Source organism: Muntiacus reevesi, chromosome 2 (genome assembly GCF_963930625.1).
Source record: "Muntiacus reevesi chromosome 2, mMunRee1.1, whole genome shotgun sequence".
NCBI lineage: Eukaryota > Metazoa > Chordata > Mammalia > Artiodactyla > Cervidae > Muntiacus > Muntiacus reevesi.
Window position 1 is genome coordinate 255431527 of NC_089250.1, and position 288358 is coordinate 255719884.

A 288358-nucleotide genomic window follows, 5' to 3' on the forward strand; every position below is an offset into this window, starting at 1 on the left:
AGAGTTTGGGCTCTCGAGTGCACAGGCTTCAGTAGTTCCGGGCTCAGTAGTTGTGGCACATGGGCTTTGTTGCCCCATGGCATGTGGGATCGTCCCAGGCCGGGGACTGAACCTGTGTCTCCTGCATCGGCAGGCAGATTCTTCACCCCTGAGCCACCAGGGAAGCTCCCGGAGACAGGTTTAATTCTGCACAGGGGGGCCAACTAATGGCTCCCTGGCATTTGACCACTGTAGGGGTGCTCAGCGGGACTTGATGAGGATTCTTTCATTTTGGAAGTAGCTTGTAGGGGTTCATTTTTCCAGGACTTTATGAATACCCAGTCTCCTGAGTTTACAGTGGAGTAAACTGGGGCTGTGACCTGGAGTGGGCTGGCCTCTGTTTTCATTTTCTTGTATGACCTACTGAACCTGGCCTGAGTTAATAACACTGGAGATGGGCTTGGATTTCTGGGTCAGTTAACATGTTCAGAGTGAGGAATGGTCTTCTATAAGTCATTTCAAAAGGGCTTACCTTGATAGTTGTCTTAGGAGTCATCCTGACTGTTAAGAGAGGTATTGGCAGCAGGTGATACCACCGCTCTGATGTTTCCTGACAGAATTTCCTTAAGGTTTTCTTTAGAGTCTGATGAGCCTGTTCTACTCTTCTGGAGGACCGAGGTCTCTAGGGTGAGTGCAGGTGGTATTTCATACCTAAGGCCTATGATAACTGTTGGGTAACCTTTGCTACAGATGAATGGCCGTTGTCACTCTGGAGATGGCGGGGCGACCCGAATCTAGAATTGATTTCTCTTAAAAGCACTATGGTCACTTCAATTGGCTTTTCTGCCCTAGTGGGAAAGGCCTCTATCCATCCAGTAAAAGTATCTATGAAGACTAGTAAGGGGACTTCCCTGGTGGTCCAGTGGTCAAAAATCTGCCTTCCGATGCAGGGGACACAGGTTCGATCCCTGGTCAGGGAACCAAGATCCCACATGCCGTGGGGCAACTAAGCCTGTGTGCTGTGAACTGCAGAGCCCAGTGCTCTGGAGCCTGAGCGCAACTACTGAGTCCACATGTCACAACTAGAGACAAGCCTGTGTGCTGCAACAAAGATCCGAGTGCTGCAACTAACACTCAATGCAGCCAAAAAATTAAACACATAAATATATATTTTTAAAAAGACTAGTAAGTATTTGAAACCCTGGAAAGAAGGCATTTGGTAAAATCTATTTTCCACTCCTCTCTTGGCTGAGTCCCACATTGCTGGACTGCGCTAACAAGAAGGTGAGGAGGCTTGAGGTTGCTTCCTGGATTATGAGTGGCACAAAGGGTGCAGGCTTGAGTAACCCTCGTTATTGCATCCGAGAGTCCTTTTCTGTAAAAGCCAGAAAACAATAGAAGACATTGCATTTCTCCCCAGGTAGAGAGAATCATGCAACCCTTTAGCAATTTTCCATTGTTCAGAAAGAGTTATAAGTAATTTCTGATCTATGTGTCACCAACCATCCTCTCCCTTAGTTCCCTTTTGGTCCTGTGCCCAGGTCACTTCAGGAGTCGAGTACCTGGGTACAACGTTAGAAGTGATAAGGGATGGGGTTAATGCCATTTCTCTTGTAGACAATAGGGCAGCTTTCTTAGCTTCCTGATCTGCTCTGTTTTTCCCTGGATAATTTGGGAATTTCCTTTTGGTGCCTGTGGCAATGGATGACTGCCTCTTGTTTTGGCTTTTGGACTGCTTGTATAAGGCGCAAAATCTCAGCCCCATATTTTATAGGGGAATTTCTTGCATTTAGAAGTCCTCCTTTCCAGAAAGCGGCATAGGCATATAAAACAAGGAAGGCATATTTTGAGTCTGTATATCTATTTATAACTTTTCCTTCCCTTAGAATTAGGGCTCAGGTTAGAGCTATCAGTTCAGCCTTTGAGGCTGAAGTGTTGAGTAGCAAAGGTTTTGCTTCTGTGACACTGTGGGTGCTAACAATAGCACACTCTGCCCTCCTGATGACAGGGACAGAGCAAAGGGACAAAGTAAATAATTAAATAGTTAATCCCACTAGGAGATGATAAATAGAAAAAACGTGGGGGACCGCTATTTGTTAATGATAATGCAAGAGAGAAGGTTTGCTTAACCACAAAATCAGGTAGGCTTGCTTAGCAACAAAACCATGCAACAGAAGCTGGAGACATGCCCCCAAACAATAAAACAATGTGACGTAAGACCCATGTCCTGCCCAGTGAGCTCAGTAAGTTAATGATCCCTAGGACATGCTCTCTGCACACATGAAAAAGGATTATTTATAGACCTAGCTTGACTATGTAGGGACAAGAAAACTCTCCTGCTCAATCTGGAGGAGGAGATGATGATGGAAGCGTGACGTCTACTCAAGAAAGGCAAAGGAGTTCTTCTCCCTCTCCCCACGTTTCCTTTGATTATAAAACTGTAGCTCAGAAGGTTCTCAGGGCACAGCATCTCTTGCCTATGTGCCTATAAGCCTCACATGCATTCTATTCTGACAAATCACTTCTTATCTGTCACTTCGCCTCTTGCTGAATTCTTTTCTGCACTGAGACATAAAGGGCTGTGTACCAGGCCTCATCAGATCCCCCCAAATGACACCAAACAGTTTCACTGACACCATCTTTAATAAAACTACTGTCATCAGTAAACTGTCCTTCCTCAGGGTTTTCTATGGCTTGACCCGTTAGAGCAGACCTGCAGGAATAGACCTGCCCCAGGGTTTTGAGGCAAGAATGTATAGTTCTGGGTCTTCAGCAGGCATTGGTGTAGCTGGCTTCAGGATGTGACAAGTTTTGAGAGTCACTGCTGGAGAACCAAGAGGTAAAGCTTGGTACTTAGTATTCAACCTCCTGTTAGTCAGTGGTGGCCTTTGATCTCCAGAATCAAGCTTTGCACTTGAAGGGGGGTGGGGTCTGGACTTGTAGTGGCTGTCCAAAGGTAAGCTTGGTTGCTCCTTGCACTAACAGAGTGGTGGCATCTACTGTCTGGAGGAAGCCAGGCCAGCCTCAAGCCCCGGAACCTATTTGCTTGGAGAAATAGCCTGTGGGCTGGGGAACTTCCACTAGCTTTTGTACTAGGAACTCCCAGAGATATCCCTTGTTTTTCGGCTACGTGCAAGATGAATGGCTTGTTTAAACTGGGGGGACCCAGAGCAGGGGCTCTGGTGAGGGAGGGCCTGCTTGGTATCATTAAGAACCTTTTCCTGTTCCCTGTTCCAGAGCAAAGACTTGGAATCAGGGCCTTTAGTGGCTTCATATAGGGGCGTGGCCATTAGCTCAAGTCCTAGGATCCAAATTCTGCAAAACCCTGCCATGCCCCAAAAGTACAGAGATGCTTCTTAGTCTTTGGGGGTACTTAGGCCCCGTATAACTAGTTTTCTGTCTGGAAATAACTGTCTACTCCCAGGGTTTATAATATATCCCAGGTATTTAACCTGTTGCTTTGAAATTTGTGCTCTTCTCTGAGGGACTCTGTAATCCTGGGGTGCAAGGAAATTAAGGACCTCAGAGGTGCTTTGATCTGAGGCCTCTCTTGTGGGGCTACATGTTACTATGTCATCTATACACTGTAGAGTAGCACCTCCTTTTATGTATACTTTCCTTAGTTCCTTTCCCAGGGCCTCAGCGAACAAGTGTGGGCTGTCCCGAAAGCCCTGAGGCAATACCGTCCATGTATATTGTTGCATTTTGCCTAAATCGGGGTTAATCCTCTCGAGTGCAAACAGATACTGTGATGAGGGCTGAACGGGGATGCAGAAGAAGGCATCCTTGAGGTCGAGCATGGTAAACCATTGAGCATTTTCAGGGACCTGAGAAGGTATGTCAAAAGGATTGGCCAGGAGGGGATGTATAGGGATCACAGCATCGTTTGGTACCTTTAGGTCTCGTATCATCCTATATTCCTTGTTTGGCTTAACAACTGGCAGAACAGAAGTGTGGTATGGAGACTGGCAGGGTACCAAGATTCCATGCATTAAGAATTTATCTAGGAGGGGTTATAACCCCCTTTTTGCTTCTAGGTTGATGGGGCACTGTCTCTTGTTAGGGTAAGTTACTTCTGGCTTAAGGCTTATTTTTACGGGTTAGGCATTTCTGGCTTTCCCAGGGACCCCTTGGTCCCACCCAGGAGAGCTCACTACCTGCAGAATGTGATTTGGAATAGGACTTTGTTCTGGCTTGTCTTCATCACCAGAGTCAAGATGAGGGGGTTGCTTGGGGTCTCCTAACCAGAGTATGGCCTGGTTAGGGCGCTTAGGAGGTCCCACCCCACCAGGGGGTTGGGACACTCATGCATAACTAAAAAGGCATTGTGAAATCAACCACTGCTCGAATGGGCAAGTGAGAGAAGTGAAGTAATAGGTGTGAGTCTTTCCGTCAACACCAATCATAGCACAGCTGTTGAAGGAAAGAGGTCTTGCTTGAGAAATTAAGACAGTGAATGGTTCCTGTATCAACTGAAAAATCAATTTTTTCACCTGCCACATCAAGGACTGCCTGGGGGTCCTCAGTGGAGATAGACTAGAATCCCCGGGCTGTCTCAGTCACCCAGCATGGCCATCTTGGGAGCGGGTTTCCCCCTTCCCCTTGGGGACTTCTTCCAATGGCCTGTTTGCAGGCTGGGCATCACCTGGGGGACTCTTTCTGGCAAATCTCAGGCCAGTTGACTTGCATTTTTAGCTTTCCCCTTTTCCCTTGTGGCTCAGCTGGTTAAGAATCTGCCTGAACGCGGGAGACCTGGGTTGGATCCCTGGGTTGGGAAGATCCCTTGAAGAAGAAGGGAAAGGCTACCCACTCCAGTATTCTGGCCTGGAGATTTCCATGGACTGTATAGTCCATGGGGTCACAAAGAGTCGGACATGACTGAGCGACTTTCACTTCACTTGTTGATTTCACCTCCAGACAGATAGTCGACTTTCTTGGCCCCCTTGGGTTGTTCTGAGGTCGCAAAGGCATGGCGACTGCAATGGATCTCAGGTTTACATGAGCCCTAGCCTGTCTTTTCTCACGTTGAATCCTTTTTTCCCTCCTCAGCCTGATCTTGATTGTTAAATACCCCAAAAATCACCTCTAGGAGTTGGGGCATGGGGGTCTCAGGGCCAAATTGTAACTTTGGGGGTTTTTGCCTCATATCGGGGTGGACTAGATGATGAAGTGTTGTTCCTGCAGGGACTGACCAGAAGTGGAGGGATTTATGTTGGTATACTTTCTAAATACCTCTGCTAGCTGCCTGTGAAAGATGGCTGGGCTTTCTTTCTCTTATTGGGTTACCTCTTTAACCCTTTCAATAATGACTGGTGTTTAGATACACTTTCTCATGACACACATTGGATCACGTTTCCAGGCCGTTGTTCCCACCTGGGAATTATAATCTGGGGGTTCCTGACTTGGGACTGTGTCTCCATACATTGCATGTTGTTAGGGTTGGTCTCCGGCAAGCTGGTCAGCATGCCCTTGGGCTGTTGTCCAGATTCGCTGTTTTTCCCCAGGAGTACAGCAGGTGGATAGAACTGCTTGGACATCTTTCTAAGTTAAGTCATAGATCAGGGCTAGGTCATGAAACCCTTCAACAAACTTACTAGGATCTTCAGAAAATTGGCCCAGTTTCTGTTTGCACTGGGCTGAGTCAGTTAAAGAGAACAGCACATGCATACTCTGATTGTTCCTTCACCATTTGCCTCTTCCCTAAGAGGGCATGGTTTTTCCACTCCTCGGAGATAAGAAGTCCCACCATGGGTCACCCTGCAGGACTATTCTCTTGAATCTGGGGTTATCAGATTGTGGGATATAGGGGGACATAGGGAGGCAGAATTGGGGATTGGTCAGAGGGGCCAGGAGAAGTTGTTGGCTTTGGGGAATCAAGTTGCTCTGAGAAGCAGCAACCCTGTTAGGAGTGGGAGGAGCTGGGTTAGCATCCTGACAGAATGGGAATCATCTAAAATGCCAGGAAAACTTTCTGATTCCCCAGGCTTTAAATGGTAAGAGCCGTATAGGGCAGCATTCTGGTAAAGAAACAAAGCAAAAGCGTGAACATAGGGAACCTCAGCCTGTTTCCCATTTTGTGATAGTAAAGATCTAATTGTGAGATATTATTATAAGCTAGGGACCCGTTTTCAGGCCATTTTTCTCCATTTCCCAGCTAATACATAGGTCAGGCACTGCTACAGTAAGATTTAAGTTTCTCCTTTCTTGGTCTTTCTGTCTTAAAAAATTTCCAGTTCCTAAGAACACACTCCAGGGGTGTTTCTTCTGGCTTTGAAGGGGACCGTCCCGTGTCGAGTAACCTGCAACCGAGAACAGAGTGCTCCTAGAAGTGTAATCCAGCGTCCTAGATACCTTTAGGAGGTACCGGAAGGGGTTCAGGGCATCCCTGAGGTTCTCTTCGATCTTATTGCTTGACGGTGTTTTGAGCATCTTCTGCTCCCCCACTGAATCATGGTCAGACGTTTCTCTGGCCCCCGTGATACCCTGTGCAAGGTGCACAACTCAGCACCGCTGAAGGACTTTTGAGCCAGTGTAGACTGGTTGCCAGGGCTTGGCTTAGGAAGGAGTCCCGTGCCTGGAAAATCCCAAGGACAGAGTAACCTGGCAGGCTACATACGGCCCATGGGTCAGAATCAGACACGACTGTGCATGCACACACATGCACACATACACTTTGTTTATAGAGCTATGTCCTGTGATAAGTCTCCCTATGTTGGGGTGTATTCCTTGAGACTGAGCATCTATGATGTTCATAATTTGGGCCTTTGGGGATGGCCAGCCCAATAGGCTGTCCATAGCAGCCTATTGCCAAGGCCTGGAGTAAGGGAGGGGTGTGTTCTGATAGATGCAAAGAGAAACGCTTGCAGAAACTGGAGTTGGACGATCAGAGATGGCAGGGGGTTCCGGGCTTGAGGGCCAAGTGGGAAGATCCTCATAGTAGATTTCTGGGCATTGAGTGAGGTGGGAGACTAGACAGCAGAAAAATCCAAAATCCTTTGCCCTGTCTCGCAGCTAAGACAGAAGTGGGTACCATCTGACAGTTCTGTCTGACACGGCAGCGCTGGGGTTGACGGTGGTAGGGTCGCAGCCTAAGAATGTTATCCAGGAAACGCTTTCCTAAAAGGGTGCGGAGATCTGAGGTGAGAAAGAAACCTGGTTGTGTGAGGTAAGTGGAAGAAAAAGGCACAGTGGAGGGTCCCATGTGGGACAGGGAGAAGGAGTGTGAGTGAGGGAGAGAAAGAGACACAAAAGACGCCTTGGGTTCCCAGGACTGAAGCTCACCGGGGCTGTGAAGGGAACCATGGGTGTGTGACTCTCGGGTAGATGCAGCCAAGGGGAGCGTGGGGAGAGAGGAGACAGGGCTGAGGACACAGCATGTAAGGGTGAGCACAGCGTCCCCGAATCCACGGGCAGTGGCGGTGCCCGGCGGGAGCTGCCAGGGTGTGTGGGGCCAGATGGGGGGCTCCAGCAGCTGAGGCAGTAACTGTGCTGGAGCGGGGCAGAGCGTCAGGGGCTGCGCTGTCCTCGAGACGGGAGAACGTGGGGTCCGGGAGGAGTTTCTTGTGCGGATGGAGGACACCTGAGGAGTCTTTACTGCTGATGGGAAAGCCTTGGAGAGACAGAAAAGTTGCCCAGAGTGACCTAAAGGTCCGCATCTAGGAGTGGACAGTCTTCCCGGATGGAGGTGACCCCCCACCCACTAAGCCCAGCTGCCTGAGGAGTGAAGGAGGTGACAGTCACCCATCTGGAGGGGGACAAGCGGGTCTGTCCTGGACAGTTCCCTGGCTGGTGGGAGCAGGGCTGGGGGCCTGGGAGCCCTGGGGAGCTGGCCTGAGGCTCCCCCCACTCTTCCCTTTTCTCCCCGCCTCTCTCCTCTCCCTTTCCCTCTCTCTGACCTGAAGTCACAAATCACCTGCTAGCTTAGTTTTGCTTTTCACATTAATGTCTAGACAGCACTGTCCAAGGGAAATATAATGGGAGCCACCTATGGGATTTACAATTCTCTAGTGGTCATATTTTTTAAAAAGTAAAACAAGCAAAAACCCAAACAAGGACTTACCTGGTGGTTGGGTGGTTGAGAAGCAGCCTCCCAATGCAAGGGGACACAGATTCAATCCCTGGTCCAGGAAGATTACACATGCCTCAGAGCAATTAAGCCCATGCTCTGCAACGGGGAGAAACCACCACAAAGAGAAGCCTGCGCACCGCAACCAAGACCCAGCACAGCCAAAAATAAAAATAAATAAAAATTAAAAAAAAAAATCCCAGGTGAAGTCAATTTTAGTAACATTTTATTTAACCCAATATATGCAAAATGTTATCTTGACATAAAACCAATATAAAAATTAGATAATTTTACATTTTTTTTTCATAGTAAGACTTCAAAACCCTGTGTATATTTTATGGTTGTATAATAGAATATCTCAATTCAGGTACTAGATTTTCATCAGAAATACTTGGCCTGTATCTCGATTTCATAAAATTTACATTTGAAAAGGCAGATTCACATACCCACGGGCTCCAGCACACAACATCAGTTTTCCTGTGATGGTCTGAGACCCTGCTGGTCTGGAAGCCCGTGGCTCTGGGCTCTGTCCTGGAGCTTTTCTGAGCACCTAGCCCGCTCTGTAATGATGTCTGCCTTTGTCACTGCTACTGTTCTCAACGAAGTGCACATAGTTAAGTACCCACAGCATTTTTGCTGAATAAATATATTTACATCAAAATTTAAAAAACCCAGAATCTCCCCCTCTCCTTAGACGATGCACTGGTCTGCAAAGACATAAGCTGTTGGAAAAGAGTGGGTCTTTCCCATTCTTCTCAGTGGTTGAGGGGCAAAGGCTTTTGATCCCATCGCCCTTCTGCACAGAACAACTAGGAAACAGGACAGCCCCCTGCATCCCGACCTGCTGTCACACCAAACTCACAGCCACACCCACACTTGCACCTGGCCCCCTCTCCACCCAGTCCTGACTTCCCCAGGGCTGCTTTAAAATAGCGCCAAAGGTGGCGGGGCTCACTTGGGTCCCTGGGTCACGTTTTCTGTTTGCCGTGGGTTATTTTCAACCTGACCAGGACCTTTCTAGCGCCCATAAAGACTCACCAGGACCAAGAGAGAATGGGACCAGTTCCTGCTCAGTCAGGCCTCACTGGCCACGCCAAGCTCCACCCCCAGCCCATCTGCCCCTCTCCAGCTCCTGAGACCCCACTCGTCCTGCAAGGCCGGGGTGTTCCAGCTCAAGGCTGGGCTCTGCCTCTCAGCTGCATTGTCTTTCGCCACCTTGCCTGCTTTGCCCTCCTTTGCATCCCAGACTCCGAGTTCACCTGCTCATTTGATACGGCACCCAGTGGGAGGCTGGCAGAGCCCGAGTGCTCCTGCTGCTGGACAGTGATGAGATCCAGAGGTCACTGAACTTGCAAAGTATATTTGTAACATGTGATAAAGCAGAAATATAAAAAAATTCACTTAGGGAATAAAATGTTCTCCCTGAAGGCAGGAAGAAGACAGGGATACAAATGTGGTCCTCTAGGTGACAGGACAACAGCGTTGTCCCACAGACAATCCACCTCAGCATTGATCTGGAGGCTCTTGGGGCTGCTGCTGCCTGTCAGCGTATCTACAGATTATTGGATGGCTGGCACAAATCCCCTTGAAATAACAGCAAAGTTATGTGCTAGATCATCTCCTAGGAGACGATACATAGTTTTATATCCTGGTGAGTCTATCATCTATAAAATGAAAATAAATTAGAATTCTTTTATACTGAACAAGTTTAATAAAATGTAAAAGAACCTCACTACAACTGACTCAAATTCACTCTTTTTTTTGTGGTTGAGTAATAATGTTCCATTGTCTATATGTACCACATCTTTATCCATTCATCTGTTGATGGACATCCAGGTTGCTTCCATGTCCTGGCTAAACAGTGCTGCTATGAACACTGGGGTACATGAGAGAATAGAGCCTGTTATATAGAGTGAAGTCAGAAAAAGAAAAACAAACATTGTATATTAATGCATATATATGGAATCTAGAAAAATAGCATTGATGAGCTTATTTGCAGGGAAGGAATGGAGACGCGGGCATAGAGAACGGACTTGTGGACACAGTCGGGGAAGGAGAGGGTGGGATGGATTGAGAAAGCAGCGCTGATATATATACACTAGCAGGTGTAAGACAGAGAGTTCGTGGGAAGCTGCGGTGTAACCCCAGGGGCTTCGCCTCGCGCTCTGTGACGACCTAGAGGGGTGGGGAGGGGCGGGAAGGGGTGGGAGGCTCGAGAGAGAGAGGAGATATATATATATGTAATGATGGCCGATTCTTGCTGTTGCAGAGCAGAAACCAACACAACACTGTAAAGCAATTATCCTCCAATTTAAAAAATTTTTTAAGTGTAAAAGAAAAATGATTTTCTATTTCAACTTCCCAGTGAGCAATCAAAGAGCGCAGGCGCAATTTATACAGAACCAGGGGCCAACTGCAGGGATGGGGTGTCTGTCTGCCCACCTGAAACCACACAGGTCTTAGCTGTCAGCGGTTCAGTAAAAGGATGTGACAGGACTCTACCCTCATACACCGTTTAGGATCTCCTGCAGCCTTTGACCAGCATGCCAGGGACCAGCAGCCCCAGACGGCTGGCATTACTGCCAGGATGTCTTGGGAATGGTCCGAGAGGCTGGGGTGATCCAGCTGAGGCGGCGGCCCAGGGCAGGGTGGGAGCAGGGCCCCGCATCCTTCTCGGAGGTGATGGTGGGGCAGGGACCCCCCGCCCCCACATCGTGCTCAAAGTCAAGGCTGTCAAACGAGGAGGGAGGCGACATGGCCCCAGGAAAATGACCTTCCCAGGAGGATAGAGAAGGGCTGGTGGGGAGACGGCAGCACAGATTTTGTACAACTTCATGGGGCATGCAGACCAGCCCCTGTTTTTTGCCAAATAATAAAATACCACCCAGTGTGAACGCACAGGTCTCATCGCTGCTGCTTCCATCCAAGGCTCAGTCAGTTAAACTGACCCATTGAGGGCCGGCTGAGCGCTGGGCCTGCCTGCCCTTCCCCTGGAGACCAGCCAGCTTTGCCAGGTCACCTGTGAGGCTGAGCAGTGGGTCTCAGCGGAGCGGTGGGGTCCAGCTCAGTGGCAATAGGGTCAGAGGGTGTGTACTGGCTAAATATAGCTCAGCAGCACGTTTTTAAAATAGAGAAAGATGGAAAAACCTGGGTTAAATTTCTGAGACCATTTATTTCCTCTGGACCCTGAGGAGGGGAGACCTGCGGGGTGGGTGGGATCTGCCCTCCCCACCCCTCCCGGTCCTGGGTGAGGCGGAGCCCTCCCCCGGGGGCCCTAGCCCGGGGGCTCCCGCAGGCCCTGCAGGGTGGCGGGCGGTGGCTTCATGTCACAGTAGCTGAAGCAGCAGGCATCCAGCGGGTCGTGCTGACAGGTGACATCCAGGCAGCGGTCCTCGGAAGCTCTGGTGTTCTCCCAGGGGCCTGTCCTCTCCAGCGTGGCCCGGAGAAGTTCTCGAATCCTCTGGTTTTCCTTGGACGTGGACTCCCACACAACCTCCAGCTCACCTTCCACTTCTCTGAGAGAAATAAGCAATACAATGAAAATGTTTAAAATAACACAATTTAATAAATACTTAACAGAGCCCATAAGAAAAAGTCACAAGAACCCAAATGGAAGAATGATTAATGTCAGAGGACAGAGCCCATTGTGTGTGGGTTCTGAAGCAGAGACTCCCAGGGTCGAAAGAAACCGCAAGTGCTCTGCAAACCAAACAAAATACAAAGGCGCAGGCTGACAATGACGTCTTAGCTCTCTTCTGTTTTGCCCTCTCCTGTTTTCCTTGATTTTGGCACCAGGGCACACACCCTCTGCTCTCTGTGGCATTAATGCACAGCAATAACACATAACAACTCCAGAGGCTGGCCTACAGCACAGCGTCCTGGCTGCGGGCGCCCACGCAGCGCGGGCCTGCAGGCCGCTTCTGTGTCCCCTCTGCCGGTCCCCACTGTGACCCGGCCAGCACTCAGGTGCCTTCCATAGCTCCACCCACAGAGCCACTGGGGCCCGGACAGAGAGTGAGTGGGAGCAAGGAGGGGCGGCGGGGAGTGGGGATCACGGCCCAGCACACAGTGAAGACCGGCCCCGACTGCGTGCCAGGAGGGCGACTGTCCAGAAGGATCCAAGGCCGCTGAAAAATGGAAAACCCTGAGCCAGGGCTCTGCGACGGGCCCCGCGTGGGGGGCACGCAGGGCACACATGTCCTCAGCGGGCTGCAGCCCACCAAGGGGGCAGGCCAGACAGCAGCCACCACCTCCCGGGAGCCCCTCGGGGAGGGAAAAGCAAGCCTTGGCCTTGGAGGAGGAGCAGGCCTCGGGGAGGACAGCACGGCCGGGGAGGCGGCTCCTTCACAGGCACTGCCAGCTGGTTATGCAAAATGCCAGAAACTGGGTTGTCAGGTGGACTTAGCACTATTGTCTAGAGAGGAGGACACAACTTCCAGTGCAGGGGGCATGGGTTCGATTCCTGGTTGGGGAGCTAAGATCTCACATGCACAGCCAAACAACAAACAAAAAAAATAAATTAAAAATAAGAAGAAAAAAAACACACAAAAAAACAAAAAAAAACAAACAAAAAAAATAATAAATAAAAATAAGAAGAGGAGGGCACGAAGATTCAGGGAGGCCAGTGACACGCCCACTCAAGGTCATTTTCCTTGTGAACTGTTGCTCCTTCCAAAGCCCATGATGGTGAGTGCTGGGTACTATTTAATTAAACTATGTATAAAAATTCCCAGGCTTCTGTTTTCAGACAAAACACCCAAATGTTTGCTACATCATGATAATGTACAGCTAAACTCAAAGTAAAGTGAGAAGGAAATTTCTAAGGGCAGAAAAAAAATATGAAGATCAACCTGAAGCAGAGGCAGGCAAACAAAATGCTGATATTGCTTTGAGGACAAAAGCCCATGCTCTATAGAAACCCTGACTTTCAAAGAAAGGAGACGAGTCTTGGGCCCATGCAAACTGGGTGCAACAGAAAATCCCAGGGCTGACTCACATCCACGTTTCTCTCCTCTTCCTAGTGACACTCAACTGTGTAACCCAGAATTATGCAGGTAAGTGGAGATAGGTGAAGCACCCTCAGAGGAAGGATGGTTGGGTGGAAAAATCTGCCAGTCTTCAAAAGAAAGCTGCTCTGAGAGGCTCTTTGGGGCTGTAGTCACTGATTTGTTATCAAATGAGCGTGGGCTTTGAATCTACATTGCTCTCCACTGTAAAGCATCCCCAGGCCCTGACTGGAGTGAACCAAAAGTAAAAAGGCATTTTTGAGGCAATCAGGGAAAAAACTCAATGGAAGAGTTAAAAGTACATTAGATAAAACCAGAGGCAGAATTAATGAAGTGGAATATTGAGCAGAGGAAATCACTCAGAATGCAGCTCAGAAAAATATACATTAAGAAGTTAAACATTAATTATAAATGTAATAATGGTATTGAGAATTTTTTTTTTTTTTTTTTTTTTTTTTTTGGCTGAGTCGCATGGCTTGCAGGATCTTAGTTCCACAACTAGGGACTGAAGCCACAGTGAATGATGAAGTCCTAACCATTAGACTGCCAGGAAATTCCCTGTGAATATCTTAAAAATCTTTTTGTATTAAAAAAAGAAAAAAGCACTACAGTAGATTTTTTTTTAAGTTAATAATAAAATTAAAGTGACTGCAGGTTTGAAAGGACTCTCTGGCACCAAGAGAAGCAAATGCAAACCTTTTCTGTAGAAAAACATCCTCAATCCAGATCTCCAGGACTCCACGGAGTAAATTCAACCATTCATGGGTTCATAGTAAAAAAATATACAGTACAGAGAACGAAATGAGTCACATAGTGCAAGAGTCAACAAGACCCCCAAATTCCAGATAAAGAAGCTGGCACAGAATATAAAATAATTGAATAAAATGTTAAAAGAAATAAAAGATGTACTAAAGATAAGCAAAGATCAAGAATTTATTTTAAAAATCACTAGGGAGATTTTCAAAGGAACCAAACAGAACTTCTGAAATTGAAATATACAGTTGTTGAAATAAAAAATCTCGGTCTGGGTTAAACACACACTGAACAAAACTGAAGAAAAAACTAGTAAATAGAAATATTGTGGAGAATTACCCAGAGTGTAGACCCCCCAAAAAAACCCCAAGGAGATAGAAAATGTAAAAGATAAGACACATGGAAGATTCAGTAAGGAGGTATAACATACATTTAATCTGAGTTCTGGAAGGAAATCTAGAAACAATATGGGGAAAAAGACTTATTTCAAGAAATAATGACTGAAAAATTTCAAGAAGTAATGAAAGGCACAAAATCACAGATATAGAGAATAACGTATACCAAGTAGTTGAGTAAAACAAACTCGTAGTTAAACACAATGGAGGGAACTTCACTGGTGGTCCACTGGCTGGGACTCTGTTCCTAACACAGGGGACCCATTTGATCAGGGAACTAGACCCTGCATGCCACAACAAGATCGAAGATCCTCCATGCCACAATTAGGACTCGGTGCAGCCATATAAATAAATAAATATTCTAAAAACTCAACACAGTGGAGCTGCAGATTATAAGAGTCAAGAGGAATTGTTAAAGGAGGCAAGAGATACAATGATCATCTAGTTTTAACAATGACAAAAAAGACTTCTCAGCAGTAATAATGAAACAGAGGGGACAGTGAAACGTGCTGAGAGAAAAGACTGTTGAGGTAGAAACCAGCTTCCAGCAAACATCAGCTCATAAGGATGAGGCCAAAATGTAGACACTGTCAGATAAACAAAAACTAAGAAAGCTTACTGTCACACTAAAGAAACTTCCAAAGTATGTACTTTAGGAAGGAGAAAAATACTCTGAGAAACAGAGTTTTTGATGCAAAAAAGAATAATAAGCAAAGAAACTGATAAACTGTGGGTGAATCATAATAAACAACTCTATTAAAACTAGTAATATGCAGTTTCTGGGGGTAAAATGATATAAAATAGATCTTTTCTTTTAACCTTCATATATCTGTACTTACATGTAATGACAATAGACAAAAATAGCATATACACTGAGTGGGGAAATAATTAGAGTGTGAGATCTTGCATTTGGTGGTAGAAATGTAGAGGTGCTGATTAATTTTAGATTTTTTTTTAATGTTAAGTACCCATAGTGAAATTTCAAAGGAAACTACTAAAAGAATAAAAATAGAATATCTAATTTTTGAACCATTAAAGGGCAAAAAAATAGAATAAGGGAAAACGTATAAAACAAAGTTCCATTTTATTAACGCAATTCTAAACCATTTGTCTGGCAAGAAACATGGTATCGTTCCAACTTTTACAAAAAGACCATTCATGGTGGTAAGAACTTCTGTGACTATAGAAAACCTGTTAGATAACAGTTTACTCTGCCTGGCATTAAAAAGCATCTGGCTGACAGAAAATAAACAGCTGTCTGCATTCTGCTTGGTATCTATCTAATACACAGATTCTATCATAACTTGAAGTCACGTCTGAGTGTCATGCTTTCTCTCCATGCATCAGTTTATGTTCCAGTCTGTCAAAGACAACACAGCCATTCTGAAAAGGCCAACTTAAATGTGAACCCAAACTACTTGAGGGGACTGCCAAGTTCACCTTCACAAAACGTGCGCTATTTCCCAGGGTTGGTTTTCAACACACTGGCAATACCTCCTCTGTCACATGAGGAGCCAGACAGAACATGATATTCCATAATCTTCTGACTGTGATCTTACAAAAAGGGAAGAATCTGAAATTTTAAGGTTCTCAAAAACGAGAATGTAATAGCAGAAATATTTAATCGAAAAAATTTAAAGTCTCCCAAGAAGATGGAATAAAATAAAAATATTAAAGAGATGGAAAAGAAGGGGAGAGGGGAAGGACAATGACAGGACTGGATTGATTTAGGAAGCCCAGTATTCAGATAGCAAGAATTTTTAAAGGCGGGATAAAAGAAAGTGAAGACCTGGGATCTAACATACAGCATGGACACTACAGTTAACAGTTCTGTGTATCTGAAAGTTGCTAAGACAGTAGATCTTAAATGTTCTCACCACCACCACAAAAAATGGTAATTATGTGACGTGAAGACTATGTTAACCTTATTATGATAATCATTTTACAGTATATATGTATATCAAACCATCACACTGTATACCTTAAACTTATCCAAGGTTGTATGTCAATTACTAGAGGAAATCTTTTAAAAGAAAAAAAAAAAAAAAATGGAGGAGCAAATAAAAAACAAGGTCAGGATTTCCCTAGTGGCTCAGTGGTTACAATTCCACCTGTCGATGGAGGAGACACACAGGTTTGATGCCTGGTCTGGAAAGACCCCACCTGCTGCAAGGCAACTAGGCCTGCGAGCCCCAACTACTGAGCCCTAAAGCCCATGTTCCACAGAAAGAGCGAGCAGCCCATGCACTGCAACCAAGACCCAGTGCGGCCAAAAATAAAAAAATATTTCACTAAAGCAAGGCCAACATTAAAATCAGATAAAACTAAAATGTAAAAACAAAAATAAGCAATCAAATGAACAACAAAAAAAAAGGCCTAGAGCATTTTACTGGAAAGTCTTACCAAACATTCAGAAATCACAAACATCACCCGGGGGCTGGGGCGGTCAGACCTTTTCTGCTGCAGCGCCTTGTCCAGGACATCCTGCTTGTCCAGGAGAATCCGATGGAGGTGCCTCATCTCCTGCTGGTACTGAGCTGACTTGCTAGCAAAGTCCTTCTGCTGCTCTGTCAGATGATGACTCATGTCACCCAGCTGCAGTGCCACCTGCTTCTTGTACCCCTGGGGAGGAGGGTGGACCCAGTGAGGGGGTGCTGCCTGGGGCCCAGGGGGCTGGCTTCGTGGACATGCTCCCTCCCCACTGCTGGGCCTATCAGAGCCCCTGAGCTGAGTAACCCTGGGCAGGTCTCATCTGGGAGGGCAAGGTGGATCACAAAAGTCATCACAAAGTAATAAAAGAATTTCAAGTATATTAAAAAGAATTTCTGACTTGTACCATGCCTAGTTTTTTACATGCTACAAATAAAAATTAAAACAGAAAGACCTGGCAAGGACTGTCACACTCTACTGGTAAACAGATGACTGAGATAAAAGCCTGATTCACTTATTTTCCTTCTTACCTATTTATTGTTTAGTATTTAAGGTTAATAGATTTTCCACTGAGCATTTCCAAAACTGCTGCCACATAGATTTTAACTTTGTAGTTCAACTACAAAGACTTAACTTTGTAGTTAGATTCACAGAAGATTCAGTTCTCATTAGAAATTATGACATCCAAGAACCTACTATAGTATGACTCAGGAAACTCAAACAGGGGCTCTGTGACAATCTATAAGGGTGGGATGGGAAGGGAGGTGGGAGGGAGGTTCAAGAGAGAGGGGACATATGTACACCTGTGGCTGATCCATGTTTAAATCTGGCAGAAAACAACAAAATTCTGTAAAGCAATTATCCTTCAATTAAAAACTAACTAAAAAAAAAAAGAACCTACTGTATATATAGCACAGGGAACTCTATTTAATACTCAGTAATGACCGATATAGGAAAAGAATCTAAAAAAGAGGGTGTGTGTGTGTGTGTGTGTGTGTGTGTGTGTGTGTGTGTGTGTGTGTGTGTGTGTGTGTGTGTGTATAACTGACTCACTTTGGTGTATACCTGAAACTAACACAACACTGTAAATCAACTACACTCCAATAACAAAATTCTAAAAAAAAGAAATTATGACATTCTATTTATACATCTTCTCTGACCCAAGAGTCATTAGTTTACTGCAGTTTTTACATGTCCAGGTAAAAGAATATTTTTCACTCTCATTTTATTTATTAATTTCTGGTATTCATTTTTTCGGTCAACAGATATCTATCTTATTTCTACTTTGGAAGCTTACTGAAACTAATTTTTGGTAGCCAATCTATAATCAATTTTTGTGACTGTCCTATATGTATCTACATATACGGGCTTCCCAAGTGGTTCCAATGGTAAAGAACCTGCCTGCCAATGCAGGAGACATAAGAAATGTGGGTTTGACCCCTGGGTCAGGAAGATCCCTTGGAGGATGGCATGGCAACCCACTCCAGTATTCTTGCCTGCAGAATCCCATGGACAGAAGAGCCTGGCAGACTCTTCCATAGGGTTGCAGAGTCAGACACAACTGAAGTGACTTAGCACACATGCACACAGGTATATACACATAAAAATACCTTATAGATTATGCTGTAAAATTCTATACGTTTACTCTTGTATAACATTGTGATCTGTCCTGGGCTAAGAGACGTGGATTAAAGCTCCACTAAGCTTCCATTTCCCCTTGTATCTCCTGTAGTTTATAAGTTTTGGTGTTATTTAGTACATAAACATTCATAACTACTATATATATCTACATATTTTAAACTTTTTTGATGGGGACCATTTTTAAAGTCTTTTATCGAATTTGTTACAATATAGCTTCTGTTTGGTTTTCTAGCCCTAAAACACGTAAGATTTTAGCTTTCCAACCAGGGGAACCCGAACCCCCTTCATTGGAAGGGGAAGTCTTTTCTATTGGACAAGAGGGAAGTCCCAATAACTACTATTATTAATTATAGTCTTTAGCATTATTAAGACCTCCCCCCCCGCCCCCGCTTTTTTCCCTTTGTTTGGTTTCATTTAGTGCTTTGGCTCAAATTTTCTCTTAGCAGATATAAAGATCACAGCTTGGCTTTTTTCTTGTTTGCATAAATCTGTGTTATCTTCACTCATCCTTTTTTTTTAATCTTTCTGAAGTACTGTTCCTTATTGTCTCTTGGTTCTAGCATGTAAATAGTGTTTTGCTTACTTTAATAGGTAAATTAAGCTCATTCATATTTTCTTATAGGGCAGATTTATTTGGTCTTAATTTTATGTTTTATTGTTTTATCTACACACATTTTTAAAGACTTTAATGTAGTTTCTAATTTCTCTGCTCTTTTTTGCTGTTGTAATTTGGTATTTAGGTATGAACCTCTTTTGATTCTTGTAGTTACTTTTATTTTTATGTCTTTATATTACATGTCCTTAGTCCTCTCACTTACTGAAAGTAACATAATGTTGGCTCCAAACAATTTTTTCTTCACTCTTCCCCTATTTAAATATGCTAAGTTCTTCCTACTTGATTTTTATCTTTATTTTTGTAAAGACATTACTTTCTACTTTTACTTACTTTTTTCATTACTCTCCTCATTCTATTTATTTTTTAAACTTTTTATTTTGTATTGGGGTATAGCCTATTAACAATGTTGTGATAATTTCAGGTGAATAGCAGAAGGGCCTCAGCCATACATATACATGTATCCATTCTCCCCAAATTTCGCTCCCATCCAGGCTGTCACATAACATTAAGCAGAGTTCCCGGTGTTACACAGTAGGTCCTTTTTGGTTACCCAATTTAAATACAGCAGTGTGTACAGGCAACTGTTTTTTTCTCTGTGAGTCTGTTTTGTAAGTAAGTACATTTGTATCATTTCCTCTTAGATTCCACATATAAGGGATGTCATAGGATACTTATCCTCCTCTGCCTGACTTGCTTCACTCAGTATGACACTCTCTAGGGCCATTCACGCTATTTATCTAGTTTTGGCTGTGCCGGGTCTTCACTGCCGCATCTGGGCTCTCTCCAGTTGCGGCAAGCGGGTGCTACTCTCTGGTTACAGTGCTCAGGCCTCTCATTGGGGTGCTTCTCTTGTTGTGGCACGAGGGCTCCAGAGCGTGGGTACTTGCAGCCTGGCTTAGGTGCCCCGTAGCACGTGGAATCTTCCGGGACCAGGGATGAAACTTGTGTCCCCTGCATAGGCGGGCGGATTCTTAACCACTGGACCACCAGGGAAGTCCTTGATTTTTCATCTTTAAACCATTTTTCATCTTTAGCCCATTATACTTTGACCTCTTAGTTATTACAGATAAAGCAACCAGCAAGTTCATTCTATTTTCTCTCTTTCTTCCCCATTCACCTATCACTTTTTCCTTGCTTGTATTATTTCTACATTGTGAAGTTGTATTATGTCTACATTTTATTGCATCAGTCTTACGCCTGCTTTCTAAAAGTCTTAGTTCATGGTTAAATATATTCTTTTCTCATGAGCACTACTTTTCTGAAATTTGCCCAATTATTTCTTGGCTGAACTCAAGTTGATTGATCCTTATAGGAAAGGTTTATGAGAAAAAAAAAAGTGTCCCCAGAATTCTTACATGGTCAAAACTATCTGTGAGCAGCCTGGCTGAGTGTAACATCCTTGAGTATTCAGAGATAGAATTCCACTGCTATCTGGCATACAGTGTTGCTGTTGAGAAGTATGAAGTCAACATGACTTTCTTTTTTTATGTCTTGATCTTCTGCTTGGGTGTCCAAGGTATTTTTTTCTCCTCCTTTTTTGTTTTTTTTTTTTGGCCATGTCAAGCAGCTTTGGATCTTACTTTCCCAAGCAGGGATTGAACCTGAGCCCCCTGAAGTGGAAATGCAGAGTCCTAACCACTGGGCAGCCAGGGAATTTTTCTTTATCTTGAAGTCACAGGTCTTGGTTTCAATTTTCTAGGTCCATCCTGGGTCAGTTTTCCTTTCAAGACATAGATTCAACTTTTATGTCAGAAAAGTTTACAAAAATTGCAGCAGTGTCTTTTTCAATCCATCTCCCAGAATTATGGAAATAAAAAAACAAACAAATGGGACCTATTCTAACTCAAAAGGTTTTGCATAGCAAAGGAAACAATAAAATGAAGACAACCCACAAATTGGGATAAAATATTCACAAATGATGTGACCACTAAGGGATTAGTCTCCAAAATCTACAAACAGCTCATGATGCTTAACAACATCAAAACAGACAACCCAACCAACAAATGACCAGAAGACCTAAATAGATATTTCTCCAAAGAAGGCATACAGATGGCCAAGAAGCACATGAAAAGATGTTCAACACTACTAATCATTAGAAAAATGCAAGTGAAAACTAAAATGAAATATCACCTCACACCAAACAGAATGGCTATCATCAAAAAACCCACAAATAACAAACGCTGGGAACAGGTGTGGAGAGAATGGAACCCTCCTGCACTGTTGGTGGGAATGTAAATTGGTATAGCCACTATGGAGAACAGTATGGAGGTTCCTTAAAAAACTAAAATTAGAGCTACCATGTGACCCTGCAATCCCATTCCTGGGCCCATATCTGGAGAAAAACATGATCCAAAAGGATATATGCACCCCAATGTTCACTGCAGCACAGTTTACAACAGCCAAGATATGGAAGCAACCTAAATGTCCACCGACAGAGGCGTGGATAAAGAAAGTGGTATATATATACAATAGAATATTACTCAGAATGAAATAATGTCATTTGCAGCAACATGGATGGACCTAGAGAGTATCATATGGAATCAAGTAAGTCAGACAGAGAAGGGGAAATATTGTATGACATGCCTTATATGTGGAATCTGAAAAGAAATGATACAAATTAACTTAAAAGACAGAAAGAGACTCCCAGACTTAGAGAAGAACTCACGGTTGCCTGGACGCACTGCTAGACTTGAAAAGGGATAACCAATAAGGACCTACTTACAGCAAGCACATGGAACTCTGCTCATCGGTTATGTGGCAGCCGGGGTGGGAGGGGAGTTTGGGGGAGAATGGATACATGGATATGTGTGGCTGAGTCCCTTCACTGCTCACCTGAAACTATCACATTATTAATTGGCTATATCCTGACACAAGATAAAAAGTTAAAAAAGAAACAGATCAAGAAAATGCCAGAGGAGAGCTGAAGATGCAGAGGATTTACTGGTTCTGAAACATCAGTACTCGGGGGCATGGTGGACCAAAGTGGGATGGTGGAGAGGTCAGGGACAAAGGTGGGGCTTGTATTAAGGATGCAGGGGTACTTGAGGAATGATGGCGCTATTGAAAACAGATGACCAGAGCAGATTATTGTTATAGCAATGGTGGAAAAATAAATTGAGCTGGTGGGTTAGGTTCTGATGAGAAATGGTACAGAACCCATTAGCCAGATTATTTTGTGAGTCTAGATGATGGTAAACTCCCAAACTACAGCCATTAGGCTGTTAGCACTGGAGAGTGGCTGAAAAATGTGCACAAATTGATTTTAGAAGTCCAAATGTTCATCCCATGAGATCCTAAACTCCCAGTCCTTTAGAAAGGAAACTACTGAGCAGATTTTAAAATAAAGTTAGTTGTATAAGAGGATATTCACTGAAATGTTATACAGTAGTAAAAGTATAAAAAATTTTTTAAAGTTTAGGAATAAAAACTTTTAAGAATTACTGTTTCTGCCAGAGAAACCAAAACTGCTTTACTCTGTGGACGATCAGTGATACAAGTATGCAAAATGGGTCATTTTCTTAAACACGGAAATCTGACCCCAGGTCGCCAGTTCCCACGTGAAATCGCCTAAATGTCTGCATACCTTCATTTTCTCTTTCAGTCTTCCCAAGCGAACACTGCATTCTGTGATTCTGTTCAGAACTCCATGGTTCTCACTTTCTAAACATTTAGCCTATGGAGTAAAGCAAAATGAGAAACAACAAAGGGTTCTCAGTTTAATAGAAAATTTAAAATATTAAAACATTCTTCTGCTAAGAGTATTATTACAAAGAGTATTACCATCCTGCCACTTCCCATCTCCAGATTCCTAACCCCTGTGTGAAGGCTATGGGCAGAACTTGGACCAATAGCTGAGGAGGGGAAGAGCCAAGAATGGCAAGCTGGGCGCCCCTCCTGGACCCAATGGAAAATCCAAATCCCTCAAGCAAGGGGGATGTAAACTTTCAACATCTTTTCTATTCTCGGGGAATATACCATTCCTTCCATCACATCCAAGGAGTTAAGTGCCAAGATGCAAATAAACTTCTCACTTGACTATCTGAGTAATTAGCAAAATTAAGGATAACAAGATGAAGGCACAATGCCATTCTCCAAACCAAATGTGACAGGCAGTAGATCCAAGAGGGATGTCACTAAAGTGGAATGATATAGGTGAATACCCAGATGGGACATAAACTTCTACATATTATAAATTAACTGTTTCACATGGTAAAAACAAAATTTTTAAAGTAAAGGTGAGCATTCCTTCTAAGGTAGTATAATAGTGTCAACTGATTTTCTAGAAAGCTAAACTAAGACCCAGGTAATAAAACTTGCCACAAGTCACATGGAAAACCCATCCTAAAGGTAGGATTAGAAATGAAGATGCCAGTATCAATAAAATAAGATATAAGGGGCTCTCACAAGGCCCAGGTCAGGGTAAAGTAGGGCTGAGTACTCCTGGTGCAGCTGGCTCTTTGTGCCCCTTTAAACTGTGTCACTGGGATGAATTCTACTGAACACATAGAGGATTCTTTTTTTTAAACCTGATTTTTAAAGTATTTATTTACTTGACTGTGCCAGGTTCTCAGTTGTGGTACATGTGAGGAAACTTACCAAAAACATAAGATTGTCACGTTCCTGGGTTACATTCTCTGCCAGGCCAACAAGATTTGCCAGGTATTGATGAGCAGACATTTCATTCTCCATGGCTTTTTCCACCTGCTTTTTGAGGACATCAATTTTCTTTTGAGACCTCCTAGAGAGTTACCCCAAATGGTGGAATAAAAAAATGTATTAGCCTGCATGGCCAGGGCACAGTGAATATCTGTATTATAAAAACAGCAAGTATGTGAGCATTTAAGTGTATTCTTCATCAGCCTAAATCTTCCATGAAGTTTCAACATGAGAATAGATACCTGAATTTAATTTTAAAGGAAGCATAGCTATTAATTTCAAGCCAACAGAAATTGCAAGATGTTTAACACAAGTAACAGGCTAATACTTAATATTATATTAATTTTTTGACTTGTGTTCTTTAAAAGGTATTTGTGAAAAAGAAATCCAGTAATCCCTGGATTAGACTTTTGGGAAACAGTAAAGAACTTCAAGAAATTTCAGATTCTTAAGAGTCATCATTATAATGTTGGTCATATTTTATATTTTGATATTTAATAATCTCATTTATCCCTTTCCATTTCATTGCCAATATGAGGAAAAAAAGATAAAGAATATGAAATAGAATATTCAATGGTCTTTTTTTAACTTAAAAAAAAAAGTTTCAGAGAGAAAAAACCCACCTATTTATTTTCTGTGCCTTTTCGAGTTCAGTTTCCAGTGCCTTGTTTTTAGCCGTCAGATTTTTCTTCTCTAAGAGCAGGCTCTTTTTCTGCACTTGCAGGGCTGCCAGCTTTTCCATCAACTCTTCCATCTCAGCATTTTCTTTCTCTTCTTCTTTCTGCAACTGGCTGATGGACAAAAATATCACAAGCTGGCACCCAATACAGTGAGGTTAAATGAGGCAGCAACTGCCAGGCAGCCTCGGTGGGTCCTTTGGAGGCCTCTGTGGGAAGAGCCTCAGGCAGCCCCTGGGGGAGTTGGTGGGGAGCTCCTGGAGGGCAGCAGAGAGGGCCTGCCTGTGGACACACCCCTGTGATGGTAATGATCTCATCCCTTTTTCTGCTCACAATTTTTGTTCATGTCTCTGTGTATGTATATAAATATACTTAAAGGAAATCAATCCGGAATATTCACTGGAAGGACTGATGCTGAAGTTGAAGCTCCAATACTTTGGCCACCTGATGTGAACAAAGAGCCAACTCATTGGAAAAGACCCTGATGCTGGGAAAGACTGAAGGCAGGACGAGAAGGGGATGACAGAGGATGAGACGGTTGGATGGTATCACTGACTTAATTGATGTGAGTTTGAGCAAACTCCAGAAGCCTGGCGTGCTAACAGTCCATGGGGTCGCAGAGTCGGACACAATTCAGCAACTGAACAACAACAACAAATACTCCACTCCTTTCAGAAAGAATTTAACACAGCTCTTTTTTTTTTAACATAGTTATAACTGCCCCTCCCCCAAATCCTAAGGCTAAAACAAATTTTATTTCAGACTAAAATAACTGTTTTTCTGATCAAACAAACAAACAATAAAACGAGGAGGGCATACAAATAGTATATAATTCTGGCAAAATGATGCTTGAGAGAAGAGTTGTTCCTTCACTGGTTTTCTGGCTCAGTTTTCCTGAAATAACCGAGAAGGAATAGGTATGGCCACACACCCAGAGGCTGTCTGGCATGCTGAGAGATGGGGTCTCTCCGGGTACCACGGAGTCTCTTTGGGTATCACGTGGGGCTTACTGTCTGGCTGGCTGGTTAGTGAACAAGCCTCACACTGCGTATGTTTGGGGTCTGCCTCACCTGCCACACGATCTCAATGACTTCAGCCTGAGTTGGCTCCCTAAACAGTCAGTAATTTTCTAAATAGTTTCCACTTTTCCACTGTTTTCTAGTTGACTAGTTTTAGTTAGTCAAAGAGCAGGGGACACACCTGGACAAAAGCCACAGAAATGAGGTTTGAATTAAACTCACCTTTTATCTTTTTCTTTGCTGTTTTTTTTAATAAACTTTTTATTGTATATTGGAGTAAAGAAGATTAACAATGGGATAGATTCAGGTAGACAGCAAAGGGACACAGCCATACATAGACATGTATCCATTCTCCCCCAGACTCCCGTCCTATCCAGGCTGCCACATTAACACGGAGCAGGGTTAGAGTTCCCCGTGCTATAAAGTAGGCCCTTGTTTGCAATCCATTCTAAACACAGCAGTATGTATACATTGATTCCAAACTTCCTAACTACCCCTTCTTTCCATCTTTCCCTCCTGGTTCTTTGCTGTTTTTTGTTTGGATTTTAGAAATTTATTTATTTTATTTTGCTCACTTGGTAGCAAAATCAATAAGTTCACAAAATCAATCAAAAAGTTCATAATGAAAAGCAACCAAAGACAACAGGAAATGCTGAGAAAGTGCTGGTGGGCGTACACAGCTACCTCAGAGAACAATATGTCAAAATCTAAAACATGCATTTACTCTATGGCCAAACAATGCTACCTCTACCTATATATTTAGGGAAACTGATTAATCCACACAGAAAGTTTACGGGGGGCATTGTTTAACGGAACAAACTTAGAAACAAGTAAAATGTAGCATTTCATATGGAGAACATCTGTAAACTAAATGGGAAAAAACTCCAAAAGCCAAAAAAAAAAAATCAACTTGGCATTCTTTACCCAGTGAAATTATCAATAAAGCTTAATGATTTTTCCAATAAAAGTACTGTGAATCTTTCTATTCCTATTTGTGAGGCTTTGTTAATAATACCTCCCTTCCTCCTTTCCTTTTTTTTTGCGGGGGGGAGGGCGGGGAGGGATTCTTCTTCAAAATGTCATTTTCTACATATTTATTCCTGCAAAGAAATATGATTAAATTTTTAGAAAATATTTTTTATTTGGCTGCACAGGAGTCTTAGTTGTGGCATGCAGGATCTTTAGTTGAGGCATGTGGGATCTAGTTCCCTGACCAGGGATTGAACCTGGGCCCCCTGCATTGGGAGTGCAGTCTTAGTCACTGGACCACCAGGGAAGTCCCCTGTAATTAACTTTTTTATAAACTGTTTCTACCAACTTTGCAAGAGTTCACCATTATTTATTTTTAACTGAAGTATAGTTGATTTGTAACGTGTTAATTGTTGCTCTACAGCAAAATGACTCAGACGTGTGTGTGTATACACACACATTCTTTTTCACATTCTTTGCATTATGCCTTATGACAGGATATTGAGTACAGTTCCCTGCGCTATGCAGCAGGACCTTGTTTATCCATTCTGTAAATAGAAGATGCATCTGAAACCCCGAACTTAAACCCACCCCTCTTCCACTCCCTTCCCCCTTGGCAACCACCAGTCTGCTTTCTACGCCTGTGATTCTGTTTCGGTCTAATGAGAGGTTCATGTTATATTTTAGATTCCACGTATAAGTGATATCATATGGTATGTATCTTTCTTTCTACTTCACTTATCCAGTTGCATCCATGTTGCTGCAAATGGAGTTATTTTGTTCATTTTTATGACTGAGTAGTAGTCCCCTGCATTAGGTTGGCACAAAAGTAACTGTGGCTTTGTATTGCTGAACTTTGCCATTTGATATCGAAATACATTTTTAAATGTGGTTATGTTCTACATCATTTTGATGTGCATTTCTTGCTTTATGTTTTTTGCTAATGACTTATTACTTGCTGTTTATTTTAAATTTATTATAGACCACAGAAGTGACATTAGAAAAAAAGCAAATTCAAGCTATTTTCTTATTTGCATTCAAAATGGGTCATAAAAAGCAAGAGATCACAACATCAACAACGCATTTGGCCCAGGAACTGCTAACAAAAGTACAATGCAGGAGTGGCTCAAGAAGTTTTGCAAAGGAGACCATGGCCTTGAAGATGAGGGGTGTAGTGGCCGGCCATCGGAAGTTGACAACGAACAACAGAAAGCGTCATCAAAGCTGATCCTCTTACAACTACACAAGGAGTTGCTGAAGAACTCAACATCGACCATTCTGCAGTTGTTCAGCATTTGAAGCATATTGGAAAGGTGAAAAAACCTGGTAAGTGGGTGTCTTGTGAGCTGACCGAAAATTTTAAAAAATGGTCGTTTTGAAGTGTCATCGTCTTTTACTCCATGCAACAACAATGAACTATTTCTCGATTGGACTGTGATGAAAAGTGGATTTTATAGGCAACCAGTGATGACCAGCTCAGTGGGTGGACTGAGAAGAAACTCCAAAGCACTTCCCAAAGCCAAATTTGCACCAAAAACAGCTCACAGCCACTGTCTGGTGGTCTGCTACCTGTCTGATCCACTACAGTTTTCTGAATCCCAGCGAAACCATTACATCTGAGAACTACGCTCAGCAAATCGATGCAGCTGCTGCTGCTAAGTCGCTTCAGTCGTGTCCGACTCTGTGTGACCCCATAGACAGCAGCCCACCAGGCTCCGCCGTCCCTGGGATTCTCCAGGCAAGAACACTGGAGTGGATTGCCACTTCCTTCTCCAATGTATGAAAGTGAAAAGTGAAAGTGAAGTCGCTCAGTCGTGTCTGACTCTGCAATGCACTGAAAACTGCAACGCCTGCAGCCAGCACTGGTCAAAAGAACCTAATTCTTCTCCACAACATTGTCTAACCACACGTCACACAACTGACACCTCAAAAGCTGAACGAATTGGGCTACAAAGTTTTGATTCATCTGCCATATTCACCTGACCTCTCTTGCCAACCGATCACCACTTCTTCAAGTATCTTGACAACTTTTTGGAAGGAAAACGCTTCCACAACTAGCAGGAAATGCTTTCCAGGAGTTCGTTGCATTCTGCATGGATTTTTATGCTACAGGAAAAAACTTATTTCTCATTGGCAAAAATGTGTTGATTTTAATGGTTCCTATTTTTGATAAATAAAGATGTGTTTGAGCCTAGTTACGATGATTTCAAATTCACAATCTGAAACCACACTTATGTTTGCACCAACCTAATGCATATGCACTGCCTCATTTTTATCCATTCACCTGTTGATGGACATTCAGGTTGTTTCCATGTCTTGGATGTTGTGAACAGTGCTGCTCTGAACATAGGGGTGCATGTATCTTTTTGAATTACAGTTTTGTCTGGATACATGCCCAGGAGTGGGGTAGCGGGATCATATGGCAATTCTATTTTTAGTTTTCTGAGGAACTTCCATGTTTTCCACAGTGGCTGAACCAACTTACATTCCCACCAACAGGGTAGAAGGGTTCCCTTTCTCCACACCCTCTCCAGCATTTGTCACTTGTAGAATTTTTGATGATAGCCATTCTGACCAGCATCAAGTGATACCTCACTGTAGTTTCGATTTGTACTTCTCAAAATTAGCAATGTTGAACAAGGTCTCATGTGAATATTGGCTATCTGTATGTCTTCTTGAGAAACGTCTCTTTAGGTCTTCTGCCTGTTTTTTCAGTTGGTTTTTGTTGTTGTTGTTTTTGCTATTGAGACGTATCAGCTATTCATTTATGCTGGAAATTAAACCTTTGTTGGTCACATCATTTGCAAATACTTTCTCCCATTCTGTAGACTGTCTTTTCATTTTGCTTATGGGTCTGCCTCGGTGGCTCAGTAGTAACAAATCCCCCTGCAATGCAGGAGATGCAGGTTCAATTCCTGGGTCTGAAGATCCCCTGAAGGAGGGCATGGCAACCCACTCCAGTATTCTTGTCTGGAGAATCCCATGGACAGAGAAGCCTGGCAGGCTACAGTCCATGGGGTCGCAAAGAGTTGGACGTGACTGAAGCAACTGAGCATGCATGCATGGTCTCCTTTGTTGTGGTAAAGCTTGAAAGTTTGATTAGGTCTCATTTGTTTATTTTTGTTTTGATTTCTATTGCCTTTGGGAGACTGATCTAAGAAAACACTGGAACGAGAATGTTTTCCCTAAATTCTTATCCAGGAGTTTTATGGTGTCACATCTTATGATTAAGTCCTTAAGCCATTTTGAGTTTTTCTTTTTTAAAAAAAATTAATTTATTTTTAATTGAAAGGTAATTGCTTTACAGAATTTTGTTGTTTTCTGTCAAACCTCAACATGAATCAGCCATAGGTTCACAGTTTGTATATGGTGAGAGTGTGTGTTCTAACTTCATTGATTTATGTGTGGCTGTCCACCTTATCACCACCACTTGCTGAAGAGGCCATGTTCTCTCTATTGCATATTCTTGCCTCCTCTGTCGAAGATTAAGTGACTGTAGGTGTGTGGGTTTATTTCTGGGGCCTCTGTTCTTTCCCACTGATTCATGGCTTTTTCCTCTGCCAATACCATGCTGTATTTATTTATTTTTGGCTGTGCCAGGTCATTGTTGCTGTGAGCAGGCTTTCTCTAGTTGTGGCGAGTTGGCTTCTCATTGCAGTGGCTTCTTATTGCAGAATGTGTGTGCGCAGGCTTCAGCACTTGCAGCACACAGGCTCAGTAGTTACAGCCCTAGAATTGAGGCTCAGTAGTTGTGGCACATGGTCTTAATTGCCCCATGGCATGTGAGATCTTCCAAGATCAGGGGTTGAACCCATAATCCCTGCATTGGCGGTGGATTCGTAACCAACCACCAGGGAAGTCTCTACCATGCTGTTTTGATTACTGCAGTGCAAAAATCCATTATTATTTCTAATGATATATTTGTAATTTGTTTTCTAAATATGGAATTATATCATCTGTGAATAATGACACTACTATTTCCTTCTTCCCAAACTTTATAACTTTTTTCTTGCCATGTGCACTAGTTTCCATTTCATAACCAATATTGTTAGTGTTGTTTAGAAATGGTTATCAGAGGACATCTTTGTCTTGTTTCCAGTCTCAATAGGAAAGCGTACGACATTTCACCACTAACAGTGACATTTACTATAGTTTTATTTTTTAATAGAACCATTAAGGAAGTTCATATCTATTACTAACACTGTTTTTAGAGGCTTTTTTTTTTTTTTTTTAGGGCTTCGCTGGTGGCTCAGCTGGTAAAGAATCTGCCTGCAACGCGGGAGACCTGGTTTGATCCTGGGTTGGGAAGATCCCCTGGAGAAGGGAACGGCTACCCACTCCAGAATTCTGGCCTGGAGAATCCCATGGACTCTATGGGGTCGCAAAGAGTAGGACATGAGTGAGTGATTTTCACTTTCATTTTAGAGTTTTTACATCTAGATGCATGAGTGAAAATGAAATGTAATTTTCCTTTCTTAAACCATCGCTGTTGGCTTTTGGCATCAAGATTGTATTTATCTCAGAAAATGAATTATAGAGCATTAACTCTTCTTTTGTTCTTGAAGAAGGGTTTCTATGAGACTGGAATTATTTCCTCCTTGAATATTTACAGAGTTCTCTCATGAAGGTATTTAAAGTCTGTAGTTTTCTTCAAGGGAAGATCTTTGGATTCAATTTCTTTAATGACCAAAGGAATATTCAGGTATTCTTTTTATTTATAAGTCAGTTTTGACAAGCTATATTTTTCAAGGAATGTGACCATTTCATCTAAATTTCCAAATGTGTTGATGTGAATGAACTTTTTTCTGAGTGCAACATCCCTGTTAACACCTGCCTCCACCGAAGTCCTCTGAAGGAAACCATCCTGGCATAACCCAGGTATTGTCTTCAGTTGGGGAAGATTCTCAGATATCCTATCTCCAACTACTACTTCTGATTAAACATATCCCCCCATACTGCCTCCTGTCTCCAATCTAGTGGTATCTTAACCTCTGAACACTCTTATGTCCTCCTGAGTTTTAAAAAAAATTTTCTGGATGATTTAAACCAATTTAAATTAATTTTTTATTAATTTGGCTGCGCCTGGTCTTAGTTGTGACATGTGAGACTTCAGTTGCGGCATACAAACTCTTTGTTGAGGCATGTGGGATCTAGTTTCCTGACCAGGGATCGAACCCAGGCTCCCTGCACGGGGGGCGTGAAGTCTTAACCACTGGACCACCAGGGAAGTCCACCCTGAGCTATGTTTCACTTGAACATATTTCAGTTCCCTATTGTAGGTATGCCCATCCACTGACTTTGTAATTCATTGTATTTTTCAGTTCTAAAAATTCTATTCCTTCCTTTTCAATCCCACTATTGTCACGTTTTATAGTTCTCTGAAGACTATTTGGAGCTTGTCTTTCTTTCTTAAAGCACAATAGCTGCTTTAGAGTCTTTGATAATTCTAATATCTGGACTTCATATCGTTATTTGTTATTTTTTCTACTGGTTCCAAGTCACTGTCTGTCTGGTTTTCTCTGTGTCCTGGATACCTCCCTTGAAACATTTTTAGAAGGGGCCTTCCTTCAGAGAGGACTGACGGCTGGTTACTTCTGGTTTACCTGACCTGGGGATGTAGCCCTTAGGGTCCCAGCTTACTATTCACTTGTGGATGATGGACGTGTCTCGTCCTGAGTCTTTTTCATTCACATGCTGGGTTCTGTGGGTCCTTTCAATTGAGGGCTTCAGAGATCTGGAGATGCCTTTCAACTATTAATACCTCCCTTTCTATTTTCCTTAATCTCTTTGAGATTCCTGATGATCTGAGGCTGGGCCTCTTAGATAGGTCTTCCATCTATTACGTTTTCTCTCCACTCCCAACTGTTGTTTCCTGCTGTTCTGAGTGAATCCACAAATTTATCTTTCAGTCCTTCTACTGATTAAAAAAAAAAAAAATTCTGGTAATCATTAAAAATTTTTCTTATTTAATGATTACACTTTTTTGCCATGGCATTTTATCCTTTTAAACTCTCCTTGGGAGTTCCTTGGTGGCCTAGTGGTTGGGATTCTGGGCTTTCACTGCTGTGGCCCAGGTTCAAGCCCTGGTCTGGGAACAAAGATCCCACAAGCTGCACAATGCAGCCAAAAAACTCTTTAGTTCTCTGTATTATCTCAGTTCCCTTTGCTGTGAGTCTCTCTAATTATCTAGGTCTCTCTCCACTATAATTTCTTCCTCTTATACCCAATGCTTCAACACACCTAGTAGTCTGTTCTTATTTTGGGATGAAAAAGTGAATATTTGGTATGTGTTATATAAGGAGACTGTCCTTCTGGTGCCTCCCTGAGCAGGCATATTACTCATTGACTGCTGGCCAGAACTCTGTCTCCGTAGGTGGGTTATGTGAATCGTCAGCTTCCCTTTAGGATACAGGGCCCCTATGCCCTTTATAAGACTTGCCTTTTACAGACACCACTAGTCATCGCAAAGCTCAGCTCTCCCCCAGAGTTCGCTAAATTTCTTTAGCCAGGTGGGTTGACATCTGATTTCTCATCACCCCTGCTGAGTAGGCTCAAGCTTTCTAAGCAACAATAAAAGCACAGAGTAATCTAAGCTTCAGGGTGTAACCAGCTGTCTAGCTCTAAGTCAACAGGATAGTCCACTAGGAAAATAAGCTTCTGCTGTTCCCCATGTCATGGTTCTTTCCAGGCACGGCTGCCAATAGGTAGAACAAGCAAGACAATGTGGCAAGTCACTTCAGGTTAATGAACTGCACTTGCACTGCCTTCAGCAGGACAGGAGAACAACACACAGGCACCTGACCTAGAAGCTCACCAGACAAGGTCCAACTTAAAACCCTTTTCTATAAAAATTAAAATCTTTTCTCCATGATCTCACCTTTGCCTTAGGTGGAACCCTTCCCAACCTCTCCTCAGACTCAGCCTCGCTGTAGGAGCTAGCTCGACAGCTGCTCTGCTCTAATTACTAATTCCTCTTTCATCTGTGGCCCCTCTCTATCATGACAGGAGCCTGGAAGGGGTACCCCTAACTGAGGCAAGCAGAGGACACATGCCCTGACGCCTCAGAGGCTTCAGTGAGTTCACACCTTCTGTCTCTGATGGGTCCATGCCCCTCTCCTGTGTCAGATTCCCTCTCCAATCAAACACCAACCCTCGCAACAGTGCCAACAGGCGGACCGCTCCCCACCTCCACCCTGCTCTATCCCCTGCCCAAGGCCTCTCAGCACAAAACTTTCCCTCCTGTAGTGCAAAGGCCTGACCACCAGCTTTCCTGACTGCAAAGTCCTATGCATTAGAACACCTGGAAAATAGAAAACACACACACACAAATTTACTTTACTCATTATGATGGCTAGTTTTATGTGTCGACTTGGCTAGTCTATGGGGCCCAGGTGTTCAGTCAAATACTAGTTAGACGTTACTGTGAAGGTATTCTGTAGATGTGACTAACATCTCAATCAGCTGACTTAAGTAAGGGAGATTACCTAATACCATTAGTTGAAGACCTATGAGTAAAAACTTAGGCTTCCCAAAAAGAAAGAATTCTGCCTCAAGACACAGTTTCAGTTTCTCGTCTGAGTTTCCAGCCAGCTGGCCTGCACTATGGAGTCTGGATTTGCTAGCCCACACAACTGTATGAGCCAATTCCTTAAAATAAGCCTCTCTTTCTCTCTCCAAATATATATATATATATATACATACACACACACACACACACACATCTTTTATATATTCTATTGGTTGTTTCTTTGGAGAACACCGACTCTGATACACCCATAATTTCACCTGCCAAAGATAACTGCTAGTGTTATTTTTCCATCCTTTCATTTTCTACATATTTATGGTATATAAGTAATTTTACACACATATATGTAATTATACACAGACAGACACAGACAGACATATACACATGGAAGTGATCAACTCATCCTATTCGTCTCCGTTAACATGAAGATTCTCACATCCTGGAAAAACCCCTCAGGTCCAAGACAAACTGGGATGGTGGGCCAGCTTAATCACATGCACACATGACACATATCTTTTTTCTTTTTAAATAAAATTGTAATCATTCTGTACGTACTATTATGTAACCTAATCTTTTCACTTACAAATATACTGTGGCTATCTTCCAATGTCAGAAACATTATTTCGTGACTTGTTTAATGGCGGCACCATATTTCATTTTATGGTTCTATCCTTTCATTTCAGCAATTCCTCATTACTGGATGTGTAGATCTCCAGTTATATTACTTTAAATTATTTTTGGTTCTAAAAACGAGAGGGGTTTCCCTGGTGGTCTAGTGGTTAAGAATCTGTCTGCCAATGCAAGGGACACAGGTTTGATCCCTGGTCTGGGAAGATCCCACATGCCATGGAGCAGCTAAGCCCATGAGCTGCAGTTACTGAGCTTGAGCACTCTAGAGCTTGTGCTCCACATGAGAAACTGCCGCAGTGAGAGGTCTACGCACTGCAATGAAGAGTAGCCCCCACTCGTCACAACTACAGAAAGCCTAGCAGCAACAAAGACCCAGAGCAGCAAAAAATAAATAAATCTTAAAAAAAAAAAAAAGCGTGCTCGAGAGAGGTTGGAACTGTAGGGGGGAAAAATACATATATATATGTGTGTGTATGTGTGTATATACACACACACATACACACACATAAAGTGCAGACTGCAGCCCCCAAGGATGGCCAGGTTCCACTTTAATAAACCATTTACCACTCTCAGTCTTGGACACCACAGCTGGTACAGTGAAATGATGCAGAAAAAGATGGGAGTACTCTCTTTCCACCTGCCTGTAACACATGCACAGTGATGCATTAATACTTCAAAAGATAGTAAATCCTTACCTTTTAAACTCATTCACAATTGAAGTGTGAACATCCACTGCAACTTTGCTGTCCAGCTGTATTTTTAGTTCCTGGCACTCCGCACGTAAAACTGCTAACTGCTCCTTACTTTCAGTCAGCGCCTTCTCTTGGCTCTGTGTTTTAGTCTCCAGAAGCACTAGCTGTTTAGTCAGTTTAGAAACTGAAACACAAAAGAGATGGATAAAGACGTGGTACAAAAGACTTAATAAAGCATGATTACAGATCACTAATACTAGTGACAGCTTACAAAAACGGATCTTTAAAAAACCTACTGAAGACTTAGAAATTAATATCAGTCTTTGTTCACAGAAATTATTGTCCCTATATTAAGTAATCACTAAATATACACTTTCTTACTGGAGATCAATATATTGATATTATTGTTAAATACAGAATGCTTAACAGGACATGATTCCAGGCTTCAAGGCCCTTACCTTTCAAAGACCGAAGCCTTAAGGCACACACAGATGTGTAAAGATTAATCATGATGTTGACTCTAAAACTGCAAGATTTTTAAGGACATTTTTAAGTATGACCCAACTAAGGACAGATTTGTTTTTCTTCCCTTTCCTCATTAATTTTTTTGTTTACTGTCCTATATTTAAAGTAAATCATAAATATTTCATCCTAAGTGACATGGAAGCATGTAATATTAAGATGTGTCCTGGGCATCTGAAGCTAGTACTTAGAGAAGTAGAACCTAGTCTCCGGGGACAGGGTGGGGCACACGGGGAGAGGAGGAAAGGATCTGACGGAGATTTAATCTACAGCAGCACCTGCGACTGCAGGAAGGCTGAGAGCACAGAGAGACTGTTGAGAGAGCCAGTGGTTCCTACTTATTTACTCATTCAACAAATTCTGGGAGATACATCCATAGCTTCTTTCAAATATCCATCTCACATGACTTTTCCCGCTTATGTTGCGCACTGTCCCCCCCAAACCCAGTTCTGCTGACTCTAAAGTTGTTGTCTATAACTGATTTACAAAAGACAGAATAATTGCAGACTCCTGAGAAAGCGGTCACTGCATCATGGGTGATGATTGGATATGCTGTAACAGCTGCATTTCAGTAAAAAAGAATATATCCTGAAAAACATGACCTCCCACCATGTTCAAGTGGGGGAGGGGGGATGCCACTGTCAGATGACACAATGACAGTGTCACAGCATCACCATCGCCTGCTTGCGGGAAAGACGGCTCACCTTCCTGGAGGCGCTCTTGGTGGGCGTCCTTGGCTTTTCTTTGCTGAATCTCCAACTGCTCTATCAACAACTTGTTTTCTTCTAAAACCAGTTCGGCGTGAGTCTGAAGTTGCCGCCTACAATTGATTTACAAAATTAAATACTGCCCTTCAGGTGCAGAATGCCTGTGGAGACACTCCTGAGTCTAAAAGAAAGCAACTGCTGGGCTGCAGGCAATGAATATCTGGACATATTGTAGTACTAAACATGTTATTAACACAGCCAGTTTTTAATTTCCATCAAATTGAGGGGACAGACAGACAGAAGCTTGATATTAAACTGCTTTGATAACTTCTTGTTTTGTTTTAAAAACAACTGCATTTGTGTGTTTATCTTCGGTTGTGCTGGGTCTTCGTTGCTGCGCAAGCTTTTCTCCAGTTGCAGTAAGCAGAGTGCAGGGGCAGGGAGCAGCCGCCAAGGGGGGCAGACCAGGGCATGACAGGGAGGGGGTTTGGAGGTGGCAGCAGCTCTGCCTACAGAGTGCCCCGAAGCCCTGGGAGCCCTCCCGACACTCTCGCAGGAAGACAGTGAATTCAGAGTATGGGGTGGGGGCTGGCCGGGGGCTCCAACAGGCCCTGCTCAGACCTAACAGCACCCACTCACCTCCACCCTGTGGCACAGGCCACCACCCTAGAGCAGGATGCAAATTTCAAACTCTCATGAACAGGACTGGGGAACACGGTGGGCATGTGGATTTCAAAGTGGAGCCTGCCTTTATTTATTTATTTACATTTTAAGAAGCAAACTTGACTTGAAACCATATAGAAGGCTGGAGAAAGAATCTGAGGGTCTGGGTTCTTGTGAGACTCCTGGAAGCAGCCCAACAGACCTGCTTTCCAGGGCACTATTCAAGGAGGGTTCGAGGGGAGACACACTAGGAGCCTGAAACCTTGACAGAAAAAATCCAAGTTCACCAGCGGAAGTCACAATACACCAGGCAGGATCCAGTAGCTGTCCAACCAGTCCCAGTTGACACAGCAGTGACCATACAAAGAGGGAGAACCCACCTAAAGGTAAGAATGCTATGGACTGGATTCCAAATTTCTAGTCATCACATATAGAAAATATTTAATTTTTTTCAGGGATGTTAAGACATTAAAAAAAAAAAAAAAAAAAGCTGGGCCTTCCCTGGCGGTTCAGTGGCTAAGACTCTGTGCTCCCAATACAGGGGACCCAGGTTCGATCCCTGGTCAGGGAACTAGATCCCACATGCGGCAACTAACGATCCTGCGTGCTGCCACTAAGACCCACGGCAGCCAAATACATAAATAAATGAATATTTTAAAAAAAAAAAAAAAGCTAAATATAACATACCTACTCAAGGCAAAAAAGATCTATCTGAATAGTTTCTACTTGCTTGGTCCTGCTTGGGTACTGCCTTTAGATGTTTGAAGACATTTACTCTCTCAGACGTGCTGACGAGGCCTTTGCTGCTGAGCTCGATGAACAGGACCTGGCCCTGCCCTGAGATGCTCACGAAGGAGAAGGACACACACAGCGAGGCACAGTGCGGCAGGTCCCAGGACAGAGCGTGCGTTTAGGGAGAGCACCTTCAGGGAGAGCTACCTAAGAGCATCATTTGAGCAGGGCCCGGATGAGTGGGCAGGAGCGCAGAAGGGGGCGTTCTGGTGCGGGGAGCGGAGAACGTCAGCAACGGGACGGCAGCTGTCAGGTATGGGAGGCGCAGGGCAGGTGGGATCTGGGAGTGCAAGGCCCCACCCTAGACTGTCTGTCCTAAAGGCCTGCGAGCCATCAGAGAGGTCTAAGAAAGGACTTGGCTCGGCAGTCTGGGGACAGGAAAAGTACCCTAGAAAATACCACCTCATGGTCCAGTGGCCAAGACTCCGTGCTCCCAAAGCAGGGGGTGCGGGTTCAATCCCTGGGTAGGGAACTAGATCCCGCATGCCATAACTACAGTTCCATGCCACAACTAAAGACCCCACATGGCTCAATGAAGACTGAAGATCTCATGTCCTCCAACTAACTACTGGTGCGGCAGAATTTAAAAAAATTAAAAAAACACAACCTCAGAGGATAAACATGTGGACAGCCAACATTTTTCAGTTTTAACAACCTACTTAGAATTTTGAAAGTGACCTTTAAAATACAAGTTTAGAATAATTTTCTACGTTTTCAGCTGTACCTTATTAATTTCTGAGAAACTAAATGTTTTAGTTAAAATATGTAAGTTAAAATTTACATATATATTTGACAGCTTACTAAACTTTATTCCTATCATCGTTTCTTCTTTTAATTAGCAAAATACCAGAAACACCACCACATGCCATTCTTCACTGGTGACAGGACTACTCTTATTCAGCTCTTGATGCAGTTTCTCGTTTTCTTTCACCACTTCTTGGACTCGAATTCTAAACATTCTCATTTCCTCCTGAAACAAAATTTAAATAAACTGTAACACACACATAGGTACTTCTTAGCTCCAATGCTACTGCTCTAGCTAAGATCAAATGTTAATATAACTTATAAGCAAAGTCTCAGGGTACCAGCGGCCTTAAACTCTGTACCAGCACCTACGCAGTCCAGCGAGAAAACACAATAGACAGCTACCATGCTGAGGATACAGAGCAAAAGCACCTCAGGTTTTAAATACTCAATCCTCAATTCTGATAAACTTTTTCTGTACTGCCAAATATGTGAAAAGATTAAAAAAAGGGGGGTAAAAAGGCAACAGATGTCTATAAATATTATAATTTTTCCTTTGCTTAAAGGCTGCAGGATAAATTGGAGCTTTTTAGGTAAAAATAAGAATTGTTCATCGTAACTAAAGCCCTTTTTGGTGCGGAAGGCCTTAATTAGCGTGGGGGGCAGGAGTCACCTAATTCTGTTCCTTGACAATGACGAGAGAGCCTCCCTTCCTTAAAGCCAGCGGTCAGTCCCGCTTCCCCGCTCACTGGCTGCCACTTCACGACTGCGGCTCGGTCTGTTTGTGGCCCTCGTGCTGGCTGGCCTTCATCCAGGCTTTGCTTGGCTAGCCTTGGCCAGCTTCGGTATCTTGGGCTGTCTTCTGGTGAGAATCTTAGGTGTCAGTACTTATCCTGGGACGCATTTAAGTATTCGTCTCTCAGCGAGCAGACATTTATGCTTACAAAAAGCAATAATGCCAAGCAACTTTTCTTTCTGCCCAGATGCACTCCCCACTTACTGCCAGTCCCCTGGCCAAACTACAGGTGCCTATGCTGTCAATAAAGTTTTACTGGAACACAGTCATGCCCGTCTGTTCACACCTGGTCTGTGGCTACTTCAGGCTACAGCAGCAGAGCTGAGTGGCTGCAAACAGAAACTCCAAGGGTCTCCAAAGCCTAGAACAGTCACTAAGTAGATGTTTGCAGAAAATATCCCATGAACCCTGTTTTAGAAGGAGCACTAAATAAGTACTTTTATTATGTGGATTGATATTTAACCAATTAGCATAAGATCAACTCACCCTCTTAAAAAATTAAGTGTCCAGTAGAAAATCTAGGAGGGAAGGTTCAAAAACCGCATTACATGGGCCATGTATACGGGATAGCAGAACAAAAACAGGCTGGGTGATGCTTTTTTTTTTTTAAAGGGTTTTTTTTGAGTTTTAAAAAAAATTTTGTTTAAACTTTTAAAAAATTTTTAAGTTTTTACTTTATTTTTTCGGCCAAGGTGCACAGCATGTGGGATCTTCCCATGAGACCAGGAATGGAAACCATGCCTCCTACAGAGGAAGCGGGTCCAGAAGGGAATTCCCGGGGCTAGGTGACTCTTAACAGACCCTTCCAGCCAAGGAGCCCAGAAGAACCACCTCTTTCCTCCCTGGATCCCTTCACTTGGGCCACTTAGACAGGGAACACAGAGGTGACGTGGCAGAGCAAGGCACGGGACGCATCTACAACACCGGCACAGCCTGGTTTCCTTACAGTTAGAATGAGCTCGGCTCCGGCAGCCATTCCCATCAAAGAGAGGGAGCAAGGCAGAGAGGAGTAAAAACCTCACTTCCCCACTGCTATCAGCAGCTCAGTAACTGGACTTTCTGGGGTCAGCTCTTCATGAAACTAAGGAACAATAAGTTTGCCTGAAAGATCGCTGGTCACCTACCTTCCCCATCTGCCCAAACGTCCCTTTTACCAGTGCTGTTGGAGGCTGCACGGGACCAGGGAAGGAGCGCCTCCCACGGCTGCCTTCTCTGCACCCCAGCATCCCGGTCCACGCTGGGCTGCCTGTCTGGGAGGCTCTCATCCCTGCAGGCCCTCCAATCAATCCCGATCCAGCCCTCCTGCTCCGCCTGCCTCTCCTCCTGCCTCCCCTCTTCCGTCCCTCCCTCTTCCTCTCCCCACCCCCACTCTGCTCCACTCCCTCCTCCTCCTTTCCTTCCTGTAACAAACACTTGAGTACCTGCCAGGAAGTGGGTATACCTATCTTCAAAATGTTGCCTCCAGGTTTGAATTGGGCTTCTCTTTTACAAACCTTGTCCTTCTGAGATGTTTGCCAACCTACCTGAAGGCTGGCAACGAGCTCGTCCTTCTCTTTCATCCTGTCTTCGTAGGCCAGCAACAAGGGGGACAGGTATTTTATATCCACCTGAACATAATCGAATAAAGAAGGTTAATACCTTTCTTACAACTCAACACAACCGGCACATCTTTGAAAAGGAAAGAAAATTGGTTCGGTTTAATTCAGAACGATTTGTAACAGCTATTCAAATACAGCCCAGAAAATATGGGCCTGAAATTAAATAACTTTCACTTACCAACCAGGGTGGTGTAGGGCCCTTTGATGGGAGGCCTTCAATATTTAAACTCTAAGAATAAAACACAGAGTGAAGACAAATTAAATTACTGAAGCCTATGCGCTCCGGAGCCTGTGCCATACAACTACTGAGCCCGTGCCACAACTACAGTCCACGCTGTAACGAAAGATCCTACATGCCGCAATCAACACCCAACACAGCCAATAAATAAATAATAAAAAAGAAAGCACGGTGATCATGAGGCTCATCTAGTCTCTTCATTCTCCCCAGGATCACAGTGCAGCCTGCTGTCTGATGTCTGTAAATAGCTGTATTGTGTGTCCTGTTTGGTTTTCTAGTTGTTTACAGTAAGAGGGCAAGCCTGGTATGAGTAATTCCATCAGGGCTGGAAGCAATGGCCCTGATGGAATAGCTTCTTATTCAACAAAAACTTTCTAATGTGTTTATCATCTCGTGATTCATTCAGCAAACACTGCACGTTCACTAAGTCATTATGGACACTGCCGCACAGTCGTCGTTTTTAAGGATCTTATGGTTCAACTCAGAGACAGGTCTTCTCACATGGGTTAACATCAAACACAAACACAGTACGGGTAGAATGGGCCTTAAGAGGGACACAAACAGAAGTCTGCAGTGGTTGGAGAGAGAGATCAGCCCCGGCTGGAGGGATCGGGGAGCCTGTCACAGAGAGCCTGGCGGCTGCAGAGGACAGCACTGTGCACGCTTGCCGGGGGCAGCGGCCAGCGGCCAGTCACTGGGCCTGCCTACCTGCCTACTCACAGCCTTTTGAAAGGGAACAGGCTCACCCTAGGGAGCCTGTCTGGGATCACAGGACTCCAGGAGCTTTCATATTTTTGTTTAAAAAAGGTTAACGTTATGTTAAGTGAAAGAAGTTAGTCACAAAGACCACCTATTGAACGATTCCATTTATTTTTTTTTTCCTATACATATGTTATCCTCTATTTATTTATTTACTTTTGGTCACACCATATAGCATGCAGGATCTTACTTCGCCAGCCAGGGATCTAACCCATGCTCCCCATGCAATGGGAGTGCTAAGTCAACCACTGGATCACCAGGAAGTCCCTGTAAGATTCTGTTTATGTAAAGTATTCAGAACAGGAAAATCCACAGAGACAGAAGGCAGATGAGTGGTTGCCAGGGCCAATGTGGGAGGTGGGAAGAAACAGGGAGGGCCTGCTAACAGGTGTGAGATTTCTTGTTATGAAGAAAACATTCCAAAGTTGTAGTAAAGGCTGAACAATTCTGTGAATACACTAAAAATAAGTCACTGAACTGTATACTTAAAATGGGTGAATTCTATCTCAAAGCCATTATTTAAAACATTTAAACCTAAGTCTTACTTCAAACAGAAAGGAAACAACCCATAAAGGTGCCCTCAACTCCCAGGAGCCACACGAGAACTCTCTGCATACCTGGTTAGCCCCTCACCACCGATCCCCGGGGGGGCTGGACAGCTGTACATCCCGACGACCCCACCCCACCACCAGCCCCCACATGTCCTTCACACACACGAGATTCCAGGGAGCAAGTGGCTCCTCCTGCCATTCCCCACATCATCTACCATAGTGGCATGCTGAGTGAGTGTCGAATTTTGCAATCCTTCTAAGGTATGACCTAGTCTTTCTTCTCTAATTACATACCCATCACCTTACATATTTACCATTTATTGCTGGGGGGTGGGGAAGAGAAAACACTAACTTTACTCTCTTAGTAAGCTTCAATTATAAAATACAGTAATCTTAATTACAGTCACCGTGTTATATTGGGTTGGCCAAAAAGCGTGTTCTGGTTTCTCTGTTAAGATGTTAAAAAAACTTGAATGCTCTTTTTAGCCAACCCTATATATATATATCTTAGATTCTCAGATCTTATCCATCTTGTAACTGAAGGCTTGTACCCTTCCACTTGCCTCTCCCTATTTCCCCCAGTCCTCAGCTCATGGTATTCACCACCCTACTCTCACTTTCTATGAGTTCAACCTTTTTTTTTTTAAGTCCACATATAAGTGACACCAAGCACTTTATCCATCTTTATCTGGCTTATTTCTCTGAGAATAATACCCTCCATGTTCATCCATACTGTTGCAATTGACAGAACTGCCTTGTTCTTTAAGGTTGAATAACACACACATGCATATGTGTATGTGTCAAGTCTGTGTGCGTGCTCAGTCGCGTCCGACTCTGTGTGACCCCATGGACTGTGTAGCCCGCCAGGCTCCTCTGTTCATGGAATTTTCCAGGCAAGAATATTGGAGTGGGCTGCCATTTCCTTCTCCAGGGGATCTTCCCAACCCTGGGACTGAACCCGCATTCTCTTGTGTCTCTTGCACTGGCAGGCAGATTATTTACCAATGAGTTACCTGGGAAATACGTGTGTGTGTGTATGTGTGTGTATGTGTGTGTGTGTGTGTAAACATGTGACACTGAACCTGGGAAATACGTGTGTGTGTGTGTGTGTGTAAACATGTGACACTGAACCTGGGAAATACGTGTGTGTGTGTGTGTGTGTGTGTGTGTAAACATGTGACACTGAACCTGGGAAATACGTGTGTGTGTGTGTGTGTGTGTGTGTGTGTAAACATGTGACACTGAACCTGGGAAATACGTGTGTGTGTGTGTGTGTGTGTGTGTGTGTGTGTGTGTGTGTAAACATGTGACACTGAACCCGCATTCTCTTGTGTCTCCTGCACTGGCAGGCAGATTCTTTACCAGTGAGTTACCTGGGAAATACGTGTGTGTGTGTGTGTGTCTGTGTGTGTGTGTCTGTGTCTGTGTCTGTGTGTGGGTGTAAACATGTGACATGCATCACATTTTCTTTCTCCATTCATCCTGACGTTGCTCTCAGACCTTGGCTGTCACAAATGCTGCTGCAATGAACATGGGAGTATAGCTATCTCTTTAAGATTTTGATTTTCTTTCCTTTAGATATACACCCAGAAGTGGGATTTCTGAGTGGTATGATAGTTCTGTTATTTCTTTGGGAACCTCCATTCTGCTTTCCATAGTAGCTGCAATCCCTCCAATAGCGAACCAACGATCCTTTCTCTCTACACCCTCACTTATTTACATTTCATTAAGATCAGTTTCTGAAGATTTATCTCGTTCTCTTCTTTAGAACATATTCCCTTTTCTCCTCGTCTTCCTTTACTCTCTATGCTGGTTTCTGTGCATTAGAAAAAACAGCCAGCTCTCTCATCTTGACAGAGTGGTCTTGTACAGGTATTGAGCCTTATCAATCAGCCCAGCCCATGTTCTTAGTAGCCTCTCAAACTTCTGTGATTGTCCAAGCTGCTGTCTTTAAGTGGTTCCCAGTAGTTGGGGATGTACCAAATGCTATCAGCTGCCCAAAGGGGAGGATTGCAGTCAGTATTTAGATTTATGCTGATTAAAAGCCAGAAATTCTATGGCTGATTCATATCAATGTATGACAAAACCCACTGAAAAAATTAAAAAAAAAATAAAAATAAAGTAATTATCAATAAAAAAAAAATAAATTAAAAAATAAAAATAAAAAAAAGCCAGAAATTCAGGCAGCATCTGGGAAAGTATGCAGTTAAACCCATTCCAGAGAAAAAGTGGGAGAAGGGAGTTTTTGTCTGCTCTCTCTACACTAAGCCCAACTATATAGCTACAGGGGATGTTCCTTTGCCTATCATGAATCTAAGTTCCATTGACTGAGAGCTAGCTCATTTGGGAGCCTGTGAACACTAGTCTGCTTTCTTTTCAAAGTCTGTGCACTAACAAACAACAGCTATAGCCCTGAGGAACAGGCTGGGAATGGAGCAGACAAGGACTTTTACTCCTTTACTTTATGTATGTTTATACTGTCCTAATTTTTCACTAAGAGCTTTCATTGCTTTAGTTTTGAGAAAAGGAGAGATGGATGGAGAAAATAGAAAGGTGCCCAGGAAGACTGTACTTTGGATGTATCCTTTTTTATACCAAATTATAATAAATATAAACTCTTTGGAGCTGGAAATCAATTCAAGGCTAAAACACCAGTAAAACTGATTTTTCTTAATAGGAAACATTACCTCTTTCTTGGATAAATGTCTGAATTTTGTTTGATATCTACTCAGTTCTACATTCAAACGATGAACAGTCATTTTCAACCCATCATTTTCATCCACCAGTTCTTGCGCTTGTTTTCTTAGATAATGTAATTCAGGTGCAGTAATTACTGAAAAAAAGAAATTTAATATTATACCATAAGAATTTAAGTCAAATTTATCATGATTTTATATAAATTGTCAATTGTCTGTCTTTCTTTCCCTTTAGGCTCACAAAGGCAGCAAATGACAGTTATACAGATATGAAAGAATAAAAGTTAATAAGTTTTTTAACACTGAATAGTCAACAATATTTTAGAAGTTTGTGAAAGTTGATTTATACATATGATAAAAATAAAATAAAAATTTTAGATTGGAAAAAATGTCACTGCTTCAGATGATATACAAATATGTGCCCTGAAAATTATATAGAATGGAGAATTTACTAGAACTTATAACCTTCCCACACAATAGTAATGTTCTATTAGAAAACAAAATAGAAAATAGATCCCACAAAGTAATAGCACAAATAACATCAAGTATCTAGAAATGTGCCTAAGACAAGAAATATACAGGGTATATATAGAGAAAACCACATTATGTTTCTTAAGGCCATAATAATAGACTTATATACATAAATATACAGAGAAAACATTAGTGAATACTTATATGACCTTAGCATTATTGTTATTAATTTTGGCCATATCACATAGCATGTGGGATCCTAGTTCCTGACCAGGGATCAAACCTACACTCCTCAGAGTGGAATCATGGATTCTTAACCACTGGAAACCAAAGGCATAGATCAGATCATAACAGAAAAATATCCTATACACATAGCTGAATTATTAACAAACTGAGAAACAAACTCAAACACATGTGACATAGGGCTAAAATTCGTAATATATAAAGAGCTCTTATAAATCAACAGAAAAGATCAAAATATCTCAATCCAAAGTGGGAATGTTTATGAAAGAGAAAGAAAATGACCTGCAAAGATAATGAAAAAAATATTTAACTTCATCAATAATAAAACAAACAGAAATTAAATTAAAACGGGATTCTCTTTTTTTAACCAATCAAACTAGCAAGGAAAATATAATCTTCAACATTGGTAAGTATGTGGTGAACGAGACACTTTTATATGGTGCTCATGGGGATAAAAACTGATACAAAACATATGTAAAATATTATGCTAAGAGCCAAAAGAAGTACTAGAATTTCCTCAGCATAATAAAAATGATACAACAGATGAAATCAAATTTCAACAAGTATAAGGATATTAATGAAACACCATAAATATCAAGCCAAAATATCAAGAACATTAATATTAGCAAATATTATAACATAAAATGTTAACTTCCAAAAAAAGTACAAAAATTTGAATTCCTGTTCCTTCCTGTAACAAAAGAACTAGATAGTTGTCCTCACCTTCCTGAGAGGATGCTTTCTCAACCTCTTCTGGCTTTCCATTTTCTTTTTTCATCCTTTCAAGTTTTAACTGTAGTTCTTTCATTGTTTTTTTTATTATGTTAAGTTCATGTGTAAGGGTTTGATTTGCATTGTTTAGATGCAAATTTTCTTCTTTTAATTCCTCTAACTTTTCTTTGGTTATTTCTATACATCTTTGACGTGTTCTACCAGTTATATCTAAAAAGGGACAGGAGAAAAGTTTTAAAATACTAACTGATATTAACAATTTTGCATCAGAATTACAGGAGACTATTTCAAAAACCAAAGGAGCAACTTCTTTATGTCAGTGCCTGCAAAGAGACTGGCCTATACGGCAAAGACTGTGATCTGTTAAGACTATAGTGAGCAATAAGAAGGGTAACAGAGGAGGAGGCAGGAGCCAGTGGAGGCCTTTGCTTATAATATGCAGAGTGGAGGCTGTATCCTGCAGGCCACCAGGAGCCAGAAAGCCTTTCAGCAGAAGTATGGAAAGAAGGGGATCTACTCTCAGATGAATTGCTGAGGCCAGCAGTGGAGAAACTGAACAGGAAGGAGGTCTAGCCCAGAGGCAGGAAGATCAGTCTGAAGGCTCCTAGAGTGGGGACGAAGAGGAAAGGACACGAGAGAATTCGGGGCAAAAATATGGCAGGGCTCAGCAGCTGATTGCGTGTGGGCAGTGAGGGCGGGGCAAGTCAAGAATGACCAACAAGATCTATGGTTTAGAAGATATGGAGCCAGACAAGGAACCCAAGCCTGGCAGGGGGAGGGAAGCTCAGGTTAGGACACGGGTCCAAAGCTCTGAAGACAGCCGCAGCTGGACAGACGGAGGAGCCACCAGCATGTAGGTGTACCTGAGGGCACCAGGGTGAGAAAACCAGAGGCTACACAGGAATTTAGGAAGGAGTAGAAAAATTGGAGGAAAGCAGAGAGTGATATTCCATAGGGAGATCAAAGGAAGTGAGGACTACGATGGGCTCCTGGCCTGGGCAGAGCTTCTGTGTGCAGATGGAGGGAGGGATACTGGCAGCTCCAGAGAGCCTCCCCTGACCCCTGACACAGACACATCCAACACCTAGAACATGAAAGAAATGAGTAACTTCACAAGTACACCGAAAATAAGATGCAATCTACCAGGAATCCAGGAAAGAAGGCATTTGAGATTAGACTGAAGATGGAAGGAGAGGTCAGCTACGAGGGGGTGGGGGGCACGTCCAGGGATGCGCCTTGCCCTGGCAGGTGGTGGCGACACAAAGTGGCCTAGAAAGGGCTGGCAAGTTATCTGTCTAGAGTGCCAGACAGAAGCAGCAGGGCTCAGGTCCCCCTGGGCCAAGCAGTACACATAAGCCCTGAGGACAAAGAGGCAGGCAGGCCCCAGGGCTGGAGAAACCTAGGAGGAAGAGGAGCCTCCAAACCCCCTGGCTGACGAAACACCCTGTCTATCCCCGACAGTCACTGGAGACAAACTGTTCATCTGACAGCCCACTGGCTTCCCCTTCTGAGCAGCCTACAGTAATCAGATATGGCATCCCCAGAGAGCCAAACAGGGACTCCCGAGGACCAGCTGAGCACATCACCAAGAGCCACGGGAACTAAGGGAAGCACCAAAACCAGATAACAGGACGGAGTTGGCTGCAGCACAAGCTACAAGATTTGAGAATGAGTGCAGCTGAGTCCAGAGAGATGCTTGTCGATACTTAACAGAAATCACGCAAATAAAGAGCTTCACTAACAACACAGATTCAAAGGATGGGCTGAGCAGCAGAAGACATACAGTGAAGAATGAGCCTGTGGGCCAGATGTCAGAGCCCCAGCAACATCCCAGAACGCAGCACCCAGAACACCGAGACAGAAGTGGTGAAAACGAAGCCAATCCGACACGGAGGACAGACAAAAGCCTTGGTATTGCCGGGACTGTCAGACTACTGATGCGAAGCATACAGGGAAGAATTTAAAAGTCCACTCTGGAAGCTCATGAGGCTCCCCAAACTGCGGACGGGAGAGCAGGCCATAAAGCATCTCTAGGCCTCTCAGCTCTGCCTCGAGCCCCTGAACAGAGCCCCCATTTTCCTACGCCCCCTCTACCAGTGCATGTGTTGCCTGAGTGCTGAGTCATTTCAGCTGTGTCCCATCTTTGTGACCTGATGGACTGTAGCCCACCAGGCTCCTCTATGCACGGGATTCTCAAGGCTTACCCCTGGCACCACTAGGGAAGCCTCGCCCTTCCAGGGTCTGTCCATGTATTCCCCCTCCAACAACCCCAGGCTTGAACACATCCCACGTGGACATACAGTCACCATCCAACGTTTGAACGTTTGGACTCTCTCTTTTTTTGGTGGGGGGGTCACACCTCTTGGCACGTGGAAGCGTAGTTCCTTGATCAGAGATCGAACCCGTGCCCCCTGCATTAGAAGGCGGACTTTTAATTACTGGACCCACCAGGGAAGTCCCATGAACTATCTCTTTTAAGGCAAACTTAAAACAAGTTCAACAAACTGCGATCTCTTTCCAGTTTCAAAAATGGGACAGAAGCAACAACCTTTACAGGAAAAAAAAAAGTGATCTTTATGTTATGTGAGACTGTACCGGGTGTTCTCTGAGACATAAGCTTTTCAATCACAGTGAAATTCAAAAGGCAAATACCTGGGCAGAGCGGAGGTTTTTCACATAATGGTGGTTTTTCATCCTAGGGGAGAAAAAAAACTTGACAGTAATGAATCGAGTCTTAGCATCTTCTAAAAGTGGACCAGCACAGCATAGGTCATCATGTATCAAACATTTAAGCACTTCCCCCATCTTCATCTGGGCTCTTATAGTCGCCAGCTTGTTTTAGCTTTAGAAACTTTAACATTCACTGCTTCTTTTAAATGAACCCAAACCTTAACAGTCTTCCCCTCTTGGCAAGCTCCCTGAGCGGCAGGGCAACTCCTGCTCTATTCCCGCCTTTCTGTCCATGAGTTCTGCGTCTTTTAATTGAAATATAGGTGATTTATAATAATGTATTAGTTTCGTTGTATAGTAAAGTGATTCAGTTATACATATATATTTTTATAATTCTTTTCCATTATAGGTTATTACAAGATACTGAATATTATTCCCCATGCTACAGAGACCATCCCCGTTGCTTATCTATTTTATACGTAGTAGTGTGTGTTAATTTCATACTCCTAATTTGTCCCTCCTGCCTTCCCCTCTGTGACTCTAAGTTTGTTTTCTGTATCTATGAGTCTACTTCTGTTTTGTAAATAATATCGTCTGTATTATATTTTTAGAGTCCACATATAAATGATATCATGCAATATTCGTCTTCCTCTGTCCGGCGTACTTCACTCAGTACGACCATCTCTGACCATCCATGTTGCTGCGCGTGTCATTCTATTCTTTTTATGGCTGAGTAATATTCTGTTGTGTGCGTATATGTGTGTGTGTGAGAGAGAGAGAACACACCATATCATCTTCATGCCCTCCTCTGCTGATGGACACTTCGGTGACTTCCACGTCTTGGCTATTATGAATAGTGTGCTGCTATGAACACTGGGATATATGCGTCTTTTTTAATGAAGAGTTTTCATCTTCTAAATATATGCCCAGGTGTGGGATTGCTGGATGACATAACAACTAGTTTTTAGGTTTTTTTAAGGAACCTCCATACCATTTTCTACAGTGGCTACCCCAATTTACATTTCCACTAGCAGGGTTCCCTTTTCTCCACACCCTCTCCAATGTTTATTATTTGTAATCAGTCACTGTGGTCACACGCAGGTCCTACGAGTGACAGGCCACCAGTTCACATTCTAAAACACGTAGGTGCTGAGCAGAGATGGACAAAGAAAACTCCAACTGGTCTCCTCTCCTTGGGATAGGCAAAAAGACCCCGTAAGCTGCACAGAACCATGTTTTTAAAGCACTGAGAAAAGGATACAAGACCCTCCTTTTCAACTTGAAACTTAGAGGAAAGGGAAGTCTTTGAATTTTTTCGACTACACATCAGCCTGATACTGTTTCTAATTTCTGCTGAAAAGTAGTTAAGGTTATAAATTAACTCTATTGAGAAGTTTTTAATTTTTAAACTCCTTTGACATCACAGAATCACAAAGTTAAGTAGAACTATTTCCATGTCTGCAGACTGGTTACTGTCTATTCATTTTACAAAGTAGAAAGCAAATATAAGTGCTTTCCAACCCCTCAATACATTACACTCATTTCAAACTATGCAACACATGAGTTTCTTCATGTTTTAAAACTATTTTTTAAAAAAACATTCAAAAGTGCACAAAGACAGAAAAAACAAAAACCAAACCAAAAAAGAAAGAAAAAGAAAAAAACAGTCCATGGAAAAAGAACTCTTAACAGAAGCTTCTTCCCCCACAAATCACAAAAGTTGTTTTGAAATTATGGTAGAAATTCTATTTAAAAAGCAAATCCATTAAAAAAAAAAAACAATTCTTACCTTTAATTTCAGAACAGAATGTTTTCCATCTGATCAAAACAGAGAGAGAGAACTTTGTAAAGTGGAGAAAGACATCTGACAGCTCTGAAGAGTACAATCGTAGGAACTCACCTTCTGCACATGAGCTGAACCAGCCCATGAGCCAGCCCAGAGCTGAACTGCCCATCTCACCCCTTGCTGTCTCCTGACCGCCTTCCGTGGCTCACATGACTGCAGAGCTGAGGCCAGACTCCTCGGTGTGACTGTGGGCCCTCCCCGCCTTCCCAGCACCCTTGCCCTGTGCCCTCCACCATCCCACCTGCCAGTCCCCGTGGGCTAAGGGGCCACTCCGCCCTGCCTCCTCTGCCTCCAGCAGCAGTCCACTCGGTCAGATGCTGGTACCTCGACCAAAGGATGGCAGAGTCCAAGCTTCTTGGCTGGGTACTGCTAGGGTACAGGGTGGCACCTCAGGCTGGTAGCCTTCAGACAATAATTATCAGCTAGCATTTACGGAGCATGTTTTGCTTCATGTGTTTGCGTGCGGGCTTAATTGTTCAGTTGTGTCTGACTCTCTGTGATCCTGTGGACTGCAGCCTGTTACACTCCTCTAGGCAAGAATACTGAAGTGGGTTGCCATGCCCTTGTCCAGGGGATCTTCCCAACCCAGGGATTGAACCTGGGTCTCCTGCATTGGCAGGCGGATTCTTTACCGGCTGAACCACCAGGGAAGCCCTGCCGTGCTTCACTCATACGACTAAACTTAGTCCTTGTAAGACTCTTAGGAGAGGTGCACTCAAACAGAAGTGGGGTTAAGGAACTGGCCAAGTCGCATGCCATGTGAAAGTGACAATGTCCAGGGGCTTTTAACGCCCCCACCACAAGCCAAAAACCACTGAAGGAGCTTCACTTTCTCCCAGCCACCATCTGTGCTCCAAGATCATGTTGCCAAGCGTGCCAGTTATCACAGCCTTTGACTCCCAACCCCACCTTTACTGCCTGCTCCTGTTACTGCAGGGGCTTCCTTTGTCTGATGGTGCAATAATAAGCTTCACCAGTAGAGGGTGCAAAAGAGACACTGGAGGAGGAAAGGGCTTGGGTTCCTCATTCCATGGGTGACTCCTGTCCTGGGTCCCTCTTTTTCCCTCCTCTCCTCCCTCCCCGCCTCTTTCTAGACAACCAGCAGTACTTCCCCACGGGCGGCTCCTCCTGGAACTCCCCTACAGATGGCGGCCTTCCAGTGAATTCTGTTAGCACCACACCTAACTTCTCCACCTGCCCACGGGCCAGAGCTGCACCCTCCCCAGTGTCTCCATAGCAGATTCTCCAAACGGTCCTTCCTCGGAGGCCCTATGTTAACTGCATAGGAAGCAGCTGTTCCCTCTGTCATTCCCATATTCTTTAGATTTATTTCTACCCCTTAACAGGCAATCCTGTTACAGTTAGTAATTCTTGACATTAACCTTTCCCTGTTCAAATCACCATGGACTTTCTTTGCTTTTTTTCTTTGATTTGGCCACACAGTTCCCCAACCAGGGCTTGAACTTGGGAAGTTCACCAGGGAATCCCCTCACCTTGTACAGATACTTTCTGTCTCCTGATTAGTTCTGACTGATAGTATGATGCATCAGGCACTAGAAAAATAATGCAGACATTGGAAAGTGGATGGATATGTATATATTCAGGATGTTATAAGATTTTTTTAAAAAGGTAATAAAATATCATGTATTTACATACACATTCTAAGCTGTTAAAATTATACTTGATGGAAGTACAATTATGTATATTTAACTTCATGTATTTCTGTATTCTTTACAGTGAGAAAGTATTAATTCTAAAAGAGACATACTTTCTACTTGAACTTAACACACACATTTTCCCACAAAGATAAAATATGCTGTCTAACCAAGTGGCATTTTCTGGCACAGGTATTAGTAGCTGGCACTCTGTCTTCCAATCAGTCCCCTTGTGCTGACTTATATGAGAGTCTCCTTGAGCCCTGGGCTTCCATGGTGACTCAGACCGTGAAGAATATGTCTGCAATGAGGGAGACCCAGGTTAAATCCCTGGGTCAGGAAGATCCCCTGGAGAAGGGAATGGCTACCCACTCCAGTATTCTTGCCTGGAGAATCCCATGGACAGAGGAGCCTGGCGGGCTATAGTCCATGGGGTCGTAAAGAGCTGGACACGACAGAGCGACTAACACTTATCTGACTTACTTATCTCCATGAGCCCAAGCAATTCCCTGAGTGTCCTGATAAAGAAGTTATCGGTGCCCACTACACGCCAGGCTCTCCTCCTCACTTCTCAAACACAAGCCACATCTTAGGAAATGGAAAACGGCCTTTGCTATTAATGAGCTGAATTCTCTCACTGTGCCAAATGAAATATACAAAGGTATGCCATTCCAAAGTTGTATTATAAACATATCCATGCATTCATTCATCCAAATCACCTGAAGTGACAGCCAGCCGTGGGTCAAGCCCTGCTCCAGGCCCTAGAGCCAGCCTGGTGAACAAGACAGACAAGCTCACTCAGCCATCCCGAGGAGACCACTGCGCGCCCGTCCCTCGTGGCACAGGTCGTGGGTGCAGAGAGGAAGGAGCGCATGGAGCTTCAGAGCCTGAGCCCTGATGCTCCCCCAGGGAACCTCTCACAACTGAGAGAATGACAAAGTGGACTCCAATGTGAAGGCCTTATACATTAAAGACAACCAAACACCCAGGCAATCATTTTCACTGTATCCCAGGAAAAACAAAGCCCAGGGATATTCCCACTTAAAATCATGGAACCACAGTACGGAGGTGCAACGGTTATACGTTTCTCCAAAGTAAACAATATTTATGACCATAAAATGCATTTACATGAAATTTTTTTTAAACTTTTTTTTTTTTTTTACCTTTTTCTTGTGTATTCTCCGGTGGAATAGGTGAGCTTGGAAACTCATCTTGTTCAGAAATACTTTGCTCATCTTCAGTGTCCACACCATTTGATGATGGAACCTTTTCGTTACAGAAGACAAAGAACAATACATTGTAAGTACTTCTCTATAAAACCTCCTCCCAACAAACTCAGCTGTCTTATTCCATACCCTCTCCACTGCGACCTCCCCTCCAAGACATAAAAGGACTACACCTGTGGGTCCCTCAGGAAAAGCCCAATGGCAAAGGCAGTGCCATCCAACTTATGCTCAAGCCAGCGGTCCCCAACCTTTTCAGCACCAGGGACTGATTTCATGGAAGACAGTCCTTCCACAGATGGAGGTGGGGGGCGGGGGATGGTTCGGGCAGTAGTGCAAGCCGCGGGAGCAGCAGATGAGGTTTCGCTTGCCCACCCGCCGCTCACCTGCTGCGCAGCCCAGTTCCTAACAGGACAGCCGGCAGCCCGGGAGTTGGGGACTCCTGGCCTGAGCCATTGAGACCTTCAGAGCTGTGCTGCACCGCATCCCACCGCACGCTACCCAGGCAGCCTGCCTTTCCATTCCCGCCAGGGACCAAGTCAGGGCCAGGCGCTGCCTCCAGCCTGCTCTGTGCAGCGCCAGCACCACCGTGCCCAGGTGCCGAGGCTGCGCAGGTCACCTCTACGTGGGGCAAGAGCGTCCGACCTGCCCTGTGAGAACCCTCACCAGGGCAACTGCTAGGGACCGGGGCCCACTGTGCCTGCTGGCTCGGAGGCCACCCTGAGTGTTTCCTGATGGAAGGGGACTCTCCCCCCACCACCGTCTGTGAAAAACTCCCTTGCGGGGTCACGAATGGTAGAGCTGCCCCTCACAGACCTGAGAGCCGGGTCTGGGACCACCCTGATGAGCAGGAGGCTGCCTCACTGGCAGGGCCCTGGGATGGGGCGGGGTGTGAGGACAGAGGCTGCCCTCGACGAAGAGCAGTGAACCAGGTCTGGTACGATAAGCTGAGGCTGGTGCGCCCTGCGTGGCTTCCCTTCCACTATCCTGACTCTGTAAAATCCTGCTTATGTGATCAGCCTGGGTTAGCTGTTCTGTGCTGCAGGCCATGGAAGGGCCATCCCCACGGCTGGGAGCCGGGCAGCACTGACCAGCAAGATGCCCACAAGAAGGCGCATTTCAGGGCCAAAAGCTAAGGCTCACAGGCACACCAGGCTGGGGGCAGAGGGCTCCGGGGTGACGCGGCTCAGAGCAACAGAAGGGTCTCCCACTCTACTCATCATTGAAAAAATTAAAAAGAAATGAACCTCTTAAGTTTTTAGCTCCTAGGAACTATCTGCCTTGTTTACCCTGTCAAAGGTATATTAAGCTACCCACTTTTATTTAGGAAGAATGAAATAACTAAGGCAACTCAAATACTTGAAAAGTGAAAGTGAAAGTCGCTCAGTCATGTCCGACTCTTTGCCATCCCATGGACTATACAGTCCATGGAATTCTCCAGGCCAGAATACTGGAGTGGGTAGCTGCTCCCTTCTCCAGGGGATCTTCCCAACCCAGGGTTTGAACCCAGGTCTCCCACATTGCAGGCTGATTCTTTACCAGCTGAGCCACCAAGGGAAGCCCAAATACCATCATAACAATACCCTATTATGGAAAACTGCTGGTTAGTATCTACTAGTAAGAAAGCTGATCATACCTTATGGCTGATTATGCCTTATGATTATACATACACCACTCATCAGTATATATGAGTGGTACATACCCACCACATATGAATGTTCATAGAGCACTCCTCCTAAAAGCTTCAAACTGGAAACAACCAAATATCCACCCTTAGTAGAGTAAACAAGTTACTGGATGTTATAGCTGCCCCATGGGATATCACACAGCAATAAGAACGAACCAACAACTACCACACAAAATGACAGAAGACTCTCAAAAACTCCAAAGCATACATAATGTATGATTAACGTCACAGAATCTTTAGGATGTGCTGTGTGCTTAGTCACTCAGTTGTGTCCAAATTCTTTGTGACCCCATGGACCACCAGGTTCCTCTGTCCATGGGATTCTCCAGGCAAGAATACTGGAGTGGGTTGCCATGCCCTCCTCCAGGGGATCTTCCCAACCCAGGGATCAAACCCAGGTCTCTTGTATTGCTGGCAGATTCTTTACCATCTGAGCCACCAGGGAAGGACAAAACTAATCTCAGGTGATTTTTCTAAGATCTAATCTGCTCCTGGAGTCAGGGCAGTGGTTAACTCTGGGGGGAGCGGTGACTCTTCGCAGTCACAGGGGACTTTTGCAGGCTAGCAGTATTGTTCTTCTTCTTTTAATCTGGGTGGAGGCTACTTTGCAAAAATTCACTGAGCTGTACAGTTATAGCTTATGTGTCTTTTGTGTATATGTAATATGTCGATAAATAAGCCTAAAGAATTTGTGACAACATTCTAGAAACACTCTAAAGTTTTAACGCAAAGCATTGTTAAAACTGCCAAATACTTCTGAGTGTGAAAATCACCTGGGTAACTAAAACAAAAACTGTCTGGATACTGAAGGGAGAGAGGTGGAAGCCAGGCACCCCAGCCACAGTGCTGCCATCCCAGTGGCCAGGAGTGACTTTCCCGCGTCCATCTGCAGCCCTGGCCTAAGCTCCTTCATCCTCCTCCTGGGGAGGACGCTAACTCCGATTATAAAGAGTAAAATGTACATGCTAGAATTTACAGGGTGATTATTAAGGGGAAAAAAAAAAACAGCGAATATAACTTTAAGCTAGTTGAGGGAAAGAAATAGAACTAAAAAATCCATCAATCCCAAAGAATGAAAGAAGGAAAAAGATACAGAGTAATAGGACAAGCAGGCAAAACAGAAATGACAGTTTTAAACTCAAATATACCCATGAATACATTAAACATAAAAGAGCCAAAAGCTCTAGTAAAAAGACAAAGGAAAATTTTGTCAATTTTGGTTAACAAAAACTATATACTGCATTGAATTATAAACCTTTTTTTTTGGGTGGGGGGTGGTTGTGCAACATGTGGGATCTTGGTTCCCCGATCAGGGATCAAACCCTCGTTCCTGCGTTGGAAGTGCAAAGTCTTAACCACTGGACCACCAGATAAGTCCCAAATTGAACACTTTAAATGGATGAATAGTATGATATTAATATGTAAATTATTTCTTGGTAAACTTAAAGAAAAAACAACTAGATGCTGTTTATAAAACACAGCTAAACATAACAATGTAGGAAGGTTAAAATTAAAGGATAGAAAGAAATAGACCGTGCAAATATCAAAGAAAGACGGACAACATCAGACGAAAAAGACCTTAAGGCAGATCACACTCTCAGAGATAGAGAGGGTCACTTTATAGTGACAAACTGTTCAATTTACCAGGAGGATAAGATTTTAAATTTGTACACATCTAAAAATGTAATCAGATGTAAAATAACACATCTTCCATGATTTCACGCTTACACAGTTCAAAAGTTAACCTGTGGTATCTTTTCTTCCTTGGAGGTGAAAGTACAGTTTTGGATAACCTGGGGACAGCAAGCACGCTTCAGTGTCTAGATTCCTGTGACCGTGGGGCGAGCTGACGATAAGAGCCAGCGCTGGTGAACCCTGGGGATGCAGAGGGTCAAGCCCCAAACGGCGCTGGCACCTTCCCAGGAGCCTCTCCTCAGATCAGTGATGCCAACGTCAGAGCCCCACCCACAAAGACACAATAAACAGACACGACTGGTGGAGCAACAGAGGGGTCCAGCTGGCTTCACCTCGGGGTGCAGTCCAGGCAAGAGTGCGGTCAGACTGTGCAGAGAACCAAGGTAACTCGGGGGTGGGGGTGGGGCCGCAGGCAGCTCTGATCTGTAAGGTGGAGGGGCCTTGCGGGCCTGCAGTGGGACCTTTGTAGGGTTCACAACATGCTGGACCTCCCCTGGTGTGGTATGTTACAGTGAACGAAACAAAACACCTGTGGATCCATGCTCCCTCACTGCTGTACAGAGGAGGCCTCACTGCTAGAAGGTGGCAGGGTGCATTCTGAGTGGCTTTTGGAAATCGGCAGGAATGACAGTTTGGTGCCTGATCTGTTCTCCTGGCCTTCTCCTGCCACTAACAGGGGTCAAGCTCATACAGAGGTGCTCACATTGCTAGAGCAGAGTCAGTGATCTACATGCATACACGCTAACCGTGGGGATATGTATGTGTAAATGCAGACAGGGAGGCTGCAGGCACTCAGCTCCGCTCACTCAACAGTCAGCGCCCCTCTGTCTACCTTGCTGAGAGAATCCTGATTTTGTCTGGTGCAAGCAGGCTCGAATCACAGTAACCCTTCTCTACTTAGCCAGTAACTGGTCAAGGGATGGGCATGTGACCAATGAGCGTCCTGCTGGCAGGCTTCCGGAAAAAACATTCCCCGTCATCAACAAAGCACTGCCTAAAGGACCATGCCCCACTTCCTTCTTCTGCGGGAAGAACCGGCTGCCTCTGGTGATCACAAAGAACAGGCCAAGGGAATTTCAGGCTCGTGTGTTCAATAGGCAGCTGAAACAATTTTGGAATTGCCTACCTTTTCACTTTGTTATGTGAGAGTTAAATGTCCATTATTTAAACCTTCTATCTGATTATTTGTAGGCAAGAAGATGATACAGACACAAAGTGACCACAGAGGCCTGTCCTGGAGAGAAGAGGAGGGACGGAACGGCAGGCTTTGGGGTGGTGTTTGCTTAAATGCAGCATCAACGTTTTTAGAAGACATGAAAATTCATGTATACTTGGGTAACAGAAAGAAAATCTTAAAGAAACTAAAAGTTAAAAACTGCAGACAGAAAGGGGACACTCCTAATCCTCAACCGTAGCAGCAAGAATCCCCACTATCCCTTGGTCTCCAGAAGTTTCTAGAGAACCACATTCATGTGGTTCTCACAAATGCATGAATGATTCTTCTCTGGACCCAAGCATATGGCAGATACTCAAATACCTGTCTGGGGGCAGTTGGTTGGATGAATAAATGAACAAACGAATGAATACACGGTAGTTTATGACAAAATGCTCTGCAAATCCACAAACGCACCAATAGCAAGAATGCGTGACAGAGGAGCTCTAATAACATCTTATCAGTGATTTCTATTTGAAAATGGTAGCAGGTATTCTGGGCTTCCCTTGTGGCTCAGCTGGTAAAGAAATCACCTGCAGTGTGGGAGACCTGGGTTTGATCCCTAGATTGGGAAGGTCCTGTGGAGAAGGGAAAGGCTACCCACTGCAGTATTCTGGCCTGGAGAATTCCATCGACTGTATAAGCCCACGGGGTCACAAAGAGTCAGACACGACTGAGCGACTTACACTTCATTTCAGCAGGTATTCAAACTATACTCTCCTCACTTAAAACCTACTGAAATCACTTAAAGGAATGAAAAGAAAAAAAGAAAGCTTAGTCAATGGCCAGAAAACAGATACCAAACCTATGAAATTTGGAAGAGAGAGAGAATGTCAGAAGCCGCCAAACCTCCTCAGACTTCAGGAATACAGACGCTGTGACAGTCACAAAGTGTCACAGGTACAAAGGTTCAGAGTGATCCTCCAACAGTGCGCTGACAAGGATGTGACAGTCCTAGGAGACATACAGTCATTCCCACGGGGCAGATGGGAGCGTTGGTGAGGCCGAAGGGAAATGCTGAGAGAGCCCACCCTTACTCTCCAGAACCCAACTCTGGGCTCTCAAAGAAGCTAGAAACAGCACAGACTGACATGAGGAATAAAAGAAGAGATCCAGAAGATCAAGAAAAGTGATAATGCAGGACTCCCCTGGTGGCCCAGTGGCTCAGACTCCACACTTCTAATGCACGGGGCCCGGGTTCAATCCCTGGTCAGGGAACTAGAGTCCACATGCCCCAACTAAAGATCCCTTGTGCCACAATGAAGACCCAGTGCAGTCCAATAAATAAACAAAAATTTTTTTACAGAAAAAAAAAGTTATGAGGCCACAGAAAAATGTTACATAAATCAGCAGAACTCAAAAAAGCAAAAGGCAAAATGAAATAAATACAGAGGTAACAGTTATACCATATGCATGCTCAGCTGCTCAGTCATGTCTGTCTCTTTACAACTCCATGGACTGAAGTCTCCCAGGTTCCTCTGTCCATGAAATTTTCTAGGCAAGGATACTGGAGAGGGTGGCAAGAAGCCATAAGACATAGTGACAAAGCGCTGAGAGAGATAAGGGAACGCAGAGGAAATCACACCAAGTGATGTTGAGAAGAAAATGGAGGGACAAGGGATTAGAGAAAAGTTATCAGACATGGAAGACAGATAAAGGAGATCCAACAAATGCATATCTTGTGTTCCCAGAGGAGAACAGAATGAACAAAGATAAAATAAAAGAGGGGAGGAACTATTTCCCAGAGAATAAAAAAGGGACTGAAAAATCTGTGTCTTCAGAATTATGTAAACTAAATTTCAGGAAAAAAGGATAGAAAATAATAAACACCACTGTAAATCCTAGTGAAATTACTGAACTTCAAAAGACAAAGATGAACCTACAAAAGTTATCAGGCAGAAAAATCAAGTGACCTCAAAGGAGAGAAGAAAGGCTATAACCCCTTCTCTGCTGCTACTCTAGGCCGTCCTCTCAGAAAGGTTATATATGGTCCCACGCAACCAAGTACCCTACCTTTGTAGCATTCATCATAATTCTAATGGGTTAACTTAATTGTGGGACCAGGGACCCTTGTACTGATTCTCCAGCACCTAGCACATGCCTGGTACTCATCAAATGCTGGACAAATAGGTGTCAAATTATTTACTGACCCAAAGACAGTGTCCACACCGACAGTCCTTTACAGGATCAAGACGCTGAGGCACAGGGAGGTTATCTGACTTCCCAAATCAAACACCTGGGAAGCAGAGAATCCAGGACTTGGACTCGGGTTTCTGAATGCCCCCGGCATTGCTCTTGTTGCTGGGCTCTCGTATCGTGCAAACTGACCACACATTCACACAGCCCGCTTCCCCTCCAGCCTTACTTTTTGTGGCACCAACAAGAAAACTGCTGAAAACAAGACTTGCTTCCCATTTGCTAGGCCATTTCTGGGCGGGTGCACACTTCGCACGAAGATGTTTGCCCAAACTACCCTGAAACACAGAGAGAGGCATGAGGCAAAGACTTATACCCAAACTGCCTGATGTGGGCTGGTCTGTGTCCTTATCTTACTAGTTTTGATTAAAAAGAATAAAGCCATAAATTATTTACCTGAGATTACAAAATGCTTATAGTAAAACTAAGGAGCAAACAAGGAGTGCCTACAGCAAAAATAATACTTAAAAAAAATAAACTAAACCATACTCCATACGCAATCTCCTTCACTTCTAGCTCCATCTAGTGATTAAACAGTAGTTTTATATGCACCACATACCGATTCGTTTCAAAGATATGTATATTAATCCTCAAAAACAAACAAAAATCTTTACGTCTAGCTAACAGTCTTGAGAGGCACAAAGACTGTCAACACAAATTCTGATTCTAAACAGGAGAAACAGGTTGTCCTGACCCGAATCCTGCCTCTGCCACTGAGTGGTAGCTGGATGATCCCAAGCAAGTCATTTATCCTGTTCTCTCACAAGTGTACCCCCACAGGTGTGACGTAAGTGAAATGGCATGTGTGAGCTGCGTGTGTGCATGTATGTGTGTGTGTGTGTGTGTGTGTGTGTTAGCCACTCAGCCATGTCCGATTCTCTGTGACTCCAAAGACTGTAGCCCGCCAGGCTCCTCTGTCCATGGAATTCTCCAAGTAAGAATACTGGAGTGGGTAGTCATTCCCTTCTCCAGGGGAATCTTCCTGACCCAGGGATCGAACCCAGGTCTCCTGTGTTACAGGCTGACTCTTCACCGACTGAGCCACCAGGGAAGATATTAAATGCTCAGAAAAAGTCAATGTGTCTTCTTCCCCGTGAGGTACCGATCCTGAGACTGTGGGAAACTGAAATCCCTTTCCAGCTTCAGGGCCCTTTCATTCGCTCCTCTGCAGGTTATGATGAGACCTTTCAACTGCAGCCACTTACTAACACTCCACCTCTGGCTCCGCTCCTGGGCTGTACGAGGAAAGGCTTTCCTCTTGGCTGGCATATGCAGAAAGGTGGAGACCTGCATCCACACACTGCTGCTGGGAAGACATATGGGAACTACTGCTTTGGAGAACAATTTGGCAACAACCAGTGAGGTACACGTATCAAGTGCGCAATGGAATAATCTAAATATTCACCAGTAGGTGAGCGGATAAATAAACTAACCTGTATGCAACTCAAAAAACTACAAAGCTGAGAGGAGGAAGGATGGGTTCCTGTATGGTGACCTCTGTACAATTAAATATATACACATATAGTAACCCATTTGTTTCCTGATACTTATTTGCAGCAAAAGAATAAAAACAGACTTCCAGAACACATCCCAAATCCAGGAGGAGATGGCCTTCCAGAGATGAAGCAGATTGGAGACAAAGATTTCAACCCTAACCATAATTTTCTTTTACTAAAAATTGGAAGCAAAAAAAAAAGATAAGATGTCAGTACTTGCTCATCCTGGAGAATGAGAACACTAATGTGTTACATTATGTTCTGTATCTCAACTGTGGGGGTGCCCGGCTATGGAAAATGCACGTGTTCGGCTTTAATAGATGGCGTCAAACAGTCACCCCGACAATGGTGGTGCCAACTCCCACTCCAATAGCCCCTCTGCATCCTCCCCAATCCTTGACACTGTTAGCTACCTTGCTCTAGTTTTCAAATTTTTAAAACAAATTTCTGTACTGTACATGGGTCCTCGAGCCACCAACACACACTGGCCTGAAAAATAAAACTGTATGTTTGATTAACGACAAAGGAGCTTGTGGAGGTCACTGTCATCTCTCTCCACTCAGGGAGATGTGGTAGCAAGCTTCACTCCCAATTTTCCTATCACACGTCCCCAACAGGTGAGTGCTACAGCTCCACCTATAACCTCGGTCCAAAATACCAGCCAGAAGTGTGCAGTGGGGCGGTGGGTGCTCACACAGACCTTTCAGAGCCCTCCGGGAGACCTCTTTGGGCTCTTGGCACCTGTGCCTGTCCAGGGCTCTTTGCTGTGGAGAAACCTAACTCTGCATGTTAAAGTCTGTATATGCTAGAAAGTGGTGGCTAGTTTCTGAAATACGTAAGGATTCCACAAAATAATTTCCCTAAGACCATCTAAAATGTAATTCAGAGTAGTGGAGGATAATGGAAATAAAATCAATATGAACATAGTTTGACACTGCAAGTCTTTAAGTAGAGTTACTCTAAGTAATGTGTTATAGTGATGGTGAAAAAGAAAAAAAAGAGAAAGGAAAAAGAAATTACGGTGCTGTCTTTTGCCATTAAGAAATGGTGGTATCCAGCTTTCAAAACCTTGGGAACACAAGAGCTTAAACCAGGGCATTTGGGCAATGGTGGAGAACCGGCCTCCTTCAACCAGAGAGGTATCTCGACTCCCCCACATGTGAAGTGAAATCGCTCAGTCATGTCTGACTCTGTGCAACCCATGGACTGTAGCCCGCCAGGCTTCTCTGTCCATGGAATTTTCCAGGCAAGAATACTGGAGTAGGTTGGCATTTCCTTCCCCAGGGGATTTTCCCAACCTGGGGATCGAACCCGGGTCTCCCACAATGCAGGCAGACTCTTTACCATCTGAGCCACCAGGAAGCCCCCTACAGGGCTGAAACAGAACCTATGTCACCAAGACAGTCGGAGATGAGTGCATGTAAGATCTTGAACTAGACACTCACACATGCACCCTATGAATGTCAGCTACTGTGGAGAGACATGTGATGATGCTCCTTGTCAGGCATGAGTCTGAAGAAACACTGCAACATACACATACGGAAAAGTGATAGGAAAATTAGCTCAGGGAGTGGGGAGTCAAAGGAAAGAGCAGGATGACAAGCACTGGATGGAAACCTCCGTTAAAGACGTGAAGATGTTTCTCTCTGTTTTTGTAGGATTTGTCTTGAAAGATAAAGGAAGGAGTTTTAAATTTTGGGTTTCCTGGGTAGATCAGCTGATAAAGAATCCACCTGCAATACAGGAGACTCTGGTTCAAATCCTAGGTCAGGAAGTTCCCCTGTAGAAGGGACAGGCTACCCACTCCAGTATTCTTGGGCTTCCCTGGTGGTAAAGAATCTCCTGGTGGCAGGAGACCTGGATTTGATCCCTGGGTTGGGAAGATTTCCTGGAGGAGGACATGGCAACCCACTCCAGTATTCTTGCCTGGAGAATCCCCATGGACAGAGGAGCCTGGCGGGCTACAGTCATGGGATCACAAAGGAAACAGCAGGATGACTAGCATCAGATAGGAACCTATGTGAAAGATGTGAAGATGTTTCTCTCTGTTTCTGAAGGACTTGTCTTGAAAGATAAAGGAAAGAGTTTTAAATTTTAGCCTAATAAGGTAGATAATGAGACTGGACCAATGATAAAAAAATAAAAAATAGGCCCCCAAACAAAAGCCATTAACAGCCGAAGAGAGAAAAGGACCTATTTTCTAATGCACTAGACACACTTTCCTGTGAGTTAATGTCAAGGTGCAGAGGAAACGCTGGAATGCGACACGCACCTGGTTTCTGTGTGGCGCGGCATACACGGCGTCGCTCAGACTTCCCTCCTCCTTGCGAGCGCTGGCGTCTCCAGACTGCCTGCGGCTGGATGACAGGCGCGAGTCAGCGTCCTCGTCCTCCTCATAGCCCACCATTTCAAAGGATGGCAGAGAAGATCTTCTTCCCGCTTCATTCTGCCAGTGCGGTCTGTATGAGAACATGCAAGATCAAGATAAAAGAACAAGCCACTTAACAGCTCACACTGGCTTATATCCATGTAGTAAATCACTGTCTCCAAGTCCCACTGTGACGTTCTATGACCACAGGACAAGACAGGCAGAAGCTAAAGGGTGAAACCATCTGCTGCTCCATCTCTTTGTACACTGGTAGAATGTCTTTCCAGTTTTTCACCTAGATTTTTATAGTCATAATCACTGTATACATATACAACTTGCCTCTTTGTTAATAAGTCTTTAAAGTCAGACTTGAGTAGATACATCAGTTCAGTCAGCTATTCCCCTTACTTAGGTTCCCCTCCCCCAGATTTTACCGACACAAACAGCTCTGCAATGAACATTAACGTGCAATCTCTTCTGGATTGAGGATTCAACCCATAAAACAACTGTATGGAGAAAGGCTGAGTCAAGCAGTATTAACATTTCATAGGTCCACATGCATCCACACAGAATCACTTCCCCAATCTGTGACTATGTCAGTAATAATTGTCTAAAACTTGCCAAAAGAGTGTAAGTGAAGTGAAACTCGCTCAGTTGTATCTGACCCTTTGCAACCCCATGGACTGTATAGTCCATGGAATTCTCCAGGCCAGAATACTGCAGTGGGTAGCCTTTCCCTTCTCCAGGGGATCTTCACAACCCAGGGATCGAACCCAGGTCTCCCACATTGCAGGCAGATTCGTTACCAGCTAAGCCACAAGGGAAACCCAAAGAATGTAAACCTCATTGCAAAAATGTGCATTTCTTACTGAGACTGGGTGTTTTTCCATATATTTGTGTGTGAGTCTTGGTTCTTCTATTGTGAATTGTCTGCTGATGTCCTTTGTCCCTTCATCTACTCTGATTCTAGTACATCCATTCCAATTTGAAATGAACTTTTCCCCCTACAAAAATTAAAACTCTGACTGTGTATTTACTAGAAATATTTTCCCAATTCTGTTGATTTGATTTTGGCTATGCAAATTTTTTTAAACATACAGATGATATAAAAAAAAATTTTTTTTTTAACCTTCCAAATTCTTATCTCAGAAGTAAACAGTAGTCATCTCCCTCTGAGAGGTTTGATTAGACTGGATATAGGACTTTGTTATCTTATTTCTATGTATATACAAATTAAGCCTTTCATTCAATAGGAATTTGTTGTGGTGCATGAATTATGCAAGGCTGAAACTTGATTTTTTTCTAATGCTACTAATAAATAAACTGTTGAATACCATCCTTTCCCTTTGATCTGTGGGGCTGCTTTTATTAGAGATTCAATATGCCTGCAAACACTAGGCTCACCTCAGGGCATTCTTGTGCACCTCTTATCACTGATCCAACATTCCTTTAACTACTTCAACATGTCTTAAAATATGATGGGGCTAATGCAGCCCTCCCCGAGTCAATATTCTTCCCTTCCAGATACCCTTTTACAGTCTTATCTGTATACAGATAAGAATACAGATAATTATTTCCAGTGAATTTCAAAATCACTTCCTCATCTTCAGCTTTTATTCAGCCAAAGTATAAATCCTCAGCAGGAGAAAAACAGGCTATATTCAAACATCTCAAAAATGGAATCAAGATTAAAATGCAAAAACCAAAAGTATAAACACATCCTAGTGTAGCTCAGTCAGTAAAGAATCCACCTGCAATACTAAAATCCACCTGCGATGCAGGAGACCCAGGTTCAATTCCTGGGTCTGGAAGATGCCCTGGAGAAGGAAATGGCAACCCACTCCAGTATTCTTGCCAGGAAAATCCCATGGACAGAGGAGCCTGGCAGGCTACAGTCCATGGGGTTGAAAGAGTCAGACACGACTTAGCAACTAAACCACCAACATCCTAGAAGGAAATATGTGAGCATTTGTATAACACTGCAATAAGGAAAATCTTTCTAGATTTGACAATAATGTCAAAACTATAAACACTGATACTTCTTACTACATAAAAAATACAGAATTTTTTGGTATGTTAAAAAAAAAACCCTCAAATATCAAAATTGAATAAACATGGCAAATAAAAGTAAAATCTGGCAATGAATTCCTCACTCCAAACCCATGAGTCCTTAAAGTGTCTTCTTACTGATCCCTGGGGAAACACCAAACCTTGGAACAGGATGCCAAAGGTCCCCTAGCCTGCCCACTCCTCCAGCACCATCTCAGATGACTCCCCACCTCACTTGACTCCTCCCAGCCACAAATATCCTCCCCTTCAGATGCTCACACGTGTCTTACTGCCTCTTCTCCGTCTAAAAAGCTCATCCCTGCCACGCTGACCACCTCCCAGCGCTCAGGCCATTCCCAGCTGGTTCCTGCACATCCCACAGCTCTTCCCCAATGCCGCCTCCCTCGGGAGGAAACCTTCCAGATCCTTAGCTGTTTGTCAGCGCTAACCCAGCTCAAGCAACAGAGAAAATGATGTTAAAGAAGAAAGGTTACAGTACAGGCATCAACAAAGGTAAATTCAACAGTGTGACCGTTCAGAGAGGACACTCGTGAGAAGCTGTGACTGACAACTCGCCATCAAAGGTTATGACTAAAAGCAGCACTGAATTCACTGGCTCGGTGCTGCCATGAAAGCAACCAGTGTCTTCATAAGCTATAAATTAACAAGATCCACTCTGGAGAAAATCTGGATACAATTCAAGACTGATTAATGTTCCAGGACACTATTTCTTTGACATTGGTGATGAAAACCTGCGTGCTAAGCTCTAGTCACAACCACACACACACACGCGCGCGCGCGCAGAGCTGCTCCCCCTCTGCCCTGAGAGGACGCCAAGCCTGGGACACGGTCCTTACTGATGCCTCAGCTCTGAGGTAGTGGCGTAGGGCTCGATCAAACTGTCCTTTTCCATGTAGGTCATGTCGCTCTCAGAGTGGGATCTCCGGCGAGGCTGAGGAATGGCAACGGTCCGGCCAGTCAGTGTCGTCGCTAGAATGGCTGCAGCCAGAGCAGATCTGTGGAGAACAAAATCACCCCAGTGAGTCACGAACCCCCAAGCTGAAGGTTGAACAACAGGACACGTGAATTAATCAAGGTTTACTTTCGGCTCTACAGTGTTCAGAGCGTATCTACTGACTATACGCCTGCCGTCAGCCAGCTATGTGCCACTGCTTCATTCTCACAGCAACTGCATGAATAGATAATACTGTCATCCCCATTTTTCACAGACATTAAATGACTTGTCTAAGCTTTCCTAGTTAATGGAAGTTGAAACCAGGTTTGTGATCCAAGCAGTCTATATTCAGGTAGTGTTCCTATTAGAATGAAAGATCGGAATGGGGAGAAAAAAAAAAGAGAGAAATAAAAAGATATCAAAGAAATGAAAAGGAATTTGAAAGTCTTGAAAACTATTCAAAACTATAATACAGGAAAGTGTGAAAATGTTAGTTGCTCAGTCATGTCTGACTCTTTGCAACCCTGTGGACTGCAGCCCGCCAGGCTCCTCTGCCCGTGCAATTCTCCAGGCAAGAACACAGGAGTGGGCAGCCGTTCCTTTCTCCAGGGAATCTTTCCAACCCAGGGATCGAACCTGAATCTCCTGCACTGCAGGCAGATTCTTTACCATCTGAGCCACCATGGAAGCCTTATAATAAAGGAAAGACAGGATAATAGGTTTACCCTCCCACCTGAAAAATCAAAACAAATAATTAACCGTCCCAGCTTACTGCCTGAGCGAGTGTCCAGGTTACAGCAGAGAGAGGAGGAAATGAGGTGGAGCCTCATGGACAGTCTCTCTCGAGTTGTGGGGATGGAGTGGAGAGTCAGCGAACAGCAGGTCAGATAGAGTCTGCAGGACAGGGTACCAGAGAGGAGAAAGCTGAGCTGAGAGAACTCTGGAAACCTCCAGGAGGTCCCACCGAGAGCTCACAGAATGCTCCTCAGTGCAAGGGTGCAAGGACACTGCCCAAGGCGGGGGAGACCCATCCAGGAGGATTGGAGCAGCAGCGCCAGGCGCTTACACATGGCTGCGGACAGCGCCTATTCCCGCCAGACAGATGGGAAACCATTGTATTTTGGGGGACATTGGGCATAGCACTCCGAAAGTAGTGGAGAATGAACAGCCCTAGATTGAAAACTGCTCTGACCTTGCCTAACAAAGCATAAAAGCAAGACCCAAAAGATCAGTTCCATGTAATTTAACTGTATCCCAGAACAAAATTCAACTAGACTTACAGGAATACAAAAACACCCAGCACTCAGCAAGGTGAAACTCACAACAGTGTCTAGCATGTAATCAAAGATAACCAGACATGCAAAGTGACAGAAAAACATGACCTAGAATGAAGAGAATAATCAATCAAAACCCACCCAGAACTGAACTTACATTAGAAGCAGCAGAGACAAACATTAAGACAGTTATTATAATTGTGTTTCATATGTTCAAAAAGCTAAGCAGGAACATGGAATAATATTTAAAAGATCTGAACTTCAGGAGATGGAAATTACACCAGATGGGATCAACAGTTAGGTTACATATTGCAGAAAAATTAGTGAAACTTGAAGGTAAAACAATAGAAAATAACCAAAATGAAACACAGAGGGGGAAAAAAGAGAATAGTAAGAACTGAGATTAAAAAAGGTATTGGTTCATGTTTTAAGCCACTACATTTGGGGAATTCTCTGGCAGTTCAGTGGTTAGGACTCCTTGCATTCACTGCCAAGGGCTTGGGTTCAATCCCTGTTCAGGGAACGAAGATCCCACAAGCTGCTTGGCATGGCAGGAGAAAAAAAAAAAGAGCCATTAAGTTTTGGTGTAATTAGTTACATGCCCAATAAATAATTATCATCAAATGGTGCTGGAACAACTGACTAACCACATGCAAAAAAGACTTCCCTGGCGGTCCAGTGCTTAAGAATCCATCGTCCAACGCAGGGGATGAAGGTTCAATCCCTGGTTGGGGAACTGAGATTCCACATGCCCCCAGGCATCTAAGCCCTTGAACTGCAACTACTGAGCGCACGTGCCCTGGAGCTCACTCGGACGTGTGCCACAGCTAGAGAGGAGCCTGCACGCTGCAATAAAAAAAGATCCTGTCTATTGCAACGAAGACCCAATGGAGCCAAAAATAAATAAGTAAATAAAAACATTTTTAAAAATAAATAAGCACGATGGAATTATATTTTTTTAAAAAGTGAACTTGAATCCATACCTTGCACACCATATACAAAAATTAACTCAAAATGCGTCACAGACCTAAATGTAAAGGCTAAAAGTATAAAACCTCTAGAAGAAACTATAGGAGAAAATCCTTTATGACCTTGGGTAGGAAAATATTTCTTAGATGTGGCACTGAAATCATGATCTACAAAAGAAAAAGTTCGCAAGTTGAACTTCATAAACATTAAGAATTTCTGCTCTCTGCAAAACTGTTAAGAAAATGAAAAGACAAGAAATGGATGAGAAGAAAATATTTGCAAATCACGTATTTGATAAAAAACCTATTTTATATTCAGTAACAGTCAATCCTAAAGGAAATCAATCCTAAATATTCTTTGGAAGGACCGATGCTGAAGCTGAAGAGCCAACGGTTTGGCCACCTGATGAGAAGAGCTGATTGACTGGAAAAGACCCTAATGCTGGGAAAGATTGAAGGCAGGAGAAGAAGGGGATGAAAGAGGATGAGATGCTTGGGTGGCATTACCGACTCGATGGACACGAGTTTGAGCAAGCTCTGGGAGTTGGTGATGGACAGGGAAGCCTGGCATGCTGCAGTCCATGGGGTCGCAAAGAGTTGGACACAACTGAGCGACTGAATGGAACTGAATAGGAAAACAATTCAATTTTTTCAAGTGGGCAAAAGATGTTAATAGATACTTTACCAAGAAAGATATACAAGGGCAAATGAGCATATCAAAAGATGCTCAACACCATTAGTTAGTAGAGAAATGAAAAATAAAACCATAAGGATACCACTACACACCTATTGGAGTGTCCAAAAGTCAAAAGATCAGCCAAGATAATCCCTTCAACCCGGACCTGGCACAACAGCGCAAAGCGAGTCAGCGAGAAGAGGAGGCCAGTCTGCCATCAACGAGGCGGTGGCCAGAGAGTACCCCACCAGCATGCACAAGCACATCCAGGAAACAAGCTTCAAGAAAGGTGGCCCTGGGAACCCTTGAAGAGATCCAGGAATCTGCCAGGAAGTTGACAGGAACTATACAGATGTGCACACTGACTCCAGACTTAACAGAACTATCTGCACCAAAGGGATAAGGAATGTCCCATACTTTATCAGTGCGGTTGTCCAGAAGGGGTAATGATGATAAAGATTCACCCAACAAGCTCTGGACATTGTTACCTATGCCCCGCTCACCACCTTCAAAGCCCTACGGACAGGGGACTTTCCCGGTGGTCAAGTAGTTAAGCATCCGCCGTGCCATGCAGGGGACACAGGTTCCATCCTTGGTCAGGCCATGAAGATCCCACATGCCACAGGGCAACTACGCCCACGTGCCAACTGCTGCAACTACAGAGTCCGTGCACTACAACAAAAGATCCCCTAGGATGCAGTGAAGGCCCTGTGAAGCCAAATAAATAAACATTTTCTAAAAAGGTTACAAAAAGTCTCTATACAGTCAACATAAACGAGAACTAACACCTAATCGTCAAATCAAGTTATAAAACCACACACACACACACACACACACACACACACACATACACACCTGACCAAACCAAGTGTTGGTAAGGATATGAAGAAATGGAAACTCACACTGCGCTGGTAGGACCATACATAGAATAATAATTTGGGAAATAGTTTGGCAGTTTCTTAATAGGTTAAATATTATCCTGACTACACTAAAGTTTTTGGCTGTGTGAATCACAACAAACTGTGGAAAATTCTTCAAGAGATGAGAGTACCAGACCTAACCTGTCTCCTGAGAAACCTGTGTGCAAGTCAAGAAGGAACAGTTAGAACTGGACATGGAACAATAGACTGGTTCCAAATTAGGAAAGGAGTACATCAAGGTTGTGTATTGTCACCCTGCTTATTTAACTTATATGCAGAGTTCATCATGTGAAATGCCAGGCAGGATGAATCACAAGCTGGAATCAAGATTGCTGGGAGAAATATCAACAACCTCAGATATGCAGATGATACCACTCTAATGGCAGAAAGTGAAGAGGAACTAAAGAGCCTCCTGATGAGTGTGAAAGATGAAAGTGAAAGAGCTGGCTTGAAAGTCAACATTCGAAAAATGAAGATCATGGTATCCAGTCCCGTCACTTCATGGCAAATAGAAGGTGGAAAAGCGGAAGTAGTGGCAGATTTTATTTTCTTGGGCTCTCAAATCACTGCAGATGGTGACTGCAGCCCTGAAATTAAAAGACACTGTCTCCTTGGAAGGAAAGCTATGACAAACCTAGTCAGCCTATTAAAAACAGAGACATCACTTTGCTGACAAAGGTCTGTATAGTCAAAGCTATGGTCTTTCCAGTAGTCATGTACGGATGTGAGAGCTGGATCATAAAGAAGTCTGAGTAGTAAAGAAGGGATATTTTTGAATTGTGCTGTTGGAGAAGACTCGATAGGCCTTTGGACTGCAAAGAGATCAAAGCAGTCAATCCTAAAGGAAATTAACCCTGAATATTCACTGGAAGGCCTAATGCTGAAGCTAAAGCTAAAATATTTTGGCCACCTGACATGAAGAGCTGACTCATTGGAAAAGACCCTGTGGGGAAAGAAGGAAGGCAAAAGCAGAAGGGGATGGCAGAGGATGAGATGGTTAGATAGCATCACTGACTCAGTGGACATGAATTTGAGAAAATTCCGAGAGATAGTGGAGGGCAGCGGAGCCTGGTGTGCTGCAGTCAATGGGGCTGTAAAGAGTCAGACACGACTTAGCGACTCAACAACAACAACTACGTGATTCAGTCATTCCACTCCTAGATATTTTCACAAGAGAAATGAAAGCACAGGGCCAAAGATTTATGCACAAATATTCATAGCAGCTTTATTTCTAGTAGCCAGAAATGGAGAATCACCCCACCAGTTGCTGAATAGACACAGGTGAATGGACAGACAATTGCATATTCACATAATGGAATGCCATTCAGCAGTTAAAAGGATGAATTACTGATTTTCACAATATGGATGAATCTCAAAATAATTATGCCGAGTGTAAGAAGTCAGCATAATTGTTTTGTGTAATTGCGATTCTATAAAATACTAGAAAACGGAGACTAATCCATGGAGACAGAAAGCAGATGGACGGCTGCCTGGGAGGGTGGGGCTGACATGTGGGAAGTGAGAGAGGGGGAGGGAGGAATTACAGAGGGGCACAAGGAAACTGGAGGGGAAGACAGATATAGTAATTATCTTGACAGTGACGGTGATGGTCTCACGGGTGTAAACATGCATCAAAACTTATCAAAGTATTCATGTTAAATATCTAACATTATATGTCCATTATATCATAAAACTGCTTTAAAAAAAGATAAAAGACTGTCTAAAGCAGAAATAAGAACAATATACTTTGGGATTTATAACATATAGAATTAAAATGTGTAACAACAGTAGCAAAGGACAGGAAGGCGGAAATAGAAAATTCTTACACTGCTACACGAGGCGCAAACTGGAATAATGCCAGTGGAATAACATTAATTTGAATGTTAGTTTTCAGAAAAAAAATTTCCTAGAAATAGGCCAAATTTACCAAAATAATGCTGATTATTTGGGACTTGTAAAAAATTACAGTCCAGAAATATATTTTTGGAAAACATAGGAGACTATAGAGATTTTCTAATGAGTCTACAGCATGCTGGCCACAATACGGCTGCTACATAAACGTTTAAGTTCGTTTTTTTTTTGCGTTTCTTTGGCTGTGCCAGATCTTAGTTACAAAATGTAGGATCTCGTTCTCTGACTAGGGATTGAACCTGGGCCCCCTGCATTGGGAGCACGGTCTTAGCTACAGGACCACCAGGAAGCCCCACCAAAACATTTAGGTGCTAAGGACACAATTTAAGGGTTGTTCACACAAAAACTGAAGAGCCAGGCAGACCTACAATCCACCGCAGCAATGACACCACCCACCAACCATGAGACTCTGGGTCAATGACTAACACCTGAATCAAAACAGAGCTGCCAATAGGACCTTTCTCCCAGGTTTGTTGAGAGGATGATATGAAACAATGCTTCTTAAGCACTAACCAGAGTCCTTGGCACAAAATAAACACTAATAAACGGCTATTCTTGTTATCAAGATTGCACTGAAGGAAAAAACAAACACTAAAAATACTTTGCTTCCCAGGTGACACTAGTGGTAAAGAGCCTGCCAATACAGGAGACGTAAGAGATGAAGGTTGATCCCTGGGTTGAGAAGATCCCCTGGAGAAGGAAATGTCAACCCACTCCAGTATTCTTGCCAGGAAAAATCCCTGGACAGAGGAACCTGGCAAGCTACAGTCCATGGGATCACAAAAGAGTCGGACACGACTGACGCAATTTAGCACACATTTAGCACAAAAATACTTCAAAGTGTTTATCAGGAGACATACAATATTTCCAGTTTCAAAGAACACTAAAAAGAAGGTACTACTCTTGAATAAACTTCTCTCTCATTGTTAAGAGTTAAGGCATGCATCCACGTATTTTATGAATAAAGAATAATCTAAAACTCTTCTCTGTGTCCAAAATCTTAAGAGGACACAGGCAGGCTCTTAAGTACAAAAGAAAGTCCATTCTCTGGTGTGACAGGAGCATGGGAAGAGAGGGAATCACAGGCTTTGGCAAGTGAACTTGCTTCTCCTTCCTTCCTGCAAAGCAGTTCTTCTGAAAGGCAGACTTGAGTTTAAAAAGAAAATTATGTGCATAGTTTAAATACTTTTTAACATACTATCCACCTAAATGTTTGGGCTTTAATGTTTTCTATTTTGAAAATTTGCTTTGGAGGAGGAAATGGCAACCCACTGGAGTATTCCTGCCTGGAGAATCCCATGGACAGAGGAGCCTGGCAGGCTACAGTCCACGGGGTTGCAAGACTGAGTAACTAAACCACCATGAAATGTGAGAACTCCACAGACCTGATGGTCCAGATCATGAGCCCATGGAGAAACCATACAAAGCGCTTCATTATGGAACCAGGATGGCATTTCAAAGGACATGATCCTAATCACTTTACTTCTGATTTTCTTACCCGTTTAACAGCTCCGGGCCCCAGCACTTGGTGGCTGAGCTTAGGGGGCGACCTTGCTGCCGGCTCACCTGACTCACCTTGGTCTCTCTGGAGAGGGGTTGGGGCTGCGCGGAGGGGGTGTGCGGGGCACAGCGGGCTTCGGTGCGATGCTGGCTGCAGGAAGAAGGCCATGGATGATGTGTTTCTGTGGAAATGAAACCCGGCAAAGGTCAGCGGGATCATCTCTAGGTCCTGCGACCAGCCCTTCTTGGGTCTGGGAGGGGACACCTGCCCTGCTCACCTTGGGATCTAGTCCCATCAGAAGGCCCAATCCTTCCCCCACCATCCTCCACCCTATCTGGCAAGACAAGAGTGTCCACCCAGGGAGCTGCCCTCTGTCCTTCGAAGGGGCCCTCTCGTCCTTCCTTCCTCAGAATGGCTTCCCTGACGATGACCCAGAGTCACCCTCCAGCACCTCACTTGGCTCCCAGCACTGCCCCTGCTGACCCTACTCACTTGCTGCCCACCTCCTCCTGCAGAACAGAAGCTTCCTGAGAGCAGGCAACCTACTTGTCTTTATCAACCCTGGAACTCCGGCACTTAGCACAATGCCTAATACCTGGTAAGGGCTTAACAAGGATTTTAGGTCGTTTATCTTGAAGATAAACAGAGTAACAAACACTGGTTCTTACACACAATGAAAGTCAGACAACCCAGCTTTAGGTAGGGCTGTCTGTGAGTGTAGTTCAATCTTCATTTTCCATGCACCAGCCATTCGTGTGAACCTACTAAAGGCAAAATGCCATGACAGCATTGAAGAAACCTGGTCCTCACCCTCAAGGAGGGAGAGTCCAGAGGAAAAACACCCAACTGTTTATAATACGACACAGAATTATGGACAGCAGCATGGGAGAGCTAAGGACAATGTGCTGAGGTGACCCAGGGAGAGAAGGGCTCCTTCAGGTCTGAGGCCAGCAAGGGGATCACTGACGTCCTGTTGGAGAAAATCTCAGAGCATCTAGACGGGGTCTTCGAAGATGCCCACTGCTTTCACACTTAGGAAACGGGGTAGAAAGACATTCCAGGAGGAGGAAGCAACGTGAACAAAGAGATGAAGCAAGACATTAGTGACAGTGTGGTGAAAATAAATGCTCCAGTTCACTGGACTACACCGGCATCTGAGATGAAGCGGCTAGAACGATTGGCTGGGGGGCACAGTGAGGACAGTTTCCATTTAAGAGTTCTGATACCGGACTAAGGAAATCTTGTGACTTAGTGAGAAGCGCCCACTGAAGCTGGCCCTGGGAAAGACTAGTCAGGCTGGGATGGGCACAGGTACCAAGGAATGGGAGGCACAACCAAGGGGAGGAGCCAGGGGACTGGAAATCCTTCAGGAGTGAGGGATGAGCAGACCTTCCAAATGCCTCCTGCAGCCTTCCCACCCCCACTCTCCCAGTTCCACGTGCACGGCCAACCCCAAGAGCAGGTGCTCCAGAGCCACGGCTGCTGGAGCAGCCATTCTCCAGAATATATATTTGTCTGCCGCCTCTCCTACCCCTCACTGCCTGGCAGAGGCTGAGGGACAAAAAAGCCTTTTCTTCACCTTTGAATCCCCAGGGGATAGCATCCAGTAGGTCCTCCAAAAAGGCCTTGTGAGCTTTGTTTATTTTATTGATGGAGTGAATCTCCTATAGTAGGCCGAGTGTTTCTCCCCTGTACCACGATAATCACTTCCTAACTATGGTTCTCCTGCCTCAGTCTCCAAAACACAGGATGGTCCTATCTCAACCCAGCACGAAAACTCCCGTGGGCAGCCCCCCTCTCTTGTTGACAGAGAAATGTCCTCTCGTGGCCCAGATGGCTGCTACGGCTGCTGTCCGCTGGTTCCTAGCAATGGCCGGCCCTCCTCATCACTACTGTAAGGGTATCTCTATGCCGGAACACTCAAAACTGCCTTCCCATTTCCATACAGCAAATGATTCATCCTTTGTCAGGTTTTTGTATATGCTGTTTTCTCCACCTGGAAGTCTCCTTCCTTATTTCTCCCCAGGCCCAGGACAACTCTCTGGGCTGACTTTGCTGCCCCTTCCCTGGTACCCACTGCGAGAGCACTTTTTGCCTTACCATTTTATGCTGAATGACTTATGGGTTTGTCTACCCTTTAGCCAGCGTGGCCATAGGCTCTCAATCAATTATGGGGTATCTGGCACATAGACACAGTAGGAATTCAGTAACACAATAAAAACATCAATAAACACGCTGAGTTAGCAAAATCGCAACAGCAAAATATGCTTCAACTATGCCTTCACTGCTTCTCAACATCCACCTGTCTAAAATGACTTCCCTGGTGGTCCAGTGGTAAAAAGTCCTCCTTCCAATGAAGGGGAAGCAGTTTCAATTCCTGGTAGGAAAGGTCCCACAGGCCTCAGGGCAACTAAGCCCACACACCACAACCAGAGAATTCCTCACCCCTTGCAGAGAAGACCCAGCACAGCCAAAAAAAAAAAAAAAAAAAGACTTCAGCAAGTCATAGAGCTGAGAACAGGAGGCTGAGTTAGACATGCTTTAGGAATTCCGATTTGAAAGGGAGTTCAGGAGTACCCTTATCAAAATGCTTTCTCTGCATTTAAAGTACTGAGTTTATGGAGAACTGGATGTAAGCAGGTTTGGGAGTTCATCAGACAAGTATGAAAAAGAAAAACAGGAGGAAGGCGACTTGGGTGGAGGGTAGTGGTTATAATGATGACCCACGGAATGAGAAATTAGGACTGGGAAAGACAGCAATGAGGACACTGGTAGGATAAATAGACCGGGGCGGGGCGGGGGGGTTGGGGGGAGGGTGTCAAAGAATTGTCGGCATCACGCTTACAAGTAGGAGGAGGGGTCAACGAATGAGTCTGGGAGTGTGTGCTGGCAGTGGCAGAATTGCCATGGAAGTTTTGGAGGGAAGCATTCCAGGTAGAAGAAAAAGTAAAGGCTGAAGGAACAGCAAGATGGGAAGAGTTGGAGCGTCCATGTGTGTGACTTGAGGGCATTGGGCACGAATCAGAATTGCATTTTAAAAGAATCCCTTTGGGTGTTTTGTGAAGAATGGACATAGGGAAAAGGAAAGAGTGGAACCGAGAAACAGGGAGGAGCTGCTGCAGCAGTCCAGGTAGATGCTGGAGGACGGGGTAGGAGCCGGGATGGCTAGTAGATGCACATGGTGGAGTGTACGTGGTGCGTGGCGGAGGGAGGAATCCAGAATCCACGGGGAACTAGAAGGTAGTGTGTCGGCAGGAGTGAACTCCCCGACGCCCGAGCGAAAGTTACAGACGAGACAGGGCGAGTCCTATCAACTGAGACCAACACTAGAATAGAAAATTAATGTTCAAAACACTAAACATCTGGGCTTCTCGAAAGGAAAACCACTTCCTGTTGGGCCGCTATCTTGCCTCCATCCCAATCCCAACCCCTCCCCACTTAACTCCCGGCCCCACGAGCCAGAACGCAGGCTGGGTGCAGATATACTTACATACTGCTTCTTGCGTCCACTCCGAAACCCCAGGAGCATCCTTGCTGTGGTTGATGGCCAGACCCTTACTGGACTGTACAGAAGATCAGAGCTGAGGACCATTCCCCAAAGTCTGCCGACGCCTTGAGTTGGCCTAGCTCCAGACGCCTTTTCTCAGCTACGGACTTCGCAACAACCACGTCTGCCATTGGCTCCGCTTTTGCTCCGACCAATCAGAGCGAAGGTTACTTCACGTCCGTCGCTCTTGGCAACCAGTGGGTACCACTCAAATCCTCTCCAGGGCGTCGCTGTCCGTTCTCTTATTGGTCAGATCAGATGTCGATCTCTGAGGCCATAGCCTATCCAGCGCCGGAGAAGGCGGAGGGCGGGCAAGAGGAGAGAGTAGCAGGGAGCTCAGGAGACAACCCGGAAGTGTTGCTAAGCAGGTAATGTCGCGGGAGACCCAGAACTGGTGCCGAGGTGGCCAGCTCGGCCCCCGCCCTGGACTGGACTAAGGAGCCACGGTGCGGACCGAGCCAGGGTTTTAGGGGCAAGACAGGTGACGGAAATAAAGGACGCTTCTTCCAGGACAGGACTCTCCAGGTTCTTAGACTTTGGTGTGTAATCCAGCCTTTTAAAGAACACTCCGCAGTCGGGCGCCTGCCAAAGAGGCCCGGGCTTCGAGTGAAATGGGCTGTGTGCTGGAGAATCTGCTTAAGTGCCGTCTTGCATTCCCCTCATTAGATCGAGGCCGTCGATGGAAGGCAACCCCCCTGATGGCACTGGCCCCATGCATGTACCGTTTGGGCACATTGTGGCCAATGAGAAATGGCGCGGTTCGCCGCTGGCACAGGGAATGCAAGGTCGGTGGGCTCGCTCTCTCACCTCACCCCACTTTTTAAAAAAGTTCCATCTATTGCCGTGTTTTCATCTAATGAACATGGAACTTATTTTCTTGTCTGTGTTTTAAGGGAAAATTAAACTCATTTTTGAGGATGGCCTGACACCGGTAGATTTTTACTTATCCAGCAAATCCTGCATTATTTACATCACCGAAGCTGAGTTGGTGGCAGGAAATGGCTACAGAAAGAGACTTGTTCGGGTTAGAAATGTAAGTACTGAGTTAAAGAAATGGACTTCTTCCACCCCCCTTGGAATAATCTGTATAAAACCATTGGCCATTGCACCCTTGGATAGCTGCTTAATCTTGAATGGAATTTTGTTACTGAATAGTTTCCTGTTTCTTTTCTTTTCTTTTTTGAAGTCCAATAAACTTCAAGGGATTGTAGTTGTTGAAAAAACGCAGATGAGTGAACAGTATTTTCCAGCTGTACAGAAGTTTACTGTTCTGGATCTTGGGATGGTGTTGCTTCCAGTAGCCAGCCAGATGGAAGCATCCTGCCTCATTATTCAGTTGGTAAGTACCCATTCCTACTCCTCCACAATAGCCCTGGTTTAGGACTTTTGACTGATCTTCCTGGATCCTTTTCTGGCCCCTGCCCTTATTATCTGTACAATCCATGAAACCAGTCTTTATCCATCTCTGGATTGGTTTCTAAAATCTTTTTGATGAATTTAAGTTCAGAAGCTCTCTCTGCAGCTAGCTGAGCTTGCCGCCCTGTCTAGGCAAGCATATAACAAGGTGAACAAGTTGGAGACCTGATTTTAGCCTCTCAGACTCTGATGACTCCTTTGTGCGCTCTTCTGCATTTAAGCTGGTGACATTGTCAGCTAGTGGCTACGTATCCTCATCCCTGCATATCTTCTGTTAAGCACCGGGAAGTGTCTGCAAGTTCATGTGTTGTTTCTTTTAACCTAGTGCTTTTCCATTGTCCTCATTGATTATTCAACATGGTTGTACATTAGAATTTCCTGGGGAACTTTTTTAAAAATTTTATTGAAATATAGTTGATTTACAGTGTTGTGTTTCAGGTATACAGCAGATGATTCAATTACACATACATTCATTCTTTTTGAGATTTTTTCTCATATAGATTATCATAGAATATTGAGTAGAGTTCCCATACTATACAGTAGTTCCTTGTTGGTTATACACACACTATATAGTGGTGTGTGTATGTTAATCTTAAGATCCTGTTTTATCCCTCTTCCCAGCCACGCCTCCCCCGCCCCCGTTTCCCCTTTGGTAACCAAAACTTTGTTTTTAATATCTGTAAGTCTGTTTCTGTTTTGCAGATAAGTTCCTTTGTATCATTTATTTAAAAAATTAGATTCCACACAGAAGTGATTTCATATGAGATTAGAATTTCCTGGGGAACTTTTAAAAAAAGTGATATATGAGCCTTATTTGAGACCAATTAAGAATCCAAACATAGGCGTCAGGCTTATGCATCAATTTTTGTTGTGCTGTTTCTAAATCTCCCCCTCTGATGTACAGCTGGGGTTGAGAACCACATTGGAAATGCAAACAGCCCTGTATAGTTCACAAACCCTTCTCCAGACACTGCTCTTTTCTCTTGCTTCACTCTTCCTGACTCACTTTGATTTAACCTTCTTATTATGTGCCTTCCTGTATCCACCACTAACTGAAGACTGGGTTTCTCCTTAGATAGGCAAGCTTCTTCCAAGTCCTGTATCAGGCAGGTGGAGCCATCATGTAATCCTATACCACTGAAATGTTTTTTAGTGGACCATAGGACCATGTTTGAATTCTTTAGTGTAGGTTTTCATTGGTTTTATCCTAAGCTTTCTAAAAATTCAAGTTTTTGTAGATTAATTTTTACCCCTCACTCATTTGTGTAGTCATATTGTTCATCTTTTAATAATTTTACTGATGCCTGAAAAATTACATTCATAGTATATATGAGAACGTTTATAGTGGTAAATCAAGCTGAACCACATGGAAAAACGAAAACTAAATTTCTGCAAGACAAAATGTTAAGAAAACCACAGGTCCTCTAGAGGGCGCTCATGTGCTTCTTTCATTTCCACTCAGGTTCAAGAGCAAACCAGAGAGCCCAGTAAAAACCCTTTTCTCAGGAAGAAACGGACTCAGGTCTCTGAGCCGGCGCTCATCCGAAGTGTGCAGCAGATCCCAGGAGTCGGGAAGGTGAAAGCCCCACTCCTGCTTCAGAGGTTTCCAAGTATTCAACAACTGAGCAATGCGTCTGTCCGAGAACTGGAGGCGGTGGTGGGACCAGCCGCAGCCCAGCACATTCATGCCTTCTTCACCCAGCCCAGGTGAGGGCTCCTTTCATGGGCGTCTCATCACGGGACCGCAGGATCTTGTTTTCTTTTCACACTAAGAAAAGAGTTCCTTGAAGAAGGAAATGGGAACCCACTGCAGTATCCTTGCTCGGGAAATCCCATGGGGAGTCTGGTGTGCAACAGTCCATGGAGTACGAAAGGGCTGGACACGGCTTAGTGACTAAAAAACAACAAATGGCAGTTCTAGCCAAGGTATGAGAAAAACTTGTAAGGAATTGGGGGTTGGGGCTGAAGCCAAAATCCTGTTGTTTACAGATGTGAATGTCCATTTAGAAAAACCAAAATAAACTGCAAACAAATATTTAAACTAAGAAAAGAAGAGTCCTTTTACCACAATTAGGGAAAGATGAGAAGAGGCCTGAATGGAACCTGCCAATTGTCCTGCCCTGTTCTCTGGCCTCAGGCATGTACTTGGATTGGGGGGCCTGCCCCAGACGGCTGCCCGCATCCCGTTAGCATGAAGTGGGCTGGTGGGCACTTTCCTAAGGGAACCTCAGACTCAGCAGAAAGCCAGCTTGGGAGGATTTTAATGTGTGACCTTGACCTTATCTATCATGGAAGGTGGCGGATATGACTGTTTAAAGGAAACAAACTTACAGTGAAGCACTGTTCCCATAAGCTCCTTGTTCCTGCTGGCAGAGCCACTGTTCTTCAGGTCTGATCTTAATATACCTGTGCTTTGAGGGCAGCTGCCAGTGTCAATAGACAATTGTACTGCATTTTTTCTTCCTTTCTTCCTATCTCCCTTCCTGGTAGTTGCACAGTTTGTTTATAATCCCTGAGCACATCTTCTGAACACAGAAGGCCTGGAGTCTGGAGTTCCCATTATAAGATAAAAAGCCAGCGTGTGTGAGGGACTGAAGAATGTGTTTGTAAATGGATAGGCCAGCAACCAAAAGATGCACAGGAAAGTGGCAGGGCCAGCTGAGGAAGGCCTGGGGCTAGAGACCAAAATGTATAATAGCTCATCCGAAGAACAAATACACTGAACAACTACACACACACACACACACACACACACACACACACACTGGAATATACTCGGCCGTGGAAAAGAATGATGCACACACACACACACACACACAGGAATATACTCGGCACACACACACACACACACAGGAATATACTCGGCACACACACACACACACACACACACACACAGAGGAATATACTTGGCCATCAAAAAGAATGATGTTGGGTCATTTGTAAAGATGTGGATGGACCTAGAGTCTTTCACGCAGAGCGAAGTAAGTCAAAAGAGAAAAACAAATATCATCTATTAATGCATGTGTGGAATTCAGAAGAATGTTACAGAAGAACCTATTTGCATGGCAGGAACAGAGATGCAAATGTAGACAATGGACAGGTAGACACAGAGGTGGGGATGGGATAAAGTGGGAGACTGTGATTGACAAAATGCACGTCATGTGTAAAGTAGATAGCCAGTGGGAATTGACTATAGCGAATGGGGCTCGACTTCATGCTGTGTGGTGACCTAGATAGATTGTATGGGGTTGAGGGAAGAGATCCAAGAGGGAGAGGATATATGTATACATGTAGCTGATTTGCTTCATTGTACACAAAGTAACATAACATTGTAAAGCAATTATACTCCAATTTTTTAAAAAGACAAAAAAATGCAATTAAAGAGGCCATACATTTACAAGGACACTAAGACATCTTGAAAGCTCCCAAAGTCCTATTTTGTGAAATGTTAGTAATTTTTAAAAACATATGTATATATATATTTATTTGGTTGCACCGGGTCTTAGTTATGGTACACTAGATCTCTACCTGTGGCATGCAGACTCTTAAGTTGCCGCATGTGGGATCTAGTTCCCTGACCAGGGGACGAACCTGGGCCCACTGCTTTGGGAGAGCAGTCTCAGCCACTGGGCCACCAGGGAAGTCCCAGTGATTTTTTTTGTATTACCTTTTTTTGACATACACATTGCATATTTCTTTCCTTATCTTCGGCTGCACTGGGACTTTGTTGCACACAGGCTTTCTCTAGCTGCAGACAGCAGGGGCTGCTCTCTCGTTTCGGTGCTCAGGCTTCTCACTGTGGTGGCTTCTCTTGTGGCGCACAGGCTTCAGTAGTTGCCGCACACGGACTCTGTAGTTGTGATCTGATGGCCCTAGGGCGCTCAGGCTTGCATAGTGTGGCATCAGTTCAGTTGTCACTAAGTTGTATCTGATTCTTTGGGACCCCATGAGCTGCACCACGCCAGGCCTCCCTGTCCATCACCAACTCCTGGAGCTTACCCAAACTCGTGTCCATTGAGTCGGTGATGCCATCCAACCATCTCATCCTCTGTCGTTCCTTTCTCCTCCTGACCTCAATCTTTCCCAGCATTAGGGTCTTTTCCAACTCTTCACATCACGTGGCCAAAGTATTGGAGTTTCAGCTTCAACATCAGATCTTCCAATGAACACCCAGGACTGATCTCCTTTAGGATGGACTGGTTGGATCTCCTTGCAGTCCAAGGGACTCTCAAGAGTCTTTTCCAACACCACAGTTCAAAAGCATCAATTCTTCAGCACTCAGCTTTCTCTATAGTCCAACTCTCACATCCATACATGACTACTAGAAAAACCATATCCTTGACTAGACGGACCTTTGTTGGCAAAGTAACGTCTCTGCTTTTTACTATGCTGTCTGGGTTGCAGGGCGCATTAGTTGTGGCTCGAGGGCCCCAGAGCGTGCAGGCTGCAGGAGCTCTGGCTGCCTGGCTCTAGGGCACTTGGGCTTCAGTAGTTGGGGCACCCAGCTCTAGGGCACAGGCTTAGTAGTTGTGGGGCAGGGGCTGAGTTGCCCTGCCGCATGTGGAATCTTCTCAGACCAGGGATCAAACCCATGTCCCTTGCATTGGCAGGGAGAGTCCTATCTACTGCTTCACCGGGAAAGTCCAAACTTTTTAAAAATCAAGTACAATAAAACTTCTGTGCATTAGGGTAAAAATGATTTGAAAGAGGAGAGAATGAAAGTGAAATCAAAGTGGAAACCATTAACTGAGGCAAATGAATTTATTTAAATATTTATACAAAAATACCAGTAAGAACAGTGGATACACTTTCCCAAATATGCTTGCTTCCCTTTTGACATTACACACTACAAAATATTTTAAGTTCATTTATTCTCAAAATGACATGGCAGTGCTATATCTGTAGAAGCTATCTAACTTATACTATGTCAACAGTGAATCTTAGAATCACTGTGTCATCCAATGTATAGCAAAACAAACCAATGTCATTTTACAAAGTCAAATAGAGCTCTAGACTTGAGTCATTTACATCTTGACCTTGTACAATGTTTTAACCCTTCCTAAAGACTCTTAAAATATACAATTATGTACTTTCTACTTTAAACAAAATGAGAAATGTTTTGAGTATCAAACAGTATATTATCTACCTTGTAGACGGCATTTTCATCTAACACTGCCACTGTGTTAGCGACTTTTAAGTGACATAAAATGGAAGAAAAACTGCTCCTAAATGTTTTTTTTTTAATCTAAAGTCATGACAAATTTGGCACTAGACTTTATCTGGAAATAGCATTCATATTATCTAGAAATAATAGTAAAATCGTGTTCTAGGTTAATGATTCCCCCTTAGGCAGCAGGTCTTTGGAACAGTTTTTAATAACACTTAGTCTAGCATTATAGTCCCTCCCCCTGCCTGAATTTGGGGTCATCTGAATTCTGAGTTAAGGAATTAATCTATGTATCACCCAAGCCTAAAAACTTACTAATAGGACCCACATAGGAAATTCTAATTGAACTGACAGTAAGTAACTAAGAGTCCTAATTCTAGCCTTTAAAAACAGCCATATTTCCACGTTATTCTATTTACAATACTTTATATAATAAATAACTTGCAGCAGTACGGTGAGACTCCCCTAATTAAGTTTGTTTTCCACAAGCTTTTAGAGGCTTCTTGTTACACTCAAGGACATATCAATTGTATGTTTATGCTACGAGAAAATGGGATTTGAGAATGTTGAGAACTCTTCCTCTATGGCACAAGCGCGAAGGCCCAGTCCGCACGAGCAGCGCTCTCGCTTCTTCACGTCAGTACAAAGAGCTGTCGGTGTTGAGAAGGCTGAAGGGAGAGGAGAGCTTTTTCTTGACCGGAGGCCTCGCGACACCGACCGACGGGAGGCACAGGGTGCTCGCCGACTTCTGTCTGTTCTTGTTGGTGCTCCAGCTCAAAAACGAGAGCTTTTTCGAGATTTTCTTGGTTTTATCAGTTTTATCATCAACATCTATGCCTAAGCAGATCATGGAGTAAGTCTTCTGCATTCCCACAGAGTATGTGGCACATTTACTATGCTGTACACAGAAAAAGAAGAACAGTTAGATGGTTATTTTATCTTCCAAATAATGAATTCTTTTTATTCTCAAAACCAGTCTTGATATGCTGTGATTATAGTGAAATGACTATTTTAGGCAGACATATTTTTCTGTTATAGGAAGCAATTTATATACATGATTTAAATAATGAAAAGAATGGTTAATCCCATTTAACCGTTTTTAAAGTGTAGTTAAAAATGGTTAGAAATCAAGATGTCAGAGAAATGACTGCCAAGTTTTGAGACTCACATTTTGCACTCACGGCATCCTCTTTAAGTGATATATTTCTGAGATTCAGTGACTAATGCTGATATAGGATTAGGTTCTTAAGAACAAGGACAATTCTTAAGGAATATGCTCAATAGTAGTCATTTAGGCTGGGGACCACTACTCCCTTTTAAAGGTTATTACATTTGAAAAAGTAATACACACTTATGGTCAATAATATGAAAATGCATCAGGTGAGCAGTAGGTGTCCCTCCCACCTTTTAGTCCTGTCCACTGAGGTAACCACTATCTGTTACATTTTTAGAAATAACATTCATATACAGGTATTGATATGTGTTAAGTATACAGCATCATTTGTCTTTCCTTAAGAATACACCATGTACACGGGTTTGCACCCTGGTTTCTTCACTTAATGTATCCTGGATTTCAGCCCACACCAGTAGATACGGCGGCTCAGATGGTAAAGAATCTGCCTGCAATACAGGAGACTTGGGTTCAATCCCTGGGTCAGGAAGATCCCCTGGAGAAGGGAAAGGCAACCCACTCCAGTATTCTTGCCTGGAGAACCCCACGGACAGAGAAGCCTGGTGGGCTACGGTTCATGGGATTGCAAAGAATCAAACACAGCTGAGTGACTAAGCGCGTTCTCTTTAAAGACAACAGAATCCATGGTAACAAGGTTATGATTAAATTTTTCCAGTTTTTTAAACTGACGAAATAAACATAAAATTTACCATTTTAACCACTCGTGGCCTTAAGTACACTCACACTGCTATGCAGCCATCACCAGCACCCACCTCCAGAAATTATCCATCTTCCCCAAGTGAACTCCATGCCCACTCAACACCACTGTTAACTTTTTTAGGATTGTGAAGGACTCAAATGAGAAACGTGAAGGAATTTGTTTTCTAAAGACTTCCATGTGAGTTATCACGTGCTTCTAAGGTTTGCCTAACACTGAGATTACTTTGCTCACAGAATGTTTACTGACCATCTACCTTGTTCCAGGCACTGAAATCAGGCTGTATGTATAAGCAGACATACAATATATATCTGAAGCCGTTAGGCACATTGTTCGTAATATAAATCCAGGAAAGGAGTTTGAGTGATGCAGCAAGAAAGGAGGGGAATTCACAATAAAATGTCCCTCCTAAGTTTGGCACCTCTGGATGAAGATGCCTCTCTCTTTTCTATGAATATAAACCTGCCCATTAGACTGTCCTGGTGCTTCAGTTGTTACGACTTGGCACTTTGACTGTGGTGGCCTGGGTTCATGGGGAAATAAGATCCCAAAAGCCACAAAGCGTGGCCAAAAAAAAGGGGAAAGAAACCCACCCTGTACCTGTCAGCAACTTCTCCTCATTCCCTGGTGCCCCAGCCTCTGGCAAGCACTAACCTACATTTTGTTTCTATGAATCTGCCTATTCTGAACATTTCTTAATGGAGTTACACACTCATTCAGTCTCTGACCGTCTCTAGTCTGAGTTCTGTTGCCATTTCCCCGTGAAAAAGTGTCCTTTGGGGGACTTCCCTGGCGGTCCAGTGGTTAGGACTCTGCCCTTGCAGGGGGTATGGGTTTGATCCCTGGGGGAACTAAGATCCCACATGCCACGCGGTGTGGCCAAAACTGGAAGTGTCCCTTTTCCCTGCTGCCAGGCACAACAAACACAGCTCTGCTTACCTCATTCTCCACCTCTTAGCTGTGTTCAACACAAACCACCACTCTTTCTGGCAGGATTTTCTTCTCTTGGTTTCAGAAGCCCCTTTTTATCCCACCTTCGCACCTACTTTGCACTCCCTTTCGCTCCTACTTGGGGATCTTGATTCCCCAACCAGGGATTGAACCTGCATCCCCTGCACTGGAAGCACAGAGTCTTAACCACTGGACCACCAGGGAAGTCCCCCATATGTGTTTGTACCCTTCACATGGCTGGATCTTCCTGACCCCCAGATGCTTGTGGTGTCTCTTCGAGGTTTAGTCCTCAGCCATCAGCCCCTCAAGGGTAATTTCATTTAGTGTCTTACAGCTTGAAACATCATCTCTAAGCTGATGATCCTCAAATATTTACTTCTAGCTCTGACATTTTCCGCGAACTAAAGACGTGACTACTCAGCTGCCTACGTCACCTTGATGTATCTCGAGTATCTCATGCACATGAAACACTCACAGCACAGCACGTGTGTTTTCTCTCCTCTGCCCCCCTCACCCCCGGCCCCAATTTCCCATCATAATGAAAAATGATGCAGTTGTTCAAGCCAAAAATCAAGAAGTCCTCCCTCTGTCTGCCATCTTTTCTACACAACTCATCTACAAATTTGTCAGCTCTACCTCCAGGTTAAGTCACAGGCACATCCACCTCTCTCCACCTCCACTGTCTCCCCCTAGGGTAAAGCTGCTAACATCACTGGCCTGGGTGACTGCCACGGCCAGCTCGCTCTGCAGCCACATGGTCAGCCTCCAGGCAGCAAGAGAGCCTTCTACATTAAACACCACAGCACATCATTCCCCACCTCAAAAGGTTTCAAACTTCACTGCCAAGGAAGCGCTGCCTGTCTCCCACCTCATTTCCCACCACGCTGGCCCTTTGTCATGATGCTCCAGCTGAAAGGCCTTTTAGTTCCTCTAGCAAGTGAAGCTCCCTGCCAGGAGGTCTGGTAACTGCACCTGTTGGTGCCTCTGTCTATATGCTCTTTTTTCTTGGGGTGGGAGTGTGGGCATGCTTGCTGCGTGGTATGTGGGATCGTAATTCCCCAACCAGGGATTGAATTTGCACCCACTACATTGGAAGTGCCGAGTCTTAACCATTGGACCACTAGGGAAGTCCCCATATGCTTTGCTTATACCTCTTCACATGGCTGGTTCCTCCTGACACTCAAGCCTCAGTGCGGCCCTGCCCAGGAGCCCTTCCCAGCCCGTCATCCTAGCCCATTACATATGTTATTTCCTTCACAGCACTTACCAAAATCACAACTACTCCTTTACTTATTTATTGCCAGCTTTGTGGGGTAGGACCTTACCTTATTTCAGCTGGCGCTCCAACACCTGAGAAGGGCCTGGCATACAACTGATGCCCAATCAATAGTTGCCAAATGAATAAAGGCAAACTGTTCTAACCAGAAGTATCCAAGGTACAAAAGTAAAAGCAGCGAGTACAGAAGAGCGTGACTGCGACAGTTCCTCCCCCTTGGGGACACAAAAGGATAGAACTGTGCATGTGAACTTGCACAGGTTCAGACACGTCCCGGGATCTCACAGGGAAAGTGCTAACACGCCTGAGAAGAGCATCTTCCACACACCTTCTGTACTATTTGAATATGTATATTTTTTAACCATAAGTATGTATCACTTTTGCAATGGAAAAGAATTTAATCAGGAAGGTAGATGAATTGGTTCTTTTATCTTTAAGTTTTTAAAAAAGCTTTCCAGTGATTTCTCTGACCCAAGTTGAACGCATTCTCAGTGATGACAAACTTGGGAGCTCAGTCATTTGTGGCATGCTACAAATGCAGGCAGGAGGCAGGGGTCCTGGGAAAAACCTCCGAGGCTGGACTCACCCTGACTTCACTCCACATCACTATTTACTGCCGGGGTCATCAGCACTCACCACGGACGACGTGGCATCCAGGAGGCTCACGACCTTCATCTCAATGTCGTTCTGGCCAAAGCTCTTCAGCATCTTCATAACCTCACTCACCGTCAGCCACTTACAATCCACGTCTTGAATGGAAACAATATAATCCCCTTCCTTGGTTCCTGCCGCCTAAAAAAAAATATGATTTCAATACAGGTCAATGTTCTGTTCAGCAAAATCCCTGAAGTAGTTCCCAAGTTCATTAACAAAATAGTTATCTGCGTAAGTTAACTTCAAGAAGGCAAAAATTGTGGTGGGTGTGGAGGCTGTAGGAGGGGGGCCCAAGACAGATGGATACATGAATACAAATAGCTGATATATTTTGTTGTACAGCGGGAACTAACACAACATTGTAAAGCAATTATACTCCAATTTAAAAGAAAAAAAGGCAAAAATTAATTTGTTTCTCTTTGGGCAAGAAAGGTATGAAAGACCTTTCACATAAAAACAGTCCTTTTACACAGAGGAACCCTAAACCCAATCACCCCATATATTTGTGTGGGCAGCACTCTTTACCCTGGTAGCTCAGATGGTAAAGAATCTGCCTGCAAAGCAGAAGACCCAGGTTCTATCCCTGGGTTGGGAAGATCTCCTGGTGAAGGGAATGGCTACCCACTCCAGTATTCTTGCCTGGAGAATCCCATGACAGGGGAGCCTGGCGGGCTACAGTCCCTAAGGTCACAAAGAGTCAGACACGACTGAGCAACTAACACTTAACACTTAACTCTGGACTTTACCAGACTGACTGTTTGCAAAGGTGCCAGTGAGTTTTGCTTCCAATCTAAAAGGATTCATGCTTACCGCAGCAGAGCAGTAGGGATCCAGGAAGTGGACTTGAACTGGGGAGTTTCCTCTCAGGGTGAACCCCAAGTCCCCTTCTTCTGCAGTGAAGTGAATACTTCGAGGAGCCGTCCATCTCTTGTTAGCCGAAAACACAGATAAAGGACCCTTGGGAATAGAGCATCATTAGGTTAGGATCTGAAGGCTGAGTCAGGCATTTGAAAGCTAAAGGAAATGATGCCTTGTCATCCTTTCAGATTTCATTTGGCTCTGCTCAAGAGACTCATGATACCATCTGCAATAGTCTACGCTACAAAGTCATACAAGAAAGTTCATTGCCATTTTCTCTAAAAGATCGATAATATTTAAAACAAAATTATGTCATATAGCATCTCTACATACTTGCAACTTATAAAACAGCCTTCCCCTCAAGTCATTATGAAATAAATGTTCAACATACCAGCTTTTGGAAGAAGTCCGTTACTGTCACTTTAGAGAACTGTGGGAGTATAATTTCAACTTCTCGCTCAGTTTTAGCTGGAAAAGAAGGTTAAAAGTAAAAGCATAAATGATTCTGTAATTGAAAGTTATTTTTGAAAACTCAGGCCTAAGTCCACTTGGGTATCTACTATGAGCTATAGCCCGCTCTGGGGACAGATAGTGGCATAAGACAAATTCCCTGCCTTCAAGGGAGCTTATTTGCGTTCTAGTGCAGCATCCCCAGCCTTTTTGGCTCTCGGGACCCATTTTGTGGAAGACAATTTTTCCATGGATCAGGGGGCAGAGATGGTTTCAGGATGATTCAAGTGTGTTACATTTATTGTGCACTTTATTTCTATTTTATGGCAATCTCAGGATATTCTGCCTTGACTTTAGGGTTAGGATTCATGCTCCTACAAGAATTTAATGTTGCAGCTGATCTGACAGGAGATGGAGCTCGGGCAGCAATCTAAGCAGTGGGGAGCAGCTATAAATACAGGTAAGACTTTGCTGGCTCGCCTCCTGCTCACCTTCTGCTGGAAGGCCTGTTTCCTAACAGGCCATAGCCTGGTACCGGTCTGTGGCCCAGGGGCTAGGGACCCTTGTTCTAGTGGACATCCTCTGATACTCATAAAATCCTACTGAGAAGTAACCTAAATTTCAGGTGTGGCTGTTAGGGAAATACCATGCTTTCAACACTAAGTTTTGGGCAAGACGTGCTTCCTCTTTTCATTATTAACATGCAATGTGAAGATTTCACAGTGAGAAGTGGATTTGCCAAATCATGTGCATAAATAGCTAAATAGCTCCATCATCAGATTCATGGCACTGCAGCCATGATAATAAAAGACACTTGCTCCTTGGAAGACAAGCTATGACACCTAGACAGCATATTAAAAAGCAGAGACATCACTTTGCCAACAAAGGTCTGTACAGTCAAAGCTACGGTTTTCTCAGTGGTCATGTACACATGTGAGAGTTGGACCATAAGATTTGGATGTCTAAGTGCCATAGACTTGGACCAAGGCTGAGCACTGAAGAATTGATGCTTTTGAACTGTGATGCTAGAGAAGACTCTTGGGAGTCCCTCGGACTGCAAGGGGATCAAACCAGTCAATCCTAAAGGAAATCGATCCTGAATATTCATTGGAAGAACTGATGCTGAAGTTGAGGCTTCAACACTTTGACCATCTGATATGAAGAGATGACTCATTGAAAAAGACCCTGATGCTGGGAAAGATTGAGGGCAAGAGGAGAAGGGAGTGACAGAGGATGAGATGGTTGGATGGCATCACTGTCTCAATGGACATGAGTTTGAGCAAACCCAGGGAGATAGTGAACAGGGAAGCCTGGCATGCTGAGTCCATGGGGTCACAAAGAGCCGGACGCAACTTAGCAACTGAACAACAACAAGCCAACCCTTCCCACGAGGCTAGTCAGTGTCTATCAAAGGATCCCAGTGCAGGCTAAGAATTCCACAGATAAATGAGCCTCAACATAATAAAGACCATATATGACAAGCCTTGAAAAGTTCTCCTCTAAGACGAGGAACAAGACAGGGATGCCCACTCTTACAACTTTTATTTTACATGGTACTGGAAGTCCTAGCCATAGCAATTAGACAAGGGAAAAAAAAATTAGGCATCCAAATCAGAAAGGGAGAAAAACTGTCACCATGTGCAGATGACATAATACCACAAATAGGGAACCCTAATTGTTGCTCAGTAGCTAAGTCATATCTGACTATGCGACCCCCACGGACTATACTTGAACTAATGAATGAACTCAGTAAAGTTGCAGGATACAAAATCAATAAACAGAAATCCAGTATATCTATTCACAAATAACAAACTACCAGAAAGAGAAATTAAGAAAACAATCTAATTTACAATTACATCAAAAATAATAAAATACATAGGAATAAATTTACCCATGGAAGTGAAAGAGCTCTATACTGCAAACTATAAGACACTGATAAAAGAAACTGAAGAAAACACAAATGGAAAGATATTCTATGTCTGTAGACTAGAGAAGTTATATTGTTAAAATGTCCCATTGTTATATATATATATATATATTTATTTATTTATATAATATATATATGTGGATTTTGTTATAATATCCAAAGTAATCTACTGATTCAATGCAATCAATATCAAAAATCCAATGGCGTATTTAACAGAACTAGAACAAATAATTCTAAAATGTGTATAGAACCACAAAAGATCCCAATTAACGAAAACAATCTTGAGATAAAACAACAAAGCTAGACCTCCAGCATGAAGTCATGCTCCCTGATTTCAATTATACTATGAAGTTACAGTAATCAAAACAGTATAGCATGGGTACAAAAACAGACACACAGATCAGTGAAACAACACCTTCCAAGATCAAGCCTTGGAGGAGGAATAAGGATGCAGGTGGCTTTCAAATCATGCAGTTGGAGGTAACAGACAGATAGCAAAGTACAGATTTCCATTAAAATGGTGGTATGTGGGTGGGTGTGGAGCATAGGGAAAATGTCAAGGTAAAAGGCAGTTCCTGGAGTCTCCTGACTATCAGTAATGGCTACAACCCCAGAGGAGGTCATGAGACTTCAAGGAAAGGAACCTACAGAAAGGAAACCATGGAGAGGAGACCCTCAAGAATGCCAAGAGGGGAGACTGGGATTGGGCGAGGCAGTCAGTGAAGAGTGGGAAGGAAAGTCGAAGCACCACCAAGGTGGCAGGGCCCTGACATCACAGGTGGCGATGTGAGGGGCAGGAGGGGGTCAGCTGCCACTAAAGCGTCAACAAAGACCATAAAGGAGGCCCCAGATCTGAGAACGAGAGGGCAAGGACTCCAGGGCAAGAGGAGCACAGGGCCCTGTACCAACGCCCCACACAGCCAGGGTTTGCCCCCCACCACTGCAGGATGAGCACTTGAACAGCCCTGCCTCTCATGCAGCGCACTCTGCACTGGCACCCACGCCACTCACAGATGATGTCGGGAGCATCGGTCAAGTTCAGGAGGTCATCGTCCTCCCGGAGCTGAGTGTACTTAAGCTGGGACCGCTGGTGTGCCGCAGACAGCACCTCCTGCAGCACCTCGATGTTGCGGAGCTTCTTGCACAGGCTGGCCTCCCTCATGGACTCCTCGTGGTGGGTAATAGCTCGGCACAGATGGGATTTCCCTGCCCACAGAAAATCAACACCACCGGTCACATGTAATAAAGTGCAACGTGAGTACTTCTTGGAGAGCCTGAGTGCCCAAGGATTTGCCCAGAAAGGTGGACATTCTCTTTCCTGAAGGATCTGCCTGGAAGGCTTCAGTCCCTCTGAAATGTGTGTGCAGTGTGCTCACTTGTGTCTATAGAACTATCATTCAGCAAACATTTACCAAATGTTCTAGGCATTAGAGATAAAGCAAAAGCTAGCCTTTTGCCTTTTCATTGAGTTTGCAAGATAGTGATTGAAGACAGAAAATTAACAAGCAAAGAAATGTATAATGGGTCATGTGGCATTAAAGTTCTGGAGAAAAATAAAGCAGAAACAAAAATAATAGGCAGATGTAGTACTTGAGAAGATGGGGAATGAGGAGTCGCCCTTCTGTGATGTGTGATCAGAAAAGGCCTTTTAGGAGGTTAACTTTTAAGAACTAGAAGAAGAGCAGCAAGTGCAAAGGCCCTGGAACAGGAGCATGCCTGAATGTTTAAGGACAACAAGGGGCTTGGAAGTTTCACTGGGGAGAGTGAAGGCTGCAGAGAAGGACGGAGAATGAGACCAGAGAGGAACAGGGGCCTGACCATGTCCAACCTCAGAAGTGCAGGTGAAGACTCCTATCCTTCTCTGGGTGGGAGCAGAGCATGAGGGCTCCTGGCAAAAAGCTGGGCAACCTGTGTGACCTCTCTGGACCTCTCTCTCCTCAAATGAAAACTGGGGATCACACCACATCTACCTCATAGGCTTGGGTGAGGTTTAAGCGCATCAATGTCTACTAAGCAGGCACCATGTAAGCATGGCTTGGACCAGGGTGGTAGGTAAGAAGTGATCAGATTTGGAATGTTTTTCTAAGTAGAGTCAACAAGATTTGCTAATCAAAGGTGGGTGAGAAATAAAGATGAAGGTAACGAGTGAGTCCTAGGTTTCTGACCTGCAAACCTAGAAAGATGGAGTCACCATCACTGAGATGGGGAAAGTGCATGTGTGGGGTGGGGGGCAAGGTGAGCAGTGGAAGCACTCAGATTTGGACACAGAAAACTTGCTCTGAGGTCTGTTATCAGTTCTTAAGTGTGGCCTACGAAATGTGTGCTTCCAGAATAGGATGACCAAGGGCCATCCCCTGACCACTAGGGAGCTGGAAGACTGCCAGCTGTGGGAGGGTTGGGCGCACACAGAACCCATGAGAACACAGCTCTGGACGCCCGCTGAGGCTAGAGGACTATGCCTCCTGGTTTCTGAATCCAGAGCGGCTACAATGACTCGGAAGACCTCCTCCTCAGGCCCTGCCCTGGCAACCCGTCTGGGGTTGTTGGTGAGTGGGAGCGGCTGGATGGGTCAGACGGGACACAGGGGGAGGGAGCAGGAGAGCCAACACGCACCCAGTAGCTGGCGCTGATGAACATTCTTCAGGGTGGCCAAGGGTGTCAGGCCCTCTGGCATGTGGCTGTAGAGCTGGGACAGGCACTTCTCCTGGTGGTCCTCATCTTCACCAGGCTTCACTGCAACAGGAACCGCAAGATAGATCCTTTCTCATGGTTGTGGCGCAGCCTTTATACACGGTTCCACAGACCCACTAAGAAATCCTGCTTTCCACTAGGTCCCCAGCTCAACAAGGCACTTGGGATAATAGGTCTCCTTTCTACCCCTGGCCACACCCAGGCAATCCAGCCCAAGGTCTTTGTGCAGGGGGGCCAGTCTTACTTTAGGGGCTTATGATTTGGCTCCGAGCCCCTGATCTCTACCTCCTCCTAGTCACCCATTTCATGAACCTCTAAGCACAGCCCCGCCTTAAACCTCTGAGGGCCTCCCTGCCTGCACCCTCCCTGGTACATGTCCATTCCTAACCTCACCAAACCACCCCCCGCTACCTCAACAGCCTCCGTTCCAGGACCCAGTTACATCCTGTTCTCACTCTAGCTGTCCTCTCCCTCCTCGTTCCACTGGAAAAGTCCCCCTCAGAGTCCCAAGTCTAACTCACATGGCAATGCCTGCCTCGGAGGAACCTCCATGACTATACCAAAGGACTCCAACCTCTGCCCCATTTGTGTTCCTACCTCAATGACTGAAGCACTGTATTTCTATTGGTTTACCCAACTTGTCCTGCTCAAAAGATTATAATCACCTCAGCAGGAGCAGCTAACACAGACAGCCCTTCACATATGAAGCACTATTCAGCTTTGCACAGAGGCACTTAGTTTTCACGACAGTTTGTGAGATAGGATCTCTTCATATTTCCGTTTTATAGGTGAGAAAACTGAGGCACAGAGCAGCTAAGTAACTTGCCCAAGATCACCTAGCTAGTAAACGACAGAACTGAGATATGAACCCAGGCAGTCTAGCCCCAGAGGATATCCTTTCCATTACTTGGAGGGCTGCCTTGATGAGCACGAATTGCAACAAAAGTCCCTTCCCCACCTACAACCTCAGATCAGAGTCAAGACTAGGGGGAGGAGAGTGAGGCATTCACCCTAGGCTGATAATTTAAGCAGGTGCCCTAAACCCAGCCACCAAGATATATATGATAGTTTAATATGATTTTCTAAGTATCAAAATTAATGCAAAAATATTCATGATGAACATCAAATTTCCTTTGTTTCATGCTCCAATGTGGCTCAGCATACCACTGTTATTATCTGCATCTTCATTTTCTTTTATTAATCCCACAGCATGTGGGATCTTAATTCCCTGACCAGGGATCAAACACATGCTTCCTGAAGTGGAAGCACGGAGTCTTAACCACTGGACTGCCAGGGAAGTCCCAAAAGGTGTCTTCATTTAAAGTTTTATGGTGTCTTCTTTATAAAGTTTTATATCACCATGGATTTTTGCCATGGATAATTGTAATCTACAATTACGTGTTAAAACATTATCTCAATTACTGAGTTCACGGGCATCCCCTTAGATCTTGTGTTTGAGGTGAGTATCTCCCTGATCTAGCCCTGGTCCTAGATTCCAGGTGAAATATCATCTCCATGAAGCTGTCAGCCCCACCCCAGGCAGAAGAAATGCTACCCCCTTCCCCTCCCCCAGCAGTACCACATCAACCCTAATCCCACCCTGTGTGACAGCTGCCTGGGCCCACGTGTAACCGCCACCCTCAGCCCCCAAGCTGTTGAGCATCTCTCAGGCAAGCAGAAAGCTCTTGCTCAGCTCAATATCACCCAGAGGCAGCAAGCCTGCAACCCTGACCAAAGCCCAGAGCCCCAGGCTGCCCAGCCTTACGCTGGTGGTCGATGAGCAGGGTGGCTGTGAAATAGTGGGCCAGGGCTTCATAGTGGTGGGCCTTCACGCAGGCCAAGCTGGCCCAGGAGTACGGGACGTTCTCCTTCACTGGCTCCTGGTTCATGGCCGTGTGCAGCTGCCGATAGACCTCTCCCACCTAGAACGGAAGGAACGCCGGGAGTGGGGAGCCTGGCACAGGGGCGCTCACGTATCCGGGCTGCAGAAAAAGAGCCCTTTCTTCTCTGTGGCGGCCCCTGCCAGAGGCCGCTCCACAATCTGGGAGCTATTCCAAGGGCTCCCGGTGTTGTCAGTGTCAGAGTTAACAGGGAGACTGGGCCACCATCATTATGCTGGTTTTTAGGCTCAGCTACAGATGGAATCAGTGATCCGTATCTGAAACACTGACTTGCCAACAAAACGCAAGCCAGCGCTCTGGCCAGCCAGCGCGGGCATGCTGCCCAGGTCATGGGCAAGCTGCCATGGGAAGCCCCTGCTGCCTCTAGTGGGCCCACATCAACACACCCCGCTCGCCCCGAGAGTCAGGGGAAACAGCAAGGCTTACCTTGGCCGCTTCCTGGGCCACCTTCACCAGGAGGAAGAACTCGTTCTGGAGCCCAGGGAGGCAGACCTTCTCAAACGCGCTTTCCTGGGCTTGTGCCAGCATCATTTTGACCAGTACAGTGAGCATGGCCGGGCTCATGTCGTAACTTGGAGTGTGCGTGAACGTCTCCTTCAGGTAGTTTAAAACCCCTGCAAGTCGGAATTGTTTTGAGCATTAGTTAGGGATATCCTATTTATTTCACCATGCTGCTCAAGAACATAAAAAATGATGAAGCAAAAATATGAAACTAGTGTCCCAAAGCATCTTTAGAAAACTCTGATTCTCAATTACCATAAGAGCCAGCAATTCCACTCTTAGGTATAACCCCACAGAATTGAAAGCAGTGAATTAAACTGATATTTATACAAGAATGCTCATGGCGGCATTATTCCTAGTAACCAAAAGGTACAAACAACTCAACTGTCCATCGACATTGGAGATTCGGGGATAAATCAAGTGTGGTATATACATAGAATGGGATATTTTCAGCCTTGGGACTTCCCTGATGGCCCAGTTGTTAAGACTTCATACTCCTAGTTTGATCCCTGGTCGGGGAACTAGATCCCACACGCTGTAACTAAGATCAAAGATCCCTTGTGCTGCAACTAAGATCTGGGGCAGCCAAATAAATAAAATAAATATATATATATATTAAAGGCAAGAGCTTCCCTGGTGGCTCAGTGGTAAAGCATCTGCCTGCCAATGTAGGAGACATGGGTTTGATCTCTGGTCTGGGAAGGTCCCACATGCTGCTGAGCAACTAAGCCCCCCCACCACAACTACTGAGACGGTGCTCTAGAGCCCAGGAACCACAACTACTGGGCTCACATGCTCTAGATCCCATGCTCTGCAATCAGAGAAGCCACTGCAATGAAAAGGCGTTGCTTGGCAACCAGAGTACCCCCCCCCACCCTCCCCCGCTCACCACAACTAGAGAAAAGCTCACACAACAATGAAGACTCAGCACAGTCAAAAATAAATAAATAAATCTTAAAAAAAAAAAAAAAAGTCAATTCTGACACATGATACAACACAGATGAAGACATCACGGTACATGAAGTAGGTCCATTACACTGAGATGAGGTATCTGGAAGAGTCAAATTCATGGACACACATGGGCTGGACGGGGGAGGCAATTGGGATATTGTTTAATGGGACAGAGTTTCTGTTTGGGGTGATAAGAAAAAGTTCTGGAGATAGACAGCTGCACAACAGTGTGGCTGTACTTGATACCAACAAACTACTCCCAAAAATGATTACAATGGTAATTTTGTTATGTATGTTTCACCAGTAAGAAAACTTTTGTTTTCCAGTTCTCTTCTAAAATGTTTACATCTGCGTCAAGCAAGGAAACCAGCCTGCTCCCTGTCCATTCCTGTCTCGCCTGGACCCTTGTGAGAAATTCCGTACGTGACTAGGCATTTGAGGGAAGTGAAGGAAGACAGAATGACTAAAGGGTTCGCAGAGGGTCATGCTCAACTCTTAACCTCGGGGTCATTCAGAAATTCAAGGCTTTTCTCCAGGACCTCAGGAAAGATCAACTCAGTCACTCTAGGGGAAATTTTCATGCTAGTATACCCCTCAGCTAACTTTCTTATGTGTTAGAAAAGTGTCACAGCATTAACTGACAAATCAACCTAGAGCTGAAATAAAACCTCCTGGCAAAATCCCATCTGACTGGTTCCTCTGGTTTTGCTGCAAAGCACAGCTGCCCTGCAGGAGGAAGGCCACGGCTGCAGACTGTTTGCACCTCTCTGGGGTCCATGCTTACTCTGTTCTCAAGCTTCGTTTTGTCCACATCTCTGGAATCTTAGAGACAGGCATACCCGCTTCAGATTCTTCAGAAAGATGAGCCCAGAAAAGAATTTACAGCAAAAGAATTCAACTCCCACATGACATTTCAGCATGCTGTTTTCTCCCAAGGGATCTATCACTTTAACCAAACAGCATCATGACCAGCCCAAACAGCAAAGCCACGGTTCTTCCCAGCCTTGCAGAGGAAAGTGAGATACCCCCAAAAATTTTCTGCCAGGGGTAACACTCCAAAGGAGAGTGACAAGGACCGGCACAGAAAGAAACTTATTATGGAGCCAGCTCGGGGCATTGCACGGTGGTCAGCATTGTGGCCGCTTCTGCCTACAATCCCTGTGCCAACTCCACAGGACACAGCTAGAGGGGAGTCAGCTAGGACCCTTGAGTGCCCATGAGGCAGGTCTAACCACTGCACCCATGGGCTGCCAACCACCCCCCCACTCCTCTATAGGCTGGTGCTAAGTGTCACTTAGCAGGGAGCCAAGAAGAGCGACCATGGGTGAGCAAGTTTCTCAGAATGCACACACAAAGGCACGGATGGTAACACTCTGATGAGGCACGCTGCCGGATGAAAGAAAAAAGAAAAAGCCTCCATTCTCACCGCTTGAGAAAACTTATTCTCTTCTTCAAAACTGTGTTCAAAGACACAGTTCATCCACTCCCATCTGTGGGGCCACTCATTCGGAAAAGATTAATCATTAACCACTGTGTACATGAGCCACAGTCAGACGGAGACGACCGGGTTTGCGCCAGGAGCCACCAGCTCTGGAAGCTGGCCGGGCCCTTTCAGGCTCCTCAGGCCAAGCGTGGGCCTGGCAAGGATCCACAGACCCCCTTCAGCTCGGGTACCAGGGCCACCTGGCAGAGGCAGAGCTCTCTCTCAGCGGCAGCGCCTCCTTGGAGACGTACCTGCGGCTCTCTGAAAGGCATCCACCGTGCTCTCCAGCCCAGCTTCTGTCTGTCGGTTGCACCGGGTGCCGATCTGTGTATAGAGGGCTCCAATGTTAAACAGGATGCTGGCCTTCTCCAGCAGCAGGTTCTGTTGGCTGACCGGAACCCCAGTGAGGGAGTCATACCTATTTAAAAGAAACATCTTTTGAGACTGTGGATCCTTTGGCTAGTGAGTGCCATTTGGGGATAAAAATGGACAAAACTTTTATTTGTTGAATAAAACTCAAAGATGCACATGCAATGAGGCTTTTATCTCAAGCAAGACAATGGGCCTGCTCATACTGTTAAGACGCCCACAAGCACAAACAGAAACAAGGCTTCTCAACCAGGATGTCCTTCCGTAGGTGAATGGACATACAAACTGTGGTACAGCCACACAGTGGAAAACTATGCAACATTTAAAAAAAAAAAAGAAATGAACCATCAAGGCATGAAAAGACACAAGAAACCTTAAGTGCCTGTGACTAAGTGAAAGAAGCCAATCCGGAAAGGCTACATACTGTATGATTCCAACTACATGACATTCTGGAAAAGACAAAACAATAGAGACAAAAAGAATCAGTGGTTGCCAGGGTTGGGGAGTGCAAAGGGGTGGGGATGCCTAGGTGGAGAGCAGAAGATTACAGGGTAATGAAACTATTCTGTATGATACTATAACGTGGACACATGTCATTGTTGTTTAGTCACTAAGTGATGTCTGCCTCTTTTGCGACCCCATGGTCTGTAGTCCGACAGGCTCCTCTGTTCATGGGACTTCCCGGGCGAGAATACTAGAGTGGGTTGTCAGTTCCTTCTCCAGGGGATCTTCCCAACCTGGGGATCGAACCCACGTCTCCTGCATTGGCAGGGGGATTCTTTACCACTGAGCCATCCTGGAAGCCCAGGTGTCATTGATCTTTTGTCCAAACCCATGGAACGTACACCATCAACAGGAACTGTAAACAGTGGGTGCTGGGTGCTGGGCAGCCAATGTCAGTGCATCAACTGTAACAAATGTAACACTCTGGTGGTGGATGCTGAGAGGGGAGGAGGTGGTGGGTGTAGGGACAGTGGGTATATGAGAACTCTCTGTACCTTCCCTTCAATTTTACTATGAACCTGAAACTGCTCTAAAAAATAAAATGTTTTTTTTTTTTTTAAATAAGGCTTCTCCTAAATGAAATGTAGCAATTACTAACCCCTCATAATTCTTCCCGAGGCCTTAAAGACTCAGGATATGTTTTAAAGTTCATACATTGACCAGGGTATAGATATGGAGCTTCTCCCTAATTCAGCACCAAGAAGTCACATTTGGAGTTTTCACTCATGTGCAGGCAGCTAACACACCTTTAGGAAAAGTCATCTGCCCTTCCTTTCAAAAGCAAGCATCCAGAGCCATCTGCTGTGGTGAAATTTAACTCTGAATATGCTTCTCAGCTACTAGGATTTACTTCCATTTCACATACTCCTTGGGCTTCCATGGCAGCTCAGATGGTAAAGAATTCACCTGTAATGCCCTGGTCAGGAAGATCCCCTGGAGAAAGGAATAGCTACCCACTCCAGTATTCTTGCCTGGGAAATCTCATGGACAGAGGAGACTGGCGGACTATAGTCCATAGGGTCACAAAGAGTCGGACAAGACTGAAGTGACTAAGCAACGTACTGCTAAGCAACTCAGAGGAGAGGTAGAGCATCTTCAAGATATTTCAACAGCACTAATCATCAAAAGTACGAAAAAGGGAAAAAATCAAAGATTCTGCTTCAGTTTTTAATAGATCTGATCTACTTCTGTTTGCTGCCCTGGTCATTGGGAGAAAACTTGAGAGAATCCCTTGGACAGAGGAACCTCGTAGGCTACAGTCCATAGGGTCTGAGAGAGTCAGACATAACTGAATTGACTTAGCATGCACGCATACCTTAGATGTTACTGTTTTACTTGTTTCTTGTTTTGAGTCACACCCCCATCTCATCTGGGACAAGAATCTTGCTTCTTGTCAGTTCTACCTCAGAGCCCTGGTGTTTCCCTCATGATAAAATGAACACACACACACACACACACACACACGCAAATGTCTCCTCTCCTTGGCTCACTTGCTCTGAGAAGCAAGAAGCCACTGTCTGTTGGAGCCTTCTCCCTGCAGGTCCCCTTCATAAACAAACCCCGGTTTATCCACACATCTCCAGGCTCTCCTGCATCCATGGGTCAGCTAGAAGGAGGGGGCTGCAGTGCAGAAGAGCCTCGTGTGGGGCTGAGGCTCCCCAGTGTGGCTGGAGACAGAAAGCCCCAGCTCAGGCACCTACCAGGTAAACAGGATCCCCATCTGTCGGGTGGGCGGGAAGAACCGGCTCTCAACAAACCCCAGCTGGATGAAGTAACTCAGCAGCAGCTCCACTCCCGCCCCATTTCGGCTGGGCGTCCGACAGGCCTGAAAGGACAGGAACCACCGCAGGGGTGACTGGGTGAGCAGAGAGCAGATGGGCGGGCCAGGAAGATGCTCACACACGGTTTCTCTGGAGCCTGGGCCCCGCTGCTGGCATCATGAACTCTAGTAGAGCTGGGAAAGGCTGGGAGGAACTCATGAGTCCTGGAACCCAGCCCCAGACATGCATGTCTGTCTCCTCTGTGGTCTTCTTTCGTGGTAAGAAGATGAATGGATGTTTCCGACAGCCCCTCCCTTTCACCCCCAACCACCAGCGATTCTACCCAGACTTCAGGTACAACAATGGGATCATCAGAAGACTGGACAACCTCTAATCATAGCCAGTCTCCTCTCCATCCTGCTGCACATGGAAACGTACTTGTCTCAAATCCATGAGATCTGCTATTTCATCCTCGTAGAGGTAGCTATCTTCACTGTAATGTTCCAGAATAAAATCCTGCAAGAAAAAGGAGATACTGTAAGGTGTGACTCAAAACAAGAAACAAGTAAAACAGTAACATCTAAGGTATGCGTGCATGCTAAGTCAATTCAGTCATGCCTGACTCTTTCAGACCCTATGGACTGTAGCCTACGAGGTTCCTCTGTCCAAGGGATTCTCCAGGCAAGAACACTGGAGTCGGTTGCCACGCCCTTCTCCAGTGGATGTTCCGGACCCAGGGATTAAGCCCATGTCTCTTGAATCTCCTGCACTGGCTGGTGGGTTCTGTACCACCAGCGCCACCTGGGAAGCCCATAAAAATACAGGTAGAATTCATAAAAATTTATGGGAAAGTGTACACTACAGTGATTTTCTAAGTGGTGGGATTTAATTTCTTAGTTTTGTTTACGTATATTTAAGTTCTTTTGCTTTTGTTGTTTCGGTTAAAGGGGGGGAAAGCGAAAGTGAAAGTCATTCAGTCTTGTCTGACTCTTTGCAACCCATGGACTACAGTCCATGGCATTCTCCACGCCAGAATACTGGAGTGGGTAGCCTTTCCCTTCTCCAGGGGATCTTCCCAACCCACGGATCAAATTCAGGTCTCCCACATGTAGGCAGATTTTTTTTACCAGCTGAGCCACAAGGGAAGCCCAAGAACACTGGAGTGGGTAGCCTATCCCTTCTTCAGGGGATCTTCCCAACCCAGGAATCGAACTCGGGGTTTCCTGCATCGCAGGTGGATTCTTTAGCAACTAAGCTATCAGGGAAGCCAAGTTAAAGGGGAAGTTGTTTTCTATTTAAAAACATATTGGCAGGGGACTTCCCTGTGGTCCAGTGGCTAAGATTCCCAGCTTCCCAGATCGGGGTTCCATCCTTGCTCGGGGAACTAGATGCCACATGCTATCACTAAAGATCCCACATGCAGCAACTAAGAATTCGAATGCCACAACTAAAGATCCTGCATGTCGCAGCTGACGATCTGCCAAGACACAGTGAAGGTCGAAGACCCACCCTCCCCCCGTGCCACAACTAAGACCCGGTGCAGCCAAATAAATAAATGAATATTTTTTAAAAATTAAAGTGTCTTGGCAGCATAGTGAAGTGACTTGTGTGAAGTGACTGTAAGTTCAATGATGCTAGCAAACATCACAGATATTCAGGGGCTCAGACCTTCATCTTCAGTGGGGACCTCACACATGGCAAAGGCAAGTCACGTCTGGGGACTGTCCTGAGACCTCAGGGTCTGTGATGGGAACCTCTGTGAGGGCTCTTCCACAAAGAGAGCACCCCAGTGAGACCCCCGACTGGGTCCAGTGTTTGATGCTGGCTCTGTGAATTCACTCAGTCATGAGACACATTGGTAAGCGCTGGCAGTGTGCCAGGTAGTGTACAGTGCTGGGGCTGCTTCAGAAAACAAAACAAAGACCCTGCCCCACGGGCCTTGTAATCGCACACGCGAGCACAGACGTAAGTAGCAGGCATAACCCAGAGCTCTCTGGTGGTCCAGAGGCTGGGATTCACCGCCACGGCCCAGGTTCAACGGTCAGGAAACGGAGCCCATAGGCTGTGCTCCTGCGGCTACTCGGGCACACAGCCGTGTCCGACTCTTTGTGGCCCCAGAGACTGTAGCCCACCAGGCTCCTCTGTCCAAGGCATTCTCCAGGCAAGAAAGTGGAGTGGGTTGCCGTTTCCTCTTCCAGGGGATCCTTCCCACCTAGGGACTGAAACCTCCTCTCTGACATCTCCTGCATTGGCAGGCGGGTTCTTTACCACTAACGCCACCTGGGAAGCCCCCGGCCCCCACTGCCTGCTGTAAGCTGTGTGGGGTGGCCAAATTTTTTTTTTTTAATTTAAATTAAAAAAAAAATAGGTACAACATAACATACATTAGAAGATGGTTAAGTATTACAGGAAAAAAATAACAGGAGTATAATGTGTGTGGAGAATGAGTTCTTGCACAACATCCTTCATAAGTACTGGCTCTCCCTGGCTGCAAAAAGCTGAAGGGAGCGATTGCTGATTACATTTTCCCAAGCGACTGTGAGTATTCTCTTTACACATTTTCTACATTAAAGTCCCTTCTGCTTTTTATATGTTCAGTGAATATTTACACATGCATCCATACACCCTCCACTTACAGAAATGGGATTATAGTGAACGGATATACAACTTGGCTTCCCTCTTGTTTTTCTTGAATTGGCACTGTATCAAATGTTTTCCTATGCCACAAAGAATTCTATAACACAGCTTGCAATGGTTATATAATCCTCCAAAGGCACAAAGGTACCATTCATTTATTCAACAAATAGAGTACCTACTATGTGCTAGCCAATATGTCCCATGATATTCTTAACCCTCCTTTGTTAAACACATAAATCATGACAGTCCTCCTTCTGCACATCTCTGATGAGTTCCTCAGAATAAATCCTGAGAAGATGTTGTGCCAGTTCCAAGGATATGCAGAAGGCTCCTTATGCTTTTTCACATGTGTCATTTTTAGCCAACTTTTCTGTTCGCTTTATGATTCTATGATTTTCTTTATGACTTTAAGGCTGATGTTTGGAATCAGCTCCTCTACTAACAAAGCGACACTGTGTATATTTGAAATGGTTTTCAGATGTGATCAATTATGTTACTAGTGATGATAATTATGGTGAGGATGATCTGGGAAACAAAGATCCTCTAGGGCTTCTCTAGGACTACATCCATGAGAGCAGCATTAAATGCCACCGCTCAGGGGACTTCCCTGGTAGTCCAGAGCTTAAGAATCTGCCTTCCAACGAGAGGGATGTGGGCTTGATCCATGGTCAGGGGACTAAGATCCCACATGCCTCAGGGCAACTTAAGTCCACACGCCCCAACTACTGAATTCGTCTGCTAAGTGAAAGATCCCACACGCCACAACAAAGATCCAAAGCAGTCCAAAATAAATAAATAAACAAGTATTAAAAAAAAAGAAGATGAAGAAGAAGGCTTGTTCTACTTGATGTTAAAACACATGAAAAATGGACAATGAAACCAAATATGGAGCAGAAACAGCAGCAGATTCGAGAATCAGGTATATAACTTAAGCCCACCATTCAAAGAAGAGGAAAAGCCTGGAGCATCCACCAGGTTCCAGGCAGGAAGGAGGGTACACACAGCTGTTCCTGATGTGAACTGAAGGGAAGAACTCTTACAGGGATGTGGGTAGGGTTATGGGGAACCACAGGGATGGCGTGGGACCTCCAGAGCCATCAGAACCACAGAGCTGAAGGGCTGAAGGGAGAAGGAGTTAGGAGAACTTGGAGAGGCGGCTGCCTGAGGCGAGGATCCAAACCAGGAGGTCCTCTGGTGGGGTGGGGTGGGGGGGTAATGCAAAAGGTAGCCAGCCGAGGGAACCGGGGAGTGAAAAGCCCCGCCTTCCCTCTCCTCCTCTCCTCTCATCCCCTCAGCCGCACCCAGCCCAGCAGGCAGTCAGAGAGCAGGAGCCAGGGCTGCCTCCCACACAGAACAGGAGGGAGGGGACCGAGGGGAAGGAGGGGCAGAGAATGAAAGGACAGCATCCCACATGACACATGGATTCTGTACACACAGCTCAGGGGAAACTGGCCACCACTTTGGCGAAAATAAAAACCAACAGCCCTGGGGCTTCCCTGGTGGGAAGCCAGTGGTTAAGATTCCGCCTTGCAGAGCAGGGGACACCATGAGTTTGATCCCTGGTCCAGGAAGATCCCACCTGCTGCCAGGCAACTAAGCCCGTGCCACAACTCCGAAGTCTGCGCTTTGCAGCCCTTGAGCCACAATTGCTGAGCCCACAGGCAGCCTCTCCTGAAGCCCATGAAGCTTAGAACCTGTGCTCCACAACAAGAGAGGCCATCCCAGTGAGAAGCCACCCAACACAACTAGACAGTAGCCCCTGCTCCCCACAACTAGAGAAAGCCTGCATGCAGCAACACACACCCAGCACAGCCAAAAAGAAACTAAAACAAAAAAAGTTAGCACACTACCTCTCATTACTCACCCCCCAAACAAACTCCAGATTGACTAGAGACTTAATGTTAAAAATTAAACAAAGCACTGGAAGAAACTACAGCAAAATCAATGTTTCCTCTTGGTGTGGAGAACGCCTTTCAAGGCAGGGCTGTAAAGGGAAGAACTGTGAAGCTTAACAACATAAAATCTCTTTGAAAAAAAGATTTTATTTTTTAAACTGGTATGGCTTGTAAAACAAGTTAAAGGCGAGAACATACTGGGAGAAATACTTGCAATCTACATTACCAAGGATTACTCTCCCTCATATACAAGCGAACTCAAGAGCAACTCTGTGTGGTAAAGGAGACAAAGGCTAGAAATAGGTATTTCCAAGAGGACACATGTAAGGAGCAAATAAACAGAAGTGAGGATGTATTCAACTCTAGAATGTATACAAACAGTAATGATACCATTTTTGCCTGACCTCCCAAAATCAAAATGATCAATGATACCCAGCGTAAGTGACAGGGACAGAGTGAAGGACAAAGTAGGTGATTAAACAGTTAATCCCACTAGGGGACTGTAAGTAGAAAAAATATGGGAGACCCCTGTAAGTTAATGATTACTCAGAAGACGCTTAACAACAAAAGCAGGCAACAGGAGCACAAGGCATGCCCCCAAAACAATAAAACAATAGTGGCATGAGACCCATACCTGCCCAGTGAGCTCAGTAAGTTAATGATTCCCAGGACATGCTCTCTGAACACATAAGAAAACAATAATTGTGGACCTAACCTGACCATGTAGGAAGCAGAAAACTCCCCACTCTACCTGGAGGAGCAGCTGATGATGGAAGCATGACGTCTACTCAAGAAAGACAAAGTTCTTCTCCCTCTCCCCACTTCTCCTTTGATTACAGAACTGTGGTCCAGTAAGTTCTCAGGGCAAAGCGTGTCTTGCCTGTCTGCTTGTAAACCTCACAAGCATCCTATTCTAATGAATCACGTCTTATCTACCTCTTTGCTTCTCACTGAATTCTTTCCTGCGCTGAGACACAAAGAACTGCAGTACCAGAGCTCTTGGGAGCCCCTGAAATGACACAAATGGTTTCAGATGGTGACTGCAGCAGGATTGCGGTAAGAAAAGAAGGTCTGGGGTCAGGTCCTAGAAGGCTCATGGGATGCCATGAGCCAAGAGTTTGGAGGAGCACACTCCACCGATGGCTGTCTGTTTTAGACAGGCTGATCAACCCCAAATGCTTTGGGGCTCTGATCAGGAACTGGGTACAGGTCAAGCGAATGATATTATGGATGTCTAAAGGAAAAACAAACAAAAAACTGGAGGAATGGTGGTAATCAACATGGGTTGCCATAAAAAGGTGGTATGGATGTTTAGAGATGTGGAAGGGATCAGGTGACAATGCAAATAGTATGCAAAAAGAAAGAAATTTTACCGTTTGGATTGCTTCTGACAGGATTGCTTTCACTGTTTGGATTACTTTTCTGACAGAAAAGTCTGAGACTTTTCTTCTATATTCTGTATCTATCCCTGTTAAAACTCAAATCTGTAAACTGTTATTTGTAAACTAATAAATCTGCATTGCAATGTCTATTTTATGAATAAGTTTAAAAATGAAACTGAGATCTCTGAATATGTGTAAGTCATGTCTTTCTGTCTTTAGATAATATTGCTGAGGTTAATTTGTGAATGAGCTCAGTTTAATTGGCTTTGAAAAAGCAAAGTAAGCACTTACAAAATAAAACACTTCCAAATATAAGAGAAACTAAGCTAATGGATTATAGGTTCACATGATTTAAGAAATATGTAATATTAAATTAATATTTGGTATTAAAGTGTGTAGTTTAAGCTTGTTAATTAATATAGATATGTTTTTAGACTCATAAGTATTAAGTATAATACTTTATCTGGGTTTACTAAAAGTAAGTTCATACTATATTTGTTGTACAATTTGTCAACAAAAAAATTAACCCCTTATTGTCAGGCTTTTGCCATCTTGATATCCTTGTAGCATGGCAACAATCTGCTCCTAAATTAAAAAAAAAATTTAAGATAGATATACAAAAGCTGCAAATTAAACAGTCAGGGATATGGGAAATCCAAGATGGCTGCTTGGCTCTTCCCGGCTCCCTGGCAAACTCCATCTTTTACTCAATGGGTTAAAGCCTTCCTTGGCTACAAAGCTGATGCCATACAATGAAAAATAAAAAGGTTTAAAATGAGCTTTTTTATTTAGGGTATACCTTTTACAATTTTTAGTATTCAAGGCACCTGCTTTATTGGACAAATTAAATATGCCTATGTGATGAATTAACCAGACTTATTTTATAAACAAATTAATCTTAACTTGGCTATCTTTGGTAAAGATGAGGGTAATTTTAGAAAAAAAATTATGCTTTAATAGATACTAAATTTTAGTTTTGCTACCTGAGGTCAGTAACTACTATCTAAATCTCACTTTTCAAATAACTCTTTGTTGTTATATTACTGTGAAGCCTAACTGAGTTCTTAAAAAGGTATTCTAAACTTGTTTCTAAAGCTGATCACTGTAATCTATCTTTAGATAAGACTAAATGCTTATAATTTATAATCGGGGATATATATGTTAGAAAAAAAACCATTTAAAGGACTGTATCTCGCCTGATCAAAGGCTTCTTATCAGGTATTCTTAAGTACATTATGCTCAAGAAAACTGAAGGGAATCAACTTCCAAGATGTAGGGCAGTTTGCTCCTAATTACTCAAAGTGCCCAACAGAGGACTTCCTGAGTCCTGATGTCAGTCTTCCCCTCCCTCTGACTCTTCCAAGTGCTGACCCTTTACTTCCCGTTTGCAGCTAGACCAAATCTCGCTCATTGTCAACACCACTGGGATACCCTCTGTAGTATTCCTTAGAAACAATTTCTCGGGCATTAACACCTGGTTGGGAGACTGCTTTGGGAGGGATAACATCTAAAGTTGTAAGTACAAATCCTGAATCAGTTACAAGGTAGACTCTGACACAGGAAGGAAACTTTTGGATAGCTAACTATTGCTCTGGTGAAACCTGCCATATCCATGAAAATGGATGCTCCAAGGGCTGCCTCACAGGTGGGAGCTGCTGCTCCAGCCAGGCTATTATCCCAGGGGACCACACACCAGGGCTTCCACACTGACGTGGCTCAGGGGTGAAGAACCGCCCAGCGCAGGAGACTCGGGTTCTAACCCTGGGTCAGGGAGATCTCCTGGAGAAGGTAATGGCGACCCACTCCAGTATTTTAGCCTGGAAAACCCCATGGACAGAGGATCCTGGCGCGCTATAGTCCATGGGGTCACAAAGAGCCAGACATGACTTAGTGACTAGACGACAACAAAACGCATCCAAGAGTGAGGAAAGACCTCCTTTGTATCCCAAGCTATCCAAGGGGCCCATTTTCAGCCTAGCTAGCACCCGCAGCAGCATAAGTTACCCACCAACTGCCTCAGAGAGAAACTTCTGATAGAAATCAAGAAGAAACAGTAAGAGCTCACGTGCTTTTTTCAACATCCGATCTAAGTCTGGCAGAGGGTAAATTGGGAAGTTTTTCTGAGATCCCTGAACTTTTCACAAAAGAGTTTACCAGGTTGATCCAATTTTTTGATCTCACCTGGAGAGATTTACAAATCTTATCCCACTGCTGCACTCCTGAGAAAGAACAGCACAAAATACTGGCAGCCAGAGTCCATGCTGACCAAAGGGCAGCTCAAGCCCAAGAGGGCCATGCCAGACACCACGAGGGGAACTATGCTGCTCCTGAGTCAAATCCACAATGAAATCACCAGATCCACTTTGTTGAGATCGACAGATGGGACCACATGATTAATTGTTTAATAGAGAGTATGAAAAAGCTCACAATGGGGGCTTCCCTGGTGGTCCAGTGGTGCAAAAATCCACCTTGCAATGCAGGGGATACAGGTTCAATCCCTGGTCCAGGAAGATACCACATGCCACGGAGCAACGAAGCCTGTGTGCTATGACTACTGAGCCCACCCGAGCCTCAACTATCAAAGCCCACGCGCCCTAGAGCCCGTGCTCCACACACCAGAAGCCACAGCAATGAGAAGCCCCTGAACCACATCGAAGAGCAGCCTCCAGCTCACCACAACTAGAAAAAGCCTGCTTGCAGCCAATAAAATAAAGTATACAAATAAAAACAGTCACACCTTGGGGGCAGAAGTTTGTTTTAAAAAGAAAAAGCTTACAATGAAACCTGTCAACTGTGAAAAAGTGAAAGAAATCCAATAGGGACCAGATAAAAATCCTACAGTTTTTCAAGGGAGATTAACAGAAGTGTTTTAACTCAAAAATACACACACAACTCCTGCAGCTCAATTCCAGAAAAATAAATGACCCAATCAAAAAATGGGCCAAAGATCTAAACAGACATTTCTCCAAAGAAGACATACAGATGGCTAACAAACACATGAAAAGATGCTCAACATCACTCATTATCAGAGAAATGCAAATCAAAACCACAATGAGGTACCATTACACGCCAGTCAGGATGGCTGCTATCCAAAAGTCTACAAGCAATAAATGCTGGAGAGGGTGTGGAGAAAAGGGAACCCTCTTACACTGTTGGTGGGAATGCAAACTAGTACAGCCACTATGGAGAACAGTGTGGAAATTCCTTAAAAAACTGGAAATAGAACTGCCATATGACCCAGCAATCCCACTCCTGGGCATACACATCGAGGAAACCAGATCTGAAAGAGACACGTGCACCCCAATGTTCATCACAGCACTGTTTAAAATAGCCAGGACATGGAAGCAACCTAGATGCCCATCAGCAGACGAATGGATAAGGAAGCTGTGGTACATATACACAATGGAGTATTACTCAGCCATTAAAAAGAATTCATTTGAATCAGTTCTAATGAGATGGATGAAACTGGAGCCCATTATACAGAGTGAAGTAAGCCAGAAAGATAAAGACCAATACAGTATACTAACACATATATATGGAATTTAAAAAGATGGTAACGATAACCCTATAGGCAAAACAGAAAAAGAGACACAGATGTACAGAACAGACTTTTAGACTCTGTGGGAGAAGGCGAGGGTGGGATGTTCTGACAGAACAGCATTGAAACAAGCATACTATCAAGGGTGAAACAGATCACCAGCCCAGGCTGGATGCATGAGATAAGTGCTCAGGGCTGGTGCACTGGGAAGACCCAGAGGGATGGGATGGAGAGGAAGGTGGGAGGGGGGATTGGGATGGGGAACACATGTAAATCCATGACTGATTCATGTCAACGTATGGCAAAAACCACTACAATATTGTAAAGTGATTAGCCTCCAACTAATTAAAATAAATGGGAAAAAAAATACAAAAAAAAAAAAAAGTGTACATAGGTAGATCCCTCCTCCCCTGAGGGACAGGACTTTTTGGCTCTACATTTCATAGCCCAGTCTTCCCCAGACATCAGAAATAATATTCAAAAAAGCCAACTGCGGGTCCTCAGACCCCTAAGACTGATTTGCTCTAATTTGGTTTTCAATAATAGGGATATGGCTAAAGAGGCTGCATACACCCAGAGAGATAAACAAAGGGCCCAGATGATGACAATGGCTGTGTCCACTCTGAGACCACCAAGGAAAGGCCAGGTTTTCTAGGCCAGTTTGGCCATGGTAGACCATAAGGCCCATAGGTACCCAGACAAAATCAGTGTGCTCCGTGTGGACAGAAGGGACACATTAGAGTAACACTGTGATGGATGAACCCTCTGCAAACAGCCAAGGTATTCAAAGAGGCAATGCCCCAGGCACCAGAGAGTTGGGGGTGGGGTCTGCCTTCTTTGATGATTTCACAATCAAAAGACTGACAGGGTCCAAGGCCAAAAATGGCTCTGCCCAGAGACGGCATCTACAGAACTAATGCGGAGCCTTGGGCAGTCACTGAAATGTCAGGCCACTTGATAAAATTTCTCACAGACTAACGTAACCTTCTTGGTCTTAACCCAAAGGATCGGAAACCTTAACAACTGTGAGAAATATGTAATGGGAGGGTCAGGCAAGAGACAGGTGCACATTTTCCTGCGACCCTTTCTGTACAACATCAATGGCTGGTTATTTCTACATTCCTTTCTGTTTGTGCCTGACTGTCCTATTTCTTTAATAGAAGGTACTTTTTAAATAAATTAGGGGCCACACTCTGTCCCTTGAGGGACAAGGAAACCACTCTCGTCATCAAAAGATATTAACAAAAAATAGAAAAGAATAAATTGAATCTATAAATGAGATAAAAGACTCACTATACCCTAAAATATAAAACATTAAGATTCCAGGTCTAAGCAGAAAGAGATTGAGGCCTTCAGTGACTCTCTTTTAGATTTGGAAACTGAGGAAAACGGTCTGGATCTTCAAAATCATGGCTATAATCTTTCTTAATGACTTTTCCAAAGCTCATTGTTGCATTTCTTTCAATTCATACCTTTTTGTAGATTCATTCTCCAATGCTTAATATCTAAGAAGGCTAAAAGGATGATGCTAACCACAGTGACGCTGACTGGCAGTTCTCCGAACAGAGAAGGGACAGTCAGCCAGGTGCTTCACTCCTTTCCCAGGCAGGCTGATGTTTCATCTCAGCCCGAAGTAGCTAATGATCAGTTACTGCCCTTTACTCTTTTTGAAGCATAAAAGGGTAAACACTGGGAGAGAGGAATGATACAGACAGAGTAAAGGGACAAAGTAGGTGATTAAATAGTTAATCCCGCTAGGGGATTGTAAGTAGAAAAAATATGGGAGACCCTGTAAGTTTGCTTAATCACAAAACCATGCAGGAGAAGCATGTGACATACGCCCAAGACAATAGAACAACGGTGGCGTGAGACCCACATCCTGCCCAGTGAGCTCAGAAAGTTAATGACCCCTAAGACATGCCCTCTGCCCGCATAAAAAGCAATAATTTGTGGACCTAGCTTGATTACGTAGGGACAAGAAAACTACCCTGCTCAACCTGGAGGAAGAGCTGATGATGGAAGCATGATGTCTACTCAAGAAAGACAAATAAGTTCTTCTCCCTCTCCCCACTTTTCCTGTTTTTAAAAAAAAAAATTTTTTTTTTAAATTTATTTTTGGCTCTGCTGGTTCTCTGTTGCTGTGTGGGCTTTCTCTAGTTGCGGGGAGTGGGAGCCACTCTTTAGTTGTGCTGTGTGAGCTTCTCATTGTAGGGGCTTGTCTTGTTGGAACATGGGCTCTCGGGCACATGGGTGTCAGCAGTTGAGACTCCTGGGCTCTAGAGCTCAAAAGTAGTGGCACGCAGGCTTAGCTGCACCAGAGCATGTGGGATCTGCCCAGGTCAGGGACCAGATCCACGTCTCCTGCACTGGCAGGCAGATTCCTCACCACCGAGCCACCCCCTCCTTTTCCTTTGATTATAAAACTATATAGTCCAGGAAGTGCTCAGAGTGTACCATTTCTCGCCTGCTCACAAGCGTCCTATTCTAAAAAATCACTTCTTATCTACCTCTTCACTGCTCACTAAATTGTCTTCTCTGCTGAGACATAAAGAACTGTGGTACCGGAGCTCTCTGGAGCCCCAAAAGATGACACAAACGGTTTCATAAGCAGTCACACACACTTGATAGGAATGTAAGGCAAGACCAGTTCTGGTGGGTTATTAGGGAAACATATCTTTGACCTACCAAATCCACATTTAGAAATTTATCCAAAGGGAATATTCAGCAAAGTGTGCACAGATGCTCATAGGAGAGCTGCTGACAATAAAATCTAGAAGATGCCTTAAGAATGAAATTAATAGCTATCTTACTTGGCACTTAGTACCAGTAGATACCATGCTGAACCTGAATAGATTGGAGGAGTCTCACATCCTCCTAAAGACCCCTGATGAGAAGATGAGACCAGGTGCTCAAAGCTTAAGCATCAAATAAAGGTGTAGGGGGATGTGTGTGACTGTGAGGGATCCTTACATGTCTTGGTATTTTCTGAACGTTTTGCAATACTGTTCTCAATAAGAAATATATATTAATAAAGCTATATTTTAAAAAAAAACTTGAATACTCTGGAAAGGGAATTTATTTTGATGGTGCGTCTTCATGAAGTTGTTTTAAAGCCCATTTATTTAAAACAGAACATAATCAGACCATGAAGCTTCACTGACCATTAAACATCACAAGGATACACAGATCTGAAAGACAACATGAATTGCCCTGATTTAGTAGGCCAGATTATTTACTACGCACACCTGTCTGTGTTACTCTCAAGCACAAACATGGAAGGAAAAACAGACTGTCCCCCAGACATTCTCATTTTTGTATGACTGACATCTGTAGAGTTCTTTTTAGGCTAAAATGACACGGTTGGAAACCTCAGCTGAATAGCACTTGGCCACACCCACAACATATGATCCTTTTTTCCCCCACTAGATTTAATGTGAATTCCACACATGACATTTTTGGATCCTTACAGCTGCCCAGGAGATACCCAATTTTCCCCAAGAGTCTCCCTTTTGAACTCCTGCACTCTTTTTAAATTTTTTAAATTTTGGCAACCTGCACAATTCCTTCCAAACTCACACATTTTGTATTTCTGGGTATGTCTTTTTTTTTAAATTGAAATACAGTTGACTACAATATTATGTTAGTTTCAGGTGTACGACATACTGGTTTGACATTTGCATACTTTATGAAATGATCACCGTGGCAAGTCTAGTAGCCATCTGTTGCCATGCAAAGTTATTACGGTATTACTGAATATATTCCTTATGCTTCATAGTCAATCCCCATGGCTTATTTATTATATGAAAATTTGTAACCTTAATCCCCTTCACCTATTTCCTGTCCCCTGCAAAATGCCCACACTCTTCCAGCTCTGGCACAAAGCAACAAACTAAATCTTAAAAGAAACTATTCTACAAAAGCAACTAAAACATTTCCACAGACATAAGCATTGTCTGGAGTCTCACAGATCTATGGCAAGTGTCACACCTAACTAAAAGTTCATGTGCCCTGTGAGAAGCTGGCGTATAGCTGTCTACTACCCAGAAAATAAAATTTTGGTAATCCTGGGTCTGGCGAGACTACCAAAGTCCCTTCTCAGACTCTAAAATAAACCCCAAACTCACAGGGCCCAGGACCTGGATTTAAACAAGACATCAGTCCACAAGGCCCTGAGGGAAAGAAACTCACACAGTCTCTGCTTGAGATTGGAGGACAAGTGCAAAAGCTTTCAAAGCATTAACCAATATTTTTTTTTAATTGGAGAATAATTGCTTTACAATATTTTGTTCATCATCCAATACTTTGACTACCTGATGCAAAGAACTGACTTATCAGAAAAGACCCTGATGCTGGGAAAGACTGAAGGCAGGAAGAGAAGGGGACGACAGAGGATGAGATGGTTGGATGGCATCACCGACTCAACGGACATGAGTCTGAGCAAACTCCGGGAGCTGGTGATGGACAGGGAGGCCTGGCATGCTGCAGTCCACAGGGGTCACAGAGTCGGACACGACTGAGTGACTAAACTGAACTGAATTGACTGTTCATTTCTGCCATACATCAACATGAATCAGTCATAGGTGTACATATGTACCCTCCCTCTTGAACATCCCTCCCGCCTCCTCCCCATCCCACCCCTCTAGGTTGTCACAGAGTCCTGGGTTTGAGCTCCCTGTATTATAGAGCAAATTCCCACAGTCTATTTTACATATGGTAATATATATGTTTCAATGTTCCTTTTCCAATTAGGCCCTTCCTCTCCTTCCCCTACTGTGTCCACAAGTCTGTTTTCTATGTCTGTGTCTCCACTGCTGCCCTGCAAACAGGTTCATCAGTACCCTCTTTCTAGATTCCATACATATGCATTGAAAAGAAAGTGAAAGTGAAGTCGCTCAGCTGGGTCCGACTCTTTGCAACCCCATGGACTGTAGCCTACCAGGCTCCTCTGTCCATGGGATTTTCCAGGCAAGAATACTGGAGTGGGTTGCCATTTCCTTCTCCAGGAGACCTTCCTGACCCAGGGATTGAACCCGGGTCTCCCGCATTGTAGGCAGACGCTTTACCATCTGAGCCACCAGGGAAGTCATTAATATATGATATTTTTCTCTTTCTGACTTCAGTCTCTATAATAGCCTCTAGGTTCATCTACCTCATTAGCACTGACACAAGTGCATTCCTTTTTATGGCTGAGAAATATTTCTCTGTATATATGTACCACAGCTTTTTTATCCATTCATCTGTCGATGGACATCTAGGTTGCTTCTATGCCCTAGTTATTGTAAATAGCACTGCAATGAACACTGGGGTACATGCATCTTTTTCAATTATGGTTTATTCAGGGTGTATGCCCAGTAGTAGGATTGTTGGGTCATAGAGTAGTTTTATTCCTAGTTTTTTAAGGAATCTCCACAGTGGCTGTTTCAATTTACATTCCCATTAACACCTCAAGAGGGTTCCCTTTTTTCCACACATTCTCCAGCATTTATTGCTTGTAGATTTTTTGATGATGGCCATTCTGACTGGCATGAGGTGATATCTCATTGTAGTTTTGATTTCCATTTCTCTAATAATGAGCGATGTTGAGCATCTTTTCATGTGTTTATTAGCCATCTGTATGTCTTCTTTGGAGAAATGTCTGTTTAGCCCTGCTGCTCACTTTTGACTAGGTTGTTTGTTTTTCTTGTATTGAGCTGTAAGAGATGCTTGTATATTTTGGAAGTTAATCCTTTGTCAGTTGATTCATTTGCTATTATTTTCTCCCATTCTAAAAAGTTGTCCTTTCTCTTTATTTATAGTTTCCCTGGAGAAGGAAATGGCAACCCACTCCAGTATTCTTACCTGGAGAATCCCATGGACAGAGAAGCCTGGCAGGCTACAGTCCATAGGGTCGAAAAGAGTTGGACACCACTGAATGACTTAGCATAGTCCACAGTTTTGCTGTGCAAGAGCTTTTAATTTTAACTTTAAAATTTAAGTTTAATTAGGTCCCACTTCTTTATTACCAATTGCTTTTTAAAAGGACAAATTGTGTAGTGCCCAGAACGCCATATGGTCATTTTTTTCTTTTCTAAAATAAAATCAGTGAAAAGATGAGTCAACTAATAGGACTGCTGTGATAAGAAACAGAATTCCTTGAAGCATTTTTCACGATTCTGGGATTCATCCCTACACACCCTGCCTGTGCTGGAAAGCTTGGAGACAGACACCACCTTCTACCTCATCACTACTTTCTTCTCCTACATGGAAGTTTGAGACGATTCAGTAAAACTCAGAGTGATGGATCTGGGGCGAAGAGGAAGAGGAAAGCATTCCAGACTTGGGGAGGCCTCTCCTGGCCCCAGCTTGGGGGCAAGCCATCTCTGGGTACCTCCATCAAAGCATCTCTCTCACTTCCCACCCAGATCCTCCACTGAATCACAGGGGCTCTAACAGCTGGGCCTCTGACATCACCAGCATCTGTTCAGTGACTGACAGAGGTGGGCCTACAATATCACTGCTTGCCACAGACACACCTGGCTAAGGGGAGGCCAGGTACTGTTTCCACTTTAAAGAGGTGAATTGTGCAATGTGTGAATATCTCAATAAAGTTGGTACTTAAAAGAAAAAAAAAGATGGAAGGGAGGGAAAGAGGGAGGGAGAGAAAGGGGGAGGGGAGAGTGGGGGGATAGAGAGAAAAAAAAGAGAAGGCAGACATCCAGGGATCAGGGGGTGGGGGATGCATAAACTCTAGTTATTCAAGTGTTTAAGGGCAGTGAACCAGTATCCTTGGTTTACTCTGAAAGGTATAAAAACTAAGATGTACTAATGTACGGAGAGAGGGATGCATAGAGGCACAAATACATGATAATGTGACTACAGCAAAATGTTAACAGGAGAATCTAGGTAGTGAGTATACAGGGATTCACTGTAACATTCTTTCAAATTTTCTACTATTTCCAAAATAAAACGTTGAGGGTCAAAAACTTTTGGCTATTCTTCCAAAAACATGGCCTCAACTGACTATAAAATCTGAGGCAAAAAAAAGATACTAAAACAGGATGCAATTTTAAAAACTCAAAGCCTGTCTACCACAGATCCTCTTTGCCTTGGATTCCTGGAGCCAACCAACCTGGGTTCCCAACCCCTTCCCCAGGCGTGGGAGTCTCAGGGACCAGATGTTAGTGAGCATGGGGAAGTTTAGCATGGGCTGTCTGGGTGGTCTGCCGAAGGGGCTCAAGGCCACCCTGAAGAAATCAAGCGACACTTGGCCCATCAAGCCTTACTCAGCACTTGCAAGGGATTCACAATTTCCACATTTCTCTTTTAAACAGCGAATTCACTGCCCATTACTTTGAGATTTACCTTGAGAGCGACTGAGAAATCAACGTCCTTGGTCTCCTTCAGGCCAAGTGGAATCAGGGGAATCGTAAATGCTTCCCTAGAAGGAACAGAACAAGCTACATGAACATCCGCATCTCGGCCACTTTGCACACCCCCAGCTTGCCCCCCACCAGAATCCAGCTCAGGTCCCCACCCCTCTCCTCCCGCCAAGCTAGTACACATCAGTTCATTTTCCATAAAGACCACTTGGGGACTTCCCTGGTGCTACAGAGGGTAAGAATCCATCTGCCAATGCAGGAGACATGGGTTCGATCCCTGGTCTGAGAAGTTTCCAGATGTCTAGAGCCCACGTCCTGCAACAAGGGAAGCCACCACAATGAGGAATAGCTCCGCTCAATGCAACGGGAGAAAGCCTGTGTGCAGCAACAAAGACCACGTGCAACCAAAAATAAATAAAATTATTTTTTTTAAAAAAAGACCACTCAGGTCATATCCTCGTCTTTGCTGCAAAAGGAGTCCCTGTCCCCTTCTAGATGACCAAGCCTAACACACGAGGTCTCTACCACCTGTAAATCTACCTGTAAATCTACCAGCTGATAAATCTACCTGATTTATCCCTCCAGTCACATTGCATCTTTGAATAACTGTCCTGAGGACCTAGTGCACACCAGGGTCTGTGCCTTGCGTGCTCACTGCTCTGTGGTCTGGGGTACTGCCGCCATTTCCAGCCAGCCCCCACCCTTCTCCTCCTCCTCCCTTCACTGCAGTGGGTCCCACCTCTCATGCAGCCCTTCAACCCTGGGCTCTCACGTGCCTCCTCCCATGGGGCGTATCCCTCTAGGTGTCCCACCCTCAGGGGAAGGCCTTGAGGGCGGGGTCCCCATCTGACACCTAAATGCACCTGGCTCCCAGCCCTGGGTCAGGCCCTGGCCGGCTATTTCCCCACTACCTCCTCTGCCCCAACCAACCACCTGGTTACCCCAAAGGTCACCCTGGGCGGTCTCAGGGGCAGGGCCAGTGGGAAGTGAACTAGGCTCAGCTGTGTTTTGCCAACAGGGATTTCGCTCCCTGACCTGTAACAGGAGACCTCCTGGGGCCCTCAGCCCAGCCGGGGAGGAGGCCAGGAATGCAGGCGGGGTGAGTGGACAAAGGGCTGTAAGCTGAAGCTGCCTCTGTGGGGGACAGAAAACAACAGGACTGTGTTGAAAGCAGGCAAGTCCCAATGGGGTGCATAGCCTTCCCAAGGCCTGCCAGGAAAGCTGGATCCTGCTAGACGGAGATGAGGACAGGCTGGGCTGCTCTCTGCTGGCTTCACCCCGATGGGGCTGGCGGCGAGGTCTGCTCTTCCTGTGACCGTGCAAGAGCAGCCAGCATCCCCAGGCTCCTGGCCAGGACTCCCCACCCTCCATCTTGCGCTAATATAACATTTTCCCATAACCTTGGGGCTCCCTGTGTTGTCTCATCTGCATGAGATTATGTCTTCCCTGTCTACCTCACAGATGTGTGTGAAGATCAACTGTGCCAAGAAAAAAATAATGTGCTTTGAAAACAGGAAGAGGGCGGATGGAAATGCAAGATGTCATTATATACCTGCATATCTCTCTCCCCTCTTCCCCACTCCCGGGGACTAACTTTCCCACTCCCAGAGGCCAATCGGCCACTTTACAGCTGTAATGCAGTCACACAGGGGCCTTGACTGCGTGTCTTTGGGGAATATGCATGAACAGCCCTGTGCTTCACGTACAGAGAGGTGGAATAAGAAACATACTACTTCTATCACCAATGCTTGGCCCTGACTCATCTCATAGATGGAGAAGGGAATGGCAACCCACTCCAGTATTCTTGCCTGGAAAATCCCATGGACAGAGGAGCCTGGGGTTGCAAAGAGTCAGACACGACTGAGTATACAGCATGAGCTGGGGGAAGCGGTTTGCTGGCTGTACTGATCAGGTGTCAGAACTATGCTGGGAGCTCACAGGTCAGTGAGCCAGGACACACAGCCTGGCTCATGGATGGCCACTAAGGAAGCAAAGGTTCCACCCGTGGCTCAGAAAAACTCCTTGGGAACAGTACAGAGGACTGTGCAGGAGACGATCAGGAAAAGCACCTTTCAAAGGTGATGGAAGGTTCCCCAACATTTTCATTCTGTTCATCCAGAGAATTATTTTCTGACTGAGTTTTCCTTGGGGCTCCCTTACCTTTTGAAAAGTCCTACTTCCACAGACAGAAAAGTACATAAATTGTTCTTTAGCAGTTCTCAAGGTTATTTCTTCTTAAAGATGGACTTTCGGGGACCTCCCTGGCAGTCTAGGGGTAGGGACTTCACCTTCCAATGCAGGGGGTGTGAGTTCTATCCCCAGTTGGGGACCTAAGATCCCACATGCCTCGAAGTCAAAAAGCAGAACATAATCACCAGAAGCAATACTCTAACAAATTCAATAAAGGCTTTTAAAATGGTCCATACAGAAAAAAAAAAAAAAGAAAGATGGACTTTTCCTTCCAAGGTAGCTCACCTTGGGGAGGGAAAATTTCTAAGCTCTTCTGAAGGTCACACCTCAACATTTGGCCTCCCACAAAGACTCTCTAAGGGATGCTTCTGAATCAGAACATTTCTTTCTCAAATATTCAATGGGAGACATTTCCAACGTGTCTCAGTTACATTATCCCCTCAGGGAACTTGCAAAAGTCTCATGATCTTTGCTGGAAAAGGCAGCTTATTACATGCTTCTCTACTCTTATCAACAGAATAACCCAGAGTCAGATCGTGTGCGTGGTGCTGAGGTGGAGAGGGAAGAAGACAGGGCTTCCTGGCCCCACCTGGCAGGCTGACTCTCAGAGTTGACCACAGCTACCCTTCCAGGGCCTCTTTATGGCAGAGGCATCACCCAGGCTACGTGAGGGGTGCCATCTCCCTGCCTGAAACCAGCCACAAGGCTCTCCAGTAAAACTGTGTCCCAAGTGGCCCCAGGACAAATAAATACCTTCTTCTCCAACTGGTCAGGTATTTCCAACAAACCCTACAGGTTCTCTTTAACGCCTGCACCTTGCTCAACCCCAAACCAGATCAAAGCGGGGTTGGCTACATCCTGGGGCCTATCTGTGAACCATCCCTGCTGCAGACCTTTCCCAAGGCTCAGAAAGTATCTGACAGAAGCACTGCCCCTACTTACTCTGTGTTCTGATAGACTCCCACCGAGATGTTGAGCCCCTCCAGCTCTTCCTTGAGCATCTGCAGGTCTGAATTCAAGAAGCTCAGCTCCAGGCGTACCTGCTCTCGTACCTTTTGGTTCGTGGCCGCTCTGTTAAAAGAGAAAGGGGGAGAGAAGCAACTTCAGCCAAGCATCCCCCAGTGGCCGATGGAGCAGACACCCCACCCCAGTCCCTGTAGGGAAGCTCTGGGGGCCTGCCTGCAGATGGAGGTGCCAGCTGTGATCAGACAAGGTATCTCAGGGAGGCTAGGAACCTGCTCCATTTTGAGCCACATCTGTCCATACATGGACCTAGGATTTAACCAATGACATGGGGCTGCTTAACTTGAATTCTGTAAGGATTAGCCTTGAGAAGAGAAAAAGAAGTTGCTTCTAGTCACCTGTAAGGGACCATAAATTATCTCCTTAAAAGGGAAAAGATGAGAAAAGAGACGGGGTGGGTAATATTCCCCAGCCCAGCCTATGAGGCTGATATCACCCTGATTCAAAACCAGGGGAAACCACCATAAGAAAACTAATCAGTTATCTTTCATGTATGTATATGTAAAAATCCTCCACAAAATATAAGCAACCTGAACCTAGCAACATATACAGAGGACCAAGTGGGATTTATCCCAGGAATGCAAGGTTGGCTTAATATCTGGAAATCAATTAATGTAACATACTATAGCAACAGAATAAGGGACACAAAAAAAGAAAAACTGTCATCTCAATAGATGCAAGAAAAAAAAGCATGTGATAAAATCCAACACAGATTTACGGTAAAAATCCACAACAAGCTAGGAATAGAAGATAATTTACAAAGCTTGATAAATGACATCTACAAAAACCCACAGCTAACATCATATTTAATGACGAAAGATTGATGCTTTCCCCCTTATGATCAGGAGCAAGGCAAAGATGTCCATTTATGCTACTTCTTATCAATACCATACTAGAGATTCAAGCCAGTAGCAATAAGGTAAAGAAATGAAAGGCATCTAGACCGAAAGGAAGAAGTAAAACTCTACTCACAGCTGACATAATCTTGCATGTATAAAATCCCCAGGCACCCAAAAAATGAATACTAGAACTAATAAATTTAGCTAGGTCAAAATACAAACATCAATTTTATTTCTGTATACTAGCAACAAGAAATCTTAGAATGAAATTAAGAAAATAATTTCACTCATAATAGTATCAGAAAGAATAAAATACTTGGGAATAAAATTAAGAAAAGAAGCAGAAATCTTGCACACTGAAAACTTCAAAACACTACTGTGATATTAAATGGACAGATATTTCATGTTTATGGATTGGAAGACTCAATATTGTTAAGACGTCAGTTCTCTCCAACTGATCCATCAATTCAAATCAATTCCAGTTACAGACTTTCCTGGTGGTACAGTGGGTAAGAATTCACATGCCAATGCAGAGGACACGAGTTTGACTACTGGTTGGGGAAGATGCCACATGCCGTGGAGGAACTAAGTCTGAGCACAACTACAGAGCCCTCACTCTGTACAGCCTGTGAACCCCAACGACTGAGCCCACATGCTGAAGCCCCTGCGCCTACAGCCTGTGATCTGCAGCAAGAGAAGCCACCGCAATGAGAAGCCCGTGGACCGCAACCAAGGGTAGCCCCCGCTAATCACAACTTGAGAGAGTCCCAGAAACAAAGACCCAGTGCAGTCAAATAAATAAGCAAGATATACTTTAAAAAATGTGAAAACAGCAACTCCAATATAAACCATAGTAAGCTTTTTAGGAGAAACTACCAAACCGATTCTAAAATTTATATGGAAATGCAAAGGACCTAGAAGAGCCAAATAATTTTCAAAAAGAACAAAGTTGGAGGACTTATGCTATCTGATTTTAAACTTACTATAAAGCCTCAGTAATCAAGACAACGTGGTACTGGCATAAGGACAGGCAATGGAACAGAACAGAATCCAGAAGTAAATTTTTACGTTTATGGTAAATTGATTTTGACAAAGGTGACAAGAAAATTCAAGGAGCAAAAGTCCTTCTGACAAATGGTGCTGAAGCAATTGGACATTTCTAGGCATGTCAGTGTCCCCAAGACCACCCCTAGAGTCAGTGGGGGTGGGACGTGCAGGACTCAGGATATAGTCATGCTCACTGCTCTGATTTATTACAGCAAAAGGACATCCAGCAAAATCAACTAAGGAAAGGCGCATGGGGTGAGGTCTAGAGGAAACCAGGCACAGGCTGCTAAGAGTCCTCTTTCCCAGAGGGGTCACACAGGACATGCTTAATTCCTCCAGCAAAGGGTTGTGACAACATGTGTGTAAATGCTGTCATCCAAGGAAGATCACCAGGGTTTTTACTAGGGGTTGGTCAGGTAGACATCCCTGCCTAGCAAGTTCCAAAATTTAAGACTCCAAGAAGGAAAGCAGGTATTTTCTATAAACCACATGGTTTGTCCACCTGCAATGTGGGAGACCTGGGTTCGATCCCTGGGTGGGGAAGATCCCATGGGGAAGGGAAAGGCTACCCACTCCAGTATTCTGGACTAGAGAATTCCATGGACTGTATAGCCCATGGGGTCGCAAAGAGTCAGACACGACTGAGCAACTTTCACTTCACTTCACATGGTTTGTGCAAATAGTTTAAGTATAGTGAGCTCCTCTTATCAGTCCTAGGAATAAGGGGAACTCTCCTGAAATCTACATTTCCACACACCAGCCAAGTGCCAACCTTGCAAGCAGGGCTTTCTAAAGATAGACTTCTCAGGCCTGCGACAATAACTCTTTTTTGCACAATATGCAAAAAATAAATCACAGTATAAGCATTAAACCAAACCAAGTATCAAGTCAAAATGGATCAGACGGGGCTTGGGGGTGGGAGGGAGACTCCAAGAAGGAGGGGATATATAAAAACTTACAGCTGATTCAGGTTGTTGTACAACAGAAACCAACATTGTAAAGCAATTATCCTCCAATTAAAAGTAAAGTTTTAAAAAATGGATCAGAGACCTCAGTAAAAGAGCAAAAACTCCAAAACTCCTAGAATGAAATTTTCGTGACCTCTAATTGGACAAAGTATTCTTGTTGTTATTGTTCAGTAGCTCAGTTGTGTCTAACTCTTTGCTACCCCATGGACTGCAGCACGCCAGGCTTCCCTATGCTTTACCATCTCCCAGAGCTTGCTCAAACTCATATCCATTGAGTTGGTGATGCCATCCAACTATTTTATCCTCTGCCATCCCCTTCTCCTGCCTTCAATTTTTCCCAGCATCAGGATTTTTTCTAATGAGTCAGTTCTTTGCATCAGGTGGTCAAAGTATTGGAGTCTTCAGCTTCAGTCCTTCCAATGAATATTCAGGACTAATTTCCTTTAGGATTGACTGGTTTGATCTCCTTGCAGTCCAAAGGACTCTCAAGAGTATTCTCCAACCCCACAGTTCAAAAGCATCAGTTCTTCAGTGTTCAGCCTTCTTTATGGTCCAACACTCACATCCACACATGACTACTGGAAAAAACATAGCTTTGACTAGACAGACCTGTGTCAGCAAAGTAATATCTCTGCTTTTTAATATACTGTCTAGGTTGGTCATAGCTTTTCTTCCAAGCAGCAAGCATCTTTTAATTTCATGAATGCAGTCACCATCTGCAGTGACTTTGAAGCCCGAGAAAATAAAGTCTGTCACTGTTTCCATTGTTTCCTCATCTATCTGCCATGAAGTGATAGCAAAGTAATCTTAGTTACACAACAAAAGCACAAAAATCCATAAAAGAAGAAACATTAATTTGAGTTGTCAAATTTTAAACTTCAGTTGAAGTTTCAGAAGATAATATTAAAGAAGAAGAAGAAAAAAGCTACACTCTGGGAGAAAATATTTGCAAATTGTGTATCTGATAAAGAATCTGTATCTAGAAAACATAAAGAGTTCTGTTAATTAAATAACAAAAAGATCACTCAATTTTTTTAATGGGCAAAAGATTTTTTTAATTGAGTTATAACTGACATACAATATTCTATTAGTTTCAAGTGTACAATATAATGATTCAATATCTGTATATCTTCAAAATGATCACCATAACAAATCTACTTGCCACCTGTCATTATACATGGTTACAGAATATTTTCCTAAGATGAGGACTTTTAAGATTTACTCTTTTAGCAACTTTCTTTTTTTTTTCTCTTTTAGCAATTTTCAAACATACAATACAGTATTAATAACTGTTGTCACCACGCTGTACATCACATTCCCATGACTTATTTTGTAACTGGGAATTTGTGCTCATTTCATCTATCCTGCAACCCCTACCTCTGGCAACCACCATCTGTTCTCTGTATCTATGAGCTTGGGTTTTAAAAAATGTATATTTATATATTTATTTGACTGTGTCGGGTCTTAGTTGTGGCCCTCAGGCTCTTCAATCTTTGTTTCTTTGTTGCAGCATGAGGAGTCTTCAGTTGCGACATGTGAACTCTCAGTTGCAATATACAGGATCTGGGTTTTTTTGTTTATTTTGTTTTGTTTTGATTCCACATATAAGTGAGATCACACAGTATTTGTCTTTCTCTGACTTGTTTCACTTAGCATAATGCCCTCAATTTCCATCCATGTTGTTGCAAGTGGCAAGATTTTATTCCTTTTTATGGCTAAATAATATTCCGTGTGTGTGTGTGTGTGCATGCGCGCGCACACACAGATGCGCGCGCCTGTGCATCACATTTTCTTTATCCAGTCATCCATTGACGGACACTTAGGTTGCTTCCATATCTTGGTTATTGTAAATAATGCTGCAATGAACATGGGGTGCTTGTATCTTTTCAAAGTAGCTTTTGTGTTCTTCATAAATACCCAGAAATGGAGTAGGTAGGTCACATAGCAGTTCTAGCCTTAAGTTTTTGAAGACTCTCAATACTGTTTTCCATGGTGGCTATACCAACGTACAGACCCACCAATGGTGTAGAAGTGTTGGGAATATTTTCTTAATTTATCTTGCTGATAGTTCATTATTAGTGTATAGAAATACAATTGATTTCTGTATATTGATTTTGTGTCCTGTAACTTTACTGAATTCATAAAATAGGCAAAAGATTTGAATAGACATTTTACTAAAGAAGTTCTATAAATGACTAAAAAGCACATGAAAAGATGCTCAGTGTCTTTAGTCAATAGGAAAATGCATGCTAAAGACATAATAAGATACCAATACAAAACTATCAGACTGGCTATAATAAAAAAAAAAAAAGACAATAACAAGTATTAGTGAGGCTGTACAGAGAAACTAGATACCTCACTCATTCCTGAATGTAAATGACACAGCCACTGCGGAAACAGCGAGGTAGCTTCAGAAAATGTTAAAACGTAACTTACTGTTCAACCAAGTAATTGCACTCCTAGGAGTCTATACAAGAGAAATGAAGACACACGTCCAAACCAAGACACGAATGTGACTGTTTGTAATAGCATTATTCCTCAGCCAAAAAGTAGAAAACAATCCAGATATGCAACAAGCAAGTGGATAAGCAAAATGTACTATATTCATTTAACAGAACAGTGTGAAGCTGGATGGAGGAACAGACTTTACCCAAGTTCCCAAAGGAGGGCTTTTGCTACCTACTCAAAGATCTTTCAGGTGCTAGCTCATTCTACAGATTCAGAACCACTGCAAAAACAACCGTGACAGTAGCCACCAAGTTCTAAGCCAGATCTTGCTGAATACATTTCCTTGAACCATCCTGGCAAGTCCTCAGTCATGGTTCAGGCCAAGTACTAGAAATGTCCTCCTGTCACACATGAGGACACCTGAGGGTCACCAGCAAGAGCTCCAGCCAGCCAGAAACAGTAACTGACCACCTCCCCATCCTCAGCTGATGAAAACCCGTCTACCTGTCACTGACCTGCTTTGTTCACCACCTGTCCACCTTTCCTCCAGACAGCAAAACACTAAACCACTTCCCTGGAGTCAGACCTCCCCCGGGGACTCTCCACACCCTGCACATATTTGGGTTCATCACTTTCTCTTCATGGTGTCTTTATACTCCCTTCTTTCTCTCTACCTCCCTTCCCTCAGCTTGTTCTCCATGACCAACCAACAAGCTTATGCCCACTCAGAAGGAGCAGTCGTAGGGAATTCCCAGTGGTCCAGTGGTTAAGACTGTGCTCCCAATACAGGAGACCCAGGTTGATCCCTGGTCGGGGAACTAGATCCCACATGCCACAACAAAAGAACCTGCATGCCACAACAAAGATCAAAGATCCAGTGTGCTGCAACTAAAACCTAGCACAGGCAAATAAATATGTATTTTTTAAAAAAGAAAAGAAAGAGCAGTCATGACTGCTGCAAATAGGATGGCACTTGTCCTTTCACTGCCCAGTAAGTTTTTATTCATGCATAGTCTAGACTCCACAGCCAGGCAATGAGATATTGGAAGTTCAGTTGGTGAATATCACTGGTTTGGGAATTTTTTTGAAGAAGGTCATGATCACCAGTAAAAAATGAGTTTTGTATCACAGTACACTACACACATACACATATACCTCCTGCCCCAAAAAACAAGTCTCAGAAACTTCCCGGCACTCCAGTGGTTAAGTGGCTCAGCTGTATCTGACTCTTTGGGATCCCATGGACTGTAACCTGCCAGGCTCCTCTGTCCATGGGATTTTTTCAGGCAAGAATACTGGAGTGGGTTGCCATTTCCTTCTCCAGGGGATCTTCCTGACCCAGGGATTGAACCAGGGTCTCCTGCATTGCAGGCAGACTTTTTACTGTCTGAGCCACGGGGGAAGCTGGAAATAAAGACTCTGTACTTCCACTATAGGGGTGGAAGTTCCATCCCTGGTTGGGGAACTGAGATCCCATATGCCATGACTCTGCCATACATGTGATACTCTCCAATATAGTCTATTCAACTCTCATAACTTTTCTGTTTTGTTAATTATTTATTTTGTTTTGTTAATCATTTGTTAAAAATTCTGTTTTTTATTCACTGATCAGCTAAAGGTACGTTTCAAGATGTTTCTTTTGTATGCTTAATTTGTTTTATTAGCAAGCAAAGCCCTATAAAGGATGGTTTCATCTGGTCTTCAGACTCAGATTCATCTTCATCTTGACTAATCTGGAAGTAACGAGCTCCTAAGTCTCCTTGTCTGATGCAACCACACAAAGCCAATCACGAAGATTGTTCTTTTGAAGGTATTCCTTGGTAAGGTACTTCAAATATCTTTTAGAGAACTGTTTCTCAAAAACGACTATGATTTTATTCTTAAAGCATTCCATGTGAATGATATTCCCAGGATTTCCAGTCGTGCCATTCACTTCAACTTTCTCCCTCAATAACTGTTCAAAATATCCAGAATCAAAAATTCCATCTTCTACTGGATGAGTAAGATCCAAATTAAACTTCCAGGTTGACTTCTTAGGCTTCTTATCTTTCTTCCATGCCATTCTGAAGGCTTGCCGTGCCATCACAACAATTCTCATAACTTTTCAAAAAACAATAAAGTTTGAAACTCTACAATTCTGATTCTCTGACACCAACTGGGTACCCAACGATTCAATTCAATTCTGTCACCAACTCCCAGAGTTAGCAGAGATCCCACAGATTCTGGGCTCAGTGCCACAAGGCTGGTCCACTTGAGGCACCAGTTGCAAGTTGGTGGGGGGTGGGAAGGACACCTGTATTTCTGACCAACCAGCTACAGATCAGAGGTTCCCACAACCCCTTTCTCAGCTTCAACAATTCACTAGACTGGTGCACAAAATTCAGGAAAACCTTTTACTGACATTTACTGTGGGTTTTTTTGTTTGTTTGGCCACAATGCAAGCCTATGGGATATTAGTTCCTCAACCAGGGATCGAACCCCCCAGGGCGTGCAGTGAGCATCCTAACCACCGGAGCACCAGGGAAGTCCCTACTGTGGTTTACGGTAAAGAACAGCGCTCAGGGAAGCCAGGTGGAAGAGATCCACAGGCCGAGGAGGGTGCGGAGCCTCCACGCCCTCTTCAGGCAGGCCTCCCTCCCTGACCCTTGGTGTGTTCTCCAACCTGCGAGTTTCCCATCACTTAGCAGTTTAATGGAGGTTTCATTACTTCATTACGTGGGCATAACTGACTAAATCATTGACTACTGGTGATTAAACTCAGTCTCCAGCCTCTCTTTCCCAGAAGTCCAGGGGAGAGGCTGAAAGTTCCAACCCGCTCAACGAGCTTGCTGTTTCTGATAAACAGCACCCTCCCTAGCTCCCAAAGGCCCCCAACCCCCATTGGGCGTCATCTCATTAGCATACAAGACACACAAGTAATTCCAAGGGTTTTAGGAGCTCTGGGCCAGGAACCAGGCACAAAAACCAAACACTTTTTTTTTTTTATTATACCACAGCAACCCACTGAATTGATTTCATTACACACCATGGGTCACAACTTGCCCCTTGTAAAACCTGCACTATAGAGACGTCACTGAGAACATGACTGATTCACTAGCTAATAACATCCACGAGGGTGCAAAGGAGGAAATTCTCCCAGTCCTTGGTACTGGGAACAGCTTTTTCTTAGTAAATTGTCTGATTTTGAATAATGGGTATGAAATGTGTTCCAGATCACATTCCTTTCTTACTGCCTGCTGGAAAACTCAGAGAAAAACATGGCCCATGTCTAACAGAGGATATAGGACCTTGTAGTGGGTACTAGTCTTACTTCCAACTAAATCTCTTTTATTCTTCTTCTGCCTGCCCCTGCATCCTCATCGTTCCTGTTAATCTTACACACTATACAAGTGTGTTGTGTGTATGTGTGTGCGCGTGTTAGTCACGCACTACACAACAAAAAGTTGTGTCTAACTCTTTGCAACCCGATGGACTACAGCCCACCAGGCTCCTCTATACATGGAATTATCCAGGCAAGAACACTGGAGTGGGTTGCCATTTCCTTCTCTAGGGGATCAAGTGTGTTAGGGTGCCTCAAATACATTTCACTTGATTTCATTTTTTATTATCTTTTTAAAATTTGTTATTATCTTTATTTTATTTGGTTGTACAGGCTCTTTATTGTAGCATGCAGGCTTTCTCTAGTTGCAGCGCATGGGCTCTAGAGCTCACGGGCTCTCTAGTTGCAACTTGCTTGGGCTTTGTTGCTCCGAGGCATGTGGGATCTTAGTTCCCCAACTAGAAATCAAACTCACATCCCGTGTTGGAGGGGGGATTCTTAACCACTGGACCACCAGGGAAGTCCCTCAAATACATTTTAGAGTGAGGCAAGACAAACAATTATGATTCCTGGAGGGATAAGACCTCTTTGCCTACTATCTCCCTGTTTTTCTCCTGCAACCTTTTTTCACATGGTAGAGGTTTCACAAATTTCAGGTTATGAAAGAACAAAGGGCAGAGTCAAGATTACTCTTCAGAGTCAATGGTGTGTGTGGGGCCGGGGGGGAGAGACTGGTTCTTAGCAACAGAATGGTCCAACTTAAATATGACAATATAGGCCCTAAGATCCCCAACCAAATACCTGAAGAACCTCCAAACATGCTGACGCTTTGCTTTACCCACCTCTGTATATTGATCTGCCACTTCTTTTCAACTTGGCAACAACTTGAGATTTAGGATTTACAGCAAATCGGTGAGCTGCTCTTTGGATGCGGGCCTCTTCATGTAGATCAAGGGTCACTCTGGAAAAAGTTGGTGGCCAGGAGGGGCCCTCAGGGTGCGTTTCCACAGTGCTGACCTCAGGGTACCATGCTGACTCAGAAATCAACTCTATAGTGTGTACTGTTCTGAATACAGATCATGATTTTTCATGAATTCACTGGTGGAGGGGGGCTTCTTCCATAAGATGCCACCAGTTTAATATGGTGTGTGTGCCAGCTCCCCTGTGCCCAGCTGGGGGAGGAGCTGGCCCAAATCAGGAATGAAGACCAGAACCTTGGTCCCTTCAACACTGATATTCTGCACCTGGGCTGCCTTTCTGGGTGAAAATGAATCCTCTCCAGGGGTCTTCTTGGAAGAAGATGGGGTTTCTCAGCTTTCACCTGTGTGTACTCCTCCTCTGGGATGCCTGTTATCTAATAACTGAAGTTACAGCCAAAAGAGTTTCTGAGACCAACCAGGATGAGGCAGAAGGGTGTTTTAGCCCTTTCTTGCCCTGGGTCTACCTTCTGATCTGGACCACCAAGGAGAAGCCTACTCCTTTGACAGTGAAAGTGTTAGTTATTCAGTCATGTCTGACTCTTTGCAACCCCATGGACTGTAGCTCACCAGACTCCTCTGTCCATGGAATTCTCCAGGCAAGAAAACTGGAGTAGGTAATCATTCCCTTCTCCAGGGGATCTTCCTGGTCCAGGGATCGAACCTGGGTCTCCCACACTGCAGGTGGATTCTTTACCGTCTGAGTCACCAGGGAAGCCCCTACTCCCTTGGGCTTTTCATAAAGAGCCTACACACGCTGCAGAAGGATTAAAAGGTATCCCACTTACTCTCTCTGAGTGATCATCCCACTATGTGTGAACGGGGAGAGGAAGGCCACATTCAATGATTTCCTGTGGCTACTGACCACATCCACACATGTCCCTCACGATGGAGTTTCTGAACCTTTTCCACTACTAAGATGAGCCATGGGATATATAGCTTCTTTGCCCCAAGTCCAAAATTTCTCGAACATCCACATGTGAATTTGCATTCTGACCCACATATGTCCATTTATTTTAGTGTAATATTTTTCTCCCAAGTCTTTTAGTAAAATGTCCCTCTAGGAATAGGCTTGTTGACAGGCAATACAGGCTTATACCAGCTTCAGAGACTTAACTGAAGCTGTGTGGCCTTAATCCATCTTACCCCAAGTCCTGCTCTACCAGTGACTCAGGGAGACTGGAGTGATCACTGCCCGGTGCTCCCGTGTGGCCACCCGGCGAAGGCAGCAGATCAGCGGGTCTGGGAGGACATCTGCTACCAGCCTATCTCTCAGGGCGGGAAGGCAGGTGCCCCCAAGGCCTTGGCTCATACATCCCCCTGCCCAGACATCAGCCCCCCTCAGAACTGATAGTGTGAGCAGTCCTGAACCTCACATCACGCTCATACACCAACGTAGCCCAGGGCACCCGTGTCCCAGGACTTCATCACCCTCTGGTTCAGAAGTCACAAATTCGAGATCCATGGGACTTGTTTATTTGACTCTCAGGGTATTTTCCTCCCCCTTGAACTAGCTGCCAATATTTTAAAATTCAATTATCAGAAGATTTTAAAAAGTCAGGGGGTGTGGGGGGGAGGGGAGTCAGATCTCTGGCTTTTCATGAAAAAAAAAAAAAAAAAAGGCAAAACTGAAGATCTACTCTAGCACTTGCCCTCCATATGGGCTGCACTGGAGATGCCCCACCCCTCCCACCCAGAAAGCATACGCTCTGCTCTTCACCACAGTCCCTACCACTCCCTAATGCCTCACAGCACTGGTCTCTTCACTCTTTTCCAGGCATGCCTGGCCCCAAGAAGGGAATCTAAAGCCCAAGATGTTAAATGTCTGCCCTTGTTCAAAGAATCAGTTAGTTAAAATTGAGCTGTGTGACAACTTGGCTTTGAATTTCATAAAGACCATCTGTTATTGAGAAACATCATCACATGGCTACCCCAGCTTTTTCTCAAGGGAGGGAAGGTAGCTAGGAAAAGAGAGGATATTGTCCTTGCTTAGCCTGAAAAGGCACATTTAAAATACCTGATATCTTTCGAATCAAATTCCAGGAAGCTCACAAACTCTTGGCCGATACGGATCAGAGTCGGTCTTCCCCACGGAGATTAAGCATCAGGAAAGCAGGGTCTCGCCTGAATTGCTTGCAGCCTATAAAACCTGGCTCCTCACGGCACCCACCCAGCCTCAAAGCTCCCTTACTGATGCCCATAAGGACTGGGACCCTACCATTTCTGCATTTGGGGGTCAGTTTCCCAAACACAAACTCCCCCAAACGTTCCATCTGCTCTACCTTCATTGGGAGGCTGTGGCAGGGCATTTGGGAACCTGAAAACAGACAGCCAGCCAGGACAGCAGGGCCCACTTTCTGACCACCCTTTGCTGGCAGGGACAGCCCCCTAATTGGCCACCCAGGGACACCCACGGGCCAGAGCTGCACTTGGCTAAATGCCCTATTTGTTTTTGGGAAACGGTTGGTGCCGGTTAAGTCAGATTAATAAATACCTTTAGGGTTTCCTCCAACAACATTCTCCAGAGAGGGGCACTTTGAACTTTTAGGTCACTGCAAGAATCATTAACCACCCGCACCCCACCCCCATCCCTGCCAGCTCAACACCGGACTTGACAACGAGCCTCAGAGAGGCTGTCTGCTGGTGCCATTCACAGAGCAAGGCAGACAAAACCGCCCTAGTCCCCGCCTTAGCAACGCCAAGTGCCCTGGCCAAAAAGGGCCTCCCTGACCACCTTCGGTCTCCAAGGCCACGCCACGCTGCGTCAGCCTCTGTCACATTTCCCTTTTATTGGCGCCCTGGAAAACATCACCTCCTGACATGATCGGATTTGTTTGCTTGGGTATTAAGCTTCCCCCAAGAGAGATTAAGCATCAGGAAAGCAGGGCCTCGTCTGAATTGCTCACAGCCTTATCCCCTCGCATTTCAGGCACTGCCTGCCACTTAGCAGGTGCTCAACAAATCCATTTGTTGGGTGAACGGATAGGCACAGGGTCAGGACTCCCCACCCGCCCCCCTCAACCGCACTGCTGGCCTGACAAGGTGTCAACCAAAACCCAAGGCTACAAAACACACCAGTGGGGCCCTCAGCATGTCAAGCTCAGTGCACGGCAGGTCCTCCCGAAATCGGGGGGGCTCTCTTGAGCTGCCCCCCTGACCGATGAGGTCCACTGCACAGTGGACCTGACAACTCCCAGGTCCAGACTTCTCTGGGGACAAGGACACAGTCAGACATTTCGAAAGGTGACGTGTTACAGCATTTTCCCCAGTCTCCTCCAGGAACAATGAGTCACGAAACCAGCACAGGCAAACGCTGTCGTTCCGACCCAGGGGCAGTGGGTCACTTATGCTATTCTTCTGGGCTTCTCACAATTCTTCTGGATATCTCACAATAAAAATGCATAAACATAATCCATACACTTTGGAAAAGGACTTTCAAACACTGAAAGTATAATGTGACAAGTAGGAGTCACCTCTACCCTGCCTAGCTCCCAAGAGCCCCTAACAGCGTTTTCTTCATCCCTTAAAATGTATACGCAGGGCATGCTGTCCTGCATTTTTCTTTTCTCCTACTTCGTACCTCAGAGATCTTTCCTAAGGAACAGATTGCTTCAGAAATGCATTTAAGGAGGAGGGTGGGATGAAATGGGATATTGGGATTGACCTATATACACTACTGATACTATATATAAAAGAGATAATAATAACCTATTTTATAGGTTATATAACACAGAGAACGCTATGCAATGTTCTGCAGTGACTTAAATGGGAAGGAAACTCCAAAAAGAGGGGATATGTGTATATGTATGATTGATTCACTTTGCTGTACAGCAGAAATTAACACAACATTGTATAGCAATTCAATTGTGATAAAATTGAAAAAAAAATTTTTTTTAAGTTCATGGTAAGAAACCCTCCTCCTCTCTTCACTGAGTGCTCAGGTAAGTGGCCCATAAGGAAGAGCAGACCATACTCCTCAAACATATTTGTGACCACAAGTCTCGTAGGTCTTTTACCAACAGCTGGTTTAATGTATCTGGCTTTGCCCAGCAGTCTCCAAGCATCCTGGGCTCCCTAAGGCCTCCAAGAGTGAACTTGACCCACTGAAAAGCCATTAGCCATATCCTGCCAGCTTTCCAGGTTCCAGGTCCCAGCAAACACTCCCCATCCCTTCCTGGGGCTCTAGGAGGCTGTCTCACTAAGCTGGTAGTATACACAGTGCCTGCCTCCCATACACCGTGCAGAAGGTGGCATGGGGCTGGCAAGAGCTACCCCAGAACTCCGCAGAAGAAAGTCTGCACTCTGTAAACAAGAGGAAGCTGCTAGGTCCTCTAGTATTGCATTGAAGTGGGTGGGGAGGCCATAGTGCTGCCTACAGGTAAGGCTTCACTGAGTTCTATGCTTGAGAAGTTAACTATGTTACCACCAGAGCATAATAATGAGTGTCCCAAGAGCCCCAGGCCTAGGTGGCCCCTCTCATTAGAGAGATGAAAGCTGGCAACAGAAAGGTTCCTGTTCCTTCCTTTCTCTCTGCCTTTTCTTTATACACTCAACACATATTCAGCAAGAAGTGATTGTAGATCAGGCATAAGAAAACAGATGGGTCCCAAGAAAGTGGGGAAAACAAACAAGAATAGGATAACTGGACCTCCCCCATCATCCTCCCACCCCCACCACACAAACAGGCTGCATAAAATACATGTCTTTAACACAACCAACCTCTAGGTGAGACAGGGCCTGTTCCAGGTGCCAGAAATAAGGAGGAGGCTCAAAGCTAAAATCAAGAGCTGAGAGGAAGTCTGGCAGGTTGGGGAGTTTAGGAAATAGATGGCTAGGCCTTAGGAGAGACTGGGCTCCCAGTTGAGGTGGTGGAGCCAGCAGACACTTACTTCAGAAGGTTCTCAGCTCCTGTTCTCATCCGCATGGCTTTCAAGATCTGCTGGTTCAAGGCAGCCCTCTGATTCTGTAGTTTGCTCCGACCAGTCTGCGCAAGGGGATTGCAACCCTAAGGGAAAGAAAACAAGAGAAGCCCCTTCAAAGGTCAGCCACTCTTAAAAATGATGACAAATGTCTAACACAACAGAAAACAACTTTTTTAAATGCTCATCTTCTCTGAAAATAAAAGTAACATTAACATGGAAAATATATGAAATGCCAAAAAGTGTAAAAAAGAAAATAAAAGTCATTCACCATAACACAACGCCAAAACAGTCACTGTGAATTGGTTTCTTTCCTACTCAATTTTTTTTTTGTAAGAAGTTAAGATTTTTTTTTTTAATGTTTATTTGTTTATTTGGCTGTACCAAGTCTTAGTTGTGGCATGCAGGACCTTCGACCTTCATTGCACCATGTGGGACCTTTAGTTGCAGCATGCGAACTCTTAGTTGTGGCATGCAGGATCAAGTTCCCTGACCAGGGATCGAACCCTGGCCCCCTGCATGAGGAGCATGGAATCTTAACCACTGGACCACCAGGAAAGCCCCTGCCCACCTATTTAATATATATATTGTTATTTTCCACATTAGTGGCTGTGTCAGTTCTCCAGACAAGCCACAGAGACTGGAGTTTCACAGGATTCAACATACAGTTGCACTCACCGCTGACATTTATGACAGTGGTTCAGTAAGGACACATAGCCAGATCATTGGGAAAAAGAGACAGAGTCGAAAGGAATCCATGTGCAGGCCTCCTTAAGTTTTCTCTCCTACGAAGGATCATACAAAGCACACTCCTCCCCCCAGGAACAGCGTGTATGCAATGCCATGGCCTCCCCTGGCCTATCAGAAAACTAAGACTCAGGACTTCCCTGCTAGTCCAGCATTTGGGACTCCAGGCTTCTCCTGTAAGGGGCATGGGTTCAGTCCCCGGTTGAGGAACTAGATGTCACATGCCACAACTAAAGGTTCCCCACTAGCCTTAGGCAACCATGAACCTACTTGGTATCTGTACAGACTTGCTTAATCTGGACATTCCATATAATGGAATGTCTGTTGGGATGGGCTTTTTCCACTTAGTTTAAGGTTTCTCCACAGTGCAGCATGTATCAGTACTTCACTTCTTTTTGTCCCTAACACTCCAGTCGATATGCACATTCATCATCCATTCATCAGTTAAAGAACATTGGGGGATGTTTTTCACTGTTGGCTCTTCTGAATAGGGCTGCTTACTTCCGTGTAAGTTTCTCTGTGAATGAATGTCTTCCTTGCTCTTGGCTATAAGAGTGGAACTATTGTGTCATATGGTGGTTGCTGCCCTTCAGTCTCTAAGTCATGCCCGACTCTTTGTGTCTCCACAGACTGCGGCACACCAGGCTTCCCTGCCCTTCACTATCTCCCAGAGTTTGCTCAAAGTCATGTCCATTGAGTCGGTGATGCTATGAAACAATTTCAGCCTCTGTCACTCCCTTCTCTTATGTTATATGGTTAATTCTCCTATGTCATAGTCATACATCATATGGTTGATTCTACATTTAACCATTTGAGGTCAAACTATTTTCCAAAGTGGCTACAATATCTTACATTCCCACCAGCAGTAGACGAGGACTCCAATTTAGCCATATCCTCCTCAATACTTGTTATTGCCTTTTTTATTATAGCCAACCTAGGATGTGTGATATCTCCCTGTGGTTTTGCTTTGCACTTCCCTAATGGGTAATGATGGTGAACAGCTTTTCATGTGCTTACTTGCCATTTGTATATCTTTGGAGAAAGATCAATTCAGGTTCCTTGCCTATTTTTAAACCAGGTTGTCTTTTATTGTTGAGTTGATACGTATTTTTAATCTTTGCCAAATTGATATGTGAAAAATAGGTATCCTATCCTCCCAACTTGCATTTGTTATTAGTGAAGGTAAACAATGATTTTTCTTATATTATTGATCAGTTAAATTGTTTTTTGTTTGTTTGTTTGTTTTTGAGAATTGTCTGTGTTCTCTATCCATTATTTCCTGGGGTATTTAGTTTACAATCAATGTTTCACTGTGAAAAGTTCAAGATCAGGAAAAAAGTTTCCCCCCCTTTTTTTAAGATCCATGTGCCAAATCCGCCTCCAGTTGCTCTTTCTTTCTTTCTTGGCATCACTATGCAGCATGCAGGATCTTAGTTCCCTGACCAGGGATCCAACCCAGGCCCCCTGTATTGGGAGCACGGAGTCTGAACCTTTGGACCAACAGGAAAGTCTGTAGATTATAATCAATGTTTCATTGTGAAAAGTTTAATATCAGAAAAAAAAAGTTTCCTTTTTTTTTTTTTTGTCTGAGCAGGTTTCAGGCTCATAGCTCCCCATCAGGGATCAAACCTGGGCCACCACAGTGAGAAGCCCCACCCTAAACACTGAACTGCCGAGGAATTCCCCCTTTTTCTGGTAAATTATAGTTGATTTACTATATAGTGTGAGTTTCAGGTGTACACCAAAGTGATTCCAAAAGTTTCCTTTTAATCTAATAGTGTTCTTCCCACTCCAGCAGGTATTACTAGAAGCCCAGGAATCTACGTGAAGGCTCCCTTCCTTTCTAAAGCATATCTTTGAGTTCTGCCCACTGACTGGGCTCATACTCACACCCTGGGAGTGGCTGGTGGGCAGTATCTGGTGAGGCGACTGCCCTTTCTCTCTGCGTCACTGCCTGGGTCACTGTCATAGCAGCTCTGCACATACCTAGCCTCCCACACCTCTGCCCAAGCCACACCCATGGCCTTGACCACAAGGAGGAAGAAATGGGTTATCTGCAGCCCCAGGCTTCTCAGGGATTCCCATATTAGCCGCCTTTGGACCACTGAATCAGAAAGGAGTTGTTACATGTCTCCTTCCACAAAGATTTCTCTTTCTCCCATCGCAGCAGGTGGCACAGTGGTAAAGAATCTGCCTGCCAATGCAAGAGATGCAGGTTCAATTCCTGGGTTGGGAAGATCCCCTGGAGAAGGAAATGGCAACCGACTCCAGTATTCTTGCTTGGGAAATCCCACTGACAGAAGAGCCTAGTGAGCTACAGTCCATGGGGTCGCAAAGAGTTGGACGCGACTTAACAACTAAACAACAACAACGCAGCAGGTGGCCACCCCCACCTGTCCCCCATGCAGCTTCCCAAATTCAAATTAACAGATATTCACAATCTGACTTGGAATAGTCTTAAAATTAACATCTTTCACACCATTAAATGATCCTTGATTGAAAATAAAAATCAGAAAATCAGACCTAAGATTAAAATGCCTTTAATATTAAGCTAACAATATTAAAGGGCTAAAATAATTGCAGGCCTCTTTCGTTTCTACTTCCTAAAATTACTATGAAGGGGTGGCTTGATCTGACTTAAAATTACATGGTTCACCAAAGCTGTGTTCTATTTTACCGAGAAGCCTTAATAACTAATTCCTTTACGGACATTCCCAGGACTGATAAGCGGCCCTTCCAGCTCAAGGATAAGAACTTTTTCCTGCTCCCAAACCTCACCAGCGTCTGGCAGGCCTGGAATGGCTGCGCCCTAACCAGCGCACAGATGTGGGGTCAAGTTTCCAGATAAGACATAGGAATGCTTAGGATTAGATCTGATTTGAGTGACTGGACCCCAAATCACATTACTTCTTAGTGACAGGTAGGAATGCTGGGCCTGCTGGAAACACCAGACACGCCCACAGGGCTATTTGGAAACTACCCAGAGCCCTGGGAGATGAATCTGGGTTGAGACTGTCAGAAAGACACCTTGGAATCACAGAGGCTGCTTGCTGTCTACTGGCCCCTGCCACAGGGGCTCTCTGCTAGTGGGGACCCACAGTCCTCAGCCACGCCTTAGTTCTTCATTGGATCCCAACAGGAGGAAGAACTGCTCCAAACTGGACTGAGGGCTTGTGACCAGGACCTAGGCAGCACCCGTCAGACTGGCCTGGCCTGGGAACTGAGGACGGGGTGGGTGGGGAGCGAATGAACTGCCCTGGCCTCTCAGATCACTGTCCATAAGTCTTACAGTGAAGCTGAGTCTGTCCACTATACAGTTTCCTGACCAGACTCAGGCTTGTGCAAGGGCGTTCGTCTCAATACACGGAAGAATGGTCCAACTGCCAACACGCAAGAAAAGCAAGTACTGAGTGAAAGTTCAGCTTTCTCACTAGCTTAGTGGGGTCTCCCATATGTTGAACAGCCCACATGGGCTCTGGTACAGCATCTTGGACCCCACAATTCTGAAGCGTGGAGGGTGAGTGAGCTACTCAAGATGTTAAAGGCAGGGGACTTCCCTGGTGGTCCAGGGGTTAGTTAAGACTTCATGCTCCCAATGCAGAGGACATGGGTTTGAGCCCTGATCAGGGAACTAGATCCCACCTGCCCCAACCAAGAGTTTGCATGAAATAAATGTTTAAAAAAAAAAAAATGCTGGACACAGTAAGGGTGGGAGAGGGACTTCAAGTCCACGTCCTTTCTGCCACTCTTGAGTTGCGCCTGAGCAGCAGGAATGTGTGGGGATATGGGGACAGCTCACCTACCAATTCCCAGACATCCCTCTCATGGCTGAGGGCTGCCTGACATCACGCACACACACCCTTTGGCCACAGTGACCCAATTCCCACTCTCCCACCTCGTAGCCCGTAACAGTCAGGCTGGTAAATTCATGCTCCCACACCTCCTTTCCAAGGCGAAGGACATCTGACTCATGCCCGGCCAGCTGGAAAACCAAACTCACCTCGAGTCTGATTCAAGGCGAGCACCTGACATAGGATAACCAGAGCCCATCAGGGAAGGGCCTTCATTTCCCCATCAGCCCTGAACCCAGGAAGATGTGAGACTGGGCAGCTGCAGCCACGTTACCTGGGTGGGGGAGTGTCTTCCCTAAAAGGGAGCTAACCTAGGGGGAGCAGACTGAGAAACTGAGTCTTGGGTGGCAACAGACTGAGAAACTGAGTCTTGGGCGGCATTTGAGCCCTAGATCAAGCCAGGCCTGAAGCCATTCCTCAGGACTTCTTAGCTCCAGGAGTCAAATGCATCCCTTTCTTGCCTACGTCATTTTTTAAAAGTTGAGGGCTTTCCTGGTGGCTCAGTGGTAAAGAAGGGAGCTGACAATGCAGAAGACATGGGTTTGATCCCTGACCCGGGAAGATTCCACATGCCACAAGCAACTAAGCCTGTGCACCCCAGTTACCAAGCCTGCATTCTAGAGCATGTGCTCCCCAACAAAACAAGCCACTGCAATAAGAAGCCTGCATACTGCAACTAGAGAGTAGCCCCCACTCACTCCAATTAGAGAAAAGCCTAGCACAGCTAAAATAAATAAAATTAAAAATAATAATAATAAAAGTTGAGGTATAATTTACACATAATAAAATACACAGATTTTAAAGTACATAGCTCAATGAGTTTGGACAAAAATACACACACACACATATATACTACATATATATGTATATACACTTGTTTAACCATTATTCCAATCAGAATATAGACAATCCTTGTCATCCCCCAAGGCAACCAAGCCTCTGGTTTCTATCACCCTAGACTTTTGCATGTTTTAGAACTTTGTATAAATGGAATTATATGGTATGTATTCTTTTGTGTCTGACTTATTTTGCTCAATAGATTGCTTTGGGATTCATCCATATTGTTGTACTTAGGAGTGGTTTGCTCCTTTTAATTGCTGAGTAGAATTCCATTGTAAGAATGTACCATACCAGATCAAACCAGTCAGTCCTAGAGGAAAGTGAAAGTGAAAGTCACTCAGTCATGTCCGACTCTCTGCGACCCCATGGACTACACAGTCCAAGGAATTCTCCATGTCAGAATACTGGAGTGGGAAGCCATTCTCTTCTCCAGGGAATCTTTCCAGCCCAGGGATCAAACCCAGGTCTCCCGCATTGCAGGTGGATTCTTTACCAGCTGAGCCACCAGGGAAGCCCAAGAATACTGGAGTGGGTAGCTTATCCTTTCTCCAGGGGATCTTCCTGACCCAGGAATCGAACTGGGGTCTCCTGCATTGCAGGCAGATTCTTTACTAGCTGAGCTAGCAGGGAAGAAAATTAATCCTAATGGAAATTAACCCTGAACATTCACTGGAAGGACAGATGCTAAAGCTGAAGTTCCAACACTCTGGCCACATGATGCTAAGAGCCAACTCACTGGAAAAGACCCTGATGCTGGGAAAGATTGAAGGCAGAAGGGGACAACAGAGGACGAGATGGTGGGATGGCATCACTGACTCACTGAACATGAGTCTGAGCAAACTCCAAGAGATGGTGAAGAATATGGAAGCCTGGTGTGCTGCAGTCCACGGGGTCGCAAAGAGTTGGACACAACTGAGCGACTGAACGACAACCATATATAGTGTGCTTATTTGCCTAAATCATTTGGGAATAGATTTCCTGGTAACTGCAGCTAAGAAAATGTCCTAACCAGAGTAAGTTCATCCAGAGTAAAAACTCTCTTTGTTAATATACATGCACATGTCCTTTGTGAACAAGCAAGTTGTTTGGCTGGGAAACAAGTATTTAAGTGCAGGATCTAGGGGACTTCCCTGGTGGTACAGGGGCAAGGAATCTGCCAAGCAATGCAGGCGACATCCATTCAATCCCTGGTCCAGGAAGATTCCACATGCCTCGGGCAACTAAAGCCCATGGATCACAATTACTGAAACCCGTGCTTCTAGAGCCCATGCTCGGCAACAAGAGAAGCTACTGCAATGAGAAGACCCTGCACCGCAACAAAGAGTAGCCCCCATTCTCTGCAGCTAGAGAAAACCTGCGCAAAGCAAAGACCCAGTATAACCAAAAACAAACAAGCAAACAAACAGAAGAGCGGGATCTAGGGACTTCCCTGCAGTCCTGTGGTTAGGATTCTGCACTTCCACTGCAGGGGACATAGGTTTGATTCCTGGCCAGGGAACTAACATCCTGCACACTGTGTGGCGTGCCTCCCTCCCAGAAAAAAGTAAAAAGTGAAAACAGACACACACACAAAAAGAGTAGGACCTAGGCAAACACCAGAGGCAGTGGATTTGGAAGAAAGGAAAGGCTATTCAACCCACACATGCAGAGACTGACAATGAAAAGGCAGACAGGCCAGGTCACTGGGAAGGCAGACACAGAGGCATTGGAGGAATCTTTCCTCCCAAAAGAGGGGGGTGTGGAGGGAGGGTGGGGGATTTGCTCTAGGCAGTGCCTGGCACCCGGCTCCCCCCATGCCCCAGAGAACCAGTGAGGCCCTTCTTCCACACAGCCAAAGATAAAACTCACACATGTAGATATGTTTCCAGCAAATTGAGGGCACAGTGTGCCCTTGGGGTCTCCAGGTCAGGAGTGAGACTGAGTGAAGGGTGACCACACAGGGTCTCCTGATTAGAGACCCTCACACAGGACATGGAAGAGGGGGTGCTTTTGGCTGCCTCTCTAGCGCGCAAAGTTATTTTCTCTGCCTTTCGCACTCCTTCCTAGGATTATGCAATCCCTCACTCAACCACCAAGCTCTGGAAAGCACAATTGTTTGTTTATAAGTTAGCCAGAAACTGACAACCAGCAAGCACAGAAATAGCATGCGATACCCTGCAATACACAAAAATACATCTAATTTAACTTTTCACCACACTGGAGATTCACAGCAGTTTGGATGAACAGAATCTACCTCTTCCACATCCATAACAATTAAAACATGAACTTGGCACTTGTAAAGAGGCCTCCTGACCTTCCACGATCTCTGCCAGGCGCCTCCCTCCAGCATCCCCATTCATCTACACAGGGTTAGGGGCCACAGTATGAACCAAAATGTAGCTATAATCCTGAACAAGAGTATTCAGTCACTTCTACAAACCTATAGACACCTAATGTGTGGGTACAAAGTGTGTGCCACTCTACAAAGATTCATGATCACAACATTTCTGTGAGTCAAATGTATTTTCAACCCAACTAATGACCCATTTATTTCAACTGGTAGGATGTATTCCCTGATGGCTTAGATGGTAAAGAATCTGCCTGCAATGCAGGAGACCTGGGTTCGAACCCTGGGTCAGGAAGATCCCCTGGAGAAGGGAATGGTACCCACTTCAGTATTCTTGCCTGGAGAATTCCATGGACCAAAGAAGCCTGGCGGGCTACAGTCCATGAGGTTGGACAGGACAGAGCAACTAATACACACACAGGATATACTCATTATTAGTTTACAGTTCTTATCTAGACTGGGGCTGGTATGTGTGTAATTTTGTACACTTCTGTAATTACCTTTTTTCACAACAATTTGTTACTTTTTGGTTGCTTGTTTTTGGCCATTGCCATACAGGATCTTAGTTCAAGGACCAGGGATCTAACCCTGCCCCTTTCAGTAGTGAAAGCAAAGAGTCCTAATCACGGGATCACCAGGGAATTCCTGTTACTTTTCTAATATAATAACATTGGAGAAAAAGAAACTACTTCTGAAGTGGCAGTTTTTTTATCTCCTGTCCTTTTCTCTTCTTAGAATCCGACAGAAACGGAATTTTCTAAGGCATATGGCCCTAGCGAACTCTGTCGGTCTGACTAGAAAGGCCAGGGGGACCTGCATCTCTCCCTGTTCCTGGTGCTGCAGGCAGGAGAGCTCGCCCCATGCTGGCAACCCTTGCTGCCTGCTCCGCAGACGCTCAGTCTGATGCGCAGTCTGGTTGAGCTGCCCTGCACCTGTGGCTCCGCTGTCCTCTGTGGCCACCTCCAAGGTAGCCGTTGCGTCATGAGAATCCAGTGTCCGAGCCAAAGGAGGAAGTGGTGATCAGGCTAAAAGCCAATGCTCCGAATCATCAGGTGGCGGCTTGGAATCTGTCCAAATAGCCCCAGGAAGCAAGAGACATTTACAGTGTTACAGCTCATGGGGCTGACTCTCCTCTGAGTCACCTAAAATCCTGCGTCTGCCAGGGGACCCCCTCCTGGCTATAATGAAAGGTGAGGAGATGTTGACAACCACGCCCCCTGTTCTGCTGGTGTGCACCAGTGAAGCTGGTCAGAACCTCACTAAGGCCATGATCAGCCTGGATCCAGCCTGGCCTCTAGGATCTGGCTCAGACCATGGTGGGGTGGTGGGTGGAGGGTGGGGAGCAGATAGCATCACAAACCTTTACACCTCCTCCTTCCCCCACCCCCACTGGGGGAAGGATTAAAAGCTCCAAGGGTGGGTTCAAACACCTGGAGAGACATCATCACCCCTCAGTAAAGGTGGAGTGGATGAACCCCCATGACCCAGCCTGGGCTCCTCAGCACATGTTCCCCTACGGAGATGCGGACAGATAAAGCATACATGTGTCTAACAGGAAATTATACTTCACTAAGATGAATGGAGGAGGAGGACCTAAGAGGAGCCACTGAATCCAAAAAAAATAAAATAAAATAAAATTTCTCCTTCCTTCTCAGCTGGATCCTTGAGGAAATCCAGAGTAAACAGGGCCCATAAACCAGGGCACAGTGAACCCTGGAGCCCTGTCCAGAATGAAGGCTTCTGTGAGTAAGAAACAACTTCTCCTCCAGCTCTTGGGTAAAAACAATGGAGCTAAATTCATTTCAGGCCATTAGTGTTCCCAGAGGACGGAGAGGCAGAGATAAGGTCTCACAATGCTGTACTTTGTACCAACTCTCTTCTTCCACATACTGCTATGCCCTTTCATTTAGATCTTTTCAACGGCCTTGGGAAACATCTTTGTCTGATTTTTCTCCAGCTGGTTTTCTCTTGGCCAAGAACAGATCTTCCTGTGAGTTTTAGGATTACAGGCCTTGGAGAGCCCCAGAGACGGGGCCAGCTCTCAGGATGCAGTGTCTTGGTAACGTGTATTACTCTGCTTTAACTCCAGGCCAGAACACACATTCTTCCAAGACACATTAGGCTGAGCATAGAAATCTGTCTGGGAAAAAGAAACTCCATTTCCACGGGTCCTTCTTTTAAGAAAGTAATTTATTAATTATTTGTATAGAACCGTACCTCTATTTAAACATATTAGTTTAAAAAAAGAAAGAAAAAACGATGAGAAACCAGAGAAGAGAGAAACATACTGTGACACTGACAGACCAGAAAGTATTTGGTACTTTATGTTCTCAATTCAGAGACACTCCCACCCACCCACTAGCCACCCCGGCTGCTCACCCAGGAGGCCAGGGTCTGTGCAGGGGCTGTCCATGTCTGATCTGGGGCCAAACTGAATCCCTGTCCTCAGCTTTGTATAGCCACACCCCGCACCACCCCAAGAAGACCTTTACTTGCCAGAGGGCCTCCATCTCTACAAGGATTGTCTCATACATTCATCTTCATTTTGTGTACAAGATACACAATTCAGCTTTGAATATGGACCATGTACTCCCACCCCCCCACTTCTTGCTCTCTGAACTACAGCAAAAGAGGCTAATTGTCTAGTCAGGCATGGCCTGAGCTGTCCCAGGAAACGAGGCCCCCAAAGGAAAAGGCTACCCACTCCAGTATTCTGGCCTGGAGAATTCCAAGGACTGCATAGTCCATGGCGTCACAAAAAGTCAGACACGACTGAGCAACTTTCACTCACTCATGGACTGCCACAGGAGCCACAATGAGTCAGGGTCAAGTGTACCCCAAAACCTGAGAGCCATCAGGCTCATAGCTCGCTGCCACACCATAAATGCTTTTTGAATGAACAGAATAGAATGGCACGTTCAAGAAAGTTTCAGGGACTTTCCTGGTGGTCCTGTGGCTAAGACCCTGGGTCCCCAGTGCAGGGGGTCCAGGTTCAATCCCTGGTCAGGGAACTAGATTCCATATACCACAACTAAGACACGGCGCAGCCAAATAAATAAATGATTTTTTTTTTTTTTAATTTTGGCTGTGCCACATGGCATGTGGGATCTTTGTTCTCTAACCAGGGATCGAACTCATATTCCCTGTGTTAGAAGCGCAGAGTCTTAACTACTGGACCAGCAGGGGAGTTCCATAAATAATTTTTTTTTTTTAAAGAAAGGAGGAAAGAGAGATAAAGAGAATAAGATAAAGAGATATAAGAATAAAGAGATAAAGAGGATAAGAGAAATAAGAATGATAAAGAGAATAAGATAAAGAGAATAAGAATGAAGAAGTCTGACTTGACTGGAAACTAATTTGACCCGGTAAGTGTTCATACAATCCCCAAAGACAGGACAGGGGGGGCCTGCCCTGAACACCCCAGTCTCGGGGTCCTCACTCCCTGCCCCCCATTGGCTCATGCACTCAGTATGTGCCCCAGTTGTTTCCAGTCCTCGCCTGCTGGGACCTCCCACAGCTATTGGCTCTCTCCCTTGGATCTTCACACATCACCCCATCCCAACATCTTCACTCTCAGCTTTCAAAAGTCTCTAGACCTCCCTCCTCATTCAAAACAAACCTGCCTTCTTCTCTCTCCCATACCCCTCCGGCAACTATTTTCTCTGCCTTCTTCCCCCTGTTCTCCCCCACACTGACTTTTGCCTCCAATTCTCCACCTCATTTACCAACAACCCCCTAAAGCAGGTGGTCCCCAACCTCTGAGATCTAATGCCTGATGATCTGAGGTGAAGCTGATATAATAATAATAGAAATAAAGAGCACAATAAATGCAATGTGCTTAAATCATCCCCAAACCATCCCTATGCCCTGCCCCCGGCCCCCCACCCCCACCCCACCTGCCCTGGAAAAATTATCTTCCACGAAACCAGTCCCTGGTGCCAAAACAGTTTGGGGCCAGTTCCCTAAAGGACTACATCCAGTATATTCCAGGGCTCTTCTGACTTGCCAATCTCATCTCTCTACTAGAAAGATCTCTTCTCTCAGCTGCCTTAACAGTCACCCTCCGGACTTGTTTACCATCTCTCTGCCTGTCCCTTAAGTGAAGACATTCTTCTCTTCTGTATTGGGTGCTTTTTCACAATACCCCACTGCATTCCACTTTGGGGGACCTCAAAGCTGCATCTCCAGCCCGGATACTCTCGAGGCTGCTGGGTCCATTGAGTGGACTCCCCACAGGGACCACTACTCGGATAACTCTTGGGGGCCTCAAGTCCACTGCCCCTACTTCAGCTTGCTGGTTATCCCAGCTCAGGAAGGACCCTGACCATCCCCCCAGACACTTAAGGCAGACATTCTGGAGTCCGCTGAGCAGCACCTTTCCCACCATATTTGGTCCATTTTGGTCCATCCCTGCTGACTGCCTTTGCTCAAGCCCTCTTCATTCCACAGACCCCACTGGGATCCCTGCCTCCAGTCTGGATGCCAGGTTTGACTTAGGGGTGCAAGCTGGAGCAAAGGACAGGTGGTGAGGATGTGTTTACCTAGTACTTTAAGTTACTGAAAAGTCATCAGGAGTCCCTATCAGAGTAAGACAGAGACAATGAGGATTAACCCTCCACATTCTCTGCCTGGCTCCACCCTGGCCTCACCCCCACCCCTCACCTACTGATCTCTCAGCTTTCAAAGTGATCTTTCTGTGACACAGATCTCACAAATCTGCTCCTGAATGAAGCACTTTGATAGGTCCCCAAGTTCCCTTTCCCTGCATCTAGGATGTGTGACCCCCGAAAGGCCTGGTTCCCTGTTACACCTCCACACCCCTGAGGGTTCACTCACAAGTGTTCACAATCCAGTGCCTTCACCAGTGCTGTTCCCTCTATCTGAAATGCTCTTCCACCTCTTCTTCACCCGTATAATGTCTACCTGTCGTTCAAGGAGCATTTGTTCAGGGAAGGTTCCCAATCAATGCCTTTTATTAACCTTGTACTAACTTGTACTAAGAACATTCTCTGGACTAGTATGATGTAACACAATGATCATTACAAGGTCTCATTTTCAGAAGAGATGTTTCTAATTGCAAACCAGTGATTCATCGTATTTCGCACCCATGATCCTCTTATCAACCATTGGAGAAACCGCACCTGAAAAATACTCAAGCTTTGCATCCGTTCACAACTCCCTAGCCTTCCACCCTGTCCTATGCATATCCTCCCCAGGAAAACCTTTTCTGGAAGACCAGGGAACATTACTCTGGCAGGTGTTCACCATCTCTTCTGCCCCTCCCTCTGTCATTTCCCCCAGATGGTCCAGGCATCCACCTGTTCAGAAGACAAACAATTTGGGGAGGAAATGAAATCTCAGAAAGGGGCAGCCACTGACTGGAGGCTACACTGCAATTCTGGGGGTGGGGGGGTGGGGGGTTGGCAGTCAGGGTCTGAGGCCCTAGGGCTAAGATTTCAGGATTCCCTGGCCTGGCCTCCTTCTGTAACTCCACTGCCTGTGGATCTTGTCCCAAATGCCTCACATAATTAGAAGTTTTAATCCTGTAATTCCGTGATGACATCTTTTAACTTAAATACACCTTAAAATTACTTTCTTTCTTTTTTTTTTAATGCTAAAAGCAATTTAACCAAGAAGAAATTTGACAACTCTGTCCTCACCGGTCCCCAGAATCTTCTCCTGCCGATCCCGGAGGGACAGGGACACGGCTGCTCACCAGAGAGCAAACGCCCCGAGGCAGAGTCAAGGGAGGAGGAGGAAGCCGCCCAGAGCGTTTTCACTGGCTCGAATCATTAGGCTTGGAACAATTAAGAATTGATTGTTCTGTGGGAAACAGTTTCACTCCCCTGTTTATAATTACGCCCTTTGCCTTGGGTCATAGAAGTTATTAAAAAATAACACACACACACACAACTTCTCAACCCACCCAGTCCAGTCTGGCCAAGCCCCAAAGGCTATTTTTAGACTCGCTGGGACAGACAAGGAAGGATGGAAGGTGTCCCCGTGACTTCAGGTTCAAAAGCATCTTTGTAGCCCAGGCCGTGCCACCTGCCGGCATCCCAGCGACCCCACTCGGTGGGCTGGGCCTCTTTTGAGGGGCTGGGCTACGAACTGTTAACTTCAGGGAGACAGGCCACCATATGCACCAAGCTCACGCGAAGCCGCTCTCGCCACAGGCCTCCACAGCAATCGGGTAAATCCGCTTTAGAGTAAAATGGAGAGGGGGCGAGATCGCCGCCCTCAGGGCTACCGCGGACAGAGGAGACGAAGCCCGAAGTCCCCTCCCGCCCACTAAAAAGTCTAAGAGGCGTACACTGGAAGCATTCTGGAGGCAAAGAGGGGACATCAACCCTCCTGAGCGGCTCCACTTCCACGCGCCACGGCCAAGTGCTCGGGTGGAAGCTGGGCTCGCGTCGCCACGCGCCGCGACGCCAGCGCTCGAGGAACTGTCCCTTCCCCAAGCGCGCGGGACGGCCGGCGGGGGCGACTCCGAGAGCCCCTCCTGGCCCAGTCCTCCGCCGGCAACTGCGCGGGGCGGCCCGGACGTCCCCCCACCCCCAGCCCCGGAAGTCACCTGCTCTCGGCCGCCGGGTGCACCGCCGCCGCACCCCTCACCGCGAGCCTCCTCCGAGCGCGCCCCAGGCCCGTGCGCCCCCTCCCCCTCCCGGCCTGACCCACCCCGGCCTTGCGCTCTGCAGCCCCTTCCACAGCCTGGAAGGAAAGAGGACTGGAGCTCGCGGACTCCCCGCCCGCCCACAGCCGCCCACCTTCCGAAAGTAGCAGTTGCCCTCTTTCTCCAGCGGCTGGGGGGCTGCGGGTAGCAGCGCGTCAGTCATGCTGGCGGCACAGGCGCGCAGAACTGACTGAAGCTAAGCAGCGCGCTGGTCCCAGAGGGCGCCCGGCCCCGCCCCCGCCCCGCCTTCGCTGCCGCCCCCACCTCCAGCCCCGCCTGAGGCCTGGCCTGGAGCCCTGCAGACCTGGCGCGGCCCGCAGAGACCACGCCCCCGGCCCCGCCCCGATCCGGACTGGCAGCGCGCAGCACTGGCCCTTGGCGAAGCTGGCGGAGCTGCGAGCACAAGCCCCTGGGCTCTTCACTAGTCCCCCTCCCAGCCTCAGGGGCTTAATCCGGGCGCGGTTGCAGCCTCAGCCCAGGGGCGCAGGGGCGTCTCGCAGCGAGGCCCAGGTTGGGGATTCAGCCTCTTGTCTAGAACCGTGGGCGTAAATACAGCGCGTGGGTGTAACTAAGGCTCCTTAGCGCACGCTACGGGGATAGTGATCAGACCCGACGCCACTTTTCGAGGGCGCGGGGGGAGCGCGGGATTCCCCAGGGCCCTATCCGGGACGCTGAGGAGTTGGCTGCGCCACCGAGGAGAGCCTTGGCGGGTAACTCAAACCGATTGGCTCGGTGATCAATCCCCTGTCCCCCAACCCGCGTTGCAGAAACTAGGCAGATCCGCTGGGGGTCGCGGATGGCGGGAAGAGAGAGGTCCACCCAAGGAGAAATCCCCAGAAATGGTTTCGTGCCCAAGAGATTCAACAACTGCCCTTTTTTCTTTCTTTTTTTTTAACAACTGCCCTTTTTAACCACCTTTTCAAACTTGAGATTCCTCAACTGCAAGATAAGTCCCTATCACTGTCGAGCTGGTCGAAGGTATTGCAACAAAAGTGGTGGGTAAGCGCTTAGCTTGCGCAGTAGGAACGCGAATAGTTTAGGGGCGGAAGGAGCGCCTGGCGATAGAGGTCGCATCGCTCTCTCGCCCACCGCCAGCTGATCGGTGGACTCCGGCCCTAGAAGCCTAGCAGACAAGGTGAGGAGACTGGGCTGCGGGAGCGGGAAACCCCCCAGCGGGTGGGGCCACGCCCCTCTTGGCAGATGTCGTGACTTTCCTACGCCCTCCCCCAACCAAAGGACTCCTTTGCGCAATTCCTGCTGCATTTGACAGTCGCGGTAGGTGCCACGGGTAGAACACAATACAGTTTGCTTTCTTTTTTTAAAAAATGTATTTCTTTATTTGACGGTGTTAGGTCTTGGTTGCAGCATACGGGATCTGTGTTGCCTCATACGGGATCTTGCGTTGTTCACGGACTCTCCAGCTGTGGTGCATGGGCTTAGTTCCCCCATGACATGTGGGATCTTACTTCCCTGACCAGGGATTGAGCCTGTGTCCCCTGCATTGCAAGGCAGATTCTTAACCCCTGGACCTACAGTTTGCTTTCTAAACAAGCCAAAAAGGGAGATACATTAGTGGGTGACCGAGAGTTTAAAACAAATAGTAGCAAAAACCAAGTAAACGTCAAAATAAATAAATAAAAGCTCATCACCATTGCTGGCTCCAAGACGCAGCACTAGAAAAGGCGTTCTCTGAAAGGCCTGTTTTAATACAGAGCCTGAAGAACCTTAAACATCTGGGACAGGTATTTTGGGAAACTGCGACAGACGCAGAAATTTCCCTCCTCAGTGCCAGAAGTGAGTAAAGTACCAAGTTAATTTCAGCATTGTGGGTCACCCAATAATTAATTCATCGCACTGGAAATGTACCACCACCGCTCCCCCCATCCCCACCCAACCCCCCACGCGCGCGCATGCGCTGGGTCTTGAGAACAACCGCTTCCGGTTGAGGGAACCAGGAGTGACAGGTCACTGTTACGTTTGTTATACTATCACCACTGCTAATAATAAAGTTGTCAATAGTAGAACCTCTTCGCAAGCCAGAAAGTTTACGAATATGGTTCACGACCCTTCTGCAAATACGAGAAGTAAATAATCTCCATTTAACAGCTGAGAAGATGGAGGCTCAGAGGAGTGAAGTGGTTCCGGAACACTGGCCATTAGTGGCTGAGATCACTGTTAAGGGCTGCTGACTCCAGTCATTCCCTGCTACTCTCAGATTTTTCTCATCTCTTTCTAATACCTTGAAGCTCCAATCGCCTTTACAATTTGTCACATACATATGTCACTTGTACTATTTTTTTAAATTTCCTGGCTGCACATGTATAGCATGTGGTAACTTAGTTCCCCCGCCAGGAATCGAACCTGCACCCCCTGCAGTGGAAGCATGGAATCCTAACCACTGGACCACCAAGGAAGTCCCTGTCACTTGTACTATTATTGACTTAAGAGTCTAATTTAAAATTACCCACTTTAACAAACTTTATTTTAAAACACAACTATGTCATAACAATAAGTGGAAAACCAATGTTACTTTGTCCTATGGGAACAAACACATTAAAGTGAATATACTGAAAACCAGTATATTTAATATATATATTTTATATATATATTATATAATAATATATATTATATATTACATATATATAATTCATGGCAAATAGATGGAGATGTATGCCAAATAGATGGCAAATATATATTATATATATTATATATAATATTATATATATTATAAATATATATATCTTAATACATATATATTTAATATATATATTTAATCTAGCCTAACACCTTTGCCTTCTTGAACTGTTTCTTTTTTATTAAAAAGGGAGAAGAGCAAGAAGGGGTAACCTGGTGTTAAAGACACCTCAGCCCACCCTGAGAGCTGGCTGAGATGAACTCCTGGACATCTTTAAAGGAAAAGAAGCACTTCTTGATGTGTTGTGGTTCAGTCGCTCAGTGGTGTCTGACTCTTTGCAACCCCATGGACAGCAACTCACTAGTCTTCCCTGTCCTTCACCATCTCCTGGAGCTTGCTGACACCCATGTCCACCAAGTCGGTGGTGCCATCCTTCTCTGTCGTCCCCTTCTCCTCCTGCCCTCAATCTTTCCCAGCATCAGGGTCTTTTCCAATGAGTTGGCTCTTTGCATCAGGTGGTCAAAGTATTGGAACTTCAGCTTCAGCATCAGTCCTTCCAATGAAAATTTAGGGTTGATTTTCTTTAGGATTGACTGGTTTGCTCTCCTTGCAGTCCAAGGGACTCTCAAGAACACATTTCGAAAACATCGGTTCTTCGGTGGTTAGCCTTCTTTTTGGTCCATACACGACTACTGGAAAAACCATAGCTTTGACTAGACGGACCTTTGTCAACAAAGTGATGTCTCTGCTTTCTAATATGCTATCTAAGTTGGTTATAGTTTTTCTTCCAAGGAACAAGTGTCTTTTAATTTCATGGCTGCAGTCACCATCCACAGTGATTTTGCAGCTCAAGAAAATGAAGTCTGTCAATGTTTACATTGTTTCTCCATCTATTTGCCATGAAGTGATGGGACTGGATGCCATGATCTTACTTTTTTAAATGTTGAGTTTTAAGCCAGCTTTTTCTCTCTCCTCTTTCACTTTCATCAAGAGGCTCTTTAGTTCCTCTTTGCTTTCTGCCATAAGGGTGGTGTCATCTGCATATCTGAGATTACTGATGTTTCTCCCAGCAATCTTGATTCCAACTTGTGCTTCATTCAGCCTGGCATTTTACCTGATGTATTCTGCATATAAATTAAATAAACAGGGTAACAATACAGCCTTTGCACACTCCCTTCCCAATTTGGAACCAGTCCGTTGTTCTATGTCTGGCTAGAGCTTCTTGACCTGCATACAGGTTTCACAGGAGGCAGGTAAGGTGGTCTGGTATTCCCCATCTCTTTAAGAATATTCCACAGTTTGTTGTGATCCACACAGTCAAAGGCTTTGGTGTAGTCAGTACAGCAGTAGATGTTTTTCTGGAATGCTCTTGCTTTTTCTATGATCCAACAATGTTGGCAATTTGATCTCTGCTTCCTCTGCCTTTTCTAAATCCAGTTTGTACATCTGAAAGTTCTCAGTACTGTTGGAGCCTGGCTTGAGGATTTTTGAGGATGACCTTGGTAGCACGTGAAATGAGTGAAATTTAGGGTAATGTGAACATTCTTTGGCATTGCCCTTCTTTGGAATTGGAATGAAAACTGACCTTTACCAGTCCTATGGCCCCTACTGAGTTTTCCAAATTTGCTTACATACTGACTGCAGCATTTTAGCAGCAGCATCTTTTAGGATTTGAAATAGTTCAGGTGAAATTCCATCACCTCCATCCACTAGCTTTGTTCATAGTAATGCTTCCTAAGGCCCACTTGACTTCACACTCCAAGATATCTGGCTCTAGGTGAGTGATCACACTATCATGGTTATCCGGGTCATTAAGATATTTTTTGTATAGTTCTTCTGTGTATTGTTGCCACCTCTTCTTAATAGCTTCTGCTTCTCTTAGGTCCTTACCATTTCTGTCCTTTATTGTATGTCCTGACAGGCATCTTCTGGCCCTGGGAACCATCTGTGTGTCCCTCCTAGAGGCTGTGCAGCACCAGGCGTCTGTAGACATTCTCATGACTCCTTGCAGGGGGCTCACAGGCTTGAGCCCTTATCGCTGATCCTGCTGTGATCAGGAAATGAGGGCTGCTGCTGCTGACCCAGCGGGACGGTAACTTCTGACCCCCTATTTGTCAACCCTGTTGGTGTTGCGTGTCACGGGAACTGCCAGTGAGCCTCTGTGCTCCTAATAAAAGAGCTGGGTCGGGAACTCCTGAAACAGGCAACGGTTAAAATCTCAACTATTTTGTCAAGTCCCTGCTTTACCTTCTGGCTGGGGCCAGCAGTTGACTCTCCAGGGATTCAGTTTCTCCAATTAAAATGTAAGTCTCACTTCCTAAGACCTGCTTATTGACAAAAGAAGTGCTGGTTTCTCTGGGAGTAGCCTGATGCACATCCTCTCTTGGAGAATCTGATTAAATTTGCTAAATTAGAAGCCGAAATCACAATGTAACCCTTAAATGAATGAAATTCACTGTGAATTATAGATCCAGGGACTACCCTGGCTGTCCAGTGGTTAAATCTCTGCTCTTTCAATTCAAGGGGCTTGGGTTTGATCCCTTATTGGGAAACTAAGATTCCACATGCCCTGCAGCATTCCCAGGAAAAAAAAATTATAGATCAAGTTTGCATTTTTCAAGAAAAAAATCTTAGAAATTGCAGCCACATGGTGCCATGGAGCACTGACTTGAGAAAACCACACCAGGCTCTGTCGGCTTTGCCACTAAGTCACCTTGACCAGACCCTTTTGCCCCTCGTGGCCTCAGTTTCTCCAGCTCTGAAATATAGTCAAGCGCATAGCAATCGTTATTGCATACTTTATGGCAGGAGCTATGCTATGCACTTTGCATGCATGATCTCAGTTGATCAGCAACCCTATGAAGTGGGTACTTTATCATTCCCACTTTACAGATGAATAAGTTGAGGCTCAGATGTTACTAGTCTGGTAAGTTAGATGACCTGATGTTACAGCGCACATTATGCTACACTACACTATTGCATGTGATTTAAAAGGAAAGATATTTTGGCATATTAGGAAAAGGTGATTAAGAATTAAACATAAATAAGTGACAAAATAGCTCCCAAAAATATTAGTATTAGTATTAAAGAGAATGTGAAGCAACCAGAATCTTGTACACTGCTTGTGGGAGTGTAGATTGGTACTCCTGCTTTGGAAAACTGGCATTTTCTACTAAAGAGGGATATATGCATAACTTGTGATCTAGCAATTCCAAATCTAGATACATCTAGAAATACACACAGCTGTTGTCCACATGCACAAGAATGTTCATAGCTGCACTTTTCAAAGTGAAAGCATTAGTTGCTCAGTCGTGTCCAGTTCTTTGTGACCCCATCCACTGTAGCCCACCAGCTCCTCTGTCCATGGAATTCTCCAGACAAGAATACTGGATTGGGTATCCATTCCCTTCTCCAGGGGATCTTCCCAACCAAGGAATAGAACCCAGGTCTCCTGCATTGCCGGCAGATTCTTTATCATCTGAGCCACCAGGAAAGCACTTCTCACAATAACCCCTTATTTGGGACTTCCCTGGAAGTCTAGTGGTTAGGATGTTTTGCTTCCACTGTTGGAGGCACATGTTCAACCTGTGGTTGAAACTGGGATCCTGCATGCCCTACGGTGAGGCCAAAATTTTTTTTAAAAAAGCACCTAACTGGAAACTTCTCAAAATACCCATCAGCTATAGAGTGGATAAGATATTGTGGTGTACTCACATAAAGAAAACTAAGTTATCACTATTATTAATATAAGCAACATATATGTTGTGAGCAAAAATGCTTGGCTTACAAAACTATGGTTGAGCCAAAGAAGCCAGACACAATGCTATATGATGCCACTTTATGTAAAAAAGAAAACAGGCAAAATTAATCTATTCTGAGGTTATTACTTCTGGGATTTGGGGAATTTTCTATTTCTTGATCTGCTGGTTGTTACACAGGTGTGTTCACTGTGTGAAAACGCACAGAGCTATGTGCTTATGATTTCTGCACTTTTCTGTACATATGTCCATGTTTCAATAAGAAAGCTCAATGGAAATAAATTGTTGCTGTTCAGTCACTAAGTCGTGTCTGACTCTTTGTGACCCCACGGACTGCAGCACACCAGGCTTTCCTGTCCTTCACCATCTCTCAGAGTTTGCTCAAACTCATGTCCACTGAATCAGTGATGCCATCCAACCATCCCACTCTCTCTAGCCCCCTCTTTCTCCTGCCCCCAATCTTTCCCAGCATCAAAGTCTTTTCCAAAGAGTCGGTTCTTTACATCAGGTGGCCAAAGTATTTGAACTTTAGCTTCAGCATCAGTCATTCCAGATTTCCTTTAGGATTGACTGGTTTGATCTCCTTGCTGTCCAGGGGATTCTCAAGAGTCTTCTCCAGCACCACAGGTTGAAAGCATCAGTTCTTCAGGGCTCAGCTTTCTTTATAGTCCAACTCTCACATCCATACATGACTACTGGAAAAACCATAGCTTTGACTAGATGGACCTTTGTCAGCAAAGTGATGTCTAGGTTTGTCATAGCTTTTCATCCAAGGAGCAAGCGTCTTTTATTTTTGTGGCTGCAATCACCATATGCAGTGATTGTGGAGCCCAAGAAAATGAAGCCTGTCAGTGTTTTGACTGTTTCCCCATCTACCTGTCATGAAGTGATGGGACTGGATGCCATGATCTTACTTTTTGAATGTTGAGTTTTAAGCCAGCTTTTTCACTCTCCTCCTTCACACTCATCAAGAGGCTCTTTAGTTTCTCTTCTTTTTCTGCCATTAGAGTAGTATTATCTGCATATCTGAGGTTGTTGATTCCAGTCAATCTTGACTCCAACTTGTGATTAATCCAACCTGGCATTTTGCGTGATGTATTCTGCATAGAAGTTAAATAAGCAGGATGACAATGTACAAACTTGATGTACTCATTTTCCAATTTGGAACCAGTCCATTGTTCCATGTCCAGTTCTAAAGGTTGCTTCTTGACCTGCATACAGATTTCTCAGGAGGAAGGGAAGGTGGTTTGGTATTTCCACCTCTTTAAGCATATTCCACAGTTTGTTGTGATCTACACAGTCAAAGGCTTTAGCGTAGTCAATGAAGCAGAAGTAGATGTTTTTCTGGAATCCCCTTGCTTTCTCTATGATCTAGTGGATGTTGGGAATTTGACTTCTGGTTCCTCTGCCTTTTCTAAATGCAGCTTATACGTCTGGAATTTCTTGATTCAAATACTGTTGAAGCCTAACTTGAAGGATTTTGAGTACTACCTTGCTAGCATATGAAATGAGCTCAACTGTATGGTAATTTGAATATTCTTTGGCATTGTCTTTCTTTGGGATTAGAACGAGAACTGACCTTTTCTGGTCCTGTGACCACTGCTGTTTTCCAAATTTGCTGGCTTATTGAGTGCAGCACTTTAACAGCATCATCTTTTAGGATTTGAAACAGCTCAGATGAAATTCCATCCTTTTCTATCTTTGTTAGTAGTGATGCTTCCTAAGGCCCACATGACTTCACACTCCAGGATGCCTGGTTCTAAGTGAGAGACCACACCGTCATAGTTATCCAGGTCATTAAGACCTTTTTTGTATAGTTTTTCTGTGCAATCTTGCCACCTTATCTTAATCTCTTCTGCTTCTGTTAGGTCCTCACCATTTCTGTCCTTTATTGAGCCCATCTTTGCATGAAATGTTCCCTTGGTATCTCTCTTTTTCTTAAAGAGATCTCTAGTCTTTCCCATTCTATTGTTTTCCTCTGTGTCTTTACACTGTTTTCTTAAGAAGGCTTTCTTCTCTCTCCTTGCTCTTCTCAGGAACTCTGTAATTGTGAGTGACATTGATTCCCAGGCATTTAGAGCAGGGTTCTTTGTATGTCATGAGTACCAGCCCACCACCAGCACTGATGGTGGACCATGAAAAAGAAATTATTCCCTACCCAGGTGATTCACCCATCTTCCTATCTGCAGTTTCCTGATAAGATTCTGAGATTTGTAGTTTCTTGCCTGTCTGAATAAGAAAGGAAGTGATGTCCCATGCTAAAAATAAGTGGTGTTTTAACTTCTTGGGGCTTCCCTGATAGCTCAGTTGGTAAAGAATCTGCCTGCAATGCAGGAGACCCCAGTTCAATTCCTGGGTTGGGAAGATCCCCTGGAGAAGGGAAAGGCTACCCACTCCAGTATTCTGGCCTAGAGAATTCCATGGGCTATACAATCGCAAAGAGTCGGACACGACTGAGCAACTTTCACTTTCTTTTTCAGTTTCTACAGCTTTGCAGGAAAACACGCTGTTTATGGGACTTCCCTTGTGATCCAGTAGTTAACACTCTGTGCTTCTAGTGTAAGGAGTGCAGGTTTGATTCTTGGTTGTGGAACTAAGATCCCACATGACTTGTTGTCAAAAATAAAAATAAAAACAAACAAACAAAAAATAAATAAAAAAACATGCTGTTTAGGGATTCCTGCTGCCAAGATTCAGGAATATTGGGTAGTAAGTGACCAAAATTGAAGGTGAAGCATTTCTGAAGATCTGGAATCAGAAAGGTTGGTTTACTAAATGCTTGTGATTGTCAGAAATCCAATAAAGTAAACTCTCAGCAATAAATTTATTGGAGTTTTCTCACCTTTCAGAAGATATAAGCTGTAAGAAAATTAGCTAGGGTAATCTAGAAATAAAATCATGGACCTTCATGGTTTTTCTGGGTATATGGGTTAACCCCTAACCTTCTTTACTATTAAAAGCTCCTTATTCACAACATCAGTTGATGATCAAAGGATGGTGCTAGGGCCCTGCAGGGCTTCAATAAACAAAGATACTTTCTCTTTAGTACATTAAATTTCTCAAGGCAGGAAAGGAGCTAATCCATACAAAAAACTTTAAAATGAAAACCAAGATACTGACATAGAAGGAAAGACTATCATGGATGTAGCTAAAAACAAAAACTCAAATGGTACAATGTTGTATACATGTATCCCCCTGCTCTGATTTCCTTTGATCAGTGGCAACCACCGTTACCAGATTCTTTGGGGAGTTTACTGGGGATATAGCATAGTTTGGATGTACTGTGTCCCTACGTTGTGGATGCAATAGTCATGGTAAATTTGGCTTTTTATGCTTTCTCTTAATATAAATGGTAGCACTCTGCCTCACTCTCTGTTTTGCTCATTTAACAGCATCCACTGGAAATACTCACCATCAGCGTTTTTATTTTTTAAATTTTATTTATCTATTTATGTTTATTTTTGGTTGTGCTGGGTCTTTGTGCTATGTACAGGCTTACTCTGGTTTCGGTGTGGCCAGCTTCTCGTTGCAGTGGCTTCTCTTGTGGCAGAGCATGGCCTCTAGGGCACTCAGCTCATGGGGCAAAAAACACTGTCTCAGTAGTTGTGATGCATGGGCTTAGTTGCTCTGTGGCATATGGGATCTTCCCAGATCAGAGATCGAACTCATGTCTCTCGCATTGACCTGCAGATTCTCAACCCCTGGACCACCAGGGAAGTTCCCTATCAGCATTTTTAAATGCTTTATAGTATTTTATCATAAAAGCTGTTCCCAGTACCTGTTGCTGTTAACAAATTGCTGCAAATCTTAATGGCTCCAAACAAGAACAATCATTGTATTATTAACTCTCATGGTTCCAGAAGGGACTGAACGCAGCTAAGAGATTCTAGCTTGTGATCTCTCAGGCAGCTGTAGTCACACGGCCACTGGAACTGGAGTCATTTCGAATCTTCCTTGCTCACCCATCTGGTGACTGATGCTGATTATTAATCCCAGCTGGGTCATTGTCTGGACTGTCAACCTAGCCTCTCCTCATGGCCTGGCTTTCTCACAGCATGGAGATTAAGGTTCCAGGGCCAGCAGCCCAAGAAAATTGAAGCTATCCGTTTCTTAAAGCTTGGATGTGGTAAGTGTTATATTGACACTTTCATTGTATTCTTTTGGTCATAGTTGTGGAGCCTAGATTCAAGGGAGGGCACATGGACTCCACTTTTTGATGGGAAACTTGCCAAAAACTTCAAAACTGTGTTTCTTAAACTTTTTATTGGAGTAGAGTTAATTTACAATGTTGTGTTAGTTTCAGGTATACAACAAAGTCTATCAATTATCCCTAGAAGCTGTGCTTTTTTTGATGACTTGTTTTTGGCCACGCTGTGAAGCATGCAGGATCTTAGTTCCCTGACCAGGGATCAAACTTGTGCCCCATGCAGTGGAAGCATGGAGTCTTAACCATTGGACCACCAGGGAAACCCCTAGAAGATGTTTTTGAATAACTTTTAAAAAACGTCATGTACCATGACTTATTTAATTAGTTATTCATTCTTCAAAATTATTTATTGAGTGCTTACTATATTCCCAGTACTGTTCTAACCTCTGAGGATACAGCACAGAAAGAAAGAAAGAAAAACTGGCTCAAGGACTTCCCTGGTGGTCCAGTAGTTAAGAATCCACCTTCCAATTCAGGGGATGTGGGTTTGATACCTAGTTGGGGAACTAGGTATCCCACATGCCTCAAGGCAACTATACCTATGCGCCACAACTAAAGAAGCCCATGCACTGCAATGAGGACCCAGTGCAGCCAATATTAAACAAACCCAAAACTGGCTCAAATCTCTCTCTTCTTGGAGCTTATATTTCAATGGGAGCTTCCATTCCAATGTGGGAGAGAAAGACAATAGACATAATATTGAGTCAGTAACCTCTGAGCAGAGACCTGAAGCAGGTGAGGCTGTGAATCATGCCTGTGTACCCTAAGCAGAGGGAACAGTGATGACAGGGGCCTTGAGGCCAGAGAGTGTCTTGAGTGCTCAAGAAACAGTCCTGACTCCAGAGATTCTGATTCAGGAGGCCCGGAGGCATGGGTAGGACGGACAGCTCAACAACATCCTAGTGATTCTCAGTCATGCAGACTTCTGACCCTCAGTTTGAAAACCTGGGCTTCCTTTCTCTGCTCCGTAAGAAGGAGTTTTGGGGTGGAATAATGGCACCCCTTTGGACAAGCTGTTTGTTTTCTTAGGTTCAGTAAGGGAGCCCTCAGTGTCCCTCACCCCACATCACAGACTTTTGCTTGACTGCTTGCCTTTTCTTTTTTCTTTCTCTTTTTCTTCATTCTCTTTTCAATTTTCTTTCCTTTTTTCCTTTTTCTCACTTTATTGCTCTTTTCCACTTTTTCTCCCCTCCCTACTGTCATGATCTGTGCACAAATTGGAAAAGAATTACCAGACATGAGGCAGAAGGAGGGGAGAATAGAGTTTATTAGAGTGGGAGATGTATTAAGAATCTGCCTGCAATGCAGGAGACCCTGGTTCAAATCCTGCGTTGGGAAGATCTGTTGGAGAAGGGATAGGCTACCCACTCCAGTATTCTTGGGCTTCCCTTGTGGCTCAGATGGTAAAGAATCTGCCTGCATTACGGGAGACCTGGGTTTGATTCGTGGGTTGGGAAGATCCCCTGGAGAAGGGAAAGGCTACCCACTCCAGTATTCTGGCCCAGAGAATTCCATGGACTATATACTCTTTGGGTCACAAACAGTTGGACATGACTGAGCCACTTTCATTTTTCATGGAGATTCCTTAAAAAAAAAATAGGAATAAAACTACAGTATGACCTGGCAATGCCACTACTGGGCATATACCCTGAGAAAACCACAATTCAAAAAGACACATGTACCCCAGTGTTCACTGTAGCAATACTGACAATAGCCAGGACATGGAAGCAACCTAGAAGTCCACCAACAGATGAATGGATGAAGAAGATGTAGTACATACATACAGTGGAGTATTAGTCATAAAAAGGAACAAATTTGAGTCAGCCATTTGAAGTGGATGAACCCAGAGGCTGTTATACAGAGTGAAGTCAGAAAAAGAAGAACAAATATATATTAATGAATATTTATGGAATCTAGAAAAATAGTACTGATGAACCTATTTGCAGGGACGGAATGAAGATGCAATGAACGAACTTGTGGATACAGTGGAAGAAGGAGAAGGCAGGATGAACTGAGAAAATAGCATTGACATATATACACTATCATGTGTAAAAATGATAACTAGTGGGAAGCTACTATACAATACAAGGAATCCTGCCTGGCACCTCATGACAACCTAGAAGGGTGGGATGGGCAAGGGGAAAGAGGCTGGAAAGGGAGGTGATTATACATATAATTATGACTGATTCCAGTGGTTGTTCAGCAGAAACCAACACAACATTGTAAAGCAATTATCTTTCAATTAAAAGAAAGATAGAGTGGTGGATGCTATTGGAACTGCAGACAGCTGGAGAGACAAGGTTTCCTGGAATAGTAGCCCATTTTCATAGCATCAAGACAAAGAAAACTCCCGTTTGGAGGATGGCATTAAGTGACTGGCTAGAGTGGTATAGGGTGGGTATTTTTATCTAATATGAGGTCAGGGAGTAGGCTGGTTTAGAATAGGGAGACTCACGGCAACGGTTGCTATGAGGCTCAGTTCTGGAGATGAGCTTGGTGCAGGGCTCCGCATCTGTGACCTCGGTATAAGGTTCCACAACCCCCCCCCCCCCCCCCCCCCGCCACCTTCTTTCTCCTTTTCTTTTGATCTCTTTTTCTTTTTCTCTTTGACCAACTGTTGCCCCAAACTACCTTCCCCGTGGGCATCAGCGTACCCCTGCCTGTGAATCCTTTCAGAGGTCTGGAAGGAGACTACACTTAGTAAACCTAAGGGTGTTATACGGAAAGAGGAGCCTGGCAGGCTATAGTCCACGGGGTGGCAAAGAGTGGGACACGACTCAGCGGCTAAAACAACAAGGGCGTTATAGTCAGATAGCGCGCGCATGTGTGAGAGTAGAGGCAAGTTCCCCGCAAGACAGTGGTAGCACTGAGGGGAGCAGAGTCTGCCAGCAGGGGAAGTTGGGGAAGGGTGTGGACCGGTCTGGGGAGGGGTGTGGAGGTGCGCAGGTTTCATGGAGAACCGGCAGTCGGACAGCGGGGTGCGTTCCACTCTCTCCCAGGCGCCTCCTCCAGACCGGCACCTGGTGTAGTTAGGATGGGACGTCGGGGCAGCCAAAGCCTCCGAGGCAACTCCTGAGGGGGTCTGCCTCCAACAAAACGGGTTTGCGAACCACCAGGCGCAGATCCCAAGAAAGAATCTTGCCTGGCGGGGTCAGCACTTCCCACGACTCGCGCTTAGAACTCGTAGCGGTTCGCGGAGAAGAAAGCGCGGAAAATGTTTGGCCGGTTGAGGCCGCCGTAGCGAGGGGGCGGGGTCCGGAAGGGAGCAGTATGGCGGCGCTGGACGGTGACAGCGACGAGGATCTGGTCAGCTATGGGACTGGCCTGGAGCCGCTGGAAGAAGGTGAGAGCTAGATTCGTCGCCAGAGCCTCTGGCAAACAGGCTGGGGGTCCAGGGTTCGGGACCAAAACACTCAACTCTGTGCCAGACCATTTCTGGCACTGGGGGAAAGGCTTGCGTGCTACGGGCTCTGGGAACAGCGACCAGAAAGGCGTGCACTGTGCTTTTGGGGTGCTTATGTTTTGGAGGGACGGATGAAAGTCCCGGAGGGATGGGAAATAGAAAGATGACAAATAGGTTCGTATGAGAGCCGAGGTAGGGGAGCAGCGATGGTCAGGCGATGTTTTTCCTAGGACAGGACGTTTGAGTTCAGACCTGAAACAGAAAGGAAGCAACGGTACGAAGATTTGGGTGAAGAGCATTTTAGGCAAGGCGAACAGCAAGTGCAAAGGTTCTGAAGTCGGAGCCAGTTTGGCAAATTGAGGAATAGGCCGGACTGTTGTGGGTGGAGCATACAGCACCCAGGAGAGGCTGGCAGAAGATGATCTCAGAGGAGGAGGTGGGGGTTGAACCTTACTTGGTGTGATCAGGGAGTTTGGATTTTAATACTAAGTGTAGGAGAGTCATGGGGGAGGGGTTACACAAAGGAGGGATGTATGTTTTTAGGTTTATTCTATCCTTGACTTTGTGAGTCGGCCGGTTGGGGGTGGGCAGGAGTGAAGCAGGGAGATTACCAAAATTAGGGCGATGATGGTGGCGGCGGTAAGTAGTGGTGAGTTGGGAGTACTTTGAAAGCAGCGCTGATCGCGAACTTGCTGGTGGAATGTAGGGGTGAGAGCAAGATGAAGCAAGATTCTCCTCCATGTTTCTGGTCTGATCCACTTCATGACTTGATTTGTCCAGTAAAGTATGTATTGACTAGCCAGTAAGGACTGATGGCAGTGCTAGCCCCGTGGAGGAAGACAAAGGAAGTATGGTGGGGAGGAGTTATTTGCAGACTCTTTTTTTCCCCATCCTGACCACATCCTGTCAGGTTGTTTGTACTTCTGGGACATAGCCACTGAGGACCCTCTTATTCCCTACAAACAGTTCAAATCATTAGAAACTTCTACCAGATGCTGGCCCTGTATCTACTGTCTGCGTACAAAAGACAAAGAAATGCTAGTCTCCTGAAAGCTTCTTATGTATTTAAAGACACCCCTTGCATTTCCTCTAAGACATCGCTGTACCATGCTCAGTTCTCTAATAGATTCAGTTGAAAGTCCCCTCAACCCTAATTTGTCAAAGCTTTTCTTCAAGTATGGGACCAGAGTGTGGGTAAAGTGGGGCCATCACTAGATGCGTCCTTTATTTTAGGCTGTATTTCTTTAGTACGATCTAAGATTGCACCGGGTCTCCACAGTGGCTCAGTGGTAAAGAATCCACCAGCAATTCAGGAGCAGCAGAAGATGTGGGATTGATCCCTGGATAGAGAAGATCCCCTGAAGAAGGGAATGGCTACCCCCTCCAGCATTCTTGCCTGGAGAATCCCATGGACAGAGGAACCTGGCGGGCTACAGTCCATAGGGTCACCAAGAGTCAGACGCGACTGAAGTGACTTAGCATGAACACACACGCGCACGCAAGATCACATTAACTGTATCGGTAAACACATCATCCCATAATCCCAAGGAATTTATTGACAAAGATACTTGATTCAAGGAGTTTCGAATCTAGTTGAGAGCAAAAGTATGTGATTCACAAGCGCTAAAGTATGTCAAGTAGAGAAGAAATAACCTACACACGCTAACAGGGAAACCCGAGAAGGCAGGATAGGAACCCCTGAAAACTGGTTGGAATTTAGGTATGCAGAACGAGGAAGGGTTAAACACATGGGTGGAGGTTATTACAGCCTGTCAGGCAGCAGTTTGAGTCATTTCTATATTTCTGCTCACGGTTGTTTCCTTGTGAAGTGACATATTGTAAGTCATCAACTATTTGATCTATATTTTTCTAATTCTTCCTGTTTTGATGGTGTACAAAATCTGGAATGAAGCCTAATGGTCTAGCCAGTCTTTTGAAGTAGAGTGAACTTTTTTTTCCTGTCCTAAAATCATCTTTTAACTTCTCATTAACTAGAAGTTTTTGAGGGCTGATCCATTGTTACCTAAGCACTTTGAAGTTAAAACACACTCCAACTGCATTTTACAATGTAACATACTAGACCAATAACCACTTTTACCTCCTGCTTTGAAACTTTAGTGACAGGTTAAACACACTGGTAGAGGAGGGACTCTATTACTTGATTAAAGTTGCTGGCCCTGACAGAAAGTTTTATTGGTTAAGAGACAGAGAAGGGATTTCCCTGATGGTCCAGTGATTAAAAGACTTTGCCTTCCAATGCAGGGGTGTGGGTTTGATCCCTGGTGGGAGAGTCAAGACCCCACATGCCTTGGGGCCAAAAAACCAAGACATAAAACAAGCAATATTGTAACAAATTCAATATAGACTTAAAACATGATCCACATTTTTAAAAAATCTTTAAAAAAAAAGACAGTGGAGCTTAGCTCAGTGCTCTGTGATGACCTAGAGAGTTGGGATGGGGGCTTGGGAGGGAGATATATATGTGTGTGTGTATATATATATATATATACACGTACATACATATATAAACAGCTGATTCACATTGTTGTGCAGCAGAAAGTAACACAACGTTGTAAAGCAATTATACTCCAATTAAAAAAAAAAAAAAACAGAACCTTCAGAAAAAAAAGAGAGAGACAATGACTGATCTGTTATACACAGACTCTTGGACACATAGGTGCTCTGGCCTGGAAGCTTATCTGGCCTTGGGGCCTATCTTATCTTCCCTTAGATACATTCACTTGGCTGTAGAAACCTCATCTCCAGCTCATCCTGCACTCAGATTAATTTAGGACCATTTTCTTCTTCCTTGGTGCTGTGATTCTTCCACGTAAAACTACCTTTGACTCCCAGTCGCCCACAGGACTACCTGGACCCTGCGACACATACTCCATGTCTGCTGCACCATCTGCCCTTATGTATTTATTTAGTTTTGGCTGTTCTGGGTCTTCACTGTGTGCAGGCTTTCTCTAGTTGCAGCGAGCAGGGGCTACTTTGTTCCGTGCAGGGGCTTCTCACTGTGGTGGCTTCTCCTTGCAGAGCACGGGCTCTAGGGCACGGGCTCAGTAGTTGTATTGCAGGGTTCAGCTGTCCCACAGCGTGTGGGATATTCCTGGAGCAGGGATCGAATCCATGTTCCCTGCATTGACAGGTGGATCCTTAACCACTGGACTACCAGGGAAGCCCCCATCTGCTCTTCTGGTTCCATCTTCCATGGCTTCCTTCCAGTCAGACTGTATTACTTTCTCTAACATCTTCCCTTCCCCTTTTAGACCTTCTGTTTACTGTTTCCTGATGGAATGAATGCCTCTGGGTGATGTTGTGGGCCTTGCACATTGTCAGAGCAGCTCCTATACGCAGGTCTCCTCTGCTGGACTCTGAGTGCCCTGGGAACAGGAGTGGAGTTGTGTTTAGTTTTCCACACCCAGGTCTAGAACAGACCTGCTTCCTCTGGAAGGCCCTCAGTAAACTCCTGGTAGGGGACAAGTAAAGGACAGAATGGGTTGCATCCCTGACTTGAGTTGAAATCTGATTTCAGTTTTGTGCTTATTGGTTGTGGAACTTAGTTCAGTTCAGTCACTCAGTCATGTCTGACTCTTTGCGACCCCATGAATTGCAGCACGCCAGGCCTCCCTGTCCATCACCAACTCCTGGAGTCTACCCAAACTCATGTCCATCGTGTAGGTGATGCCATCCAGCCATCTCATCCTCTCGTCCCCTTCTCCTCCTGCCCTCAATCCCTCACAGCCTCAGGGTCTTTTTCAATGAGTCAACTCTTCACGTGAAGTGGCCAAAGTACTGGAGTTTCAGCTTCAGCATCAGTCCTTCCAGTGAACACCCAGGACTGATCTCCTTTAGGATGGACTGGTTGGATCTCCTTGCAGTCCAAGGGACTCTCAAGAGTCTTCTCCAACACCACAGTTCAAAGGCAGCTTCAGTCCCCAGCTTTCTTCACAGTCCAACTCTCACATCCATACATGGCCACTGGAAAATCATAGCCTTGACTAGATAGACCTTTGTTGGTAATGTCTCTGCTTTTTAATATGCTGTCTAGGTTGGTCATAACTTTCCTTCCAAGGTGTAAGTGTCTTTTAATTTCATAGCTGCAGTCAACATCTGCAGTGATTTTGGAGCCCCCCAAAATAAAATCTGACACTGTTTCCACTGTTTCCCCATCTATTTCCCATGAAGTGATGGGACTGGATGCCATGATCATAGTTTTCTGAATGTTGAGCTTTAACCCAACTTTTTCACTCTCCTCTTTCACTTTCATCAAGAGGTTTTTTAGTTCCTCTTCACTTTCTGTCATAAAGGTGGTTTCATCTGCATATCTGAGGAACTTAAGGCAATTCTTTAATCAGAGCATCCTTATCAGGGTATGATAAATGAGATAAAAGTGTGAAAGGAAAGGATTAGTTATTATTAGTAGTGATAATTATCACAGGGCCTCCCTCAAATGCCACTCCCCCCTGGAGTTTTCTTGTGCTGTGATTAGAGGTGGTGCCTCTCACTCAGGAGCCTTATGGAGCCTAGTGGCTCCCACACTGCTTCGACCCCATCATCTGCTGCTGGGTTCTGCTTAGTTGTCAACCGATCTTAACCTCCATTTTCATCTCAGGAGTACCTGGAGAACCAAGCAATACAGAACCAGAAGACAGAGTTGGTGGGACCTGTCCTGTCTCACCTTAACCTGGTGGTTCACAACTAGGGATGAGTTTGCCCCCCAAGGGACATTTGGCAAAGTCTGGAGACATTTTTGGTTGTCGTGTTTTATTGGGACAGGGGTGTTACTGGCATCTAGTGTTACAGGCTAAGGATGCTGCTAACGATGCTGAGTCAGTCCCGCCTAAGGAGGGATTATCCAGCACAAGGGAGTCACTCCGGCTTAGCCTGGAGTTAGCCAGGTGCACGTGTGGTAATGGAACATGTCGGCTGCATTTGTAAGAAAGGGTGAAAATCTTGGACTGTGGGACCCAAGTTGTGATTCAGTTCTGATTCAGTTCTTTAGAATGAAATGAAATTTCTAACTGATACTAACCAAGCTTTGCTATGGCCAGCAACTGTGCTCAGCTCCTCACATGTGGTTTTTAATCCTTAGCACCATCCTACAAGGTGGTTCAGTTATCACCCTAATTTTGTAATTGTGGAGACTGAGGCTTAGAGAAATCAAGAAAGTTGCCTAAGTTCACAAACCTAGGAAGGAGGAGGGTAGGTTATAGTCTAGAAATGACCTAAAGCCTCCATAAGTTACAAGTAAGAGTTTAGGACTATGAGGCTAAGCATTTGTTTACTTTTTGTTCCATTATCCGGAAGTAGTGACTGGCTGAATTACTGAAGTAACAGGTACCCAGGGGCCTTAGAACATGTCTTACCTACTGTATGTACTACTACTTTGCTGTTGTTCAGTCACCAAGTTGTGTCTGACTCTTTGAGATCCCAAGGACTGCAAGTTCCCACGCTTCCCTCTCCCTCACCATCTCCCAGAGTTTGCCCATGTTCGTGTCCATTGAATCGGTGATGCCATCCAACCATCTCATCCTCTGTCACCCTCTTCTCCTTCTGCCTTCAGTCTTTCCTAGCATCAGGGTCTTTTACAGTGAGTCAGCTGTTCGCATCAGGTGGTCAAAGTATTGGAGCTTCAGCTTCAGCATCAGTCCTTCCAAGGAGTATTCAAGGTTGATTTCTTTTAAGAACGGCTGGTTTGCTTTCCAAGGGACTCTCAAGAGTCTTCTCCAGCACCACCATTCTTTGGCGCTCTGCCTTCTTTATTGTTCAGCTCTCACGTCCATACATGACTGCTGGAAAGACCATAGCCTTGACTACTGCTAATAACAACAAAAGCTGGTACTTTAAAGGCATTTATTTGTGTGTCCCTCTTTTTACCAAGAACTTCACATGCATTTTCTATCTAATTTGCTTAACGTGTCTATGAAATAGATGTTGCTATTAGTGTCATCTCTCTTTTACAGATGAGGAAGTTGAGGCGCAGAGAGGTTAAGATGACCAGAATCCCAGTGCTAGTCAAGGTGGGCTTGCTGTGACTCTCCACTCGGAGCACTTAACTACTATGTAACTTGCTTTCTGAACTGAATATCTGAAAGTAACGTGATGGTTACTTTTTATTTTAAATAGATGCAGAAGTTTTCATTGGAATTGATAAAACTAGGCAGTAATTTGTGCTGTGGTACCTGAAACTTTACACATAGGGAATTTTTAGGTGAGGCTGAAATTTTTGTTTGTTTTGGCGGCACATCATGGACTGAGGAGCCTGGTGGGCTACAGTCCCTGGGGTCGTAAAGAGTTAGACACGGCTGAGAGACTAAACGCACAAACACACGTGTCACGTGAGACCTCAGTTCCCCGACCAGGGGTCAGACCTGTGCCCCCTGTGATGGAAGCCCGGGTCTTACCCACTGGACGGCCAGAGAAGCCCGAAGGCTAAAGTTTTGTTGGGCCTCCCTGGTGGCTCAGACGGTAAAGAATCTGCTGCAACGCAGGACACCCGGGTTCTATCCCTGGGTTGGGAAGATCCCCTGGAGAAGGGAATGGCTGCCCACTCCAGTATTCTTGCCTGGAGAATTCCATGGACAGAGGACCCTGGTGGGCTACCATGGGTTCGCAAAGAGTCGGACATGACTGAGCTACTAACACTCACTCACTTGTTTGTGTGATATAGCAACTCAGCCCTTTCCAACAAAGTAGGAAAAGGAATACATTTAAAGAACGGTAACTGCAGTCCATGGGGCTGCAAAGAGTCAGACACAGCTTAGTGACTAAACAACAACAACAAAACTGTGGAATCAAGAGAGTTCCAGAAATAAGGAAACGTAAGCTTTGGGGAAAATGGGCAATATCAGTGGAGAAATTTTGGACTCAGGGATACCACGAATTTGCAGGAGAGATGTAGAAGTGCTTCTCTCTGCCATAAGCCTCTGCACGCCCTGTGCCACCCCAGCAGCTTGCCTGCTTGACTGCCAGCAGGTGTCACCTCCAGTGTACCACCAGGTTACACCCTCGCCCCAGTGTAATTTAGTTTCATAATGGAACTTAGTGGGAAAAGCAGGCCGCTTTGCTAAAACATATTTCTAATATAAATATTAAAAGAGATATCTATAATTTTCTTAGAACTGTAAATAAAATATATACAAAATATTAATTATATTGTTTTAATTGATAAAATATATTGTTTTCTAAGCTACACGCTCTATTAAAATGTAGGAAAAGCAACTTGAATTGTATTTGAAGCTACAAGAAGTGAACAATTCATTACATTTAAGAAATGATCTTTGGGACTTCTCTGGCAGTCCAGTGGGTAGGACTCAGTGCTTCCACTGTGGGGGGCCTGAGTTGGATCCCTGGTCAGGGAACTGAAATTCTGTGAACTATGTGGCGTGACCAAATAAACAAATAAATAAAACAGTGCTCTTTCCCCTAAATCCTCTATAACCCACCACTGCCTTCTCTCTCATCCCAAAAAACCTTTTTTTTCTTTTTCAGGTGAGAGACCAAAGAAGCCAATTCCTCTTCAGGATCAGACCGTCAGAGATGAAAAAGGAAGGTATAAACGATTTCATGGCGCCTTTAGTGGAGGTTTCTCTGCTGGTTACTTCAACACTGTTGGCTCAAAAGAAGGTAGGATTTTCTTAATTACAGCTACTGTATGGCTAAAGCAAATGATTGAAATATAATAAGATTTTCACTCCTCTGCCCTGCACCCTCCCCCCCACCCCCAGCAATGCTCCCTTTAAAAAAAAACTTCTAAAAACATGTTAGTATAGGGTTAGCTGAAAAGTTTGTTCGGCTTTTTCCACACAGTGTAATGGAAAGGTTTTGGCCAACCCAGTAGGTATACTGTGGTCGTTTGTGTTCTTTGGATGTTTCCAGAGTGAACTTGTGTGTTGTTCATTGATTACAACCTGAAGGTTTGAGTTTAAAAAAAGAAAAAGATACATCCTAACCAGATAATTGGACTTCCCAGGTGGCACTACTGATAAAGAAGCCATCTGCCAATACAGGAGACCTAAAAGATGAGAGTTGAGTCCCTGACTTGGGAAGATCCCCAGGAGGAGAGCGTGGTAACCCACTCCAGTATTCTTGCCCGGAGAAGTCCATGGACAGAGGAGCCTGGTGGGCTACAGTCCGTGGGGTCGCAGACAGTCAGACACGACCAAGGTGACTTAGCACAGCACAGCCGGGTGATTAAATGATGACGGAGACTTCTGTTTCCTCAGGCAGTGCTCTCACGCGGTTCTCTCAGGGCATCTTCATCTCCCATGACTCTGTCTAAGGCGGGCAAGTGTCACGGCTGTTTTGTGGGTGAGGACACTGGTCTTGACCCTGGGGCCCACAGTATCATTTGTCCGTACATGTCCACCTGGAGAAAAGAAAAATCAACCAAATTTTTTACATTATGCAGCACTGTAAATTCTGTACTGCTTAGTGTATGTTTTAAAAAAATGTTTTAATAGAGAAACTGAAAAAAAATGATGTACGTATATCAAATATGAATTAAAATGACTGGTTAACTCACTAGCAGTTATTAAGAACAAGATGAGCCAAATCTGTGATAAAATTTTTTTTTAATTGCTCATACATAATAATGATAGTAAAATAAAGATGGAAAACAATACAAGAAAGTGGAAGGTAGAAAGCAGGTAAGAAAAATAATTAGGGTAAATAAGATGGTTTAAAGTTCAATATCAATCGGGATGGGGAACACATGTAAATCCATGGCTGATTCATGTCCATGTATGACAAAAACCACTACAATATTGTAAAGTAATTAGCCTCCAACTAATAAAAATAAATGGAAAAAAAAAAATAAAAAATAAAAAATTTTTTTCTACCCAATGTATATTCCCAATTAGGAGGAAAGATGCAAACAGAATAAATTAAGAAGTCAATAAAATTATTTTCAAGGGTTTGGAAAAAAAATAATAAAGTTTAATATCAAGAATGTATAAAGATCAATTCAATGAGTTAATGATCAAAGTATTTGAACAGTTTACTCCAGAAATGCTACATAGAATGTTCAGCCTTATTATTATGAAAAGCAAAATTAGGTAACTAAGGCACTATTAAAGAAGCATATTTATAAAATGTTAAAAATGGCAGTTGGGCTTGTGAAGAAAGAAATATACGAGTACACTACTGATGGTTATAATTATGGCTGTATGTATATTATAATTAAAAAGTAAGACCAGCTCAGAGGATTAGTCATCACAGATAGACTGTGATATGTTAATACACTGGAATATCTCCTTACCTTCAGGAGTGACAGATTCAAGCACTGTGCAGCTACAGGGCAAAGACTGTAGGAATCCAAATGGGGAAGCCGCTGGGCCCAGTGTATTCCCTGGGAGAACTCACCTTCACTCTCCTGGGGTTTCTCCCAAATTGTCCTGGAAGCCAGCTCCACCCACATACTGGGTATCGGTCTGCTCCATACTCCTCAGCTCCTCAAGACTCTGGCAGGAAGTCAGAAAGGACATGAGAGAAAATTAAAACAGTTTATCTTAGAGGGTTCTGGATACATTTGACCTCCAGTGCAATTTCTCTCTGTAGGCACGGCACAGGCTTGGTAACCATGAGTGGGAACAGGGCTGTTAGTTATAGGACTCAGGAGTTTGATGGAGTTGGGGGCCTGGTATGGATGGCCATTGCCGACATTAGACTGTGCTGTGCTAGGTTGCTCAGCCGTGTCCGACTCTTTGCGACCCCATGGACTGTACCCCGCCAGGCTCCTCTGTCCATGGGATTCTCCAGGCAAGAATGCTGGAGTGGGTTGCCATTTCCTCCTCCAAGGGATCTTCCCAACCCAGGGATCGAGCCCAGGTCTTCTGCACTGCAGGCAGATTCTTTACTATCTGAGCCACCAGGGAAACCCACTCTTAGACTAGCCAGGTTGAATCCTTTCGTGGTTGACTAATGCACCTTGATGTAGTGTTTCTTTGATATGTTAGTGTGTGTGTGCTAAGTTGCTTCAGTCATGTCTGACTCTTGCAACCCAATGGACTATAGCCCGCCTGGCTCCTCTGTCCATGGGATTCTCCAGGCAAGAATACTGGAGTGGGTTGCCATGCTCTCCTCCAGGGGATCTTCCCTAACACAGGGATCAAACCCATGTCTCCTGCAGATCCTGCATTGCAGGCGGATTCTTTATTGCTGAGCCACCAGGGAAGCGCCTTGATATGTTAGTATGTTAGTGTATTTTGCTATCCTGGTGGTCTCAGAGAGGTCCTTCCTCTTAAGGTGATCTTTCATCTTTCTTCTGAGATCTAGTTGGGTTCCTTTCACTGTTTAACTTTCTTTTTTTTAATTTTTTTTTTTTATTGAAAGATAATTGTTTTACAGAATTTTGTTGTTTTCTATCAAACTTCAACATGAATCAGCCATAGGTATACAAATATCCCCCCAACCTTTTGAACTTCCCTCCCTTCTCCCTCCCCATCCCACCCCTCTAGGTTAATACAGAGCCCCTGTTTGAGTTCCCTGAGACGTAGAGCAAATTACCATTGACTGTCTGTCTTACATATGGTAATGGAAGTTTCCATGTTACTCTTTCCATACCTCTCACCCTCTCCTCCCCTCTCCCCATGTCCATAAGTCTATTCTCTATGTCTGTTTCTCCATTGCTGCCCTGTAAATAAGTTCTTCAGAACCATTTCTCTAGATTCCATATATGTGCATTAGAATATGATATTTATCTTTCTCTTTCTGACTCACTTCACTCTGTAGAATAGGTTCTGGGTTCATCCACCTCATTAGAACTGACTCAAATGCATTCATTTTTATGGCTGAGTACTATTCCATTGTGTATATGTACCACAACTTCTTTATCCCTTCATCTGTCAATGGACATCTAGGTTGCTTCCATGTTCTAGCTGTTGTAAATAGTGCTGCAGTGAACAATGGAATACATATGTCTTTTTCAATTTTGATTTCCTCAGGGTATATGCCTAGGAGTGGGATTGCTGGGTCATATGGTGGTTTTATTCCTAGTTTTTTAAGGAATCTCCATACCGTCTTCCATAGTGGCTGTATAATTTACATTCCCACCAGCAGTGCAAAAGCATTCCCTTTTCTTCACACCCTCTCCAGCATTTATTGTTTGTAGACTTTTTGTTGATGGCCATTCTGACTGGTGTGAGGTGATGTCTCATTGTAGTTTTGATTTGCATTTCTCTAATAATGAGTGATGTTGAGCATCTTTTCATGTGTTTGTTAGCCATCTGTATGTCTTCTTTGGAGAAATGTCTGTTTAGGTCTTTTTCCCACTTTTTGATTGGGTTGTTTGTTTTTCTGGCATTGAGTTGTATGAGCTGCTTGTATATTTTGGAAATTAATCCTTTGTCAGTTGTTTCATTTGCTATTATTTTCTCCCATTCTGAGGGTTGTCTTTTCACATTGCTTGTAGTTTCCTTTGCTCTGCAACAGCTTTAATGTTTATTCGAGTCCTACTTCTTTACTTTTGTTTTTATTTCCGTTACTCTAGGAGGTGGGTCATAGAGGATCTTGCTTTGATTTATGTCATTGAGTGTTCTGCCTATGTTTTCCTCCAAGAGTTTTATAGTTTCTAGTCTTACATTTAGGTCGTTAAGCCATTTTGAGTTTATTTTTGTGTATGGTATTAGGAAGTGTTCTAATTTCATTCTTTTACATGTAGTTGTCCAGTTTTCCCAGCACCATTTATTGAAAAGGCTGCCTTTGCCCCATTGTATATTCTTGCCTCCTTTGTCAAAAACAAGGTACCCATAGGTGCATGGGTTTATTTCTGGGTTTTCTATCTTGTTCCATTGGTCTGTATTTCTGTTTTTGTGCCAGTACCATACTGTCTTGATGACTGTAGCTTTGTAATATAATCTGAAGTCAGGAGGGTTAATTCCTCCAGCTCCATTCTGCTTTCTCAAGACTGCTTTGGCTGTTCGGGGTCTTTTGTGTTTCCATATGAATTGTGAAATTTTTTGTTCTAGTTCTGTGGAAAATGCCATTGGTAATTTGATAGGGATCACATTAAATCTGTAGATTGCATTTGGTAGTATAGTCATTTTCACAATATTGATACTTCCTACCCAAGAATATGGAATATCTCTCCATCTGTTTATGTTGTCTTTGATTTCTTTTATCAGTGTCTTATAATTTTCTGTGTACAGTTCTTCTGTCTCCTTAGGTAAGTTTATTCCTGGATATTTAATTCTTTTTGTTGCAATGGTGAATGGGATTGATTCCTTAATTTCTCTTTCTGATTTTTCATTGTTAGTTTATAGAAATGCAAGTGATTTCTGTGTATTGATTTTGTATACTGCAACTTTGCTAAATTCACTGATCATCTCTAGTAATTTTCTGATACTATCTTTAGTGTTTTCTATGTACAGCATCGTGTCATCTGCAAACAATGAGAGCTTTACTTCTTTTCCGATCTGGATTCCTTTTATTTCTTTTTCTTCTCTGATTGCTGTAGCTAGGACTTCCAGAACTACGTTGAATAATAGTGGTGAAAGTGGACACCCTTGTCTTGTTCCTGATCTTAGAGGGAATGCTTTCAGTTTTTCACCATTGAGAATAATGTTTGCTATAGGCTTATCATATATGGCCTTTACTATGTTGAGATAGGTTCCCTCTATTCCCATTCTGGTTTTGGTATCAGGGTGATGGTGGCCTTGTAGAATGAGTTTGGAAGTGTCCTTCCTCTGCAATTTTTTGAAAGAGTTTTAGAAGGATAGGCATTAGCTTTCTATAAATGTTTGATAGAATTCTCTTGTGAAGCCATCTGGTCCTGGGCTTTTGTTTTTTGGGAGATTTTTGATCACAGCTTCAATTTCAGTGCTTGTAATTGGGTTGTTCATAATTTTTATTTCTTCCTGGTTCAGTCTTGGAAGATTGAACTTTTCTAAGAATCTGTCCATTCCTTCCAGGTTATCCATTTTATTGCCATATAGTTGTTCGTAATAGTCTCTTATAATCCTTTGTATTTCTGCATTGTCTGTTGTAACCGTTCCTTTTTCATTTCTCATTTTGTTGATATGATTCTTCTGTTTTTTTTTCTTGATGAGTCTGTCTAAAGGTTTGTCAATTTTGTTTATCGTCTCAAAGACTCAGCTTTTAGTTTTATTAATCTTTTTTGTTGTTTCTTTCCTTTCTTTTTCATTTATTTCTGCTTGGACCATTATGATTTCTTTCCTTCTACTAATTTTGGGGATTTATGTTCTTCTTTTTCTAGTTGTTTTATGTGTAAAGTTAGCTTGTCTATTTGATGTTTTTCTTGTTTCTCGAGGTAGGATTATTTTGCTATAAACGTCCCTCTTAGAACTGCTTTTGCTGCATCCCATAGGTTTTGAGTTGTCATGTTTTCATTGTCATTTGTTTCTAGAAATTTTTTAATTTCCCTTTTGATTTCTTCAGTAACCTGCTGGTTCCTTAGAAATGTGTTGTTTAATCTCCATGTGTTTGTGTTTCTTACAGTTTTTTTCTTGTAATTGATATCTAGTCCCATAGTGTTGTGTTTGGAGAAGATGCTTGATATGATTTCAGTTTTCTTAAACTTACTGGTTTCACTTGTGACCCACGATGTGATGTATCCTGGAACATGTTCCATATGCGCTTGAGAAGGTGTATTCTTCTGCATTTGGATGGAATGTCCTGAAGATGTCAATGAGATCCATCTCATTTAATGTATCATTTAAGACTTGTGTTTCCTTATTAATTTTCTGTATTGATGATCTGTCCATTGGTGTGAGTGGGGTGTTAAAGTCTCCTACTATTATTGTGTTACTGTCAATTTCTCCTTTTATGTCTGTTAGTGTTTGTCTTATATATTGAGGTGCTCCTAAGTTGGGTGCATAGATATTTACAATTGTTATGTTTTCCTCTTGGATTAATCCCTTGATCATTATGTAGTGTCCTTCCTTATCTCTTGTAATCTTCTTTACTTTAAGGTCTGTTTTGTCTGATAAGAGGATTGCTACTTCAGCTTTCTTTTACTTCCCATTTGCATGAAATATATTTTTCCATCCTCTCACTTTCATTCTATATGTGTCTTGAAGTCTGAAGTGGGTTTCTTGTAGATAGCATATATATGGGTCCAGTTTTTGTATCCATTCAACCAGTCTGTGTCTTTTGGTTGGAGCTTTTAAATCCATTTACATTGAAAGTAATTATTGATATATTTGTTCCTATTGCCATTTTCTTAATTGTCTGGGGTTGATTTTGTAGATCTTTTTCTTCTCTTGTATTTTTTGACTATATAAGTCCCTTTAACATTTGTTGTAAAGCTGGTTTGGTGGTACTGAGTTCTCTTAACTTCTGCTTGTCTGAAAAGCTTTTTATTTCTCCATTAATTTTGAATGAAATCCTTGCTGGGTACAGTAATCTTGTTTGTAGATTTTCCCTTTCAGTACTTTAAATATATACTGCCATTTCTTTCTGGCCTGCAGAGTTTCTGTTGAAAGATCAGCTGTTAAGCGTATGGGGTTTCCTTTGTATGTTACTTGTTTCTTCTCCCTTGCTGCTTTTAATATTCTTTCTTTGTGTTTAGTCTTTGTTAGTTTGATTAGTATGTGTTTTGGCGTGTTTCTTCTTGGGTTTATCCTGTATGGGACTCTTTGTGCCTCTTGGACTTGATGGACTATTTCCTTTTCCATGATGGGGAAATTTTAAAGTATAATCTCTTTGAAAATTTTCTCATACCCTTTCTTTTCCTCTTCTTCTGGGACCCCTATAATTTGAATGTTGGTGTGTTTGATATTGTCCCAGAGGTCTCTGAGACTGTCCTCAGTTCTTTTCATTCTTTTTACTTTATTCTGCTCTTCAGAAGTTATTTCCACCATTTTATCTTCCAGCTCACTGATTCATCCTTCTGCTTCAGATATTATGCTATTGATTCCTTCTAGAGTATTTTTAATTTCAGTGATTGTGTTGTTTGTCTCTGTATGTTTATTCTTTAATTCTTCTAGGTCTTTGTTAATTGATTCTTGCATTTTCTCCATTTTGTTTTCAAAGTTTTTGATCATCTTTACTATCATTATTCTGAATTCTTTTTCAGGTAGTTTGCCTATTTCCTCTTCATTTATTTGGACTTCTGTGTTTCTGGTTTGTTCCTTCATTTGTGTGGTATTTCTCTGCCTTTTCATTATTATTTTTTTAAACTTATTGTGTTTGAGGTCTCCTTTTCCCAGGCTTCAAGGTTGAATTCTTTCTTCCTTTTGGTTTCTGCCCTCCTAAAGTTGGTCCAGTGGTTTGTGCAAGCTTGTATAGGGTGAGATTTGTGCTAAGGTTTTGTTTGTTTTTTCTCTGATGGCCAAGGCGGTAATCCTTGGTAATCCTCCATCACCATCTGCTGATGATTGGGTTTGTATTTTTGTTTTGCTTGTTGTTTAGATGAGGCGTCCTGCACAGGGTACTTCTGGTGGTTGGATGATGCCCAGTCTTGTATTCAAGTGGTTTCCTTTGTGTGAGTTCTCATTATTTGATGCTCCCTAGGGTTAGTTCTCTGGTAGTCTAGAGTCTTGGAGTCAGTGCTCCCACGCCAAAGGCTCAGGGCTTGATCTCTCTTTATCCATGCAGCTTTTCATCCACTCAACATCAGGTGTTCTGATGATCCCACTGTGCCCCAGGTACAGAGCTCTGAGCTAAAGACTCAAAGATGAAGTGTTCCTGCACATAAGAGAATAAGAGAGTGTGTATTCTCATTCCCAGAGGAGCTTGCTTTTGAATTGCTGGCTCAGGAATCCAGGCTCCTGCCTTGTTGTAGCTCCATGTTTCTCTAAGTCCTTGGAGTTCTCTCTATTCAGTCATTTCAGTTCAGTTCAGTCACTCAGTCGTGTCCAACCCACTGTTTAAATTTCAATGTATAATTTGATTTCTCTTGGTTGTAAATTCTTCTGGGGAAAGAAGAATTTCTTACTGTATCCCCTAAGTTCTGACAGCAGGGCACATGGAAATTAATAAGTTTATGTGGCCTAATTGTGTCTATGTAAACAGTGAGCTGAGAAGGCACTGAGAATTTGTAGTTATTGGAGGTTTCAATTCCATATGTGTTATTTAGTTATTTAGTCATAAACCAAAATACCATCTAGGATTATAACATTCTAAACTCTTTTCTTTCAAGGATGGACACCCTCTTCCTTCGTGTCTTCACGACAGAACAGAGCAGACAAGTCTGTTCTTGGTCCCGAAGATTTTATGGATGAAGAGGTGGGTGTGCAGAACTATAACCACCAGTTTGCCAGTGGGATGTGGGTGGGTGGTTGCTGTAGCACCTTCTCTCTTCCTAGAAAGTCCAGTGCACGATCTCCTCTTTGTAAGATTTTATCTTTTTGGTATTTGGACTTTATAGCGCCCTGTATGTGAATGGATTCTCGTTCATTGGTGTAGTGCCTGAACAGGCTGGCACCAGTTTATAAAGTCAAGAGTGTAAGCAGAAGGTCATATATAGGCAAGTTTACTTAAAAATGCCCCAATTGCCCCAAAAGTGCACCATCTGCTGAGCTGAGTCCATAGCCTTCCACAGCGACTCTTAAAACACATACTGCTATTTCAGTTCAGTTCAGTTTAATCGCTCAGTTGTGTCCAACTCTTTGCAACCCCGTGGACCATAGCACGCCAGGCCTCCTTATCCGTCACCAACTCCCGAAGTTCACCCAACTCTTGTCCATTGAGTTGGTGGTGCCATGCTGCTGTTTAAGGAGGAGTAAATGACTGGAGAAAGGAGTGAAAGGAAGTTCCATGCAGGCATTTGCGTGTCTCGTTAAAGCAATCATGACCGCCAACTTCTTAGGGGTAAACAGTGGGGGGTTCTAAAGTGGTCCTGCAGCCCAAAGGTTGGGCTCTGTTTTCTTGTAAAATTAAACCTGTTCTTTAAAACCTATTCATGAGTTCCTTTATGATAAAGATTAAGTAAAGTACTTATATGGGCATTCTTTAGGCTGCAGGCCAGGGGTGGTCCTTTTCCTGTTTAACCTGCATAATCTTTGAGGAAGCATATCTAATGAAACAAGTCTAGATGTCAGCAGGGTCCCAGGTTCTTAGTCATCTTCTGCACATCAGCTTGTCCTTACACGAGCTCTCTTTGCCGTTGTGAGGTGGCTGTGGTGGTTCAAGGTGGCACGTTTGTGATGACGTTACCCAGTGGAAGGACTTTCTTCTTGGAATCTTTTCTTGAGAGCAAAGAAACCATCTGGTGGATTTTCCCTCACATCTGCTCTGGTGAATTCTTTTATACCCACTCTTAAAGAGTCCCTGGTAAGGAAAATGGGATCAGAATGCCTGGCTTAGATAAGACATGAACCACCGCCCCTCTCCTGAACCCTCCATACCCCACCAGAGACACCAGTCCTGAAATGCACGGTGGCTCAGAGCAAGGCTGGTGCCTGGACAGCCTCAGGGTTCTGTGGGGAAAGAGGAAGGGGCATTGGTTGTTGGACAGGCTACCGACGGTAACTGTTTCAGTAAATGCAAAAGCTCCTAACACTAAGCCTGGCACAGAGGTGCTCCTGAATACTTGCTGACTGCGGCTCTAAGATTACCCCCTTCACACTGACCTTTGAGATATTGTCCAAGAAGAACAAACAACACAGCTCTTATTCCCTGTCTTCCTAGCGTGGCACTGCCTGTAGTGGCTTCACTGAGCGGCCACTGTCAAGCCACTTTGTCGTTGGCTGCTGGCCTTAGCTTATCCAAACCACTGTGAAAATCAGCTGCTCTGCTGATTCTTAACTCAAAATTTCATAGTTTTAACATTTTTTTTCAGAGAAATAAAGCTATGTGATGTATCATACTTAATTACTTTCCAAATAATGTGAGAAACTGTTTGATTTTTTTTTTTAAGGATCTTAGCGAATTTGGGATAGCACCTAAATCAATTGTTACCACAGACGATTTTGCTTCTAAAACCAAAGATCGGATACGAGAAAAGGCCCGGCAGTTAGCAGCGGCTACTGCCCCTATTCCTGGAGCCACTCTGCTTGATGACCTGGTAACACCAGCAAAGTAAGAAGGATTTTTTTGTAATTAATTCATTTATGTGACTGCATTGGGTCTTGGCTGAGGCTTCCAGGACCCTTGATCTTGGCATGCAGGCTCTTTTAGTTGCAGCTTGTGGGATCAGCTGGTAAAGAATCTGCCTGCAATGCAGGAGACCTGAGTTCGATCCCTGGGTTGGGAAAATCCCCTCGAGAAGGGAAAGGCTACCCACTCCAGTATTCTGGCCTGGAGAATGCCATGGACTGTATAGTCCATGGGGTCGCAAAGAGTCAGACACGACTGAGCGACTTTCACACACTTACTGTGGGATCTTTGGTTGTGGCATGTGTGATCTTGTTCCTTAACCAGAGATGGAAACTAGTCCCCTGCTTCGGGAGCTCAGAGTCCTAAATGCTGGACCACCAGGGACATCCCCAGAAGAATTTAATTCTGACTTCTCTGATCTTAGCACCACTGCCTTGCCTATGTATGATAATCTTGTTGTTGTTCAGTCACTCAGTCTTATCCGATCCTTTGCAACCCCATGAACTGCAACATGCCAGGCTTCCCTGTCCTTCACTATCTCCCTGAGTTTGCTCAAACTCATGTCCATTGAGTCAGTGATGTCATCCAACCGTCTCATCCTCTGTACCCCCCTTCTCCTCTCGCCCTCAATCCTTTCCAGTGAGTTGGCTCTTTGCATCAGGTGGCCAAAGTATTGGAGATTCAGCTTCAGCAACAGTCCTCCCAAAGAATATTTAGGATTGGTTTCCTTTAGGATTGACTGGTTTGATTTCCTTGTTGTCCAAAGGACTCTCAAGAGTCTTCTCCAGTGCAACAGTTCGAAAGCATCAATTTTTTGGTGCTCAGTCTTCTTTATGGTCCAACACTCACATCCATACATGACTATTGGAGAAATCATAGCTTTGACTAGATGAACCTTTGTCAGCAAAGTGATGTCTCTATTAAATACACTGTCTAGGTTGGTCATAGCTTTTCTTCCAAGGAGCAACCATCTTTTAATTTCGTGGCTGCAGTCACCATCCGCATTGATTTTGGATCCCAAGAAAATGAAATCTGAGACTGTTTCCACATTTTCCCCATCTATTTGCCATGAGGTGATAGGACTGGATACCATGATCCTTGTTTTTTGAATGTTGAGTTTTAAGCCAGCTTTTTCACTCCTTTCACCCTCATCAAGAGGCTGTTTAGTTCCTCTTCACTTTCTGCCATTAAAGTGGTATCATCTGCATGTCTGAGATTGTTGATATTTCTCCTGGAAATCTTGATTCCAGCTTGTAATTTATCCACCCTGGCATTTTGGATGATGTTAATCTTAATTAAGGTTAATTTGGCTGCAAGTAGGAGAAGCCCTCTTAGCCTAGCTTGAGTACAAAAGTGGGTTTTGCTAGCAGGACCTTGCACTGTTACCACATGGCATAACTCTAGAACTCTAGCCACTGGCTGTGTTACTGGAGGCTGCAGAGCTACTAGGAGCTGGTGTGACTTCCCTCTGACCCCTTGCCTCCCAATTTTAAGGGCTCTTTCCTCATTCTATCCTCCCATTCTGCATACCTCCTTGTTCTGCTTCTGGGCATGTGGCCTGATTTGGCAGCCTCAGACCATCATGGCTTCCCAGGCCACATGCTTGGCATCTGTCTGCCTGTCCCAAAGCCCTGGGAGAGGGGGCATCTGATGGACTTCCCCAGGTTCAGTCGGCTGTGGTGGGAACAGTAGGGCCATGCAATCCTAGCAGGGATGGGAGAAGGGCTCAGGCATGACAGATGTATGAGTTGCTTATTTCCTACTGTTACTTGGTTATTTTAAAAAGTTCGTTGTTGGTACCTTGATATCCTAGATTATCTGTTGGTTTTGAATTGCTAAGAAAAATGGGTTGGAAGGAAGGACAAGGAATTGGTCCTCGAGTAAAGAGAAGACCACGCCGACAGAAACCTGGTATGTATATTGATTACTACTAATTCTGCAGCATACTTTTAAAAAATATTTACTTGGCTGTGCCAGGTCCCAGTTGCAGCATGTGGGATCTTTGATCCTTGCTGCCTCAGTTGTGGCATGCAAACTCTTAGTTGTGCCGTGCAGACTATTTTTTTTTTTTCAAAATTATGTATTTATTTATTTATTTGACTGTGCTGGGTCTAAGCTATGGCACTCAGGATACTTGATTTTCATTGCAGCATGTGGGATCTTTAGTTGGGGCCTACGAATTCTTAGTTACGGTATGTATTATCTAATTTCATGACCAGGGATTGAACCCAGGCGCCCTGCACTGGGAGCATGGAATCTTAGCCATTGGGCCACCAGGGAAGTCCCCTGCAGCATACTTTTTGATTACTCTCTGTTTCTAGAAATAAGATTGCTGGGTCAAGTGATGTGCAGATAATTTAAGGTTTTTCACCTGTAATGCGAGATCACTTTCTAGCAGGATTGTACTGTTTTACATTCCTACCAGCAGCCCGTGAAAGTTCTTGTTTCCTACCTTTACCAAAACAGTGTTGTAGCTTACCGTGGTTGTTTTCTGTTTATTCCTGCCCCTTGGTCTCCCCAGCTAGACTGTGAACTCTTGGAGGAAGCGGCATTTCCGGCTGCCTGTGGTTCTGGGCAGCAGTGGTCGGTCACTGTGTGCTGCTGCCAGAGGCCGGGTGGGGCAGGGGCTGGTGCAGCACCCACGTGATGCGTGCCCGACTCGAGAGCTGGAGCCGCTTTACAGGCTCAGCCGTCTTCCTCTGAAGTGCTTTCTACATTTCTAGTCACCCTGGCTAATGCACTTGAAACCTCTTTTGTAGATCCTGGAGTAAAAATCTATGGCTGTGCATTACCCCCTGGAGGCTCTGAAGGATCTGAGGTATTGTATAGGATGATTGACCTACAGTTTGGCACACTAGCACCTGTTATTTTATGAACGTGAAATTTAAGATCAGAAAATTTTAGAAGTCAGTCCTATCCTATTTCAGGGGAATACCCATACCCTAAAACTGTCCTTATTATGCCAGATAATATATTCAGCAACATGCCAGCCCCACTGATGCCCCCAGTCTGTTCAGATTCTTAAAATGGAATCGTTTGTCAGAAGTAGGCTCACAGATATAGAAAACAAGCTTATGGTTAGTAAAGGAGATAGTGATGGGGCCAAGGGGGAGAGGCAAATTAAGAGTTTGAGATTAAAATATATACACTGTGTGTGTGTGTGCACTTATTGCTCACAATAAGGACCTACTGTATAGCACAGGGAACTGTATTCAATATCTTGAAATAACCTATAATCCAAAAGAAATCTGAAAAAGATATATGTTATTAAACTGAATCACTTTATTGTGTACCTGAAACTAACACAGCGTTGTAAATCAACTGTACTTCAATAAAAATAAAAAAGGTTACAAAGTATGGAGTTGTTTGTGTTAGTGTCACTTGTTCGGGGACTTGATTTAGTGATCTGTGATAGCGGAAATGAAAGTATGATGACTGTTGTCTGGGGAATGAATCATGGCATTTGAAAATGGTATTTTATAGGCTTTACGCCAAGCCGTGACTCACCTGCATTCCACTTTTTAAACACTGAAAATAGGATGAAGATGATGACTACTTGCCAGAAAATGTGACCTTTGCACCCAAGGATGTCACACCTGTGGATTTCACACCCAAAGATAATGTACACGGACTGGCTTACAAGGGCCTGGATCCTCACCAAGCACTGTTTGGAACCTCAGGAGAACATTTTAATCTTTTTAGTGGGGGACCGGAAGAGACCAACCATCTTCTTGGAGACATTGGTGTGAATAAAGGAAGAAAATTGGGAATTTCAGGACAGGTAAAAGTGTTTTCTGTTTTATAGGCAGGGAATCATTGACAAAGAATTCTTGTTATATTGTATTTGCCCCATAGTGCATGCATGTGAGTGCGTGTGAGTTGCTTCAGTCGTGTCTGATCCTTGCGACTCCACGGACTATAGCCCATCAGGCTCCTCTGTCCATGGGATTCTCCAGACAAGAATACTGGAGTGGGTTGCCATGCCCTCCTCCAGGGGATCTTCCCAACCCAGGGACTGAACCCACATTTCTTATGTTTCCTGCATTGGCAGCTGGATTCTTTATCACTAGTGCCACCTTCAAAGCCCTTGCCCCATAGTAAGCACTCATTATTGATTGACTAAATGAAGACCTTAAAGGGTTTGTATTTTCCTTAAGAGCTTGTCTGAAGACATTTAAAACATACCCTCCTGATTTGAATACGTGATCCTGTGACCTAATGTTCTTGGTGGAGTTTGCGCATTTCTAGGCGTGAGACCTGCTTTCCCATACGCCTGCTGGGCTGAGCAGAAAACCACACTTACCTCTTTGGTTTAATTAATAGTTGAATCACAGTTTGCCTCTCCAAATTCAGGTCCACATTTTACTACCTCTCCAACTCTTTCCCAGTGCTGCAAGCCCTAAGTCAGGAACTCGTGTGTAGAGTTTACTTGGGAGACTTGCTTTTGACCTTTGAGAAGATGGAGAGCTTTTCCTGATTGCCTGTTCTCACAAATTGATTCAGAGATCCTTTTTTTTCCTATACTTGTTTTGTTTTGCTTTTTTCCCCAATTCTTTTATCACAAAGTGATACTTGTTCTTGACCATTTCCTACGAAGATTAGGAGTTCCTTTCGCAGCCTTTTGAGTAGCAGTGGTTTTTAGACCCTGGTCACCAACCCTGGCCTCAGTAGATGAACATTTCTTCCTTTCTCCTTTTGGAGGTTTCATTTCTCCCCCTGGATGTGTATTTGAGAGAAGTGTTCTCCACTTCTCTTCCTGCACTGGGGTCCCGACCATGGCTGCTGCTGAGCCTGGAGGATAGCTGCAGCACAGGAGGTGGGACATTCCCCTCTGGTCATTGTTTTCCAAAAGACTGGGATCCATGTATTCATCTGGGGCTCCCATTCTCTTCTGTCTTGGTGATCTCCAAGTGCTAATGTGGTCTGATCAATCATATCCTTGTAGTAGCTTCATTCTTCAATGCTGGCATACACTAAAAACCTGAAATTTCTCAGTGTGAAATTCTGTTTTTGAAGGCTTTTGGTGTTGGTGCCCTGGAAGAGGAAGATGACGATATCTATGCCACAGAAACTCTATCCAAGTACGATACTGTTTTGAAGGATGAGGAGCCCGGGGACGGACTCTATGGCTGGACAGCACCCAGGCAGTATAAAAGTCAGAAAGGTAATTCCATGGGCCCACAACTGATGATAGGACCAAGTGTCAGGACCTCAGGAAGAAGGGATTGCACAATCGATATTGGAGGGTCAGCCTCTGTGGAGCAGGAAGTCATTGGTCAAAGATGCAGAGTGAGAAACACAGTGGGGAGAAGACAGGCCCACTGTGGGAAGTAAGACAGAAGTGGGATTTAGACCTGTTCAAGGCCGGAGCCAACTGTCAAGGCACGGTCAAGCGGGGAGGAGGAAGGGGCTGGAATCAGGAAAGGAGCAAGTTTGTGGACAGGTGCTGGCTCATGTTGCAAGTCAGAGCTGACACTTGGTCAGAGGGTAGCACTCCCAGCTCAAGGAACTGGGCAGGTGGCCAAAGGAGGCCAACTCAAGAAACCGGTCAGGAAGCCAGGTGTGGGGACCAAGTGGTCCGTCCAGAGAGCCTGCAGCAAGATGGAGATTGGTGCCCAGCCCGTCTCTTCACTTGTGTATCTGGCTCTTAGGGGCTCTTGTTGACCTCGGAGATGGACTTCTCTCAGTACACCTGGAATTTCAAGGCAGAGTCTATAGTGATTCAGACCCTAAGGATATAAGTAGGATTTCAGTTTTTCTTTTCAGAGAAGGTGTAGGGATGAGTCAGTAGGTTTTAATGACATGTGATTTGAATCCAGTCAGAATTGGATTTGAATCCTGGCTGTCTCCTCAATCAGACCTAAATTCAAATCCAACCTCTGTACTGCCCAACTGCATGAGGCTTATAACCATTTGTAAAGTGAGGGTAAAATCCACTCTGAAGGCATTGTAAGGATTAAGTGGCATCACAGGTTTGGCATAGTACCTGGCCCAAAGAATAAATGGTGAATAAATGACACCTCCTATAACAACCACTTTAAGGAGATGAGAGTTTAAATAAAACAATCCATTTAGACATTTTTAGCTATAGTCAGGTCAAGCTTGATCTAACCCTTATTTTAAATAATCTAAGCATCACTCCCCAAAATAATGCCAATTTTACATTTCCAGAAGAGAAAAGAGCAGGTGCAAAAATAAACAGTCTTCAGAAGTAATCTGCTTGATGGCTGTGAGCACGGACTCTGAAGACTGCAGTCCTGGCTCTCCTCAGTAATTGGCTCTGACCTTGGGCAGGCTGCTTTACCTGGCTGTGCCTCTGGGCAGTGGGTGTGGGGCAGTGACTCTCCTGTCCCATGGAAACCCAGCACTCTGCGTGTGTGAGTGGCCTCTGTCCTCATCACCACTAAGAAAGTGAAAGTCGCTCAGTGGTGTCTGACTCTAGGACCCCATGGACTGCAGTCCTGGAATTCTCCAGGCCAGAATACTGAAGTGGGTAGCCTTTCCCTTCTTTCAGGAGATCTTCCCAAACCAGGAATTGAACTGGGATCTCCTTCATTGCAGGCAGATTCTTTACCAATTTAGCTATCAGGGAAGCCCAACGAATAGGGTTTTATACAAGGTGCTGGTTGGGTGTGTAGCCAGACATTAGTAGACATCACATCCAAGTGGGAACTAGGCTGCTTTTATTTTCTTCCTTTTGCTCACCTGTGTTTTCAGATTTTTCTCCCAAGACTATGTATTGGTTTTATAACTGAAAAGAAGACTTATAATATTAATGTTATAATATAACATATTAATTAATATAACTTGTATTACCATGTGCTAGTTATTACTTATAGTTGGCCAAATATTCATTTGGAATTTTCCATAAGGTCTATCGAAAAACCTAAACTTTGTGGCCAACCCAATACTAGCTATATCAACATTAATATATGTTGTTATATATATGTATATATACTATATTACTAATGTTAACATATTATTTATATAGTAATTACTAATCTATAATAAATATGCATATTTAAATCTGCCTTCTCTGCCTAATCTTTGGCTCTTCTTTGTATGGCACCTTTGCCTTAAACCCCCCTCCTCTCCCCATCAAGCCTGGGTTGGTGCCTCCCTCTGAGCTCCCCACCCACCCCTTATTACCTCTCTGCCACAGTCCTCTCCCCTCCCCTTAGGGTCACACCATCTACAGTTCTGACCTTACAGTTTTTCACTGAGTCTATATGTAGCCAGCCTCCATAGCTGATTTTTAAATTGTTGTTATTTTTTTGATCAGTAGGGCTGTAATAGTCTCATGGCTCTCTGTGTATAGACGTTTATTTATTTCTTCAGAACAAATTCATAAAAGTGAAATTGCTGGGTTTTAAAAGAATACAAAATTCTAAGAATGTAAAATTTAGTCCTATATCTCCCTACAGGATTTTAGGGATTTCAGAAGCTGGTACAAACATTCTAAGTCAGCTGAAGTACAAAGAATGAGGCTATAGGGGAGGGTAGGTACTGGCCAGTGCTGCGTCATAAATGGTTTAAAACCTCAGCACCGCCTACACAGCACGTAGCCATGCCTGCTTCAGGGTTCAACACCCAGCTTGTGTAAGTGCTGGTGGTCATGTAGCAGGGGCTTTTGGCTACAGAAAATGCAGTTCACACATGTGGATTTTCAGCATAACCTCTAAGTGCAGACAGTCCTTGAGAATCAAAGGGGTTGTCTCTGAGACCAATAAAACCATCCCTAGCTGCAGGTCAGAGGGCCTTAGTCATATCCTGAATTAATGATCTTTATCTCTTGTTCGAATTTCAATTGAGAAAAAGACAAAAGCACCTTTAATTAGTCCCACGATTAGTTTACAGGCTGACCTGGTTATACTGCCTTCTATGCCTTGTTTGGATGGTTGCTAAAGAAACTGGGAGGTTTGTCGCCCTGTGGTTCTTCATGACTCTTTCAAATTTATTTTTATTTTTTATCCATAATTGTTCTCTTGATGGTTTTGAGATCTTTTACTCCATAGAGTATATCCTCTGGTGCCCCTTAGCTTAGGACCTCAGGTACTTTTTCTAGATAACATCGACCGTGGTGCCATGGGCAGCCTAATCAGCACGGGGCGGTGTGCTCTGGGCTGCTGGTCACTGAGTCAACAGAGGTGTGAGGGCTTTACAGGCCATTCTCTCCTCCCTTTTACTGATAGCAGTGACATGTAGTGTTTTATGATCCTGGAGATAAAAAACTGAGGTCTTCTGTCTTATTCTAATCTTCTTCGCCTCTGGAACTAATCAAATTACATCATTTTCTAGAATCAGAGAAAGACCTTCGCTACATTGGCAAAATTTTGGATGGCTTTTCCTTGGCTTCTAAACCTTTATCTTCCAAGAAAGTAAGTTTCTTTTTTTCTTGCTGGTTTAATGTTTAAAATATCTGCTGCTGTGTAATATCAGTTATTATATTAACAATTGAAAAGAAAAATAAATTCTGTTAACTGAGGCAACAGCTTGATGACTATTAATGGTCCAAGGAAACATTCTACATTGGAAATGTCAGTCAGTAGCCACACTGTGTTTAAAACATCTAACTGCTAATCTTTTTTTCTCCTAATATATATATATTTATCTATTCAGCTGCGTCGGGTCTTAGTTGTGGCACACGGGAGCGTTCATTGTGGTGCATGGGCTTCAGTAGTTCTGGTCTGGGCTTAGTTGCTCCATAGCATGTGGGATCTTAGTTCCCCGACCGTGGATCAAACTCCTTTCTCCTGCATTGCAAGGCATATTCTTAACCACTAGAGATTCTTGGACCACTGGAGAAGTCCCTAACTGCTAATCTTTTAAATCTAAGCTTCAAGTGTGTGGCTATGTCCATTAAGGAAGAATTGTATTAAAAACTGGTAGGAGAATAGAATTGATACAACCCTAGGGGCAATGTAACTTATAGAAAGTTTCAAAGAGCCATAGCAGCTCCTGGTCCCGACTTCTGGCCCCCATGGAGCACATTAGCTGCCATGGGCAGGGCTCCCTGGGCTCCTTGCTTATGCCAACTGAAAGGGAGAAAAGCTGGGAGCATGTGTGTCGAATCCTGGGGAGAAGTCTCCATGCCTTTCCAGACAGTCCTGTTTCTGTGAGCTTTTTCACAGCTTTGGACACATGGTTCTTAACGCCTATCAGAGCCCCATGCTCATAGGTTTGGGTGGGTGGTTGGTAGTTCAGGAGGGGTGTCTGACCATTTGCCTCCTTGGCATCCTTATGTTAGATTGTTCCACACTTTTAACAGGTTTTTTGTTTTTGACTCAGGAAACATTTGTTAAGTACCTCTGTGGCTTGTCCTGTAGTTCTTCAGAACCTGGGATAGACCAGGAACAGCACAGCCTGAGAAATCATATATGGTATTACAGTGGCTTTGATTTGTTTAGTTGTGATAGTTAATGAAACAGCGAGCAGAATATATCAGAACAGTATGGGGCACATAGTAAGCTGCTATCATTTACCAGAATTGTCAAAGGGAAATATGAGTTTTTTACACAAATGAAAGGGAGCATTAAAATAGTTGAGAGGGACTTCCCCTGTGGTCCAGTGGTTAAGACTTCGTCTTCTAATGCAGGAGGTATAGGTTCAATCCCTGGTCAGGGAGCTAAGATCACACATGCCTCATGGCCGAAGGACCAAGACATAAAACAGAAATAATATTGTAACAAATTTAATAAAGACTTTAAGAATGATCCACATTAAAAACAAATTTTTAAAACGGTCGAAAAGTACTTTTTCTCCTCAGTGTTCAAGGCTAAGTGTTGGCCCCCAAGTAGCTCCTGCTCATTGAGAGCGCTAGACAGACAAACCCAGTGTTGTGGGCAGTATGTATAAATGGAGAGAAGGGTACTGGTGGTTCCTCCCTGGAGAGGGCTTTGGGCATGAACAATTCAGAGCGGGATTGTGTTCACTGAACCTCTCACGGACAGGCAGGTTTTCTAATATGCGACTAAAAACCCAGGCTCTGCATCCAGAGGCAAAACAGAGCAATGATTTAGCAGAGGGAGTGAAATGCTTTGAATGCAGTGAAAGTGAAAGTTGCTCAGTCTTGTCCAGCTCTTTACGACCCCATGGACTATATAGTCCATGGAATTCTCCAGGCCAGAATACTGGAGTGGGTAGCCTTTCCCTCTCCAGGGGATCTTCCCAACCCAAGGATCTAACCCAGGTCTCCCGTATTGCAGGCGGATTCTTTACCAGCTGAGCCACAAGAGAAGCCCAAGAATACAGAGTGGGTAGCCTATCCCTTCTCCAGCAGATTTTCTCGACCCAGGAATAGAACCAGCGTCTCCTGCATTGCAGGTGGTTCTTTTACCAACTATGCCGTCAGGGTAGCCCTTGAATGCAGTAGAGAATGAAGAAGAGTCGTGTGTACACACACTTCTTTTCTGCCACGCTTTTCTGGATTTTTGTGTCATGGTAACAGGAAAATGTTCCTGGCTGAGTTGGGAGTCTGTGTTTTTCAGAGAAGGCAGTCAGGCTAAGATGATAAAAATAAGATTTGCTAGCAATGATCATAGCACTCTTTTATGACTCTCATCAGACCAGGTGCTCACCCCAGGCTGCACCTTACAGCCACTTGGGAAATTTGGGAAACTCCAACCACAGCTGACATTTTTTTATGGGACAGAACGCAGGCACCAGTAGTGTTAAACCCCCCCAGGTGAGTGCAGTGTGTGGCTGGGGCTGAGAACATTCAGTGATTCACTGATCACGGAGCTCAGAATGCCAGGTAGCTGAAAAATCTAGAAAATGGATAAAATAGGACTGTCCTTAAACATGCATTTGTTAGACCAGTAGCAAGGAAGACCATTTAGAGCAGTAATTTTAAAATGGTTAGTGCTTTCTTTTAGCTTATCTGTTCCACCATCAGGAATACCTGAATTTCCAAAATGTGCTTTAATTTCAGTGAAGTACTGAAATTAAATAAAATTTTTTTGATTAAAAAAAAAAAAAAAAGCCTGAAACTCCCATTTGAAACTGAAACATAGCCAGAGAAAGAATACTGAATTTAAAAATAACTAAGTTAAGCCAAGACATAATACTCTTCAAATATATCTCCAGCACCTTAATAACATTTTTTATCAGTCATACTATTTGAACATTAAACTAGGAGAGATTACAGGGGGAAAAAAACTTATTTAAAGTTATTTTTTAAAAGCTAAGCCATGAATCTTACTTTTCTAAGTTTTCTAATTCACAGTGGACCAGTTCTCCATGTGAACCAGTTGCAGTAACTATAATTATCATAGTTATCATTATTGTTCCCATGATATAAAGCATGCACAGTAGCATCTCTGTTAAGAGTGATCAGGGGTATCTGAAAGAGACATGTGTACCCCAGTGTTCATCGCAGCACTGTTTATAATAGCCAGAACATGGAAGCAACCTAGATGACCATCGGCAGATGAATGGATAAGGAAGCTGTGGTACATATACACTATGGAATATTACTCAGCCATTAAAAAGAATTCATTTGAATCAGTTCTAATGAGATGGATGAAACTGGAGCCCATTATACAGAGTGAAGTAAGCCACAAAGATAAAGACCAATACAGTATACTAACACATATATATGGAATTTAAAAAGATGGTAACAATAACCCTATATGCAAAACAGAAAAAGAGACACAGAAGTACAGAACAGACTTTTGAACTCTGTGGGAGAAGGCGAGGGTGGGATGATCTGAGAGAATAGCATTGAAACAAGTATACTATCAAGGGTGAAACAGATCACCAGCCCAGATTGGATGTATGAGATAAGTGCTCAGGGCTGGTGCACTGGGAAGACTCAGAGGAATGGGATGGAGAGGGAGGCGGGAGGGGGGATTGGGATGGGGAATACATGTAAATCCATGGTTGATTCATGTCAATGTATGGCAAAAACCACTACAATATTGTAAAGTAATTAGCCTCCAACTAATAAAAATAAAATAAAATGAAGAGTGATTAGGGGTGATATCTAAAATGTCTGACCTTGAGAACAAGGTGGTTCTGATGCCCCTCCACATCCAGGATGGGTATTGCCTGGGCACTTGGGCAGGCTGTTCCTGGGGCTGCCACCCTGCCTAGGAAAGGGTGGGGTTAACAATGCCCAGAGGTAGTGAGCTTTCTTGGTTCAGTAAAACGTCATCACCTTGCTGCCTGTATATTCTTGAGTTTTGCTTTATTGTTTTTTTTTTAAGATTTATCCACCGCCTGAATTGCCAAAAGACTATCGGCCAGTGCATTATTTCAGACCTGTGGTGGCTGCAACCTCAGAGAACGCCCACTTACTTCAGGTATTATCAGAGTCAGCCGGGAAACCGACAAATGACCCAGGGACACGTAGTAGGCACCAGCTGAATGCCTGCAAACGGGGAGAGTTGCTAGGAGAGACGCCTATTCAAGGTATGTGCCACGGAGAAGGTTAAAATCATGACATTTGTAATAACCTGAGCTACCCAAAGCAAAATGGAAAGTTCTTTTTCCATTGAAGTTTTTTACATAGTTTTGTATTCGCAAGCTGTGGGAATAAAAATGGTTGGTTGTGAATGGCATGCTTAACTGTACACATCCTCTACTTAGTACTTGTTTTCCCATCATCAGTTTGAGTTCTGTCATTAGAATTATAAGCCCTGTCTTAAGCGCAGCAGTTTCCAGACTTTTGGTAGTTGTCCAAGAATGAGGTGAAGACCAGGGCCATGTGTACCTTCATTTTTTTCTGCACAGCCTGGGAACATATGGTTTCTTTTCCTCAGGGGAAAGGGGTACTGTAGCTCTTTTCCTGAAAGCCTGAGAGGAATGAGTGTGTCTGAAAGGATGAACAGATATGGAGAATCCCCTTGTAGGCTGGAGCCCAAAGACCCACTGAGAGATGGACTTGGACTTGGTTTGGGAGCCTCAAGTATAGTAGACCAAATGAGAATTCTTGGTTCCCCACTTCCTTCCCCAAAGTTGTTGTTTCTCCAGCCTTCCCCTTCTCAGTCAGTGGTACCACCAGTGACCCCCTGCCTGGCCTAGAAGACGGGAATCCTGATTCTCAGCACCTTTCTTTCCCTGCCTCCCCCTGCCATACCCAGCCCCTCAGCAAGCCCTCTCAGTCTACCCTCACCGTGCGTGGGGACCCCATCCACTTCTCTGCATTGCCACTGCTCCCACCCTGGTCTCTGCACCCACCTTCTCTCATCTGGATCACTGCAGCAGCCTCCTCCCTGCCGCCTCAGTTCCCTTCAGTAGCCGCCAAATTACATCGCTCCCCTCCCACTCCCCTAAAACACTCCCCTACTGCTCTCGGGGCCCTGGGGGCCCCACCCTGCCTGCCTTTCGGGCCACAGCCTCCTCCACTTTCCCTGAACCCCGCTGTGGTCCAGCCTTGTGATCCTCCCTCCTGCCCTCTGAGCCTGCCACCATGATGTGCCTTGGGGCCTTCACTTTTCCTCTGCCTCTCTTTTCTCTCCTGTTTTGGCTATTTTTTATTTTTTGTCTTTCTGTGAGGCTTGCAGGATATTAGTTCTCTGACCACGGATTGAAGCCAGGCCCTCGGCAGTGAAAGCGCAGAGTCTGAACTGCTCGACCGCCAGGGAATTCCCAGCTCCTTCTTTTTACTGGAACTAACCTCAGATATTATCTTTTTGGAGACACTTCCCAGGCTTCCCCTGCCCACTGCTTGTTAATTATCTCTCTCTCTGCCGCTACGCCCAGTCCTCGCATCTAGGTTATTCTGTGTTTATTTTTCCCCCATAGTCCTCCTCTCATGGCAGTCCTCTGGTGTTGATTCTTGCTTTCTTTAGAGTCCGTCTCCCTAAGTAGTGAGAGCAGGACCTCACATGTTTCTCCCAGCCCCAGGCCCAGCATGGAGCAGATGCTCAGTGGGCATTTGTGACATAGTGCGTGACGGGTAGGTGTGCTCCGAGCCAGGGCTTATGCTAACGGAGGCCCGGAGACCGCAACGTCAGGTTCCTCTTTAGGAGCTCTCATTGGCCTGGTAAACACTGACGTATTGGCCCCCACTTTTGCCAAGTCTAAAATGGAGGTGTCATTATTTTATTCCTGTCTAGTTGTGTCACAGGAACAGTATGAGTGCAGATGACATTGCATGTAAAATACTCCCCTCCAATTTCATAAATTTGTGATATTGAAAATGTATATGTGGAGAGGAATGTGCATATAGATGTCTTAACATCTCTTGCTCTTATTGTTTGTTTATAGGGGCACCCACTTCAGTGTTAGAATTTCTGTCCCAGAAAGATAAAGAGAGACTCAAAGAAGTGAAGCAGGCAACTGACCTTAAAGCCGCTCAGCTCAGGGCCAGGAGCCTGGCCCAGAGTGCCTCTGGCAGCAGACCGCAGCCCTCATCTCCAGATGTCGGACACTGCTCGTACATGGCGTTGAGTGGAGGGACAGCCACCACAGGAACCAGCAACTTCAAACCTTTCGCTAAAGAACCAGAGAAGCAAAAACGATATGAAGAATTTTTAGTGAATATGAAACGGGGTCAGAAAGGTGGGTGCTAGGCCTGGACCTCCCACACGTCACCAGGGGGAGTGTTCTTACTGTTCCGACCCGAGGCCCAGACTCAGAACTGAGGTATCCTGCTCTGGCAGTTTTACTTTGCCCTGCTGTGAACACTGTAAAGATTCTAGGCCCTGGCTCTTGACCTAAGAAAGCAAGAACAATTAGCCTGTGTTTCTCTGTATCTCGGGTCCCAAAGATAGCTGTTTAAATAGAGAGCGTGCCTTGGCTAATGCTAAATTACAGACCATTTTCTGTTTGCAAATGTTTGACTTCTGTGTGAGGGTTGCACTTCCTGCCAAGAGAACAAGGTCATTTCCCACTCTGTCTTAAGATCCTAACCATGTAGCTCTAAATCATAGTCTAAAGTTTGACTTACAAAGATAGATGGCTGTTGAACCCTTGCATGGGAGAAAAGTCACTCTGTGATCTATGAAGTAAATATGGCAAGGCTGAGGCACGAGCTTGCTCATATAGGCGGAAGTCCTAAGAGAGCTTGTCCTCAAATTAGAGGGGTTGGTTTTTCAAAGCATATCCTTGTGCCATATCCTTGTGTACTGTGCCAAGATTTTACATCCCTGATGTTTTCTTGTTGAATGAAAAAAAAAAAAGAGAGAGAAAGAAGTGTTTTCTGCTCAAACTTAGGAATACAGTATACAGATGAATTTTCACTGTCTGGTACTAGTAATAAATTGCTGGATTTGAAAACTGAATCAAGCATTAGTCTCTCAATATTTTTCTCTGTTACATGCAGGAGGCAGAATTCAACAAAAGCATCCGTTTTTTGGGTTAATAAAACATTTACTTAACAGATTATTTTATTACCAAACTGTTTACCATGGTGGACTATTGGTGCTTTGGATAAAAGCATCGTTTTGAGGAAGGGAGCACGATTACCTACCAAGTACCTAAGTGCCGTGCCCTTCAAAACCGATGAACTCTACAGTGGTGCGCACGACTTGTTCTCCTGTAAGTTGCCCGTTTTTTCCTAGGAGTGAAGCCGTTCCTTGTTCTCCCCCGCAGATGCTCTGGAACGTTGTCTGGACCCCGGAATGACGGAGTGGGAGCGAGGCCGAGAGCGGGACGAGTTTGCCCGGGCAGCCCTGCTGTACTCATCTTCCCGTTCGACGTTATCTTCCCGGTTCACTCATGCCAAGGAGGAGGACGATTCTGAGCAGGTGGAAGTCCCTCGGGACCAAGAGGTCTGTTGCCACCATTCCCTTCGTGGTGATTTTTTTTAAATTTCTTTTAAATGATCCATTTGTTTACTTAATTTATTTATTTGGGTGCCTCAGATCTTAGTTGCAGCATGGGCTCTCTAGCTGTGGCTCATGGGCTTAGTTGCTCCCCAGCATGTGGGATCTTAGTTCCCTAACCAGGGATGAAAACCACGTCCCCTGCATTGCAAGGCGGACTCTCAACCATTGGACCACCAGGGAAGTACCTCCTATAATGCTGAATTTTTAAAATGAAAACCCTGTGTAGCCAAATACATTAAATCTTTTGGTGAAAAGCATCAAAATATAGATGGCACTATAGAATAAGAAATAGGTTTGTTCTTTTAACTTCCAGTGTACTTTAGCGGATATATAGCATAAGCTGTTTTGAAATTTTGGGAGATGGTTTGAAAACTCGTAAATGGAGAAACAGGCCAGCCGTGTGGCCACTTGATGAAACAGATGACTGTCTTTTCCCAGAATGACATCAGTGACAAGCAATCGGCTGTGAAGATGAAGATGTTTGGGAAGCTTACCCGAGACATATTTGAGTGGCACCCTGACAAGCTTCTATGTAAGAGGTTTAATGTCCCTGACCCTTATCCAGAGTAAGTTGGATAAACCTGCCTTTATGTCAGTACTTATGCCCTGTGTTAAAGCTTACTTTCCCCCTACATACACATTTAAATTTCCTTTTTCTAGGTGAACTTTCTTGTAAGTGCTTGAAACTGCAGACTTTGCAGATTTAACTTCTTTTAATTTGTTACTAAAAAAATAAGCAGATCTCCATTTAACAAACTTTATTCTGTCAGAAGATAGGAAACTCAGATATGTCAAGTTAGAAAAACAAAATGTCTGTCTAATTTGTCACCTTTTTAATCCTGCACATAGAGTTTTACAGTTAAAATGAAACTTATGTTTTCTTTTTTTAAAATTTTATTTATTTATTAATTTTTTCCCATTTATTTTTATAAGTTGGAGGCTAATTACTTTACAATATTGTAGTGGTTTTTGCCATACATTGACATGAATCAGCCATGGATTTACATGTATTCCCCATCCCGATCCCCCCTCCCACCTCCCTCCCCACCCCATCCCTCTGGGTCTTCCCAGTGCACCAGGCCTGAGCACTTGTCTCATGTATCCAGCCTGGGCTGGTGATCTGTTTCACCCTAGATAATATACATATTTCGATGCTGTTCTCTCAAAACATCCCACCCTCGCCTTCTCCCACAGAGTCCAAAAGTCTGTTCTGTACATCTGTGTCTCTTTTTCTGTTTTACATATAGGTTTATCATTACTGTCTTTCTAAATTCCATATATATGTGTTAGTATATTGTATTGGTCTTTATCTTTCTGGCTTACTTCACTCTGTATAATGAGCTCCAGTTTCATCCATCTCATTAGAACTGATTCAAATGAATTCTTTTTAATGGCTGAGTAATATTCCATAGTGTATACGTACAACAGTTCCTTATCCATTCGTCTGCTGATGGGCATCTAGGTTGCTTCCATGTCCTGGCTATTTTTTTTTTTTTTAATTTTTTTTTTATTTTTCAGTGGGTTTTGTCATACATTGATATGAATCAGCCATAGAGTTACACGAATTCCCCATCCCGGTCCCCCATCCCACCTCCCTCTCCACCCGATTCCTCTGGATCTTCCCAGCCCAACAGGCCCGAGCACTTGACTCATGCCTCCCACGTGGGCTGGTGGTCTGTTTCACCACAGATAATATACATGCTGTTTTTCGAAACATCCCACCCTCCCCTTCTCCCACAGAGTTCAAAAGTCTGTTCTGTGCTTCTGCATCTCTTCTTCTGCCCTGCATATAGGGCCATCATTACCATCTTGCTAAATTCCGTATATATGTGTTAGTATACTGTAATGTTCTTTATCTTTCTGGCTCACCTCACTCTGTATAATGGGCTCCAGTTTCATCCATCTCATTAGAACTGATTCAAATGAATTCTTTTTAATGGCTGAGTAATATTCCATAGTGTATATGTACAACAGTTCCTTATCCATTCGTCTGCTGATGGGCATCTAGGTTGCTTCCATGTCCTGGCTATTTTAAACAGTGCTGTGATGAACACTGGGGTGCACGTGCCTCTTTCAGATCTGGTTTCCTCAGTGTGTATGCCCAGGAGTGGGATTGCTGGGTCATATGGCAGTTCTATTTCCAGTTTTTTAAGGAATCTCCACACTGTTCTCCATAGTGACTGTACTAGTTTGCATTCCCACCAACAGTGTAAGAGGGTTCCCTTTTCTCCACACCCTCTCCAGCATTTATTGCTTGTAGACTTTTGGATAGCAGCCATCCTGACTGGCGTGTAATGGTACCTCATTGTGGTTTTGATTTGCATTTCTCTGATAATGAGTGATGTTGAGCATCTTTTCATGTGTTTGTTAGCCACCTGTATGTCTTCTTTGGAGAAATGTCTGTTTAGTTCTTTGGCCCATTTTTTGATTGGGTCATTTATTTTTCTGGAATTGAGCTGCAGGAGTTGCTTGTATATTTTTGAGATTAATCCTTTCTCTGTTGCTTCGTTTGCTCTTATTTTCTCCCATTCTGAAGGCTGTCTTTTCACCTTGCTTATAGTTTCCTTTGTTGTGCAGAAGCTTTTAAGTTTAAAATGAAACTTACGTTTTCTGATTCATTTCATGAGTTCAACAACTTATCTGATTGTAAACATGGCAAGAAAGCATTTCCAGTTGAATCAGAGATTTTGTCAGACAACTTAAGCATATTTTTAGCAATCGAACTTTTTCTTCATTGAAATTCATTGTCAAAGTTAAATTCTGGCTCTTACTATAATAAGAAAAAGCTCCTGACTCCTAAAGTTGGACATTCTAAGTTCTAAAATTGCTTTGAGAGGCAAGAACATCTTAAGGGATCTTTTCAGTCAAGTAGAATGGCTACTGGTGAAAAACAGATGAGCAGCTTCATAGGAATTTGATTTTATCCTTGCAGTTGTTTTTAAAATTATATATATGTTTCGTTTTCAACCCCCAGTTCAACTTTAGCTGGCTTACCGAGAGTGAAACGTGACAAATACTCAGTCTTCAACTTTCTGACGATCCCTGAGACAGCTTCCTCACCTGTGACTCAAGCACCAAGTGAAAAAGTTTCACAGTACCGAGCTTCCGACAGTGAGTAGGGCTTCCCCAGGTCCGTGTGCTGGTGGTGGTCCCAGCCCCTACCCTGTTGGGAAGACAGAGGTAAAGGGTGCAAGCAGTGCAGACTCTCCTGTTAAAAGGACTGTTTATATGAGTGCATCAGCTCATGCTGACATGGTCCAAGTGTACACCATTTGTGAATGGGGCTCTGCTTCAGCATCTGCCACATTCCTACCACCTCGCACAGTGCTTGGACCATAAAGGCTCACTGATGTTCTTGAATGAATTGAAGAGCCATAATGTCGAGCTTGCCTTTTGCTTGCTGATTCTGACATTAGGTCTGTGTCCTACCCTTCAGAATTAAGAAAACCATCCAGATGGGATACTTCTAAAGAAGAAAAGAAAGAAGATTCCATTAGTGAATTTTTAAGTTTGGCTAGATCAAAAGTTGGTCCAGCTAAACCAGAGCCCAGTCCATTAGTAAACAAAGAGGAAGAGCGTGCGACGGAATCAGTCTCGAATAAGGTATTCAGGGCTTTCAAGCTCTCTTTGCCAGGCTGACTGTGGCCTTTGCCTTTCCCAGTGGTGATGCTTTGTTATTATTCGATAGCAGTGGTAAGCAAGCTTTTGCTGTGAAAGGCCAGATATTAAATTTTTAGGCTTTGAGAGCCATACAGTACCATAGCTATTCACCTTTGCTGGTGTGTGTGAAAGAAACTACAGGCAATATGGGGGAAAAAATGAGTTTATCTGTGTTCCAGGAAAACTTTACAGAAACAGGCAGTAGGTTGGCTTTGGCCTATGGGCTGTAGTTTGTCCACGTCTGCTCTGCGGTTCAACAATTTCAGACACAGCCTTAATCATTTGAGGAGAGGTCATCAACATCTCTACCTGGAATGGCTTCCACTGAATGTCAGACTCTGAAATAAAACTCAGTGTATTATGTAGAAAGTATGATTTTTTTCAAGTAACAAGTTTCATTTTTGTGGAAACTGTAGAGAAAATATCCATCGGGTTTTTAAAAAATTATTGCTGTGGAAATTCCCAGGCAGGCCAGTGGTTAGGACTCCACACCTTCATTGCCGGGGCTCGGGTTCAATCCCTGGTCAGCGAACTAAGATCACACAAGCTGTGAGGTGTGCCCCCTGCAAAAAGGAAAAAAAAAAAAAAAAAAAAAGACTGCTTTAATAGTTAAAAGTTGAGCTTAATAAAAAGTTGGTTTTATTTCTAATAGCCTCATTAAAATTATTTTAACATACCTTAAACTTGACTGTTTAAAAAAACATGCAGTTCAATGAGTTTTTGCACATATATCAGTTCATGGAACCACCACCATAGTCAGGATGCAGAGCAATACCATCAGCTCAAAAATTCCCTCATGCTGTCTCTTTGTAGTCATACCCTCCCGTCACCCTAAGCCCGTGTCAACCGTTGATCTCAACTCTGTTTCCGTAGTTTTATTCCTTGAAGGATGTTATGTAAATGGAATCAGACAATATACATAAGTAACCTTCTGAGACTGGCTTCTCCCACTGAGTGCCATGCCTTTGAGACCCCTCGGTACTGTGTGTGCCCTCTTTGTTGCTCAATATTTCATTGTGTGGATGCATCACAGCTTCTTGGTCTGTTCACTGTTTGAGGACATACAATTGTTTCCAGCTGTTGGTTATCATAAATAAGGCTGCTGTGAATATTCGCGTGTGGATTTGTGTGTGAACGTTAAGTTGACGCTTCTGTAGGGTACATACCTAATTGTGGGATTGGTGGGAAATACATACATACAGATGTAACTGTAAGAAATGGCCATACTGTATTCCCCAGTGCTTGTTTCCTGTATTTTGAAACTTTTCTTGTTAGATACATACACAGTGAGGATTGTTTTATTTAGAGGTATTATGTGTTTATTGGCCACTCTGTGAGGCATGCAGAATCAGTCCCCAACCAGGGGTTGAAACCAGGCCCTTGATAGTGAGCGTGCAGAGTCCTAACCACTGGACTGTCAGGGAATTCCCAGGATTGTTGTATTTTTTTGGTGAATTGACCTTTTCATCATTATGTAATATTACTGTTTATCATTACATTTAAAGTGGGTTTTTAATAAACAGTGTGTCATTGTTATTAGGTCTTTTATTTCTAAATATATTTTGATAATCTGTGTGTTTTAATCTTTGTGTGTTTTAACCATTTGCATTTAATGTAATTTGTTGATAAAATTGGGTTTTGGTTTGTAATTTTACTATCTGTATTCTGTTCCCACTCTTTCATTCCTGTGTTTCTCCTTTCCTACTTTCTTTCATATTACTTTAATAATTTTTCATACTCCATCTTAATTTGTCTATTTTTTTTTTTACTGTTTTTTCAGTGGTTGCCCTAGGAGTTACAATATACATACATAACCTTTTCACCATGTATTTAGAGTTGATATTTTATCACTTTGAGTGGAATGTGCAATCCCATTACCCCCCCTGCTTTATGTTGTCTTATATGCTACATATTAATATATGTATTCTCTAAAAGCTTCCGCAGACAATATTTAAATTGTTGCTTTCCATCATTATACATATTTCAGAGAACTGCTGAGGAGGTAATATGTTTAATCTGCTTGGATATTACCATTTCTGTTCCTGAAGTTCCAAGTTTCCCTCTTATTATTTCCTTCCTTACTTTCTTTAGCATTTCTTTCCGAGCAGTTCCAACTACTAATTGTCTTAATTTTCCTTCATCTTAGAATATCCTGTATTTCATCTTCATTCCTAAAGGATATTTTTGCTGGGTGTAGAATTCTGGGTCAACAGTTCTTCTCTTTCAGTTCTTTAAAAATATCCTACCACCTCCTTCTGGCCTTGTGGTTCCTGATGAGAAACCTGTGACCATTCACATTGTTGTTCCTCTCCTTGTAATGATGTGGTTTTTTCCTCTGACTCCTTTTAAGACTTTCACTTTGTCTTCAGTTTTGGCTGTTTGATAACGATGTATGTGGGTGTGAGTTTCTTTGAGATTATTTTGTTTGGGGTTTGCTGAATCTCTTGAATCTTTAAGTTTGTGTTTGAACAAATTTGGGACATTTCCAGCCATTATTTTCTTCAAATATTTTTCTTTTATAAAAATTCTTTTTTGCCACACAGAGTAGCTTATGAGATCTTAGTTTCCTGATTGGTGATGGAACCCACGTCCTCAGCGGTGAAATTGCAGAATCCTAACCACTGAACCGCCAGGGAATTCCCCCAGATGCATTTTTCTGCACACATTCTCACACTTCTCCTGAGACTCTGTTGACATTAAATGAACTTGTACTATAGGTCTCTGAGCCTCTGTTCCATTAGTCAATCTTTTTCCCCCTCTGTTTACATCAGATATTTTCTCTTGATTTGTCTTTAAGTTCACTGAGTCTTTTCTCTGTTATTTCCATTCTGCTATTGAGTCCATCCAGTGAATTTTTAACTTGGGTTATTGTATTTATATCTTTTATTTATTTGCTAAGACTTTTAAAAAATCTTTTCATTTGTCTCTATTCTTGGAGCATGGTTATAATAGCTGCTTTAAAATCTATCTTCTAATTCCAACATTTTTGTCATTTTGATTTTTGTCATTTGAGGTTGGCATCTGTTGATTATCTTTTACAAGTTGAGATTTTCCTGTTTGTTTGTGTACCAAGTAAGTTTTGTCTCTGGCCATACTACCCTGAATGTACCCGATCTCATCTGATCTTAGAAGCTAAGCAGGGATCTGGTTAGCACTTGGATGGGAGAATGCCTGGGAATGTCAGGTGCTATAGGCTTTTTGGGCTTCCCTGGAGGCTCAGATGATGAAGAATCTGCCTGTCATTTAGGAGAGCCGGATTCGTTCCCTCGGTTGGGAAGATCCTCTGGAGAAGGGAATGGCTACCCACTCCAGTATTCTTGCCTGGAGAATTCCAAGAATAGAGGAGCCTGGCAGGCTACAGTCCATGGGGTCGTAAAGAGTTAGACATAACTTAGCGACTAACACTTTCCCTATTCAAGGTTGGATTGCATTCTGGATACTTTGAATATTAATGTTATGAGATTCTGGGTCTTGTTTAAATTCTAAGGAGAATCTCAATGTTTTGTTTTGTTTTGCTTAAGTGGACAATGGACCTATTAGGTTCAGGCTACAAGTTCTAACCCATCTTGGTTGAAATATTCTTCTAGTTTTCAAAGCCTTTATAGTGCTCTTCAGATCTTTCCTGTGTGTGCTCTTCCTTGTGGCTGGTCTGGGACCTGGCTGGTAGTTAATCCCATAGTTCTGTTATCAAAGGCTTTGGTTTGCTGTTTAAAATCAGATCCTTGAGCTCAGAGGTGAGGCAGAAAGAAACCCATTAACCCTGGATCACCCTATCTAGCTCCTCCTCTTCCTGATATTGCCGACATGCCCTTTAAGTCCTCCAGTCAGAAAGTCGGGGCTTTTGTTTCCTTGTTCTGCCTTCCACATCCCGTGACTTTTTCTGTCTGGAGTCAAGTGGCAGGAGGGCAGGCTGGGGAAGACAGCAGTGACATTCACTCCAGACTGTTGGAACCACAGCTCCTATGGTCAGAAAAAAATAGTCCCCCTCCTGCTGAGCCCAGCAGCGGCAGCCATCCCCCATGCCACCGTGGATCTGGAACCATGCCGTTTGGGCTTTAATGGTGTAAAACCCAGGGGTTCTGGCTCTGTGATATGGTCATTGGGTTAGAAAGCCTTCTAGATTTTCTCAAATCATGTTGGGATGATATTTAGATAATTATGGCTGAAATGTCTTGGTTCTTGCTTTTTCAGTTATTAGCTTGTGACCCTAGGAGGGTCTCTTCCCCTTTCTGAGTTGCTTACTTTCTTTCCCTGCCTCACCACAGTTGTTAATGTGCACACTTTGGGTGGAAGGTGGGGGTGGTGGTGGTTAGGGAGCTTTGTAGATACCATTGTTGTATGTTTGGTGTATGTTGTTATTGTTTAATTTCAGTACAGCTCTTATTATATTCTTGAAAAAATATAAACAAAAGAAATCATCCTCTGTGACTGTCTAAGGGTAGAATGTCTTATATACTCATGTACATTTAATAATGTGCGTATTTGCTCAGGTGCTCAATTGTGTTCGACTCTTTGCGACCCCATGGACTATACCCCACCAGGCTCCTCTGTCCATGGCGTTTTCCAGGCAAGAATCCTGGAGTAGGTTGCCATTTCCCACCCCAAGGGACATTTAATAATGCAGACACTATTAAAGGTCAGGACTGTCTGCAAACTGTCATTTAGTAATGGTCCATGCGTGCGACTCTGGTGTCTGTGGCTTGTCATAGAAATATCAAATACATGACTTTTATGGGGGAACTGTGGCTATGATTTCTTGGGCTTCACTGTTAGCCTCTCTCCTGATATTTTTATAGCTTTTAAAATTTTGAAACAATCTTGAAAGTTTAGATACAGTGTAGATATTTTTTTTTTCCTGAACCACTTGAGTGTAAATTGCCAGCTGGATGCCCCATCACACCCACGTTTTATTTTAAAGAAAGGCATTCTCTTTTCATGTATTTATTTGGCCTCATCGGGCCTTAGTTGCAGCTCACCGGATCTGTGTTTCATCATGTGGAATCTCTCATTTGCGGTGTACGGACTCTCTAGCTGTGGTTCTCAGGCTTAGTTGCCCGGTGGCATGTGGGATCTTAGTTCCCTGTCCAGGGATCAAACCCTTGTCCCCTGTATTTCAAGGATTCTTAACCACTGGACCACTGGGGGAGTCCCAAGAAGGGCATTCTCTTATATAACCACGGTACATCCATCAAAATCAGCAAGTCACCATTGATACATTACCACTGCCCAGTCCTCCAACCCGTTCGAGACCCACTAGCTGTCCTTTATAGCAAAAGCGTGCAGCATAGCATCACTGTTGCATTGAGCTCTCACGCCTCTTTAGTCTCCTGCAGTCTTGGAACAGTTCCTCAGTCTTTCCTTGACTCTTATGATCTTGATACTTTTTAAGATTACAGGCCAGTGGTTTGTAGAATAGTCCTCAGTTTGGGCTCATCTGGCCTTTCCTTAGGACTAGATCCGCGCCTGCATTTTTGGCAGGAACACTTCAGAAGGGGTGCTGCGGTGGTCTCAGAGTGTCCTGCCAAAGTGGCGTGTGGTGTTGATTTGTCCTGTTCCTGATTCTAACTTTGATTACTCAAGTAAGGTGGTATCTGCAGACTTCTCCACTATGAAGCTAGTCTTTTCCCTTTTGTAGTTAAGTATCTTTATTTGTTATTTTTGCTTTGTTTTTAACACAAATTTAAGAGCTTTGAAATATATAAACACCCTATCCCTCATCAAATTATTTCTATCACTGTGGACCCGTGGTTTGCTATTTTATCCACAGGGGTAATTGAGTACTGTCACTTTTTTGACCACACTGTGTGGCATGTGGGATCTTAGTTCCCTGACCAGGGATTGAACCCACGCTTCCTGCAGTGGAAGCGTGGAGTCTTAACCACTGGACTGCCAGGGAAGTCCCAACTTATTTTAACGCTCCAACTGTCCTGGTTCAGTTAGCTGAAGCCCATTCAGTTTGGCTCCTGTGTGCCATTGGTATGTCCCTCTTACGCTGTGAGTGTGTCCTCACTTTCTGGGCACAGTCAGATGTTCTAAGCTCATCTTTTTATATCTCAGCCCCAATTCTAGAGTCAGTCCTTACTCCACAGTGCCCTGGTTATTTTTAGTGGACAATGAGATCCTTTATTTTTTTCTATGGGAAAGGGTTTTACACAGTCACAAACTCCATCTTGTACTGGTTTTCTTCACATATTTATAGCTCTGCTTCAGAAATTGGAGGTGGTGTGGGATATGGGAGGGACCACTGGCCGAGAACGAGAGCTCCGCCAGGTGGAGTCCAGGCCCACGCGGGGCGTGTAGCGTGTGTGTGTGTGTGTGTGTGTGTATAGCACATGTGCGTCGTTGACAGAGCCTCGTGTCGTTCCTGACCTACGTTCTTCAGTGGCAGAACGGAAGGACTGAAGTGGATTCTGATCGCAGCCACTCTTGTGGCTGCTGTTTACACTTAGCACTTTAGGTCACCCCCTGTCTGTCCGGTGATAAGCTGTAGGGATGTGGGAACCATGCCTTCTTCATACCTTTGTCCCTGTTTATGGGATGGAGTATGTACAGAGTCACTAGCCTGACCCTCCATCCTGGGGCTGCTTTTAGGAAGGCTGACCTGTAATTGCAGAGGGGAACTCCAGGACCACTTTGTCAGCGTGTCCCTCGCACTCTCCCTATCGTGTGGTTGTTCAGTCACTCAGTCATGTCCAACTCTGCGACCCCATGAACTGCAGCACACCAGGCTTCCCTGTCCCTCACTGTCTCTTGGAGTTTGCTCAAACTTGTCCATTGAGTCAGTGATGCCATCCAACCATCTCATCCTCTATCACCCCCTTCTCCTCCAGCCCTCAGTCCTTCCCAGCATCAGGGTCTTTTTCCAGTGAGTTGGCTCTTCGAATCAGGTGGCCACAGTATTGAAGCTTCAGCCTCAACATCAGTCCTTCCAATGAATATTCAGAGTTGATTTCCTTTAGGATTGACTGGTTTGATCTTGCTGTCCAAGTGTGGAGGTCCCCAGTTTTCAGCACCTTTTAATGAGTACGCTGTCTTCACTACCTTTCATGTTTGGACCTCTAAAGGTTCAGATACTTTTTTTAAAATTTGTGTTTATTTATTTTTGGCTGTGCTGGGTCTTCATTGCTGTCCGACGACTTGCTCTGGTTGTAGCAGCAGGGGTTACTACTTGTTGCGGTGCCCAAGCTTCTCACGGCGGCGGCTTCTCTTGTTGCGGAGCATGGGCTCCAGGGCATGTGGGCTTAGTAGTTGTGGCTCACAGACTTAGTTGCTCCTCAGCATGTGGGATCTTCCCAGACCAGGGATCGAACCGGTGTCCGTTGCATTGCAAGGTGGATTCCTAACCACTGGACCACCATAGAAGCCTCAGATAGACTTTTGAAAATAGGACAGAGGTACTGTGCTAGTCCCTGCTGCCTTTTTCTGGGTCCTTTGCAACTCTGATTAATGACCTATTTCTTTGAGAGGTTTCAGCTGCTTCTACCAGTCAGTGTGGTCTACAGGTATTGAATCAGAAAAACACCACAAAATGATAATATGTGAGTGATCATTGTTTAGTTAGCAAATGTGTGGATATGGAGACCCACACACATGAGTATAAACGTTAAGTACCTGTGTATGTGCATGTGCCGTGTTCTAGAATGTGTAGCTCCTTTCATCCTTGCCTCTTCACTTCTGATTCTTATTTCACTGTTAATCCAGGGAGTAAACAAAGATGTGGATTCACAGACTGAAGGAGAGGGTGGCCGCCCATCCATGGACTTATTCAAAGCCATCTTTGCCAGCTCCTCTGATGAGAAGTCTTCATCCTCTGAGGATGAGCAAGGTGACAGTGAGGATGATCAGGAGGGTACCAGGGAGGCTGACTTTAAAAGTTCCCAAGAGACTGACTTAATTGAAGCGTCATCTGTGGCACAAGGTATGTCAAATATTTCAGACTTTGGAATCTGAAAAAGAAAACAATGGTGTCTATAGAGAAGCTGCTTCTTCATTCGGTATCGATTTTTAACCAGGATAATTAGCAACTGATGATGTTTTTAAGTTTCGTGTTTTTTAAATTAAAACAAGTTTTTTTGTTTGTTTGTTTGTTTTTTTAAATTTTTATTTTTCAGTGGGTTTTGTCATACATTGATATGAATCAGCCATAGAGTTACACGAATTCCCCATCCCGGTCTCCCTAAAACAAGTTTTATTTAAGTATAGTTAATTTATAATATTATGTTTTGGGTATATGACATAGTGATCCAAAAGTTTTATGGATTACACTCCATTTAAAGGTGTTCTAAAATTTTGGCTCTATTCCCTGTGTTGTATAGTATAACCTTGTAGCTTTTTTGGTAAGCTGACCTGTACAACAGTGTTGTTGTTGTACCTTGCAGCTCACTGGATCTTAGTTCCCTGACCCGGGACCAAACCTGCACTCTCAGCAGTAAAAGTGCAGAGTTCTAACCATTGGATCACCAGGGAATACCCTGTAGCTTACTTATTTTATACATAGTAGTTTGTATCACTTAATCCCCTACCCTTCTCTTGCCCCCCTCTCCTTATCTCTCCCTACTGGTGGACACTAGACTGTTTCCTGTGTCTGTGAGTCTGTTTCTGTTTTGTTATATTCATTCATTCGTTTTATTTTATTTTTATTTTTATTTTTTTTTCATTCGTTTTATTTTTTATATTCCCATGTAAGTGATAATGTACTGTTTGTCTTTCTCTGTCTAAATTATTTCACTATGCATAATACATTCCAGGTCCATCCATGTTGTTGTAAATGGCAAAATTTCCTTTTTTATGGCTGAATAATATTCCTGTGTGCGTGTCTGTGTGTATGCCATATCTTCTTTATCCATTCATCTGTTGATGGACACTTAGGTAGCTTACATATCTTGGCTATTATAAATAATGCTGCTGTGAACATTCAGGTAGATGTATCTTTTCAAAATAGAGTTTTTGTTTTTTTTTTCTGGAAATATACTCAGGAGTGGGATTGCTGGATCACATGATAGTTCTATTTAGTTTTTTGAGGAATCTCTGTATTATATTTCACAGCGACTGCAGCAGTTTACACTCCTACCAGCAATGCACAAGAATTCTTTTCTCTGCATCCTCACCAACATTTGTTATTTGTGGTCTTTTTGATGGTAGGCATTCTGACAAGTGTAAGGTGATATCTTGTGTTTTTGTTTTTTTCGTCATGTTTTGATTTGAATTCCTCTGCTGATTAGTGATGTTGAGCATCTTTTCATATGCCTGTTGGCCATCTGTATGTCTTCTTTGAACAATGTCTCTTCAGGTCTTGTGCCCATTTTTTAATTGGGTTGTTTACTTTAAAAATGTTTTTGATGTTGAGTTTTATGAGCTGTTTAAATATTTTGGATATTAACCCTTTATCAGTCATGTCATTTGCAAATACTTGTTCCATTCAGTTGTCTTTTCATTGTGTTGATGGTTTTCTTTGCCTTGCAAAAGGTTTTTAGTTTAATTAGGTCTTATTTGTTTATTTTTGCTTTCCTTAGTAGACAGATCCAAAAATATTTATATGATTTATAGAATGGCCAGTATTCTTGCCTGAAGAATCCCATGAACAGAGGAGAGCCTGGTAGGCTACAGTCGATGGGGTCACAAAGAGTAAGACATGACTGAGCGACTTTCACTCACTCTCATTCATAATCTTTTGCATTTTTAATTGAGATGGAGCAGAGTTCTTTTTTTTTCTCCTATCTGGCATAAATCTATGGTATATCTTTAGAAAGGCTATGTTTGATAATATTGATTTTCCTATGTGTGCTAATTGAGAAGAATTAAAAAAATAGTAAAATTTTCATTAAAAAAAAACCAAAACTTTCTTTTTTTCATGTGGTTGATGACAAGATGCCAGGATTAGTGGGAAACATTTGGTCATAACACGTACAGGGGTTCTTCTGCGTTCTTCTCGATAGGGCAGATTTTGTGCTCTGGCTCACCCGTCAGATGGGCATTGCCTGGCACATAAGTAACACTTGGTAGGTGGTGTCTGTTCTCATTACAGTGAGTCTGATGCTTGGTTAGTAGCCTATTCTACCTGTTCTGTTTACTCCAGCCAGGGGTTCTGGCATAGGAAGGGAGGCCATCTGCAAGGGTGGGAGACCTTTCAGATGCTTGGTTGGGTGGACAGAATTTCCCATCTCAGTCTTAGAGTGTCCTTGTCAGTCTGTGGTGGACTTAGGTATAATTTTTAAGGGCCTTTAACCAAAAAGTTATGTAGAGATATAAGATACTGTTTGTTCATAGGTGGCTGCAAATGTCAGCCTATTTCTTTATTTCTTCTGTGAAAAAAGGCAACTTATTTTTTTAGTTACACAATTATATGTTACTTGAAAATTTAAAAATTTAGAAATGTAGAAAGCTTAAGTCTCTTGGAATCCCCCTTTCACAGAGATAACCACCAACACTTTGATAACATATTTTTCCAAACTTGCCCCATCTTTTTCTCTCTTGTCTCTGAAAACCAAATCATTTCTTCTTTAAAAATGAGATTATTAATGTGAATATGATAATTTGTTCATACTCAGTTTTTCTGCTCTTTGACAATTTGAGTGATGTGCAGCCTTCTGAGCTGGGACGTGGTCTGACATCTTATTTATTTCTAAGGCTTTATTCTCCTGAGATGGCCCTCCCTCAAGGATGTATTTCAACCTTTTAGGTCTCAGGTGATGTGAGTGTGTACAACACGCACCCTTGCCACCCCAGTGGTACGGCCACTGGGGCCCTGGTTGCAGGTGTCCTTGTGTGACCGACATCCCAGCTCAGACGTCCGTGAGGTCAGAGGTTGGGCCTGCGTGTTCACTCTGTATCCTCAGCATTTGGCGTGAGCTGGTTAAGTGGGGTACTGAAGAAAAGCACATGTTATCTAGTGAAAACGGACAGTTTTAGACTCAAGTACATTAATGTTTGGCATGTATATTAATTAATACTGTGATGTTTTTCAGCTAGCGAGCCAGCACCCCAGGAGCCTGCTCCGTTCTTCCCGATTCAGAAGATGCAGATAGATGAAAGAGAGGAGTTCGGCCCACGGCTGCCCCCAGTCTTCTGCCCCAGTGAGTCGAGAGTGCTTTGCGTCATCCATTTGCATGGACACCAGTCTCCTCCTAAGATAGGATAACTCTAATCACGTCGTTCCACCCACCAACATAATCCAGCATGGGTCCGCCTTCTGTTCTCAGTCACACTTAGAGAATCAGTGCTTCCACCTTGTACCTAAATGATAGTAGCTGCTCTTCAGTCTCAGACACCTGCAGTTTTTTTAAAAAAAAACCTTTTTAACAGAAGGGTCCTTAGTATCTCAAAATTTATCACTTATAGACATTTTTTTTAAAATGTCCTAAATTAAAAATCTAGGACACGAAGATGGAACAGGAATTGTAGAGAGAAGGCTATTGAGGCTTTTTTTTAATCCTTTGGCTAATATAGCAAAAAAATAAATAAATAAAACTAATCCTTTCAGCAGTAAATATAGCTCATCCTCCTCCCCCAGTGTCTGTTGACAACTTCTATTTGTTGCCAGCTTAAATTGACTTCTCACATAAAATGTATATACTGGTTTATCATCTCTTTGAAAGCTGGGTTAACACACGTCTGATAACAGGGCCCAGATGTATAAATGACATAAAATTCTATTACCTACTGTATAGTTTTCTGTAGTGTCCACTTACACATATCGGTTTGGTTAATTAACCCAGCCTTCAAAGAAGTGATAGAAAGCAGAGAGGAGTAAAAAGTGTGAGCTTTTGAAAAATTGTGATGAATGTATTTCTCATCTCTATAATTGTTCAGATCTTTAGTTTAAAATACGTGTGTCTGTACCTGAAAGCTAAGTTACTTATGACTGTTTCCCAGAATGGCCCTTGATATCCTTGTAATAGTTAATAACCTAATTTGGTCTATGGGTTATTTTCTAAAAACTAGCATTAAAAACAATAGTTTGGGGAGGTCAAATTTGGAAATATCTGACCAAACTATAATACTAGAAAGTTGCAGATATCTGTTAACGTGGTTTGAAAAATAAACTGTATTCATGAAATATCTTGGAGCTTTTTTTTTAGGTAGATGAAAGTTGATTTAAGGGCTTACAGTGTTTCTACTCTAGGTAGTTTTCTGCTGGTTTGATGACTGGAAGTTCATGAAAACGTTTCGATCAGAATTTGGAGATAGAGAATTTGGGCTCATGCAACTTGTTTAGTCATTTTTAATGATCACGTACATGATGTTCTTTTGATGCTAATTTTTTAGCGTTTCCAGTTATAAGTCAAACTCATATGAAATGTGCTTTTGGAAAGGGAGGAGGCTTTCAGAGGGGCTGGCAGTTATGGCTTTGGGGTTCATATTTATGGTCCCTTCTGATCCTCTCTATGTCCCTAAGGGGATAGAGATTCTTGTTTTCCCCTTTTTTCAGATGGGAAAACAGACTTGGGGAGCTTTAACAACGTGTCAAAGATCACAGAGCTGGTGACATAGCCAGATGCAGATTCTGATCCGTCTTTGAGTTTACCCAAGGATGTTAAATTACAGAAAGCTTGTAGGCATTCTGGTCTGACTTTATCTTCATCTGGCAGATAAGGCTGTGTGGCCAAACAGCAGTTGGATCAAACAGGTCTTAGGTTGAGGTTTCTGGCAGTTTCTAAATATGGAGCTACAGTGTGACGCGCTAATCTGCTTGTTTACCATCGAGGTAGGGCTGGAGCTCTGCCTTAATGGTAAACATTCTATCTGCGTCATTACTGAATTCAGTAATTTAGCCTTTTTTTCCCCTTGGTGCCTCTAGTTCATGTCTTTATTACATCTGTGTTTCAGATGCACGTCAAAAACCTGAGGCACCTCTCAAAGAGAAACATAAAAAGAACAAAGAAAAACACAGGACCAAGAAAGAGCATAGACGGAAGAAAGAGAAGGTGAGTGACTTCTGGGTGTGTGGCGTCAGATGCCCCAGCCTCCAGGAGTGACCCAGGAAACCAGTCAAAGAGGGATAGGGCCACAACAGGTCTCTCACTGACTTGACTGAATATCAGTTCAGTGTAACCCCTTGATTTTCAAAAACACTTTGTTTTTCTTTCAGACAGAATATTTTAATTTATCCAGTTGTACTTAAATTTTTTTTTTAAATTCATGAACATTAAAAAGTAGGAAATAAGGACATTTAATATCACAGGCTTGGGAATTCCTTCATGGTCCAGTGGTTAGGACTCAGCATTTCCACTGCAAGGACCTGAGTTCTGTCCCTCCTCGGGGACCTAAAGTCCCACAGGTTATGCAGCCAAAAATACATAAATAAATATCTTAGAGTAATGGTTGAGTATTAAGTAATAAAACAGTTAATTACTAACTTTAATGAAGTAATTGTTTAATTAAATAATAAAAACATTTAATATTGATTATTGTTCAATATAAAAAGAAGGTATTAGTTTGAATACTTCTCAACTACTTTGTCATCACTACAAATAGACACTTGGATCTGTAGCTTGTCATTTGAAGTGACGGACACTTGAAGATCACCGTTGACAGCCCTTACCTCGACATCGGTATCTTCTTTTGCATTATGGTGCAGATGTTTAATTCAGTTAACATTAGTGCTGGGCTCCCACAGTGGTCTGGGCAGTAGGAGAACTGATTAGAAACAGCTCCCCTTTAGCTCCCAGAAAACAGGATTCTCGAGCATGGAAGATAAGAGAAGTTCTCCTGGAGTGAAAGGAAAGGAATGGGTGCTGACAGGTTTGAAAACCAGACTCTCTTGTTTCTCAACGGCCTATGTGTTGTTCTTTAACCTTCTGCCAGTTTTTCCTTCGTGCTTAACCACTGGACCACCAGGGAAAGCCCTTTGGTTTTTTTTTGAATGACTGCAGCAACCAAATGCCTCATTAGCCTGTAATTGTGCTGAGTAAGGGACGGAAACACCCATTTGTTCTCCTTAAATTTATTTATTTACTCTTTTCAGAAAAAGAAGCACCGGAAGCACAAGCACAAAGGCAAGCAAAAGAGTAAAAGATCAGAGAAAAGCAGTAGTTCTGAGGGTACAGACAGCAGCGACAGCCAGAGTGAAGAGGGGCCCACGGACCTGTCACCCCAGGAGCTGCTGAGACGGTAGGCATCGCAGAGGCTGATTGGAGCCCTGCCGTGTTTGCTTAGAGGCAGATGTCAGGGGGATAGATTTGTGTATGGACTCAGCTTTTTAAAAAGTTAACTTTTAATTGCATAAGTAATACGTAAATATATTATTGCTGTGGAAATTCAAATCGTATAGGTAAAGCTGTGACCAGTCCCCCAAGGCTCTCTTCTCCCCGCAGTCCCCTCTGTGGTCAGTTGCTTTGTGACTTTGAGACTTTTTTACACAACTACACACACACACACACAGGGACACACACATTTTGTTTCACATTTTTAACATAAATCTATAGGAATGAACACTTGGAAGGAATAAATACCACCAAACTATTGTCAAAAGTGGCTCTATCCATTTGAATCGTGAAAGTACCTTGCTGTTACATCAGCTACAGACAGCGTGGAGATGTTTGCCAGCCTGATGGGTGAAGAATGGCAGGTCATCTTCATCGCGTTTCCTGGATCAATAACGAGGCCAAGTATCCTTTGCTTTGGGTCTCAGCGTCTGCTGTGGGCTCCTTTGTCAATAACGTGCTCCTGAACATTTCACAATGTTCTGTCCTCTGTTAGATTGTTTTTCTGGTTTTTAGGTACTGTTTTACTGATGTTTAGGAATTACTGATGTTTAGGAATTATTATTAAAAAATTACAAAAAAATTTTTTTGCCCCACACTGCAAGGCATGCAGGTAGTATCTTAGTTCCCTGTTCAGTTCAGTTCAGCTCAGTTCAGTTGCTTAGTCGTGTCCGACTCTTTGTGACCCCATGGACTGCAGCACACCAGGCCTCACTGTCTGTTACCAACTCCCAGAGCTTACTCAAACTCATGTCCATTGAGTCGGTGATGCCATCCAACCATCTCATCCTCTGTCATTCCCTTCTCCTCCCACCTTCAATCTTTCCCAGCATCACGGTCTTTTCAGATGAGTCAGTTCTTCGCATCAGGTGGCCAAAGTATTGGAGTTTCAGCTTCAACATCAGTCTTTCCAATGAATATTGAGGAGTGATTTCCTTTAAGATAGACTGGTTGGATCTCCTTGCAGTTCAAGAGACTCTCAAGAGTCTTCTCCAACACCACAGTTCAAAAGCATCAATTCTTCGGTGCTCAGCTTTCTTTATAGTCCAACTCTCAAATCCATACACGACTACTGGAAAAACCAGCACTTTGACTAGATGGGCCTTTGTTGGCAAAATAATGTCTCTGCTTTTTAATATGCTGTCTAGGTTGGTCATAACTTTTCTTCCAAGGAGCAAGCGTCTTTTAATTTCATGGCTGCAGTCACCATCTGCAATGATTTTGGAGCCCCAAAAAATAAAGTCTGTCATTGTTTCCACTGTTTCCACATCTATTTGCCATGAAGTGATGGGACCAGATGCCATGATCTTAGTTTTTTGAATGTTGAGTTTTAAGCCAGCCTTTTCACTTTTATCAAGAGGCTCTTTAGTTCTTCTTAACTTTCTGCCATAAGGGTGGTGTCATCTGCATATCTGAGGTTATTGATATTTTTCTTGGCAATCTTGATTACCACTTGTGCTTCATCCAGTCCAGCATTTCTCATGATGTATTCTGCATATAAGTTAAATAAGCAGGGTGACAATATACAGCCTCGATGTACTCCTTTCCCAATTTGGAACCAGTCTGTTGTTCCATGTCCAGTTCTAACTGTTGCTTCTTGACCTGCATACAGATTTCTCAGGAGGCAGGTTAGGTGGTCTGGTATTAGCAAACCCGTGACCCTTGCAGTGGAAGCAGAGAGTCTTAACCACTGGACCACCAGAGAAGTATCCCCCTAAGCCTTTTTTTTTTTTAACATTTAAAAAACTTTTTTAGAAACTAAAACATAATTCTGAATAGTCATCCTTTTTGTTCTAGAGTGTTACCTGTTATATGACTTTTGTTGAACAGAAGCTTTAATTTTTGGTACACTCAATTTTACTAGTTCTTTTTGTTGTTGTTGGTGGTGTGTTTTACATTTTGTTTTTTTAAGGCCTTCCCTAATATAAGATTTTGTATATGTAGGTAGACTTTCCTCATACTTTTTCAGTTTTGTTTTCATTTAGTTTATTTGAGTTGTTTTGTTTTCCCTTTTTGTGAACAGAATAGTATAGGCATCCAACTTAACTTTCTCCAGATAGACAGCCAGTTGTAAATATTAATGAGAGTGAGTAAATGAGCTGTAATTTAAAAGAACCCCTGAACCCCAGGGGCTCAGCCAATGAAGCATAAATGGAATTGAGAAAATTACTCAGGATCCCTGTCTGTTCCACTGTAGCGTGTGACCCTCAGAGGAGGGGAATGGCTTGAAAGATGGTTCTGGAGGTGGTTTTGGCCCTGCTTGCACATTCTGGCTCCTCTTCCCTCCCAGCCCATAGCCCAGGGCAGCTCGACGACCCTGCTGTCCACCACAGGACTGGGTAGGGCCCAGGATGAAGAGGGACAAAACAGGCTTCTCTTGTTGTGGAGCATGGGTTCTAGGGAGCATGGGCTCAGCAATCGGGTTCCCAGGTTCTAGAGCATAAGCTCAGTAGTTGTGGTGTACGGGCTTAGTTGCTCCGAGGCATGTGGGTACTTCCTGGACCCAAGGCAGATCTTAACCACTGGACCACCAGGGAAGCCCGTCCACTCCATTTTAATTACTATGGCCTTATAGTTATTTTGCTATCTGGAAAGACAAGTGCCAGCCCCATGTTCTTTTTCACTTATGTCTTCCCAGTAGACAGGGCATTCTCATGGTTCAAACACACAAAGACATGAGCATTTCAGCCCCTCGGTGCCTGTCCGGAGGGTGTGGTGGAACGTGCCGAGCATAGTGGTCAGAAAACATGGGCTGCTTGCTGATTGGCATCTGAAACCTAACAGTAAGAGGCCAAAAGCTACAGAATAGTGTATACAGTTGGTACTATCATCCTCACTCCTTTGGATTTCCCCGTGTACACCTCTATGTACATCTTTGCAGAGAAGAGGACTGGAGGGGTTCTTACACTCCTGAGAGCACTTATTGCTGAGGCAGGACCTGGGAGGGGGGGAAGGCAGGGGCAGAGGTGTGAAGTGTATTTAAATCTTACTCTCATGGTTGTTAAAGGTATAGTTTCCACATCCCCCTCAACCCTAAGCCTCCTAGACTGTCCACAGAGAGACAGGGGGCCTGTCCATCTTTTGTGCCTCACTCCACTCTGTATATTACCTGTCTGCATCTGTCTCCTGCAAGGGGTACTTTTTTTTTCCCATTTACTTTTTTGTTTGTTTGGCTGCGTTGGGTCTTAGTTGCAGCATGCGGGATCTTTTGTTGAAGCACATGGACTCTCCGGTTGTGGCACAGGGGCTTTGTTGCTCTGCAGCATGTGGGATCTTAGTTCCTGGACCCAGGGATCGAACCCACATCCCCTGCATTGCAAAGGCCGGTTCTTAACCACTGGACCACCAGGGAAGTCCCTCCTGCAAGAGGCATTTTGAGGGTCACAACCACATGGGTCTTACTTGCATCCCCAGCACCTGGCTGAGGTCTCACTCCTGTCAAGGGCCCCTGTGCTTTTCTTCAGTGATGGTATGGCCTAGTTCTAGATGGCATTGCAGTCTGCCCCCTCCCGCCCCCCGCCCAACCCCATCCTCTCCCCAGGAGACACTGATCTGTGTCTTGTCCCTCTAAGTTAGCTTTGCCCATTCTGGAATTTCACAGACCTGGAATCTTACAGTGGAGTACCCTCTTTAGTGCACTCACATCATAAGCTCATCATTCATGCATTCTCACTAGCTGAATTCACCTAGATCAAGGACTAAACCAGCACTCCAGAAACCCCCGCTCACTTACGATCCCCACCCCTAACCCCAAAGGCAGCCATTCTGGCTTCTATTGTCACTGACTACTCTTGCTTGTGTTTGAGATTTATTTAAGGGACCTGTGTACTAGGAGCTCTTGCATCTGGCCTGTGAGATTCCTCCGTATTGTCCTAGTAACAACTGGTTCGTCCTCATTGCCGTGGAGTATTCCTTAATAGGATACACCGTAGAGTATCTTTCTTTCCTGTTGTTGGGGGCCTTTGGCGTTCCAGTCTGGGGCTGTAGAGCAAGGATCTAGAGTCAGGGTGACCCAACTCTGCTTGCTGAGTTAGAGCCGCCATGAACATTCTTGTGCGCTTAAAGCTGAGTTTAAGACTGGCAGCTCAGGAGCTTCTGGCCCCAGAGCAGGCATGGTTTTTTGTTTTTTTACTTCCTTCCCAAGGGTCATACATGAGATAGGTAAGTGAAACCAGGATTAGAACTTGCTTTTATAAATGGGTCTTACTTAACATAAGAGGTGGAGTGGGTCTCTCTGTGTGTTTTGGGGGGAACAGAGTCTTAAAGAGTGCAGATTAAATGCTGCTTTCTTTCATAGTGTGGGTCACTCTCTGTATTTTGTGCCACTTTGATTTAGGGAAAGGCCTGGCATTTTCATATTCCTCCCCCACTGAACCAGCTAGTTCTTCTGTTTGTATCTAACTCTCTCTCTTTTATTTCCTCTTCCAGGCTGAAGCGTCTTCCACTAAGGAGGCAGTAATTGAATTCTGCCCTTGCCTGTCCCAATACCAGCTCTCCTCCAGGATGGAAGTTCATTGATCACTCAGTTAATACATTGTACAGATTGTATTTATATGTAAATTCATGCTGTGAAATAATTTTTTTTTTAAACCTTGACATTTCAAAGCCTGCCTTGGAAGTTTGCTGAAATTGATTTCTATTTTTAACTTCTGTTAGTGTCAGAGGAAGAAATTCAGACTGTACAGTTTAATTAAAATGGCATTTTTCTATTTTCTTCTTGATTTTTCATTCCCTGAAACTTTTAAAAACGAAATGGAAAGTGAAGGCTTTTCTCTGGTTTTGGGGTAAAGAAAGCTAGGTTCAGATAAGGACAGTCTGAGTTACTTAAGGAATTGTATGGGAGCGGGGTGGTCGCTTTCCCATTCTTGTTGTTTTCCTGGGGGTGTGGTCCCTTTCCTCCCATGGGTGGTGCTGGGAGCCAGGAGACCAGTGGGCAGCACAGCCCCAGGATCCGGGCAGGCGGCCTCAGCCTCTTCAGGAAGAAGCCACCGAAGTATCTGAGGAAGGCACTGGGACCAAGAGTGGAAGAGTGTGTGCCCACATCCGGGATCACACAGGCTGTAGGTGTTTTCACTGCAGCCCTGGGTCCCTGCTCTGAGGCCATCTCATCTGCCCTGATGAGACTTTGGGAAAAGGAGCATGCAGGGGGCTTCCCTGGCCATCCAGTGGTTAAGACTTAGCCTTCTAATGTAAGGGGGTATGGGTTCGATTCCTGGGCAGGGAGCCAAAATCCCACATGCCTCATGACCAGAAAACATTATAAAGAAAAAGCAGTATTGTAACAAATTCAATAAAGACTTTAAAATAATGGTCCATGTTAAAAACAAAACCAAACAAACTTAAGAGAGAACAGAGAAGGGGGTACTTCCCCTCCTGGTGCAGTGGTTGAGAATGGGCCTTCCAATGCAGGGGACATGGGTTCGATCCCTGGTCAGGGAACTAAGATCCCACCACTGTGGGGCAACCCTGATGCAGCCAAAACTAGCCAAGTAAACATTTTTTAAAAAATGAAAAAGTAGAGTGAAGAGTTTTTTTCCCCACTATCAAAGTAACATCATAAAATGATCAGAACAATTGTAAAAAATGAAAGAAGAAAGGCACTTCTACACCCCAGAGATGACAACCCTCGCTCTTTTGTTCTAATTTCACACAGTCATTTTCTAGCACTGACTCTGCTCCAGGACGAGTGGTGACATTTTGTTCTTTGGTTTTTCACTAGCATTATGACAGATACTTCCTTCATGCCCGTATATAGTGTGTGTACCCACCCCTACCAGCTGCGTCTTAATTAATCCAGGGTACATTCTGTAACTTACGGGTCATTTCTCTGTTGTGTTAACGTGAAGTGGGTTGGCCAGGGGCCCCTACAAGCGGTTTCATACATTTGGCCTCATTCCTCTTGCGCCCAGAAACTCGAAGCCCATTTTCCTGGGAGTAAGCATGCTGCGGGGCGAGAGGAGGCAGTGAGATCGCCGGGCTCAGGGAGGGCGCGTGGGCCCCAGGGTGGGGGCAGGGGCACGTGGCGCCACCGTTCGTGGCCAGGCCGGGCTCCGAGATGGCCTCCCAGTCCCCGGGTACTCCCGGCTCCTCAAAAAAACCCACCAAGGATGGGAAGGAGATGCCCCAGAAAAGCAACTTGCCGCTCTCCTTGCTCCACATCCGCGACGTTATGGATCGCCGGCCCAGCAAGCTGCCCTGGGTAGACGTGGTCAGGGCCTGTGGCCGCTTCAGGCTATCGCTCTTGCAGGCGCGGCGCGGCCGACTGCTGCCCACGCTTAACCCCCTAGCCGTAGGCGATGAATCGCCACCGCCCGATACTCTTTGGATGCCCTGGATGGCCCAGAAGGTGTCATGGGGTGACCAGGAGCCCCTCTCCAAGGTAAGGACCGCCCCCAAGGGGAGGGGCTGTGGCTTGTTCCCCAATCGTGGGTGAGAGCGCAAGAGCAGGAAGGGGACCTAGAGGACCAGGCGCCTGCAGTGCGGCAGCGGGAGGAGAGGCGGGAGAGCTCAGGAAAACATCCTGGGAAGAGGACCTGACTCGACCCAGACCCTGTGGGACTCTGCCTGAGCCCCTCAAATGTCCCCATGTGACGCTCCCAAGTGCATGCCCTTGGAGGATTGAAGGAGCCCTGTCACCATGAAGCACCACTAGAAGCAACAGAAAATAACAATAAAATACAGGAATAAAAACCCAACAACACGACCGTGTATTCTAAGTGATAGTTGAGAGACAATGCATTGCTAGAAAAGAAGGCTGTTGGCTGGGAAGAGGAAATAATCTGTGAACAGAACAGAGAATTCTTGGGGGTGAAAAAGAGGATTTTCAAAGCCAAAATCCTCCATGAAGGTTTTAAAAATCAGATCAGAGAACTGAAACAGAAAATTAGAAAACAAGCACATGGGATTCTCTGAGAAAAAGTATAAAGGAACAATAAATATGAGAGAAAAGTAAGGAGGAATGCAGGGAAGATGCAGAAAAGTCAATACATTGGGTTGGCCAGAAAGTTTGTTTGGGTTTTTCCATAAAAAGTTACAGAAAAAGCTAAAGGAACTTTCTGGTCAACCCTACATATATCAGAGGTGTTGGGGGTGGGGTGGGGATCAGGTGGGGGAAATAGAGAAGGAAATAAGGAAATGTCTCTGGGGTGAAGAAAGAATGGAGTGCTCATGTGAAAAGAGATGGTCAAGTTCAATTCAAGATTGGAGGGACATATAATCTACAGGGGGCCAATGCCTGAACTGCATGAACAGGAGCAATGCTGTCCCCAGATAGAAAAGCCTGGGATCAAATTGAGATGGAGGTTTCTGCAACTGTCAGAGGATCTTGGAGCCAAGTCCACAATTGGACCTGTTGAATGGCTGACTGCCTTAGTCAGCACCCCCTGCAAGGGTGCATTGGGACCTCCATGGGGAAGTCTGCTTGAAGAGAAAGCACAGGGTATATCAGTGCTTTGTTTAACTTATTTGAGTTATTCTGATTTTTAAGTAAAATTAGAGGTCATAGGAGTTGTGTTTTACTTCTGTTGTCCATAGAATATCCCCAAGATCAAATTCAATAGATATGAAAAGTGTTTTGATTTTTTTTTCAATTAGCAGTCTCTGTAGCACCCCTGCCTCCCCAACTACCCCCTTTCCCTCTACAGAGACAACAAATGTTTCTAGTTCCTTCTGTATCCTTAAAGAGGTATTTTATGCACATGCCCACAAGTGTTTTCTGATCCTTCCCTTTTTTGTTTTAACATAAATGGAAGGATACCTTAGACCTCTTCTGCAACTGGTTTAAAATTTTTTCTTTCCGTATTAATAAACAGCTTTCTTGTTCTTTTTTTTTTAAACATTTTATTTTGTATTGGGGTATAGCTGATTAGAGAGTTGGACTATAAAGAAAACTGAGCGCCGAAGAATTGATGCTTTTGAACTGTGGTGTTGGAGAAGATTCTTGAGAGTCCCTTCGACTGCAAGGAGATCCAACCAGTCCATCCTAAAGGAAATCAGCCCTGAATATTCATTGGAAGGACTGATGATGAAGATGAAACCCCAATACTTTGGCCACCTGATACGAAGAACTGACTCATTTGAAAAGACCCTGATGCTGGGAAAGAATGAGGGCAGGATGAGAAGGGGATGACAGAGGATGAGATGGTTGGATGGCATCACCGACTTGATGGACATGAATTTGAGTAAACTCCGGGAGTTGGTGATGGACAGGGAGGTCTGGGGTGCTGCAGTCCATGGGGTCACAAAGAGTCGGAACGACTGAGTGACTGAACTGAACTGACAGCTGATTAACAGTGTTGTGATACAATCAGGAGAACACTGAAGGACTCAGTCATACATATACCTGTATCCCCTTGTTCTTTTTTTGGAGAGTATTCCATTGACTGGTTGCCCCCTGGTGGATTTAACTAGTCTTGGGTGCCTGCATATTCAGATGGCTTAAATTTTTTTTGACTGCAGGATTTTATGATCCATTAAGTTAACAGAAGTTGAGAAGTTACATAAAGCTCTGGGAGGAAACTTTGTGACCTAAGCATTAATATTCTCTGCCTGGCCAAACTGCTGTCTTTGATAAAGCCAACAAAGAGACTTTTTTTTTTTTTTTTTTTTAGAGTTGCAAAAACTCTGAAAGGATGCATCTTTTTGAAGACATAGTTACTCAAGGGAGTACTCTTGCAGCAACAAAAAAGTCCTAATTAAGAACTGGAGCAAGAGAAAGCAGTTCAGGAAAAATAGAAGGGAGCAGTGACTGGAAACAGTACACTTTGGAGGTGTTTATACAGCAAGGTTAATGTGGTTGTGTAGCTCAGTGAAAATATTACAAATCATCTTTTGAAATGAAGGTGCAGGATACAAGAATGTTTTGGACGATTTCATCCAACTCTCCTGAGATGCTTTGCTAAAGAACATTCTCAGTGCTAATGTTTCATTCTGGCCTTTAAGTAATGCACACTCACACACAGATGTGTCACACACTTTAAAAATAATTGACTCTAAACCTCTCCTTGGCTCATTTAAGACGAAGTTGGAAGATCTGACCATAATCTTCCAAGCCATTTTGGCTCGAGCTCATTTCTCTGTTCTCCTCTTCACTCTGATTTGCTGACCTTCAAGACAGTCCAACTGCCATGTCCTCCTTGCTTCTCCTGGTGGATGGGGGCGCGGTGGGGGTGGTCTCTCCCTGCGCTCCATCTAGAGCCCTGATCAGCTGGCCTGGCAGTGACCTGACATCAGGTACCGCCTGTGCGGTGGCCTCGCCCGTCTCCCACCCTGATTCCTTAGAGTGGGAGCCCATCACACACCCTGGGCTGAGGTCTTTGCTCTTGGATTCCCAGTGCCCTCAGAACAGTGACAAGTCCCTGCCAGAGAGGCAGGCAGGCAAACTTGTAGAACATATTTGTGGGATGCTACACACAGCCTTCTGATGAAGGTGAAAGAGGAGAGTTAAAAAGCTGGCCTAAACCTCAACTCTTTGAGACCCTATGGACTGTAGCTGGCCAGGCTCCTCTGTCCGTGGGATTCTCCAGGCAAGAATACTGGAGTGGGTTGCCATTTCCTCCTCCATCCCTCTCCGTAATAAACCCCAGAAGAACTCTGCCCAGAAAGGTCCAGAAGCGGGTAGATGTTTCTCTCCCAATACCAAAGTTCTGTTTTTGTTATGAGAAAAAGGAGAGTTTTGTCTAGAGGCGGAGGCAGCTGCAGAGAAGGGAGCTGGGGGTGGGGGTCACCGCCTTAACGTGCGGGCTTTGGCTTGCAGGCTTTGGCTGCGGAGCATCGAGAAAAGCACAGAACGGGTCCCCCCCGGACCGCACTCGGCCACGGCTGGGGCTCCCTGGGCTCCAGGCCCCGCGCCCTGACCCGCCCCGCGCCTGCCGGCCAGGCCTCTGCCCACAGCCTGGCTCAGCTTGGCTGTGCCCCCTGGTGGCCCAGCCCCGACCTGGAGCCTCTTAGCTAGTCTCCAGGAGGCCCAGTTCCTGTCCCACTTCTCCCAGGTACCTAGAGGGGAAAGGCCCTCATTCCTCACATCCGCACACCAGCGTGTTTTCCACAGCCCCGAAACCGCTCCCCTCCCCTACATGCCCGCCTCGCCTCATCCCCGAACCTTGGGCTGAATTTGCCTCACCCCAACCTGGTCCTCCCCATCCATAGTTCCTGCATTTGTGCGGGCACTACCTGGCAGCTGAGCCTCAAATCCCTCCTCCCAGGTCCCCACAACTCAGCACTGTCAACTTAGAAAAAAAAAAATGCACGATGTAAGAGTTACCAGTTCAGTTTTATTCCTGGAGCTTGCTAAGGACTATAGCATGGGAGATGATCTCTCAGAAAACTCTGGAGGACTGCTCCAAAGAGGTAAGGGAGAAGCCAGGATATATGTGAACTTTTTGCTGGGAAAAACATAGAGGCAATCATACAAAGATGAGCACGCGCTTGCACACACACAGACACGCACACACACACACACACACACACACACTCTTCCTTTCTTTATATAGATCTGAGTTTCTGACCTATATAATTTTCCTTGTCTTAAAAGAACGTTTAACCTTTCTTGCAAGGTAGATCTACTGGGAACAAGTTTCCTCAATTTTTGTTTGTCTGGAAAGTCTTTATTTTGCCTTCACTTTTGAAGGGTAATTTTGCAGGACACAAATTTCTAGGTTGGTACGTTTTTTCTCTCACTACTTAAAATATTTCCGTCTCTTGTTACTTGCATGGCTTCTGAGGAGAACCTGGATGTCAGGCTTATCTTTGCTCCTCAGTAGGTAAAGTGTCTTTTTCCTCTGACTTCTTTCAGGCTTTAAAAAAATATATTTATCTTTATTTATTTTGCTGGGTCTCAGTTGTGGCACATGGGATCTTTAATCTTCATTGTGGCATGTGGAATCTTTAGTTGAAGCATGAAAAAGAGAAAGTGTTAGTCGTTCAGTCATGTCTGACTCTTTGCAATCCCGTGGCCTTTAGCCTGCCAGGCCTCACTATCCCTGGAATTCTCCAGGCAAAAATATTGGAGTGGGTAGACATTCCCTTCTCTCAGAGTTGAAGCATGCAAACTCTTAGCTGTGACACTTGGGATCTAGTTCCCTGACCAGGGATCACTTGGGCTCCCTGGGGAGCATGGAGTCTTAGGCACTGGACCATCAGAGAAATTCCTCTTTTGGGGTTTTTTATCTTTGATATTCTGTAGCTTTATATTGTAGGAATAGGTTTTAATTTTTTTGTGTTTATCCGGTTTTGTGTTCTCTGAGCTTCCTGGATCTATGCTTTAGTGTTTGAAATTAATTTGGGGGAAATTCTAAATAATTATTTTTTTCAGATATTTCCCTGTTCCTTTCTCTCTTCTTCTGGAATTCTTGCTATGTATATGTTATACCTCCTGTAGTTGTTCCACAGTTCTTGGATGGTCTGTTCTGGTTTTTCCTTTTCTGCTCTTTTTCCTGTTTGCTTTTCAGTTTTGAAGGTTTTTACTGAGATATTCTCAAGCTCAGAGATTCTTTCCTCAGCCAAGTGTAGTCTAATAATAAGCCTATCAAAGATATTCATCATTTCTATTATGGTGTTTTTGATCTGTAGCATTTCTTTTTGGTTCTTTCTTAGAATTTTCATCTCTCTGCTAACATTACCCATGTGTCCTTGCATAACTGTCTACTTTGCTCATTAAGCCCTTAGCATATCATCAGAGTTGTTTTAAATTCCTGGTCTGATAATTCCAACAGCCCTGCCACATCTGAGCCTGGTACTGATGTTATATTTGTGCTCTCTCTTGAAGCTGTGTTTTCTGCCTCTTGGTGTTTCTTGTCATTTTCTCTTGATAGCCAGACATGATTTAGTAGGTAAAATGAACTGCTATCAACCAGCCTTTAGTAATGTGATTGTTAGGTGTAGGGTACAGAGAAGCATTCTATAGCCCTATGATCAGGTTTCTGTCTTTTAGTGAACCTGTTGCCTCTGGATTGTTAACTTCACATGTGCTTTTTAGTCTGAAACCCCCACCCTTCACTTTTACATGGTATAGGGTGGCTAGAGCTTGCTAGGGTTGGGTACTTCTCTTTCCCCTGGTCAGTTTGTTTCTGATAAAATCTGAGCAGGTTAGACTCTGGTTAGTGTCTCCTGAGGGCAGAGCTTAAGAAGAGCAGGATGCTGTGGCATATTCAAAATGGTTCCTTTTCCCTGCTGGAAGCACAAGGGGATTTTTCTCCTGTTTTCACTGTGAGGATTAGGACTGCTTCTGGAGGTAACACTCACAAAATTGTGGATTTTTTTTTGTAGATCCATAACTGAATTCCCCTTTGGAGCTTTAACTCTCAGAGTTATCCACACCTGAGCCTCCAGCAATTGGTCAATTATAGTTCAGGTCTCCCTATCCTGGCAGTGGTTCCCATGGAGGTTGCTGCTCCTGGATTTCTGCTCTGGTAACTTGGAATTCTTTGTATTTGCCTCCCTGTCTTTCCAATTTGGGGGACAGCCATTTGGCTTGTGACCTCACTTCCTTTATGGATCTAAGAGATTTTTTCAGTTCGGTTCTTTCCTTGTTGTGAGGATGGAGTGGGGACCTTCCAAGCTTTTCACATGCCAGATCAGAAGAAAGAAGTCCTTCATTTCCTTTTTATTGTATAGTAATATTCTGTTGTATGGATATACCTCATTTTATTTATTCACTCATCAGTGGATGGACATCTGAATTGTTTCCAATTTTTCTTTTCAATTGTTAAAAAATAGAAGTGTAGTTGATTTACAATGTTGTGTTAGTTTCTGATGTAGAGCAAAGTGATTCAAAATACATATATTCAGAATATATGTATTCTGTATGTATATATTCTTTTTCAGATTATTTTTCACCATAGTTTATTATAAGATATTGAATATAGTTCCCTGTGCTATTGTAATAGGTCCTTGATGTTTATTTTGTATATAATAGTATGTATCTGCTAATCCCAAACTCCTAATTTTTCCCTATCCTCCCTTTCGTCTTTGATAACCGTAAGTTTGTTTTCTATGTCTGTGAGTCTGTTTCTGTTTCATAAATAGGTTCATTTGTATCATTTTTTCAATATTTCACATATAAGTGATATCATATATTTGTCCTTCTCTGACTTACTTCACTCAGTCTGATAATATCTAGGTTCATGCATGATGCTGCAAATGGCATTAAATCATTCATTTTTATGGCTGAGTAATATCCCACTGTATATTTGTACCATATCTTCTTTTTCCATTCATCTGTTGCTGAACATGTAAGTTGCTTTCATGCCTTAGTTATTGTAAATAATGCTGCTATGAACATTGGGGTGCATGTATCATTTCAAGACAGAGTATTCCTCTTTTTTTAATATGTGCTCAGGAATGGGATTGCTGGGTCATATGGTAACTCTATTTTTAGTTGTTAAAACCACCATACCATTTTCCATAGTGGCTGTACCAACTTACATTCTTACCAACAGTGAAGGAGCGTTCCCTTTTCTCCACATCCTCTCCAGCATTTATTATTTGTAGACTTTTTGAGGATGACCATTCTGACTGATATGAGGTGATACCTCGGTCTATTTTTGGTTTGCATTTCTCTAATAATTAGTCCATCCTAAAGGAAATCAGCCCTGAATATTCATTGGAAGGACTGATGCTAAAGCTGAAACTCCAATACTTTGGCCACCTGATGCTAAGAATTGACTCATTTGAAAAGACCCCGATGCTGAGAAAGATTGAAGGCAGGAGGAGAAGGGGATGACAGAGGATGAGATGGTTGGATGGCATCACCGACTCAATGGATATGAGTTTGAGTAAACTCTGGGAGTTGGTGATGGACTGGGAGGCCTGGCGTGCTGCAGTCCATGGGGTTGCAAAGAGCTGGACACGACTGAGTGAGTGAACTGAACTGAACTGAATAATTAGTGATGTTGAGCATCTTTTCATGTGCCTATTGGCCACCCAAATGTCCTCTTTGGAAAAATACCTATTTAGATCTTCTGCCCATTTTTTTTGTTTGCTTGTTTTGAGTTGTATGAATTGTATACAACTTGTATACAATTGTTTGTATACTTTGGAAATTAAGTCCTTGTCAGTTGCATCATTTTAAAATATTTTATCCTATTCCATAGTTTATTTTTTCCTTTTTTAATGGTTTTCTTGGCTGTGCAAAAGTTTATAAGCTTGATTTGGTCCTACTTGTTTATTTTTGCTTTTTCTTTTTACTTGGGAGATTGATCTAAGAAAAACATTGATACTATTTATGTCAGAGAATGTTTTGCCCATTTTCTTCTAGGAGTTTTATGGTGTCATGTCTTATATGGAAGTCTTCAAGCTATTTTGAGTTTGTTTTTGTGTATGGTGTGAAGCAGTGGTCTAATTTCATTGAGTTACATGCAACTGTACAACTTTCCCAACTTGCTGAAGAGAATGTTTTTTCCCCATCGTATATTCTTGCCTTCTTTGTTGAAGATTAGTTGACCATGGGTGTGTGGTGTTTCCAAGTTTCGGTATTATGAATTATACAGCTGTGAAGGCCCATGTTAAAGTTTGGACATATGGTTTCATTTTTCTTAGGTACAAGTCTAGGAGTAAAGTTACTGCATCATAAGTTAACACATGTGTTTAAATTTTTGAGGAATGGCTGAACTATTTCCCAAGGTGGCTTCACGATTTTACATCACGCTAGCCATATATGAGAGTTCTAATTTTTCCACATTCTTATCAATTCTTGTTGTTATCTGATTTTTTTGATTATAGACATTGTTCTAGGTATGAAGTGGTATCTCACTATGTTTCTTTTTAATTTATTTTTTAGATGTGTGTGGCAGATGCATATAATGGGTTGCTTTTAGTAGATTGATCCATATAGCAGCCCTGTAATTTTTATTTGTTTATTTTTGGCTGTGCTGGGTCTTCATTGCTGTGCATGGGCTACTTTCTAGTTGTATGCAGGCTTTTCACTGTGGTGGCTTCTCTTAGTGCAGAGCATGGGGTCTAGGGCCCGCGGGCTTCAGTAGTTGCAGCACATATGCTTAGTAGTTGCAGCTCGCAGGCTCTGCAGGGCAGGCTGAGCAGTTGTGGTGTGCCAGTTTAGTTGCCCCTGAGCACGTGGAATCTTCCCAGGCTGGAAATTGAACTTGCATCTCCTGCATTGGCAGGTGAATTCTTTGTCACTGAACCACCAGGAAAGTCCTCAATACGTTTGTTTGGTTTGTTCTGTTTTTTATATTTAAGTACTGTAATTGAATGTACCTAACCCAGTTTTATTGAGGTATAATTGATATACAGCACTGCATAAGCTTAAGGTATACAGCATAATGTTTTGACTTACATACATCATGAAATGATTACCATAAAAAGTTTAGTGAACATCCATCATCTCATATAGATACAACATTAAAGAAATAGATTAAAAATATTTTCCTTGTGATGAGAACTCTTAGGATTTATTCTCTTAGCTCAATATGGTTTTGATTTACGTTTCCCTAATGGCTTATGATGTTGAGCATAGTTCCATGTGTTTGTAGATAATTTACATACCTATTTTGGAGAAATGCCTATTCAAATATTTTGCCTATTTTTAATTTCTATTGTTTGTCTCCTTCTTGTTGAGTTTTAAGAGTGCTTTATGTATTCCATATACAAATCCTTAATCTGATATATGACTTGCCAATATTTTCTTCCATTGTGTGAGTTGTTTTTTACTTTCCTTTAAAAGTTTTTTTCTTTTTGTTTATTGTTTTCTGTTTTCTTGATGGTGTCATTTGAGGCACAGAAGTTTTAGTTTTGATAATGTCCAGTTTATCATTGTTGTCATTGCTGCTACCTATGCTTTCATTGTCATATCTTAGAGATCACTGAAGATCCACAAAGATTTACACCCATGTTTTCTTCTAAGAATTTGGTAATGTTAGCACTCACATTGAGTCTTGATCCATTTTGAGTTAATTTTTGTATATGGTATGAGGTAAGTGTCCAACTTCACTCTTTTGCATGTGGATATTCACTTGTTCCAGCACAGCTTGTTGAAAAGATTTTTCTTTCCCCTTTTATTTATCTTGGCACCCTTGTTGAAAATCAAGTGACCAGAAATATGAGTGTTTATTTCTGGATTCTCAGCTCTAGTATATCCATCCGTATGTCTATCTTTATGCCAGTACTACAAGACAGTCTTGATTACTGTCTCTTTGTGTATTTTGAGCATTGTTTTGGAATTGGAAATTGTGAGTCCCCTATGTTTGTTCCTTTTCAAGATTGTTTTGGCTCTTCTGCTTCCCTTGAGTTTCTTTATAAATTGTAGGATCAGCTTGTCAATTTCAGAAGTCTGCTAGAAGGGTGATGTTGAATAAATGATAAATAAATAAATAAATATATTAATATAAACACTTTGGAGGGTATTTTCATAAGAATAGTAAGTCTGCTAATCTATGAACATAGGATGCTTTTCCATTTATTTAAGTCTTAAAATTTCTCTTAACAATGTTTTGTAATTTTCAATGTATAATTTTCACACTTTTTAAATTAAATTTATTCCTACTTTGATGCTTTTGTAAATGCAATTTTTCTTAATTTTTTCTGTATTGTTCATCGCAAGTGTATAGGAATGCTATTGATTTAAAAAAATATTGATCTGGTATTCTGCAACCTTCTGAACTCATTCAGTCTATCCTTTTTTTTCAGATCCCATTTAAAATTATGAGAGGGCACGAGCACATTGTGACTTCCTGTAACTTCTGTGTGGATGACGCTAAGGTCCTCAGCGGCTCCTATGACTGCACCGTGAAGCTGTGGGTAGGTGGCCGTGTTAGGTGGAGCCAAAACATCCCGTAAGCTTATGTCACCTCTTATGAGATTTCCCCAGTACTAAGTTCCCAGACATTCAAGGATCCCAAAGATTTGGAGAAGCCTTTCTGAACAAAGTACAAGAAGCAGCAGCAAAGTGAGGCCTCACTCTGGTGTTAAGTCACTGGAGAGATGAAGTTAGTCTGGCTGCTGTCAGCCTGCTGACTTGGATACAGTGGGAGCAGAGGTGGAGACCACTGGACCGGGAGCTCGCCAGCTTTTGCTGGAGGCTGTGCCTGAGGGTCTCTGAGCTGTGTCATCTCTCTGGGTCTCCTTCTCACTTGGAATGTTCAGTTCCATCCACAGAGATGGTATGTCCAGGCCTGGACGATCACAAGAGGACAGAAAAGTGGCCAAACCTGGGACCTGTCCATGAAGGGCGGCGATTGGGAGAGGCAGGCCAGAGAATAGGTCAGTGCTGGAAGATGCAGGGAGCAGGGGCCAGGAACAGGGGTGTGATGGACAGACGAGGTTATGGAGAGGTGGCCACTATGCACTCTTTCAAAGCCTGCAGGGCATCGCCAGCAGACCCTGGTGGGCCTGCTTGGGTGTACTGCTGGTCAGTCAGGAGAAGATGAGGAGGTATCAGGCCTGGGAGATGGCAGTGATCATTGGGGGCCATTCCACAGATGACTGTGTGGTGAGGCTGGGCCCACTGGGGAGGACAGTCAGTTCTGAGTTTTGCTATCTCCTCTGGCTTCAGGAGCAGGAAGGGGACAGGATGGAGTGAGTTAAGGCTGATTCCTGGGTTCCAGTTTGGGCAACTAGGCAGAGGATATCTCCTCACCTTCCAGATCCCCTTAGAGGAACATCTGGGTCTTGGTTGGTATTAAGCCAGGAAGACTAGCCAAAAGGGTTTGGGAGCTATCCAGATAGTTCAAGCCCCACATTAGGGACCTACCAGATGTTTGACCCTGGGTGGTTACATGACCTCCTGGGCCTCCCTGAATTTCCCCAGGCTCCTCAGGATCAGCTGAGAGCTGGGGCTACTCCAGCGCCTGCCTGGCCTATTCCAGGTCCCTATAGACATCCACTCCCTTCTCTTCTGTGACCCTTATCCACCACTCCCTCCACCCAGCCCCATGATCTTCTTGTTGGGAAAGCCACTGGTTCCTCTGGAAACCCTAGGCCCTTTCTTAGTCCTCTAGGTTAACTGAGAAGGCCTAGAGGCAAGGGGGTTTCTGCTGATTGTCCTCACCTATGGGGAGGGAGGTTGGTGACTTTCTAAGTGTGCATTTTGCTTTACCATCTTCAGATTGTTTTCATGTTCTTCTCACCTTTTGAGCCAGTGGAAAGACTCACAGGGGTTTCTGTCTATTTTGGCCAAAGGGTTTCTCTCTCTCTAAGGGAATGTCTGCCTGTTTTTTTTCTTGTTGTCCCGGTATTAGGGACCATCCATCAAGACCTCCCTGCCTCCCCACAGCAGCTTCACTGCCCTTGCCTCCTGCCTACTCCATGCTCCTTCCAGGATGCAGTCACCTCAACCTGTCCAAACTCCCTCCATACCTGACTTGCTCACAGTCTTACCACCTTGTGCCACCTTCTCCCGTTGCTCCCTCTCCACCCCCTGCCCTTCTTTATAGCTTCACGCCTAGTTGCAAAATCACCCAGTTCTCTGGTCTCCCTGCCTTGGCTGCCCCTCCAACGGGTCCTCTTTGCTCCTCCTGGCTCTCTTTTCTCCATCTTTGTCTCTGCTCCTGGCTCCTCGTGTGGCTCTCCCTGCCCCAGTTACAGTTCTTGGGTGAGCCCTCCCTCAGGGGTTGACAAATCATTACCATGCGCATTGCCTTCTCCATCGAGGTATCTTTGGGAAAAGTCTCCTTGCCTCTCTTCCCTCCCCCACTCTCATCACTGTTTCTCCTCTCAAACCCACCACAAACCCAAACATCTGGCTTAGCCTTTTATTTATTTATTTATTTGGCTGCACTGGGTTTTAGTTGCAGCATGTGGGATCTAGTTCCCTGATCAGTGATCAAACCTGGGCTCTGTGCATTGGGGGTGTGGAGTCTTAACCACTGATCCACCAGGGAAGTCCCCTGGCTTAAGCTTTGAAAAAGCTCCCTTTCTCCTAACTGAAGATCATTGTGAATAATTTAGAAAGTTCATCAATGTATGAAGAAGTAGGGGGAAAAATTATCCTTATCTTATGCCCAATCGTCCTCTAGTATGGTACATCTCTTTTCAGTCATTATAGAAAAAAACACTTTGCTAGTTTTTCTCATATTGTGGAGGTAAGAAGGCTTTATCACCACAAAACATAAAAACACAAAGAAAAAAGTCATTCCGTGAACCATGAGTAAACTGCCGTGAAAAGGTTGCAGAGTAGTTTCTTTTTCCTGTTTGAACTTGCATACACATATTTATGAAATTGAGGCCACACAGTAAAACTGTTTATGTAACAACAGTAAACTTGGGCTGCAAATATGGTCTCACCTCCCTTATTAGAACCACTTTCTCACCATTCATTCAAAGTCCCGCCAACTTAAATTATCTGAATCCACAGAAAGAGTTCCTGGTCTGAAACGCCAAGTGAAGGGGTAACTGTCTCTATTGGTTTTCCCATACCCCTAGCCAATGGCCCAGTTATTTCAAGAAACATTCAGTACAAAACACAGACATTTCCACCGTCTTTGGAATTCAGTGGCAACATCTGGCTCTCGCCATGTGTTTCTTCTGCCTAGTGATTCATGGCAGTGCTCCCTGTCCAAGTGGGTTATCAGTCCGCGATTGCTATTTCCCCTCTTGGCCATGCGGTGGCACTATCCAGCGCTGAACCTGTGCAGCCCCATAGACCTCATTCTGTTCTAGCGCTGCCCTTAGCTGACCCGGGCTAAGGCCATAGACTGCAATGGGCCTCATCCTCAGGACCCACAGTGATCATTTTTTTGTTTAGTTCCCAGACACATTTTTTTGGCAACCCCATGGACTATACAGTCTGTGGAATTCTCCAGGCCAGAATACTGGAGTGGGCAGCCATTCCCTTCTCCAGGGATCTTCCCAACCCAGGGATCGAACCCAGGTCTCCTGCATTACAGGCAGATTCTTTACCAGCTGAGCCACATGGGGAGCCCCCAGACAGATATTTTTTTCTAGAGTAACACACCATCCAGGGAGGCTGGATCACAGGCCATCAGAGCCAGTCATTTCTTCCCAAGTCATGAGGCTCATGAGCTGAGCCTCCAACGTGGATGTGTCCTGCCCCCATGAGTTCCTCTTTGGGATCTCTTCCTGCCAGGGGGCTTTGATTAAGGACCCGGCTGTTTAGAGTCTCATGGAGCAGGGCTTGAGGGACTGGATCTGTGTGGAAAAGAGTTTGCACAGGTTGCCTGAGGCTGCTGTCCTTGCAAAGACCCGCTGACAAGGCTGGCATTGGCTGGCATCTGGGAACTTCACTGGTAAACAGTGTCCTACAGTCATGTGAATCTTTCCCTAAGTGATCCAGGGGGCTCACTGTGTCTAGACTGTGCAGACCACATGGGTGATGCCTGTGTGACCAGACCCCAGGAAAAATCTGGGTCCCGAGGCTCAGGTGCACCTCCCCAGAAGACAGCACCTGACCTGTGTTGTTACGACTGGTTGCTGAAGGAATTAAGCACATCCCATGCTACCCACAGGGAGAGATTCTGTCTTTTTCAAAATTTATTTATTTTTAATTGAAGGATACTTGCTTTACAATATTGCATTGGCTGTTGATCAGCACAAATCAGCCATCGGTATACATATGTCTCCTCCCTCTTGAACCTCCCTCCCACCTCCCACCCCTTCTCACCCCTCTGGTTGTTACAGAGCCCCTGTTTGAGTTCCCTGAGTCACACGGCTAATTCCCGTTGGCTATCTGTTTTACATAGAGTAGTGCATATCGTGCCTTATTTTCCCTGGACCTCGCCCCAAGTGCCCTTCCCTTTGCTGATTTTGCTTTGTGTCCTTTGGCTGCTGTAAATCCTAGCTGTGAGCATGCCTATATTCTGAGTCCTGTGAATCCTGGAGAATCATCAGTCGTGAGGGTGGTCCTGGGGACCCCTGACACAGAGCCCTTTGCCTCCCAGCAGGCTTGTGGTCTTAATGTGAATTGGTCTCTGCATATCAGGGAGAACTGTCCCAGGCCTGGTCTGGTCAGGCCAAAAGCTCTCCCAACCGGACCCCATAATTTCACATAACAATGCAGGGTCTTTCTAGAAATTCATTGTCTTGCTAATAGCATTTGTTTCTGGGGGACTTTCCACCTCGGCTTATCCTGAAAAGTTGTGGACACTTTTTTTTTTTCCAAAGATTTTTTTGATGTGGACCATTTTTAAAGTCTTTATTGAGTTTGTTACACTGTTGTTTTTGTTTTGGTTTTTTGGCCACGATGCCTGTGGGATCATAGCTCCCTGACCAGTGATTGAACCCACACCCCACGTACTGGAAGGCTAAATCTTAACCACTGGCCCGTCAGGGGAGTCTCCACATTTATTGAAAACATTTTTATTTCTGTCACTCAAGCACCTTTCACTTTGGTACCGTCCTTGTTCCCATCATATTGCCAGTTATTACCCTCCCTTGTCCTCATCACATTCTCTAGTTATCTCCCTGCAGTGTGATAACAGTTGCCTGGGTCCCACTGTTGGATGTCTTAGAGTTTGTTTTAACTGCCCCCTTTAGGTGGACATAGACTGCTCCCGGTGAGTTTGCTGTCTGTCCTCTATAACACATGACAAACCTTTTTCATTAAACTTTTCCTTTGGAGTTTAGTCAATTAACAATGTTGTGATAGTTTCAGGTGGATAGCAAAGGGACTCAGCCATACATATAATATACATGTATCCATTCTCCCCCAAACTCGCCTCCCATCCAGGCTGCCACATGACACTGAGCAGAGTTCCCTGTGCTCTACAATAGGACCTTGTCAGTTATCCATCTTAAATATAGCAGTTTATACATATTCATCCCAAACTCCTTAACTATCTCTTCCCCCCATTCTTCCCCCCGGCAACCATAAGTTCACTGATGATCCTTTTTCGTGCACAAGTCTTTGACCACAATTTAGATTATTTCCTTAGGGAAGACTATCCCCACGCCCCCCACCCCCCCACCCCAAAATAGAATTGCTGTGTCAAACGGTGGGAATTTTTAGAAAGTTCTTGAAAGATCTTGCTCGATTCTGTGAAGCCTCTTTGGCCAGGAGAGAACGAGAATATTGCCTGTTTGCAGCTTTGCCTTCAGAGTGGCCCGTTTCCTTGGGCCACTGTGGGATGGAGGAGGAGTTTCCTGGGGATGCCATGGATGGTGACGGTGACCCTCTTGCTCTGGGAGTGTTGGGGAAGTCTTTTCACCCTTCTGAGCTGGGGGAAGAGTCATAGGACCGTGGGTACTCAGACAAGCTCAGGGTTGATGCTGAACTCAGCTCGCTGCTTCGGTTGACACTTTAGTGACCTCTGACCCTCTTCCGCTCTCTCCTGCTGATCCGAGGATGCTATGGATGGATCCATCGTTCGGGAATTTGAACCGGTGCCCGAAGGTCCTGTTTTAGAATGCAGCATCACGGCTGACAGCAGAAGGTGACTTGCCCTCATTTGACTCTGGTCAGGAAGGTGAGAGGGAAGGGCAGGTCCGCTCACAGCACGCCAGGGACCCTTCACTGTCTTTTCAGCAAACACCCGACCTTACATGCATGCCCACATGTTGGGCTCATGGTTTCCATCTTTTGCTGTGAGAATCAAGTAGATATGATGACTCTGAAAATGTAAAATGCCAAAAAGACGAAATGTACTGTGACTGAAGCCAGTCTGAATGTTCTTCATGGAGCTTCTTTCCCGCAGTCACGCCTGTGGACCGGGACAGCTGCAAGGTTCACTAGCGATTCAGTGCAGGCCAACATGTCACAGGGGGAACCCGGGGCCCAGGAAGCCAGCCTGAGCTGTCACCTGGGGAGAGTCTGTTTGGGAGGCCACCCTGGGGTGCATTTGTGTTCACGCTTCACACAGATGTGAGATGAGCCTTTAAAAGGGGATTTGCTTTAAAATGGATTTGCTTTTACCCTGAGCAGCAACTACAAAATTAATCTATTAGTGAAAACGCGTGCTACAAAATTAATCTATTATTGAAAACGCGTGGGGGAATTTAAGCTTCATGTATATGTTTATTCACTCAGTCATGTCTGACCCTTTGCGACCCCATGGACTGTAGCCTGCCAGGCTTCTCTTCTTCCAGGCAAGAATACTGGAGTGGGTTGTCATTTCCTACTCCAGGGTAAGCTTCATGGGAACTTATCTCATATAGAGGACACGTTCTCACTGAAACATGCCATGTAAGAAGACAAAGATACACTTATATTACTGGGTTGGCCAAAAAATTCATTAGGGCTTTTCCATAACATTTTATGGGAAAATCTGCATGAACTCTGTAGCCAGCCCAATATTGTAAATGTACAAGAAAACATTCAGAATGAAATGAGCTATGACAGTCTTTTCCTGTTTTTAAAAAAAAAAAAGAGGTGAAATCTGTGGAAGAAGTGATTGATCCTTGTGAGTTGTAGCTATCCTTCTAAAAGAAGTCAGTTGCAGAACAGAAGAAATGATGCCTTTAATGCCCCAGATAGAAAAAGACATTAAAGGATTAAGGAAGAGAATGGTGTCGCGGTGCCTTCTGTGTTAGGATCTCTGTTTTCACTGAGAACCCCCAGTTCTCCAGGGGCCTCATGAAATATCTTTAGAAAGATTCAAGTATTTTGTTTTGCAATCTTGGTCCTAAACTGTAGAAACTTTCTGTTAAATATTTGATCTTTCTTAGAAACCATAGGTGGAGTAGTCTGAGTCATTAAAACCCTTGTCATTTTCTTTCCAGAATCATTGCAACATCTTATGACAAAACGGTGAGGGCCTGGGACCTTGAAACAGGCAAGCTGCTGGTATGTATGTTCTGCCCTGGTGAAGATGTCACAGCACAAGGCTTCTGTTTTTTTTTTTTTTTTAATTTTTTAATTTGAGTATAATTGCTTTACAATGTTGCGTTCATTTCTGCTGTACAAAGATGTGAATCAGCTCTGTGTAAGCATTTATCCCTTTCCTCTTGAGCCTTCCTCCCATCGCCCCCGCCCATCACATCACACTCCTCTAGGTCATCACAGAGCACCGAGCTGAGATCTCTGTGCTACACGGCAGTTTCCTGATAGCTTTTGTTTTACACATGGTAGCATATATATATATGTTAATACTGCTCCCTCGGTTCATCTCACCCTCTCCTTCCCTGCCTACAACACAGGTTCTTTGCTGGGCCTTAGGTGGCCTTGAGCCGGTCATGGATTGGGAAGAGTAGCCAATGTTCCAGGAAAGGGAAATTTTCTCAGGGACCCAACATGATGGATGGTAGGCTTCAGAGAAGGGAAGCTGTCTGAAGCGGGCAGAGGAGGGCTCTGCTTCAGGGATGGGGAGGATGGGTATAGGGAAGAAGTAGAGGTGGGGGCAGAGGGTAGGGAGGGTGGCATTACAGACTGAGAGAACTGTGTGGGAAAAGAGACCCTTCCCGGTGGGATGTTGGCTTTTGATGGGGGTGAGAAGTAGAGCTGAGGCTATGGGGTAAAGGCCACGTGGCCAAAGTACAAGACCACTGGTTCCCAGTCTGTTCTCCATCTGAGAAGGGGCCACCGTCCATCCATCCATTCATCCATCCATCCATCCATCCATCCATCCATCCAAATGGGCCCAGGATCCCTCTGCCTCCTGCCTGGTGTCCGGGCAGCCCTGAGGGTTTCCTGACCCATCCCTGCTGCCCTTCCCGCCCACCTCCCCCAGGCAGCTTCTCGTCACCTCTCTTCTCCCTTTCTCCTCTGTTCTCTCCTTAAAAAAAGAAAAGTTTTCTTTTTAGTGCAAAGATCAATTTATTTTCATTGTGAAATATTTTCAGAAAGAGAAGCCAAGTGTAAAAAAATAGTGTTACAGTTAACATCCTGGTGTCTCTTTTCCCATACACACATTACATATGAACACGGACATGACAACATGACATGTTCTGCTGACAACAGAGTGTCATTACATACGATCATTGATTACTCCTGACTTTTAGCATTTCCCCAAATGCTTATTTCATCTCACATAAATGTCCTGCTCTTGTCTCTAGCCTCTTTTTCTTTTTGAGATGTTTTTCCTTCTCTTCGTTTTTAAAAACTCCCCAGAATGTGTTTATTAAAAAAAACAAAATTTGTGTATTTATTTGGTTGCCCCAGGTCTTAGCTGCAGCATGTGGAATCTTTAGTTGTGGCATGTGGGCTCTAGTTCCCTGACCAGGGATCAAACCCAGGCTGCCTGCATTGAGAGTGAGAAGTCTTAGCCCCTGGACCACCTGAGAAGTCCCTTCCCTTCTCTTCGGTGAACTTGTTTTAGTACTTTTATTATTTTTGTTGCACAGAACGTCCATGCCACTTGCCATCTATAGGGCTGAGTTAGTGATCCACTGATGCTTGACAAACTATTCCGAAACTTATTTTCAAACAGCAAGCATTTATTGCCGCGCAGTTTCTTTTTTCTAAAATAATTAGCGTGCTTTGGCTGCACTGGGTCTTCCTTGCTGCACCTGAGCCCCCTCTAGTTGCAGCGAGCGGGGCTGCCCTCTAGTTGTGGGTGCAGGCTTCTATTGTGGTGGCTTCTCTTGTTGCAGAGCACAGGCTCAGTCGTTGTGGTACGTGGGCTCAGTCGCCCCTCAGCATGTGGGTTTTCCCAATCCAGGGACTGAACCTGTGTTCCCTGCCCTAGCAGGCGGACTGTCAACCACTGGACCACCACGGAAGTCCTTGCAGAGTTTCATGACAGAACTATTGGAGCAGGTTAGCCAGTGGTTCTGGCTTAGGTTTCTTGCGAGGCCACGGTTAGGATGTCCTCTGGGGCCACAGTCTTCTGAAGGCTCACGGAGGCTGAGGGTCTCCTTCCAAGATGGCTGTCGACAGGAGCCCCCAGTTTCTCTGCACCCAAGTCTATCCTCAGGGCTGCTTGAGTGTCCCCAGGACATGGCGGTTTACTCCCTCAGAGCAAGTGACTTAAGAGATGGCAGGAGGAAACCCTGGTTTCCTTCTTTTTTTTTTTAATTTTTGAGGTTATAGCTGGTTTACAGTGTTTTAGGTATATGACAAAGTGATTCAGATGTGTATTTGTGTGCATGTGTGTGTATATTTGTGTACATTATAAATGTGTATACTTATGAATATAAACACATATATTCTTTTTCAGATTCTTTTCCATTATAGGATATTATCCCACCCCCACTTTCCCCTTTGGTAAACATAAGCTTCTTTTCTATGTCTGCGAGTCTATTTCTGTTTTGTAAATAAGTTCTTTTGTATCATTTTGTTAAGATTCCACAATAAATGATATCATATGATATTTGTCTTTCTCTGTCTGACTTATTTCACTTAGGTATGATATTAGTAATCTCTAGGTCCATCCATATTGCTGCAAATGGCAATAATTCATTCTTTTTGTGGCTGAGTAGTATTTCATTTTATATACATACCATATCTATTTTTCAATCTCTTCATCTATCAGTGAGCGTTTATTTGTGTTCTTGTCACTGACTATTGTAGATAGTTCTGCTGCGATCATTGGGGTGCATGTATCTTTTTGTTAATTATTTATTTGGCTGTGTCGGTTCTTAGTTGCAGCATGCAGCATCCTTGTTGTGTCATGCAGGATCTTTCCTCATGGTACATAGGCTCTGGAGCGTGTGGGCTTGGTAGTTGCGATATGCAAGCTTAGTTGCTCTGTGGCTTGTGGGGTCTTAAGTTCCTCGACCAGGGATCAAAACCACATCCCTTGCATTGGAAGGTGGGTTCTTAACCACTGGATCACCAGGGGTGCCCCACATACATCTTTTTGAATTAGAATTTTCATCTCTTCCAGATATATACCCAGGAGTGGGATTGCTGGATTATAGGGTAGCTCTAGTTTTAGTCTTTTAAGGAAACTCCATACTGTTCTCTGTAGTGGCTGCACCAAATTATATTCCCACCCACAGGGTAGGAGGGGTCCCTTTTCTCCACACCCTCTCTAGCATTTATTATTCGTAGACTTTTTGATGATGACCATTCTGACTGGTGTGAGGTGATAGCTCATTGCAGTTTTGATTTGCATTCCTCTAACGATTAGTGATGTGGAACGTTTTTGCATGTGCCTGTTGGCCATCTGTATGTTTTCTCTGGAGAAAGCCCTGGTTTCTGTTGTGACCTTCACAGACTATCACTTTTGTCACATGTATCCAAAGAAGTAACTCACTGCATTGAGCTCACACCCTTGGGGCAGGTAATTAGTCTCCACCCTGGGGCTTCCCTGGTGCTCAGATGGTAAAGAACCTGCCTACATTCCCGGAGTCCCAGGTTTGATCCCTGGAATGGGAAGATTCCTCTGGATAAGGTAATGGCCATTCACTCTACTGTTCTTGCCTGGAGAATTCCATGGACAGAGCAGCCGCTTGGGCTGCACTCCGTGGGGTCACAAAGAGTCAGACATGACTGAGTGACTTTCACTTTTGTGGAGAGAGGACTGCCAAAGAATTGGGGAGCATATTTTAAAAGCTTCACAACAGCAATGCCATATTTTATAACATACAGAGAGATTTTCCTTTCCTAGAATGTTGAGTAGCTCTCTGTCCTGAGGGGCTGGGACTGTAGAGTCTTGTCCTCAGGCAGACTTGTTTACCAAACTGAACAAGGGTCAAATTGGCCATTACTAGGACCTTGCTGCCAGTTCTGTAGGTGCCCCTATCCTTGTTCATCTCTTCTGGACACACATTAATTACATGTATTAATTAGAAATTAATTCATGAAAACTAAATAAACATTCAGTTCCTTGTTTGCACTAGTCTATTACAAGAACTCAGTGGCCACATGTGGCCAGTGGCTGGAATATTGAACAGTGCATAGATAGAATATTTCAGAAAGTCCTGCTGGATCACTGGGCTAGAGAGAAAACCTTTTGATTGTTGCCCTATTTCAGTGGAAGCTCGGTCATGAAACCTTCATAGTCTCCGCTAAGTTATCCCCTGATGGTAAATACGTGGTCTTGGGCTTGGATGTGGATCATGGAATCTTTATAATAGATGCGAAAGACTCCACCACCGTGTCCCATATCAAAGGTGAGTTTGTGTAGGCTCCCTGCTCTGTTCTGTCTGTTATGATAACAGCCACTTGTCACTTGAATGACAGTGACTTTATTGTTTTATTTGGTAAATCAAGAATACTGTGAACCATGTCATTAAAGATGGGACATTGATGGATAAAAGTGAAGTGAAAGCCGTTCAGTCATGTCCGACTCTTTGTGACCCAGGCCAGAATACTGGAGTGGGTAGAACCCAAGTTCTCCAGGCCAGAATACTGGTGTGGGTAACCTTTCCCTTCTCCAGGGGATCTTCCCAACCTAGGGATTGAACCCAGGTCTCCCGCATTGCAGGTGGATTCTTTACCAACTAAGCTATCAGGAAAGCCCTAATGGATAAAAACATGGGCAATTAGCTTTTCCACTCCGTCTTGTGCTTATAATAAATGAAACACTGTTCTGCTCCAGCCTCACATGGACATTTAAAGCCCATCTTTTATTGAGTGAAGACCCAAGCTTAGCTTGCCTGGTGGCTCAGATGGTAGTCAGCCTGCACTGTAGGAGACCCAGGTTCGATCCCTGGGTTGGGAAGATCCCCTGGAGAAAGAACTGGCAACCCACTCCAGCATTCTTGCTTGGAAAATCCCATGGATGGAGGAGCCCAGCAGGCTACAGTCCATAGAGTCACAAAGAGTCAGACATGACTGAGCGACTTCACTTTCTTTCCAGGCTTCTTAACATTTTATGTGTATTTTCCCACATTCCTTATTCTTTACTGCTGAGTCACCAGGGAAGCCCATAAAAATATTAATCACTGATTATTAACAACACACATATTTATTCTAGTGTTTTATAATAGTGATGATTAGCAATTTTAATACTATCAATTGTCACGTGTGAAAAAAAATTCAGGTAAATAAAAAGACTAGAATGGCAACTACTGAAAAAACAGTCATCAAATGTCAATTTCCTGGTTATGATCCTGTGCAATCATTGTGTAAGATGTTACCTTTGGGGGAAACTGAGTGACAGGCATACAGGATCTCTCTGTAGGATTCCTTACAACTGCATGTGAGTTAACAGTTAACTCAAAAGGAAAAATAAAAGCATACATAATCATTGGAAAAAAATTTGAAAGTGTGTAAGCAGTGGGCTTCCCCTGTGGCTAAAGTGGTAAAAAAATCTGCCTTTCACTGCGGAGACGTGAGTTTGATCCCTGGTCAGGAAGATACACTGGAGGAGGAAATGGCAACCCACTCCAGTACCTTGCCTGGAAAATCTCCATGGACAGCGTAGCCTGGTGGGCGATAGTCCAGAGAGTCACAGAGTCAGACACGACTGTGGTCGTGCCTCTCCTGTCTTCTCCCCGGTGGTGGTGGTGGTTTAGTCGCTAAGTTGTGTCCGACTGTTGCGACCCCATGGACTGTAGCCTGCCAGGCTCCTCTGTCCATGGGATTCTCCAGGCAAGAATACTGGAGTGGGTTGCCATTTTCTTCTCCAGGGAATCTTCCCGACCCGGGAATCGAACCTGGGTTTCCTACATTGCAGGCAGATTCTTTACTGACTGAGCTACAAGGGAAGCCTGGAGGGACCTATTATTATGATTATTTTTAATTTAAAGAACTTTGCTTATAATTTATTTATTCTAGTCTTCCACAGTATTTCTTCTGATTTGAATTTTTATATCCCTCAAGTTCAATGGAAGAAGTGTTTTTAAAATTGTACTGTGAGATAGTATTTTCTTTTCTTTTCTTCTTCTTTTTTTTTTTTTTTTACTGGAGTATACCTGCTTTACAATGCTGTGTTAGTCTCAGCTCTACAACAAAGTGAATCAGCTGTATGTTGACATATATCCCCTCCCTCGGGAGCCTCGCTCCCACCCCCCACATCTCACCCTGTTAGGTCATCCTAGAGCGCTGAGCAGCTTCCCACTATTTCACACACGGTAGTGTAGACATGTAAGTGCTGCTCTCCCGGTTCATTCCACCCTCCCCTTCCCCACGGTGTCCACAGTCCATTCTCTACATCCGTGTCTCTGTTCCTGCCCTGCAAATAGGTTCATCTGGGGAGGTACCTATCACTAACAGTACACTGCTGGGTGGTCTTCCTGTGAGTGTGTGTACGTGCAAACACACACACACATAGTACTACTTCCCACATACATCTAATGTTTATTTTTATCACCACGGAACCATGATGTGTGTCCTGCCACACAGCGTGCATTTTTCCCTTGAAGTGTCACCTGTCTGCACACCATGCCCCTTCACGCTGTGTCCTCATGTCAAGCCTTGGCACACCCTGTTCCTTCTGCCTAGAGCTCTCTTCCTTTCCTGTTTCCCTCCATAACTTTTAGCGACCTCTCAGAGCTGGGCCAGGTTTGCTTTTGTTGGTTTGGAGCTGTGACATTTGCTGCAGGTTGTTGCCTGTGACCTCTGAGGGGGAAGGGGGCAGAGCTCCTGGCTCAAGGCCTGGTATACAGCAGGCATTCAGGAAATGATTATGCAAGTGAGGAGTCCCTTCCTTGTGAAAACCAGAGTTGTGTTTCTATTATACTGTCGCTGTCTGGGGGGAGCAACCTCAGTGTCCCAGGGGCGTGTGGCCCAGAGTGTGGAAGGCGCGGTATCAAGTCACTTGCCTTTGCCTCAGATCCTCACATGATGTCGCTCACCGCCTGCTGCTTTGACCCCGACAGTCAGAAGGTGGCTTCCGTCTCGTTTGACAGGAGCATCAAGATCTGGGACGTGACGTCACAGACCACGCTGCTCACCATCACCAAGTGAGGAGGCTGGGCAGCATGCTGCAACAGGGAGGTGGGCGGGATTCACACCCTCCTGGACTCGGCCTGTGCACCTTCCGCTCCCCAACTGGTGTGGACATGCGGCATCTCCAGCTGTGGTCCACTGCGGTGCTACGAGCAGGCTGGAGATGGAGAAGGGGAAGGGGACAGTCAAGCAAGGGGAAACCACTACAGTAAGTCCTCTACATATGAACCTTCAAGTTGCGAGCTTTCAAAGATGTGAACGTGTGGGTCAGCTCCTTTATGTCAGCTGTTGTACTGTCCTACTGTACTTTTCAAGGTTCTGTAATATTAAATGTTTTTATTTTTTGTGCTTGTTTTTCTTGTTCATATTGTTTGTGTGAAAAGTATTGTAAGACAGTGCTATATAGCCAATTGTGTTAGTTGGGTACCTAGGCCAGCTTTGTTGGGCTTACAAACAAATTGGATTTACGAACGCACGCTCAGAACAGAAATTAATCCTATGTAGGGGACTTACTGTAGTTGTAGCCTGTGGGCTGGGACGGGCCTCAGATGCATTTGTTTCAGTGTGAGCCAACACTGGAAAACATTCTGCAGAGTTGCCTGCTGCCGCCCCAAATGTGGGTTTCCAGCATCTTCTGCAACATGAGATCTGATCTTCCAGGGCCGGCAAGGGTCACTCTGTCTGTGGCCACCAGCAGGTGTGTGGGCAGCCCTCCCAGCGTGGCCCGGAGTCATGACCTCGGAATGTGTCATCCTGCCCACTTGGCTCGGTTATGAGCCCTGCTGGCCTGGGCCAGGCTTTCCCGTGGGTTTCTGGCCAGGGCTTAACAGTGTGCAGATTCCCATCCTGGGTGACCTTTGACTTTAGTTTCCTCATCTGCAAACTGAGCCCTGGTGAGGTCTGAAGGAGACAACAGACAGAAGTCCTTAGAGTAGGATGCATGGTGGCCACTCAGCATTTTCTGGAAATGTGTTTTTTAGCAAGAAAATATAGAGACGAGGATTCTCAGTGCTGCAGGACGGGGCTGGCTTCATGGCGTGAAATTCTGAAGTCACAGGGTCCCACACACAGGAGGCTCATACTTGGCTTACTGCTCTGCTGCCAACGTCTTGAAATTCTCCACTTTTTAAAAATATTTTTATCTGTTTATTTGACTGTGCCAGGTCTTAGTTGTGGCATGAGGGGTCTTTAGTTGTGGCATGGAAACTCTTATTTGCAGCAAATGGGATCCAGTTTCCTGACCAGGGATGGAACCCAGACCCCCTGCATTGAAAACTTGGAGTCTTAGCCACTGGACCACCAGGGAAGTCCCCAAATTCTTCATTTTTGAACTAAGGACCTCAAATGCTTTTATTTAAAAAATATGTGATTTACTTTTTGAAAATGTAAAACATGCAGCACAGTACAAAACTTCGAAAGTACAAAAGAATACAGAGCGAAAAATTCTCTCTTAGTTGTCTCATAACCACTGTTTCCTGAGAGGCCATCACTTTTCCTCCTCCCTTCCTGCCTGTCGGCTGCCTTTCTCTCTTAACAGTTTTTCTGAGATATAATTCACATGCATCCTACAAATCACCATTTCATGTACATAATTCAGTGGTTTGGGGGATGTTATTATTATTTTTAATTGTCTTATTATATGTACAAAATTTTAAGCTATTTTATTGGCATTAATTACATTTATAATATTGTACACCCATCATCACTATTTCCAAAACTCTTTTATTACCCAAACAGAAACTCAGTACCCATTGAATAATAATTCCCTACTCCCTTCAATCCTAGTCCCTAGTAACCCAGTCAGCATATTAAAAAGTAGAGATACCACTTTGTCGACAAAGACCCAGATGTTCAATGCTATGGTTTTTCCAGTAGTCATGTATGGATGTGAAAGTTGAACCATAAAGAAGGCTGAGTGCTGAAGAATTGATGCTTTTGAGTTGTGGTGCTGGAGAAGACTCTTGATAGTCCCTTGGACTACAGGGAGATCAAATCAGTCAATCCTAAAGGAAATCAACCCTGAATATTCATTGAAAGGACTGTTGCTAAAGTTGAAGCTCCAATACTTTGGCCACCTGATGTGAAGCACTGACTCATTGGAAAAGACCCTGATGCTGGGAAAGATTGAGGGCAGGAGGAGAAGGTGGTAACAGAGGATGAGATGGTTAGATAACATCACTGGCGCACTGGATATGAATTTGAGCAACCTCTGGCAGAGGATAAGATGGTTAGATAGCATCACTGGTTCAATGGAGATGAATTTGAGCAAACTCCAGGAGACAGTGGAGGATAGAGAAGCCTGGCATGGTGCAGTCCATAGGGTCGAAAAGAATTGGACATAATTTACTGACTGAACAACAACAACACATTAACCTCTATTTTCTTCCTCTATGAATTTGCTTATTCTAGATATTTCATATGAATAGAAATCATACATTATTTTTTCTTTTGTGTCTGGCTATTTCATTTAGCAAAATGTTTTTAAGGTTCATCTAATACTTGTTATGGCATGTATTAGAATTTCATCCCTTTTAATGACTAAACAATATTCCACGAGTTGCTTCTGTCTTTTAGCTATTTTAAGTAATGCTGCAGTCAACATTGGTGTACAAATATCTGTTCAAGTCCCTGCTTTTATTTCTTTTGGCTATATATCTAGGAGACGAATTTCTGGATCATGTCATAATACTGTGTATAGCTTTTTGAGAAACTTGGAATTTGCATTTTAATTTTGCAGTGGACCTTGCAAATCATATAGCTGTTCTTGCTAGATAATTTTGAAAATCCATACTCTTAACTGATTTTGAAGCTTGCAAGGAGTAAGCATAAGTACTTTGTTATAATTTTTTAATGTTTTCAAAGGTAACTTAGAAAATTCAAGAGAAGGAAGATCTATTGTATGTACCCATGCTTTTGCTTACCATGTTCTGTCTTCTGATGTTCCAAGTTTTCCTCTTTCACCATTTTCTGTTTAGAAAAATTCCCTTTAGCCATTCTTACAGAGTAGTTTTGAGAACAACAAATTCTCTTAAGTTTTCCTTCATCTGAGAATGTCTTGATCCTCCCGTCATTCCTTTAGGATATTTTTGATGGATATAGAAATCTGTACTGACAGTTGTTTTCTTTCCTCCTCTGAATGCTATCATGTCACTTTTTTTCTGGTGTCCATGGTTTCTGATGATCAATCCACTGTCATTCAAATTGTTCTTCCCCTATAAGTAAGGGGTTGTTTCTCTTTTGCTACTTTAAAGATTTTTTCTCTGTCCCTACTTTTCAAAAGTAGAATTATAATGTGTCTGAAAATAGATTTCTTTGAGTTTGTCCCACTTGGGATTCACTCAGCTTTTTGAATCTGTTCTTTGCCAAATTTGGTAAATTTCCAGACATAATTTCTTTGATTATTTTTTACGCTCTATCTTATTTCCCCTTTTCTTCTGAGATGCTGATGCCCCAAATGTTAGATATTTCATTATATTCTCATAGGTTCCTAAGACTCTCTTTGTTCCTTTTCAGTCTGTTTTTTGGATTGGTTAATTTATAGTGCCTGTCTTCATATTTACTGATTATTTCCTATATAATCTCTATTAAGTTTTATTTTTTAGTTGGTGTTATTGTATTTTTCAGTTCTAAAATTTCTATTTGGTCATTCTTTATATCTTCTATTTGCTGAAGCTTTCAATCTTTATGGTTATTTTAAACACAATTAAGATTGTCAATTTTTAAAATAATTTTTAATAATTTTTATAATTTTTTTTATAATTTTTATGCACACATGCTGGGTCACTTCAGTTGTGTCCAACTCTTTGTGACCTTATGTAGGCTCCTCTGTCCATGGGGGTTCTCCAGGCAAGAATACTGGGGTTGGTTGCCATTTCCTTCTCCAGGGGATCTTCCTGACCCAGGGATTGAACCCGTGTCTCCTGTGTCTCCTGTAGTGCAGGCTGATTCTTTACCACTGAGCCCCTGGGAAAGCCCTAGAGCATTTTTATGATGGCTGCTTAAAAATTTTTGTCAGATAATTCTAACATCTGTATTATCTAGGTATTGGCACCTGTTGACTCTGTCTCTCATTCTCGTTGAGATTTTCCTGGCTCTTACTTAGGATGATGAGTGAATTTCAGTTTCACCTTGGATATTTTGAGTATTATGAGACTCTTGCTGCTGCTGCTGCTAAGTCGCTTCAGTCGTGTCCGACTCTGTGCAGCCCCATAGACGGCAGCCCACCAGGCTCCCCTATTCCTGAGATTCTCCAGGCAAGAACACTGGAGTGGGTTGCCATTTCCTTCTCCAACGCATGAAAGTGAAAAGTGAAAGTGAAGTCACTCAGTCGTGTCCGACTCTGCAACCCCATGAATTGCAGCCTACCAGGCTCCTCCATCTATGGGATTTTCCAGGCAAGAGTACTGGAGTGGGTTGCCATTGCCTTTGTTATTTACATCTTCTGTTTTAGCAGGCTACCCCATTAGAGCCTGGCAAGAGTGGCGGTCTAGACTCCCAATCAACCTTTGCTGAAAGTGCTGGAGATGGGATTGCAGTTTTCCCTAAGATTTTTGACTGGAGTAAGGCAGGTATTGTCTAAAGGTTTTCTGTCTTACTAGGCTATCTCTTTGACTAGGAAGAACAGGGTTTTCTTGGGAGCCTTTTATCCATTCCCCATTGTTTTGGGGCTTGCAGCTTCCCCAGTACTCAGTTCAGGATACAAGAAGCAAAAAGAAAATTGTAGGTACTCAACAGCATGCCATTCTTGGGTCTCAAGATCCTTAGCTAGTCTGCCTTCTCTTCTCCACTGTTCACAGTTTTCTATTTGCTCTATAAATGCCCAGGGCTCTTAGCTGTGCTTAACAGGAGGAATGGGGAGCAGTGCATTGACTCCATCTTGTCCAGAACTGCAAGTGCAGCCCAAACACTTTCCCCAAAATTTTGTATTAAGTAAAACGGTCTTTTATGATACGTGGAACTTATCTGAAATGAGAGTCGCATCCTGGAGTAGAGACCCTTGGTTTAAACCTCAGTGACAGTTTCTGGCTTCAGAGGAGGGCTTGCTATTTACTTTCAGTAAATGCTGGGATGGTTCTTACCCCACTAGGCACTGGGACTTGGACGTTTTAAGCCTGGACACCCCTGAGAAGCTGAGATTTCTTCTCCTTTGATCCTACTTGGTTTGTACACTTCAAAGAACCAATACAGAGTCTAAAACTCTGACTTGGGTGCTAGAAAACAATTTATTCAAACTTTTCTTCAGTTAGATGAATTGATATTATAATCTAGGCTACTCAGAGATGCTCAATTATGTTTACAGTTTTGCTTGAAAACCCTATTTGTTACAGTAGATGAGAATCATAGGGAAAATACTTTGAGGATCATGAAACAAAACAAAACAAAAAGCAGAATTCTGACAATTTTTTTTCCCTAAAAAATAAGATAGTTTGGGCTTCCCTGGTGGCTCAGTGGTAAAGAATCCACCTGCCAATGCAGAAGCCATGGATGTGGCCTCTGATCCCGGAAGATTCCACATGCTGTGGAGCAACCAAGCCTGTGTGCCACAGCTGTTGAGCTTGTACTCTAGAGCCCAGAAACCACAGCTGTTGAGCCTGCATATAACAGCTTCTGAAACCCACTCACCTAGAGCCCATTCTCTGCAACAGGAGAAGCCACTGCAATAAGTCCTCACACCACAACCAGAGAGTGGCCCCCTCTCGCCACAACTAGAGAAAGCCCATGAAGCAACAAAGACCCAACACAGCCAAAAGTAAATACATAAAATTTAAAAAGACATTTAAAAATTGAGAATAAATAGCCCAAAGCTTTATTCATCAAATGCCCAACATTAAAATAGGCTTTAGTGGCACTGAAGACAGATAAGGAGAGAGGGAGAAGGGAAAACAGAGCATTTGGTGTGAGGAGAAGTAAGGGGAGTGAGTGAGAGAAGGGTGGGGAAGATGGGGGGGAAGGAGACATGCCCCTCTGTCTGGGAGAGAAAGGAGTGGAAGTGGGGAGCAGAGGAGACCCACCTTAAACCTGAAAGGCTATCAGTCCGTTAACTACCACTGACAATGTTTCCACCTGCTCTTTTTTCTGAAGCCTCAGGCAGCTCTGAATAGGGTGATGGTTCTCAGCCAGGGTCAATTTTGTACCCCCGTGGACATTTGGCAGTGTCTGGGGGACATTCTTCACAGTTGGGGGTGGAGGCTACCAGCATGTGCTAAGGAGTGCCCAGGGATGTTGCTAAACATCCTACAATGTATAGGACAACCCCCTATCACAAAGAATTATCCAGCCAAAAAGTTCAATATTGCCATTATTGGGACCTCCTGGAATAGTGTAACATAGTTAGATTAATTAATATTTGGATCATAGTAGGCAGTGATCAAAAAAGTAATATCCATTAGGTCACAAGTCATCAGCTCCAATGCCCACTCCACTCGCCTCCACTTTAAGTATGTCTCCAGATTCTCCAGGAGTGACATGCTAATGCGTGCACCCTCTCATATGTGTTGCAGGGCGCATAACAATGCCATCTCAAACTGTTGCTTCACCTTCAGTGGCCATTTCCTGTGTACAAGCTCCTGGGATAAAACCTTGAAAATATGGAATGTCCATACTGGGGAGTTTCGAAGCCGTGGAGCCTGTGTGACTCTGATGCAGGGCCATGAAGGTTGCGTGAGCTCCTGCCATTTTGCCAGAGACGGTGAGTAATTAACACAGGGAAGGATTCCACACCGCGGGACTGCTGGGGCCAGGCTCCTCATGTTCCATTCACACGGACCCTCCTTAGTACAGAGAGGCTTTCCAATGATGCCCACAGCGAGGGTGGATTTATTTTCCTCAAGAACCAAGAGACAGATCCATATGCACAAGTCTGCAAGGGACAGACACTCAGCTTGATGTAGCCAAGGCAACAAAGTAAATCTATTAAGTTCTGTAATGAGCGAGTCCAAGAGCTGATCTCCCTTCAGGAGTAGCTGGATCCAGACACTCAGACAATGCTCTCAGGAAGCCAACTCTTCCACTCTGCTCCCACCCCCACCCCAGCTCAGCTTCTCTTTTGTTCTGACCTTTCTCCTCAGAGAGGCAAAATGGACTCTGGTGGTCTAGGCCAACGGTTCTGGCTACTGACAGTCCTAGAGGAAGAGAGACCCTCTTTCTGATGGCACCCACACAAGTCCCAGGGAAGACTCCCATTGGTTCAGCTAGGGACACATGCCCATCTATGAACCTGCCCCTTCCACGGGGAATGGAAGTCTCTGATTGGCCAGGCCTGGAGACTTGCCCATCCTTGGAGTCTGCCTTCTGAACCAGAGGCACTGAGAATAGGTGAGGGGTGTTTCCCCATGGGATGCACCTTGGGGATAGATAAAGAGGCATAGATGTGAGCAGGAGCAATGACAGGAAACAGCCAGGGGCAACTGGCTTCAGTGAGGGCCATGACTGTTCCTGACATCCAGGAGCCAAAATGTTGTACTCCCCAATCCTTGTGGGGAGTGGGGCTTGCTCTGCGTGACAGGGGCTGGGGAGGGGGCTGCTACCCAACCAATACACACATAGTCAGGGCCTGACTTGAGGAATGTTTCCTTCTTCAGAAGTAGCATCTCTGGAAGTCAGACCCTCCTATGAGGTATCCCACCAGCTTCTGTCTTTGGCTTTCTATTTAGGTTTCAGAGTTGTGTATAGTCAATCATCACTTATTTGCAGATTCTGTATTTGTGAAGTTACCTACTGCGTAAAATTTATCTGTGACCCTAAAATCAATACTTATGGCACTTTTGCAGCCATCCATGGATACATGCAGAGCAGAGCAAATTTGCCATATGCACGTGTTCCCAGCTGAGATTGAATGAGGTGACCCTCTGCCTTCTTTTAGTTCTCTTCTCATAAGGTGTCTTTTTTGTGATCTATTTAGTTCCACCTTTTCTTTTTCCCATTTTGTTCTTTTTGTTTAAGATTTTGCTGTTTAAAGAGGCTCCCAAGCATAGTGCTGTAGTACTGTCCAGGATCCTAACTGTGTGAAGCCTGTGATGTGCTTTACAGGGAAATACAAGTTAGATAAGCTTTGTTCAGGCACAAGTTATAATGCCAGTGGCCATGGATTCAATGTTAACAAATAAGCAGTATGTGTTAAATAAGGCATCTTTAAACAGATCAGACAGAAAACAGAGTTAAGTATTGATTGGCTGATGAAAATGTTGTGACCAGAGGCTCACAGGAACTTAACTCCACATTTTACCTATGGCCAGTCATTCATTGAGTGTTTGAGATGACTTTGTAGAGCATAACTACCACAAACATTGAGAACAAGTGAAAGTGTTAGTTGCTCAGTCATGTCCAGCTCTTTTCGACCCCATGGACTGTACCCCACCAGGCTCCTCTGTCCATGGGATTTTCCAGGCAAGAATACTGGAGTGGGTTGCCATTCCTTTCTCCAGAGGATCTTCCCAACCCAGGAATCGGACCTGGGTCTTCTGCATTGCAGGTAGACTCTTTACCATCTGAGCCACCAAGGAAGCCCAACTCAGTTGATTGGGGGCTGTTGAGTCACACCAGGAAGAGGATGGAGTGTCCTTAGCCACAGCGGCACCTCACAGATGCATCCTCAGCCTGCTTTAGCCTCACCAGAGGAGGAAGCGATTGACTGAGGAAGGTTACCCCCTGAGATGCTTTCATTTGTGTTCCAGCCTCTTTTCTTGTGTCTGGAGGGTTCGACAAGACCGTGGCTATTTGGGATGTAGAAGAAGGCTACCGGAAGCTCTCCTTGAAGGTACCAATGCCAGTATCAGATAGAGGATCTGAGCATCATTCTTTTTTAAAAAAATATATTTATTTTATTTGTTTGTTTGACTGTGCTAGGTCTTAGTTGTAGCATGTGGGATCTTTTTTTCAGTTGCAGCATGCTGGAGCTTTGGGCTTCCCAGGTGGCACAGTGGTAGAGAATCCGCCTGTCAGTGCAGGAGACACGGGTTTGATCCCTGAGTTGGGAAGATCCCCTGGAGAAGGAAATAGCAACCCACTCCAGTATTCTTACCTGGAAAATTCCATGGACAGAGGAGCCTGGCAGGCTGCAATCCATGGGATCACAAAAGAATCAGACACGACTCAACACATACAAGGAACTAATAAGTATGCTGGATTTTGAGTTGTGACATGTGGGATCTAGTTCCCTGACCAGAGATTGAACTGGGTTCCCAGCACAGGGAATGTGGAGTCTTAACCACTGGACCACCAGGAAAGTTCCTGAGCTTCATTCTTTAGCCATTTCATGTTGGGTGCCGGGGATACACCAGTGAGACAGACCTAAATATTCCCAATGGAACTGACACCTCTGTGGAGGATGACAGACAAGAAAAACAGCAAACACATTCTCAATAGTGATGAGCGACACAGAGAACCCACAACAGGGTGATGTAATAGATTCCAGGGATTAATCCATAGTGAGTGGGCCAGGAGGGCTTCTCGGAGAAGGTGGCATTTGAGCTGAGAACTGGGGGGCAAGGAAAGACTGGATGAGTGAGGATCTTGGGAAAAGGCATTCCAGGAAAATGGAGCAGTCAAGGCAAAAACTCTGAGTAGGGGCCGTGTCTGCAAACAGCAGGAATCCCCATACAGAGGAATGAATGTCATCATGAGGCACGCACAGACAGCTGTGGGCTCCAGAATGGCAGGTGTCAACTGGGTGCTTTTGGCTGCACGTTAGAGGAGACTCAAGTCCAAGTGGCTTTGTGATACAGAGATGGATTATCCAGCACAGCGAGAATCCAGAGGGTAGGCAGTTCCAGAACTGGTGCCTCTGTTCCAGTTGCCCCCATGCCAAGATTTTTGCACACCCCTTGGACTTGTGATCTCATGGCCACCTTTGGCTGTGAATGCAGGAGACTCCCAGGACTGTTCTGTGTCCCCCTCTTCTCTGTGGGTTTGGAGAGGCCAGGGGAGCTTACATCATAGCACATAAATGTTCAACCTCACTGTGGTTAAAAAGTCCCTTTGTGCTCCCATCAGGTCATTCTACTCTCCTTTTCCTCTTCTCTCCTCTCTCTATTATTCCACCCTCAAATTCCTGTCCTGTTGTTAAATGCACAGCAGTTTAACCTAACTCTTACTTCTTTTCTTCTTACCATACCTCACCATCCACCTCTTTCCATTTGGGAAAGACCAAAGAATGAAAAAGATGCTGACACGGAGCTCCAGCATCATTAAATGTCTGAACCAGCAAGTATTTATCTCCCCTAAACTCCATTTACTGGAGGAAATTAACCCCATGTACTTAAGTCACAGTGGGTAGATTTGCAGTTACTTGAAGCCAAATGCTCCCTTAGCAACAGGACCACTGAGTGATATTTCCTAGAACAAAGAAAGCAGACAAAAAAACTGCAAAATGTGCTCTGTGACCAGCTGGGAATATAATTTTTTTCCCATTGTGTTAAGCACCAGAGTCCTATTTTTAAAAACACATATGGTGCTGTGAGATACACATGAATCCCAAGCCTTTACACTTTGTACGCCACCTTAAATGTCATGGGTGAAACCAGGGACACACAATTAGTTGCTTTCAAAAGCAAGCAATGTTGAATTCTTGACTTTGTTTTTCAGTTTTTGTTGTTCTTTCAAAGGTTTTTTTTTTCCCCTCTAGATCCTCTTAAAACTCTACTTTTCTTCAGGGCCATAATGACTGGGTGATGGATGTTTCCGTTAGCAACAACAAGAAATGGATCCTCTCTGCTTCAAAGGTAAAAGTGGTCAACCTCTGAGTGACTTAAAATCTCTATCATGTTTGTGAGAATTGTTGTTAGCAGAAGTGTATAGTCAAGTAAGATTCCTGAGCGTTTCATTCTGAAAGCCACACCTGACCAGGCTGTCCCCATCCAAGAAGCTGCCTGAAAATGTGGAAACTGGGTCTTTCCATTTGCTCAAGTGAGAAGTTGCCAGGTATTTCTTTGCACTATTGTTATTTGAACTTTGTTGGAGCAAGAGCCTGTTCAAACTGGCAAATGATGGAGGCCCTGGGGGCTCTGGAGGGAAAGGGGTCAGCTTGTGGACAAGCAGACCACTCTGAGGCTCCAGGAGTGTCTTCCCTCTCTACTCTCTGTATCCTTTGATTCCCATGCCAAGGGCACATAATGGCTAGCCTGGGACATCCTGAGGGCTGTCCTCCGTGTGTGAGCATCAGAGAAGTAGGGTCCCCAACCTTAATTAGAATCATCTCATTTTCTAGACTGGGGGTTTCTAAATGCATAAAAATGTGGACAAGACCCTACCTGCCATGATCAACTTGTTAGAGAGCCAGTGGAGGATACTGCAACACCTGACCAAAAAAAAAAGAGAGAACAATAATATAATACATAATAAAAATTATATGCCAATGTGTTGCTACTTTAGCATAAAAATATGAAAAATGATTGCCAATTATATCTCAATAAAGCTAGAAAAAATAAAAATACAAGCAAAGTATCAAAAATGAGTATTTATTTAAAAATTATTTACTTTTCTGTCACATAAATACAATTATTTAAACAAAATAACACTAGAACTAGTCAATAACAGTATTAGTAGTAACCAATAATAGTGTAATTAAGCAAATATGGTTAAGAAAAATATATTTTGTAATATTTCTGTCCTTTGATATAGCAATTTATTTTGACTTTAAAAAATATTTTATTGGTTATTTAAAAAAATTTTTAAAGTTTTTTTTATGTGGATCATTTAAAAAATCTTCATTGAATTTGTTACAATATTATTTCTGTATTATGATTTGGTATTTTTGGCTGCAAGGCATATGGGATCTTAGCTTCCCTGACCTAGGATCAAACCCACGCTCCTTGCATTGGAAGGCAAAGTCTTAACCACTGGACCACCAGGGAAGCCCCTTTATTGATTAGTTAAATTTTACAGGCTATATTATTGTACATTCTTAAGATATATGAATGTAAAACTTTTTAAAAAGAGAATATAAATACAATAAGATTGGTTAGACAGATACTTTATGTGTTTATCTTTTCCAGCTTTATTGAGATATAATTGACATGTAACATCGTGTCAGGTTAAGAGGTACAAGGTGTGATTTGATACACATGTATATTGCAAATGCTTGCCACCATTTGTGCTGTGCTAAGTCGCTTCAATGGTGTCCCACTCTTTGCGAACCTGTGGGGTGTAGCCCACCAGGCTCCTCTGTCCATGGGATTCTCCAGGCAAGAATACAGGAGCGGATGGCCATAGCTTCCTCCAGGGGATCTTCCCAACCCAGGTATCAAACCCAGTCTCCTTGCATTGCAGGCAGACTCTTTACCGCCGAGCCAGCGGGGAAGCCCAGTCGTTCATTGCTCAGTTGTGTCTGACTCTTTGCAAGTCCATGGACTGTAGTCTGCCAGGTTCTTCCTCCATCCATGGAAGTCTCCAGACAAGAATACTGGAGTGGCTAGCCTTTTCCTTCTCCGGGAGATCGTCCCAACCCCAGGATCAAACCCCGGTCTCCTTGTTTTGCAGGCAGATTCTCTACTGTTGGAACCACGGGGAAGCCCCCATAGCCTGAGCTCCACCACGTCATATAATTAGCATTTCTATTTTTGTAACAAGAACATTTAAGATCTGCTCTGTTGGCAAATTTCAATATATTATACAGGATTATTATCTGTAATCACCGTGCTGTACATTAGAGCCCCAAAACTTGTTAATCTTATAATTGGAAGTTTGTATCCTTTGACCCAAATATCTTTCCATTTCCCTCCTGCCCTCTCCCAGCCTCTGGTAACTACTACTCTACTCTCTGTTTTTGTAAATTTCTTTCTTATTTTTTTTTAAGATTCCACATATAATTGAGGACACACAATACTTGTCTTTTTCTGTCTGACTTATTTCATTTAGTATAATGCTCTCAACGTTCATACTTGTCACAAATGGTAGAATTTCCTTATTTCTCATGGCTCGGAGGTTAAAGTGTCTGCCTGCAATGTGGGAGACCTGGGTTCGATCCCTGGGAAGGGAAGATCCCCTGGAGAAGGAAATGGCAACCCACTCCAGTATTCTTGCCTGGAGAATCCCACGGACGGAGGAGCCTGGTGGGCTACAGTCCATGGGGTCCCAAAGAGTCGGACACGACTTAGCGACTTAACTTAATAATATCCTATATACACATACACACACACATATATATATTACATCTGCTTTATCCATTCATTCACTCTTGAGTATTTAGGTTGTTTTCATACCTTGGTTATTATGAGTAATGCTGCAATGAACATGGGGGTGCAGACATCTCTTTGAGATCCTGTTTTTATTTCCTCTGGATATATACCCAGAAGAGGGATTTCTGGATCATGTGATAGTTCCATTCTCAATTTTATTTGAGGCTCCTCCAATACTTTTTTCCATAGTGCCTATACCAATTTACATTCCAACCTACAGTTCACAACAGTTCCCTTGTCTCCCATGTTCTTACCAACACTTAACTTTTTGATAATAGCCATTCTAACAGTAAGGTGATATCTCATTGTGGTTTTGATTTACATTCCCTTAATAATTAGTGATGCCGAGCACATTTTCATGTACCTGTTGGTCATTTGTATGTCTTTTTAGGAAAATTGCTTATTCAGTTTCTCTTTTATTGATGTTGTTATTGAATTCTGTGAGTTTTTTATAAGTTTTGAATATAAATATTTTCTCTTTATGGTTTCAGGTCTTATGTTTAAATCTTTAATTCATATGAGTTAATTTTTTTTTAGTTGTATAGATAGGGGTCCAATTTCATTCATCTCTTCTCTATGTGGTTATCTAGTTCTCCCAGCATCACTTTAAAAAAAAATCATTTTCTTTTTAAAAATTTGTTTATTTTTAAATTAAAGGATAATTGCTTTACAGAATTTTGTTTTCTGTCAAACCTCAACATGAATCAGCCATAGGGATACATATGTCCCCTCTGTCTTGAACCTCCCTCCCATCTCCCTCCCCATCCCACTCCTCTAGGTTGATACAGAGCCCCTGTTTGAGTTTCCTGAGACATACAGCACATTCCCCTTGGCTGTCTATTTTACATATGGTAATGTAAGTTTCCTTGTTACTCTCTCCGTATATCTCACCCTCTCCTCCCCTCTCCCCATGACCATAAGTCTGTTCTCTATGTCTGTTTCTCCATTGCTGCCCTGCAAATGAATTCTTCGATACCATCTTTCTAGATTCTGTATATATGCCTTAGTATATGATATTTATCTTTCTCTTTCTCACTTACATCATTCTGTATAATAGGCTCTATGTTCATCCGCCTCATTAGAACTGACTCAAATGTGTTCATTTTTATGGCTAGTAATATTCCATTGTGTATATGTATCATAACTTCTTTATCCATTCATCTGTTGATGGACACCTAGGTTGCTTCCATGTTCTAGCTATTGCAAATAGTGCTGCAGTGAACAATGGGATACATGTGTCTTTTTCAATTTTGGTTTCCTCGGGGTATATACCTAGGAGTGGGATTCGCAGCATTACTTTTGAAGAGACTAATCTTTGATCATTGAGTATTTTTGGTTTCCTCATCACATTATTCGGGCTCTATTTTTATGCTAGTACCATATTGTTTTGGAGAAGGAAATAGCAGCCCACTCCAGTATTCTTGCCTGGAGAATTCCATGGACAGAGGGACCTGACAGGCTACAGTCCATGGGGTTGCAAAGAGTCGGACACAACTGAGCGACTAACACCGTATTGTTTTGGCTACTGTGGTGCTGTTATTCAGTCACTCAGTCGTGTCTGACTTGTTGCGACCCCATGACTACAGCACACCAGGCCTCGCTGCTCTTCACTATCTCCCAGAGCCTGCTCAAACGTATGTCCATTGGGTCAGTGATGCCATCCAACCATCTCATCCTCTGTCAACCCCTTCTCCTCCTGCCCTCAATCTTCCTCATCATCAGGGTCTTTTCTAATGAGTCGGCTCTTCGCATCAGGTGGCCAAAGGACTGGAGCTTCAGCTTCAGCATCAGTCCTTCCAATGAATATTCAGGGCTGATTTCCTTTAGGATTAACTTGTCTCATACTTAAAATATGTGATTTTATGGTAGGCTGACATTTTAACATCCTTTCTATGACCAGCAATGATAATAGCCATTTTGTAGGCATATGTTTAAGGATGATAACTTCTTCCATTTCTGTAAAAACACTGTTTTTGTTAGTATTAAGTGCTTCTGCACATTTTGAGAAAGTTGAAAAATGACTAAAAAAAACTTTGCTTCGGAGAGGCCCAACACCACAGGTAAGCAAATCAGATTCCTTTGTAGGATGTGCAGGCCCTTCAACTGGTAGGATATTTTCATTTATTTTGGTAAGTTAATAGATGAAATGGAATTTCCCAAAATTCATATTTTGGGAATTTGTAGGAATATGTACATGTCTGAGGAATATGTAGATAGATGAGCAGCGTCTAGTTTGTATTTGTGTAAGATGTCAACATGTTTCTGTTTTATATTTTCTACAGTTTCATTAAAATCTTTATAGAAATGAAGATGATATGAAACCCTACCTTTCGAATCAAAGTGTCTAAGAGCTAGGGGGAGCTTTTCCATTGTTTTCATTGTCATGGCTGGACAAATCACTCAATATATTGCAGACCAGAGGTCCCTAACCTTTTCGGCATGAGGGACTGGTTTCATGGAAGACAATTTTTCCACGGACTGGAGCGGGGGATGGTTTCAGGATGATTCAAGCATATTACATTGATTGTGCACTTTATTTCTATTGTTATTACATTGTGATCTAGAATGAAATAATTATACAACTCACCATAATTCAGACCAGATCTTCAGGCATTGGATTCTCATAAGGAGTGTGCGACCTATATCCCTCACCTGTGCAGTTCACTGTAGGGTTTTTGTGCCTATGAGAATCTAAAGCCACCACTGATCTGACAGAAGATGGAGTTCAAGTGATGGGGAGCAACTGTAAATATAGATGAAGCTTCGCTGGCTGGCCTGCCACTTACCTCCTGCTATGCAGACCACTTCCTCACAGGCCATGGACCAGTACCATGGCCCAGGGTTTGGGGACCCCTGCTGTAGTGGGCATGATTGTTGATAAAATCTGACAGCTCTGCACTGTAAGGGCCAACATGTATGTCACCAAACTTTCTCCTTTTGTTTTCTCACAGGATATTTACTTGCAAGTGCAGAATCAGAAAATGTAACATGACTTAGTGTGCTATAGTAAATCACCACGGACTTCACCGCTTAACATACATTTAATATCTGATAGTTTTGTAAGATAGAAGTGTGACACGTTCTCACTGGGATAAAATGAGCATGTCAATAGGACTGTATTCCCAGGTGGAGGCACTAGGCAATAATCCACTTCTTTGCCCTTTCCAGCTTCTAGAAGCCAGTCACATTCCCTGGTTTGTGGCCCCTTCTTCCCGTCCTCAAAGCCAGCAACATTGTATCTCTCTGTGCCTTTCTTCTGTTGTGACTTATTCCTCTGACTAGAATTTCCACTTTTAGAAAACTTTGTGGTTTTTTTGGGCCCATATGGATTACCCAGAATAATCTCCCTATTTTAAGATCATCGGCTTAGCACCCTTAATTCCCTCTGTAGTCGTAATTCCCCACTGTCATGAAATCTAACGGATTCCCAGGTTTGGGGGATTAAGATGTGGACTCCTTTGGGAGCGGGAGTAGGGTTGGGGGAGATCACATTATTTTGCTGACTACATTCAATTTCATAATCAAAGGAATGATGAGACAATGGATCTGAGTGGTATTACCAAATTAGTTCAGTGACCAGTGTTTTCTAAGGAGCATAGAACTCTTTTTTAAAAGTCGATTTTATTTTTTAGAGCAGTTTTAGGTTTATATAAAAATTGAGCAAATCATACAGAGTTATATTATAGCCCTACCCTTCAGTTGCCAGTATTATTAATACCTTGTGTTAAGTGTGGTATACTTATCACCATTAATGAGCCAATATTGATACATAATTATGAATTAACATCCATGGTTTAAGTTTCACACTTTATGTTGCGTCCAGTCCAGTTCAGTTGCTCAGTCATGTCTGACTCTTTGCGACCCCATGAACCACAGCACGCCAGGCCTCCCTGTCCATCACCAACTCCTGAAGCCCACCCAAACGCATGTCCATTGACGGTGATGCCAGCCAACCATCTCATCCTCTGTTGTCCCCTTCTCCTCCTGCCCTCAATCTTTCCTAGCATTAGGGTCTTTTCCAATGAGTCAGTTCTTCGCATCAGGTGGCCAAAGTATTGGAGTTTCAGCTTCAACATCAGTCCTTCCAATGAACACCCAGGACTGATCTCCTTTAGCATGGACTGGTTGGATCGCCTTGCTGTCCAAGGGACTCTCAGGAGTCTTCTCCAACACCACAGTTCAAAAACATCAATTCTTCGGTGCTCAGCTTTCTTCACCATCCAACTCTCACATCCATACATGACCACTGGAAAAACCATGAGTCCTAAAAATTCAAATCTTCTTACGCTATACCTGTTCACCCCTCCCCTTCTTCCCCAGAACCCCTGGCAACCATGGGCCTGTTTACTGGCTCCATATTTTTGCCTTTTGCATAATGTTATGTAGTTGGAATCATATAGTATGTAGCCTTTTCAGAGGTGGTTTCTTTCATTTAGAAATATGTATTTAAGGCTCCTCCTTTTGGTGGCTTGACAGCTCTCTTCTATTTTTTCTCACTGAATAATATTCCCTCACATATTCTCTTATTCAGGGACATCTTGGTTGCTTCCACTCTTGGAGATGTGGGACTTCCAGTGCTAAGGCCAGGATAGTGCTAGACAAACTGGGACAGTTGGCCACCTGAACTCTGTCACTCTGCAGGTGGAAGTTCTCTTCATGTAACCTGGATGCCATGCACCTCCCTGGGTCATCCAAGCCTAATAAGCCCATTTTGTGACTGGTGGTTTCTTGTTTAACTTGTTTTAGGATAGGACCGTGAGGCTATGGAATATTGAAGAAATTGACCAAATTCCCTTGGTAATCGAGCACAAAAAGACCCGGGGTTTAATGGTGAAACAGGTTAGTATTGGGTAAAATGAAGCCAAATGAAGGCTTTCATTAGTTCTCTCTACAAATTAATTTATTTTTGAACAAATTTCTTGGACAACTGGGGATAAAACTATGAACAAACAGACTGAAATTTTTGCCCTGAGGGAGCTTGCATTTCTAAAAGGGGAGATAAGCAATGAATAAAGAAATAAGAAATGTATGTAGTAAGTCACATGGTCATAGGTACTTTGGAAGAAAATAACAGGAAGGGAACTGGGAGGGCTGGTGGTGTGGCATTCTAAATGGGGGTCAGGAGAGGTCGCATTGAGAAGGCGACATTTGTTCAAAGACTTGGAAGGTGGGGAGGGAGTGAGCTGTGAGCTGTGAAGCTGTTTTAGGGGAAGAACATCCCAGCAGAGGGAACAGCCCATGTGAAGACCCTGAGACAGGACTGAACCTGGTGCTGAAGAGTGGAATGAGTGGGAGGAGGTGAGGCCCGAGGACATCCTGGAGGAATGGCTGGCACACAGCTGGACCCCGGGTGGGCCTCCTGAGCTCCGTCAGCAGAACCCCGGCCAGGTCCCCAGTGCCCCGTTTCCCACGGATGGAACTCAAGTCCCAGTTCTCTAGTGGATGATCATGGTGGGCATGGCTGTTTCACCAGGTATAGCCAGGACTCGCCCTGCGCAGTGGAGGCCAGTCCCTGCTGGGGCCTTGCAGTGCAGGCACCTGGCTACCCCTTCCCGAAGCTGAGGAGTCCCTGTGGGCCCTTGTGAATCCTGGAATCCCCCAGGTTTGTCTCTGTTCAGAAGGTCGCCCAGCTGGTAGCTACCGCTTCTGGGGCTGGCTAATTGGCTGAGTGCTGAAGAATGAACACTTTTGAACTGTGGTGTTGGAGAAGACTCTTGGGAGTCCCTTGGATTGCCAAGGAGATCAAACCAGTCCATCCTAAAGGAAATCAGTCCTGAAAATTCATTGGAAGGACTGATGCTGAAGCTGAAGCTCCAAGCCTTTGGTCACCTGATGCGAAGAGCCGACTCATTGGAAAAGACTCTGAGGCTGGGAAAGACTGAAGGCAGGGGGAGAAGGGGCTGACAGAGGATGAGATGGTTGGATGGCATCACTGACTGGATGGACATGAGTTTGAGCAAACTTGGGGAGATAGTGAAAGACAGGGAGGCCTGGCGTGCTGCAGTCCATGGGGTTGCAAAGAGTCAGACATGACTTTGTGGTGGAACAACAACAGCAGCAACTGGGAAGTGGCACTGGAGGCAGGGAGGTGATGGGTGGGTCCCCCATGGAACCGCATCTCTGTGGCCAGCTGATCCTCATGGTCTTTGCAGCCATGTTGGCCCTTAGGCCCTGGAAGCTGACTGGCCACCGAGCAGTGCTTGTGTCTCCACCTGCCACCGGGGCGGGATCCAGGGACTGCCTCCTCTGAGCTCTGCTGTCCTGGGCTTGGGTTGTGGGGAATTATGCTATAGAATAAAGTAGGTAAAGGATCAAATGCATTTCTTTCTTGTAAAAGGAAGGAAAGAAAGAAACCTACTTGAAGCTGCAGCAAAGATGAGCTTGCTGCATTTGACTTGCTCTGATCAATGTGAGAAATCCTGGAGGCCAGGTTTCCCAGAAGACCTACCCTGGGTGGGGTTTGCCCTGCCTCCCCTGCAGGCTTTGGGGCCCTAGAGAGGGCAAGGGTGGCAAAGCATAGGGGCTTGGCGAGCCAGGGTGGAGACCAGGCTGGTCTCGGGGTACTGTGCTGTGGTGGGACCCTCGGAGAGACCTCTGTTCAGGGCCCAAGAGCCCATCCCATGGTGCTGCTCACTTGTTGGTGGGAAAATGTGACAAGCGAGCTGTGCCACTGTACCCACTGTCCTCTGGGTGCTTCAGCCAGAAACAGGCTAAGACAGAGGAGGGTGTTCAGCATCTTTATCATGTTCCTGCTTTGTTCAGAAGTCTTGCCTACTTGAGGCTCAAAAGCTAGGTGTCCCCAGGATGTCAGGTAGTTGGGATACCCCTTGGCTCTGCAGTTTTGCTCTGCAGAGAGCAGAGGGCAATAGTTAGACACCCACCCCCAGTCCTTGCCATTGTCAAGTGGCTTTCCACTTCCCCCTCCCTCTCCCCCACTGCTGGGACCCCCACAGCAGGGGACATGAGTTGGCAGGACCTGTGTAGCTTTTGTGAGGGAAGAGAGGGGAAAGCCTGAGCTCATTCTCTCTCAGTGGCCTGCAGTTTCCATCCTTGTGGGCTTAGAGACCCCAGAGAGGACAGGCAGCGCTTGCCTCGGCCCGGTCCCAGGTGGTTGGATCAGGGGGAAGAATTCTAAACTGTATGCCTCCATCTCCTCTGATCAGCACCTCCTTTTTACTCTTTTAAAATATTTCATGTCAGTGCGAAGAATGTGACAGGCCTTTCTCCATCTACGAAAGCGACATCTTTTCTGAAACAGTCACCAAATGTGTGTTCTGCCGGATGAATGCGACAGACTTGTCAACAGAGGCCTCACAGTCATCAGAAGGGGAGCCCTCACTGTCAAGGGAGAGCAGCCCAGATGAGGAAGGCTGATGGCCACAAGACCCTTTGGGTGACTTGAGCCCAGATCATCTGTCACTTAGGCTTGGGGGCTCTGCGGAGACCTTTCTCTGGGGCCCCTCCCTAGTGGGTGGGCCCATCAGACTAAGGCAGGGGCCAGGCCAGGCTCTGGCTGGACTCCCACCACTGCTTGGCCTCCTCAGCTCCCCAGCACCTCGGGGATTCCTTGCCTGTAGTTTTCATGCAGAATAAATCTAGATGCTTTTGGGAAACAGTGCGCGTGTGAATTCTAGAAACATTTTTGCTATTTCTATGTCCTGGTGTTCATCCTGTCTCATTTTGGGAACATGTTCTGGTCTCTGGATTTGCCCTGTAAAGCAGTCATTGGGTGCTGGCACCAGCAACGCTTGAGGAAGGGTCTGTGGAATGAAGAGGAAGCTGTGTAGCCCCCTCTGTGGAAGGGACTGTACTGTGGCCCTGTGGGTGCCTCCCTGACTGATGCTCCCAGATGGTCACCTGCCCAGAGCTGGGGAAGGTCTGGTTAGGCAGGTAGGTGGAGGGCATTTCCATCACAGAATGTTGCTTGTTTTCCACCCCAGTGTCTTCAATTTCCAGAATGCCCATGCATGTGTACAGACTCCTTCCTGCTTCCACAGCGTCCAATACAACGTAAATCAATTACTTCACAAAGAGCGAAGGTTTCAGGTAAACCAGAAGGGCTCCCTTTTCCATTTGGTATGGCTTACAGGATTCCCATCAGGTTTCCCTGGTGACTCAGATGGTAAAGCATCCGCCTGCAGTGCGGGAGAGCTGGGTTTGATCCCTGGGTTGGGAAGATCCCCTGGAGGAGGGCATGGCGACCCTCTCCAGTATTCTTGCCTGGAGAATCCCATGGACAGAGGAGCCTGGCAGGTGGCATCCTGGCTACCCCCATGGGGTCACAAAGAGTCTGCTACAACTGAGCGATTAAGCACAGCACAGGATTTCCATCAAGTATCATTAGTATGCCCCTTGGTCTCTCTTAAAAATTTGGGTGCAGGACTGATTTACTTAATGTTAATTGACTGACATCCTATAATTCTGTCCAAGAGCACCGTGACCTGGTAGTCATTGTCTGGGCTGGCCCTGTGCTTGTTGCTGCCCTCCTTCGTCTCAACCAGGGTGACTGCCCAGCTTCCGCAGACTGTCCAGTATTTATCCATTAATTTACAAGAATGATGATGGATAGTACACAGCAAAACTCCACTGAATGACCTCCCTGTAACTGGGCTCTTTTTGGAAGAGAAGTCTTATCCCTTCTCCCCCACACGAAGACACTCAGAGATTATTTTTCCTCCGTGAGGAGGAGGATGGACAGCCTGCATGTACCCACATTGTCCCAGGGACGGACACTTAGGTTGCTTCTCCTTTTTGACTATTACAAACAGTGCTGGAATGAACCTTCTTGTGCACATAGGTCTGCAGAGACTGACATTCCTCCTGTGGATGAAACTCTCCCACTGGAGAAATCTCTGGGTCAATGAATTAGCAGGTTTCGGGGTTGTTGCTGCTCAAAAGCCCTCTGAAAAGTGTTGGGACGAAGGGGCTGATGTGTCTGAGTGAGGAGCCCCAGAAGGCGTAAATAAGAAGCCTTGGTGGGCAGGGCTCTGCTTTTCTCTGGCAGCGGAATCCTCCCACGTATGGTGTTGATGCTCCAAGGGCGGCAGCCTAGGCCCCCTGAAGCTCTGGATCCTTCAGTGCTTGTTCGGGGTTCCCTCAGTGCCCCCGGGTTCTTTCTGTGCTCAGGACCCGCGGAAGAGGCCCAGTGGAATCTAGAGGTCTGGTGTCGACCGGCGGGCGAATGAGCCCCCTGAACTGGCGGCGCCCGAGATCACGGTGGCTAGTGTGCGGCTGAGGAGGGCAATCGGCTTCCCAGGCTGAGGGCGCCAGTGCCATGGCCCGACGCGTGGTCACCGTGAGACCACCGCCGGGTGTGAGCCGAGACCCGACGCGGGGGCAGCCGGCGGCCGGGCCGCGCTCGCGGGGCCGGGATCTCTGGAGCGGGAGGGGCTCGGCCTTGCCGGACAGCCTGGGGCTTCCCTGCACCAGTTATGGAGGGCCGGGGACCGGACTTTGCGCGAGCATCCCCTAAAGACGGGCCATCCGGGCTCCACTTAGGGGAGCAGATATCACAACACTGAGATCACCGGCCCCCTCGGCTCACGGTCAGAGCTTCCGGTTCCAGAGTACTCCGGGTCTAAGTTGCCAGAGACCGAGACTTCACACTGCGCACGCGTCACCCACCGGCACAGCTTGTGCGCATGCGCGAGTCTATGTAGTAAATACTGATGAGGAACAGATTCGCAGAACAGAAACGCGGGTGGCGCCGTGGCTTAGTTGGTTAAAGCGCCTGTCTAGTAAACAGGAGATCCTGGGTTCGAATCCCAGCGGTGCCTCAACCGAGCGTCCCGGCTCTCTTTTTACCCACACTCAATTTTGCCACGCCTCTGCCCGGTTCCTCCTCGCTTTGGGGGTGTGACAGGAAGCTTTCTTGTTCAGTCGCTCAGTCGTGTCTGAACCTTTGCGACACGTGGGGTGGCAGTACGCCAGGCTTCCCTGGGCTTCTTTATCTCCGGGAGTTTGCTCAAACTAAGGTCCATGGAGTCGGTGATGCCGTCCAACCCTCTCATCCTCCGTCTCCCTCTTCTACTGCCTTCAGTCTTTCCTAGCATCAGGGAAAAGAGTTTAATAAGCCATTTTAGTCACCCCGTGCCCGTGGCGCGGTGGGGCGCTGGCCCTCCTCGGAGTCCCTAGTTTCTTGAGGGGCGAGGGATCACTGACGCGGGCTTCGGTGCCGAGGGGACGCCCGCTGGAGGCGGCGCGGGACTTCCCTTTAGCCGTGGGAACACTCCGGGGTTGGAGACCTGCACAGCTTCCGCGGCGGCTGCGTGCGGGGGGCCGAGCCCTGGCGCTCCTCCGTCGCTTTCTCCGTGCTGGGCGCCCCTCACACAGGCCTCCCGACTTACTCCCCTCTTCCCAGCCACACGATCCGGATCATCGTTCCCCAGACTGAAAGACGGGTTCGACGAGGTCATGGGAGGCCCACAGTCGCCGGGGAGAGCGGAGGATTGAACCCCGCCAGAGACACTCTCGGAGTGATGAAAGTATGACATTTCCAGGGAGGGAGCCTCGAATGGGACTCCCGGGGCCAAGTTTAGAGCCAGCTTCTCCCAGGTGCCCTCTGTGAGGCTGAATCGTAAGGTCCGGAGCTGCACAAGTAGATAGATAATTGTGGGTTCTGACCCCGAGCAATTGCATCGGAGTCTCTGGCGGGGGCAGTGAGGCCTTGGAATGGAAAGAACAAGCTATCCGGGAATTCTCATGTCAGCCTCAACAATATTCCTGCTAGATGCTTCAGGACAGTCCCGACGAGTTGCAGAAATCGCAGTTTATGGCATCAGCCTCTGTACCCAGATCACCTGCTCCAGAAGCTGCCCCATTCTCGCCTTCTCCCATGGGTCTGACTGAGGGTGTGTGTGTGTGTGTGTGTGTGTGTGTGTGTGTGTGTGTTGGTCAGTTCTTGCCCTTTGCCCAGATCACCTGCTCCAGAAGCTGCCCCATTCTCGCCTTCTCCCATGGGTCTGACTGAGGGTGTGTGTGTGTGTGTGTGTGTGTGTGTGTGTGTGTGTGTTGGTTAGTTCTTGCCCTTTGCAGCTTGTTTGGTTTTGTTTGGTGTTGCAAAGGAAAACTTGCAGGAATACTTTGAGGCTTTGCATTTCTGATAGGAGAATCCTCCTAACCCAATTGGAGAAGACTTTACTGGTCATAGGGCTTGAGTCATTGTGGTGCTGCGTTTTTGTTTTTATTTTTTTTCCTGGCACATCTTTACTGCTAGCCTGAGGTATTTCGAGGCAGTTTTGAGCATTTGCCCATTAGATAGATAAGGAGAGTCCTTGGTTGGGATGTGTAAGTCTGGGTCTTAGGGAAAGTCAGCTGGAGAAAAGCATCTGTGAGCTGTCATCCCTGTGTGCTGGCTTACCTGGTTGCTCAGATGGTAAGGAATCTACCCACAATGCAGGAGTCCTGGGTTTGATCCCTGGGTTGGGAAGATCCCCTGGAGAAGGGCATGGCAACCCAATCCAGTATTATTATTTTTTTAACATTAAAATAATTTTTTTATTGAAGGATAATTGCTTTACAGAATATTGTTGTTTTCTGTCTAACCTCAACATGAATCAGTCATAGGGATACATATGTCCCCTCCCTTTTGAACCTCCCTCCCAGCTCCCTCCCCATCCCACTCCTTTAGGTTGATACAGAGCCCCTGTTTGAGTTTCCTGAGCCACACAGCAAATTCCCGTTGGCTATTTATTTTACATATGGTAATGTAAATTTCCATGTTACTCTTTCCATACATCTCACCCTCTCCTCCCCCATCCCCATGTCCACATGTCTGTTCTCTATGTCTATTTCTCCACTGCTGCCCTGTAAATAAATTCTTCAGTACCATTTTTCTAGATTCCATATATATGCATTAGAATACGATATTTATCTTTCTCTTTTTGACTTACTTCACTCTGTATAATAGGCTCTAGGTTTATCCACCTCATTAGAACTGACTCAAATGCATTCCTTTTTATGGCTGAGTAATATTCCTTTGTATATATGTACCACAACTTCTTTATCCATTCATCTGTTGATGGACACCTAGGTTGCTCCCATGTTCTAGCTATTGTAAATAGTGCTGCAGTGAACAATGGGATACATGTGTCTTTTTCAATATTGGTTTCCTCAGGGTATATGCCTAGGAGTGGGATTGCTGGGTCATATGGTGGTTTTATTCCTAGTTTTTTAAGGAATCTCCATACCTTCTTCCATAGTGGCTGTATAATTTACATTCCCACCAACAGTGCAAGAGCATTTCCTTTTCTCCACACCCTTTCCATCATTTATTTTTGAAGATGGCCATTCTGACTGGTGTGAGGTGATATCTCATTGTAGTTTTGACTTGCATTTCTCTAATAACGAGTGATGTGGAGCATCTTTTCATGTGCTTGTCTGCCATCTGTATGTCTTCTTTGGCGAAATGTCTGTTTAGGTCTTTTTCCTACTTTTTGATTTCCTACTTTTTGATTCAGTACCATTTTTTTCCTACTTTTTGTGTGTTTTTCTGGTATTGAGTTGTATGAGCTGCTTGTATATTTTGGAAATTAATCCTTTGTCAGTTGTTTCATTTGCTATTCTTTTCTCCCATTCTGAGGGTTGTCTCTTCACCTTGCTTATAGTTTCCTTTGCTGTGCAAAAGCTTTTAAGTTTAATCAGGTCCCACTTGTTTACTTTTGTTTTTATTTCTATTACTCTAGGAGGTCGGTCATAGAGGATCTTGCTTTGATTTATGTCATCGAGTGTTCTGCCTATGTTTTCCTCTGAGAGTTTTATAGTTTCTGGTCTTACATTTATGACTTTAGTCCATTTTGAGTTTGTTTTTGTGTATGGTGTAAGGAAGTGTTCTCATTTCATTCTTTTACATGTAGCTGTCCAGTTTTCCCAGCACCATTTATTGAAGAGGCTGTCTTTGCCCCATTGTATATTCTTGCCTCCTTTGTCAAAAATAAGGTGCCCATAGGTGCATGGGTTTATTTCTGGGCTTTCTATCTTGTTCCATTGGCCTATATTTCTGTTTTTGTGCCAATACCCACTCCAGTGTTCTTGACTGGATAATTCTATGGATGGAGGAGCCTGGCGGGCTACACAACCCATGGGGTCACAAAGAGTCGGACACGCCTGAGTGACTAAGAACACACAGCCTTGCCTGCAGCAGGTGACCTATGGGTGAGCACTCCTGGACAGTGAGCAAAGCCAGAAAAGAGATTTAGGCCCAGGGTTGAGCCCAACCCTCCTTCTTTTCTTTTAAAAATGTCATGCTATTTCAGCATGGGGACTTTCTACTTGCTATGCCCTGCACATGAAATGCTATATCCTGGGCCTTTTGCAGAAATGGATCTTTCTCCTCTCTTGGCGGTCAATACGTGTATCACTTCTTTGGGAGGCCCCCTGTTACCATGCTTTGTACAGGTTCCTCTAGGTCAGCATCCCATACCTCATCTTGATTATTTCCTGATAGCCTTTTCACACTCTGAAATCATTTTGTCTCTTGTCCACTTCCTCAAAAAGCATTAAGCCTGGGCAGGTGGGCAGCCTCATATATCTGTCTACCTAATGGTGCTTGGACCATGATAGGCATTTGTGGACACATGACTCTTTTTTAAAAATATATGTATTTGGTTGTGCTAGGTGTTAGTTTTGGCACGCAGGATCTTTGATCTTCATTATGGCAAGGGACATCTTTACTAGAAGCAGGTAAACTCTTAGTTGTGACATGTGGGATCTGATTCCCTGACCAGGGATTGAACCTGGGTCTTCTGCATTGGGAGCATGGACTCTTAGCCAGTGGACTGCCAAGGAAGCCCCTGGACACATGACTTTTTAAAAATTGAACATATTATATTGATTGGATTATGCATTTGAGGAAATTTTTTGGACAGTTAGTTCAAATACTGTAAGGCAGCATTTCTCAAAATGTGGTTTCTGGAACCCTAGGGATCCCTAAGACTCTCTTAGGTGGTCGAATCCACTTTCATGATTTTATTGTTATGTCACTTTCTCACTGTGCTGACATTGTCATTGATGGGCTGCGACACATCAGCGCAGATGCAGGTAAATTCAAGGTAGTGGCACCGCAGGGCCCTAGTTATCATTATATTTATTCTTCTCTACTACACTTTCAGAATTCCCTGGTGGCTCAGATGGTAAAGATGTTTGTTTGTTTAACTCGGTCAGTCATATCCGACTCTTTGCTACCCCATGGACTATAGCAAAATCTCCTCTTTATGTGGAATTCTCCAGGCAAGAATACTAGAATGGGTTGCCATTTCCTTCTCCAGATGGTAAAGAATCTGCCTGCAATTCGGGAGACCTGAGTTTGATCCCTGGGTCCGGAAGATTCCCTGGAGAAGGAAATGGCAACCCACTCCAGTATCCTTGCCTGGAAAATCCCATGGACAGAGGAACCTAGTGGGCTACAGTCCATGGGGTCGCATAGAGTGGGACATGACTGGGCAACTTCACTTTAGCTACACTTTCACAGAAAAAAAGCCAGTTTCCCTTAAGAATGTGCTTATGAAGCAGTAAGTATTATTAATTTTATTAAATCTTAACACAAGTACTTTAATATTTTGTGTGAGGAAATGGGAAGTAGGCAAAGAGCCTTTCTGCCAAGTATCATGGTTCAGTGGTTGTTTTGAGAAAAAGTATTTGTGTGATTGTTTATCAGGTGACAGGACAACTGTTTTCACAGAACTCCATTTCCACTTGAAAAGATAGCTGACAGTCAAACTATGCTTATTCACACTTGGGTATTTAATACACATCTTCTTAAAAATGAATAAAGTGAACCTATCACTTCAAGGAAACCAACAGACAGTATTTGCTGCCAATGATAAAATGTGGATTTCCAAACCAAAACATAAGTTTCAGAAAAGTTGTATCCACCACCATGAGCTTGACAGTTTTCCAGTATTTTAAAACTTTCTGGGACTTCCCTGGTGGTCCAGTGGTTAAGAATCCACCTTAGAACCTTGGTGGGGGTACTAGGTGTAGGATAAAAGAAGAATATCCACAATTTTCTGAAAGAGACTATTAAAATACTCCTCCCTTTTCCATCTACATATCACTCTGAGGACATCTTGTCTTCTATTTCAACCAAGATAACATATCACAGCAGACTGAATGTAGGAGTAGATATGACAATTCAGCTGCCTTCTGTTAAACCCAACATAAAAGAGATTTGCAAACTGTAAAATAATGCCATCCTTCTCACTCAGTTGTGTTTTATTTTGTAAATAGTTTCATGCCAAATGTTATTTAACTTGTAATTATTGTTACTTTAAAACAGTATTTTAAAGTTATTGTTAAAACATTGTTACTTTAAAACATTAATACTTATTTATAAATTTGTCTCAATTTTAATTTCTAATATCTCAAATATTGATAGATATATTCCAAATAAAAACTTCTTTGGGATCCTCAGTAATTTTTAAGAGTATAAAGAGATCTCAAGGTAAAAAGAATTGAGAACCACTGTTTTAGTGGAAAAGCTTTTGGAGCCCTGAAGGATTTTAAGAGGGCGGGATAAGAGAGTGTTGGTATATGTGTGAGGGGTTGCATGCATTCCCTTAATAAAACAACTTTGAATTATGGTCACTGAGGATTGGAATGTTGTGACAGCATCATTTTCATTGACCAATGACTCCTTTGATAGTGTTGAGTGAATTATCTTGATGACATAATTATGATTTAGGTAAAGTTTTGAAATCATATGTGAAAGTTCAAATAAGAAATGTATAGACAGGAACTTCCCTGCTCGTTCAGTGCCTAAGACTACACACTCCAAATGCAGGGGGCCTGGGTTTGATCTCTGGTCAGGGAACTAGATCCCACATGCCGCAGCTAAAGATCTAGCACAGTCAAATAAAGGAATAATAAATAAATATTAAAAAAGAAATGTATAGACCAAGATATATGCAAAGCAGTATAGTCTGTGTTGAGGAGGGCATGGCAACCCACTCCAGTATTCTTGCCTGGAGAATTCCCATGGACAGAGGAGCCTGGCAGTCTACAGTCCATGAGGTCACAAAGAATTGGACACAACTAAGCCGCTAAGCCCAGCACATCAGCTGTGTTAATGGGTAAGAACATTGACTCTGGAACCAGACTGCTTTGGCAGGTCCTAGCTGTGTGTTTGTTGCTGGTGATAAATGTTGGGCACATTTCTTATCCTCTCTGAGGCTCAGTTTCTGCACATGTAAAATGAGAATAGTAATAATTGCCTCATTTGGTTGTCCTAAAGACTAAATGAGTTATTTTCACCCTTAGATCACACAGAGAAAATACTTCATAAGGGTTTACTGTTAGGCTTTCAATTGATTGGATAAGGCCCACCCAGGTTAGGAAGTAATATGCTTTACTGAGTTCATAGGCTTCACTCAGTAATTACTAGGTAATTACCCAGTAATTAGCTTAGGAATCAATTTACTCAGTAATTACTCTGTAATATGCTTTACTCAATCTACCAAGTCAAATGTGTAATTTCATCCAGAAACACCCTTATAAACACACCCAGAATAATGTTTGATCAAATGTCTGGGCACCCTGGTGACCCAGTCAAGTTGACACATAAAATTGCACTTCCCCACACACCAAAAAAAAAAACCTCACAAACCATATCCTTTAATTATGAGGATTCTAATTTCTCCACAACCTTGACAACACTTGTTATTATCTTTTTATAGCCAACCTAGTAAGTTTGATGTGATATCTCCCTGTGGTTTCGATTTGCATTTTTTTTAATGACATGATGTTGAGCGTCTTTTCATGTGCTTGTTGACCATTTGTGTATCTTTGGAGAAATGTCTATTCAGATCATTTGCCCATTAAAGTATTAATGGGGTTGTCTTTTTTATTGCACTTAACTATTTTTCATACACGTTCATTATCAGATACATAATTTACAAATATATCATGCCATTCTGTGAGTTTTCACTTTCTTCATGTGTGCGTGCATGAAGAGTTGCTTGAAGAAGCATGAAGTGCATGAAGAAGCATGCTAAGTTGCTTCAGTTGGGTCTGACTATTTGCAACCCTATGGACTGTAGCCTGCCAGGCTTCTCTATCCGTGGGATTTTCCAGGCAAGAATAATGGAGTGGGTTGCCATTTCCTTCAGGGGATCTTCTGCACCCAGTGATTGAACATGCAGCTCTTACGTCTCCTGCATTGCCAGGTAAGTTCTTTACCACTAGCACCGCCTTGGAAGCCCCCAGCTTCTTCATACTGTCATTAAAAACAATTATTATGTATTTATTGGCTGCACTGGGTCTTCATTGCTATGCATGGGCTTTCTTTAGTTACAGTGTGTGGGCTTCTCATTATGGTGGCTTCTTTTGTTGAAGAACACAGGTTCTAGGGTGTGTGGGCTTCAGTAGTTGTGTTTCTCAGGCTTAGTTGCTCTGAGGCATGTGGAATCTTCGTGACCATCATTTGAAGTTCAAAAACTTGTAATTTTGATTGCCTCAAATTTATCTATTTTTTCTTCTTTTTTTTGTTTTTGCTTTTTTGTGTCTAAGATTCCATTGCTAAATCCAAGGTCATGAAGTTTTACAATTACATTTTTTTAAGGGTTTTAAAATTTTTCTTTTACTTTGGTTTCTGATTCATTTCGAGTTAATTTTGTATATCATGTGAAGTAAGGGTCTAACTTCATTATTTTGCATGTGGATGTCCTGGAATCTCAGCACAATTTATTGAAAATCAATTGATCATAAACATGAGTGCTTTTCTTCTGAATTCTCAGTCTTATTCCATTGATCTATCAGTTCATTACACTTCAGTCGCTCAGTTGTGTCCAACTCCTGGCAACCCCATGGACTGCAACACTCCAGGCTTCCCTGTCCATCACTAACTCCTGGAGCTGGCTCAAACTCATGTCCATTGAGTTGGTGATGCCATCCAACCATCTCATCCTTTGTCATCACATCTTTCCTGCCTTCAATCTTTCCCAGCATCAGGGTCTTTTCAAATGAGTCAGCTCTTCTCATCAGGCCGCCAAAGTATTGGAGTTTCAGCTTCAATATCAGTCCTTCCAATGAACACCCAGGACTGATTTCCTTTAGGATGGACTGGTTGGATCTCCTTGCAGTCCAAGGGACTCTAAAGAGTCTTCTCCAACACCACAGTTCAAAAGCAAAAACAAGACCAGGAGCTAACTGTGGCTCAGATCATGAACTCCTTCTTGCAAAATTCAGACTTAAATTGAAGAAAGTAGGGTAAGAGCTAAATCAAATCCATTGATCTATATGTCTATCCTTGTTTAATTACTGAATTATTTTGATAACTGCAGTTTTGTAATAAGTTTGGAAATTGGGCATTTTGAATCCTCCAGCTTAATTCTTCTTCAAGATTGTTTTGGCTATTCTGGGTCCCTTGAATTTCCATATGTATTTTATTTTTATTTATTTATTTATTTTTTTTTGTAAATTAAAAGCTTTTAGACGGTTAGAAAACCCCGTTATACAGTTACAGATGTAAGGCAAAATAGTCATTAAACCAAATTAAAATCAAAATGAAAAGTCACATTATGTCCATAGTTACATCAGTCCATCTTAAGGTTGTTAGATGTCATCAGTTTAAGGAGAGGCATCACATGCGATTGTTGAAGGTATTTGCAGACTTGGAGAAAGTCCTTTCCTTGAAGTGGAGATGTCCACCATGGGACGCCTTTCACTGATGAAGAGGGGAGTGCTCCGCAGACCCAGCAGTTAGACCGATTGTGGAATGCAGCATAGGAGTGAGCCCAGGACAGGAAGGCATTGTCTTGAGGATCAAACGGCAGACTCAGGATTTTTGGAGTCAGCAGAAGTAGGCTCACATAGATTGTCAGGCCCATCTTGTCCTGAAGGATCCCAGACGAGCCCCCAAGGTGAAAGGTTGTTGCTGAACGACGAGACACGGGGTTCTTGGCCTTCGGAGGAGATAAATTCAATCCGGGGGCCAGAGACAAGGCTGGATTGCTCAGAGCTTTTGTGTAATAAAGTTTTATTAAAGTATAAAGAAGATAGAGAAAGCTTCTGATATAGGCATCAGAACGGGGCAAAAGAGTACCCCCCATATGTATTTTAGAATGTTTTTCAGTTTCTGCAAGGAAGCCAGCTGGGATTTTGTTAAGGATTACCTTGAATTTGTAATTAATTTTGGGGAGAGAATTGCTGCCTTAGCAATATTAACTCTTCCAGTCCATGAACATATCATTCATTTTCCTTTATTCAGGATTTTAACTTCTTTCAACATTTTTTTTTCTTTTTAGAGTATACATTTTGGACTTTTGTTAAATTTATTGCCAACTATTTTCTTCTTTTTGATGTTATTATAAATGGAATTATTTTCTTAATTGCATTTTCATATTGTTCATTGAAAATATATAGAAATACAGTTGGTTTTTTTAAATCTTAATCTTATATCCTGAAGCCTTGCTGAACTCTTTTATTAGTTCTAATACTTTTTTAGTGAGTTCTTTGGAGCTTTAATATACAAATCATATATTCTGTGAATAGAAAAAAATGCTTCTTTTTTCCATTCTGGATATCATTTATTTCATTTTTGTGCCTAATTGCTTTGGCTAGATCCTCTAGTACGATACTGAATAGAAGTGGTGAGAGCACATATTCTCGTTTTTTTCCTGATCTTAGGGGCAAAGGATCCAGTCTTTCACTGTTAAGTATGATGTTAGCTATAGATTCTTCATAGATGTCTTATATGAGGTTGAGGAAGTTCTCTATTCCTAGTTTGTTGAGTGTATTTATCAATGAAAAGATTTTGTCAGATGCTTTGTCTGTATCCATTGAGATAATTATGTTCTTTTTGTTTTTTATTTTATTGTTATATTACAGTAATTCATTTTCAGATGTGAAACCAACTTTGCATTGCTGTGATAAATCTCACATAGATGTGTTTTTAACATATGTAATCAACAAATTTATCTTGGAAGTCTTTCAAGGCGCGTGCCCTTAAATTCCTTATATTCTCCTTTATCACTCTCTCGTGTTTCTGGCTTGGCTGTGGCTGTTTTTAAATTTTATTTACTTATTTAATTGGTGTAAAATTGTTTTACAACATTGGGGTAGTTTCTGCGGTACAACAGCATGAATCACTATATGTATACATATACTCCCTCTCATTCCCCAAACCCAACCATGACTACTGTATGAATTATATTGCATATAATTCATGAATTGCATGAGTTGTTGGTCCTATTGCACCAACAAAGACCCCTCCCTTGTTGGTGGACATCATGGTGGTGTGAGGCTTTCTCTGAATCTCACCACCAAGGACAAATCTGGGATATCACTCCCCTCACACACAGGTTTCTTATTACACGTGAGTCTTTCTAAGATAAAGTTGAGAAGGGATTGCTGAGGGTAGTGTGGACAGGTCACACTGTTCCCTCCTCCTCCAGCTGTTCTGGAAAACACACTCCTCCACATCTGCCAGCACCGGAGACTGCCAATATCAGGGATAGCTTTGTAAAATGAGGTCTCATTGTTTAATCCACATTTCCTTTGCTTACAAGTGGAGTTGGGTTTCCTTCTAAATGTTTGTTGGGCATGGCATTTGTTCTGTGAATTGCCTGTTCATATCCTTTGCTCAGTATTACAGCTGTGTTGTTTGTTTTTCTTATTGATTTGCAGGTGGAATTTATATTAGATAAGAATCCCTTGCCTTTTATAGGTGTAATCAATATTTTCTCTCTGTATGCTGTTTGCCTTTGGACTATTACAGTTTTATTTTTCAGTTATTTATGTCCTCTTTCAAGTCCTTTGGTCAGTATACAGTGTTCTTAATCTAGGTCTTGTATTGTTTCTTGCTGGGTTTATTTCCAGTTGGACATGAGTTTGGGTAAACTCTGGGAGTTGATGATGGACAGGGAGGCCTGGTGTGCTGCGGTCCATGGGGTTGCAAAGAGTCGGACATGACTGAATGACTGAACTGAACTGAACTGATGGTGAATGGGATAATTTTCCTATTATTTTAAAATTTCTATACTCCTGCTATGTAGGACTGCCCTTTATGTTTGAACATGGATTTTTACAGAAGCCCTCTTGCCTGAGTCTCTTACAGTTTGCTGATAGTCCCTTCAATAGTTTGTTAGATTTGGAGGGGGCAAATCCTGGGTTATGCAAATTGGGATATTGAATGATAAATTTAATCTTAAGGGGAAAAAAAGATCACAACAAACTAGAAAAAGACATCTGCAATACATATAAGTAACAAAATAATTTTTGGCAGAGGAAGGGCCCAGTGGGGTTAGCAGAGTTGTAGAAATTACCTCATCTTATCAGAATTCCAAGAGAGTTCCAGAAAAACATCTACTTCTGCTTTATTGACTATGCCAAAGCCTTTGCCTGTGTGAATCACAACAAACTGTGGAAAATTCTTAAAGAGATGGGAATACCAGACCACCTGACCTGCCTCCTGAGAAATCTGTATGCAGGTCAAGAAGCAACAGTTAGTACTGGACATGGAACAACAGACTGGTTCCAATCCAGAAAGGAGTAAGTCAAGGCTGTATATTGTCACCGTGCTTATTTAGCTTATATGCAGAGTACATCCTGAGAAATGCTGGGCAGGATGAAGCGCAAACTGGAATCAAGATTGCTGGGGGAAATATCAATAACCTCAGATATGCAGATGACACCACCCTTATGGCAGAACGCGAAGAGGAACTAAAGAGCCTCTTGATGAAAGTGAAAGAGGAGAGTGAAAAAGTTGTCTTCAAGCTCAACATTCAGAAAACTAAGATCATGGCATCTGGTCCCATCACTTCATGGCAAATAGATGGGGAAACAATGGAAACAGTAACAGATCTTATCTTTTTGGGTTCCAGAATCACTGCAGATGGTGACTGTAGCCATGAAATTGAAAGATGCTTACTCCTTGGAAGGAAAGTTATGACCAACCTAGACAGCATATTAAAAGGCAGAGACATTACTTTGCCAACAAAAGTCCTAGTCAAAGCTATGGTTTTTCCAGTGGTCATGTATGGATGTGAGAGTTGGACTATAAAGAAAGCTGAGCACAGAATTGATGTTTTTGAACTGTGGTGTTGGAGAAGACACTTGAGTGTCCCTTAGACAGCAAGAAGATCCAATCAGTCCATCCTAAAGGAAATCAGTCCCGAACATTCATTGGAAGGACTGATGCTGAAGCTGAAACTCCAATACTTTGGCCACCTGATGCGAAGAGCTGACTCATTTGAAAAGACCCTGATGCTGAGAAAGATTGAAGGCAGGAGGAGAAGGGGACAACAGAGGATGAGATGGTTGGATGGCATCACGGACTCAATGGACATGAGTTTGAGTAAACTCTGGGAGCTGGTGATGGACAGGGAGGCCTGGCATGCTGCAGTCCGTGGGGTTGCAAAGAGTTGGATACAACTGAGTGACTGAACTGAACTGAACTGAATCAGAATTTGAAAAGACAGGTTATCAACAATCTGAGCATTTATCAAAGAAAAATTAGCATTTGTGCATGAGAAATTAAAACAAAGACCTGTACACAAATGTTCACAGATGCTCTAAGTACAATAGCAAAAACTGAGACTAGCCCAGGTGTCTGTCACAGGACACAGATAAACTGTGGCATATCCAGGCAGATAATTTCTATGGAGTCACAAAAAGGAGTGGACTTCCAATACTTACACTCATGTGAACAAAATCTCACATTGGAGATAGTAAAACAGCACAGGGTTTGTGAGTTCATTTATGTAAAACTTGAGAAAATGTGAATTTATCACAGTGATAGTAGATCAATTGTTGCCTATATGGTGGAGGGATTGACTAAGAAGGAGCACAAAAAATAAACCTTTCTGGGATGATGGAAATGCTCTTCATTTTGGTAGGGATGTGTTTATCAAAATTCATTTAATTGTTTACTTAATATATATGCATTTTATTGCTTGAAAGTTAATCTCAATTAAAACATTAAGATAATCAAAATCGTGTCAGCAGCAATCTGGATCTTTACCCCAATCTGACCCACCAGTTTTTCTTGCCTATTTCCTGTGTCCTCATAGCAGGGCCAGGACTTCATTTAGGGGCTGTCTCATCATCCCCTATTTCTACCTTCTGTGTAATTCCAGCTTAAAAGGGGCTCCAGATAGGAGTTCATTTGGGCCAGGACAACAGGAATGTACACACCCCATTAGCTGCTTCCTGGGAAGGGTTTCACATTTGGTTATCATCTGGAGGGCAGCCTCAGCCTTGGGGATGAACCTTCTGCCATTCTCCTGGGGAAGAAGCCTGGCTATCAGGGAAGAGTCTGGAGTGGGGTCTCCACTGTGCTGGGTTCTTAGGGAGACAAAATCAATCATGGAGTTCCCTCATTCCAGCTCTGTTCAATCATGCAGTTATTTTTATAAATCAAACTGTAATGTTGAATGTATTTGTACAAATGATATTTACACGATTTTATTATTTAAGCTAATAGGTAACTAACAGAAACAGAAAACATTTCACACTACATTATATTTCTTATAATCAGATTATGCTTTAATACAAAAGCTCATCTAAATTTAACTGAAGCTCAGCAAGCGTGGAGTGTCTATTAGGCGTGAAATGATTTACTCTGTGCTCTGGGAGCTGTAACACGAGCTTAGAAGATCTGTGAGGGGAGTGCCCTAATTCAGGCTGGAGGGGCATTAAAATGGAGAGCGAAGGGCAGGTGTAGGATTTAGTGTGGACTGGTTTCCAGCCTTCATGTTTTGATTCCTCACTGGCCTGCATCCCTGAGATATTCTATCACTTACTTCTGAACAGAGTGGCTTCTTAGAAGGCTGTTGCAATCATTTATTTTATTTTTAATTGAAGTATACTTGATTTACACTGTTGTGTTAATTTCTGCCATATAGCAAAGTGATTGTTATACTTATACATACATTATTTTTTTTATTCTTTCCCATAATAATTTATTTGAAAATAGCTCCCTGTGCTGTTAATATTCAGTAGGACCTTGTTGTTGTTGTTTTACTTTTTATTTTAAAACTTTTTATTTGTTTACTTATTTTGGTTGTGTCAGGTCTTCACTGCAGCACACAGGCTCTCTCTAGTTTCAGCGAGCAGGGGCTGGCTACTCTTGAGTTGCAAGTTGTGGTGTGAAGGCTTCTCACTGTGGTGGGTTCTCTTTGTTGCAGAGCACGGGCTCTAGGGCTTTCAGTCTTCAATCGTTGTGCCAAGTGGGTCCTACAGCCCTTCAGCTTCAGTAGGTGTGGTGCCCTGGCCCAGTTGCTCCTCAGCATGTGGGATCTTCCTGGACCAGGAATCGAACCCATGTCCTCCGGCATAGGCAGGCAGATTCTCAACCACTGGACCACCAGGGATGTCCCATTGCTGGTATGTTAAATAATGATGTGGTACCAAGTCAGCCACTAGCTGTGCTTACTCTGCTCTGTGCCGTGTCTGGTATACCTGTGTGTACCTGGGACTGAAGTGCATACAGGAACTTGGGAGTTTTGCTTTAAGGAGAGTTCAGGAGGCCAGTTGTTGCCGAAAGTCTTCTGATGAATGCCTCAGCGAGCTTCTGCAGGTCAGCCCCAAGGGCACACAGCTAAACATGACCTGGGGGTGGGGCGGATTCCTGGGATGGCTGTCAAGCCAGTGACTTTCTTTTTTTTTTTTTTTTAATTTTATTTTATTAGTTGGAGGCCAATTACTTCACAACATTTCAGTGGGTTTTGTCATACATTGACACGAATCAGCCATAGAGCTACACGTATTCCCCATCCCGACCCCCCCTCCCACCTCCCTCTCCACCCGACTCCTCTGGGTCCTCCCAGTGCACCAGGCCCGAGCACTCGTCTCATGCATCTCACCTGGGCTAGTGATCTGTTTCACCATAGATAATATACATGCTGTTCTTTTGAAACATCCCACCCTCACCTTCTCCCACAGAGTTCAAAAGTCTGTTGTGTACTTCTGTGTCTCTTTTTCTATTTTGCATATAGAGTTATCATTACCATCTTTCTAAATTCCATATGTATGTCATGGATTGGAAGAATCAATATTGTCAAAATGGCTATTCTACCCAAAGCAATCTATAGATTCAATGCAATCCCTATCAAGCTACCAACGGTATTTTTCACAGAACTAGAACAAATAATTTCACAATTTGTATGGAAAAACAAAAAACCTCAAATAGCCAAAGTAATCTTGAGAAAGAAGAATGGAACTGGAGCAAATCAACCTGCCTGACTTCAGACTCTACTACAAAGCCACAGTCATCAAGGCAGTATGGTACTGGCACAAAGACAGAAATATAGATCAGTGGAACAGAATAGAAAGCCCAGAGATAAATCCACGAACCTATGGACACCTTATCTTTGACAAAGGAGGCAAGGATATACAATGGAAAAAAGACAACCTCTTTAACAAGTGGTGCTGGGAAAACTGGTCAACCACTTGTAAAAGAATGAAACTAGATCACTTTCTAACACCATACACAAAAATAAGCTAAAAATGGATGAAAGATCTAAATGTAAGACCAGAAACTATAAAACTCCTAGAGGAGAACATAGGCAAAACACTCTCTGACATAAATCTCAGCAGGGTCCTCTATGACCCACCTCCCAGAATATTGGAAATAAAAGCAAAACTAAACAAATGGGACCTAATGAAATTTAAAAGCTTCTGCACTACAAAGGAAACTATAAGTAAGGTGAAAAGACAGCCCTCAGATTGGGAGAAAATAATAGCAAATGAAGAAACAGACAAAGGATTAATCTCAAAAATATACAAGCAACTCCTGAAGCTCAATTCCAGAAAAATAAATGACCCAATCAAAAAATGGGCCAAAGAACTAAATAGACATTTCTCCAAAGAAGACATACAGATGGCTAACAAACACATGAAAAGATGCTCAACATCACTCATTATTAGAGAAATGCAAATCAAAACCACAATGAGGTACCATTACACGCCAGTCAGGATGGCTGCTATCCAAAAGTCTACAAGCAATAAATGCTGGAGAGGGTGTGGAGAAAAGGGAACCCTCTTACACTGTTGGTGGGAATGCAAACTAGTACAGCCACTATGGAAAACAGTGTGGAGATTTCTTAAAAAACTGGAAATAGAACTGCCATATGACCCAGCAATACCACTTCTGGGCATACACACTGAGGAATCCAGATCTGAAAGAGACACGTGCACCCCAATGTTCATCGCAGCACTGTTTATAATAGCCAGGACATGGAAGCAGCCTAGATGCTCATCAGCAGATGAATGGATAAGGAAGCTGTTGTACATATACACCATGGAATATTACTCAGCCGTTAAAAAGAATGCATTTGAATCAGTTCTAATGAGATGGACGAAACTGGAGCCCATTATACAGAGTGAAGTAAGCCAGTGACTTTCAGTAAATCCACACCTATGAGAATCAAGCCTTGGAGAAAGCCAGACTGATCAGTTTCCTGGTGCAATGGGCACCCCTGATTTCCCCCTTTCAGTGACTCCCAAAGCTCTTTTAAATGCATGAGAGTAAAAGAATTTTGTTTGAATCACCATAACTTGAGTACAGAATATAATTATATAAACCCATTTCATCAAACAAGTATTTCTAGACCATGTTTTCCAAATTTGTAAAATATCATTAAAGTGTAGTTGCTCAATCATGTCCGACTCTGCGAACCTATGGACTGTAGCCCGCCAGGCTCCTCTCTCCATGAGATTTTCCAGGCAAGAATACTGGAGTGGGTTGCCATTTCCTTTTTCAGAGGATCTTTCGGACCCGGGGATCGAACTCAGGTCTCCCAAATTGCAGGCAGATTCTTTACCGTCTGAGCTACCAGGGAATCCCTGGTG

At 44.0% G+C, this 288358-nt stretch overlaps 6 protein-coding genes and 1 non-coding gene across 17 annotated transcripts; 4 read left to right on the forward strand and 3 right to left on the reverse strand.

Moving 5' to 3' along the window:
• Window positions 1-8268: 8268 nt before the first annotated feature.
• On the reverse strand, window positions 8269-78493 carry CEP89 (centrosomal protein 89). 8 transcript variants are annotated; one of them, XM_065925752.1, is made up of 20 exons: window positions 78359-78493; window positions 74943-75049; window positions 67521-67679; window positions 64519-64705; window positions 53900-54002; window positions 51025-51053; window positions 49218-49260; window positions 46557-46775; window positions 45111-45256; window positions 41054-41104; window positions 40801-40884; window positions 38604-38707; window positions 36280-36395; window positions 35057-35237; window positions 24165-24332; window positions 23482-23623; window positions 22469-22558; window positions 16602-16760; window positions 13747-13786; window positions 8269-11559 (listed from the first exon to the last, which is right to left on the reverse strand). In XM_065925752.1, exons 1-20 carry the CDS (start codon window positions 78458-78460, stop codon window positions 11366-11368), a joined length of 2424 nt encoding a protein of 807 aa, XP_065781824.1. In that variant the 5' UTR covers window positions 78461-78493; the 3' UTR covers window positions 8269-11365. The 8 variants fall into 8 exon arrangements, 5 of the variants coding, with proteins under 5 accessions (XP_065781824.1, XP_065781822.1, XP_065781823.1 ...); XM_065925750.1 differs by having other exon boundaries at window positions 16602-16820; XM_065925751.1 differs by lacking the exon at window positions 13747-13786 and having other exon boundaries at window positions 16651-16820.
• A 244-nt stretch (window positions 78494-78737) lies between these two features.
• Window positions 78738-81884, forward strand: FAAP24 (FA core complex associated protein 24). 3 transcript variants are annotated; one of them, XM_065920559.1, is made up of 5 exons: window positions 78738-78783; window positions 79082-79200; window positions 79309-79448; window positions 79602-79754; window positions 81294-81884. In XM_065920559.1, exons 2-5 carry the CDS (start codon window positions 79095-79097, stop codon window positions 81540-81542), a joined length of 648 nt encoding a protein of 215 aa, XP_065776631.1. In that variant the 5' UTR covers window positions 78738-78783; window positions 79082-79094; the 3' UTR covers window positions 81543-81884. The 3 variants fall into 3 exon arrangements, with proteins under 3 accessions (XP_065776631.1, XP_065776630.1, XP_065776629.1); XM_065920558.1 differs by having other exon boundaries at window positions 78745-78954; XM_065920557.1 differs by having other exon boundaries at window positions 78745-78940.
• Window positions 81885-84414: 2530 nt separating this feature from the next.
• RHPN2 (rhophilin Rho GTPase binding protein 2) lies at window positions 84415-152360 on the reverse strand. The gene is made up of 15 exons (XM_065925756.1): window positions 152235-152360; window positions 137674-137789; window positions 123106-123234; window positions 119957-120032; window positions 103602-103679; window positions 103104-103228; window positions 100782-100948; window positions 98022-98209; window positions 97460-97616; window positions 95617-95736; window positions 94015-94209; window positions 91018-91094; window positions 90579-90725; window positions 89751-89906; window positions 84415-85896 (listed from the first exon to the last, which is right to left on the reverse strand). The coding sequence occupies exons 1-15, from the start codon at window positions 152301-152303 to the stop codon at window positions 85636-85638; spliced, it is 2061 nt and encodes a 686-aa protein (XP_065781828.1). The 5' UTR covers window positions 152304-152360; the 3' UTR covers window positions 84415-85635.
• On the reverse strand, window positions 130239-130550 carry LOC136158745 (ribosomal protein eL22-like). Its single transcript, XM_065920560.1, has one exon. The coding sequence runs from the start codon at window positions 130548-130550 to the stop codon at window positions 130239-130241; it is 312 nt and encodes a 103-aa protein (XP_065776632.1).
• Window positions 152361-165992: 13632 nt separating the features above from the next.
• On the forward strand, window positions 165993-222997 carry GPATCH1 (G-patch domain containing 1). Of its 2 annotated transcripts, XM_065920562.1 has the most exons (21): window positions 165998-166083; window positions 172113-172169; window positions 173641-173775; window positions 182249-182334; window positions 183968-184128; window positions 185960-186057; window positions 186906-186964; window positions 187685-187927; window positions 189163-189310; window positions 192445-192524; window positions 196353-196557; window positions 198358-198651; window positions 199684-199862; window positions 200358-200485; window positions 202894-203030; window positions 203356-203522; window positions 211281-211497; window positions 214544-214651; window positions 216405-216502; window positions 217543-217688; window positions 222209-222996. In XM_065920562.1, the coding sequence occupies exons 4-21, from the start codon at window positions 182323-182325 to the stop codon at window positions 222237-222239; spliced, it is 2511 nt and encodes an 836-aa protein (XP_065776634.1). In that variant the 5' UTR covers window positions 165998-166083; window positions 172113-172169; window positions 173641-173775; window positions 182249-182322; the 3' UTR covers window positions 222240-222996. The 2 variants fall into 2 exon arrangements, with proteins under 2 accessions (XP_065776633.1, XP_065776634.1); XM_065920561.1 differs by lacking the exon at window positions 172113-172169 and having other exon boundaries at window positions 165993-166083; window positions 222209-222997.
• An 838-nt stretch (window positions 222998-223835) lies between these two features.
• Window positions 223836-268948, forward strand: WDR88 (WD repeat domain 88). The gene is made up of 11 exons (XM_065919348.1): window positions 223836-224159; window positions 234422-234532; window positions 240032-240120; window positions 241406-241469; window positions 245542-245680; window positions 248287-248416; window positions 254903-255090; window positions 257075-257157; window positions 259052-259120; window positions 266321-266413; window positions 268775-268948. The coding sequence occupies exons 1-11, from the start codon at window positions 223836-223838 to the stop codon at window positions 268946-268948; spliced, it is 1464 nt and encodes a 487-aa protein (XP_065775420.1).
• Window positions 268949-271276: 2328 nt separating this feature from the next.
• TRNAT-AGU (transfer RNA threonine (anticodon AGU)) lies at window positions 271277-271350 on the forward strand. Its single transcript has one exon. It is a non-coding gene; the product is annotated as a tRNA-Thr (tRNA).
• The last annotated feature ends 17008 nt before the right edge of the window (window positions 271351-288358 follow it).

Excerpts from the sequence above, each read along its gene's own strand:
- FAAP24 (XM_065920559.1), top strand. The coding sequence starts at position 79,095 with ATGGAAGGCAACCCCCCTGATGGCACTGGCCCCATGCATGTACCGTTT. Across the intron at positions 79,201-79,308 it reads GCTGGCACAGGGAATGCAAG|GGAAAATTAAACTCATTTTT; the intron begins GTCGGTGGGCTC and ends CTGTGTTTTAAG. Across the intron at positions 79,449-79,601 it reads GACTTGTTCGGGTTAGAAAT|TCCAATAAACTTCAAGGGAT; the intron begins GTAAGTACTGAG and ends TCTTTTTTGAAG.
- GPATCH1 (XM_065920561.1), top strand. The coding sequence starts at position 166,011 with ATGGCGGCGCTGGACGGTGACAGCGACGAGGATCTGGTCAGCTATGGG. Across the intron at positions 186,058-186,905 it reads ACCACGCCGACAGAAACCTG|ATCCTGGAGTAAAAATCTAT; the intron begins GTATGTATATTG and ends CCTCTTTTGTAG. Across the intron at positions 187,928-189,162 it reads AATTGGGAATTTCAGGACAG|GCTTTTGGTGTTGGTGCCCT; the intron begins GTAAAAGTGTTT and ends CTGTTTTTGAAG.
- RHPN2 (XM_065925756.1), bottom strand. The coding sequence starts at position 152,303 with ATGACTGACGCGCTGCTACCCGCAGCCCCCCAGCCGCTGGAGAAAGAG. Across the intron at positions 103,229-103,601 it reads ATCTCATGGATTTGAGACAA|GCCTGTCGGACGCCCAGCCG; the intron begins GTACGTTTCCAT and ends CTGTCCTTTCAG. Across the intron at positions 89,907-90,578 it reads ATCCCTACTGCTCTGCTGCG|GCGGCAGGAACCAAGGAAGG; the intron begins GTAAGCATGAAT and ends ATTTTTTTTTAG.
- WDR88 (XM_065919348.1), top strand. The coding sequence starts at position 223,836 with ATGGCCTCCCAGTCCCCGGGTACTCCCGGCTCCTCAAAAAAACCCACC. Across the intron at positions 224,160-234,421 it reads ACCAGGAGCCCCTCTCCAAG|ATCCCATTTAAAATTATGAG; the intron begins GTAAGGACCGCC and ends CTTTTTTTTCAG. Across the intron at positions 257,158-259,051 it reads ACCGGAAGCTCTCCTTGAAG|GGCCATAATGACTGGGTGAT; the intron begins GTACCAATGCCA and ends ACTTTTCTTCAG.
- CEP89 (XM_065925750.1), bottom strand. The coding sequence starts at position 78,460 with ATGGTCCTCAGCTCTGATCTTCTGTACAGTCCAGTAAGGGTCTGGCCA. Across the intron at positions 38,708-40,800 it reads AGCTCGTTGCCAGCCTTCAG|GAGGAAATGAGAATGTTTAG; the intron begins GTAGGTTGGCAA and ends ATTTTGTTTCAG. Across the intron at positions 24,333-35,056 it reads ATTGTGAATGAGTTTAAAAG|CCAGTTGCAGAAAGAAGAAG; the intron begins GTAAGGATTTAC and ends TTTGTCCATCAG.
- LOC136158745 (XM_065920560.1), bottom strand. The coding sequence starts at position 130,550 with ATGGCATGGAAGAAAGATAAGAAGCCTAAGAAGTCAACCTGGAAGTTT.